This window comes from Delphinus delphis, chromosome 15 (genome assembly GCF_949987515.2).
Source record: "Delphinus delphis chromosome 15, mDelDel1.2, whole genome shotgun sequence".
Classification (NCBI taxonomy): domain Eukaryota; kingdom Metazoa; phylum Chordata; class Mammalia; order Artiodactyla; family Delphinidae; genus Delphinus; species Delphinus delphis.
The window spans coordinates 10495380-10754242 of NC_082697.1; the positions used below are offsets into that span (position 1 = coordinate 10495380).

General features: G+C 47.2%; 6 protein-coding genes across 11 annotated transcripts; 4 read left to right on the plus strand and 2 right to left on the minus strand.

The window, feature by feature from the left end:
- Positions 1 to 49237: 49237 nt before the first annotated feature.
- Positions 49238 to 66745, plus strand: KCNG1 (potassium voltage-gated channel modifier subfamily G member 1). Its single transcript, XM_060032668.1, has 3 exons — positions 49238 to 49419; positions 60534 to 61333; positions 65214 to 66745. The coding sequence occupies exons 2-3, from the start codon at positions 60560 to 60562 to the stop codon at positions 65982 to 65984; spliced, it is 1545 nt and encodes a 514-aa protein (XP_059888651.1). The 5' UTR covers positions 49238 to 49419; positions 60534 to 60559; the 3' UTR covers positions 65985 to 66745.
- A 48494-nt stretch (positions 66746 to 115239) lies between these two features.
- MOCS3 (molybdenum cofactor synthesis 3) lies at positions 115240 to 117803 on the minus strand. The gene has a single exon (XM_060033406.1). It carries the CDS (start codon positions 117587 to 117589, stop codon positions 116222 to 116224), a length of 1368 nt encoding a protein of 455 aa, XP_059889389.1. The 5' UTR covers positions 117590 to 117803; the 3' UTR covers positions 115240 to 116221.
- A 73-nt stretch (positions 117804 to 117876) lies between these two features.
- Positions 117877 to 139822, plus strand: DPM1 (dolichyl-phosphate mannosyltransferase subunit 1, catalytic). The gene is made up of 9 exons (XM_060033407.1): positions 117877 to 118070; positions 121007 to 121106; positions 126544 to 126577; positions 128679 to 128755; positions 128840 to 128865; positions 130685 to 130780; positions 134090 to 134158; positions 136598 to 136712; positions 137614 to 139822. Exons 1-9 carry the CDS (start codon positions 117910 to 117912, stop codon positions 137716 to 137718), a joined length of 783 nt encoding a protein of 260 aa, XP_059889390.1. The 5' UTR covers positions 117877 to 117909; the 3' UTR covers positions 137719 to 139822.
- Positions 139823 to 141685: 1863 nt separating this feature from the next.
- Positions 141686 to 171826, plus strand: ADNP (activity dependent neuroprotector homeobox). 5 transcript variants are annotated; one of them, XM_060033401.1, is made up of 5 exons: positions 141686 to 141778; positions 143790 to 145380; positions 163518 to 163630; positions 165426 to 165518; positions 167627 to 171826. In XM_060033401.1, exons 3-5 carry the CDS (start codon positions 163523 to 163525, stop codon positions 170732 to 170734), a joined length of 3309 nt encoding a protein of 1102 aa, XP_059889384.1. In that variant the 5' UTR covers positions 141686 to 141778; positions 143790 to 145380; positions 163518 to 163522; the 3' UTR covers positions 170735 to 171826. The 5 variants fall into 5 exon arrangements, with proteins under 5 accessions (XP_059889384.1, XP_059889387.1, XP_059889386.1 ...); XM_060033403.1 differs by lacking the exon at positions 141686 to 141778 and having other exon boundaries at positions 142782 to 143963; positions 145309 to 145380; XM_060033404.1 differs by lacking the exon at positions 143790 to 145380 and having other exon boundaries at positions 141714 to 141778.
- Positions 171827 to 182495: 10669 nt separating this feature from the next.
- BCAS4 (breast carcinoma amplified sequence 4) lies at positions 182496 to 242995 on the minus strand. 2 transcript variants are annotated; one of them, XM_060032669.2, is made up of 5 exons: positions 242750 to 242992; positions 226827 to 226898; positions 217577 to 217678; positions 211149 to 211283; positions 182496 to 183083 (listed from the first exon to the last, which is right to left on the minus strand). In XM_060032669.2, the coding sequence occupies exons 1-5, from the start codon at positions 242927 to 242929 to the stop codon at positions 182961 to 182963; spliced, it is 612 nt and encodes a 203-aa protein (XP_059888652.1). In that variant the 5' UTR covers positions 242930 to 242992; the 3' UTR covers positions 182496 to 182960. The 2 variants fall into 2 exon arrangements, with proteins under 2 accessions (XP_059888652.1, XP_059888654.1); XM_060032671.2 differs by lacking the exon at positions 217577 to 217678 and having other exon boundaries at positions 242750 to 242995.
- On the plus strand, positions 183339 to 206456 carry LOC132438522 (ferritin heavy chain-like). The gene is given in 6 exon segments (XM_060032747.1): positions 183339 to 183456; positions 186661 to 186750; positions 187327 to 187359; positions 190649 to 190740; positions 190743 to 191396; positions 206349 to 206456. Coding segments are annotated over 6 exon segments (1095 nt in total).
- Positions 242996 to 258863: the final 15868 nt, after the last annotated feature.

The window sequence follows — 258863 nt, forward strand, 5'->3', positions numbered from 1 at the left end:
TGCAGAGAAGGTCCTCAGCCTAGGGAGGGGCCAAAGGAAGGCCGAATTGCCAACCCATAACGTGTCCTGCCAACCTCCCAGAATCCATCTTGACTGAGGAATGCCGTGCACTCACCAGGAAGGATCCTGAGTCAGGCCAAATATGGGCACAAGCAAGATGATTGGCCAGAGACAACCCGGAAGACTGCCCACATATAAACGATCTCAGCCACCCTCATTGGGCGTAACTCACTCCCCAAGTTCGCCCTGTGTTCTTTGCTTCTAATAAACACTTCATCTGCTTCGTAAGCTCTGTCTCTTTGCTGAATTCTTTCTTCAACGAAGACGAGGACTGGGGGCCTGCTTCAAGCTGCCACACCCTTCTCACTCCCTCTCGCCCACCCTGAGATCAGTCAGGCCACCTGGGTTCAGACCTGCTTTCACTGCTTACCAGCTGTGTGACCTCGACAAAGCTCCTGGAGCCTCAGCTCTTTGTGAAATGGGGATAAATACCTTCACCTCAAATGAATTGTTGCAAGGATTCAAAGTAACATAATGCAGAGTGCCTGGAACTGTGAGGGTGTTTAATAAGCACTGGCTGTTTCACTCGCAGAGGGACCAGGCTGAGCGATGATAACACATCGGGACAAAATCAGAAGAGTTTGCAGCTGGTTCAGGAGAACCAGTACAGGCTCTGCCTGTTGCACTAGGAACCTGCGGTGTGACCTCAGGCAAGGTCCTTAACCTCTCCATGCCTCGGTTCTTCTTTGGAAAATTGGAGTTGTAATACGTCCCGGGGAGGGGTGCATGAGGACGAAATGGAACCTGGCACATAACAGACCCTCAAGAAACGGTGGGTCCAAGCCTTTGTCCACCTTCAAGTTTGGCTCTATTTGAAAGCCTGATCTCCAGGCACGAGTGGCCAGGCAGCTGCTTCCTATGGATTCCATAGGTACCGAAACTAGCAGTTGATTCCCCGAGGAGGCCCAACCTATTCTGAATGCTTAATCAGCCCCACTGATTGCCCTTCCTGGATCCACGCAGACTTCTCCTGACCTGGCTCAAGCTGTCTTGGAAGCCAGACAGGGGAGCGGAGCCTTCGTCAGCCCCCACATCTGCTGGGAGTAGGGGAGATTTCCCCAAATAAGTCCCCTTCCAGCCACTTAGATGGCAGCCAGGGGATTGGGGAAGCCCTTTCACTGATCCATGACGACCCTGGCTCCCCTTCCTCATGACGCCCCTCATGATGGAGAGAGGGCTGGTATAATGGTGGGTGCCCATGATCCAGCTTCCTGTCCCAGGAGTTGGGGGAAAGGACAGGAATTAGCTTCCAGATGTATCACAGTGAGCATTAGTACCCTTCCAGTCCAGCCTCCCCCAGTCCACCACCCCCAGTCATCTTTCTACAACACAAATTTCACCATCTCATCCATGGGCTCACAAACATCCAGTAGCTTCCAGTGACCCAGGGTAAAGCCCACAACCAAACGCAGCTCACAAGGTCCTCTGGACTCTGATCTCTGCCAACCACTTTGGATTCATTGACCGCACCCCCTGCCCCGTCCCCTGACGTCCTTCCCCAGACTTGCTACACAAATCACTCTGCAAGCATACTGTGCAGTTCCACACCTTCGTGCGTTCGCACCTGCTCTTCTCTCTCCCTGAAAGGCCCACCCTCGTTCTCCATCTGGAAAATGCTTCCTCATCCTTCGGTAGTAACTGACATCAACTCCCCGCCTGGCGCTCCCCGGCGCCTCCCCAGAGTCAGCCACCTTCCCTGCATTTCTGTCATGCTTTGTGAATAGTCACTCTTTCCTTCTCTCGAGATGTACTGAGGCCCTGCCGTGTTCCAGGCACCGAGCAAGACCCTGAGGTCAGAGAACAAGACCAGCCCCTGGGCCACGAAGCCACGGTCCAGCTGCTGGAGTCAAGCAGAAAACACGGGAGTGCCAGAAAGTTGCCGAGGTACATGGTGATGACAGAAAAGTGCAGGGTGCTGAGCGGGCCTGGGAGGACGGTCTCAGCCTAGTCTGGGGAACAGCAACCCCCCACCCCACCCCAAGGATGTGCTGTTTAAACTAGGAGGTAAAGAATGAATCAGCATTAGCCAGAGAAAGAGGAGGAGAAAGACAGAGAGCAGGTATAGACCCTGCAGCATATAGATGCCAGGGTGGACTCGACACTCCTAAGCCGCTGCCTACCTCTCCCCAGGCCTGCCCTGCCTCGCCAGGAAGTCTTTAGGCGCAGAGAGTCCAACGGTCACTGTGACATATCCGTTCCACCCCCCTCTGGCCAGGTTTTAATCCGCCGTCCTGACCTGTAGACAGTGGCCCGGCTTCCAGTCAGTATCTATCAGTCGGGCTCTGGGTAAGTCAGTCCATGGAGCCAGCAGAACGTGGTACCGTCTCCGCCCTCCTCCAGCGACGTGTCTGCCATTCTCACAGGCTATACGTTGCTCCTTGGCGTTTATCACACTCTAGGATACAATATATTTGTTTATTAATTACTACTTTTGTCTTCCCACGCCTAAACCTAGAAGGTAAGTTCAGGGCTTTTTATCACTTTCTTCTCTGCTGCATCTCAGCATTTGGAACAGGGTGTGGGGGGGGCATTGCAGGGGCTCAGTATGTATTTTGGAATGAAAGGTAAATACAGGCACATGTGCATTTTTCTGGGAAGCGGATTTTCATCAAGTTCTCAAAGGGACCTGTACCCCAAAAGAGATCATGAACCACCAACTTAGCAGACCGTCTAGATCCCTTCCGGTTCCAGCTTCTGGGATCCTAGTGCCAAGGACAGTGCCTCGCTGGAGAGTGAGGGATGCTCAGTCCAAGTCCTAGGAGACAACTGGTCCATTCAAAAGGGTGGACCAACATCACTTGACCAGTGGACCACTGCTGGGGGGCAGGGACAGTAGCCATCCTAAGGCTGGGTAATATATATCGATTGAATTGAGTCCTGATTTGAACGAATGGACAGAATGTCCATAAAAATCATCCATAACACTTGGATATGATCAGCCTTTCAGGCATCTTGACTAAAAATAGATTCACCAGCCCTACAATGTGCCCAGTATTGTGCTCGTGGTTAGGGGAGAGAGTTCCTGTTCACAACAGAGTGGAACAAATGTACTTGACATGGGGGAGGGGGGTTAAAGCTTCGTAATCCACGTCTCCATTCTGTGGATGAGTCTGTTTAACCAGCCCAGGCACAAAGCTTTAATGAAATAAACAATGTCACCAGTATTTTAAAAACGGACTTGGTGAAGTGATGCATGGCACGTTGTAGAGAGAGCTCATCACAGCCTGGGTGGCATCTGAACAAGACAGGGTTTGTCAGCTGAAAATTTCAAACCAATTAGATTTATGTCATGGAATCAGATAAACAGACCAAGGTTTGCAAAAATCGGATAAACTTGGAATCACTGCAAACAATGACACCCACATACTCGCCTTCTTGGCGCTGAGCTTGCTGACCTCTGAATTATTTAGCAAGGAAAGAGATGGTACAGTGTGTTATGTATCACTGGAAAACAGTCAACTGGAGGTTTCCCGAAGCCACTTGCAAGGTCCAACTCAGTTCCAAAGGAACAGCCGAAATGCCCCCTTCTCCACCCCTCCCTACCACTCCGCAGAAATGCCCTTCAAAACAAATACCTGCTCACAGCCCCATTGGTTCCTTCCGGGTAGCCTCACAGCACTTCCAAAAACAAATGAAGAGGCTCCCACATTGCAGTTCCCACCGTTTCAATTTACGCTTCCAGTTGAGATTCATTCAAAGGAGAAAATTAACATTAAATGTGAATCTGGGTAGCTGCTTTCTGACTCTAGATTCCTTACTACATTTTCCTCTGTCACTCTCACCTCCCCTGACCCCACTGTAGTGAGCTCACTCTGGGCTGTCAAAGACCCCAGTGGAGCCGCGTGTCATCAAACTTGTGACACCCCAACTCTAGCAATGGCGCCAGACTCCTTGTCTGTTGCCAGGTAACTTCTAGCAGAGAAAAAGTCTCTTGCAGGGAAGGAGGGAGAGGAGAAGACCCAAACAAGGTCAGCGTCTCTGAGGAGACAGCCATGTTAGCACACATGCTCGTTTAATAATCTCAATAACCCCACAAGGTAGACAAAAATCAATCCTCGCTTTACAGACAGGGAAACTGAGCCTCAGAGGAGTGAACTCCTTATCTGGGATGTAAACGTGAGGTTGCATTCTGTCTAACACCTGGATCCATTCTTTCTCATTCACCAGACGGCCTCTTATGACAGTGGTCTGAGCACTTTGTCCTCTGCCAGCCTGCCTTCCTGGGATTGAGTGCAGATAAATATATTCTATTAGGAATTTAACAGCAGATATAATACTACTAGTGGCCAGATAAATGAGTACAGGTACCAACAGAAAATGACTATACCTGCATTTTGTATTTAATACGGCTATTTTATCAAAAAGTGTTTGGAATTAATAAAATTATTTTAAACCATCGAAACAAATCATCCACTATAATTTGAAGACATTAACTGTATAAACATTACAAAATGTTAAGCACTACAATGAGCACAGAAAATATAAGCAATACATATTATACTTTAATACAAATTATTAGCAGATACAATTTAATAAAATATAACAAAAATAACATAGTCAACATTGAAAAAATTAAAAGGAATTTTTAGTAACTGGGAAAATTTAAAATAAAATATTATGATTCTTTAAATGCAATCATTAAAAAGTAAAAGTGTGAGGGGCTTCCCTGGTGGCGCAGTGGTTGAGAGTCCGCCTGCCGATGCAGGGGACACGGGTTCGTGCCCCGGTCCGGGAAGATCCCACATGCCGCGGAGCGGCTGGGCCCGTGAGCCATGGCCGCTGAGCCTGCGCGTCCGGAGCCTGTGCTCCGCAACGGGAGAGGCCACAACAGTGAGAGGCCCACGTACCGCAAAAATAAAAGTGTGTATCAATGATGTCACAGTTGAGTCCCGAGCATCTTCTTGTGAAAAATTTTCAAGGTGTTAAAAACATCTACTCAGAGGAATGGAGAGGAAACAGTTAGCTAATCCAAATATTTCCCTCTGACACTTTCATATTCAAATATCTTTGAGATCCTTTGGAATAACTGATTTCTTCACAGAGAGTATAATTTTTATTGATAGGAGCCTGGAATTTTGTTTTAAGGAAATTGTTTTACCAGCTCACCTTCAAGTTCTTTCATTTCTTCATATACAGTTACAGAATCATTTGATTCAGCTGTTGCTGCAGAGTGCCCTGTGTCAGTTTTGAAGCTATCATGTTCACATCCCACTTACATGGAGAATTTTTATTAGTAGTATCTTTGTAACACATGCTTTGCTTTGTCAAATACGTATATTTTTTTCCTTCTCTTGAGGATAAGGGAGATGAGAAAGATGTTTTCTAAACAAGTGATCTTTTGTTCAATTAGAACATTCAATGCAGCATAAAACTCTCTTAAAATCTCAAGATGTAAATGGTTCAGCTTTCAGATTTCTTAAAATACCAAAATAACGGTATTACATTTTTTAAAGGCAGTATTTTGGTATTTAAAAATAGCATAGTATACTGGAATACAAAAAAAAAAATTTACTGCATTCATTAGCCCAGTTGCTAGGAAACCTGTGAGCAAGCCTAAAGCTAGGGTATAGGTAGGTAAAAGGGTACTTCTTTAAGCAAAATAAGAAAAACCAGAATTAATTTTAGCAATCATGGGTAATAAAGAATGCAAGATGATAAGATGATACTAAATTGTATTGACGAGTTTGTATTCCTTTAGAACATGCTCTTAATTACATCCTCCACTGAGTAAGTATAAATACTAATCATTAGAAATAATTAGACATGCTTGTTATTCTTCTAAATATTATCTTTATTTTCAAATAGCGCATTGATATTTTCATTCTCCATGGTTAAATAAAGACTCTGTGGGTGGATTCATCCCCACAGTAAAGGCATCATGGATAGAGGAACAGACAACTTGAACTGCAAGTAGTTTGAAGTGTTAGCCATGTGCATCCTGACCTATAACATATGACAAGTAAAAGAGGAGCCAGTTCCTGACAAAGAGGGAAAAGATGAAAATGTCTTCAAAAAATTAATCAGAGTTCTGCTTCTTGCTGAGTCAGCTCCTATTGGACTTACTCTCCCACAAATAACAACAATTCAGGGGGCAGAGGACACAACTACATGAAGGCACTGGAAAGTCAGCCAACGCAGGCAGATTTCAGAGAGGAGGTGACATTGGAAGAAAGAAATGGCAGGAAGTAGGTTTCCTGACTTTTTATGTTTTTTAGCCTAAGGTCAGGCCACAGTCAGTGCTACGTGGGAAGGTAAAACTCTGATAGAAAAACCACAATCCTTCTGGCCTGAATAACTGGAAGGCAGAGTTCAAAGCAACTACAGCCACTGGAAAGTGAGGAATGTGGGGAATCCTAAAAGGGAGAGCTACAGAGAGGAAAGGCCCCAGAATTCTGTAAATAAACTTTGCCCAAATCTCTGTCTAATCCCTGAATAGCATGGGGAAGACTCCAAGAAGCCTAGGTATGGTTTAAAAAAATAAATAAATAAACTGAGGTATTAGCCACCAATCAAGAGACAGATTTCACAATTTTAGTTCAACCAAGTTAACTGCCTACAAAAAACCAAACACTCTTTGGAAAAGTAAAACAATCTTATGTCTCTGTGGTATAATACTCACAATGTCTAAGATATAAAACAAAATTACTCATCATGCAAAGAAATAGGAAAATGTAGCCCATTCACAAGTGCTACTATAACTGCTCAAAGATTTAAAGGAAAATATGATCATAATAAATAAAAAGATAGGAAACTTCATCAGGAAGAGAAAATGCAAAAAGAAACCAAACAGAAATTCTAGAACTGAAAAAATACAGTATATGAAATAAAAAACTCAATGGACAAGTATAATGGCAGAATGGAAATGACAGAGGAAAGAGTTGTTCACCTTGAATACAGGTCAACAGAAATTATCCAATCTGAAGAACATACGGAAAAAAAAACATTTTTTTCAAAAATGAATAGAACATCTGAAACTTTCAGAGCGATATTAAGAGGTCTAAGAAGATCATTCAGGCAGCCTAGGAGCAAAAAACCTGGATCCAGGAGAATGGATCTCACAGCCGTGTGGGCACAGTGACTAGGATGTTAGTCATGGGTCTGTGGAAAGGAAATACCAGATTCAAGAAATATTGGGAAGAAGGAAACATCAAGTCTTCATAATTAGTTGAATAAAGACATGCAAAAGAAAGAGAAATCTCAGGCTTCCCTGGTGGCACAGTGGTTGAGGGTCAGCCTGCCGATGCAAGGGACATGGGTTCGTGCACCTGTCCGGGGGGATCCCACATGCCACGGAGCGGCTGGGCCCGTGAGCCGTGGCCGCTGAGCCTGCACTTCTGGAGCCTGTGCTCCGCAACGGGAGAGGCCACAACAGTGAGAGGCCCGCGTACCGCAAAAAAAAAAAAAAAAAAAAAAAAAAAATAGAGGGGGGAGGAAAGGACCTAAAGCCTTTTGGAAAAATAGGCAAAGGACATGAACAGTCCACAGAAAATAAATATAAATGAGACTTAAACATAAGGAAAGATGCTCAACTTTATTCAAAATAAGAGAAATGCAAATTAAAACTACACTGAGATATCTCTCCTCTAACAAATTGGTAAATTCAAAAGCTTAACATCAAATTCTGCTGGTGAGACTAGGGGGAAATAGGCACTTCATATACTGCTGGTAGGAGTACATAAAGGTACTATCACTAGGAAGGGCAATTTGACAATATCTAACAAACTAACATCTAACATGTGCATTTACTCTTTGACCCACCAAAGCCCCCTGTTGGGAATTTATCCTGCAGATATAACGCCATAAATATGAAAAAATATGCAAAAGACTATTCATTGCAGCATTATTAGTAATAGTAAAATATGAAAAATAATCTAAATTTAAATGCCCATCCATGGGAGAGTGATTGAACGAAAAAAAAGAATCAGCCTGTGAGCTGATATGGAGTTATCTCCAGGATACACTGTCAAGAGAAAAAAGCAAGGTGCAAAACAGTAGTGTGTATGTGTGTGTGTGTGTATGTGTATGTGTGTGTGTGTGATGGTTTTGGCAAAACAAAGCATGGGAAGAAAAATCCAGAAATTAATGAAAATTATTTGCTATAGTGTGTAGATGAGAATGGGGTCAAAGGTAGAGATGGGAGGGATATCACTTTGAGTATAACTTTTCATATAGCTTTGCTTTGGAACCATGTAAATTAAATTAAAAGGGGTAGAAAGAAGCAAACCCTAAAACTGAATACAAGCAGAAACAAATAACTCTAACTTACATCAAATAAATAATGTAATCCACAGAGAAAATAATTGATTCAAGTAACTTTTAGACACACATTCCAACTGGATAGCCTTAGCAGGTGGGACAAAAAGAACTGCAAAGAAATTCTGAACTTCATTTAGTACATTTGTGGTAACAGGACAATAATTCTGAAAGTATCTGTGTGTGTTGTTTAATAGATTAAATGAGTACCTATATTAAATTTTTTGGAAATTAGGGTTCCCACTGTGGGAGAATGAAGATATAAATATGAAATGAGGAGAGATGAGGAAAAATTGGTGGTATCACTATGAACTCATGATATAAATATATACATATCCTAGCTCTCCACTCAAAAGATCTAGACTTAATAACACTCCAGTATCAAAAAGGCACACCTAGGGCTTCCCTGGTGGCGCAGTGGTTGAGAGTCCGCCTGCCAATGCAGGGGACACGGGTTCGTGCCCCGGTCCGGGAAGACCCCACATGCCGCGGAGTGGCTGGGCCCGTGAGCCATGGCCGCTGAGCCTGCGCGTCCAGAGCCTGTGCTCCGCAACAGGAGAGGCCACAACAGTGAGAGGTCCGCGTACCACAAAAAAAAAAAAAAAAAAGCACACCTAGCACCCAGATCCTGGTTTCTAAATACCATGCCCCTTCTAAAAGGAGAAATGACTGATTCAATTTCTGGGGCAACATCTTATTGTGTCAGAGAGTAAGGAAGTGCTCAGAACTGACGGAGGCATGTCACAAGGTCAAAGAAGCCACCTTGAAGGGACTCCCACTGGCCAAATCTTGTGGGGAGTGGAGAGACTCTGTAATTCCACAACGATACTGAAAATAAGAAACTTAAAGGTGAGTGGGATGGACAGGTGGATGGAGCGCTTCTTTACACAAGAATACCAGATAATAAATGTACAAAGAACAGCAAAACTAGAAGATTGTAACTGCCAACATGATTATTGATTTAGGCAAGGATAATCAGTAGATGCTAAAACCATAGAGGAAAGGCTGTTTGGAACAGAATTGTCACATGGCCTCAACTGTTAATTATAAAAGGAAAGAAGTACCTTTACTAGTAGATACAACCTTGAACAGTGCTCAAATGTAGCATTACCAATAATGGATAGTAACTGATGTGCCTCCCAGTGGGAACCAGTGGGAAGTGAAAAACATTCCCTGTGTATGACATTTGCCAAAAAGGTTTATCCTAAATCAAATCATAAGGAAATAATCAGATAAATCCAAGTTATTGGACACTCTAGAAGACAGCTGGCTGATTCTTTTAAAATGCCAATGTCATGGGGGTGGAAAGAACAAAGGCTAGGGGAGGGGATGTGGCGAACATTCTACATTAAAGAACCCTAAGAGACCTGACAACTGAATGCAGTGTGTGATCCTTGACTGGGTCAAGGAAGAAAAACAAATTGCTTCAGAGAACAATAAGAAGGTAATTGGGAAAATATGAATATGGATTTTACATTAGATAAAATTATTATAGCAATTATTAAATGTCTGAGCATGATATTGCGGTTTTGTAGGAGAATGTCCTAGTTCTTAGGAGATGCAGGCTCCTAAGAGATGAAGGATCATAATGTCTGCAATCTAATTTCAAATAGTTTGGGAAAAAATGAAAAATGTGGCAAAAATGTCAAATGCCAACAACTGGTGAGTCTAAATGAAGGGCATAAGGCTGGTTATTGTACAATTCTTTTACTTTTTCTATAGACTTGAAAAGGTTTGAAATAAAAGTTGGGGAAAATGAAGAATTGGGCGTGAAAACCCAATTACGTGTGTGGATAAAGGGAGCCCTCTTTTAGCAATAGGTGTGAACGTTGTTAGAATAACAACAGGTAAGTTATTAACAGCTTTGTTGTGAAAAACTGGTTACTCAGAAACATCAATGGAAAATGCCCTCTTAATTTATTTGGGGGATTGGAGAAGCAGGAAAGAAAACAATTTAAAACCAAGTATTGCAGATGAATGAAACTCCAGCTGTCCCTACTCAGACAGAAAGTGAAAAATTAGACCTTACTGATGTTTGATTTCTGTGAAGCCACTCGGCAGACCTTTTCAAAGCGTGTGTCTGCGATTAAACTGCACTCACCCTGGTTCTTGAAACATTCGTGGCACACCCCAAACTTGCCCAGGCTGGCACAGTTGCCATCTATGTCTTTAAGATATGCTAAAAGGCCAAGGCACACAGTAAAGAGCATAGTTTTCTGCCATTTGTACATACAGATACATTTGTGTGTGCGCAAAATATTTCCAGAAGGAACTAAAAGAAACTGGTAACTTACTCTCTAGGGAGGAAAACCAAGTTGCTACCGTCTTGGGCTTACCTTTTATTCTTTTGTTTTATTTGAATTTTTCCATGTGAATGTATGAACTATTCAAAAAAATTTTTGTTAATGGTGAAGAATGGATGGAAGGATGGATGGGTGGATGGACACATGGATGGATAATGGGTGGATTAGTGGGTAGGTGGGTGGGGAGTGAGTGAGTGGGTGGATCGATGGAAGATGGATGGGTGAACGGGTGGATGAATGGATGGATGGATAGATGGATGATGGGTGGATGAGTGGGTGGGTGGGTGGAGGATGAACGGATGGGTGGACAAAAAAATGAGTCTATGCACAACTCCCATTCCAGACATTTGCTCCACAATACTTCCCCTCGGGCTCCACACCCCAATTACAAGGATAGGCTGCTCCCAGGCTAATCTCTGATTTGAGGGTGGCTGGCTCTGTGCTCAATTTTAGGTCTTTAGTTTATGAGATACAGCTTCTCTCAGTTCTGCATCTCCCCTGATTCCAAGAGCTTTCCCCCACCCCCTACAGCCCGAGACACTTTCTTCTAGCCCACTGCGGTTATGTCCCTAGCCAAGGGGACTTCATCTGTCAAATCCTAACACCCATCCACTTTATCTGCAAGGACAGAACCAAATTGCAACAAATCTCGTGGACTGGAATTGCTCAACCTCTAGCACAGAGAATAATTCTAGTCACACCCCTGGGAAGCCTTCTGATGACTTGCCAAGGTCCCACTCTTCCCTGGGGACTGCAATCCTTTTCTCTGTCTCTGTGGTAATGTGCTTTTTCCCCAGGCTCGCATCTCTCTGGCCTCTGTGTGAGCAATGTTTCTGCCTGCTTTCATTTACAGCAAAGGACGAGAAGGACAGTGCAAAGGGCTGAGACACCTTTTCATCTCCACTACCTGATACTATCAGAGCACTGGAAATGAAGAAACATCGACTTCAGGTAGATGACACCCCTGGGAGGGCTGAGTCCATCAATATGCCAGCCACTGCCCCTGTAATCCCATAATCACACAGGAGTTTTCCTAGAAAGAGCAAGGACCACCAAGCCTCAATCTTTTAGGAATGAAGAAGTGCTGAGGGCCCTGATGGTGCCCACCCCGATCACCCTCTACCAGGCGCGCACCCACCCCTCCCTACTGTGGATGAGTAAGGATTGGCTTCTAACAGCTCCCTGTTACCTCCTAATCCAGCAAATTACCTTCTTGCACGAGGAAGTCCCCATCTCCACCCCGGGAGGCTGACACAGGGTCACAAGGTCTAGCCTCTTGCCCCAAAGTGGGACCAGTTCTGTGCAGTTCACATGCCAGAACCCCACTCACCCATCCCCAGTGGGAACGGGCTGCAGCTCAGCTGAAGCTGAGACCACCACCTTACTCAGTTCTTCCCCTGCTCCATCCTCCTTCCCTATCCTCCTGCCCTCACCCCATTTTTGCAGGGGCACCCCTCAATAAATCACAGGCGCTGCAATCCCCTCTCAGGCTCTATCTTCGGGGAGCTCCACTAAGAGGCAGCCTTCTCCTCCACCACCAGCATCCTTGCTCTCCGTCAAGTTCCCACCGCGTACGTGACACCCCACTAAAGGGAGGAGCACTATCTGATGTAACCCTCACAACAGTCCCATGAGGTGGGGCGATTATTAGCCCCATTTTATAGGTGATGTCACAAAGGCTGAAAGAGGTGAACCCACTTGCCAAAGGCATACAGACATAGGTGGTGGAACCAACACAACTGTTAGAGATGCCAGCTGTTCCTGTCACACTTCGGGAAACTGAGACAAGAGGATGATGGAACATGTGTCAGCCTCAGACCAGACATCCAGACCCCACTGCAGTGCTCCTTCCATCACATCAGACCTTTTAGCCTCTAGTCAGGATTATATCTTTAAGCACACACAGACACACAGACACACAGACACACACACACACACACCCCAAATTGGATCTTTCATTCCAAACAACCCAAGATAAATACAAACCAGCCTGTGGCGGTTTCCTTAACCCCAAACATGGATTCCATGAGCCGCGGCACCCATTTTAATAATCTGATTACCATCAATTACTATTGCCCCTCGTAGAGGACGGGCAGGACAACAAAGCTCCGATTTTTAGGGAGGTCCAAGAGCTGGTGTTCCTGGGAGGACATCATGCCTTTCTTTTAAAGATTTATTCTTTTTTTTTTTTTTTTTTTGGCCACGCTGCACAGCATGTGGGATCTTGGTTCTCTGACCAAGGATCGAACCCACACCCCCTGCAATGGAAGCATGGAGTCTTAACCAGTGGACCGCCAGGGAAGTCCCAGGACATCGAGCCTTTCAACTAAGCAGACTGACGTCCACGCGTGTGCTCTTAGGGGGTTACGGGCTTGCCCTATCCCACCTCCCAACTCCCCCCACCCCAACCCCACTAGCAACAATATCTTGCTAAGATTTGGGGATCACTCAGTGTGTGCCAGGCACCAGGCCAAGTGCTTTACCTGCATTTTCCCTTTTGATCCTCATGCGCCCTGTGTGGTAGGTGCAACCATTTGACAGGTCAGAAAACTGAGGCTCGGAAAATTCAAGTAATTCGCCCAGGTTTAGGCAGCTGGAAAATGCCGGAAGCAGCGCTGGCACCCGAGGCAGTCTAAATGCAAAGCCCGCACTCTCACACCCGAATTCTGATGGCTGGGCCTTGCCTAGGTCTGCCTGGTCCCTCTACAGCTGACCCCACGGCATCTTCTAACGACATGGCCCCAGGAAGACAAAGAGAGGACGGATGGGACCGTTGGGTTCATGCAGAAACGTGGAACTGAACTAAAACTCTCAGCCTGCAAAGTATGTCCCTTTGCATCCCTGGCAGAAACATAGAGGAGATAAACAGAGCCGAGGCTGTTCGCAAACCTGTCAGCTATTTCCATATGAACACAAAGACACTGAAGAGAGCGAGGCTATTTTTTTTTTTTTTCCTTTTTCTGAAAGGCCGCTGGTGGACACTTCTGCTCTTGCTGGCGATAAAGCATTCCTTTAATTATCAGTTTGGGGCCAAGTCCAGAAAGCTATTTTCCTGCACTATTGTCACAAGGAAATGAAAGGCGCCAGCCTCCCAAGTGGCTCTCGTTTGGGGCCGCGGGTGGTCGCAGATACGCTGCATGCCCGGGAGCGTGGGCTGAGCGTGGGGACGGAGGCCACCGCAGTGACCACCCGACTCAGAGGACACTACCCTCGGGTCTCTGGGACTGTCACAGGAAAGATTGCTGGCGCCTTGAGTCTGCCTTGGACTCCTTGCCTTGCCTCTGAACACTCACGCATCTTCAGGAAACCGTGATGGGAAGAAGACCAAGGGGGTATTTCTTTCTCTACCTCTGACCCTCAGCTTAACTCCTGAGAACATTCCAAGGTCTTGCTGGCATGATCCAGATGTCCCTGGCCCCCCAGCTGGCCACTGCTGGCTAGAATCTGGACATTCAACTCAAGAAGACATGCTTTTCCTTACTCCACATTGCCCCCCTGCCAAAACCTTCCATAGCTTCCCATCGCCTTCATGAAAAGGACCTCACTCCTGCACCAAGCATTTAAGGCCACTGTGATCGAGACGCTAGAGACGCAGAGGGGATGATCAAGAGAGCTGAGCTGAGAATTAGTACACCAGGTTTGGGATCATAGCTGTGTGACCCTGGACAAGTGTCTTCATCTCTCTGAGCCTGTTTCTGTATTACATATTGCTGCATTTTAAAATTACCACAACAGTTAGAGCCTTAAAACAACACACATTTGCTACCTCACAGTTTCTAGGAATCAGGAATCCAGGCATGGTTTCACTGGGTCCTCTGCTCAGTCTCTCATGGGCTGCAGTCTAAGTGTCAGCCTGTGGTCTTATCTGAAAGACCAACTGGGGAAGGATTCACTTCCAAGCTCACCGCTCTGGTGTTTGAAGCATTCAGCTCCTCAGAGCTTTTGGAGTAAGAGCCTCAGCTCCTTGCTGACAGCCGGCAGGAGCTGCCCTGGGTTCCTTGCCACCTGGGTCCCTCCTGCTTGCTTCATCAGAGGAACCACATGAGAAGAGGCAGAAGAGTAGCTTACATGATTAGGTTATAAAAGAAATCCATCTTTGTAACCTAATCTCAGACATGACATCTTATACCTTCTAACAAATATTCTATTTGTTAGAAGCCGGTCACTAGGTCCAGCCCACATTAACTGGGAGAGGAATACACAGAGGCATGAACGCCACAGGGTGGGGATCGCTTTGGGCCAGATCAGCAGAAGCTGCCCACCCCAGTTTCCTTCGCCCTGAAGTGCAAACTATAGAGTTGTTACTAGATGGAAGTATATAACGTACACAAAATGCTTAACACAATGTCTGATAGATTTTAAGTATTCAGTAAATGGTTCTCTGACTTTTTTTAGATCAGAGTTTCTTGACTTTTTTTTATTATCACTCCCAGTCCAAGAATCCTTTTGGACAGTGTTTTCCTAATTGACCCTCTCTTCCACATGAAATTTAATACCTCAGATATACTACCTAGGGTTGAGTTCTGGAGGACCATTTATCATTGTAATACCTAAGATTTTTCCCTCCCTGCAAGAACTAATATTTTCCCTGTTGGTGATATCGCCTCTATGACAAATACGCGCTCTATCTCTGTTTTCTCATGCCTCCCCATAACCACAGGTATGTGCATGCATGTGAATGCAACCACACGTGTGTGCAAGCACACATACAACCTGATGCCAGTCACACAGGACACGGCTTTCCCCTGATGCTGTGCGCTTTCTTCTCTATCTGTACTTCCGTTCCCTTGTTCTCTCTGCCTAGAACACCCTTCTGACCCTTATTCACCTGATTAACTCCTGGTCACCCTTAAAGGTTCAGCTAAAGTAAAGATGACAGGCAGCCTCTAAGATGCCTCTTGATGATTCCTGCCTCCTGGTGTTACACCCTTGTGTAATCCCCTCCCCTTGAGTGTAGGTCACACCCTCTGACTCCCTTCTAACAAACAGAGTATGGCAAAAGTGATGGAATGTTACTTTTGAAATTAGGTGACAAGAAAACTCCGGTCTCCATCGTGCTCACTGTCACCTTCTCTAGTTCACTTGCTCTGATGGAAGCCACCTGACACGTGGTGAGATGTCCCATGGACAGGCTCCTGTGACAAGGAACTGAGGGGGGGCTCAGTCCTGTAGCTCACAAGGACCTGGGTCCTGCCCTCAACCACGTGAGGGAGCTGGAAGCTGACCCTTCCCCAGCTGAGCCTTCAGATGAGACCCCACCTTGACGGCAGCCAGCACCCAAGTAAGCCTTGATTTCTGATCCACAGAAACTGTGAGCAGATGTTTGCTGTTTAAGCCACTAGGTTTTGTCACTTGTTACACAGCAACAGATAATGAAAACAATCAGCTCCTTTAGGAGGACTTCCCTACCACTTAGCCACAGACACACACAGGCAAGCACCCCCTCACTTAAACACACATATTCACATGCACATAATCACACGTGCACACCTACTCATGCTTTCTCACACTCACACACTCCCGTATATTCCCTCATTCCAGGAATGCCTCGGTCCTTACACACTTTCTCACATATACACACGCTCACGTACACTCACACACCTGAGAGTAGGAAGCATCCCTTCTCTGTAACGTCTTGTTCTTAGAATTTATCACACTTTCTTGTCACTGCATTTTGACCACCCAGTCTTGCCCACTGTGAGCTCTTTGAAGTCAGGGACTGAGTTTTTGTTTGCCTGTTTTTAGGGTCTAATATCTATAGGTATCAATACATTTTCAATAAATTAATTTTGTTCATCAGTCCCCTGTGGAAGTGAGGGTCAGTGACTCATTCTGCCTCTTGAGTTGGTTGTATCTCCTTTCCTCTTTTTCACGAACAGAAGGACTGTCTTCTTAAGAATCCTTTACCATCAGCCTGCTTCCACTGATGACAGGAAATTACTCACCCTCCTTCCTGGAAAACAGCCTGTAGACTGACTAACAGATGACAATGAGACAAAGACAAGCACCTGCTATCCACCTAGAACACTAGGGAAGGAAAAGACACAGCATCTTTGGGAAGGGCATCAACCTTGTTTTGCATTAGAAATGATGCCGGGTGGTTTCTGATGATGTGACAAAGTGAAGAGTTCAGACAGCAAGGTGGCAAAAGCAGGAGACATGAAATTCACCGTATGAATTTCAGGGCTCAGAAGCCCCACTGCTTGAGCGTGAAACCGGCTCTGCCATTGGTCAGTGCATTAACTTGGGGCAAGTTACTTCACCTTTCTATGCCTGTTTCGTCCTCTTAAAATGTAAATAACCATATTGTTTTCCCCCAAAGAGCCTGTGTAAGGATTTTTAAAGGTTATATATTTACCACACCTGAAACTATTATTTAGTATTATTAAGTTCAGAAAAGAAAGAGATAAGAATTAGTGGGAGTAAGCAGGGAAGGCTTCCTGGAAGAGGCAGAACCAAGGTAGGAATAACTAAATGGATGGGATGAATTAAGCAGAAACTACTGAAGGTAGTAACTCTGGTAGAAGAAATTGCACAAACTGAATGGAAGGATGACCACTGGGTTGCTGGTATTCACGGAAAGGAGGGGACTTTTCAAGAGACGCAGATGGTGGAGCTGGAGTGTTACTATTGTGACACAGCCTTGGGACAGACAAAGTCGAAGGCTAGCTCACCAGGGCTGTGTTTCTGCCTTTCAGTAGGTGGGAACAGCAGGTGGCTCTGCCATGTTCTATGGGGCGTCACTGGCACAGCTAGAGCTACAGAAGACGAGTGAGATCGTAGGCGATCATGGACTTGGGAGAGTTAGTGTCTAATGGATACAGAGTGTCTGTTCCGGATAATGAAGACATTCTGGAGGTGGATGGTGGTGACGGTTGTGCAACAATGTGAGTACAATGCCACTGAGCTGTCCACTTAAAAATGGTTAAAATGGTGAACTTTATGCTATATATATATGTTACCACCAGCACCACCACAAAAAAGAATGAAATCGACCTGCATGTAATTAACATGTAAATTTACCTCAAAGAGAGGATTAGAGAGGAATAAGTAGCGAGATACTACTGTGAATACAGATAAAGGGCCAGGGCACAATACCCTTATCTGACAGCAGTCATTACCTTGGGGGAAGAGACTGCAACTGATGGGGGGGTGGGGAGAGGAGCCAGTAAGCCAAGGGGACACTCTCCACAGCCCGGAAGTAAGAGCCCAGGCTTTCAAGCCACACTGTCTAGATTCAAATCCCACTGAGCAACCTTCACCTCTCTGTGCCTCTTGTTCCTTCATCTGTAAAAAAGGAAATAACAGACCTACCTCATAAATGGCTAGGATTATTAAATGAATTAAAACATAGAAAGCCCTTAAAATAGTGCCAGGCACATAATCCTTTAATGAATGCTAGCTATTATTATTATTATTATTATTATTAGCCTGAGTCCAAATAGTTGGAAGATTAAAGAAAATTGTTCCAGGAGATGGGGTTTGTTTGGAACAGGGGCAGATCACGTAGGTCCCCCAGTGCCAGGCTTGCAGAGGGAGTTTTTCCTCCAGGACATGAAGCCAAGGCAGGTGCTGAATTGCGATTCATCTCACAGATGAGCTGTCTCAGGACAGCAGCAGTCTCACAGTCTGTGGTCTTCCTCTCCAACCTAATTATTTACTCTCACTTCACTGTCACTCCCCTCGCCCTTCAAGACCCTCTAACGGTGCTTAATTGTGTTTACCTAGCCTTTCCCCAGCCTCTCATCTGCAAGGCCCTGGCTTCCCTGAATGCTGAAACAAACCTGACGAATCCAGATGGCCTAAGTGACTCTCAGAAGCACAGGACCCAGAAATAAGGGTCAAAATGGGGCTAAATCAACAAATTACACTGGACACTGGAATGAAGACAGCTTTGTGCTCTCTGTTCTCGACCAGCAGGGTCCTCTGGGGTTTGACTTGATGCCTCGTGGCTCGGTCCTGACTCCAACGTGATGCCCCAGGTTCAAATCTCGCCTGGGCCCCATGCAAGCCCTGTCTGCCACCTTGCAGGTCACCGCATCCCTCCAGGCATAATAATAGTGTCTGCTTCACGGCTGTCAAGATGACGAAATGAGCACGCTCCCCTACGGACCTAGAACCAGGCCCGCCCAGAGTAAGCACCCCATAAACTACACCTACATTACTGCCAAATTCAGTCATTTGCGTGAAAAAACACCAGCAAACCAGTGGTGTCACATGACAGATAAGGTAGCTAGTGGGGTGAGCTATTTCCATTTCTAAATTATTCAATATATAGTTATTCACTTATTGACTGAAAAAAATGCACCACCTAAAAGTTGGGAATTGTTTTATCTGGCAGCCTCACTGAGGGCTACAGCCCGGTATCGCAGCCTTTCAGATAGCTCTGAGGGACTGTTCTAAAGAGGTAAAGGAGAAACAAGGATATATAGGAGTTTTTGCTGAAAAAACAAAACAAAACAAAAAACCCATGTAGTCAAAGATCAAAAAATGACTCTCATCATAAGAAACAGACATCTCAAGTTAATGATTATAGTGTTTGCCCATGTATGAGAAGATGCAAGAGTCTGGGCTCACTGAAATTATTCCGTGGATATGCACCTTCACTATCTGGGGCCAGTATCCTATTTTTCTCCATCCTGAGTCCCCTCCGGGCACAACGTCAGGGGCAGCTGCAGTGGCCGATTGCTTGATGCCCACAACAACCTTTGTTTACTGAAACGGCAGGCAACATTCTTTGTCCACACGCTCCATAACGTACACTGAAGGCAGGTAGCAGGCTGGGATATCAACAGTGTCAAACCAGAGACCCCGTGCTGATGGCCCATTGGATGAGGCTTCACATTAAACTCCAGATTTCAGCCTCCCACTCTGGGAAAAACAGAGGCTCCACAGCGCTGGGCTGTCTTCTCTCGTGGCAACAATTGGCCGAATCCCTTCTCCCCACCAGGGGCAGCTAGCCATACCCCTGCTGTATCGCGGTCAGACCCTTTCCCACTCACATTACTATCTATTCCCTGTCATCACCCCAATGTGCCACCCCTGTAATCAAGCCCAGATATACAGAAATGAATCACAAGCACTTCCTTACCCAGGAAGCTTAGAAACAGGCTGGAGAAACCCTCAGAGGTACACGAATAATAATGTACAGTATAGCCGGTGACAAGATTGACCAAAAGCAGTAAACAGACAAGGAATCCGGGAGTCTTCCTGTAGGAAGTGACTATTAACTCACTCTGGGGCTTCCCTGGTGGTACAGTGGTTAAGAATCAGCCTGCCAGGGCTTCCCTGGTGGCCCAGTGGTTAAGAATCCGCCTGCCAATGCAGGGGACACGGGTTCAATCCCTGGTCTGGGAAGATCCCACATGCTGCAGAGCAACTAAGCCCGTGTGCCACAACTACTGAGCCTATGCTCTAGAGCCCATGAGCCACAACTACTGAAGCCTGCGCACCTAGAGCCCGTGCTCCGCAACAAGAGAAGCCACCGCAACGAGAAGCCCACGCACCGCATCGAAGAGTAGCCCCTGCTCGCCACAACCAGAGAAAAGCCCACACGCAGCAAGGAAGACCCAACGCAGCCAAAAATAAAGTAAAATAATAAAATAAATAAATTTATTTAAAAATAAAAAGAATCAGCCTGCCAATGCAGGGGACACGGGTTCGAGCCCTGATCTGGGAAGATCCCATATGCCGTGAAGCAACTAAGCCCATACGTCACAACTACTGAGCCTGCGCTCTAGGGCCCGAGAGCCACAACTACTGAGCCCGCATGCCACAACTACTGAAGCCCTCGCGCCTAGAGCCCGCGCACCACACAAAGAGTAGCCCCCGCTCGCCGCAACTAGAGAAAAGCCCGCGTGCAGCAACCAAGACCCAACACAGCCAAAAATAAAAATAAATAAATAAATTTATTTAAAAATAACCTCACTCTGGAAGGATGGAGAAGATTGAGAGAGGGAGTGTCCGGGAGGAAGGAGTGACAAGGACAAAAAGGTCAGACACGAGAGGGTGGGGCTGTGTGCAGAGAACAGTGTACTTATTTGGTCTGCGGCCAGGTGCCGAAGATGAGTAGGTCAAGGTCAGGGAGGCAGGTCGGAATCACATTGCGGAGAACCTTGAATGCTACACTGAGTTCAGTCTGTTTTCAAAGGGAGATAGAGAGCGACAGAGTCCGGGAGAAGAATCGGAACATATTGTGAGAAATGCATTTGGTTCAGGGCGGGAGGCAGCATCAGAAAAGGAACTGCAATAATTCAGCAACAAGTTCAGGGAGGCTGAACGTTTGGGGACCTACAGTATCCTACAGTATTTGGGAGACATACACCCCCAAATCCCAGGGCAGAGGGACGGTGAAAGTGGGGGGTAAACTTTCTGTCGACAATTTGAAAGGTGTCAGAATCTTATGCTGAATTTCACAGGAAGCTGCAGCATTAAGAGTTTTCCAGAACAAGAAAGAAAAAAGTTTCTAACTTCGAACATAAACAGGCTGGTTCAGTAACACTGATTTTTCAGAAAGTCCATAACCTGCAAAAATTAAGTAAATGTGAATGCTGAATGCAGAGTAAATTACTGTTGAAAGGGATTACTGGATTCCTACGTTCACAGTGAAATATCTTGGGGATTATGATAGAGAAATGTTTCATAAAGTTAATAAGGAGGGGGAAAATATTGCTAACCGGAAAGCCACACTATATTTCATAGTGATTTTCCTCTAAGAATGGTGATCTGCTGAGGAATAATTAGGTATAATAGTCGTATTATTTATGTCTAACTTTTATATCAAGACACACTGGCAGCATTTATGAATCTTAGGTGGTTTTTAAATGTTTTCACTAAGTATGATTATTCTCTTCAGGGTTTTCTAAGTGCAGTATAGGTATGACTGTAGTGCACAAGGTGATTTTAGGTAGCACACAAATCAATATTTTGTTTTAATTTAGTAACATTAGGGAATCTTTTATTGCATTTATATCTGGCTGTTTTTTACTTATGCCAAGTGATGCTGGTTTTCCATTTACCATAGTGATGATATAAAGCTTCTTTTTATTTATTTTTTTAACATCTTTATAATCGCTTTACAATGGTATGTTAGTTTCTGCTTTATAACAAAGTGAATCAGCTATACATATACATATATCCCCATATCTCCTCCCTCTTGTGTCTCCCTCCCACCCCTCTAGATGGTCACAAAGCACCGAACTGATCTCCCTGTGCTATGCGGCTGCTTCCCACTAGCTATCTATTTGACATTTGGTAATGTATATATGTCCATGCCGCTCTCTCACTTCGTCCCAGCTTACCCCTCCCACTCCCCGTGTCAAGTCCATTCTCTACGTCTCCATCTTTATTCCTGTCCTGCCCCTGGGTTCTTCAGAATCGTTTTTTTTTTAGATTCCATATATATGTGTTAGCATACGGTATTTGTTTTTCTCTTTCTGACTTACTTCACTCTGTATGACAGACTCTAGGTCCATCCACCTCACTACAAATAACTCAATTTCGTTTCTTTTTATGGCTGAGTAATATTCTATTGTATACATGTGCCACATCTTCTTTATCCATTCATCTGTCAATGGACACTTAGGTTGCTTCCATGTCCTGGCTATTGTAAATAGAGCTGCAATGAACATTGTGGTACATGACTCTTTTTGAATTATGGTTTTCTCAGGGTATATACCCAGTAGTGGGATTGCTGGGTTGTATGGTAGTTCTATTTTTATCTCTTTAAGGAACCTCCATACTGTTCTCCATAGTGGCTGTACCAATTTACATTCCCACCAACAGTGCAAGGGGGTTCCCTTTTCTCCACACCCTCTCCAGAATTTATTGTTTGTAGATTTTTTGATGATGGCCATTCTGACTGGTGTGAGGTGATACCTCATTGTAGCTTTGATTTGCATTTCTCTAATAATTAGTGATGTTGGGCATCCTTTCGTGTGTTTGTTGGCAATCTGTATATCTTCTTTGGAGAAATGTCTATTTAGATCTTCTGCCCATTTTTGGATTGGGTTGTTTTTTTGATATTGAGCTGCATGAGCTGCTTGTAAACTTTGGAGATTAATCATTTGCCAGTTGCTTCATTTGCAAATATTTTCTCCCATTCTGAGGGTTGTCTTTTTGTCTTGATTATGGTTTCCTTTGCTGTGCAAAAGCTTTTAAGCTTCATTAGGTCCCATCTGTTTAGTTTTGTTTTTATTTCCATTTCTCTAGGAGGTGGGTCTAAAAGGACCTTGCTGTGATTTATGTCATAGAGTGTTCTGCCTACGTTTTCCTCTAAGAGTTTTATAGTGTCTGGCCTTACATTTAGGTCTTTAATCCATTTTGAGTTTATTTTTGTGTATGGTGTTACGGAGTGTTCTAATTTCATTCTTTTACATGTAGCTGTCCCGTTTTCCCAGCACCACTTATTGAAGAGACTGTCTTTTTTCCATTGTATATTCTTGCCTCCTTTATCAAAAATAAGGTGACCATATGTGTGTGGGTTTATCTCTGGGCTTTCTATCCTGTTCCATTGATCTATATTTCTGTTTTTGTGCCAGTACCATACTGTCTTGATTACTGTAGCTTTGTAGTATAGTGTGAAGTCAGGGAGCCTGATTCCTCCAGCTCCGTTTTTCTTTCTCAAGATTGCTTTGGCTATTCGGGGTCTTCTGTGTTTCCATACAAATTGTGAATTTTTTTGTTCTAGTTCTGTGAAAAATGCCCTTGGTAGTTTGATAGGGATTGCATTGAATCTGTAGATTGCTTTGGGTAGTAGAGTCATTTTCACAATGTTGATTCTTCCAATCCAAGAACATGGTATATCTCTCCATCTGTTTGTATCATCTTTAATTTCTTTCATCAGTGTCTTATAGCTTTCTGCATACAGGTCTTTTGTCTCCTTAGGTAGGTTTATTCCTAGGTATTTTATTCTTTTCATTGCAATGGTAAATGGGAGTGTTTCCTGAATTTCTCTTTCAGATTTTTCATCACCAGTGTATAGGAATGTAAGAGATTCCAGTGCATTAATTTTGTATCCTGCTACTTTACCAAATTCACTGATTAGCTCTAGTAGTTTTCTGGTAGCATCTTTAGGATTCTCTATGTATAGTATCATGTCATTTGCAAACAGTGACAGCTTTACTTCTTTTTTTCCAATTTGGATTCGTTTTATTTCTTTTTCTTCTCTGATTGCTGTGGTTAAAACTTCCAGAACTATGTTGAATAACAGTGGTGAGAGTGGACAACCTTGTCTTGTTCCTGATCTTAGAGGAATGCCTTCCGTTTTTCACCATTGAGAATGATGTTTGCTGTGGGTTTGCTGTATATGGCCTTTATTATGTTGAGGTAAGTTCCCTCTATGCCTACTTCTGGAGGGTTTTTATCATAAATGGGTGTTGAATTTTGTCGAAAGCTTTTCCTGCATCTATTGAGATGATCAGATGGTTTTTCTCCTTCAATTTGTTAATATGGTATATCACATTGATTGATTTGCATATATTGAAGAATCCTTGCATTCCTGGGATAAACCCCACTTGATCATGGTATATGATCCTTTTCATGCGCTGTTGGATTCTGTTAAAGCTTCTTTTTAAAATAAATCCATTTAGTCAAAAAGGATTGTTAAAAAAAAAAAAAACTTTGTCAGTAATAGCACAGGTATTCTACTATGGCACGGACATGGTAAATGGATATGACAAATATAAGGAATGCAGAAAACTAAAGTTTGCAAAATATTGTTCTTAAATAAAAGGGAATTTTGATGGAATCTAATATACAACTTCTTGGGTATTGTTTCCCTCTAATTTTATTCCTTTTAAATATTTTCCTACTATTTCCAGTATATTAGCATGGCAGGCTCTCATACATATTTGCTGGATAATCAAATGAGGATCAATCAATAGAAGAAACTTCCCATAAGACCTGTAATATCATCCCTGATTAATTCAGTTAATAGTGACAGTAACAACGGCATTTACAATACACTGAATATTTATTATATTTTAGAAACTTAGTCATATGTTTTACATACATCATCTCATTAAATCTCTACACCAACTTCATGCAGTAAGTATTTATTCTTCCCTTCTCACACAAGAGTAAGACAGAGACAGGTTAAGTTGCTTGCCCAAGTATATCAAGTATGGTCTAAACTCTAAGGATATTTGTGCCTTAACAAGAGGCCTAGAGGTAGATGCTTCCAGGCTTTATTCATTGGTTCACCAAGGTCAGACATCTCTGTGAGTCTCCTGACTTACCTCATGGTCTCAAGATGGTTGCCACAGGGTTTCCCTGGTGGCGCAGTGGTTAAGAATCCGCCTGCCAATGCAGGGGACACAGGTTCAAGCCCTGGTCCGGGAAGATCCCACATGCAGTGGAGCAGCTGAGTCTGTGTGCCACAACTACTGAAGCCTGTGTGCCTAGAGCCCATACTCCGCAACAAGAGAAGCACCGCAACGAGAAGCCTGCGCACTGCAGCGAAGAGTAGCCCCCACTCACCGCAACTAGAGAAATCCGCATGCAGCAATGAAGACCCAACACAGCCAAAAATATAAATAAATTTATATATAAAAAAAAAGATGGCTGCCACAGCCCTATTTATCACATCCCCACACAGGTACTCCAGGCAGGGAAGGTATAGGGGCTGACACCAGACAGCTTCCTCTCCAGAACATTCTCAGGAAAGCAGCAGTCTCTTTCCCAAAAGCCCCCAGCACATCTCCCCTTACATCTCAGTGGCCAGACCTGTGTCACATGGCAACCTTGAGTTGCAAGAGAAGCAAGAATTATCTAGCACTGGGGTGTGTACACAACTGGCTTAGACCTGTCACAGTTCATGTCTGTGGCTGGTAAAAGACTAAGCTCTTTGAAGGGAGAGGTACCTTAGAAGATAACAAGAATGCAAAGGGAAGTTACATTCAGAACAACAGGAAGAGAAAGAAAAAGAGGTTCCCAGACTGTGAAGATGTCAGAAGTCAGAAAGCTGGGAAAAGCGAGGCTTATGGGTCTCTAAGGCAGGTTTCTCAATGTCAGCACTTCGGGGGGCAGGATAATTCTTTGCTTTGTCGGGGGGCTGTGCTATGCACTGCAGAGCATTCAGCAGTGTGTGTGGCCTCACTCACCAGGTGCCAGTTGTGACAACCAAAAATGTCTCCAGAAAAACACCCCCAGGGGGTGGGAGGAGGGGAGGGAGATTGCCCTGAGTTGAGGATGACTGTCCTAGGATAAGGTCAGATCCCAGCCACAGTGAAGATACCTATGGCTCAAACACAGGTCAAAAGCCAGGGCTTTCCCACTGCTCTGGATCTGCCAGGTCCTCGGCACACTCCTGCAGTTGGGAGGGGACATAGAGAACCCCATTAATGACCGAGATTGAATTTGCCACCAGCTGAAGTGAAAGAAAGTAGAGAAATGTGCTACTTCTTTTTCTGGCCTGCCCAATATTTACGGACTAAGATTTATAGCTGCCACAATGTCCCCTGCAAAGTCCATGTGAGATAAATGTCGAGGTCACCGGGCCAGCTGGGGCCCCACAACATCCCACTAGAATGACTCAACGTTCCCCAGCCAGGCTGTTTACATCCCTCTGACCACCTCTCACAGCCCTCCTGTCTGCAAGGCCGGTCACAGCGGTGCCTTGTTATTCCACCTGCCTGTGACCTTGGCCAAAGCAGCTCTTCCTCAGATGACACGGGCCAGGGTATGAGACCCAAGTTGTGAATCGAGGTGCGAGCAGCTTGGCCGGAGAGAGGCCTGTGTAAGGACACGTCTGCGCCGGGAACCTTACGCTACAGCACTGTATTTATAATGATGTAGTTAATTAATGTATGTGTGTATTGGGTGGGGGATGAGAAGGGTGCTCTTCCTGTTTGTCAACGATTTGATAGGTGTTAGAATCTTCACTGAATTTTGCAGGAAACTGCAGCATTTAGAGTTTTTCAGAACAAGAAAGAAAACACTGGTTATAACTTTGAACATAAAAAGGTTGGTTTCTGATTTTTCAGAAAGTCTGTAGCCTGCAGAAGTTAAATAAATGTGAATACTGAATGCAGAGTAAATTACTAATCACTGGTAAAAGTCATTATGTTATTATTATTATTATTATTGCTATAATAATTGACGTACTTATTATTATAATTTCTTATGTTGTAATGCTGGAGAGGAAACGTGAGGATCCTGCCCATGGAGCGTTTCCTGATCTCATCTGAGCACATCAGGGCTCCGGGCCAGCCTGAGTCACGTGTAAAGATTTCATGCACACATGGTGATGCTCTCTGTGGAACCAAGGGCAGCCAGGAATGTTTTCAGGGTTCGTATTGGGGGCCAGTCAACAGATCGCAGGGTTTCCTTTGGGTCTTTGGAGAAGTTAGGAGGCTGGCAATGCATTCAGAGGGATCCCCAGAGCAGGCAGGCTGCACCCCGCCGGCCCCGAGTCTGCTGGAAGGCACAGCCCTGCCAAGACCAGCGGGTGGGCTGCAAAGGGCATGTGACCAGTGGGCCCCCTGTTCAGAAGAGCCCTGTGCTTCGGTGAATGCTCTGCTGTTGCCATCTCAAAATGCTTAATATTTTAAAACTAAGGGCCCACATTTTCATTTTGCACTGGACCCTGCAAACTCCACAGCCTGTCCAAAAACCACCCACCACAAGGTGGCCAGGTCTGGTTCACTGGCCTTCAGGTGAGGCCGGGGTGTAAGCACCCTGGCTTGGGAGGCAAATTACCTGGGTTCACTTTCTGCCTCTGACAGTCGGTAGCTTTGAGACCGTGGGCCATGACCTGAGCTCTGCCGCTCAGTTTCCTCATTTGAGTAAGCACGATGATAATGCGATGACCTCCTAGCGTCACCATGAGGAATACATGAGATGATACGTAAGAACACGAAGCGCCAGGCCTCACTTATACTAAGAATGCAAGAGCTGACCACGCTTATTGGTATAAACATCGCTGCCAGATATCACGTGCTCCACAAGTACAATTTCACACTTTTGTTTTTTTAAAAATGATGCTGAAGTTACCATTATCCTCATTTTCCATGAAGCATCTGAGACAGGGCAGCTTAAACAACTCACCCAAGTAATCAGAGCTAAGGGAGTGTCAGAGCCAGGATTCGAACCCAGGGCTACGAGGCTCAAAGCCAGTCACCTTTCCGTCACGGTACCCTGCCTTGCACCCTCCGTATCCATCTAAAGACTCCCACTCCTTGAACACAAAGAGCTGGATCGGGCTGGTGGGTATAGAACAGCTGCGGGGAGGGTGAAACAGAGGGCGCAGGAATTGCCAGTCAGTTCGCAGCCAGAGCTGAGTCCTGGCTGGGGCCGCAGCTGCTGCAGGTGCGACATGAGCATCCGTCCCAACCTTCAGCTACCGCTCAGCTTCCCACCTCTAACAACCCACAGCAGAACCTGGCGGATCGGCTTCTCAAGTGCTCATAGTCACAAGCCAGCTCTTGCTGTTCCCTTTACTGAAGGGACATTGAAGAGAAGCCAGCAGATTCTCCTTTCCAGCCTGATAAAAGCAATGTTTACCAAGTACCAGTGAGGTGCCTGGCGCGGTGTTAGGCGTCTGACAGAGTGGTAGTGGCTGGGAAACAAAGAAATGGGAGATGTTTAGCTCTGCTTCAAGGAGCTCATCTTCTTCCTAGAAATTCTGATATATTCACTCATTTACTCATTCGTTCAAATGTAATTGGAACAACCCATAAAAAAAGAAATGCAGATGTCTATTAACCATAAAAAAGATGTTCAATCTCGCTCATAATAAGAAAAATGCAAATTGAAACTACACTGGCACACCTGAAGCTAACACAACATTGTAAATCAACCGTACTCCAATATAAAATTAAAATTAAAAAACTACTCTGGAAAACCATCTTTCCTCTATCAGATTGGCTAAAATCCAAAGATCTATACACAAGGTTTGGGGGAAAGAAACCAGCCCTCCTGCACATTGTAGGTGGTGACGCCAAATGCTATACCCCCTGTCAAGGGCATTGACGATATCTGCAAAATTGCATATGCATTTACTCTTTGATCCGGCAATTCTACTTCTAGGAATCTATCCCAAAGGTACACTGGCAAAAATACAAAAGGATATATGTTCTGCAGCACTATTTGTTCCAGCAAAAGACTAGAAACAATCCAGTGTCATCAAAAGGAGACCAGTAAATAGAATACGGTACTTCCACACAATGGGATTGTCGAAGGAGGAATAGCTCTACATACTGCTATGGAGTGAACTCTAGATGATACGGTTAAGTGAAAGACGCAAGGGAAAGAACATGTAGAGAACCTAGGGATCTAAGCAGGGGATACAAAGACATATGTATTTGGTTATGTATTTATATAGTTGATCACATATATATGTAGATACACATATATATGTATGATTATAGTTCTTAAAGATGGAAGGATATGCCATAAATATAGTTTAAAGATTATAAGGGAAGGATGGAATAGGGTGGAGGTGGCAGGAATAAATGCTAGACGCAGTTTTTGGAACTGTATGAGTTTCCTTCGGCTGCTGTAGCAAAGTACCATGAGTGGCTTAAAACAACACAGACTTATTCTCTCACAGGTCTGGGGTGGGGGGCACTGGGCTAAAATCAAGGCGCTGGCAGGGCTGTGCTCTTTTGGGAGGCTCTGGGGGAGACCCGGTCCCAGACTTTGCCAGCTTCTGGAGGCTGCCTGCATCCCCGGGCTTGCAGCTCCTGTGTCTCCATCTCCAAAGCCAGCAGTGCAGCGTCTGCTCTGCTTTCTGACCTCCGCTTCCATTACCAGATTTTCTCTCTGACTCCCCCACTCCTGTGTCCCTCTATAAGGACCCTTATAATTCCATTGGGCCCACCTGGATTATCAAGGATAATCTTCCCATCTCAAGACCTTTGGGGACTTCCCTGGTGGTCCAGTGGGTAAGACTCCGTGCTCTCAATGCAGGGGGGCCAGGGTTCAATCCCTGGTCAGGGAACTAGATCCCACATGCGTGCCGCAATGAAGATCTCCCGCGCGGCAATAGAGATCCCACATGCCGCAACTAAGACCCCATGCAGCCAAAATAAATAAATATTAAAAAAAAAAAAAAAAAAGAAAATCCTTAATACCATCTGCAAAATCCCGTTGCCATGTAAAGTAACATATTCACAGGTTCCAGTCCAGGGATTAGACTGTGGACATCTGCAGCCAGTGGCAGGGGAAGGGTGGAGATACCATACAAATATTTTACATATTTGCAAAGTTGAATTTTTCACAAGGCAATACTTGAAAAATGAAAATAAATTAAAACAAAAGATACTATGTATCCAGCTGGTGGCATCACCTCACAGAGAGGAAGTATGCCAAGGGACTTTAAGTGACAGTATTTTGACTTACATTATTCTAAGGGCAAAAGGACTGCAAGTAAATCTTAAACTGTTTTTGGTAATCATATTGTTGACAGTAATGTTGACGTTTTGCTATTCTGAGACTGTTGTGTGTGTGTAATGGGATAAAGAAGGTGAGCAATTATGTTTTTGTTGAAAGAATGAGGGTTTTGGCATGAGGGAAAGAAGACGCAATGTAAAATCAATGAAGTTAAGTAAAAGCCCTGTAGTTCCTGAATTTGAAGTATGAAATCATGATTTATTGTATACATATATATATTTTTAAATAATATTTCCTAACTCTATCTTCTGAAAAGACTTAGGAACAATGACCAACCCAGTACCAATGAGCACCCTAGTGCCTAGATCGTGGTCTCTAGGTGTCATTTTGCAATAAAAGAACCAGAGCCCCCTGGAGAAATGACTGATTCTAGGTCTGGGGCAGGAAGATGAGTCTGGGACATCTTGTCATAACAGAAATTGAAGAAGCTTCCAAAGACTACTAGTGGTCACCTACCAGGAAAGGTCTCTGAGGAGAGGTGGCTTCTGAGCTGAAACATGAAAAACAGAAGACGCAGGCATGAAAAGATCTAGAAGGAACACCAAGGGCAAAAGCTGTAAGCCTGTGCAAGATGAAGAAAGAAGCCTGGAGTTGTATCCTAGACAACGCAGAGGTGAGAAGACAGGCTGGAGAGGGAGGCAGGAGCCCCACCAGACACACAGGAAGGAACTGGGATTTCTTTTTCCTCCTAAGTGCAATGAGAAACCACTGATGAATTTTAAGCAGGTGATGCCATTAAGTTTTCAAAAGATCCCTCCAGCTGCACAGAGGAGGATGACTTGTAAGAGGGCAAGAATGGCAGCAGGGGGCTTCCCTGGTGGCGCAGTGGTTAAGAATCCGCCTGCCATTGCAGGGGACACGGGTTCGAGCCCTAGTCCGGGAAGATCCCACATGCCTCGGAGCAGCTAAGCCCATGTGCCACAACTACTGAGCCTGCGCTCTAAAGCCCGCGAGCCACAACTACTGAGCCCGTGTGCCACAAGTACTGAAGCCCATGCGCCTAGAGTCTGTGCTCCGCAACAAGAGAAGCCACCGCAGTGAGAAGCCTGAGCACCACAATGAAGAGTAGCTCCCACTCGCCTCAACGTGAGAAAGCCCGCGCGCAGCAACGAAGACCCAACGCAGCCATAAATTAATTAATTAATTAATTAAAATTTAAAAAAGAATGGCAGCAGGGAGCCCAGTTGAAAGGCTGCTACATTCCTCCAGGCAGGACATGATGGTGGCCTGGATCAGAAGAGGGACCATGGAGGGATGAAAACGTGGATTCAGAATTCGTTTTGAAGGGAGTAACAGTATCACTAGCTGATAGATTGGATATGGGATGGGGGGAGAGGAGAAATAAAGGAAGACTCCTAGGACTTTAGGCTGATAAATTAGGGTTAGAAAGAGGTGAGGAAGACGGGGCAAGAGTGATCTGGGTTGGAGGGGAATCAGTGGTACTTTGTGTAAGTGGAGTTGTTGAATAGATAGATACATGAGTCTGGAAATCAAAAGAGAATCAATGCTGTAGATATAAATTTAGGATTCATCCCAATATAGATGGTATTCTAAGACTTGGGACTGAATATGATCACGTAGCCTCTGTATGTAGAAAGGGGAGGGGAGAGAGACAAAAGCTAAGTGGTGATTTACTCCAATATTCAGAAGTCAGGAGGAAGAGGCTGGGGAAGAGCCGTCAGGGAGGTAGGTGGGAAGCCAAGAGTGCGTGAGGTGTAGCTCAAGAGTAGCTCAAGGACAAGGTCAACTGTATCAAATGCTGCTGAGAGTCTGTGATTCTCTTGAGCAGTTGGAGTGGCTCAAAAGACAACGGGCTGGGCTTCCCTGGTGGCGCAGTGGTTGAGAGTCCGCCTGCCGATGCAGGGGACAGGGGTTCGTGCCCCGGTCCGGGAAGATCCCACATGCCGCGGAGCGGCTGGGCCCGTGAGCCATGGCCGCTGAGCCTGCGCGTCCGGAGCCTGTGCTCCACAACGGGAGAGGCCACAACAGTGAGAGGCCTGCGTACCGCCAAAAAAAAAAAAAAAAAAAGAGAGACCCTTGGCACAGCTGTCTTTTTCTGTCCAGGTAGTGTCCAGCGTGGGCGCAGCTGGGGACAGCTGGATTTAATCAGGGTCAGGGTTTTGCTGGAAGGACTCAACAGAGGGAGAGGGACCGGAGAGCTGAAGCTGTGTGCACAGACCAGCTGTAACCGTGGAACTGGAATTTAAGAGGGGCCTGCTCTTCCCAGGGTTGTTACATCAGAAACTGGGCTTGATTCTCACTGGCTTATTTCAAAGACTCACAGAGCAGAGGGACTTGATTTCACTTCTCCTTGGCCATGACTGACTAATCAGTCTTGGCCTTTGCACTGAGTTGAATCTGCCCCCCAAAAAGGTATGTTCAAGAGCTAATTCCTCTTGCTTGAGAATGTGACCTTAGCCGGAAATAGGCTCATGGCAGATGTAACCAAGTTAAGATGAGGTCACACTAGATGAGAGTGGGTCCTAAATCTGGTGTTTTTGTAAGAGAAAAGAGAGAGAGTTTTGGACCCAGAGACACAAGAAGGAAGGAGACCACATGAGGACGGAGGCAGAGAGTGGAGGGATGTTGCCGCAAGCCAAGGAGCGCCAGAAGCCTCTGGGAGCCGGAAAATGAAGGAAAAATTCTCCCCTGGAGGCTCTGAGTATGGCACCGCGGATACACTGATTTCAGACTTCTAATAAGATTACTTACTCCTCAATAAATTTCACAAAGCTTAGGAATTCAAAGGATTTTTCCCCGCCTAGGAAAAAAAAATATATTTTTTCTAGTCCTATCTCTGGATATGTTACCTAATGCTTAATACGCTCTGGTTATAGTACTTAATTATTTAATGTGTTAAATTTCAAAACTGTTAAACATGAAGATAAATTAGGCACCATGAAGCATTCCATCACATCCCCTTTTTAAAGGTGAGATTTGAAATTGCCTTATGTGGTTACATGAATATTGTCTCCTTCTCCCCAAACCCTCTCTAGAATATGGGCTTCAATGTGTGGGTAGGACCAGAACCAGGACACACCAGAAACAGGTCTGTCTGGTCCAATTTTATATTCCCAATGTCTGGCACATAGTACATGGTCTTCTACATATACTGAGAGAGGGAGAAACAATAACAACAGTGACAATAATTTACCCTCCAAGAGTAATATCCAGGGAAAATATTTCCCATAACCCGCAAAACTTTTAGCCTACATCCTAAATCAATAGCTCTTAACCTAACCAGGCACAATTTTGCTCTCCAGGGATATTTGTTACCATTTTTTATTGGAGTCATTTCTCTTTGTCATGCCTTTCAGGGCAGGTGCTCCTTGCATCCAGCAGGGTAGAGACCAGGGATGCTGGAGACACCGGACAAAATACAGGACCGCCCCCGCAGCTAAGAATGCTCCTGCCCCAAGTGTCAATACAGGCGGACCTCAGAGAGATTTTGACCCTGTAAGGCCAACTGGCCCGAGGCAGGGGAACACAATCAGATTCACAGGTTGCCTCAGACCGAGTTCCAGGAACTGACCTGGGGACTTTGAACCCAGCCCAGCCTTCCCGCCTTTTGAAGGGCGGGACTAACGGTCCCCCAGGATAGCCGAAAAGACCACCAAATAAGGAATACCCTGCGCCCTCCCAGATTCACCACACCCCTTTCCCTTCTTCCCCTATAAAATCTTGCCCAACCCTCACCCGGGTGCGACTTCTCTGGCCCCTTTCTCTCGGACCAGTGACCCTCGCCCGGGAGCACTCCCTAATAAAGCTCACTTAAAGCTTTCCTCTGTTTCGCGGTGCCGTTTGTTAAGATCCAACCTTACAGACTCCTTGTTCTTTTTTTATTTTTAATTTTTATTTATTTATTGTTAACATCTTTATTGGAGTATAATTGCTTTACATTGTTGTGTTAGTTGCTGCTGTATAACAAAGTGAATCAGCTATATGCATACATATATCCCCATATCCCCTCCCTCTTGCATCTCCCTCCCTCCCACCCTCCCTATCCCACCCCTCTAGGTGGTCACAAAGCACCGAGCTGATCTCCCTGTGCCATGCGGCTGCTTCCCACTAGCTATCTATTTTACATTTGGTAGTGTAGATATGTCCATGCCACTCTCTCACTTCGTCCCAGCTTACCCTTCCCACTCCCCGTGTCCTCAAGTCCATCCTCTACATCTGTGTCTTTATTCCTGTCCTGCCCCTAGGTTCTTCAGAACCATTTTTTTTTTTTTAGATTCCATATATATGTGTTAGCATACGGTATTTGTTTTTCTCTTTCTGACTTACTTCACTTTGTATGACAGACTCTATTGACCCCTTGTTCTTCATGGCATCTAGAATGATAAATCCTTCCCAGAAGGTTTTCAATTGACTTTGTCCAGATCCATCAGAGGAATCACTTATCTGTGGCAGCTATAGCCTTATGAAGTATATTTCTTGAAGAATTAGACATCAAAGTCAAAATTACTCCTTGATCCATCAGCTGCAGAACGGATGTTGTGTTAGCAGGCATGAAAACAACATAAATCTCATTGTGCATCTCCAGCAGAGCTCTGGGGTGACCAGGTGCATTGTCAATGAGCAGCAATATTCTGAAAGGAATCTTTTTTCTTGAGCAGTGGGTCTCAACAGTGGGCTTAAAATACTCACTCAACCATGCTGTAAACAGATGTGCTGTCATCCAGGCTTCGTTGTTCCATTTCTAGAGCACAGACAGAGTAGATTTAGCATAATTCTTAAAAGCCCCGGGATTTTCAGAATGGTAAATGAGCACCGGCTTCAGCTTACAGTCACCAGCTGCATTAGTCCCTAACAAGAGAGTCAGCCTGTCCTCTGAAGATGTGAAACCAGGCACTGACTTCTCCTCTCTAGCTATGAAATTCCTAGATGGCATCTTCTTCCAGTAGAAGGCTGTTTTCTTTCTATTGAAAATCTGTTGTTTAGCGTAGCCACCTTCATGAATTATCTGAGCTGGACCTTCTGGATAACTTGCTGCAGCTTCTCCATCAGCACTTGCTGCTTCGCCTTGCACTTTTCTGTTATGGAAATGGCTTCTTTCCCTAAACCTCATGAACCAACCTCTGCTGGCTTCAAAATTTTCTTCTGCAGCTTCCTCATCTCTCTCAGCCTTCACAGAACGGAAGAGAGTTAGGGCCTTGGCTGTGGAGTAGATTTTGGTTTGAGGGAATATTGTGGCTCGTTTCTTCTTCCATCCAGACCACTACAACTTTCTCCGTATCAGCAGTAAGTCTGTTTCATCCTATTATCGTGTGTTCACTGAAGTCGCACTTTTAATTTCCTTCGAGAACTTTTCCTTTGAATTCACAATTTGGCCAACTGTTAGTCACAAGAGGTCTAGCTTTGGGCCTATCTCAGCTTGTGACAGGCCTTCCTCGCTAAGCTTCATCATATCTAGTTTTTGATTTAAAGTGAGAATCACGCAACTATTCCTTTCACTTGAACAGTTGGAAGTCATCGTAGGATTATTAATTGGCCTGATTTCAATGTTGTTGTGTCTCAGGGAATAGAGAGGCTGGACAGAGGGAGAGATGAGGGGGACGGCCAGTCGGTGGAGCAGTCAGAATGCACAACATTTATCGATTCAGTTCCTCATCTTATGTGGGCAGGGTTTGTGGTGCCCCAAAACAATTAACAGTAGCAACATCAAAGATCACTGATCACAAATCACCATAACAAATACAATAGAAATGAAAAAGTTTGAAAGGTGGCTAGAATAACCAAAATGTGACCCAGAGACATGAGGTGAAAAGGTGCTACTGGAAAAGTGGAGCCGATACACGTGCTCGGTACAGGGTGGCCTCAAACCTTCAATTTGCAAAAGACGCAATACCCGTGAAGTGCAATACAGCGAGGCACAATAACACGAGGTATCCCGTAGTGCCTGGGCTGAGAAACCGTGCCTAGAAACACAAGGTATTCAAACTGGAAGGAACTTTACATATCACAGTACAACACCCTCATTTTACTAAGAGATAAACTGAGGGCCAGAAAAGGAAGTAACTTGCCCAAAGATGGAATGAGGGAGTAACAGAGCTGAGACGAATACTCAAATTTCCCTTGCCCAGGCTAGAGTTCGGGCCACTGAGCCATGAGACCCCATCGCTGGAAACGAGGATGGATTCAGTAAGCTGACAAAGGGAGAAAAAGAGGGCCTCTTTCCCCACCCTCAGCAACAAACACGATTATCATTATCAAAGCCGGAGACTGACAGCAGGCAGCGGTGGCTGACTGAGAACCGCCTCTAACCCTGGCGCTTGGTACAATGCCTGTACCCAGCACTGGATGCCAAATCACAGCAATTAGCTGTGTAGTGCCCACCAGCCAACTTCACGCTGGGCTAGTGGTCCAGATTGCTGAAGAGCCACGCCCTCTGCATCTCAATGCCTTGGCAACCACAGCAATGTTCTCTGCTCTCCTTGGAGCAGGAATCATAGGGCTCCGGCTGTGGGGTGTCTCCTAGCTGCTACAGCCTGGCATGTGAGTCCCGGAACAAAGAAAGAGGGAGGGCAGTTTTCCCTACACTCTTCCTGCTGCTTGGCACACCACACCCTGCCACCTTCCCTCACCCCCGGAGAGGTGCTCCCTTTGGCTGGAGGGAGGGAGGGAGGAGGGAAATAAACTGATCACTGCCTGAAGCACTTATTAAAAGCTGGAGTCAAGATCTTGTCTACAGGTCCCCAGCAAAAACTGGGTATCCTGCCTACTGATGGGTAACAGAACTACTACCCACACCTGGGAGTTTAAGAATTTTGTGGATTTTTCCATCAGAAACCAACTGAAGTGAATCGGTTGTGCTAAAAACATCTGTCATTCCCAGGTCCTCACGGTGGCAGGTAACCCATTTTGCATCTAGACTTGGAATTCCCAAGTCAACGAAGGCAATGTGCTGGTGGCTGAAATGAAAGCAACAAATTTGTCCAAGACTCTGCCATTTGCAAAGCATTTCCACATCTTGAACCTCACTGAAACTTCACAACCATCCAGAAGGGGATGCAGAGCAGGGATTTTTAGCTGCATTTAACAGATGAGGCAGAGGGCACAGTGATTTGTCCAAAATCACATACCTGGTCAGTGGGAGAGCTGAAGTTCAAATTCAGGCCTTGTAATTCTCCACACTCATACTGGTGGCAATGTTGCTGGCCTGACCAAGGTCCAGTCCACTGGGTCAACCCTTGCCCACTGTGATGGCCCCCAAACTCTTTAATAAAAGCCTAGGGCTCCAAACAAGAGTTTGAAGGCCACTTGCCTCCAGATCACTTTCTCCACCCTTCTCTGTGCCCTTAGAGGCTGACAGGTACCCGCCTCCGTCTTCTGATTGGGCCTGGCCAAGACCAGAGGGAGTGAGGAGAGGACGAGTTCATCAGGCTGCCTGGTCCCTCAACTGCAGGTCATTGGTTCTCTCCAGACAGCTCTCCATCTCCATTCTCCCTCGGATTCCGGTAATGCTTCCTCCCTCATCCCAGATGATCAAAATCTACAGTATGTCAAATCAAAAGCTAAGGAGGAAAAGGAAACAGGATAGAGAATGGAGAGGTCTAGGAGTAGGGATGGGGTGACTGTACTTTTGAATAGAGTGACCAGGAAAGACTTCACCATGAAGGTCACTGACCTTTGAGCAAAGACCTAAAAACAAGTAAATGATCAAGCTGTGCAGATAGCTTGGGGAAGAAGAATGTTCCAGACGCCTGGTGTGGTGGAGCCACGGCCAGGGCAGCTGGAGCAGATGAGCAAGGGGTGGCCCAGGGCACTAGTGGATGGACTGGATTTAGGAGAATGCAGGTGGGGCAGGAGCCAAAGAGAAGGGGGCGAGGGTGACAATGGTTCAGCACGGCAAGTTCCTGACTCGCAGAGAAGGAACACAAGGGACAGACGCTATGGACAAAGGATCTGCAGCTCAGCCCTATGCTCCGCAAGGAGTAACACTGAGTGAGCGGAGTGCACTCAGCCCCGGACATGGCTTTCCCAGAGCTGCCCCCACTGCTCTTGAACCCTCACCATTTTACTTTGCTGCCCTTCGTTTACCATTATCTATCATTCCATATGTATTTGTTTATTATGTACTGCCTCTCCCTCACACTAATATTTAAAATGCGTGGGGACAGAGATCTTACCTGTCATGGCCAAAGCCATATCCCCAAGAGCCAGTAGAAGGCTTGGATCATAGCAGGTGCTCAATAAATGTTTGTTTCAAGATGAGTAAATGAGTGGACCGATGAATGCACAAACTACTACTACTGCTGACAGCGAATGTTTTTTTTCTTTTCCCCCGAAAGGTTTTTCATTTCAGTCCCTATGAAATTAAAAGCAAGAGCTACCGCTCTACCCCTAAGAAAGCATAGCTTTTAAGCATTCAGGGTCCATGAGTCAATAAAGCGTTTGGCATACAGTAGATGCTTAATAAATATTCAGTAACTTGACCAGGCATGTAAGCTGAAGTGATGAGAAAGCATTAACCTGGGAGCCCCATTCTACCCCAAACCCACCCTACAATTTCTAAATGCCACAACAGACTCTCTGGAAATATGTCTTTATGTTTTTGTTGCCTTCTCTGCCCATCCTTCCCATCCAAGACTCTGCCCCAATAAGTCAGAAGGATCCGCACTGTGTGAAAGAGAATTAAAACTGTTTCAGAGGAAATAAAAGGAGAAATTGATAAGGTTCCTTTTTTTTTCTTACTTCAAAAGGAAGCTCTTGAAACTAAATGGGAGGCCCCAGGGGAATGAACATTAAGTGTGCTCCATAATAAGGGTCTGGAAAGAGAGCAGAGAAATTGCCGGAGCCCGCCATTCCAGGGGTGGCTGGAGGGGACTCGACTAGACTGGGAGACTGAGGGACCAGACTTGGGAGGACCAAGATTAGGATGTGAGTCAGTATCAAGAGAGCCATGAAAGCCAAGCCCACCCCTGCAGACCACCAGCCACCAGTTAAATAACCCCCGGGGCTGTTCAGAGTCAGACAAGGGCCTTCCTCTGGCAGCTGCCCAGAAGCCTCCAGGGATCCCCCAGCAGGATGATGCCCACCTAAAACCAGGACTCTGTCGAGCACTAACAGGTGGGCCGACCCTCTTGTCAACAGCCCAAGATACTTCTAAGTTCCACCCCCATCCCACCCCCCTGATGTCCAGAAGGCTGCTAGTAGTACAAGGAGGCAAAAGTCCCAGCACCTGGACCCATCTGAGACTGGCCAGCCAGTGGCCAAGCGCAGGGCAGTTACATGAGACCTTTACTTTGGTGAGCCTCTGTTTCCTCTTCTGTAACACAGAGAGGGCAATACTTGACCATCACAGGCAAACACCTGGCAGAGCAAGAAAGGTGGGGCTTTGTCCCCCTTGAAGTGCTCTCAGCAGCATTTGTGAGGGAGAAGCTCAGGGGAGGTGATGCGGGGGAAGATGACAGCCAGCCTGGCACAAAGCAGAGGCGGCGCCCCAGGAGCTGGCCTCCAAACAGCTGTGACAATTAGCCAGGCCGTCTATTCCCGAAGTTCCCTTGTTGAGGAAGAGATGATGGGATCGAGGCAACACGCGTTCATTCACTCAGCCATCCAGTCATTCATTCTACAAATATTTATTAAGCCTTTTCTATGTATCACTGTACACTGTGCAAGCCCCTGGAAATAAAGCTGTGAACAAGAGGGCGTAGACAAGGACTTCAAGATTTTTAAAGATAAGTTTTGAACTATACTTACTGTTGTCAAAAGTGCCCCAAGGAAAAAAATACAGAGATCACTTTTGTCAAGAACTGTGAAGGTTCTGAGATTGGCCCTACTTGCAAGCTAGAGGATCAACATTTTCTCATATGAGTTCCCCAAGCCCCAGCTCCCACTGGGTAGTGCAAAGACATACAGTGAGTTGCATTACAGGAGAGGAACCCTGAGCTTAGGAAACCCAAATCTTTCGTCCATGTGTGTCTGTGTGTGTTTAAAACATGCAACATATGGACTTCCCTGGTGGCGCAGTGGTTAGGCATCCTCCTGCCAACGCAGGGGACACGGGGTCGAGCCCTGGTCCGCGAAGATCCCACATGCCGCGGAGCAACTAAGCCTGTGCGCCACAACTACTGAGCCTGCGCACCACAACTACTGAAGCCCACGCGCCATAACTACTGAAGCCTGCGCGCCTAGAGCCCGTGCTCCGCAAGGAGAAGCCACCGCAATGAGAAGCCCGCGCACCGCAAAGAAGAGTAGCCCCCGCTCACCACAACTAGAGAAAAGCCTGCACGCAACAATGAAGACCCAACACAGCCAAAAATAAATTAAAAACGCGCAACATAAAATTTACCATCTTAACCATTTCCAAGTGTACATTTAGCGGTGTTAATATTCTCATTGCTATGCAACCGATATCCAGAACGTCTCCATCTCCCAAAACTCTATACCCTTTAAACATCTCCCCACTCACTCGCCACCCAACCCCCCTGGCAACAACCATTCTTCTTTCTGTCGCTATGGATTTGACCACTCCAGGTACCTCATATAAGTGGAATCACACAGTATTTGGGTTTTTGTGTGTGACTGGCATATTTCACTTGGCATGATGCCCTCAAGCTTCATCTATGGCACAGCCCTTGTCAGAATTTCCTTTCTTTAAAAAGGAATTTAAAAGTTGGAATAAGATTTGGAAACCTAAATCTTTTCTAATGGACAGTAAACATGCTTGTCCTTTGCTCCGGAAAGAAACACTATCTCTATCTTCCAAAACTTTTCCCAACACAAACATCCTCTAAAATGTGGTCTAAAGGAAAACAGTTTGTGACTCTGCTTACAAGACATGCAGAAACACAAGACACCCAGGAGGATTATCTCCAAACAACCAGCAATCCAAAAAAGACTCACCCCTCAACCTACTCATCAGAGCTGGCTGTGGACGAGCTACTAAGCAGAGTGCCTCAAATAATAATGCACTGGGCCTTCACACAGTTCACGACCGGGTCACACCTCCGGACAGAAGACCCTAGCACAGGGAGGTAGTCTAGCATTGTAAATGAGGATGTGGGATTTTTCACCCAGCAAGTTCACTGCTAGGAATCTACTAAAAATGGGTGCACATGTCCACAGAAAGATGTGTACGAGAACATTCATAGCAGCTTTATCCACAGAAGTCCCTAACTGGGAACACCCGAATGTCCATCAACAGGGGAACAGAGCAACAAAACGTGGTGCATCCGTGCAACAGAACACTACTCAGGAATGAAAAAGAACGAACTAGTGATATTTGCAGCAACACGCCAAGTTCAAAGCTGAGCACTGAACTTTATGCTGAGCCAAAGAAGGCAGACACAAAAGAGTACACTCCGTATGGTCCCACTCACACGGAATTCCGGAAGACACAAAGCTAATCTACAGTGGAGGAAATGGGAACAGTGGTGGCCTCTGGGATGGCAGGTCTGGGGGAGGGGGGCCTGATAGGAAAGGGGAGGGAACGACGTGGGGTAATGGAAACTCTGTTCCTTGATAGGTGTGTGAGTTATGCAGGTACATGCATTTGTCAAGACTGATCAAACCACACACTTAGGATCTGCAGCATTTCACCCTATGTAAATTACACCATCATTATTTAAGTAGCTTTTAAAGAACATGGGCTTTGGAGTCAGGCAGACCAAGCCCTTGACTTTTCAACCACGTGAACCAGTGGCTTCTCCTTTGTGGGGAGGCCAGTTTGAGAAGAATCCTGGTGAACCCCGGCTTCTCCTTGTCTCTGCACCCCGCAGCACCTTGCACAGGGCGTGGCACAGACCTGGAGCTGAGCAAATAGTGTCAAATGAACCAATAAAAGTGAGGCTAGATATATGCCCTTGAAGCATTTTTAGGAGTGCACTTTGTTTCCACAAATAAAATCTTAACCTAAAGCAAATGAAAGTGATTCCGCTTTAAAGACGTTTAAATCTTCATCACTTCCGGAAAACGGTTTCCTTTGTTTAAGGATCAGTTGAAGTCCCTGAAATCCACCTGCATAGGTTTATTCCTTCGTTCTAAATATAGTTATGGAGCACCCCTGGTGTGCCAGGTGCTTGAGAGAGAGTGGAAAATAAAACAGACAACAGACATGGTCCCTGCCCCCAGGGAGCTTGCATTCTGGTGGGAGAGACAATAAAAATGTAAATGAAACTCTGATAGGAGATCAACTGGGATAGGATCAGAGCTCTTGAGGACAAGAAAATAGAGGCTGTGAAAGAATGTGATGTGGGAGAGGGGTTGCTCTAGAGGAAGACCTCAGAGGCAGTCTCTCTGAGGAAGAAACATCTGAGCTCAAACCGAAGGAATAGGAGGAGTGCCCCATGAAGGGCCGGCAGCAGAGCTTTCCAGACGGTTGGTGCATAGGGAAGGGACCTCCTGAGGTTTGGCCTGAGATTCTGAAGAGGCCGGCTCCTGTAATGTAACAGAGCTGGAGCCTGTCAGTCTTGCTCTGCCACTCAACTTGCTGTGCAATCTCCGCAAATCTCTTGCCCTCTCTGGGCTTTGTTTCATTATCAGAACACTGAGAGAAGGTCTGAAAACGGTCTCTTGGAGCCATTGCAACTATGACAATCCAGGAGTATCTGACTGGACACTTGCAAAGCCCATGCTGTGCTCTCCCAAGCTTTTGAGTCCAAAAGGATAAAAGACCGAGGGACAGAGTCCACCAAGGCAGTGTCCTCTGGGGCAAAGGGGATACGCACTGAGGCTCTAAGGCTCTGACAGCTTTGCTGCTGCAAAATGAAGACGTTCTCCTGTCTCCCATCCTTGTCTACAGGAACAAAACAAGGTGGCAAAAACCCAGACAGAGTACTCCGCTTAGCTGTCGGCCGCCCTCCGACTGGCTGCAACCTTGGAAATAAATGGTCCCATCAGCTCCGAGGAGGGTGAGCTCAGGATTTCAGATGAAAATGAAGTAAGAGGGAACGCAGCCCAGAAGCAATGCAAAGTAACGACAAGGGCACTAAAATCTTCCACTGCAGAAAGATGGATGCAGAGAGCGGTGCAACGGGGCACTGACCTCAGATGTGGGGACACTGGAGGAATGAGCTCACGCCCCAGGGCCGGCTGGCGGGGCCTGCGTTTCTGGGATCCAGGGACTGTCTGAGGGGACCTGGGCCGGGCTGACAGGGCCCCTGCCCCACCCCCACCCCATCCTCCTCTCGGTAAAGCCTTATCCTCCTGCATTTCTCCAGATCAAAGAGCCTCCAGGAACTGACCTGCAGGGCTGGCTAACTCCAACCCTGTGCCAGGGAAAGGAGCCTCAAAGCTGACAGCCTCCCAGCAGGAGGCCTGCAGGTTCCAATCCCAGGAAAGGAGGCAACATAGAGAAGACAGTGATTTTTAAAACCCATCATCTACCGGCGCCTCCAGTCCTGCTAAGCTCGAGGTTCCAGGGTCATCTGTGGACACTGTTTTCTGGCCGTGTCATCCTGAGCAAGTTACTTACCCGTTCCCTTGTCTCTAAAGTGGGGGAAACAATAGTACTGACCACGCAGGGTTATTATGAGAATTCAATGTAAAAATCTGAGTACAGTTTCTGGCACATAGTAAGTGCCCTCAATAAGTTAGTTTACTTTAATTTTTACATTGTTTTGTAGTCACGTTAAATATGTCTCTATATGTACAGGTAAAGCAACACAGTACCAGCCAAGTTTAACACCCATCTAAGCTCACTGATACTAAGAATCTACAGCCTGGATTCATAGCAAACAATCTCCTGACTCTCCCCTCCCCGATCAACCCAACACTCTTTAGCAATGACACCCAGCCTCCTTTGAGCCTTCCTAAGCCTCTGCCAGTGCACAGCGCTCTGATGAACTGTCCCTCCTCTTAGAGGAAAAGACATTTGAAAGCAAGGGTTAAAATCTCAAATGCCTACAGGGGCCAGGAAGGTAAAACAGATGAGTAAAGGGAGCCCAGTGTTAGACATCAAGGAGTAGTGAGGACTGTGGCAAACTAGAGAACCCAGGTCCCATCTGAAGGAAAAAACTGCTACCAGCTCTAGCCAATTTTTGCCAGGGAGGAAGGCAGGTCCAGAGTTGGCGCATCTTTTAGTTTTCCAGGGAAGCCAGCAATCCAGATTTTTATGTGAGATCTCCTGATGTTCAAATACTGGCACGTAATTCATTATTTTTAAAATATGGAAGTCCTAGCAAGATTCATCTGTTTGTACCCACTGACTTGAGGGGCAGAGCCCTCCCAACTGTTACTGTCTGTTGGGCAATTGCCCTCTCCCTGCAAGAATCAGAATCCTGGCTGGGCTGAAGTCACAAGGAACTCGAGACAGATCTTAATAAAGCTCCAGGCAGAGCGCCTATTAATTGATAAAGGCTTTGGAAAAGAGTGAAGGAAAGAGCCCCCTGAGGGCTGGAGCTGTGGAGGAAAGCTAAAAGAAGGAGGTGGGCTTTGAAATGGGTTTTGGGGGCTGACGGACCAGGAAAAACTGAAGAACAAAGCACAATCCGGAGGAGGGATGGAGGCAGATGGGGAATGAGGAGGAACTGAAAGCTCTAACTCAGAGCTTTGCCTGTTCAAGTGTGGATGCAAAATGTCACACAGCATCTCTATCCAGAGGATTCTACTAGGAAGGTGACTGTACACTGCTCTGGGATGGTGGCACCTGGAGATAGCACCAAGGATGCAGGCTCCTCCCAGGAGAAAGGACAGTGCCCAGTTCCCTGGATGTGGCCTTAGCTGGAAGTCCTCTACCCCGTGCAGACCTCGCTCAACACACGATCTGCTTACGTGCATCCTCCTTCACTACAATTAAGCTCTTCTAAAGCCAGAAATGTGACTTCTACGTGCTGGGCGTATAGAAGGTCCGCAATGAATGAGTGTCACATGATCCACTGAATGAAACCAAAGAACAAGAAGCAAGACATCAAAGAATAGGGTGCATGCCCACACTTCCAGAACTGAACATTTCCCTCAGGGAAAATGAGCAAAGGCCTCAGCGCTCACTGCACGCAGCAGCCATGAAGACCTGGTGTTTGTACAGAGAAATACCCCGCGTGGGGTGTCGGGAAAAGGACAGTGTCATCCCATAAAGACCAGAGTCAGCGAGGCTTACAACATCCCAAAGCCCCCAGGAGATAGATGCACGATCTATCAAAGCTCCAGTAGGTGTCTCGGATCATTCTAGAATTAATGTATTATAAAAATTTAAAATAAGCTAACTTATTATTTTAAGCCCTTCCCTGGATAGATGGTGCAGCTGAGAGGCTCAGGGCACCTAGGGGACTTGCGTCCAGTCACACAGCGAGTCTAGGGGCACAGGCTGGACCAGAGCTCAGCTCTCCTGACTCCCATTCCAGGACACTCTAGACTAGGAGCAGAGCTGGGACTAGGGTGAGGCAGGTGAGGCACACTCGCCCGAGAAGCAAAATGTAAGGAGGCTAAAAAGTTCTGTAATCGAGGTAAGTAGCATTTTGATGCAATATTTATTTTTTTGGATGCAATATTTTTTAAAAAACAAAACCAGTGCAAAACAAATCCATGATAAGCAACACAGCAACTTTTAAAACAAAGACTTAAAGTTGTACCCTCATGTGCCTCAACCTCCTCCACTGCACCCTGATCCCAGCCTAGACTAGGAGCCCCGAAGTGACAACTGACTAAGACGCGGAGGAAATGGTTGTGTGGAAACCTATAGGAAGATCACGACAGGATCTTAGCTCCCCGACAAGGGACTGAACCTGGGCCCTCAGCAGTGAGAGCGCGGAGTCCTAACCATTGGACTGCCAGGGAACTCCCTCAACCTCTGCACTTTAGAATCACTCCGGAAACTTCAAAAATTCCCTTCCAGGGAATTCCCAGGACGTGGCTTGCTTGGGGTGTCTGAGGCACAGAAAAGCGGCAGAGTGCTGGGAGAGGTGGCAGGTGAATGCCACCCCGACCTCCATCCCCACCCCAACTTGCAGGGCAGCATTTTTCCTGCAACAAGCTGTGTGCCGGGGACACCCAGCTCGACCCCCTGCCAGGAGAGCTCAGGGAGAAAATTCCACCCGCCACCCCCCTTCCTAGACACCCGCCTCCTAACTCTAACCAATTGTCTCGTAAATCTTAGCCTTTTCACCTCCAGAGGCAGGATGGATTAAAAAGTTTGGACAGCTCTGGGTAACCCTTTCTGCCATGGAGAAACAACCCAGAACTTTATGACTTACTGACAGTGGGTTATGAATGGGAAGGAAAGCATATCCTTAAACCGCAGACTGTAACTCCCTTTTAAGGTATTTCCTTGGGGCCAGAGACGCCACATCTTCCTCCTGCCCCCGGTTCTAATAGCACCTTGTTTTTTAGTGATAAGCTTGGGCTTTTAGGTCAGCCAGGCCTGGATTCAGATCCAGTTTTGCCATTTACTGGGTGGCCCTAGACAATTTATTGAGACGAGACAATAGCAACTCATGCTTCCAGGGGTCTGGGGGTAACTTAAAGGACATGATGAGGGCCGAGGGGCAAACCATGGGCAAAGGGGGCAGGGCACAACCCAACACCAGCACACTGCTCTCATGGGGGATGTCAGCCAGACCTCGCAGTGTTTCAAAAGAAAAACAAATTATGTGAACTCTCCTGATTTTTACAGGCTGGCCAACTAATTCAAAATTAAAAAAAAAAAAAAGTCAACCCAGAAGGGCCAAATAAAGCAGCTCTGCGAGCCAGAGCCCACCGACTGGCCCAGTTTGTGCCTCTGACATCCACAAATCACCCAGCAACCTCCCTGGCACCTAGTAGGTGCTCAGCAAACACAGGTCATTTCCATCTTTTCAGGAAACTCTCCAGGCACCATCAACATCCATTTCCACACAACAGCTTGGGAAGGAATGCTTCTCAGGAGGAAAATGAAGATACAAAAAGAAGAGCTGAAAATCTGGAAGGCTCCAAAGGGAGGGAGGAACTGCCAAGGGAATTCCTTAAAAGGATTTAAAAGAATTTTATTGGCCATAGTTTAGCACAAGTCAGGGATAAGATCAGGCAGTAATTTAACTCCTGGGCCCAGCAAGCGAGTCTGTGCCTGTGGGGTGGATGGGGGGTGGGAGGGAGGAATGGTTCTTACCATGGTCTCCACCAGTGTCTCGGGTCCTCTGTCCACAGGTCACCCCAACATCTGCCTCCGACTCACAGCGTTCTGATGGGGACAGCGCCTCCACGGAGGGGCGCATAAGGCCCAGCTGATCCTACACAACAGAAAGCAAGGCTTGAGTCTCCCCACCCTCCCACCCCAGTGGATCTGGTAGCTCACATGAACTTTGAAGTCAGACCCAGCTGGGTTGAGTTTCAAGTCTTCAACATCAGAGGTTCTCAAAGCGTGAGACCAGCAGCGACCCCATCAGCAGCGGCAGCAGCAGGGAACTTGTTTGAAAGGCCCCACCCCAAACCCACTGAAACAAAACCGCTTGTTAAAACCACCTGGGTTTTAACAAGCCCTCCAGTGGATTCTGATGCACGCTAAGGTTGAGAACTCCCGCTCTCTGTCTCTATCCTGTGGTCTTCAGCAAGGCCTATGTCTCACTGAGAGGATCAACTCTATCCTATGGGACTGTCCTAAGCATCCCTCCAACAACTATTTCAGAAGCCTGGTCTGTCTGTGCCAGACAGTGTGGAAGATGCCAGGAGGAGAGCACACAATCCTGGCCCTGGTGGAGCTTGATGGCTAGTGGGGAGACAGATAATACGCAAGGGAAAAAGATATAAACGCCGATTTTCAGAAGGGAGAGGAAGGCAGGGGCCTGATCCACCACATAGAGCTGTGTTTCTCAAAGTGCACTCCAGGGACCACCTGAGCACCAAAGCCCACACAGCCAGGCAGACCTCCTTTCCTACACGCCCCCCAATACTCCTCTCTAGTGTCCCTGCTGCTCCTCAAACACACCTCTCTCTCCTGGGCTTCGGGGCCATTGTCTTTGCGGTTCCACCTACCTGGAAAGCTCTCTTCCCAGATCTTCCAAAGATGGGCTGCTTCTCCTTGCTCAGGGCTCAGTGTAAATGTCGCCTCCCCCTAGGTCTCGCTAAAGCGGTCTCTCCCCTCACTCTGTAGCCCCACCGCCTGCTCGGGCTTCCTCCCTGCCCTTCTCACAGCCTCCCATCTTGCGCCTCAGCGGCTTTGCTGGTTCAGCCTGTCTCCCAACAGAAAGTGAGTTCTTGGGGGCAGCTCCTTGTGGCGGTGGCCTCTGCGGCACGGGTGAGCCGTGACACCCTAACCCTACTCCTCTTCACGCAGTCCCAGAAAGAGCAGCGCTCTCAGCTCCGGAGCCTGCTCCCCACGCCTGAGGAGGAGGCCACAGGCCGGGCTCAGGGCAGGGTTTCTTCACGGCCTTGCTGGGTGCTCTGATGGTGAGAAAGGGCGGTAGAGACTGGAAGGAAAAGAGGAAAACGGGGTGCGAGGCCAGCGACCCTAAAAGGCCGGCTCTGCGGTGGCGCCCTCTCTCGGGCAGAGCCCTCCAAACCAACCCCCAGCAAAGGCGCGACTCCTACCAGTTCCGAGGTGAGGCGTCGCTCTCAGCCGGCTCGGGACCCCAGGACCCGGTCCGAGTGCCCCGCGTCGGCTGGGGGTGCTGGCAGCTGGGCCACGCGGACTCCGGGCTGGTGGCGCACAGGGACTTGGAGGGAAAGGCACCTGGCGCGGCACGTGCTGTCCCTAAGAAGTTGACGCCGCAAGGCGCGTGCAGTCCCTGGCCCGCAGTGGCACGAGGGGCCCAAGGGCAACGGCGCACTCGGACCTCCAGGGAGAAGCACAAGACCGGGCGCGTGGTGCGTGCGGCCCCGCGGCAGCGGAGCGTGGAGCCTTTACGTGGCACGTTGGCGCCTGGGGCAGTGACGTGAGGGGTCCAGGGCCAGCGGGGACTCGAACCTCGGGGGGAAGCACCTGACCCCAGGAGGCTGGCGCGCTGCGGGGCGAGTGCATCCCGAGGGCAGCGGAGCACGGGGACCACGAGGGCAGGCGGGCGGAGAGGCGCGGGCGGGAGGGCGGGGAAAGGGGAGAGGGCGGCGGCTGGGCGCTCGGCGCGTGCTGTCCGGGCCGGGACTCGGGAAGGCGCCCAGCGGAGCGCTGCACATCCGAGGGCCCGGGCCGAGCCCTGGGCCGCCCGGACGCCTGCGGTCGGCGCCGCGTGGCCTCCGCGCTCCCCGCCGCCGCCCGCGCTCCCCGCCCCGAGCACCGCCCCTCCCTCCGGCCCGCCTCCCGCCCCGCTCCCTCCCTCCCTCGGCGGCTGCCTCGCGGCGCTCCCGGCGCACTCGGAGCCCGGCGGGGACCGGGAGGCAGAGGCTGGTGGCCCTGGGTCCGAGTGCCGGAGCCGAGCGGGGCCTGGGGGCCGAAGTTTGCCGGCGGCTCCGGGAGGTGGCGCGGGTGGCTTCCAGCCCCTGGTCGTGTCCTCGCCGGGACCCGCCGGCGAGCCGCGGCCCGGCCAACTCCGCGGTGGGGACGCTGTGCCGCGAACTTGAGGTGGGAACTTGGCGCGCTGCAGCCTCTCCGAGCACCGCCGGACTGGCGGACTCGGGCTCCGGTAGGGGGAGATGCACGTGGCCGTGGCCCCGGCGCCCCAGAGGGGACCCCGGAAACCACTGAGGGGGGCGGCCGGGACGACAGAGGATCCGGGAGCAGCTGCGGGCGGTGGGGTGGAGCTCGCTCGCCACGGTCATGGTGCGGGTCCAGCTTCTTTTCTTCCCTGGGGTCCCCGGGGTGCGAAGTGACAGGGCAGGGGGGGGGTACATCCCGGCTGTGGCAGAGGTTTCTCGGCGTCTCGCGGGAGGATCCAGGGAAGAGGGAGTGTTGGGGGGAGGTGGTAGGGGGGCGTCTGTCACTCGCTCATTCACTCCATCCTTAGGCACCGCTCCGAAGGGAGCACCCTGTCAGTGGGCTTTATTGAGTCACTCATTAACGCCACAAGCTTTTATTGAGCGCCCACTGTGTGCTGGGCTCTGGGGACTCCTCAGCCTCCGGGGCTCCCTACCAAGAAGGGGCTCAGCCTGGATGGATTGGAGTCTTCGGATGAGGAAGGAAAAGAGAGAAGTTCATTCATTCATTCATGGATTGGACAAAGATTGGTTGAGCACCTACTACGCACAGCTCACCATGCCAAGTGCCCAACGTTCATTATTTCATTCATTTAACAGTTATTGAGGCACTGTGCTGAGGAGAGAACCGTGAAGGAGAGGGATGGGATGGGGGCAGGAGAGGATGGAAGCCAGCTTGCAGCTTGGAGAACATCCCCCCTCCCCATGTGTGTAGGCAGAATGTCACTGGACAGGTTGCAGAACAGCCTTTCCTTGGTTCGCCTACTGCATTCATTCTCAAGGAGGAGCAGGGGGAGGCTGGAATAGGTTGTTGGATAAGAAGAAAAGGTCTTTAAAAAGCTCTTTAGGGGAGGGTGGTAGTGGGGAGGGGGGCTGAGAAACACTGATCTAACCATGCCGATGAAGGGAGGCTCCCACCAATGGGGTGTATTAGTTAAGTTGTCCATTCCGCAGGCATTTTCTTAAGCACTTGCTCTTCTTAAGTACATACAGGGTGCCAGGCACCAAAGTCACCAAGGAGAACGAGACGGACACAGAGACCCCGTTTGCTGACCCCTCAAGACAAATGCAGGGGAGGTGGGAGAAGGGAGCAGGAACTGCTCTGATTCATTGTGTGTGTGTTAAGAGGGAAGGGGCTGCTTCTGACTCTATGAATCTAAGCAGAGGTTTATTCACTAGGGTGTGTTTGATACCCACACACATGACTGCAGTCAGAGTCACTTCAGGGACCCCCCCCCACCCCGGAGCACGTTTCCAAGGCAGATTTGGCACTGCTGGAGCCAGGGGAGGGGCAGGTACCCAGGACGTGCTGGCTTTCTTGAGTGGAGTTCTCAGAACCTGTCAGACCTGAGCTTGACCCTGTGTCCTCTGTCTTGGAGCTCTGCAGAGGCACCTGTCGAGCAGGGAGGGAGGGTGTGTCTGAAAGACAGGTGAGGATGGCCTCTGGGGATTGCCCTCACCAGTCATTCCCTAAGCCAGCCCATTCCAGTGGAAAGATGTCTGTCATGGGACCCACTCCAAACCCACAGGGGACTGTGAGTATGCTAGAAACAAGACAGCCCTGATTCCTGTCCCAAGCCTTGAGAACCCAGGCTGGGGGAGTCCTGGAGTCTGATTGGGGCAGATCTGGGGGCTAAGCTCCTGTCCCACTGCCATTCTGAATTCTCTGCACCAGCCACACAGCCGGGCTGTGGCAAGAGATGAGGGAGATGCCCCAGGGAACAGAAGAGCAGAGAGATGTGTCCTGGATGTAGGACTGAGAGACTCAAACCGAGACTAAGGAATTAACCCCCTGGACCCCTAAAAGGTGTCTTGACTGGGCTGTCTTTTCTCCACATCCCCCTTCCGAATATGTGAGGAAGAGTCAACGTTTCCGGTTGCCAAAGATACAGGGTCTGGGAATCCACTCTTGGTTGGCTCATTAAACCCAGAGATGGAGCCCCTGGGTGGAAGATGGCGGCTGGAGAAGCCACTCTAAAGAGAATTAATATAAAGGGGGAGGCAAGAAAGTCTAGCTGCAAGCACTCAATCCCTGGTGGCCATTTTTGTTCCATGGCAGCCAGTATTTTGACTGACAAAGTCAGAACCTGGAGTGAATGTGCTCCAGATAGGATCCGAATGGTGCCTCAGCCCTTCCCCTGCCCTGTGGTCACAGCCTCACACCTGCGTCTCCCCGGGCGGGCGGGCACGCCATGCTCTCCCTCGTTCCTTCCTCCATTCCCCGCCGCAGCTGACCATGGACACGCGGCCTCAACACTTGCTAAGGAATAAGAAACGAGGGATTGTTTAAGCCGGTGTCCCCTTCCTGCTGCCCCAAGGTCCTCACGGCTCTCCAAGCCTGTGCCTCTGCTTACGCCTGTGTTCCCAAATTGGGGGGCTGCAAGGAGGCAAAGAGAAATGGACCTTCCGGCTCCCACCCCAAAGCCCCTCCTGGTAGAAGGCAAACTGTTATTTTGCCAGAAGCAGAGCAGGGAGGCTCCAGAGGCTGCCTCTGTCTGGGGGGAGGGGTGTCTCCGGCATGTTCTCTCTTTGGGGGTGGCAGGGTGGAGGAAACAGCCCAGCTCCCAGCAAATATCCCCCCCACCCCAGTGACTTGGGCCCCAGCTCGCAGGAAGCAGGGCTGAGGTCCAGCATGGTTGGATTGTAACGAGGGAGGACGGGAGGAAGCCGAGGAAGATGGATCGCCCCACGCGGGCACAGCATCGCACAGAGGTCCAGCATGCCAGGACCTGGGCCAGCCTAATGGCTGGATCTGTTTTGATTAACGTTTTAATTGAGGATTAATGCGGCGTGACCCACCTCTGAGTCAGCCCAGCCAGGAGCCCTAACGTGACCGATGAAGCCGCACAGGCAGGGGAAGGGCTGCATGGAGAGATCAGTGGGGTGCCCTCGACACCCGATCAGGGTCAGGGGATCACACAAGTTGGCAGGTGTGGAGCGGGGTGGGCAGAAAGAAGCCAAAGACCGAGGAGCTCAGGAAACACTTTTTTTTTTTTTTAAGAGAGTTGCATTGCACTTGGTTCATTTCTTACTGCCACCTATTACCACCAATTTAGTGGCCGGAAGCAACAAATTTCTTATCTTACAGTTTGGGGGGATCAGAAGTCCAAGTAGGTCTCATTGGGCTAACATCAAGGGGCAGCAGAGCTGTGTTCCTTCTGGGGGGAGAATCCGTTTCTGCCTTTCCCAGCTGCTGGAGGCTGCCTGCCTCGGCTCCTGGCTCGCATCATTCCAACCTCTGCTTCTGTCATCACATCCCTTCCTCTGACTCTGATCCTCCTGCCTCCCTCTTATAAGGACCCTTGTGTGACATTGGGCCCACCAGTCGATCCAGGGTCATCTCCCATCTCAAGGCCCTCGGTTTAATCACAGCAGCGTAATCTCTTTTGCCATGTTAGGTAACATAGTCACAGGTTCCATCCAGGGCTTGGGACGTGGGCACTTTTGGGAGGCCACTGTTCTGCCAAGCACAGAAACGTGCCTCATCAGTTTATATTGCTGACGGGGAAACTGAGGCCCAGCCAAGCGAGTGGCTTGACCTCAGCGCCAGGTGAGATGGAGAGCCGGCCCTGAGGGCCAGCCCTCTGGAAGGCGTTGTCTGCTTCACATTCCAACTCTGAGAGAGGAAATGCAAGGGGAGGAGCGGGCAGGGGAGGTGCCAGGCGTGCTGTGCAGAAGCCATTCTAGCCAGCACAGAGCCCTTCTCATGTGCCAGGCATGGCTCCGAGCACTTAGGAGGAGAGTGCGATGATTACCCCCACTTTACAGCTGAGGACACTCAGGCACGAGAGGTGAAGTTATTTGCAGAAGGCTGCACAGGTGGTAAATGGTGAGCCAGGCAGCGTGGTCCAGAGGCCACACCCTCACCCCTGGCTGGTGCCTGTCTACACCATAGGAGAGTTCTGCCCAGAGACCAAAATGGCAACTGGGAACTTGACGCAAGCAGGAGTTTTGTTGATTTCTTACTCTGCTCTTGTGCAAATACGCAGTAGGAATAAAGATGGTTCCCCAGCTATGGGCAGTTGCCTGCTTCTCCCCATCCGCAAAGACTTTTCAAAAGCTTGTGCATAGAAAATAGAGACGAGAGACCCCATCCCTGGCTTGCTTCTGGTGCTGGACACCCTCTCCGCTCCACCAGGAATGAGCAATGCAGGGGCCCAGTAAAATGCAGAGTCAGGGAGGTTTGTTCAGAATCCCACAGACCTAGCTGGAGTCTGGTTTCATCACCAGAGTCATGAGTTTTCACTTCTCAAAGCCTCAATTTCCTCGTCTGTAAAATGGGGGTGTTGATAGTAACACCTGCCTCTTAGGGAAGGACGTGGGCTCGCACAGTTAAGGCTCTTCACAGCGCCTGGCGCCTGGTGTGTGATTATGGGAGGCTGTGACGTGTGTTGCTACAGCACTGTGAGTGGTTGGTGCTCTCTCTGCATTCCCCCCTCCTGCTCAGAAGAGGGACAGGCCTAGGACTGGAAGAGTGGAGTCGAGAGAGGACAGCAGTTGGTCAAAACCCTGGAGAGACCCAAGAGGTGTCTTAGCAGTTGGCATCAGCACATAACAGTTTGTGGAATCCTTCCTGTCCTTGATGGGATGTGGCCCTGGGGATGAGAGATCAAGCGACAGTGATCATACCTGCAGCAAACCTCCATTCACCACATCCTCGTAACAGCCCAGTAAGGTCGGCACACTTATCCCCACTTTATAGGGGGAAACAGGCCCAGAACAGGGCCGGCGCCTCAATAGGTGCAGTCGGCTGTATCAGGCCGAATGGGTATGAACAAAAGCAGTAGTAACAGCGAGGCAAGCCTGACTTAGACCTTCCTCCCATCCTGCTACCCCCCAGGCCCTGCACCCCACCCTCAGTCAGATGCTGACCACAGAGCAGCCTCATGGTGGCGGGGGGGGGGGCTGCCCCTCAGAACTCCTCCTGGCTTCAATGCTCATTCCTCTTTGGAAATGTACTCAGCCCTCCATCATAGCTCGTGAACATCATCTTTCTCCCAGGAAGAAGGAAAAGAAATTGCACGGGGAGTGTCATCGGATCTGTGGGCTCACAAAGGGGCATTTGATCAAGGCAGCCCCAGTGCAGAAGGTTTTTCTCTCTAAACAGAGGGTCTCCACTTCTCCAGTGAAGCTCCCCTAGCGTGGGATCCACAGAGGCTTCCAGAACCCCAAGGAGGTTGAGCAGTTGGGCAGGGGGCTTTCTGCCAAAGCCCAGAGCAGCTAGAGGGTCTGCAGACCTTCCTGGCCCCCTCCCTTTTCTCTCTCTCAAACGTCAGCAGGCTCTCAGGGAGCCTTCGAAAATGCCAATTCCTGGGCCTCCCCCTTGGGGATTCTGATGGAGAGGCTCTGGGGAGGGGCCTGGGAATCTAACTCCACTGAGTCCGGGGAGATTCCGAACGCAGTGGCTTGATTTTTTTCATCTTCTTCTTCTTCTTTTTTCTAAAACCTGGATTAAAACCCAGGGTTGTACTAACCACACTCTACTTCATACCACTCTTCATCACTGGCCTGTGCCAGGCCACCTTAGTCACTGTTCCCTTCATCCCAATCCCCATGCTTATTCCCCTCCCCCTGCCCTCCCAGGCACCCTCCCTGTGGTTGATAGAGGTCCTTACATGTGCTCAAGTCTTCGTAACATATGTAATGTTGTGTGTGTGTTCATTTACATAAATAGCATAGTGCTATAAACTTCTGTTTCTTTTTCCACTCGGCACCATGTTTTTAAGACCTAAATGTGTTGCTAAACCTACATCTAGTCCGTTGCTTCTAATTCCTGTGCAACCTCCAGGCCTCCGCCATCTGCATGGCTTGTTCATTTCCCCCCTGGGAGGGACACTGGGAGACCTCCTAGCACCAAAGCAACACAAGCTGCACGTTCTTGTGCCTTGTTCCTCGCTTAGATACGAGTCCCCAGAAGCAGATGCTGAGTCAACTATTTGAGTGGAAATAATATATTATAGACAATGTCTATCACAACCCCTGTGGACCCAGGTCTGGGCAATATACCAAAGAGTGGGTTTCCTGTATCATAAGGTACATTCCCCTCAGTACCCCTGATGGCTTTCCCAGAGGCTATACCAGGCTGCACTCCCTCCAGCAAGGGGCTCTGGGGGTCAGACAATGCTGGGTTCCAGTCCTGCTTGATCAGGTCAAGAAAGGAGTCACAGTTGGCTGGTGGAGGGGGAGGACGACAAACCTCCCTCATAGCTAATAATAATACAGCAGGCCCACTGAGGGTCCACAGGGTGTCAGGCATTGGGCCAAGCACATCGCCTGTGAAATCTGCTTTAGTCCTCAGCATAACTCAGGGAGGTTGGAGCAACTCATATTCCCATTTTACAGGGAAGGAAACTGCATCTCAGAGGCAGGACATGACTTTTCCAAAGTCACAGAGTGACTGGGCTTGAACCCAGATGTTCAGACTTCAGAGCTAGTGGGCTCTTCTGCTTCCCCGTCTTGGGGTAGTCAGCAAGTTGCCCCCCAAGCTGGAGTCTAACCAGCTTTTTCTCAACAGCCCCTGTATTTGTCTCCTATTGCTGCTGTAACAGATCACCACAAACTGAGTGGTTTAAAACAACAGGAACGTCACAGCATTGTAAATCAACTATACTCCAAAAAAAAATTAATTAATAATTTTAAAAACCACGAACTTACTACCTCACACTTCTGGAGAAGAGAGGTCTCAAATGGGCATTACAGGACTAAAATAAAGGTGTGGGCAGGCTGTGCTCCTTTCTGGAGGGTCTAGGGGAGAGTCCATTCTTTGCCTGTGTTGGTTTCCAGAGGCTGCCTGCTTTCCTTGGCCCGTGGCCCCTTCCATCTTCAAAGCCAGCATTGGCCAGTCGGGTCTTTCTCACAGTGTTGCATCACTCTGATGCACCCTCCTACCTCCCTCTGCCATCTTTAAGGACTCTTGTGGTTGCATGGAGGCCCCAGAGACTCCAGGAAAATCTTCCCACCTCAAAGGAAACCGATTAGCAACCTTATTTCTGTCTGTAAGCTTGATTCCTGCTTGCCATATAATCTAACATATTCAGGGGTTCTAGGGGTTTGGATAAGGACACGGACATCTTTTGGGCGGGGCAGGGTGGGGATTGGGGGGATTATTCTGTCTACCAGAGCCCCCCTAGTGGTGTCTACCCACACTGACCACTCGGGCCTGGGGTGGAGTGCATCTTCAGCAGGAAAGTGGGTGCTGGGCAGCAGGCACTGAGCACAGGGAATACCGGCTTCTGCGCCTCGCCGTATCTTTGCTAGCCTGGCCCTCCTGCCCACCCCAGCCCAGCCAGGTCAAAGCTACCAGCTAATACCATCCCCTCCCCGACCACACATGATCATCAGGTCAGCTTTGGTGGTCTGACACCACCCATCCATCCATGTGTGAGGCCCCCATCCCTGCTCTCTCTCCCTAATTTGCCCACACCCTCTCCTGTCCATCATCCCACAGCCAGGAAAGGCTGCCTCTAACTCAGGCCTCATCACAGCACCACCTATCGGTCACCTGGGTGAATGGCACCACTGGAATCATCCTGCAGCCTAGTCTCTCCCCCTCACCACACTCCAGTCCTGCAGCAGGTCCTGTCAGCTCTTCCACCAAAGTCCACCCCAAATCCATCCAATTCTCCAGACCCCTCCACTGATCCAAACCTTGATGGTCTCTTTCCAGAATGACTACAGGGGCTTTCAGCCTGCTGTCCCCAACCCAGCCTGAATCTTCTCCTGAGGATGCCTCGCCCACGAGGAATAAACCCCAGCTCCGTCTGATGCCTGCCGATGCCCCCACACACATCTTCTCCTACCTTCCCCTCACTCACTCTGCCCAGCCACTCGGGCTTCACTTTGGTCTTTGACCATCCAAGCCCATCCCCAGGTCGGGGAGCAGGCTCTTCCCATTCCCACCACCTGAGACACCCTCCCCCAGGTCCTCCCAGGGCTGGCTCTGCCCCCAGGGTCCCCTCCTCCGAGAAGCCCTCCTGGGTTAGCCCTCCAGCTAACATTGACCCCCAGTCATTTCCCATCTGTCACCTTGTTCTGTTTTCATCACAGCACCCACTACAGCCTGTGTACTTACTTAGAGACTGTCTCCCCCACTAGAACGTCACCTCCGTGAGGACAGGGCTGGGTCCGTCTTGTCCTCTGCTGTGCCTCCAGACCTAGCCCAGTCCGACACATGATAAGTGTTGACTGAATGCATGACGGCTCCCTCAGGACGACTCCTCTTCATGCCCACCATCGGAGCCCCTTTTTCAAATGGCTGCCTCTTCCCAAGTACACATATAGACCCTAAGAGGCAAAATCATTGAATTTCACCATGCTCGAGAGCCGACAGACCTAACACTGTAGGGTAATTTTAAAAGATCAGCCTTTTTGTGAGGGTATCAGGCTGGGTGAAAAGAAGCATTACATTCCAGAAGCAGGACTTTGGAGCCTGTTTGATCTATGATCCTCACCCGAGACTCTAGCGTGCAGAACTGTCACCCCACACCCATCAGACTGGGTAACCCCAAGACCAAAGGCTCGGGAGAAGTGCTCCCCCCTCCTCGCTTAGCAAATTCCAGCATCTGGGCCTCCCCAGGGCCCTCTGGCCCTCTGCATACAAGCAGCCTGAACGAAGCATGCTTTTTCTCTCCTCTCCATTCTAACAAGTCTCTGAGACAGGACAACTTTCCACATAGGAGGCTGAGGCTTTAACTCACAATTGACGTGGGTCATGAGAGAAAAAAAAAATGAGGAATTGTTCATTGGGGGTGCTTTCTGCTGGAGGGAAATCGAGGAGGGTTGAAAGAAGAAATTCTGCAAGAAGAGAAGTGATTACAGATGTGGGGTTTCACAAGAGCTCTCCAGGGCTTGCAGGATGAGAGGAATATTCCTTTACCTTCATCACTATTCTTGCCAAACAGAATGTCGTTTTCCCTCTTGTCTTTGGTGGCAAAGAGAAAGCAGCAGAGCTGAAAAGCGGTCCCACTTAAAAGCGATCTTTCCCCTTCAAGGGATTCTAGCAGGCTTTGCCTGAGGAGATGAGTTCCAATTTTAGGTGAAGTTAAAAACACTCAACTCTTTAAAATCAAATCATTTTTTTCAAACACGGGTGTACCCTAGTTTTCCAAAACCTGATCTGTGAAACTATAGCTTGCCCCAAAGATAAATGAGTGGAGTGAGGATTTGCTTTTGTGCAAGAATTTGTTAGGAAGGCGCCCCTTTCAGATGTGGAAACCGCCGTGGCTCCTGTTAAGCACTGCTTCTCATCCGTGCAGGGCTGCGTGTATGTGTGTGGACCCGCGTGTGTTTCCCCTGAACATGTCCATAGCACAGATGGACACTCAGGTATCGGAAATAGTTTCCGTTTGTAATTGATAGGCTTTGCTGGTACCACTTGCATCCGTGGGGAATTGAGCTGGGGAGAGGAATGGTGATTTTTAAAAGCAAAGTATTAGACCCTTACTACTTTTCCCTGGATCAGCTGAATTCTGGAGAGCTCTGTTGCTGTCATGTAGGGGTCTCAAACTCAAATGCCTACAGGGGCCAGAAGGAAACATACATGAGAGAAGTAAAGTGGGTGTTAGGAAGACAACAGGGAGGGGTAGGGACTGTGGTGTACTGTAGCGTTCATGCCCTGCCTAAAGGGGGCAGTCATTTCTCAGCTGGAATTTGGGCCAAACATTACCAGATAGTCTGATTTTTCAAAAGAAACCAAGATATACAAATTTTTACAGGAAATGTCTCCATTTTCAAAATCTTCTCCAAGCCAGGCAAAATATTTGTGAACCAAATGCAGCCCATGAGCTATGAATGAATAAGCGATCTCATTCTAGTGGCACAAACCCTTAGCTTTGAGGGTTGGGAAGGAAGAAGTCTATAGAAGCTGAGATTTTGACGTCAGTTTCTCAGAAGTGCCCTCATCGTGTTGGCCTCACCAACAGGAAACGTAATCATTTGTTAAGCATTTCTTGGAGCTTTTATGCTGCTGGGCACAGGGATTCAGAGACGAGTAAAGCACACTCTTCCCCCAGGGGGCAAGCAGTCTACTAAAGGAGCCAGGCTTGCACACAGGTCATTCGAAAACAGGTGACAAGTGCAGTGAAGATAAATGGGGGGAGGGGCTGACATTCTATTTAGCTGGAAGAGCCAAGGAGGGCTTTCTGGAGGAGTGAGCATGCCTGTCCAATTCATTCCTGTATCCTCAAGAGGATGTTTACTGATATATGAGCAAACATGGCACCGTTGTGATAACTGTGCATTTTCTGGACATTGACCCTGATTTATGGCAAGTGATATCAGTTTTCCATGTGTGGAAGGAATACAAGGTGTCCGTTTGAGTTAAATACTAATAATAGTAGACAGTGGGAGTTCTCTGGTGGCCTACTGGTTAGGATTCCAGGCTTTCACTGCCATGGCCCGGGTTCAATCCCTGGTTAGGGAGCTGAGATCCTGCAAGCCACATTGTATGGCCAAAAAATAAATAAAATAAAATAATTTAAAAAATAATAGTAGACAGCAAGTATTGAGTACCTACCATGTTCCAGGCACTGTAGTAAGTGGTCTTAGACAGTACATAATTCATTGAATCCTCTCAGTAATACTGTGAAGTAGATCATATGGTCATACCCATTTTACAGATGAGGAATTGAAACACATTGAGGTCGAGTAACTTGCCCAGGCCACGTGACTCCAAAATCTATGCTTGTAGCCACAACAGCAGACAGACATTTATAACTCACAGTTCTGGAGGCTGGGAGTCTGAGATCAGGGTGCCAGCATGGTCGGGTTCTGATGGGGGCTCTCTCCCTGACTTGCAGGTGGCTACCTTCTCACTGTGCCCTCACATGGGACCTCTAGTGTCTCTTTCTCTACTTATAAGGGCACTAATCCCACCACGGGGGCTCCACCCTCATGACTTCATCTAAACCTAATCACCCCCCAAAGGCCCCACCTCCTAATACCAACCCATTGGAGGTTAGGGCTTCCCCCTGTGAATTTGGGGGAACACAATTCAGTCCATATCAGCAGGAGTCACTGTGGGTCTTTCCTCCCCTCTCCCCCCAGGCCCGAGAGGGATGTGAAGGCCCAAAATGACCCTCTTACCGGGAGACAATTCTGATTACGACTACAGCGCGCTGAGCTGCGCCTCCGACGCCTCCTTCCACCCGGCCTTCTTCCCCCAAAGCCAATCACTCAAGGGCGTCTTTTACCGCCGAGCCCAGCGGCTGCGGCCACAAGACGAGCCCCGCCAGGGCGGCCAGCCAGAGGACCGCAGGCGCCAGATCATCATCAATGTGGGCGGCATCAAGTACTCGCTGCCCTGGACCACGCTGGAGGAGTTCCCGCTAACGCGGCTGGGCCAGCTCAAGGCCTGCACCAACTTCGACGACATCCTCAATGTGTGCGATGACTACGACGTCACCTGCAACGAGTTCTTCTTCGACCGCAACCCGGGGGCCTTCGGCACCATCCTGACCTTCCTGAGGGCCGGCAAGCTGCGGCTGCTGCGGGAGATGTGCGCCCTGTCCTTCCAGGAGGAGCTGCTCTACTGGGGCATCGCCGAGGACCACCTGGACGGCTGCTGTAAGCGCCGCTACCTGCAGAAGATCGAGGAGTTCGCCGAGATGGTGGAGCGGGAGGATGAGGACGACCCGCTGGACAGCGAGGACCACGACAGCGAGGGCCCCACGGAGGGCGAGGGCCGCCTGGGCCGCTGCATGCGGAGACTGCGCGACATGGTAGAGAGGCCGCACTCAGGGCTGCCCGGCAAGGTGTTCGCCTGCCTGTCGGTGCTCTTTGTCACCGTCACCGCCGTCAACCTCTCCATCAGCACTTTACCCAGCCTGAGGGAGGAGGAGGAGAAGGTAAGAGCCCAGGACCACTCTCCTCCCAGAAGTGCACAGCCTTCTCACCTGCACTGTCACCTCCTCCAGGAGGTCTTCCCTGAGTGCACTGGCTGAGCAACACCCCAGTCCATCGTTGTGCTTACATCTGTTTATAAGTGTGTTTACATGTGTGTTGCCCGTCTCCACGTTCAAACACAAGCTCCATGCCTGTGCAGGTCTGCGCTGTGCCCTGCCCCCCCCAACATTGTCCAGCAGGGAGGAGGCACTCAGCCACTCCCTGTTGGATGGATGGCTGGCTGATGTGATCTATGATGTACCTGGCCCCAAGCTAAGCACATGACATATACCATCAAAATTTATTTCACCAACTTGCATCCTTTCTCAGCCTTCCTAATTCCCTTGCATGAAAATATCCCAGAAAGCTTTTTTGGGTCCTGAATATGAGTTTTATTGATAGATGTGTGTGTGTGCACATGACCTCAAATAGTGAGCATCTCTTTCTGTTAAATGAGAGAATTCCCATAAAGTGTTCACTCCAGGGCCTGATGGGGTGTGTGTCCAATTCTCAGGGATACCACTCACTTAGCCAGCAGTTACTAGGAGCCAAGGGCTGGGCTGCCACTCTGCCTGCATCTTATCTCCTCAGCGAATCTTCCAGCATCCTGGTATGGGAGGTGTTCTCACACCCACTTGACAGCTGAGAACACTGAGGCAAAGCAGCTTGCCCAGACCCAGGTCTGACTGAGTCCCTAGTCTGGTTCTTAAACGTGGAAGTATGGGTGCCACATGGCAGCGTGAGACCTCATCTAGCCCCACAGTTCAGCCTCCTTATGTATGAGACCCTCAGCCTTTGAGTTGGGACCCTTTCCCCATACATAGGGGTTCTGGAAGCAGGTCTCAAGACAGACCAAAAGGTTCAGATGGTGCAAATTGTGTAGGCATTGGAGAAATAGGTAGTATGGCGGTAGGAACTCAACATAAATATCATGCCAGCCAGCATTTATTGAGCACTGGCTGTGTACCCTGCATGTGCTAGGGGCTTTACATGAACTCTCTGATCAAACATTAGAACCACTCACCACGTGAGGGTTTTCCCAAACACATATATTATGGAAAAAGTAGCGATAGTGTTGCCTTTATAACTCGCAGGGAGTTTCTGACACTTCTTTTTTAATACACTGAATTTTAAAAACCAGTGTTAAGAAAACAGCACTCAACCAGTAAAATGAACTTTTGAGAAGCATAAGGGGTAGTGATGAAGGGGGCAGGGCTACAGCCAGACGGCCTGAATTTGAATCCCACTTCGTCCACTCTGGCTGTGTAACTGTAGGCAAGTTACTTAACCTCTCTGTGCCTCAGTTTCCCTACATGTCCAAGAGGCTGTGAACAGGCTCACCTCACAGCACTTGAGGGTTCAGCGAATGGGTCTACGGGAAGTGACTGGAACGTTGCCTGGCGATGTGCGTGCAGGAAGTGCTCACCATGAGGATTATACGTGCCTACCAAAAAAAGAGAAAATGCCCGTCAGTTGAGACCTGTCTGGAAGCACCTGTATTTAGTGTAGATTTCTTCTTGGCTCCAACATACACAATACTGATTTTATCAGGAAAATACTAACAAAGCCACAGTTTTATTCAACTTCTGATACTTGCTTTAAAAAAAAATACCCGGCCTTTTTCATGACTCAGTAAAAATGCTGTTCTTCTGCTTCATTTGGGGGACCAGTGGGGTTCACTGTTTCACCTGAGTACACGTTTGAGTGCCTACTGTATTCAGGCTCCACAGGGCAGACAGGATGACCAGAGTGGGTCTCCAGATTCAGGAAGCTCAAGTCTAGGTGACAGCCCCGTGACCATAAGTATGACACACAAGCCAAGGGGGCTCTTGTGAGAGGACCACCAACTGTGCTGGGGATACTTGGAGGGGAAGCACTCCAGGAAGGCTTCCCAGAGGAGGGGGCTTCCTGTCCCAGAGGTCTGAGATCTCAAAGCCTCACCCAGTACTAGTTCATCTCTCCAGCCTCTCACATATTCCTAGAGGAAAAGCTAGCAGAGCAGGTCTGGTAGAACCCAGCTGTGCCCGGGAACCGACAAGATGCCCCAGGTAGAACCATTTGTGCCTTCCCTCTCTGCCAAAGGCCCCTTTGAGGTTGAGGTCCAAACCCACTGGGGACGATCCACCGTCCAGTTGTATTGCAGACCAGAGCAACAGCTGGCAGCAGCCCACATGACAGATACAGCGCACAGATGTGTTTGAGTGAACCATGGAGTGCTTTCTTTGTATTGAATTGTCACAACATTTAAAACCCAGGAGATTTCATGTAAAACTCCAAATTTCCAGCTTCTCTTGAAAAATTCGGTGAGGCAGCCTCAAGACCGAATTCTCCTGGGACAGCCATCGGGGGCGACGAGCTAGATGGCTGCGCACCCCAGCAGGCCTCCGTCCCACCTGGGCCACCTCCGCGGCTTTCCCTTTGCCTGCCTGGCCTTCATCTGACACCCCGTCTAAACACCAGGCCAGGGCTCTTCCGTCCATCCTGGTAACAGATATGAATGGATCACTGGGCGCGTGCTGGGCCTTTCCAGGCACTGGGGTCCTGAGAGTGAACAATACACAAACTGTCCTGCCCTGTGGGGCTGCAGTCTCCTGGGGCAGTGGGGCAGGCAGGCAGGGCTGAGACAGACGATAAACATGGTAAATAAGTAACTTATTGAGCATATTAAAAGATGATGAGCATTACGATCAAATAGAGCAAGGGGAATCGGGGTACCGGAAAAAGGGGGAGGGCTTTTAAACAGGGCAGGTCCCAAAAGCCCTCCCTGGGAAGGTGATATGGAAGTAAAGAGCTGGAGGAAGGGAGGACAGAGTGATACGGGTGTCTGGGGGAAGAGGAATCCTGCAGGGAAAGTCAAGAAAAGTCAACGCTGAGCTGGGGGTGAGCCTGGGGTGTTGGAGGAGCAGTGAGGAGGCCCGTGGGGCTGGAGCAGGTGAGCGAGGCAGGCAGGGGGCAAGGAAGTGGGAGAGGTGGTGGCTTGGCCACCTGTGCCCCTGGGGGACTTGAGCCATCTCTCTGAGCCATGGAGGATGCTCAGCAAGGAGGGACAGGATCCGATTCACGTTCTGAGTCCCTCTGGCTGTGTGTGCGAAGTGGACTGCAGGGACCAGGAAGCCCAGGGAGGAGGTGCCTGCGACTGTGCAAGTCAGAGAGGGCGGTGGCTGGACCCAGGTGGGGCAGTGGACAGAGTGAGAAGTGCTTTGACTCTGGAATCATTTTAAACGAAGCACCAGTGGGATTTCATGAGGATTACAGGGGAGGCGTCAGGATGAGGCCAAGTCTGTCCTGAGCACCCAGAAAAATAGGATTGCTGATCGCTAAGAAGGGAATCCACAGTGGGCAGGTGTGCAGGCAATCAGGAGCCCAAAGAGACTAGATCGTAAATGTTCTCGACACAATAAACGGAACGATAATTATTCATATTGCAATATATACATGTATCAACTCATTGTACACCTTAAATTTGTACACCATGTTATATGTCAATTACATCTCAATAAAAATAAATTTTAAGAAGAAAGAAATCAGGAGCCCGTTTCGGGACACGATGAGTTTGAGACACCTACCAGACATCCCAGGAGGCAGCCCGTCTGGGGTGTGCAGTTCAGGGGCGAGGTCTGGGCTAGAGAGAGATTAGGAATGGTCAGTGTTGAGATGGTACTTCAAGCCCTAGGTCTGCACGGGATCAACCAGGGAGTGAGCATAGCCAGAGAAAGAGAGGACTCGGGGCCGCAGGACACGGACAGGCACATGCCCAGACCACCCTTCACCCGCGTAGCCCAGCCAGGACAGAGCCTCATGCTCCTTGCTGGTGGGACCGCTGACCTCTCCCCTCTCTCCCAGGGCCAGTGCTCCCAGATGTGCCGCAACATCTTCATCGTGGAGTCTGTGTGTGTGGGCTGGTTCTCCCTCGAGTTCCTCCTGCGTCTCATCCAGGCGCCCAGCAAGTTTGCCTTCCTGCGGAGCCCGCTGACGCTGATTGACATGGTGGCCATCCTGCCCTACTACATCACCCTGCTGGTGGACGGCGCCGCCGCGGACCGCCGCAAGCCCGGCACAGGCAACAGCTACCTGGACAAGGTGGGGCTGGTGCTGCGCGTCCTGCGGGCGCTGCGTATCCTGTACGTCATGCGCCTGGCCCGCCACTCGCTGGGGCTGCAGACGCTGGGGCTCACAGCCCGCCGCTGCACCCGCGAGTTCGGCCTCCTGCTGCTCTTCCTCTGCGTGGCCATCGCCCTCTTTGCCCCCCTCCTCTACGTCATCGAGAACGAGATGGCCGATAGCCCCGAGTTCACCAGCATCCCTGCCTGCTACTGGTGGGCCGTCATCACCATGACAACTGTGGGCTATGGCGACATGGTACCCAGGAGCACGCCTGGCCAGGTGGTGGCGCTCAGCAGCATCCTCAGCGGCATCCTCCTCATGGCCTTCCCCGTGACCTCCATCTTCCACACCTTCTCCCGCTCCTACCTGGAGCTCAAGCAGGAGCAAGAAAGGGTGATGTTCCGGAGGACCCAGTTCCTCATCAAAACCAAGTCGCAGCTGAGCAGCATGTCCCACGACAGTGACATCTTGTTTGGAAGTGCCTCCTCAGACACCAGAGACAACAACTGAGCCCAGAGGACACACCCCGCCACCGCCACCGCGAGGACACCCCCAGCCCTACCCGCCCTCTGAGGCTTGAAGCTATCGCCATCACTGCAGAAGCCTTCGAAGGCACGTGCTGCTTCTGAGCGCAGCCCTGGCCTAGGAGTGACCGAGCCACGCCCCAGGGAGGATGTCCCAGCGTCCATCCGCAGGGGGTCCCTGGTCCTCAGAGTCCAGAAGTGAAGCCCAGCACACAGCCCTGTCGGTCCCCCCGCCCGCCCCAGCCCCCATGCCTGTTTCCCTAATAAGGAAATGGCTTGTTCTTTCCACCATGTAAATAACATGCCCAGCAAAGACTTGCTTTCTGGGGCTGCCTAGAGAAAAAATACCAACAGCAGCAGCTACACGTCTGTCCTCAGTGTGGATCACGTGCGATTAAAGAAGACCGGTGAAAAAGAGAGAAAAAGCCTTCCACGGAGCTCTCTTAAGAGAGGAAACGGCACTTCCCAGCAAGGCCAGCCAGTGTGGGAGCCAGAAGTGAAAGGGCCTGTTTCCTTGGGTCCTTCATGCCTAGTGGGGTCCCCGTGGGGTTGGAGGAAAACAGGGCAGGTACCTTTGGGAAACTGCTGGTAAAGACTGCAGTCCCTCGCTCTTCTTTCTCTTTGATTCCTCCCACCTCCAGGCCTCTCTTTCCCTCCTTTTTCCTTCTCTCCCATCTGCTGTTCTCCTCGTTTGCACCTTAAGGCCTGTTTCTCAAACTTTTCCCCCAAGGCACCCCTAACAGCCTTGTAGACACCAAGTCAGCATTGCTGACTACAAAGGTGAAATCACTTGATTTTCTCTTTAAAAAAAATAGTGTGGATTTTTTTATTCTATGCCACATTTATTTTAATTTTTGAAAAAAAAATGCTTCAGACTGTTTATCTGAATCTAAATGTAAACCTAGATGACATTAGGTTGATGCTTTGGGAAGGTGGACCACAGTTTCCTGGGCCATCTGAGAGCATAGTCTGAAGCCCCCAAAGGCCTCCCTGGGCCCCTCAAAGACCTACAGAGCACCCACCCGACCAGGAACACCTCCTGATCTCATGCAGTGTGGATGGTGCCAGGTAGAGAGGGAGCCCCAGGGCAGCCCACCAGATTTACTCTGCTTGCAGAGTTCAGAGCCCCTCGGTGCCAGTCTGGAGAGGGGGCTTGGCGCCCAGGTGGCGGTCACATGCCTGCCTTCCGCCTCACAGATACCGCAGCATCGCTGGCTTCTCCGCCCCAAACACCTGCTGCCTTGGCCCCGGCTCCTCCCCTCGGCCAGCTGCGGAAAGCAAGCTCTAAAATAAATCTGGTCCCATCACTGTCCTGCCTAAACCCACAGCGGCAGCCATCACGCTGAGAATAAAGCGCAAATGCCCGGCATTGCCTGGGCCTGCTGCCCTCTCCAGCCCCATTTCCCACGTGTCTCTCTTTCGCTCACTCCATCCGACTACGCTGGCCTCCACACTGCTCTTTAGAAGCACCCAGCCCATTTCCCGCCCCGGGCCTTCACACATTCAGATCCCTCCGTCCTGCCGAGCACGGCAGAGCTGCCTCCTCCCATCACCTTCCTGACCACTTGCCTAGAGAATCCTCTCCAGCACGCGCGCTGCCCGCGCTCTCTCACCCAGCTTATCTTCTCCATCCACTTATCGGCTTCTGGAATTGCCTTGTTTATTTCTCTGCTCCTCACTTAGGGTCTGTCTCCCGCTCAAGGAGGTCAGTGCTATCGTGGCAGGGATTCAGCGATAGAGCTCACGGCTGACTCCCAACAGCTAGCACAGGGCCCGGCAGCCAGCAGGTACTCAACAGACATTTGTGGAATGAATGAAAGACTGAGGGGAAGCAAGAAAAAGGGCCAGAAAAGTAGAAAGGCTTTTGCTTTTAACACTGGATAGCGGGACGTCCGAGCACCTCTCCCTCTCCCTCTCCCTCCCTCTCTCTCTCTCTCCCCCTACCCAGTGGGGAGGCAGGGGCAGGGCTACCTCTGCACAGTGTACACGCAGTGATGCCGACTGGAAATATGCAAGTCACGAGGGCCTCGTTAAAGCCTCCCCCTGACACCTGCTTCCAGTGACTCACGCCTGAAAAGTAAGTGTTCCGACTAATTAGCTCTACCCTCTGGAACCCGGTGGGTGTCACAGAGATCAGGCACTGCCGTCACCTGTAATAATACCTTAGATTTATGGAATGAGCTTTGCCCCCCTCCGAAGTGGCTAAGAGAGAACGGAAGACGATTGAAAACGCAGAACAGAGAGAAACGTGACACACAAAGAGCCTTTAAAACTCCAGGGAGGGGAAAGCAAATACCATCTGAGGTGGGGGGAGCCCAGAGTGGGCCACGCTGGGAGGGGAGTCACGCGCCCACCACACCGAGGGCAGAGGAGGAGCTGGGTCACTGAAGGTCCAGGTTTCTGGCATCTTCTTGCCCAGATTCTCATCTGTGCTGGTGGCTGAGGTGGAGGCCCAGACGCAGGCGCCTCTCAAGACCTCCCTTGAGGGACAAAGGGGCTCAAGATACTGACCTTCACACCCAGAGTGTTGCTTAAGGATCCTTTGCCCTAATTAAGAATCCGGAGGCCTCAGGACACCTAACTAGCCACTTCTAGGACCATCATCGACTTGACTATAGTGGCTTTTCCACTCTTTTTTAGCAATATGAAATCTGATGAAGAAGCCCAGCTAAAAATTGGACTGAATGAGGGCTGTTCTGTTGGAAGTTGGGGGCACAATTCTTCTCCCGGTCCTAAGGGGACCTCCCTTTTGACCCCGGTTCAGACAGCTAACTCCATGCAGTGAAAATTACGGTGAGTGAAAATCACTGCTCTAGGGGAAACGGCAAAGCAGACCTTTCCCAAATTTGTCTTATTTTTTAGGTCACATGGACATCCCCCATCTACAGTTGAGCTCAGGGCTTCCCTAAGACTCACAGTGGGGACTGGGAAAGGCTGATTTCACAGTACAGATTCTCAGCCCACCTCTGAGGAGGGCTGGGACCTCTCACCTCGGGCACAGAATTTAAGGGGGAGTCAAAAAAAATAAAACACCTTAGTAATCAAGATAAATCATATTTCAATGCAATATTTTTTAAAACTCAAGACTAATGCTAAAAACCCATGATGAACAAAATAAAGACAGGCTCTGCCTTTGCAACTGCATAACTCTGACCCACATACCTCTCTTTAGTTCCGGTCCTGAATGGACACCCCTGCCGTATCCTATAGGACAGTCCCAGCCAGCCAAGCCAGTCCCCCAGGAAGCACACATGGGAGCCTTTAGCACCTGGCACCGCAGCTGCTGGGCATGGGCACCCTTCCCACTGGAGGGGATCAGAATGGCCACCAACCCCACCTCCTACCCCAGTGAACATTTGAGAACCAGGCCCCTGCCCTCATGGGGCCCGCACAGTGATGGGGAGAGAGAGAGACAGTGAAATGCAAATTGAAGAAAATAATTTCTGATGTTGGTGAGCACAGGGTGACCTGGCAGACAGCGACGGGGGCCAGAGGAGAGGTGGAGAGCAGCCCCTGAAGAGAGTCAAGGAAGGACTTTCTGAGTAGGTGACTTTGAAATGGGGACCAGGAGGAGGCGAAGGGGCAGCCATCCAAGCAGAGGGCACAGCCAGTGCAAAGCCCAGAGGTGGGGAAGCCCTGGACATCCCACCAGCTGTCGAGGGAGCCTGTGGGCACATGGCCCCACTGCGAGAATCCTTCCTCCTAGGGAGAAAACTCAGATCTGCAAAGTTGACCCTCTTTGAACAAACATTTCCAGAGACCTTACTCTGAGCCAGGCCCTCTCAGAGCAGCTGGGGACAAAACAATAAAACAACAGAACTGGACTCAGTCCCTGCCCCAGAGGTGCTTATTATTTAATGGAGAGAAAGACACGTGAATAGAAGATTTCTGCGCACATGGGATGATGGGGGTGCAGGCGCAGGGAGCTGTACGAGCATGCAGAACGACATCAACTGGGAATTCCCTGGTGTTCCAGTGGTTAGGACTCGGTGCTTTCACTGCCAGGACCTGAGCTGGATCCCTGGTTGGGGAACTAAGATCCTGCAAGCTTCACAGCACAGCCAAAAAAGAAAAAGAAAAAAAGACATCAGCTAAAGGAAGCGTGATCTTCACTCAGATTTACATTTGCTAAAACGGCCTCACATACATTTTCCTCCAGAAAAAAAAAAAAAAAAAATAGTATTCCTCCTAACACCAGTTCTCCTATCTCTCCATCCAGTCCTGTTAACTTATATCAGGAATCTGGCCACTTAACCTCCTCCAGTGGTCCAGCCCCCATCCTCTCCCACGTGGATTGTTGCTGAAGCCTCCTCCTTGGTTTCCCTGCTCTCCTGCTTCCCCTCCAATCTGTTCTCTGCACAGCACCAGACAGACCCTGTTGAAACGCAACTCTGATCATACTCATCCTCTGCACAGAGTGTCTCCCCCAACCTGGTGACATTCCATCCCACTCAGTCAAAGCCAGTGCCTCTCGCGGCCCCAGCTCCCTGACCTGGTGTCCTTGTCTCCCTCTCATCTCTCCCTTCAGCTACACCAAACTCTTTATTCAATGAACAGACCAAATACAGTCCCTCCTCAGGGCCTTTGCACTTGCTGTTTCCTCTGCCTGGAAGACTCTTCCCTAAGGGATATCCACGTGCTCCCTCTCTTTATTAGGGTCTCTGCTCAAATGTCACTTAAACAGAGAGCCCTTATCTGACCTCATCCCCACAGCCTGTATAAAAGACCACACTCCTAGCATGCCCCCAGTGTATTAACCATGGCTTTTCTTTTCTGTATTCTGATGCTTTGACATCCGGGACCTTGCAGACCCTGCAAGGACTGCTCCTTCCAGGGACAGCCAGTTCCTAGAGATGGTAAACCACTCACCCGCAAGCGTGCTTTTCAAATACAAACCAACCAATCCGGATTCCATACCCTTAGCCACCTCCTTCCACCTCCCTTTTGGGGCTCTCACACACCAGGCCACTGTCCACATGCCCTCATCACCCCAGGGCCAGATCAGACAACCAAGCACAGCCCTACGCCCCAGGGCTCGCTGAAATTTTTCAAACTAGCCAATCCTAAGCCTGCTTACCCTGCCTCACCCACTCCTTCCCTCAAAAACCTCAGTAAAGTTCTTGCCCACAGTTACCCCCTCCCTCTGCCTCTGACCAGCCCTGTGCTTCCCCATGTGTCCCCCCACGATGTGGCATGCCCCCTTCTCTTGGGAACTATGAGTATAACAAACTGTCTTTTCAATGGCAATTGTCTCCTGATCTGTTGGCCTCGCCGTACCTGAATAATAATAAAATCTATATTTAAAACACGCAGCCCCTTAGCCTGCTTCATCCTTCTCTGAGAGCCTTATTATCACCCAATACCTTATATATGTGTTGCGCATGGGCTTTCTTTCTCCACTAGATGGTCAGCTCCATGAGGGCAGGGACCTGCACAGCAGTATCCCCAGTCTACGACAGCACCTGGCACGTAGTAGGTGCTCAATAAATATTTGCTGAATAAATGAATCTGTGGATCCCTTACTTCTATACAAAGTCCTACAAATTACATACACATATCAACCATATTTGTTCATACATATGGTGGCATGACTCTCAGTACAATCTATTCCTGTAAAAGGGCACCACAATTAAGCGGTCAAATAACCCACCCCCACCCCCACGTCACCCGATGATTTCTGCTTGGAAACCATCTCCACCATGTGAATTTATTTATTTTATATTTTTGGCCACTCTGCATGGCATGCAGGACCTTAGTGCCCCCAACCAGGGATCAAACCCATGCCCCCTGCATTGGGAGTGCAGAGTCTTAACCACTGGACCGCCAGGGAAGTCCCTCCACCATGTGAATTTAGTCCTCCATCAACATCCATGTATTTTAAATTAAATGTATAAAAAGAGGGCTTCCCTGGTGGCGCAGTGGTTGAGAGTCCGCCTGCCGATGCAGGGGACGCGGGTTCGTGCCCCGGTCCGGGAAGATCCCACATACTGCGGAGCGGCTGGGCCCGTGAGCCATGGCCGCTGAACCTGCGCGTCTGGAGCCTGTGCTCCACAACGGGAGAGGCCACAACGGTGAGAGGCCCGCGTACCAAAAAAAAAAAAAAAAATCATTAAGCAAATGTATAAAAAGATAACGTGGGAGTTTGTTTGAAAACATAAAACAGAGCCTGAAATATATATATATATATATATAGTGTGTGTGTGTGGTACGCGGGCCTCTCACTGTTGTGGCCTCTCCCGTTGCGGAGCACAGGCTCCGGACGCGCAGGTTCAGCGGCCATGGCTCACGGGCCCAGCCGCTCCGCAGTATGTGGGATCTTCCCGGACCGGGGCACGAACCCGCGTCCCCTGCATCGGCAGGCGGACTTTCAACCACTTGCACCATCAGGGAAGCCCCCGAAATATTTTATTCATTTTCTTTTCTGAGAGAACGTGCCATTTACCCAAATGACCTGGAAATGTTCAAATAAATAAATTTGTTTTAATAAATTTAAAGCCACCAACTAGCCTTGCCTTTAAAAATAGGGGGCAAAAAGAACCTAATAGGACTACGTCCCTAATAGTTGTCCAGCCCCCAGATGCTGTGTTGTCACAGCACAGATAAATTAATAGTATACACAAGGTAATAGAGGTATGCTTTTGCCTGACTTTTTATAACACTTCAAGGGACTTTCGCACTTTTCTCATTTGCCTGCACAGCAGCTGCTAATTACAAATGCACGTCCACACTTCATTCCATACCTCTTGGTAGCTCTTGGCATTCCACCGTGTTTATTATTATATATACATGGGACACAAAAAAGAAGTCCTTAGAATCATTCTCTAAATGACAAGTCCATTTAATAAGGACAAGCCCAAGGAGGTGGGTATGTGACCGCATTTAACAGAATAGCTGCTAAATAGATAAACGCTGTTTTTCCATAAAGAAGATTAGATGGAAAATGCCTCATTTTAGAAGCTCAGAGGCTTTTGAAACAGGCATAAAAATTACTCAACAGTGAGAGTCAACCAAGGTTCCTAGGGGCAGTTCTGGGGAAGGGAAGGGAACTGGCAAAAGTGAAGCAATGTTGCCCACAGCTATTGAGTCTTACCCATCCCAGGCTGCTGGGCTGTGCTTTGCTTTTGAAGGAGAATAAATTGGAAGGCCCAGCTGAAAGCACATCCCCAAACGCTAAGATCTATGGTTTCTGGCAGAGACTTGGGCGAGGGGCCCTCCAGCCTCCTCCACGTGCCCAAGGCAAGAGCCCAAGTTTGCCCAGAACTTCAGCAAACGATCTGGGAGAGTTATGAGGGTAGCCTCATCTCTGTTAAGGAGGCCTAACCTATTTGCCTGCAGGGACCAGGGAAAGAGGTAGAGGGAAAATAAGTAACAACCACTCGTGTCTACAGAGTTGCGATCGGTGCTTGGACCTCACCACAGCCCCAGAGTTGGGGCAGTGTTGGGGGCAGACATTGCTAGTTGCCCATGTGAAAGCCGTTCCCCATCTTCCGCACCAGCAGGTCCCCTGTTTGCCCAGTCCCAGGGTTTACACCAACCATGGTAATCCCATCACCCTTTGCAATGAGTCGTCAGAGGTGGGCACGTGACCCAATTTTGGCAAACGAGACCCCAGAGGAAGTCTGTCTGAGGTTACTGTGGAGATTTTCCCTCTGATATGAGAAAGCCCTTTTCTCCTCTTTCCTCCTTTCTGCCCTGGATGCTGTTGAGTGAAGACATGGGTAGAAGAAGCTGTAGTTGTCCAGCCCCCAGATGCTGTGTTGTCATAACTCAGGGCAGCCCCCTCTCCAGGGAATCACAGCACCCAGGGATGCCTTCGAGGTGACAGCCCTACCCCACCAAACCAGCTCACAGCCACGACTGGCTGACACAGGTGCAAGTCCTCAGCCCCTGGCCTCAAGGTGGAACTTGTTCTGTGATGCTGTTCAGGCTTCAGAGCTCCCTGTGGGATCAGGCAGAAACTAAACTCTAGGCAAAACCACATCTTTGCTCACCTTTTCCCCTGCCCAATCCTGCTTCCCTTCTCCATTGCAGCTTTCTCCTGAGAGCACGTCTGAATAAAACACATGCGCCTCATTCCCCATCTCAGCCCCCTGCTTCTAGGGAGGCCAACCTAAGACAACAGGTGCTGAAGCGGGGCAGCCATACTCATGACCAGGGGATGGCAAGTTGGAGGAAGGAAACCCAACCTGCAGGGTGGATCTGAAAGATGCAAAGGGCCTGCTTGGGTCCATAAAGACATCGTAAAGCCGCTGAACTCACCCAGGGACACCTACCTCCAAATGCTAAATGCCTTTCTCATTTAAGTTACTGCTACTTAGAATGACCAATCATCCCAGTTTGCCTAGAACTCAGGGTGTTCCCAGGATGCTGCATTTAGCATTTAGCATTCAGTGCTAAACTCAGAAAAGTCCCAGGAAAACCAGGATGAGTTGGTCACCCTACTGCTAGTCAGTCAGGCATTCTCGCAGGCAGAGGCATATCCGACTGATATGACTATAGTCCCCATTTTACAGTTGGAGAAACTAAGACACAAGAGGCAAAATGAGGTGTATGTGGCCGCATGGCCAGTTAATAGAGCTGGAATCGGCAATCAGAACTTTTGACGTCTAATCCAGAACTCTTTCAGAAATATCTGTTTCACTGAAGAGGTGCTATTAGACCCCAGCAGAAAACTAACTACCAAGTTTAGTGGGCACCTGTAGTTTGCCTCCCCAGCATCCATCCCCCCAGCATCTGGCAGTGGCCACTGGGACAGAAGCCCTAGTGGCTCATCTACCACCCATTCTCCCCTTCCTCCTTACTAACAAGCCCCAGTTCTATCCAGGTGCACTGCCACTGAGATAAAGGCTATATTTTCCAGCCTCCCTTGCAGCTAGATGGGGCCAAATGAAAATGTTCTGGCCAGTAAGATGTAAGTGAAGTCTTGTAGGGGCTTTGAAAAGGCTCCTGAAGAGGGGAAAAATGGTCCTTCTTCAGTTCTCCCTGTTCCTGGAACATAGATGTGATTGCTGGGTCTCTAACAGCTGTCTTGGACAGTGAAGTGACTCTGAAGATATAAGCCAAGTACCAAGGATGACAGAACAGGAACGTGAATACCTGGGTCCTTGAGGGCATCTTAGGGCTGCCACATCCTGGACTCCATCCTCCAAATGGATGTTGGGATTTATACAGGCCCTATTGGCAAAGAACCTCTCTCTTCCTCACGGGATATAAATCTGAATGGTGTACATATGGGAGCCAAAGAACGGAGCCAATACAGAGGAAACAGAACCAAAGGATGGAGAGAGAGAAGCTAGGTTCTAATGTCAACAATGAATCCCTGGAACCAGCAGTGCCTGAAGCTATCCCTTCCCCTGGACTTTTCATTCATGTGATCCAATAAATTGGGCTTCTGTCATTTTAACTGACTGATACATACCTGAATCTGAATCAGAAGTCCAGGAAGGGTCCTGTGAAGTTTAGCATCTGTCAAGACACCTTTAACAATACGAGCATCTTCAAGCTGAACTTAGCACTCTAGCCAGCCAGTAACACTGGTCTTCAGAGGAGTCAATCCATATGGTTTTCTTAATTTATGTGAGTAGGACACCCTGAAGGAGCAGGAAATGCTGCAAGTCCCAGGACAAACAGAAAGAACTTGGGCTCTGGAGCCAGAGAATCTCGAAGTTCAACTCCCTGACAAGCCACTGCCTTGTAGTATGTCCCTGGGCAAGTTAATGAATGTCTAGTTCATCCTCTGTAAAAAAAAAAGAAAGAAAAAAAAAAAAAAAGGAGCAACACCCACCATACTGGGATGACATGAGGATTAAATGAAATAGAGAATACAAAGCACCAAGAACAGAACCTGGCCCATAGTCGGTGCTCCACAAACAGTAGCTATTGCTATTATTGTTCATTATTCTCCCCAAACTCAGCCAGCAACAATGAAAAGGGACTGATAAATTCATAGCATACACAAGGTAATAGAGGTATGCTTTTGCCCAACTTTTTATAACATTTCAAGGGACTTTCGCACTTTTCTCATTTGCCTGCACAACGGCTGCTAATTACAAATGCACGTTCACACTTCATTCCAAAAGACTTGGCAGAACCACAATTTGGAGATCTTTTCGTTAGCAGAGAATGAATGTGGTGGAGCTGCATTTTTGTACGATTACTCAGGGATCTGTATTTCACCCCTGCCCTCCTCCTTGGCCAGTGTGGACCCCCTCTGCTGCGATGCACGGCTCTGGCCACTTGAGAAGGTGGACAACTGGCTTCCACTCTGCACGGTCCGTCGTCTGCTTCCATCACTGACTAGCTGGGTGGCCTTCACTAGTTATTTACGTTGCCTGAGCCTTGTTTCCTCATCTGAAAATGGAGATAATGATAACACACCTTCCTTCCACCCTACAAGGGCTGTGAGGGGATGGCGAGAGGATTAAATGAGATAATGCAGTAAAGTGCCTGGCAAAAAGCAGATTTTTAGCAATAGTTCTTTTCCTAAAGCCATTTTGTAAAAATCGAAACAGATATTCTATCAGGCAGGATTGCTATGTTTCTAAATAGCAGAAAATCCAACTCAAACTGACTTAAGGGGGGTGGGAGGGAACGTGGTGGTGGAGGAAGGAATGTGGAGAGAGGACATTTATAAGCTTGCATCACTGAAGAGTCAAGGTCACAGCTCAGTGTCATGAGGAGTCTTGTTTCTCCCCACCTTACGATCCCCACCCTGTCGGCGTCACTCTCATGATCCCTGTGGTGAATGCTCCTGTTTCACCTGGCAGCTCAAGACGCTCCCTCCCTAGTGACAACATGGCTGCAGCAGCCCAGCCTCTCATCTTCTCAAGTTCAAGTCTAACAGGAAAGATCAAGGTATCTTTGGGATAGCTCCTGCCATAAGCCCTGAGATTCACTCTGACTGGGAGCCTACATCACGTGCACATCCCTGAGTCAATCAGTGAGGCCAAGAGGAGGCGGTGCTCTGATTGGCCAGGTCCTGGAGATGTGTTCCACCTCACGGAGTAAAAGTGAATGACGGGGGCTTCCCTGGTGGTGCAGTGGTTGGGAGTCCACCTGCCGATGCAGGGGACGCGGGTTCGTGCCCCGGTCCGGGAAGATCCCACATGCCGCGGAGCGGCTGGGCCCGTGAGCCATGGCCGCTGAGCCTGCGCGTCTGGAGCCTGTGCTGCGCAACGGGAGAGGCCGCAACAGTGAGAGGCCCGCGTACCGCAAAAAAAAAAAAAAAAAAAAAAAAAAAAAAGTGAATGACGGATAAAAACAGAAGCAGAGCCAGCAGTGTCCTTCTAGCTCCCTCTACTGATAAAGCTTAACATTGCACTCACTTCGAACGGGAGATGCTGGAAAGGAACTCTCCATCGTGGCAGAGCAGGTATTGAAGGGTGAATTTGGAGCTGAGAAGCAATAATAAGTAATTGGCAAACAACCCAGGGCTGGAGCTATAGCGGCATCTGCTTGGCAGGAGCTGTGGTCACAGAAATGCACAGCTGCAACCTATAGTAAGGAGGGAACGGGTAATAAATAACAACACCTGTCTTCTACAAGTACCTCCCATTGTAAACCCAGCCCAAAGCCAGAAGACAGGATGCCCAAGGGATGCAGTCCCTAACGGTCAGCTTCTCAAGGCAGAGAATAGGTCTGGGAGCCAACAGGGAATGCCCAGCTCAGCAGGCACAGTCGCTATCCCCATTTACAGCTAGGACAAGAAACTTACCAAATTCACATAGCACCCAGCTTCACCGCGCTGAACTGCCCAGCCCTGGAGCCATTCTATGTAAGCAGCAGCAAGAGGAAGCAGGGGTGATGTCAGTGCTATAACAGAGACTCTTCAAAAAAGCATTCCTAGAAGCTCAAAGGTCAATGTCGTTCCTTCCAGCGATTGCAACAAACCTATGTCTACTTGCACAGGAGGACAAAGAAAAAAAAAAATACTGATTTCAATCTCTTTCCAACAGCCTGCCCAGCAAGAGTTGTCATTTTCCAGGGGACTGTCTCATTTGCACACTGACCCAGGCTGCTGTGGAGCGAAAAGTACAAGCGATAAAAGAAAAAGAGAGGGGAGAGAAAGATGCAAAATGCAGCCCCACTGCACCCAAGCAGGGGGGACCCAATGACTGGGAAGCAAACCAAGTAGACAGTGCCTGTGGTGGGTGCTGCCTGCGAGAGGTGTGCATTGGATTTTAAACAAAAATATAGTCAGCAGCTAATTTTTCTGCTGTCTGGTTGGGGCCTGAGCAAGCCATTAGAGAGGGGACTGGTTTGCATTTGCCTTGGGAGATAGATGCGCTTTTTGGGTGATCGCAGCCTCTCTCTTCTAGTTGTGATCCAAAGTAGCTGGTTTACAGTGAGCCTGAGTGTGCTCTCAACCCTTGCTACTCAAACATGGACCTGTGCCCCCTGGATGCCTGTTAGAAATGCAGATTCTCAGGCCCCATCCCAGACCTGTGGAATCAGAGTCTGCATTTCAACAAGAATCCAGGTGATTTGTACACATGGTGAAGTTTGAGGAACACTGGCCTACACCTACACTTGGTGGGACCAGAATCCTGCGGAGACAAAGGTGAGGGGACACTTAGCTTCCAGTAGGGCAACCAACCATCCCAGTTTGCCCAACACTTTCCTGGCTTTAGAATTCAAAGTCCTGAGTAAACCAGGACACCTGATTACCTTAGCTGCTGCTCCAAACCACCTCTACCAGCTTGTGGAAGCCCAGATGCTTTTTAGAAGTCCCAAATAAAACACCCAGCTCCCCAGGGCCCTCAGGCTAACATCTAAGGGTGGTCTCAAGTCCTCCACAGCCTGGCCCCAGCTCCGCTTCCCAGCCTCCTCTTCTTTCACTGCTCCAACCTCTCTTGAAAGCTCCAGGCACGTAGGGGTCTGCAACCAGGAACACGGGCATGCAGGCAGAGGGAGAGGGGGCCAGGCACAGGCAAGTGGCAGCTGATGGCATAAGAGTTCATGCCCAAACCCTCCAAGTTCTCTTGACCCCAGACTTTCGCGTGTGCAGAGTCCCCTCTGTCTGGAATGCTCTTCCCACCTGCCTTCTCACTCCCTATCCCCACCCCCCAGCAACCCCACTGTGAGCGGCTCTGCCTCTCTTCACCTCCAGCGCTGCATCCTGGTGCCTACCTTGACCCCTGCTCTGTACACATTTGCAAAGAGACACAGCCAATCCAGTGAGGCGACAGTGTGTAACCGGGATTCATCACACAAGCCGGCCTAAGATTCTTAAGCAATCCAGAGGTTCTCAGCCCTGCTCACACTAGAATCTTCTGGGGCTTTGAAAAATTATAGATACCTGGACTCAATGCCAGAGATTCTGGTCAAGAACCATTCAGATGAACCTGCAAGACATTCTCCCCCTCATCTCTATCCCAAAAATCTCAGAGAACTGGGCAGGGGTGGGAAACTCAAATGTAAAACTGAAGAGCCCGGACTGGCAGCCTGCATGTGTGAATTAGGAACAGGATCAGGCAATAGAGGGTGGCAGGGCTTGGAGAGTACACAAGCCACTCAAAAGATAGGTACATTCAATGGATGACACTACAGGCGGTTAAGAGGGAACAACTTCCCCTTTCTGAGCCTCAGTTTCCACCTCTGTAAAATGGGTATGCTAATGATAATACCTCTCTCATAGGGTTGTGAAGATAGAATAAGTTACTGCATGTAAAGTGCTTAGAATATTGCTTGGCCCATAGTAAGTGTTCAATTAGCATTGCTGTAATTACTATTATCTGCCAACCACAGCTCATAGCCTGTGCGCTGCCAGAAGTTTGCATCCCCTGGGCTGCCTGGTCTATAGCTAGGGTTTGTAGTGAACTAGTTTTTGGTTTGGTTTGGTTTGGTTTTTGTCTTCTGAACTTCCTTCCAGCTTTGAGGAATCCCCAACTTTATGGTGCAGAGCCAGCCTCCCACTATTAGACTCGCTTTCCCAGCCTCCCTTGCAGCCAGGGCACAGGCACGTGACCTAGGATCCACCAATCAGATGCAGCTGCCAGCGAAGGTCAGGAAGAGGCAGGGACTGCTCAGACTTCCTCTTGGTGCCTGCTCTGCGCCTGGGCTCTGTCTTTGGAGAATCCTTCTAAACAGGTTCACCCGTTAACACCAACACTTCCCTTTGAAGGAAGAGCCTCATTCAAATCCAGGCTCCAACTCTCCAGGTAGGTGACCTTGACCAAGTTACCTGTCTGAGCCTCCGTATCCTCCTCCACAAAAAACCCAAACCTCAATAAGCTGTTTTGAAAGTTAAATAAGACAGGACATGGAGAGCACAGCACTAAAACAGCGACCATGGGTGCCTGCTCAGAACAATAGTTTTCAATGTATAAAATAAAATGTATAGGATTGCAACGGAAGCCTATCATACTGAAACACAGCTATTAAATATATATATAGGGGCTTCCCTGGTGGCGCAGTGGTTGAGTGTCCGCCTGACGATGCAAGGGACACGGGTTCGTGGTCCGGTCCGGGAGGATCCCACATGCCGCGGAGCGGCTGGGCCCATGAGCCATGGCCGCTGAGCATGCGTGTCCGGAGCCTGTTTTTTTTTTTTTTTTTTTTTTTGCGGTACGCGGGCCTCTCACTGTCGTGGCCTCTCCCGTTGCGGAGCACAGGCTCTGGACACGCAGGCTCAGCGGCCATGGCTCACGGGTCCAGCCGCTCCACGGCATGTGGGACTCTTGCGGACCAGGGCACAAACCCATGTCCCCTGCATCGGCAGGCGGACTCTCAACCACTGCGCCACCAGGGAAGCCCTATTAAATATTTTTTAAATGAATAGGTAGTTCAGTAGTAAATGAACTTCTTTGTTATCCATGAATTAATAAGATATAGCAGTGGTTCTAATAATTACCATAATTTGGAGACACTGAGGAACATAAACAATATTTCAAGATACCTGCAGCAAGTGTAATGTAATATGAAAATATCTGGAATTTTCTCTATGATAGATGTAGGGGATAGATCTAGGAAAAAAGCTTTTTCCTTTACCCTTCTAGGTTCTCAGCTGGGCTCTGCAACAAAAGATAAACAGGAGAAAAGCATAGAAATTGATTTAATAAAAGTTTTATGTGACATTCCCTCATAAGGACGTGAAGACCCAAAGAAGTGACCAGGCCTTAGTGCTTATATACTAGGTTAAAGAAAGAGTAACAGTTATGGAAAAAATAACTAAAATTATGGGGAGACTAAAGGAAGATAAGGACTTCCCTGGTGGCCCAGTGGTTAAGAATCCACCTGCCAATGCAGGGGACACGGGTTTGATCCCTGGCCCGGGAAGATCCCACATGCCGCGGAGCAACTAAGCCCGTGCGCCACAACTACTGAGCCTGCGCTCTAGAGCCCACGAGCCACAACTACTGAAGCCCGCGTGCCACAACTACTGAAGCCCGCGTACCTAGAGCCCACACTCCGCAACAAGAGAAGTTACCACAATGAGAAGCCCGCTCACCGCAACGAAGAGTAGCCCCCGCTCGACGCACCTAGAGGAAGCCTGCGCGCGGCAACAAAGACCCAACACAGCCAAAAATAAAAGTAACTAAAATAAAAACATAAAGGAAGGTGAAATATTTTCACAAGGTCTGTTTGTACAGATTTTTCTCGGCCTCCTCATCTTTGGTGATAGGACTGTTTCTTTCCTCCTGGTCCAGGGAGGGCCTCTTTCACCTGGGAGTTTATCCCCTGCTTTCAGGAAGAAAAGGAGAGGCCAGAGAGCCCTCTTTGCACCTGCTGCTTTTCAAGCCCAACATTATCAATGTGCCAAAGCAGCGCAGTTGGAGGTGGCACGTCTTGAACTCCTCTGCAGGTCCTGAACTCCATCCTAGGTCACGGGACATGGCTAATACTACAGAGGTTTGCTGCTACATTCGTGGTGGGAGGAAATACTAAACTTCAGTTAGAGGTTAGTGAAATAAAGATGGATATTTTTTTCTCCCATCTGAATGCTAACTCTACACCCTCAGTAAAAAACAACGCTTGACCCAACACAAAGAAACACTTAACAGTTAGCTAACCGCTCAGCATCAATTAGTGGCCTCTCCACCTCCCCTGATGTGTAGCTGACCTGAGTGAGTTAAAAAATGTCAGCTCGGCCGTATATGAGGATTTGGCCAAGTTCCTTAAGGCCTCTGTGCCTGTTTTACTCAAACTTAATGAACCCCCAGTGTGCAAAGCAATGTCCAAGGCCCTATAGCACCAGGCTCATCTGGGAGCCTGTAGAAAGGCAGACTCTCAGGCCCCACCACCCAGACCCACTGCATCAGAGGCTGCATTTTAATGAGCTCTCCAGGGGACTGGTGTGCACGGTAAACTTTGAAACGCACTGTCTAAACTTCATGGCTGTGCAATCAGGATGAAAGAAGCACAGGCCTGGGGAGAACTTAGAACCAAGCCTGATTAGCAGTAGAAAGGAGGAGGGAGGAGGGAGGAAAAGGTTTGCAAGCAAATAAGCTTGAGGTTCCTTGGCCCATAACAAGTGCTACGTAAACCCTTATTAATTTCCTCCTTTGGAGCTCCCATGTCCTCAGACGTATTAATCTACCAGAAGCTGGCGTTCGTGTACTCATGAGCTACACTCTGGGAGTAATTAGTTCAACCTGAACGGCAACCATCTATTATAGACGCTACGAAGTGCTGTTTCTTGTCCTTCAGCCCCACCTATTGGTCTTTCTGAGAACTACAACCTGGAGTCAAGACCGCTCTTCCCACTGACCCTGCTTGTGAAGGTTCAGGTCTGTAAAGTTCCATAAAGGAGGTAAGAACCCTAAAATACCTGTGCATCCGGAAGAAGTTCTCTCCTAGGTTCTCCTTTATTCTCCATGTTCTTCTAGACCCTTCCATGCCGGCAGGGGGAAATCATTCAAGTGGTCTCTAACATCTGTTCCATGTCATGTAGACGTTTGATGGGCTCTCTTCACAATAGTTTCATGGTTTCAACCTTAGATTAGAAATCAATCCTAAAACTTGGGTAATGTCAGCATGAGAAAAATACAGTCTCTTCCCATATCTTTACATGTCTGGCTACTTCTCATTCTTTAGTCCTCAAACTCAAGTGCCACCCCGTCTATAGTTTTGCCTTGGCCATCCTTTTCTAAGAAGCTATCACCCACCTGCCCACCTAGAACCTCCTTATCACATCACAAGGATTGAATTCCCTCATAGATAAAATTAGTTATCACCTATGTATGTTCTTCCTGATCACCTGTTGATCCAAGCATAAGGTAAGCATCCTTCTATTTTGGTCTAATTTGACGCTCACTATCATTTTCGGGGACTAGTGTTGTTACCGAGTCCAAGCTCATACTGCTCACCACGTGACAGGCCAATATTTCAAGAGATGAGTTGCTGGGGCAAGGAATAGCAACTTTATTTGGAAAGCCAGCAGACCAAGAAGATGGTAGACTAGTGTCTCAAAGAACCATCTTCCCCGAGCTAGAATTCATTTAGGCTTCTTTCATACTAAAAGGGGAGGGGGTAAAGTCCTGGTTCCAGCCAGACTCTGAATGGGATGTGTTCATTTCTTCCTTCCTGAAGCCATTCACAGGTGGGCCTGGTCAGTATGTTTCCTGTGAGCTAAACAAAAGTATTTTAGTTTAACACTTGTTACCTGGGAGGCAGGGTTCCCAGAGATGGGCCATTATGGATAATTTAAGTTTATAGGCAACATCCCTTTAGTGATTAACTTGTAACAGAATACAAAGTGTTTTCCCAATGACAGTGTTACTTTTATAAATACACTTTTTAATGTAGAGGCAGTACTTTTTCATGGAAAATTGAGATCTTTGTCCCAGCAATTCAACTTCTAGAAATTTATTTTACAGAAATAAATAAGTATATGTACCTAGATGTTCACTGAAGCAGTTTATAGTAGAAGAAAAGACTGGGAACCAGTTAGGGGTCCTTATCCCAGGGTCCACAGACTCCCAGAGTGTCCATGGACAGATATGTTTTTCCATGTAATTGGTTTCTCTTGTGTCCCCATGTATCTTACTTTATGCTCTTAAAAACATTTTTTTCTGACATGTCCTTTAGTTTCACCAGCCTGTCAAAGGGAACTATGGTGGAACCCAGCAGGACCCTGTGGGGCTCTCCTGGGCACATTTCTTTCCAGGTCCCCCATTTCTATTTTCAGGATAAAGGCTTCAGCCTCCTAGGCCTTCCCGGAGTACCAAAGGGCAGATTCAAACATTTACAGATCAGGGAAGTAGGAAAATGCAGAAACAAAGGCGGAGCAATCAAGAAATGATAGTGCAGGGCTTCCCAGGTGGCGCAGTGGTTGAGAGTCCGCCTGCCGATGCAGGGGACGCGGGTTCGTGCCCCGGTCCGGGAGGATCCCACATGGGCCCATGAGCCATGGCCACTGAGCCTGTGCGTCCGGAGCCTGTGCTCTGCAACGGGAGAGGCCACAACAGTGCGAGGCCCGCGGACCGCAAAAAGAAAGAAAGAAAGAAATGATAGTGCAACGATTAAAGTAGGATCCTGGTTCCTCCTCAACGGATACACATAACAATATCTTTGAGTTCTGCTGGAACTAAGGCCCCCACCCAGGTGGAGGATGGTAACTTCAGGCTGAGCACAAGATTCCTGGAACACCACCCTGTTACCTCACCACCAACCAGTCAGGAGAAAGTCACACATCCTGCAGCCTTCATCCCAAATTTTGCCTATAAAAACTTCTCCCCCAAAAGCCGCTGGGGAGTTCAGGGTTTTTGAGCGTGAGTCACCCATTCTCTCTGCTTGGCCCTGCAGTAAAACCTTCTCTGCTCCAAACTCCAATATTTCGACTTGTTTGGCCTCACTATGTGTCAGGCACACGAAGTTGTGTTCAGTAACAATGGCACAAAAAAAGTTGAAGAGCCCCTTCATCCAAAGAGACTGGTTGATTTGATTGGGGTACATGCATAGCGTGGAATAGTCATTGAGCTATTTAAAAGAAGTAGGTTATCTACATGTACTGAGCTAGAACAATCTTGAAAGGACATTGTTAACGGTGTGGAATGGTGTGTATTATGGTCACATTTATATTTAAGAGAAGGGTATTTTTACATCTGTGGTTGTGCACACACATACCATCTCGGGAAGGAGACACGGGATGCTGATAACCATGCTGCTCTGGGCAAGGGAACTGGGGGTCTGAGAGTTGGGGGTGGGAATAATAGTTCCTTTTTACTCTTTATCTTTTTGAATTGTTTGGAATTTTTTAAACATTGCAAACATCTCTTTTTTAAAAGTTCAATTTGCAAAGTTTAAATAAATCTCAGGCTTAATCCTTGAAGCCAAAACACTTAATAGAGTCTCGTGACATTTGTTGGGAAGAGATTAAATACGTGATAAAATGACTACATACTTAAACTTAAAAAAAAAAAAAAAACACACGTTACTAGGTCAAGTGCATGGTCTACCCTGCTCAGAATCCTCTCCCAGAAAAGGGCCCTTGGGGTGACACCAGTGGAGCATGGCTGTCACGAAGTGGATGGAGAGGTCCCCAATCTCTGTGTTCTCCCACAGATACCATGCTGTGGAGTATCCCACACACACCCTTTTTCCTTTGAACCTTTGTATTCTGTTGGAGAATATATAAGCGGCTGGACCTTGAATAAGAAAAAAAATTTATTCTACTTTTTTTAAAAATAAATGTATTTATTTATGGCTGCGTTGGCTCTTCATTGCTGCACGTGGGCTTTCTCTAGTTGCGGTGAACAGTGGCTACTCTTCGTTGCAGTGCATGGGCTTCTCGTGGCAGTGGCTTCTCTTGTTGCAGAGCACAGGCTCTAGGCACACGGGCTTCAGTAGCTGTGGCCCGCGAGCTCAGAAGCTGTGGCACACAGGCTTAGTTGCTCCAAGGCATGTGGGATCTTCCAGGACCAGGGCTCGAACCCGTGTCCCCTGCATTGGCAGGCGGATTCTTAACCACTGCACCACCAGGGAAGTCCCTTAATTTTTTTTTTTTTAAGAAAACAGAAATGGTTATGCACAACATTTATTGTTTTTGCATTTGCTGCCAGGAATGTTTGCCATGACTTTGGGGCCAAGTTGTAGCTAGTGATCTGTGAATCTCGAAGCATGACGATGTCCACTCTTCCTGAGTCCGTGCCTGGACTCAGTCTCCACTTGGCTTGTTTGGATTGGTTTAAGCTGTAAACTGATTCAAACCTTTCTACACAAGCTGTGTATACATTTCAAACACAGACCATCTATCACCCTGGTGGTGAAATCTGACAAGAACATTATAAAGTGGTTTATAGCACTTACTGATTTTAACTTGGCTAATGTCCCAAACTAGTTAGGAGATAAGGCAGTACTCAGCAAACTTCTGTTATTTGCCTACCATTGTCACAGTTTTTGTTGCATGTATTACTATTGTTTATAATCAATATTTTTCTTTAAATCTATTTCTCTTTTTTTGAATTTTATTTTATTTATTTTTTATACAGCAGCTTCTCATTACTTATCTATTTTATACATATTAGTGTATACATGTCAATCCCAATCTCCCAATTCATCCGACCACCACCACCACCCCCTCCACTTTCCCCCCTTGGTGTCCATACGTTTGTTCTCTACATCTGTGTCTCTATTTCTGCCCTGCAAACCAGCTCATCTGTACCATTTTTCTAGGTTCCACATATATGTGTTAATACATGATATTTGTTTTCCTCTTTCTGATTTACTTCAATCTGTATGACAGTCTCTAGATTCATCCACATCTCTACAAATGACCCAATTTCGTTCCTTTTTATGGCTGAGTAATATTCCATTGTATATATGTACCACATCTTCTTTATCCATTCGTCTGTCGATGGGCATTTAGGTTGCTTCCGTGACCTGGCTATTGTAAATACTGCTGCAGTGAACATTGGAGTGCATGTGTCTTTTTGAATTATGGTTTTCTCTGGGTATATGCCCAGTAGTGGGATTCCTGGGTCACATGGTAATTCTATTTTTAGTTTTTTAAGGACCCTCTGTAATGTTCTCTGCAGTGCCTGTATCAATTTACATTCCCACCAACAATGAAAGAGGGTTCCCTTTTATCCACACCCTCTCCAGCATTTGTTGTTTGTAGATTTTCTGATGATGCCCATTCTAACTAGTGTGAGGTGATACCTCATTGTAGTTTTGATTTGCATTTCTCTAATAATTAGTGATGTTGAGCAGCTTTTCATGTGCTTCTTGGCCATCTGTATGTCTTCTTTGGAGAGATGTCTATTTAGGTCTTCTGCCCATTTTTGGATTGGGTTGTTTGTTTTTTTAATATTGAGCTGCATGAGCTGTTTATATATCTTGGAGATTAATCCTTTGTCCATTGATTTTCTCCCATTCTGAGGGTTGTATTTTCATCTTATTTGTAGTTTCCTTTGCTTTGCAAAAGCTTTTAAGTTTCATTAGATCCCATTTGTTTATTTTTGTTTTTATTTCCATTACTCTAGGAAGTGGATCAAAAAAGATTGTTGTGATTTATGTCAAAGAGTGCTCTTCCTATGTTTTCCTCTAAGAATTTTATAGTGTCCAGTCTTACATTTAGGTCTCTAATCCATTATGAGTTTATTTTTGTGTATGGTGTTATGGAGTGTTCTAATTTCATTCTTTTACATGTAGCTGTCCAGTTTTCCTAGCACCACTTATTGAAGAGACTGTCTTTTCTCCATTGTATATCCTGGCCTCCCTTGTCATTGATTAGTTGACCATAGGTGCATGGGTTTATCTCTGGGCTTTCTATCCTGTTCCATTGATCTATATTTCTGTTTTTTTGTCAGTACCATATTGTCTTGATTACTGTAGCTTTGTAGTATAGTCTGAAGTCAGGGAGTCTGATTCCTCCAGCTCCGTTTTTTTCCCTCAAGACTGCTTTGGCTATTTGGGGTCTTTTGTGTCTCCATACAAATTTTAAGATTTTTAATTCTAGTTCTGTAAAAAATGCCACTGGTAATTTGATAGGGATTGCATTGAATCTGTAGATTGCTTTGGGTAGTAGAGTCATTTTCACAATGTTGATTCTTCCAATCCAAGAACATCGTATATCTCTCCATCTGTTTGTATCATCTTTAATTTCTTTCATCAGTGTCTTATAGCTTTCTGCATACAGGTCTTTTGTCTCCTTAGGTAGGTTTATTCCTAGGTATTTTATTCTTTTCATTGCAATGGTAAATGGGAGTGTTTCCTGAATTTCTCTTTCAGATTTTTCATCACCAGTGTATAGGAATGTAAGAGATTCCAGTGCATTAATTTTGTATCCTGCTACTTTACCAAATTCACTGATTAGCTCTAGTAGTTTTCTGGTAGCATCTTTAGGATTCTCTATGTATAGTATCATGTCATTTGCAAACAGTGACAGCTTTACTTCTTTTTTTCCAATTTGGATTCGTTTTATTTCTTTTTCTTCTCTGATTGCCATGGCTAGGACTTCCAAAACTATGTTGAATGATAGTGGTGAGAGTGGACATCTTTGTCTTATTCCTGATCTTAGAGGAAATGCTTTCAGTTTTTCACCATTGAGAATGATGTTTGCTGTGGGTTTGTTGTATATGGCCTTTATTATGTTGAGGTAGGTTCCCTCTATGCCCACTTTCTGGAGAGTTTTTATCATAAATGCGTGTTCAATTTTGTCAAAAGCTTTTTCTGCATCTATTGAGATGATCATGTGGTTTTTATTCTTCATTTTGTTAATGTGGTGTATCACATTGATTGATTTGTGTATATTGAAGAATCCTTGCATCCCTGGGATAAGTCCCACTTGATCATGGTGTATGATCCTTTTAATGTGTTGTTGGATTCTGTTTGCTAGTATTTTGTTGAGGATTTTTTCATCTATATTCATCAGTGATATTGGTCTGTAATTTTCTTTTTTTGTAGTATCTTTGTCTGGTTTTGGTATCAGGGTGATGGTGGCCTCATAGAATGAGTTTGGGAGTGTTCCTTCCTCTGCAGTTTTTTGGAAGAGTTTGAGAAGGATGGGTGTTAGCTCTTCTCTAAATGTTTGATAGAATTCACCTGTGAAGCCCTCTGGTCCTGGACTTTTGTTTGTTGGAAGATTTTTAATCACAGTTTCAATTTCATTACTAGTGATTGGTCTGTTCATATTTTCTATTTCTTCCTGGTTCAGTCTTGGAAGGTTATACCTTTCTAAGAATTTGTCCATTTCTTCCAGGTTGTCCATTTTATTGGCATAGAGTTGCTTATAGTAGTCTCTTAGGATGCTTTGTATTTCTGCCGTGTCTGTTGTAACTTCTCCTTTTTCATTTTTAATTTCATTGATTTGAGTCATCTCCCTCTTTTTCTTGATGACTAATGGTTTATCAATTTTGTTTATCTTCTCAAAGAGCCAGCTTTTAGTTTTATTGATCTTTGCTATTGTTTTCTTTGTTTCTATTTCATTTATTTCTGCTCTGATCTTTATGATTTCTTTCCTTCTACTAACTTTGGGTTTTGTTTGTTCTCCTTTCTCTAGTTCCTTTAGGTGTAAGGTTAGATTGTTTATTTGAGATTTTTCTTGTTTCTTGAGGTAGGATTGTATTGCTGTAAACTTCCCTCTTAGAACTGCTTTTGCTGCATCCTATAGGTTTTGGATAGTTGTGTTTTCTTTGTAATTTGTCTCTAGGTACTTTTTGAATTTCCTCTTTGATTTCTTCAGTGATCTGTTGGTAATTTAGTAACGTATGGTTTAGCCTCCATGTGTTTGTGTTTTTTACATTTTTTTCCCTGTAATTGATTTCTAATCTCATAGCGTTGTCTTCAGAAAAGATGCTTGATATGATTTCAATTTTCTTAAATTTACCAAGGCTTGATTTGTGACCCAAGATGTGTTCTATCCTGGAGAATGTTCCGTGCGCATTTGAGAAGAAAGTGTAATCTGCTATTTTGGGACGGAATGTCCTATAAATATCAATTAAATCTATCTGGTCTATTGTGTCATTTAAAGCTTGTGTTTCCTTATTAATTTTCTCTCTGGATGATCTGTCCTTTGGTGTAAGTGAGGTGTTAAAATCCCCCACTATTATTGTGTTACTGTCAGTTTCCTCTTTTATAGCTGTTAGCAGTTGCCTTATGTATTGAGGTGATCTTCTGTTGGGTGCATATATATTTATAATTGTTATATCTTCTTCTTGGATTGATCCCTTGATCATTATACAGTGTCCTTCCTTGTCTCTTGTAAGATTCTTTATTTTAAAGTCTATTTTATCTGATATGAGTATTGCTACTCCAGCTTTCTTTTGATTTCCATTTGCATGGAATATATTTTTCCATCCCCTCACTTTCAGTCTGTATGTGTCCCTAGGTCTGAAGTGGGTCTCTTGTAGACAGCATATATATAGGTCTTGTTTTTGTATCCATTCAGCGAGCCTGTGTCTTTTGGTTGGAGCATTTAATCCAGTCACATTAAGGTAATTATCGATATGTGTGTTCCTATTACCATTTTCTTAATTGTTATGGGTTTGTTTTTTAGGTCCTTTTCTTCTCTTGTGTTTCCCACTTAGAGAAGTTCCTTTAGCATTTGTTGTAGAGTTGGTTTGGTGGTGCTGAATTCTCTTAGCTTTTGCTTGTCTGTAAAGCTTTTGATTTCTCTGTTGAATCTGAATGAGATCCTTGCCTGGTAGAGTAATCTTGGTTGTAGATTCTTCCCTTTCATCACTTTAAATATATTGTGCCACTCCCTTCTGGCTTGTAGAGTTTCTGCTGAGAAATCAGCTGTTAACCTTATGGGAGTTCCCTTGTATGTTATTTGTCATTTTTCCCTTGTTGCTTTCAATAATTTTTCTTTGTCTTTAATTTTTGTCAACTTGATTACTATGTGTCTCAATGTGTTTCTCCTTTGGTTTATCCTGCCTGGGATTCTCTGTGCTTCCTGGACTTGGGTGGCTATTTCCTTTCCCATGTTAAGGAAGTTTTCCACTATAATCTCGTCAAATATTTTCTCAGGTCCTTTCTCTCTATCTTCTCCTTCTGGGTCCCCTATAATGCGAATGTTGTTGAGTTTAATGTTGTCCCAGAGGTCTCTTAGGCTGTCCTCATTTCTTTTCATTCTTTTTTCTTTATTCTGTTTCACGGCCGTGAATTCCATCATTCTGTGTTCCAGGTCACTTATCCATTCTTCTGCCTCAGTTATTCTGCTATTGATTCCTTCTAGTGTATTTTTCATTCCAGTTATTGTATTGTTCATCTCTGTTTCTTTGTCCTTTAATTCTTCTAGGTGTTTGTTCTTTAATTCTTCTAGGCCTTTGTTAAACATTTCTTGCATCTTCTCGATCTTTGCCTCCATTCTTTTTCCGAGGTCCTGGATCATCTTCACTATCATTATTCTGAATTCTTTTTTGGAAGGTCGCCTATCTCCACTTCATTTAGTTGTTTTCTGGGGTTTTATCTTGTTCCTTCATCTGGTACAAAGTCCTCTGCCTTTTCATTTTGTCTATTTTTCTGCGAATGTGATTTTCCTTCCACAGACTGCAGAATTGTAGTTCTTCTTGCTTCTGCTGTCTGCCCTCTGGTGGATGAAGCTATCTAAGAGGCTTGTGCAAGCTTCCTGATAGGAGGGACTGGTGGTGGGTAGAGCTGGGTGTTGCTCTGGTGGGCAGAGCTCAGTAAAGCTTTAATCCACTTGTCTGCTGATGGGTGGGGCTGGGTTCCCTCCCTGTTGGTTCTTTGGCCTGAGGCGACCCAGCACTGGAGTCTACCTAGCTCTTTGGTGGGGCTAATGGCATGGCAGACTCTGGGAGGGCTCATGCCAAGGAGTACTTCCCAGAACTTCTGCTGCCAGTGTCCTTGTCCTCACGGTGAGACACAGCCACCCACTGCCTCTGCCGGAGACCCTCCAACACTAGCAGGTAGGTCTGGTTCAGTCTCCTATGGGGTCACTGCTCCTTCCCCTGGGTCCTGATGTGCACACTACTTTGTGTGTGCCCTCCAAGAGTGGAGTCTCTGTTTCCCCCAGTCCTGTCAAAGTCCTACAATCAAATCCCGCTATGCTTCAAAGTCTGATTCTCTGGGAATTCCTCCTCCCGTTGCCGGACCCCCAGGTTAGGAAGCCTGACGTGGGGCTCAGAACCTTCACTTCAGTGGGTGGACTTTTGTGGTATAAGTGCTCTCCAGTTTGTGAGTCACCCACCCAGCAGTTACGGGATTTGATTTTATCGTGATTGCACCCCTCCTGCCGTCTCATTGCAGCTTCTCCTTTGTGTTTGGATGTAGGGTGTCTTTTTTGGTGAGTTCCAGTGTCTTCCTGTCGATGATTGTCCAGCAGTTAGTTGTGATTCTGGTGCTCTCACAAGAGGGAGTGAGCGCACGTCCTTCTACTCTGCCACCTTGAACCAATCTCCAAAGTCCCTTAATTTTTAATTGTTGTTTTAAAAAGCCACATACCATAAAATTTACCACCTGAACTGTTTTTATATGCACGGTTCATTAGTATTAAGTATATTTTTGTGCAACAGACCTTCAGAACTTGCAAAACTGAAACTCTATACCCATCGAACAACAGCTCCCCATTTGCCCTCCCCCTAGCCCCTGGTAACCCCATTCAACCTTCTGTTCCTATGATTTTATCTACTCAAGGTACCTCATATAAGCCTTGAAGCCACTGGCCACAGTGGGATCCAGAGCAAGTCAGGTAACCTCTGCCTCTTTTTCTTCATCTGTGAAGCAGGGATGACAATAGGACTCACCTCACAAGCTTGTGTGAATTAAATGAAGCCCTATTAATAAAGCTGTTTGAACAATGCCTGGCTCACAGGAAGTACTATATAAAGGATGGCTATGGTTATGATGGTTGGGACATATTTATTTTCATGTATATTAGGGAAAAGATTAAACCAGTACAGCAAACCTATGACTTCGTGAATAGAGTTGCTTAAAATTCGACTAAAATATGTTCTGAATTTTTAAAAGTTGATTTACAGAATGTTCCATTTTTTTAAAAGTACAAGTGTACAAAATGACAAGCTTTTTCAAAGCAAACTAGTGCCCCCTTCTGGTACTGGGGCAGCAGCGTCGGGCTGATCCTCTTAACTGAGAAGCAGAAAATGAGAGAGACGGACCATGTCAGCTCCGTAGCTCACCTTCGTCAGAGACTGTTGTTCACTGGTAATCAAGGGCTCGATGTGGCCCAGGTGAAGGTAACCCATGCTCCCCACCCAGGGTTAGTGGGTGCTAACCCTGCACCCACTCCAGGATCCGCCTCTGGTTCCCCAGTATGGCACTGCTCTGGACAGCCTGATTTTCTCCCCGGAATGTCTGCAGGCTTGAGGAAGCCCAGGGAACGCTCACCAGAGGTCCTTCCACTCCAGCAGGGGTCTAGGCCCCGCCAGACACATCAGAAGGAAGGACTCACCTTTCTTGCCCTTGTGATCTTTATACGTCATGGCAGTTAGCACTTGGTAGGTCCATAGAACACAACCCAAATTTCTCACTGTACCTTCCCAGTGCCTACGTCCTCTGACCCTGACCTTACACTGTCTCCTCCCCTCACCCCCTCCCACCTCCAGCCACACCAGCCTCTGTCCTCAAATGCCCAGAGCTTTCTCCCACCTTAGAGCCTTTACCCCTGCTGGTGCCCCCACCCAGATTTTCACATGGCTCTTTCCCCACCTGCAGGTCTCTGCCTGCTGCCATCTCCTCCTGGCTGTCCTGCTGACGCTGGCCTCCAACTCTCTCTGCCACTATCCTGTTTTATTCCCTCCATGACGTTCCCAATAGAGAAAGTATTGTCCTTCTCTCCTCACCTGTTTGTCATCTGCATCTTTCGCCAACTGTGAGCTCCTTGAAAACGGGTACCTGTCTGTCTGGCTCACTAAACATCTCCAGCCTCTACTCAGTGTTCAATGAATATTTGTTGAATGAATAAATGGTATCCTCCATTATTGAATGAATAAATGGTATTACACACAAGGAAATTCCAAGAGGAGGAGTGACTTGCCAGACAGTTAGAGGTGTCCCCGAAGGTCACACCTTTGACCTATGCCACACTGCCCAGGTCCAGCCTGGCGGCAGCCGAGTCAGCTCAGACATCCTCACTGAAAATGCTTTTCCCTTTTGGCGAGGGTCGGGGGGTCATTCTGACTCGGGTGACATCACATGGGGGAGACTTAGTCATCGAGTCGGCTCAGGCCAGCTCCATGGAGCAATCCCTCAGCCCATGACTCACCCCCGCTGACATTTGCAAGGAATGTGTAGATGCAGTATCAGTGGAACTTTTCACTCACAGGGAAGAGTAATCGGTTTACTCCTTGCCTCAGCCACCGAATTGGCAAGTGAGTTGCCTCAGAGCAGCGGACAAAAGGGGACCCTCATGCATCCTCAAAACAGACACACACGCAGATTTTTTTTTGATGGGTCATCACCAATTCCAAACCCTTATTCAGACCATAACATGGTTGCCAGAGTGATTCAACCAATCATCTGACAAATATTTATTGAGCACCTCCTGTGTTCTAGGCACTGATATACAGCAGGGAACAAAACAGACACAAGTCTCGCCCTTACAGAGCTGCCATTCTAGTGACGGAGACAGATGTAAACAAATAAACAAGGAAAAATATAATTATGTCAGAGGGTGACATGCCATGGAGAAAAACAAAGCACGGAAGTCCGAGAGAATGTGTAACTTAAAATTGCATTTTAAATTTTTGATTTTTTAATTTAATTAAGTAAATGAAGGCCTCCCTGAGAAAGTGACATTTGGGCAAAACAGAAGATAAAGCCAATGCAAAGGCCCCGAGGCACAAGTCTGGCATGTTGGCAGCACAGCTGTGAGGCAGTGTGGCTGGGGCAGAGTGAGCAGGAGAGAGCAAAGGAGACAAGGCCGGAGAAGTGAGAGGGCAGCTGGCAGTCCTCTGGACAGCTTGGCTTTTACGCTGAGTGAGATGGGAGCCAGGGGAGGGGTTTGAGCACCCGTGTGGCAGGACCCACCTAGGCGTTAACATATTCCCTTTGGCTGCTTTGGAAGAACAGATTGAGGCAGGCAAGGTAGGAGCAGAGACCAGGGATGCACCAGTTCCGGCTGGAAGTGATGGTCCTTAGGCCAGCAGAGGTCCAGATTCTGGGTGTATTTTGCAGGTAGAGCGGACAGGGTTTGATGGCATATGGGATGTGGGAATAAGGGAGAGGGAGCATGATTACAAGGTTCGTGGCCCCAGCACCTGGAAGCGTGGTACCACTTTCAGAGCTGGGGACTCCGCTGTAGGAAGGGTGGGTTTGGGGGAAGATCAGCGTAGTAAACCAGACTCATCTGGGCTCATCTAGATCAAGGTGATCCCAAAACAACCACTGACAAAACCCCAAACACCAGGCCAGCGCCAGGGAAACTGCTCAGTTCACGCAATTTACAAGCAGCAGAGAAAACTGTTGAATTCAGTTTTCAGAAGCTCCTGCTGGAAGAAGCTGAGAGATAAAATGGGCTGCTAGAGAAAAGAGAAGGATGCTTGCTGAGCACAAAAGCCTCCTGCAGGAGAAAGGGGGTGCACCTGAGCCCCCTCCCCACGCAGAATCCCGGACCCCCGCTTCTTGCCACCTTGGCTCATCAGCTCCCACTTCTGACATGATTCAACCTCAAAACCACAAAGGAGGCACTTTCTAATCCGCAGTTTCTAATGAATGCCCCGCTCCCTTGGGAAAGAGTTCAACACACATACGGATGTGGGAACAAAAAGGGGTCAGTCCCTTGAACAGCCCAAAGCGTCTCAAAACGAATGGCAGGTGCCCTGATGGTGCGTCTCTCACTTTGTCCAATGTTCGTGCCTCTGAGGTGACTGACAATCCCGTTACCGCCTGAAGACAAACATCTCACGTGGCTCGCATCACCCCCTGCTCCTGGCGACAGCAGGCACAATTTCTGGTCACAATTAAACAAAACAAGAGGGCCTGGTGCCAGGGGAAGTGAGAACCACGGCCACTGTCAACTGTCAGCTTTTCCCCACAGTGATCCAGAATGAATATGGCAGGAGCAGGTGCGGCCCCAGGACCCGGTGACCTGAGGCTGAGAAACCTGGAGAAGACCTAGACATTCTGTGAGGGATCCCAGGACAGGACCAAGCAGGAGGCCTGAGGGTGCACTAAATCCCAGTGACAAAGAAAGAGCATCCCTCTGGGAGATCAAGGATAAAAAATTGACAAGGTAATCAGAGTCCTAATTTGGGGTGAGAAAGGCTGGAATTGTATTTCTGTAGTGGATCTTTTGTTTCTGCCTGCCCAGCATCTGTCTCCACTTCTGGCCACAGAAATTCGATGTTTATTTGGAGAACTGTATTAATTACATTTTTTTATTCTGTATTTTTGATGCTTTGACGTTTGGGGCCTTGCAGACCCTGGAGGGACTGCCCCTCCCAGAGTTAGTCAGTTCCTAAAGATGGTAAATTTCTTGCCCTGGAGCTTGCTTTTCATATGCAAACCAGCCAATTCAGAGCCACACCCGCACTACCTCCCCTGCTGGGCTCACACTCCAGGCCACTATCCACCTGCTCTGATCACTTGGCCCAAGGGCCAAGCCACTAGGGACAGCCCTTCTGCCCCAGAGCCCACTGAAGTTACTCAAACTAGCCAGTCCTGAGGCTGCTTACCCTGTTTCCTTGTTTCCTCTCATGGAAACCACAAGAAAGGCTCTTGGCAGTGTTTCTCCCACCCCCTCACTCTGACCAACCCCCATTCTCCCCCATGACACGTTATTTTTTTTTGGAATCTGTGGGTACAAAACCATCTTTTCAATGGCAGCCATCTCCTGATCTGTTAGCCTCATCATTCCTGAATAATAATAAAAACCTACGTTTCAAAACAAAAATGACCTTTCCCCCACTTGCAGTCCGTGGGTCTGGATGGAGCTTACCCTACCCCCAGCCCCATTTCAGGGGTGGGTATGTGACCCAGACCTGGCCAATCAGAGTATCCCATCCCTGCTTGCCATCATTAAATGTCCAATGAGAGTCAGTCCTGAGATTTTAGTTAGAAGGATTGGGAAAGAGTCATTGAGAGGGTGATGTCTCTCTCTGCTTTGATCTTCTGGCTCAGCTCACCAGCAGGGTGGTGTTTTCTCCTGCTACGTTGAGCTGCACAGGTGCAGGAGTAGACCAGAAGGCTGAATTTAATTAGGGCTGGGATTTTGCCAATAGAGTATATAAACGTAGCAAAAGGGGCAAGGGTGTGGAGTATGTTAGAAAGTGATTAAAGCAATGGAAAATAGAATCTAAAATGGGTTAGAGGAAAGTGAAAATATGGGGAGAGGGGAGCTGGGGAGTACAGTGAGTAGGTTGTAGGGCCATGGATTTGTACAGTCTGGTGGGCCAAGGCATTGTTGGAATTGAGGCAATAGAGGGAGTGAGTTGAAAGGCTAGGAACGGGGTGAAGCCAGGCTTGGGGACCCTGATGCTTATATAATTTAGGGACTCTCATTAAGAAAAGTATTACAGGGAGTTCCCTGGTGGCCTAGTGGTTAGGATTCCAGACTTTTCCATGGCCCGGGTTTAATCGTAGGGGAACTGAGATACTGCAAGCCATGCAGTGTGGCCAAAAAAAAAAAAAATTTACAAAATCAGTAGGATCTCATTGAGGGCTTTGAAGAGGGTCCAGGCAGGTGAGAGGTCCAAAGCTTAAACTTCGTTGTCTTCATGGTGAATCCACCATTGGGTAGGACCTTGAAATTCGTTATGGAGGAGACATGACTGATTATTGGTAATGAGATCAGGTCTGGGAAATCTAGGTTGTGATTTGATTATAAGTGACCATCTTTTGGTTCCAGTAACGCTTCACCTCTAAGAGGCAGGGTTTTGATAACAATGATTGTGGATTTTACCGTGGCTTTCAGCCGGTCTGCAGGCTGGGATTCTCAACTGCATTACAGAGAGTCTGGCTTTAAAGAAGTGCTGCCCGGCCCAAGTAGGTTCTGCCCAATTGGCTGCCCCAAACTCTATTACTATTTTGAGAGAATTGTTGTTTTTAATGGCTTTGGGTACTGAGAGAAGAAGCTTCTGGAATTCACATGGCTGCTTCACAGGCTCTCAAGGGCACCATCCTCCGTGTGTCTTTATCAATTTATCAATTACATGAACTATGACCATGACTTCACATAGTGTGGCTTCACCCACTGACAGGTGATAGAGTTTACTAATAACCAAATAAGGAACAAGAGCCTTAATATAGAGATAATATGCCAACTTCTTAGATGGAAGTAAAGAAATCGTTTGATGAAATTAAGGCAAATCCAAAGTCTGAGAAGACCATCAAAATGGGCTCTGCCTGGAACTCTGTTTCCCCAAATCCAATTTGATCAGGGAATTAAGGAGGAATGAAGGTGGTTTGAAACATATGAGCTTCATTCCTACTGTCAGAGCAGGAACAGTGGAAGAATGAAAATCAATACAGGTCACAATTTTGCAAACCCTAGTGAACAAATCAGTATAGGCAAGGGCTATGTCCATCATCAAGGGCTGCTAACATCATAAACAAAGAGACACCCAGACTCTCTGCCTCCTGCTGCAGGAACACACCGCCCCCTGTAAAGATGTCTTGCCAAAAAAAATCAGTCCTGAATCTGAACCAGCCACTAAACCTAAACACCAATGTATAGGAAATACGGAGGACAGAGGAACATGTTAAATTACACCACAGGGCTGCAATCAGCAAAATCCAGACTGTGGGAAAATCTACAGGACACACAACCCAGTTTCTTCAACAAACATACTGCCAGGGAGAAGGAAAAGTTGGAGGGTGACATCTGTAGATTAAAAGATAGATGACATAGAGAGTTAATGAGCATCTCAAGCTTTTTCTTTTCCTTTTTAATGATGCCTGCACTATCAGAGTATATCTAGTGTTCTCTCTTTTGTTTGGCATAAAATCATGCACAACCTTTTTATTTCTTTGAGGTGGGAGTATATTTTTATTTCCTAAATGCCATACTGTAAAGATCAAATTCTTAAGTGTGTTTGTGCAATTCAAAAATAAAGATATACTAAGGCGGGGGTGGTGGTAAATACTGGTTTAGATACGAGGCAAACTTAATGCAAGTCTTACTTTTGGTTGTATTTTCCTTGTATATTATAAGCATTTATTTAACTTGTTGCAGTTTGAAGTAAAAAAAGTTCTAAAATGTATGTTCAACAATAATCATTAAAATGTTTGCAACATAAAAAAATTTTTTAAAAAAGATAGATGACATATATCAACCAATTGGAATTTGTAGACTTTATTTAAATCCTCATTCAAACATTTTTAGAATTCTAAGATTTATGAGACAACTGGATATTAGAATACTTATTGGATATTTAATAATATTAAAGAGTTATTACTCAACATACAATAATGGTATTTCAGTTATTGCTTTTTCTAAGTCCTTTGTTTTTTTAAAAACATGTATGGATAAAATGATGTGGTAAGCAGAAATCCAAGATGATCCCCAACCACTAATGCCCTTGAGTGTGATACGAGGGATACCACTCACCCAATATGTTACATTATAGGCAAAAAGGATTGTTGTGGTTGTAAATAAGGGCCCTAATCAGTTGAGTTCATCATCAAAAGGGAGATTAGCTTTGGTGAGCCTGGCCTGATCAGGTGAGTTCTTTAACCGTTATCTAGATATCAGGGACAGAAGAAGTCAGAGGAATGTGCTCCTGCTGGCCTGGAAGAAAGCAAGTAGCCATGTCCTGAACTGCTTGTGGGGGCGTATGACAAGGAACTATGGGGAGCTTCTAGGAGCAGACCGCAAGAGTCTGCTGACGGCAGGGAGAAGACGGGAACCTCAGTCCTACAGCTACGAGGAAATGAATTTTGCCAAGAGCCAGTGAACTTCAAAGAGCACTTCAAGCCCCAGGTGAGAACTGCAGCTTTGACAAAGAACTTGACTTCAGCCTGGTGACACTCTGAGCAGAAGAGTCAGCTAACCCACACCCAGACTCCTGACCCACGGAAACTGTGAGATAATAAGTTTGTGTTGCTTAAAGCTGCGAAGTTTGCAGTCATTTGTTATACAGCAATAGAAAATGAATAGGAATGATAATGTTTGGGATTTCCTTCAAACTGAGGGAAAGAGGAGTGGAATGTCTGGAGGAGCCCCTGCAGAAGTGTGGTCCTCACCAGCCTTCCAAGGTTGGGGTTCAGACATTTCAGCAATAACTTCAGTTCTGGAATCTGCAGCTGAAACAACAGCTTCAGGAAGAGTAAGAAACATCCCCAGCAGGCAGGCTTTGCAGGCCAAAGAAATTTCCCATCAAGAGTCAGGGCCCAGGGGCTTCCCTGGTGGCGCAGTAGTTGAGAGTCCGCCTGCCGATGCAGGGGACACGGGTTCGTGCCCCGGTCCGGGAAGATCCCACATGCCGCGGAGCGGCTGGGCCCGTGAGCCATGGCCGCTGAGCCTGCGCGCCTGGAGCCTGTGCTCCGCAACGGGAGAGGCCACAACAGTGAGAGAACCGTGTACTGAAAAAAAAAAAAAAGAGTCAGGGCCCAGGACGAACACACCTGCTCACCAAGAGCTCATGCCCGTTTCCCATAAGGACCCTAGAAACACAGGGCTCGAAAGCGGGTAGCAAACAGAAAGAGGCTTTGGACCAGCCCAGGCTGCCTGGATTCAAATCTTGTCTCTCCCACGTTCTAGCTGGGTAGACTTGACCCAGTTATTCCATTTCTCTGTACTTCAGTTTCCTTGCCTATAAAACAAGAACAATAATAGAACCCACCTGACGAGTTCTCATAGAAATCAAATTACTAAGTATAAAGCACATAGGACAGTGTTGGCGTTCAGTCAACTGAATTGGATCATTCTTTGCTATAAATGATTATCCTGAGTATGAAGGAAAAGACCTCAAATAAGACCCTCGCTTTTTTTTTTTTTTTTGGCCACACCGCGTGGCTTGTGGGATCTTAGTTCCTCAACCAGGGATTGAACCCAGGCCCATAGCAGTGAAAGTCGAGAATCCTAACCACTAGGCTACCAGGGAATGCTCCAAGACCCTCACATTTTAAAACTTGGCAAAAAAAAAAACAAACCTAGGACATATGTGTAAATGGATGTTCCCTCTAAATACGATAAGTGGCTAGTACCAAAAGTAAACTTTTAGTGAGATATTGCTCCTAATTAAAGGGTCAGCCAACTACAGCCCACTATCTGTTTTTTTGGGGGGGGTGGGGGGTGGGGGGAAACCATCTGTTTTTTAAATAAAGTTTTATTGCAAAACAGTCATGCCCACTGGCTAAGTAGTTATTGTCTCTGACTCCTTTGATGATGCAAGAGAGACAAATATGTCTCACAAGGCCAAAAAAATTTACTTTCTGGCCTTTTACAGAACAAGCTCTCTGTTCCAACTGGATTTATGTTCACTGGCTGTGATGTCTGGACCTTCAGCTTGCATCCGCATGAAGCTGGTACCAGTGTCATTTTCTGCTGTCATTAGCAATAATAACATGGGTCTGGATTAGACCAGGAGGTGGATGTCGCAGTATCATTGCCTGGGGGCTGTTCAAGGCTGGAATTTGCTTCCTTAGAAAATGCTATGGGCACAGGGCCGGGGGCCACCATACCTGTGTTTCACTTTCCCTCTTTCAGCTCTTTAAACAAGGGGTCTCATGTGACTAGTCCAGCCTCTGAGACCCTGAAGGAGCTGCACCTGTTCAGAGGGAAACAGCCCACACTGCAGCTGCTGAAGGACCCCCTACTCTACCTGGTATCCTTACAGGCCCTAAACAGCTGAGTCTGAGCAAAATAAGAAATGAGGGCAGATGAATTTGGCCCCTAACTGCTTTGGTCTTACAGCTCACAGGCACCAGTGGATTTGAGCTCAGCCTTTTATTCCTTTCGACTTCAATTTACTTGCACCTTCAGTTACAAGGGATCTTTGGACATGAATTTGTCCCAAGGGTTATCATAAAGACTTTATATTCGAATGCGAGGCAATATACCATTGGCTTGAATTATGGGAGTCTATATAATCTCGTGACCGCACCTCTGGTAGGCCATATTGGATAACAAAGCTGGACATAATGTGAGATGGGAAAAGAATAGGGAGTTCATTTTCAGTGGGGAGTAGGCTTGTGTTGATTTAAAGACCGTGTTTTTCCCAGTCCACTGCTGAGCCATCGTTCTAGGAGGATCCACAAGAAACACTGGCTGGTATTGGGGTTCAAGAAGGCAGGCCCAGGGCTTCCCTGGTGGCGCAGTGGTTGAGAGTCCGCCTGCCGATGCAGGGGACACAGGTACGTGCCCCGGTCCGGGAAGATCCCACATGCCGTGGAGCGGCTGGGCCCGTGAGCCATGGCCGCTAGGCCTGCGCGTCCGGAGCCTGTGCTCCGGAGGCCACAAGAGTGAAAGGCCCGCGTACCAAAAAAAAAAGGCGGCAGGCCCAGGACTGGCATGAAAGACTGCTATCCCGCTGCCCACCCGCCCCAGGGGACAGCCCAACCCCAGTTGTCCACAGGCTTAATAGTTGTGCTTTAGGGTCAGAAGAACAAAGGTGGGAGGAGGATACCTATTTCCCACTCCTCCCGTTTCCTTGGGTCAGCGGTTCTCAACTTGGCTGCAGGTGGGAATCACCTGGGCTCACAGGCTTGCCACGTTCAGCAAATAAAAATACAAGACGCCCCAGTTAACTTTGCATTTCAGATAAACAACAAATACGTTTGTAATTCAAGTATGTCCAGGCAATCTTTGAGACATTACTTGAACTACAAAAATGTATTTGTTGTTTATCTGAAGTACAAAGTTAACTGGGCGTCCTGTAGTTTATCTGACCAGCCTAGGAGGGAGAACTTTAAAAAACTACCAAGGCCTGACCCCATCAATCCCAGCTTCTCTCAGCCCTCGCTCACCCTTTCATGCCTCCACGGAGAGGATGACTGTGACTGATTTATTCCGCTGGTGAGCTGGGGCGAGGGAACTGGGCAAATGTGCTTTGGCCCTTCCTGTCTTTCTGAGATTGGTGGCGGGGGTGCACTCTAGTGGGTAGTAGGGCATCTTTTTTCCCTGGGGTGGGCCTACCCGCTGGGGCAGTAAGTACATGGTGGGGACGAGGTGGGACGGGGACAGAGAATTAGCCAGTTTGGCAGAACCTAAGCGAAGTCCTTAAGTAGCTTTCTTAGTTATAAAGGTAGAATTTTCACCTTCGTCTCCCTAAACCCCATGTCTCTTTCTCTGTTGGTTTTGAACCTCCTTAAAGAAGAAAAGGATGTTAAGAATTGACACTCCCTCCCAAGACCCCAACATCTACCACCTCCTCTCCTCCAGGGCATATGCGGGCTTCACGTTTTAACTCAAAAGGCCTTTCCTCCAAGAAGCCTTCCCCAGACCAAGGCAGATCCCCTGGCTGTATGTTTTCATAAACCCCTCTGCATTGTTTTTCTTTCTGGACCTTGACACAACTGAAATTCGGGGTCGCATAAATCTTTGTTGTGAGTCTGTCCTGTGCATCGTAAGATGTTTAGCAGCATCCCTGACCTGTACCCACTAGATGCTGGTGACCCACTCCCCTGCCCATCCCCAGGGTGACAACCAAAATGTCTCCGGACATTGCCAAGTATCCCACGTGTGCTTTAATGTTCTGCTGCCTCTGTCGTGAAATTCTTAATAGTGTTTGAACGAGGGGCCCCGTAAATTATGTAGCTGGTCCTGTTTGTGCACCTCATTTTTTTAAAGCTTCTCTCCCACAACACTGGCTTTGAGAGCAAAGAGTGGGTCTACCTTATTCACTGCTGCACCCCCAGTGCTGGCACAGAGAAAGTGCTCAGAAAATATGCAAAGACAAGGAGCAAGGGAGAAGCTGAATGGAGACCCCCCACCTCTTTCCCCGACTGAGGAACAGAAGGAAATATAACCTCAGCCAGCCTGTGTAAATCGCTCTGTTCAATACCTTCCTTCCCGAGGCTGCCGGAACATTCTTCCAAGCTCCTCAAGCGTGTGGAGCAGCAAATGTACCCTGTGTGGTCTGTGGGCGTTTCTCGCAGCCTCCATGTGCCGTGTCAGCTGGACGGAGCCGTAATCCCCAGGTGTAAAAGATAAGGGCCCCGGTGGGAGCCTTCACGCTGAATTTCTAAGCTCCACCCATTCAAAGGAGGCCTTCATTTTGCATTAATTCTGGCCAGTTTAGCTTGTGCTCCCATCCACAAAACGGAGTTGACCTGGTTGCAAGTCTTATAGCCAGATGAGCAGAGGACTGCAGGCCCCAGTGAGGCAAGTACAAGCAGCACTAGAAAAAGGCAAGTCTACTTAAAATGGGGACCCAGATTTCACAATAAATAGTGAAGGGGAACTTTTCGGAGTAAATAGTTTGATTGGGGCTTTATCTTGATAAACGAAAGTAAAATTTATAAAAGTAAGTCTATATTCACAGCAGTTTTCTTCATAATGGCCAAAAACTGGAAATAACTCACATCAGTGATCAAATAAACTGCAGTGCAATCCACAAGGTGGACATCACTCAGCAACAGAAAGGAACAAACTATTGATACACGCATGCGACAATTTGGACGGACCTTGTATCAGTTTCCGAGGATGACTGCAACAAACTACCATGAATTTACTGGCTTAAAAAAGCAGAAATTTATTCTCATGGTTCTGGAGGCCAGAAATCTGATACAAGGTGTCAGAAGGCTTGGTTCCTTTAGGGAGCCCCGAGGGAGAATCCTTCCATGCCTCTCTCCTAGCTTCTGGTGGATGCCAGAAGTTCTTGGCTTGTGGCTTCTTCACTCTCATCTCTGCCTTCTTCAGGTGGACTTCCCCTCTGTGTGTCTCTGTATCTCAAATCTCCCTTTCTTTTCTCTTAGAAGAATTCTAGTCATAGGATTTAGGGCCCACCATATATCCAGGATAACCTCATCCTGAGATCCCTAAATTAATTCCATCTGCAAAGACCCTGTTTCCATATAAGGTCATAGTCACAGGTTCTGAGGATTAGAACTTAGACATATCTTTTTGGGAAACACTATTCAACCCACTACAAACCTCAAGGGAATTATTCTGAGTGAAAAAGAGCCAATTGCTAAAGGCTACATACTGTATAATTCCATTTATATAACACTCTTAAAATAACAAAATTATTAGTGGTTGCCAAGCATTAGGGATGGGGGAGAGGTGGAATGGCAATAAAAGGGGAGCTGGAGGGGGCCTTGCAGTAAAGGAGTAGCTCTGTATCTTGACTGTGGTTATTTGAATCTACACTTGATAAAACTTCCTAGAGCTACACACACACACATACACACACACACGAATTCATGTATAACTGATGAAATTTGAATAAAGTCTGTGGATTGCATTAATGTGATTTCCCTAGTTTTGATATTGTAGCATAGTTATGCAAGATGGGGACTTGGAAAACTGGTGGAGCATACAGGGACTCTCTGTACATTTTTTTTTTTTTTTTTTTTGCAATTTCCTGTGCATCTCTAATTACTCCAAAATAAATTTTTAAAAATAATTTTATTTAATGGAAGTTAAGTTATTGCAAACTATGACCTCATTCTTAGAACAAAGACTAAATCAAGAACTCAAGAATAGACCTTTTTGTATAATTTTATTACATGTGGGAGGGTTTTTTTAATATAAATTTATTTATTTGACCTAGAAAAATGGTACGGATGAACCGGTTTGCAGGGCAGAAATAGAGACACAGTTGTAGAGAACAAACGTATGGACACTGAGGGGTAAAGTGGCAGAGGGGTGGTGGTGGTGGGATGAACTGGCAGATTGGGATTGACATGTATACACTAATATGTATGAAATAGATAACTAATAAGAACCTGCTGTATAAAAAATAAGTAAAATAAAATTCAAAAATTTTTATTTATTTATTTTATTTTAGGCTGCATTGGGTCTTTGTTGCTGCACATGGGCTTTTCTCTGGTTGCGACGAGCGGGGGCTACTCTTCGTTGTGGTGCACGGGCCTCTCATTGCGGTGGGTTCTCTTGTTGCGGATCACAGGCTCTAGGCACGCGGGCTCAGTAGTTGTGGCCCACGGGCTCTAGACCGAAGGCTCAGCACTTGTGGCTCGCGGACTTAGTTGCTCTGCGGCATGTGGGATCTTCGCGGACCAGTGATCGAACCCGTGTCCCCTGCATTGGCAGGCGGATTCTTAACCACTGCGCCACCAGGGAAGCCCACATAGGAGTTTCTAATACCAAAACTTCAAAATTGCCTTGGACCTGGAAAAGCATTGTGCTAAAGCCATTATCCCTGTATATCTGGCTTTCAGAAATTCAACCAAGGAAAAACGGTTCCCATGAAATGCTTGTTTCCAAATCAGGAAACTCAAGTGCAAAATTGTATTATAAATATGTGCACAGAGAGGGGCTTCCCAGGTGGCACAGTGGTTAAGAATCTGCCTGCCAATGCAGGGGACACGGGTTCGATCCCTGGTCCGGGAAGATCCCACATGCTGCAGAGCCACTAAGCCTGTGTGCCACAACTATGGAGCCTGCGCTCTAGAGCCCCTGGGCCACAACTACTGAAGCCCACACACCTAGAACCCGTGCTCCACAACAAGAGAAGCCACCACAATGAGAAGCCTATGCACCAAAACAAAGAGTAGCCCCTGCTCATCGCAACTAGAGAAAGCCAGTGCACACACAACAAGGACCCAACACAGCCAAAAATAAATAAAATAAAATAAATTTTTTAAAAATCTTGAAAAAAATATGTACACAGAGAATCTTAAATGAAACAGTCTATGCAAGCCATGCATTGGGAATAAAGAATGTGTGTCAGAAATATCTGTGCTTAGCTAATGGTCTAGGTGTCCCAAGTGCCCTGACTCCAACCATCTACTCTGAAAAGAAGATCAGAGTCTGCACTGAAGTGAATCTGACCCCATCAGGAGACCAACAGTGGACCAACAGGGACAAGCTTCATAGCGGCCATTCATTGCACTCACAATGTCCCACCATGGCTCCAAGTTTCTGATGATGATCAAGATACATAAAATACTTCGAGAACAGCTGAAAAATTTATCCAGTCTACAATAGAAACGTCCCTAAAATGCTACACAGGAACAGAGAGCCTGATCTCGTTAGTGACAGAAGGATTCCACTTTGAGGACAAGGCATCCTGCCAATGAAGTTATTTCAGGGAAATCTATTGTTGGTAAAAACAGAGAAGAGGAGCCTATGAACAAGAGGGAGTTACCTTTTTCTCAGAGTTGTTGAAGGATTAAATGAAATAATGCAGGTGGGAAAGGGCTCTATAAATTACCCGTATAAAGTTGAGATATGAACGCCTAGAGGGCAAGCCCCATATTCTAATTATCTGGTATCCCCAGAACTTGGCTAGTGCCTGGTACAGAGTAGACTTTCAATAAATGTCTGCAGAATGAATTCATTCCAATCTCTTTTGCTAAGGAATACAGATTTTTCCCCCCTAAGCAGTCTTTCTTAACTGTATATATCAATAAGAATAAGAACACACAGTTCAGTAGGAAAAAAAGAGCTAAGAATAAACAGATTTTTTAAATTTGAGAAGACATTTAAGCACATGAAAAACTGCTCAGAATTACTTATAATAAAAAATGTAAAATAACGAGATTTTTAAAAAACTATCAGATTGGCAAAGATCTAAAAGTTTAAAAAGACTATGCTGGCGAGTGTGTTGGGAAATAGCCTTTCTTAGGCATGTTGGTATGCATTAATACAGCCCCCTGGAAAGGGACTTCGGCACTGCCTACTCAAAATTTGAACTGGACATATTTTTTGGCAGAATTCCATTTTGAGGAAACTCATCCTACAAATGAACTCTCACAGGTAACCCTAGAACTCTGTGGGGTACATAGTAAGCACTTTATCATTATTGTTAAATGTATTTGTACAAAGATATACATATCAAGATATTCTCTGAAGTACTATTACTAATAGCAAAAGACTGTGAAAATCCTAAATGTCGTTCAATGGGGGAACTGGTTAAAGAACACCGAGAGCATGTATATGGCACTCTAAATGTCGGTTTAAAAGATTGAGGCTGAGGGCTTCCCTGGTGGCACAGTGGTTGAGAGTCCGCCTGCCGATGCAGGGGACACGGGTTCGTGCCCCGGTCCGGGAGGATCCCACATGCCGCGGAGCGGCTGGGCCCGTGAGCCATGGCCGCTGAGCCTGCGAGTCCGGAGCCTGTGCTCCGCAACGGGAGAGGCCACAACAGTGAGAGGCCCGCGTACTGCAAAAAAAAAAAAAAAAAAAAAAAAAAATTGAGGCTGGGGACTTCCCTGGTGGCACAGTGGTTAAGACTCCAAGCTCCCAATGCAGGGGGCCTGGGTTCAATCCCTGGTCAGGGAACTAGATCCTGTATGCATGCCACAACTAAGAGTTTGCATGCCACAACTAAGGAGCTGGCAAGCCACAACTAAAGAAGCCGCCTGCCGCAACTAAGGACCCCATATGCTGCAACTAAGGAGCCCACTGGCCACAATTAAGACCCGACACAACCAAATAAATAAATAAGTAAAAGATTGAGGCTGATCTATGTGAAATGAGAGAAACTGGAACAGTGGACAGTACACACTTGTTTTTAAAAAAACAAAGTATAGGAACAGTGTAAATATCATTTATTTTAAAGAGCTATATCTACAAAAATGCATGTATAAGGCTGGTTACAGAGATTGTCTCTAGGGAAGGAACTGAAAGGATGGGAGTTAGTAGTGGGAAGGAAGACTTGCACTTTCTCAATACACTATTTTTTGTTTTGCTTTTAAACTTTTTATTTTTAAATAATTTTAAAGTGCAAAGATAGTAAACAGAGTTCCTGTATACCCTTCACCCAGTCTCTCCTAATGTTAATATCTTATATACCCCTGGTTCATGTGTCAAAACTAAAAACAATTTTTTTGAGAATTATAATTTTTTAAATTATTTTATTTTTTTTTTTATTTTTAAAATTTTTATTGGAGTATAGTTGATTTACAATGTTGTGTTAGTTTCTACTGTACAGCAAAGTGAATCAGTTACACATGTACATATATCCTCTCTTTTTTTTTTTTTATCCTCTCCTTTTAAGATTCTTTTCCCATATAAGCCATTACAGAGTATTGAGTAGAGTTCCCTGTGCTGTACAGTAGGTCTTTATTAGTTATCTCTTTTATGTATAATAGTGTGTATATGTCATTTCCAGTCTCCCAATTTATCCCTCCCCCCTTTCCCCTGGTAAACATAACTTTTTTGTTTGTTTGTTTGTTACATCTGTGACTCTATTTCTGTTTTGTAAATAAGTTCATTTGTACCATTTTTTAGATTCCATATAAGCGATATCATATGATATTTTTCTTTCTCTATGTGACTTACTTCACTCAGTATGACAGTCTCTAGGTCCATCCATGTTGCTGCAAATGGCATTATTTCATTCTTTTTTATGGCTGAGTAATATTCCATTGTATATATGTACCACATCTTTATCCATTCCTCTACTGATGGACATTTAGGTTGCTTCCATGTCCTGGCTATTGCAAATAATGCTGCAATGAATATTGGGGTGTGTGTATCTTTTCAAATTATGGTGTTCTCCAAAACTAAGAAATTAACTAAGCTAAACTATAGACTTTATTCAGATTTCCCCAGTTTTTCCACTGATATCCTTTTTCTGCTCCAGGATTCAATCCAGGATACCACATTGCATTTAGTATATATACCTTTGAGCTGTTCAAATTTACCATGAGCATGAATTACTTTTTTAAAACTAAGCATGTTTTTAAACAAAGAGTATGATCATAACATTGATGTGCTATTGATGCTTTGAAGGCATATTGCTTCTTTAAATTAGAAGTAAATGTTTTAGAGGATAATAAAAACTCCTTTTCAGATAATCATTGTGAATCATCTTTCAACAGTTTTTTTTTTAAACAATCCATTTACTACTCTTTTTCCTGCTGTTATTAAATAAACGTTCGTTTATGGGTCTAATCCAGCCCAAAACACTACAGGTGCAAATCTCCCAAAGTATCAAGTGCAAACTCTCCTTTCTGTCCCTATACTCTTCCATCTTCACTCTGATTTTCTATTATGCAGGTACGTTTTTCTAAAAAATTACATTCAATCACCAATTCACCAGAATACGAGGAAAAGCAAATGATATTGCCTGATAGCACATGCAGCTTCCCAATTCCAATTTCTCAGTCCTCTGAAAAATATCACTCAAACCACTTTACATATTAACTTACATGACATTAAAATGAGCAAAAAGTATACTTTCCTTCAAAACTTTAACTAAGATGATTAGCTTATAAATACAAAAAGAATGAAAAACACAAATTACAGGTGTTAACAAACTGTTAAAGCCGCTTTAGGTGTCTCCCACCACTCAGTAACATCCGTGGCCACCAAGTTAAATAAGATGCAAATCATGTGTTTTGGGTTTTTTGTTGGTTGGTTGGTTTGGTTTGGTTTTTCCTGTTTAAGCCTAAAGGCTCTCTTCAGCCTCCTATGCGTATGCTTCAATGCGAAAAGAGTTTTGGAATTTTAAACTTTGTTTTCAACATTTTAAAATTAGGAGATCTCGTGGAAAACTCCAAATGTTCAGATTTTCTTAAAACACTGAAACATTTGTCAACACTGTAACCACGTTCCTGTATGGCAAAGTGAGCTAGCTGTATAGTGGCTTTCGATGGGACCTGTGTTTCTGCTTCACCATGGTCCCTAGCTGACCACCTTTACTCATTTCTTTACTTGCCTAGCCCCTGGAGTTACTGAGTTTGCAAATCCCTTTGAGCCCTGTACAAAGTAGATAAGTCTTGTTCATTACGTCACTAAGAGAAACGTGATCTAAAAGTCCTGTTTTCCTTCACAGGTCTCAAGATTACCAAAAAGACATTTATGAGGCCGGCAGTCCCTGCTGTACACAGGTACCTCTTTCGTTATCTGAAGACCTAAGAGCGATACTTGGTTCTTGGTGCTCCACGGTGCGATTGATGCTGCGTGTGTCCCTAAAAAGTGATACATTTGATGGAGAGATGGCTTGATTAGGGTGGCAGCAGCAGAGACAGTGAGAAGTAGACAGATTTGAACTGTATGTGATGGAATAAATTGTTTAGAAGTGCAGGTTCTTCCAAAACTGCACGGGAGGCTGGGAAAGGAGTCTGACATTTTCAGCACTGCCAGGAAAAAGGAGGTGGGAGTGGGAAGGCTGTTGGGTAGACAACTCAGAGCTTACCACGGATGACCAAGTCAAGATTGTAAAGGCACTGCTTCCCTTTGCTCTTACACATAGCAAGCCTTGCCTGGGAGATTTCTTCTACTTGAGGGTCAACTGTTTCAACTCACCTGAACTTTGGTCTGTTCAATTCCAATTGGTTTCAGGCCTCCCTCATCTGGAAGCACTGGGTAAGGAAAATACTGTTAATTAAAAATAATGCCCCACACATCTTCCATCAATGTCACTCTACTCTGACACCTTTTAAACCAAGGTGCCACCAAGAGGGGAACTTTTAAAATATAAGCCTTTTCTCTTTCCTTTTCTTCAGCAACGTGTCCAACAGATGGCGTTAATAGTCAGGAAAAAAACACCTGGATAAGTCACAATTTATTGTTTTTTAAATTCTGAATAATTGGACTAAAGATTAGAAACCAGAATCAGTGTCAATATATAGGACTTCATAGTGAATTATAGTAAACTGTATATATACTATTTATCACCCAAACTCTGGGCTGATTTGATTAGCTTTCTCCCACATCCTGAGTGCTTTGGAAATTATATTTCATCAAAGGTATGAATTAACCCCTTTTACTGTTTTATTGCAAAATATTTTCCCACTCCTGCACCACAGTAGTCTTCCTAATATTCCCAACCAACTCCAGAATTATCTTGAATCTTCAGCAGGTGCATGATTTCTAGTGATGAGATTTTACTCTTACCTGGACAGGTCTACCTCATGTTACATATGGAACCCTGAGAAAATACACCTATGAAAATAAAGAAATCTCCTGGGTAGAACAAACTGGGCCACATACCTGACCTCAGGCTCCCAGGGGACCCTCTGCTTCTGTGGGGGGGAGCAGCTAATTAAACATAAACAAGCTTAAACAACAACAACAACAAAAAAAAAAAAAAAAAAAAAAAAAAAACCACCTCATCTCCCATGGGAACATTCTCAGGCGACTTACTGCCCTTTTTTGACCCCCCTCCTTGGCCACCGTTCTATTTACTAGCTGTGACTCCTTACGCTGAGACTTTATTTCTCACCCTCCCTGACCAAAGTGGCTCCTGATTAACTGGATATTACTGCCTAGGTGTGTCAGAGGGCTCCCAGGGATTTCACTCTGGGGTTCTTTCCCTAGAGAGAGGTCTGCAAACCAAGTGCATCAGAGTACAATTGTGTTGCATCTGAAATACAAGCTCTTTCCATTCTGCGATTATCAGGGCATAGGTTGTTTTTCAAAAATGAAAACATATACAACAATTACAAAGTTCTCACTGAGAGTCAGCATAGCATACTGCTTAGGGCACAGGCTCTCCAGCCAGACCACCTGGGTTCAAATCCCAAATCACCAGTAAGTGCTCAATAAATGTTAGTTGTTATTTTACTTAAAATAAAAAACCCTTATTATGGTCTACAACCTACATGGTACGTTCCCTATCTCCCTAAACCTCACCTTGTTCTACTCTCCCCAGCCGTTCACAGCCTCACATGCCTCTTCAAGTTTCCCGAACATTACAGGTTTATTTGTCTCAGGGTCTTCCCACTTGTATTCCTTCCAGTATGGGATGTTCTCCCAGACCTAACTGGCTTCTTCTCACCACTCAGGCTTTGTGTTTCATGTCAACCCTTCTCTGAATCTATCCAAAATAGCTTCCCCTCCCCACTCCAATACATCACATAGTTTTGTCTTTTATAGCACTTATCACTAACCTACTTGTTGACTTGTCTCCCCCTGTCCATTTAAATGTAAACTCCATAGCAATAGGAAATCTCTTTTTTTTTTTCTGGCTGCACCTCGCAGCTTGTGGGATGTTAGTTCCCTGACCAGGGATTGAACCTGGGCCCCCAGCAGGGGAAGCGCAGAGCCCTAACCACTGGACCACCAGGGAATTCCCTCTTGTTCATCTTTCTTTATCCCAGAGCTTAGAATGGTAACTGGTACACTTGAGGGTCAATGAAAAGGAAAAAGTTATCTGGTTCAAATCCCATCTGATTGTAAAATGCTAGCTACAAGAGAAAAGAGAATTTCAAAGAATAAAAAGATCTGGATCCTGTGATGGATACTTGTCATATTCTTAACAGCCAATCTTCTGAAAAATCATTCCCTAATCTGAGAAAAATCCCAGGTCATGAGTTCAGCCTCCCTACTGTAGATGTCGGAACTCAAATTCCCAGCGGCTCTTGCAGCTAGGATGAAGGCATGGGACCAGGCTCTACTTACCAGACACACCCTCATAAGACTGACTCAGTAAAGAGTGGTGGAAAGAAACTCTGCTCTCTGGCCCCTAGGCTGTGGCTGAGGTGTTGGGCTTTCTGGAAGAGCATGGAGCCAAGTCAAGTGAGTTTGGCGAGGCTGTGCTGCCAGCTTCCTCTAGTACTAGATGGAACAGCACAGCATAGAGTTCTCAGGTCAGTTCTGTGCATGGTCTTGGGCATCGTTCCTGGAAGTACAGTTTCGAGTCTTCCCCCAAATTCTCAAAAACACCTCAGATCACTTTAAAGCTTTTTTAAAAAAATTTTTTTACATTTTATTTATTTTGGGCTATGTTGGGTCTTCATTGCTGTGCATGGGCTTTCTCTAGTTGCAGTGAGCGGAGGCTACTCTTCGTTTGGCGCACGGGCTTCTCATTGCGGTGGCTTCTCTTGTTGCAGAGCACGGGCTCTAGGCGCGCGGGCTTCAGTAGTTGTGGCACGCAGGCTCAGTAGTTGTGGCTCGCGGGCTTCAGTAGTTGTGGCACGCGGGCTCAGTAGTTGTGGCTCGCGGGCTCTAGAGCGCAGGCTCAGTAGTTGTGGCACACGGGCTTAGTTGCTCTGCGGCATGTGGGATCTTCCCGGGCCAGGGCTCAAACCCATGTCCCCTGCATTGGCAGGCGGATTCTTAACCACTGCGCCACCAGGGAAGCCCTCAGATCACTTTAGTAAGCCCTTCTCTCAATCAGTCAGGGTCAACTTCTGTTGCCTGTCCCACTGACAACCAGGTTTGCAGGAACTAGCAAAGCTGCCTAACTTTAGGACATCTGTCTTTACAGTATGAACTAGTTCCTCCTCTGTCCACCTGATTGTTTCCTGATATATATCAGAATTAGCTCACTTCCCAGGAGTAAGAAGTGTGACAGAGGCCAGCCATCTTTGTTCTCCTCTCCAGGTCTGTCATTTATTTCCACCTCTCCTTGGAAGAAACAGTCATAAGAAACCTGCTTTGTCTTTATAACAAAGGCCTATCATACTTTAAGCATGCCTATTCCAAAATGAGCTATAATATGTCTCACACTCAAAAAGTGATGTCTAATTTTGAATTTGATTATTAAACAATACCATCCTTTTATCATAAAACAAGAGTCTGTGTCAGAGGTTGCAAACTGGTGAGAAATTCTGACCTGCAGAGGGTTTTGTCTGGCCCACAACGCTTTTAATCTTTAAAAATTGTACTCAGAGGGCTTCCCCGGTGGCGCAGTGGTTGAGAGTCCGCCTGCCGATGCAGGGGACGTGGGTTTGTGCCCTGGTCCGGGAAGATCCCACATGCCGCGGAGCGGCTAGGCCCGTGAGCCATGGCCGCTGAGCCTGCGCGTCCGGAGCCTGTGCTCCGCAACAGGAGAGGCCACAACAGTGAGAGGCCCGTGTACCGCAAAAAAAAAAAAAAAAAAATTGTACTCAGAGATACAAACATTTTACATTTACATCTGTGATTTCTGATGATTATAGCCTGCCACACAACAATCAGTTAGAGAATAGAGGCCCCCTTTTGATATATCATGGATTGTTCAATTTGCCTCTACTATATACTCACATACCCAATTTTTGCTTTTAATTTTGTTGCATAATACGTTGGAAGTTGGGCAAACTACCTGCCATTTCATGAAAAAGCTATTTAATAAGTACACAAACATAAAAACACCAACATTTTATACTGCTATAAAACACTGGAATAGATTAAATCAAAATAGAAAAGGTAAATTAAAGGGGAGAGGCGGGGAGCTGTTCAGTGGGTATAAAGTCTCAGTCACGCAGGATGGAGGCTTCTGGAATCTGGTGCCCAGCATGTGCACAGAGTTGACAATATTGTATTGTACATGTGGCGACTGTCAGGAGGGTGAATTTTAAGTTATGTGGGGGTATTTTTGCCACAATAAAAAAAAATGTAATTCACAACATTAACAGAAGAAAAAAGCACATAAAAATGCAGAACTATACAGAATTTTATTTAATCTGATAGGAGGTATTTATCTACAGTAAAGCAATAACAAGTAATATTGGTTAAATATTCAAAGTTCTTCACCTGAAACTGCAAAGGAGAGAAGAATGTTCATTATTTCACTTTAATTCAATATTATATTTGGCATTCTGGCCATACAGTAAAGACAAAAATAAAAATAACAGGTTGGACAGGGACAAAAGGACAGGGGAGGGCAGAAGGCTGGGACTTGGGACTTGAAGATTCCAAAGCAAGCCAAACCACACAGTTTAGAAATTTCTGTTTGTGTCCACATAAGGTGGACCCTGAAGTTAAGTCTAAGAAAACAACAGCAATTTATAAAAGAAACTGACATGCTACAAAGGTGGTTTCTATCTTGCTAGACTGTAAATATCTTACTTGGCTATTAACTGAAAATATTTAATCGAATGACCACTTCCCAGCTAATTTTCATTTTAATGTTTTAACAATTTACATTTTAAACACTGAATTCTCTAGGGCATGTTCCATCATTTGAATTAGAAATAACACCCAAAGAATGTCTTAGTAAACAATAAACTTATCTTAACTATATCATCCATGATCAATTCAGTAACTATATTACACCTTTCCAAGCAATAAAATGGACAACTTTAAAGAGCTTTAAAAAAGGCAGGACACGCAAATGACCTGCAGTTCAAAACACAAAGTCCTGTCACTTACATTCTATCCCACCTGTTCAACACACCATCCAAGTGCTGCAAACACAAGACAGTTCAGAGGAACAGTGTTATAACCCCTTAATTGCTACATCACCCAGTAAGTTACAATTAAAAAGCTCCTTATAAAAAGAAGTCCACCTATCCGCAGATATTGGAGAATCCCAGGCTGTTCCGTACATTACTGAAAAAAATGCAAATACATTCATAAAGGCAAAAAAACTTTAGGTAACATGACAACCCACATCTTTCGCTGGTCAGACTCTACCGGCCATCTCAGTATCGCGGAAATGTTCCATCGATTTTGGCAGCCCAGGCCATGAGGCCTCCCACAACATCCCGAACTGTTAAAGAGTCTAAGTCTGTCCAGGACTGCAGGATCTTCACGGCTTTCTGGGAGTCATTGCCCAGTTTGCAGATCACATAAATGGGGAGAGATACCCCTTCCTGTGTGCCCTGCTTCCCTTCCCGGATTGCTTCTCCCAAGAGTTTCAGGCTCTCCGCATTCCTCCGTTCCAAATGTTTCAAAGGGATGTGTAGGGAGTGAGGCAACCGACACAGGTCCACCTCCACTGGAGGCCTGACGTCCAGCAACACGTGGGGTGACCCGGAATCCAGAAGTCGCTTATAGTCGACGACAGAAATTCGCTCCTCTGGTTTCAGTAACTGTAGGGAGCGGCACTTATCGGTGGCCGAGGAGCCACAGAAGCTTTCGTAGTCCTGCAGATCAGTCACAGTGGGCCGCTCCCCGCAAGCTGCACAGTCGGGCCTGCGCCTCCGCAGCCGAATACAGCGGAAATGACCTCCGAGGGCATCAAAGAGCAACAGGCTGCCACTGTAAGAGGGGCCCAGACCTGCAGCGATCTTCAACACTTCCAGCGCCTGCAGGCAGCCCAGGACCCCGGTAACCACACCAAGCACCCCGCCATCCGCGCAGCTGGTCACCGTCTCCGCCGGAGGTGGTTGCGGAAACACGCAGCGATAGCAAGGCCCACCGCCGTAGTGGTAGACTGTGAGTTGGCCCTCGAAGCGCAGGGCGCTGGCCGACACCAGGGGCCGGCCGGTTAGCACACAGGCGTCGTTAACCAGGTAGCGAGTGGGCACGTTGTCGGAGCAATCAGCCACCACGTCATAGCGGCCAACCAGGTCTAGCGCCGTGGCTGGCGTAAGCGCCTGGGCGTAGGGCACGCACTCCACCGCCGAATTGAGACGGCGCAGGGTAGCGGCAGCCGAAAAGACCTTGGCCTGGCCGGCCAGTGCCTCGCCGTGCAGCACCTGGCGGGCCAGGTTGCTCACTTCTACTACGTCGTAGTCCACAAGGCCCAGGCGGCCGACGCCGGCCGCTGCCAGGTACTGCGCCAGTGGGCAGCCGAGCCCCCCGCAGCCCACGACCAGCACGGACGCGGTCGCCAGGCGCAGCTGTCCCTGCACGCCCAGCTCAGGCAGCACGAGCTGCCGGCTGTAGCGCAGAATCTCATCTCGGGACAGGGCGGCCTTCGGCGGCAGGGGAGACACCGGAACCAACCGCTCTGACTCCTGCTCGGCCAGAAGAGCCGCCGCCAGCCTCCGCTTCAGGGAACTCAGCTCCTCCTCACGCTGGGCAACTTCAGCCTGCAAAGTAAGCACCTCCTCCCTGGCCGCCATGGCAGCCTCTTTGGGAGGTTGTCAAAGGCATTTCCGTTTCCGGCTTTCCCTCGTCTTGCGACTGGAATAAACTAAACAACTCTATGGAGCTTGGGGAAAGGTGATTAACAGATATGTATTTTTCTGAAGCAACCGTCAGATTCAACTTGAAAGAGTCACAAGTCCTGACTGTTTCCAATGGAACTACGCAGAGAGCCTTAGGAGGTCTAGAACTCGCCACCCGGACCATCCCCTCCTCCCGGCTTTAGTACGTTCCGACGCGTCCTCTTCCCGCGCCGCGTTGACGTCATTCCGCTTCCGTCGCCTGGTGCAGCTCTGCCATGGCCTCCGGGGAAGCGAGTGGACCGTCTACTAGGTCTCCGCGGGAGCCAGAGCCGCGCACCCCGCGACAAGACAAGTATTCGGTGCTTTTGCCCACCTACAACGAGCGCGAGAACCTACCGCTCATTGTGTGGCTGCTGGTGAAGAGCTTCTCCGAGAGGTAGCGCGCCCGGCCGCCCTCCTAGAGGAATGAGATCAGCTGGCTTTCCCGGCCTGGGTGTCGGCAGTTGGCTGCGAGAGGCGGCCCCCTGCCTGGCTTCTCTTCTGTCTCCCGCTGGAAGCCTTGGGGAGGAAGCCACCCTACGAGGAAGGAGGCGGATACTTCCCGGGTTCTCTCTGTGTCTCGGGTTCTTATATCTGCCCTTGGGTTTTGTGACACACTCCTTTATTATACACTCCCTTATACCTCACCCCGCTTTTTTCTTAGAAGGGCTGGCCCCCCTTTTACTTGTTTGCTTTTATTGTTTTATTTTATATTTGGCATGCGCCCGCAGCATGTGGGATCTTAGTTCCCGGACCAGGGATCGAACCCATGTTCCCTGCGTTGGGAGCTCAGAATCTTAACCACCGGACCGCCAGGGAAGTCCCTAGCCACCCTTTTAATTACTGCGAGGCCGAAAGCCTGACCTCACTCCTCCCTCTATCTAGGTGGTTAGGATCTGCGGCAGGAGCCAGGACTCTCAGTGAGGCCGCTCACTCCCGCCCGGGTGCTGAGGGCTTATGTAAGCATGAGGTTTGGGCTCTGTGGGTTAGGGAGCTGCTGCTGGGCTGGACATCCTTTCTGGAGAGGGCAGAAGGGCAGATTCGCTGGTGGATGTTTGATGTGATTGTTAAACAGAGATTTTGGAGTTGAATTTGAAAGAGTTATACAGTTTTTTTTAAACTTCAGAAAATCGTGGTATCAGTACGAAGTAACTTGTTTTACGGTTGCACCAATGGGATCATGTGTAAATCTTTGAAGATCTTTCCATATCAGCACATACAAACTTCGCAAATTATTGTGGAAATTGGGTAATATCATATGGCTGTGTTATAATTTTTCTAACCGGGTCATATCAATGAACACGGATTATTTCCAGAGTTTTTCTGTTTTTCTCTTTTGACTTTAACTTTACAAATGAGAATAGGGACTTTGTGCACAACGTATTTAACAGCATTGAGAAAAGTGCTTGACATGTAAGAAGTGCTCCTTACACATTCTTACTTTTACTAGTATACCGTGGATAAAGTCTTTGTGCTGTAATTGCTGAGTCGACAGAGATGTGCTTAGATTGATACTTAATGATAAATTGCTCTCAAAAAAGATAGTACCGGCTTAGGACTCTCCAACATTCATCAGAGAGGGCCTGTTGCCCCACCAACCAGCCAGTTTTATTAAACCTACATTGTTGGAAATGTTAATTGGTGAAAGATACTGCTGTTTTGATTATAATTCTTTGAATGAAATAACTATCCTCACATTCACGGCTTTTCAAAGTTTTTTTATCCGTAGCTTTTAACCCTTTTTTCTTTAAGTTATATTTTGATTTCTCAAGCTCTTTCCAGATGAGAGAAATTGTCATGTAGCTGATCTTGTTGAAGCTTGTCTTCTGATTATACAATATTTTTTGCTCTATTCTTTAATTTTTTTATGTAGTGCAGTTTACCTTTCAGTAGTTTCTGGGTGGATTTTTTTTAATCAAAATGAAGTTTAATGACGGAAACAGCTATTTTCTTTTCAGACGGCAGTCAGGTAATCTAAAGTGTGCTCAGCTTGTTTCCTTTAACTACCTCACCCTCAGGTGGTGTGGGTGCTTTGAAGTGGAGAGGGCAGTAATTTTGCTTATGAATGACTCCATTTGTTTATGAAGTATATCTCTTTCAGAACAACAACTAGAATTAACATTTTAACTTTTTTTTTAAGTGTTTATTGAATGTGTTACAATATTGCTTCTGTTTCATGTTTTGGTTTTTTTGGCCACGAGGCATGTGGGATCCTAGCTCCCTGACCAGGAATGGAACCTGCACCCCCTGCACTGGAAGGCAAAGTCCTAACCAGTGGACCACCAGGGAAGTCCAACATCTTAACTTTTTTTGGCTTTACGAGCCAAATTTAATGCACTGTTGGAAACTGAAGTCATCTTATGTACTCTTAGAAGATAGGATGTGTTTTGCTTTCTTCCAAGTTTGCTGGGGCCGACTTTTTAAAGCTTTTAACAATAGAATGTGTTTTCTGGTTGATTTCCTCGCATTTGTTTCTTCAAGCAGGACCAGAGGAAGCAGAATGTTGGGTTTCGGGGGTTTGTCTGTATCTCCTTTTCTTTCCCCTTAAGTTTCCCAATAAAGTTAACAAAAAGAATGTTTTCTTTAAAGGGAGGTGGGGAGAGATATGATGGTGATCACAGGTACATCCAAGTATTGTGCTGGCTTGTTTTTAGAATAAAAACTGTCACATGAAGTTAATGGGAACAACGAAAAGATGTTAATTTTGAAGCACTGACATCTTTTGTCATTCTATGCTCTGGGGGTGTTGGGTTTTTTTGTTTGTTTGTTTTGATAGTGTGGGATAATGGGTATAACTGTTTGAAATAGTGATGTAAAAGACTGTCACCATTCTCAAGTGGGTATTTTAAGGGTGAAATTAAATCAGATTTATCTATTCATGGATTAAATTAAAAAGAATAATCACCCAGAGCTATTCAGCTGACTTGATATCTTTAAATATATTTTTGAAATATTTTATGTAACTAAGACTTGATATTAAAGTTCCACAATTCCATTTCCCAAGTAGGTATAAAATTTTATATGATATCCTATGGTATATAATATATATGATCACTATAATTTTTTTAACGAAAGAGTATGTTTTCTGTGAGAATTTTAACATATCAGGACTGTATAGCATTTTCCAGCAACGTACGTAGTTGGGAGGTGACATAGTAAATATTTGACATTTATGTCATTTGATAATTAAAGTTTTCCTTGGTGCTTAACATGGCAATAAATTTCCACTTATACTGGGGAGGAATTAGTGATTTTAAAATCATTTTTTCATTTGAGACTACTGTCTCCAAGCAGTAGTTTAAATTTAAAAAAATTTAATTTTTTTTATTTTAGTGGCTTCAACTATGAAATTATAATCATAGATGATGGAAGCCCAGATGGAACAAGGGATGTTGCTGAACAGTTGGAGAAGATCTATGGGTCAGACAAAATTGTAAGTCATTTTTCTATCATATCAGTTATGTTTATATTGGGGAAAGATGATGGATGAACAGTGCTTAAATTCAGTCTGTCTAGAAACTGAAAAAGTTAAAGAGCAACTTACACACCTGGGGTTTAGATGCATTTTCATTGTGCTTGAGATTTTACATGTCTTTGATATGTTGAGCCAGTGGTAGGTTTACAGCAAGATAGTGAGCCTTCGGATGAACTCTGTTTTTATGTCTGACTCTGCAGATCAGTTTCCTTGAAGGGCAGAATTAAAGCATGAAACTGAAATGAGAAGGAATATTGGTAGAGCTAGGTTGCAGTTAGTAATGTGTCTTGTTCTTTAGCACTCCCTTTCTCTAGGTATTCTCATACTGTCAGTAGAGAATCCTGCCTACAGCTAGCTTGTAGCTGGGAAAGGTGACTGATTGTTTTCATGTGAAACATGATTTTTCAGGGAACTTGGCATTTTTATTTTTATCTGTAGAACAGTCTTGTGGAAGTATTTGGATTGACTTTCTGAGTCTTAAACTTTAGATATTCCCACTGTGCCTTAAAGCCTGTTGTTCTTCTACAGGAGTAACTTAGGCAGATGTAGAGTTCATTTTGTAATAGCTTTGTAATTTTTATTTTTGATCAGTGTTTTGGCTTTATAAACGTTGGAGCATACTTGTGAGATCACTTCAGCTAATTCTTGGGCCAAAAGCATACATTAAATCCAGGTTTAATTAGAAAACACATTCTAGGCTTGGGGTATTTTGTAATTTGTATAGACCAGAATTTCTCAATCTCAGCACTACTGACCTTGGGACCTGATAGGTCTTTGCTGTGAGGGACTGTCGTGTATGTTGTAGGATGTTAGGATCATCCCTGGACTCTACCCACGAGATGCAGCAGCAGCCCCCCTCCTCAGTGTGGCAACCAAAAATACCTCTGGATAACATCGAGTGTCCCTCCCTTTGTGGGCAGAATTGTCCCTCTTCCCAACAGAGAACGATTGATATAGGAATAAAGAAGTCTCTTGGAATAGCCAGGACCTGGAAGCAACCTAAATGTCAATCAACAGAGGAATGGATAAAGAAGATGTGGTACATATATATACAATGGAATATTGCTCAGCCATAAAAAGGAACGAAGAAGTCTCTTGGAGAACCTTTATTGATATTTGCATTTCAAGAAATGGCAATTAAGCATCATAAAGAATAGGCTTGGGCTTCCCTGGGGGCGCAGTGGTTGAGAATCTGCCTGCCAATGCAGGGGACACAGGTTCGAGCCCTCCTCTGGGAAGATCCCACATGCCGCGGAGCAACTAGGCCCATGAGCCACAATTACTGAGACTGCTCGTCTGGAGCCTGTGCTCCGCAACAAGAGAGCCCGCGATAGTGAGAGGCCCACGCACCGCGATGAAGAGTGGCCCCCACTTGCTGCAACTAGAGAAAGCCCTCGCACAGAAACGAAGACCCAACATAGCCATAAATACATACATACATACATACGTAAATAAAATTTAAAAAAAAAAGAATAGGCTCTGGGTCCAGATATTCTTGATTAGTCCCAATAATGAAATAATTTCTATGCAGTTGGAGGAGATCTTAGTTGGTGAGAAGCATTTAAAGAAATGTGTTACTCTTATATACATGGTAAATCTATCCTGTACTAGAGGTTCTTTCCATCTCACAGACGAGCAATTCACAGAACTAGCACACCTCAGTCCTCTCTGAATGTCTGCAGATGTACAAGTGTACAGAGGAGATAAAAACTGAGATTTTCATCCTTCTAGCAGTGACTTCCGGTAATGCTAGGTTCATATTTTTGGCCAACAGTTCCTCAGTTTTTATTAAGTTCTGGGCCAGGGCTACTGATTCACATAATGTATAGAATACTTTCATTATGCACTTCCATTTAATCTGGGAACATCAACCTAACAGTGTTTTGAATACTTTTGTCAAAGAACCTCAGCCTTGAGGTGTGATTGATTGATCTTAAGGAATGCCTGATGAATTGATCTCAAATTCTAAAACAACATGGTCTTCAAAGGGTTCCACTTTTCCCATCAATCCAACAAAATTTAAAATGAGGAAAAAATATCATTTACTATCATGATTTCCGTGTGGTACCAGGGAAATTCCCTATTCATTCATTATTTTATCACTTTTAGGTCATTTAAACTAGAACATTACGTGTGTGCGCGTGCGCACGCGCCAATAACAAGCTATGCCAGGGAGGGCACTTGCTTGCTTTTTAGGTGACATATATATATTTAGTTGGGGGAAAAATTAGGAACCACTTTACAATACCTCAGATAAAATATTCACAGATGCTTTGTTAGCCTTTCAAACTGGCTGAAATGAATATTTTAGAAAAAAAGCTAAAGAAAAAAAAATTTAACTCTTGAGGTGAGGAAACAGACTAGAGGTTAAGTGACTTTCCAAGGGTACATAGGTAATTAATAAATGGCAGGAGTGGGACCATAGAAGAATTGGAGGCACATATTCTGAACTGTTAACAGTGATCACAGGGCAGGGAGATATGAGATTTGGAGGGCTTCTATTATGTTTGATGTACATGGCTTGTTTCATCCCCCAACTTGAGATCAGATAGACTCATCTATATTTTGTCATTATTTATAGTTTAGTATTTTTAAAAATTGTTTTGATAATGAAGTGTAACACACATTCATTACTTTTTAAATGTCAAGCATAACTATAGGATTGAGAGATTTGACTACTTAAAAATATTTGGTTCATCCCCAAATACCAACATATTTTCTCTGACAAAGAGATCAGTATCCTAATCAAATGTACAGAAATAAATATTCATGAAAACAAGAACTACAGGGCTTCCCTGGTGGTGCAGTGGTTGAGAGTCCGCCTGCCGATGCAAAAAAAAAAGAACTACAGATGGTCAAAAGTGAAAAAAATATGAGCCTCACTGATAAGAATTGCAAAATAGAGTACGATTAGCCTTTTCTTAGCTGCAGATTTATTTTTATTCTTTCTCCCAACCCGTTTTCGAGAGTACAGTAAAACAGATCCACTCAAATGGTGTTGATCCTAGTGGAAATTGATATCGTTTTCTGAAGCGTCACCAAGATTTTCTACGATAAAGATTTTTACAAAGTAAGTTTTTTTGTCAAACAAATCATAGTGTCGAATGGTATTTTCTAAGCAGTTGTGGTAAGCATTCTTCAGGGTATGTGCCCTGTACCCTTACACACACTTCCTGTGAATTCACAGCTTCTTCTGATGACGGCTGAGTGAGGTGAGCTCTGTGTGCCCATTACTGCCCCGGGGTCACACAGCAAATTAGCAGGGGGGTTCCATAGTCATCTACTAAGCCATCCTGCCTCGTGTAAGAAAAAGCAATCATACTGATGTGAGGAGGGAAAAAAAGGAGAGGGGTGGAATTAGCAGTCTGAAAGTAAAGCACAGGAGATGAAACAATTTGAACTTTTTATTACATAAGAAGTAAACAAGTATATTCTTTTTTTTTTTTTTTTTTTTGTGGTACGTGGGCCTCTCACTGTTGTGGCCTCTCCCGTTGCGGAGCACAGGCTCTGGACGCACAGGCTCAGCGGCCATGGCTCACGGGCCCAGCCGCTCTGTGGCACGTGGGATCCTCCCGGACTGGGGCACAAACCCGCGTCCCCCACATCGGCAGGCGGACCCTCAACCACTGTGCCACCAGGGAAGCCCAACAAGTATATTCTTGTCAAATGTAAATATTACCAGTAAAACTGAATAGGCCTCTGATGAGCATTTCTTGATCTGCATCCCAGTCCCTTCTCCAGGGGGAGAACCCCGGTCCACATTTTGGTATATGTTACCCCAGACCTTTTTGTGCACGTGTGTGTGTGTCTACATCTATAGAACCAGGTAATGTGGTTTTACATGTGTGTTTTTGTTTTTGAACAGAAATGCAGTCTTCCTGTGTCATTCTGTTACTCTTTTGTTTTTGTTTTGTTTTTTGCGGTACGCGGGCCTCTCACTGTTGTGGCCTCTCCCGTTGCGGAGCACAGGCTCCAGACGCGCAGGCTCAGCGGCCATGGCTCATGGGCCTAGCTGCTCCGCGGCATGTGGGATCTTCCCGGACCGGGGCACGAACCCATGTCACCTGCATCGGCAGGCGGACTCTCAACCACTGCGCCACCAGGGAAGCCTTCTGTTACTCTTTAATTATACCTTGGTCGTCTTTTGTCACCAGATTACCTCATTCTTTTAACTGCTCCATGGTACCCTATCTATGTAACGTGGTTTCTATTTTATATAAACTTTTGAATGTTCTGAAAATTATAAATAACAAAATTATCCTTTGTTTGAAAAAAAGATTTTTAGCTAAAACATACGGTTATAGAAAATCTAAGATGAACTTTAAAGGATTTGCTTTTTCAGGGCAAATACCAGATGAGGTCAGTATTTTGTCAGTAACAGTCAAGCACAAAATCAAATAAAACCTGACATGTCTGGTTTGATTTTGTTCAGTGAATAGTAATTATTATAGATGATTGATTGAATGTCTAGTTCTCCTCTATATAAAAACTCATGGGGTAGGAATGTATTTTATCATCTTTGTTCCTCCCCTAGACCTATAGCAGCTTGCGTGTAGTTTTTAAAAAAAAGAGAAAATCTATCCTGTTTAAATTAAACTGCAAATACTTTGGAGATTGCAGTCTGAGGCAACCTGCTTACCCACTGGCAAGTGCCGGGGGGCGGGGGAGGGAGGAGGATAAGAAATGCTCAGTAGTTAGTCTACTTGAGCCCCCTACCTCAGAGACTTAGCACTAAAACCTTGGCATTCTACTTTTCCAGAAATTTAGAGAAAAAGGGAAATAACAACTAAGTCAGTGTTTATATATGAAGCAAGAAGTGTAGAAAGACTAACTGACAAACTGTAAGGAGAAAGAATTTAATCTTAGGAATATAACCTGAAATCATGTCATTGGACCAATAGAGAATAAGATGAGGTCATCCAAGCATAGAGTCAAGATAAGTGGATGGAGTATCAACATTTAAAATCACAAAGGGAATTGAGAAAACAAGCATGGCTATCAAATATTCCAAAAAGGTATAGAATAAGTGAGTTAAATACTCAGTTTTCCTAGGAAGGAATCAATAGATATTGCTTAAAATGATAAATCAAGTAATAGACATAAAAAAATGTTTTTTTGGTGGATAGCTCTGGGGTGCGGCAGGGGGCGGAGTTTAAGATTTGGTCTGTGGGGTTTGGGTGAAAGAATGTTACTTTTCCTTGAAAGCTATTAAATTATTTGATTTGTTACTAAATGCTTTTTTTACTTTGGCAAAAAATGTTAAGCATATTCTGCTTTAAGGTCTAATAAATGCAGCTGTATTTCTGTTAAAATGAGTGAGCACTTATTAAAAAAGAGTTTTTATTAGTCAGATTTTCGATTATTTGTGTTAAAATGCCATTTCTTATTCTTACAGCTTCTAAGACCACGGGAGCAAAAGTTGGGACTAGGTAAGTAGAACCTCTCACCCCTCATGCCTGCTCCTTGCCTTGGTAAGATTATCCAGTGTGTATTTCCCCAGTTTGGAACAGGGCCAAAATACAGTCACCTCCTGTGATGGTTTTTAATGATCTTAATGATATTCAGATGGTTTAACTTGAATTGCCTGTATGAGGCAAAGCCCACTTAGGAAAACAGAAACCACTGTAATTCTTTCAATATAGGGAATTTAATACAGAGACTCTGGTTACACAGGTGAAGGAATTGCTGAGAAGCCAAATGGAACAGTGGGGCTACTCAGAGATTAGTAGCAGCTGGAGCTCACTACCGCTCCTGGGCTGGAGCAACAATGGAGGAGATGGTGTTTTTAGAGCGGGGAACCCGGGCTGCCCAGAGGAGCTAGAATGGTGGAGTCAGGGATGCTTGGCAGAAGTGGGAGCCATGGATGGAATCTGGTCCATGCTGGGAGGCAGAGTAAAGGGGAGGACACTTGGACTTTTCCCCTTCTCCTTGAGATCTTCCTTCTTCCTGTGCCTCCCAAAGCTGCTTGGAAACCAGTTGACAAGAAAACAAATATAGTCCCCTGCGAAGAGCAGAGAAGGGATCTAAGGGCAAACATTTAGACCAGCACACTGCCTTAGCTGTAAGTCTTTTGAACAGTTCTTGAAGTTACAAGTTTTTAAAAGGTGTTTATTTTTTTAAAAGGAAGCTTTTCCAGCTTTAAAATGTAAGGGGTTATAGAAAAGCTCAGATGAGGTCAGTCATTCTAAGATGAAAATCTTGAATGCCTTTATTTCTATTGTTGGTCACAGCTGCTTTATGTTGAAAAGTGGTATAATTTTACTGAAAAATTGGGGGAGCATGAAGGAAGCACAGTTCTTGAAAATTGAGTATCTGCTGTCCTGAAGACCCTCAGTTTCATGGCATGATCAAATGTTCTGAATATCTGAATCCAGAAGGTTCTTTGGGATTGAAATAATTTTGAAACTGCCATGAAAGCCACCAAGAATTACTAACCCGTCAGTGGAAATCCAAAAAGCTGTGGGTAGTCATGTTTTTTAAAAATTAATTAATTAATTAATCTGGTTGGCTCTTAGTTGCAGCAGGTGGGCTCCTTAGTTGTGGCTCACCAGCTCCTTAGTTGCGGTTTGCAGGCTCCTTCGTTGCGGCATGCGTGTGGTATCTAGTTCCCTGACCAGGAATCGTACCTGGGCCCCATGTGTTGGGAGCGTGGAGTCTTAACCACTGTGCCACCAGGGAAGTCCCTGGATAATCACTTCTTAACAAAAGAAGTCAGAAGAGTTCTGCCTTTCTAATAAGATACTGTAGTGATTTGGGGCTAGAGAATGCAGGAATTCCCACATCCTGTTCCTGACCAGTCACCCTTACCTGCCAAGTCCCCGAGGAATATTTAAGCATTGAGGGTGGCTAAGTAATTGCTAGTTGCACCTTTGGCCCCAGATACAGGGCTCTAGTGTACCAGGCTTCCAGTGTAGAATACACTCACTGCGTAGCTTTTGTGGGACAGGGGTGATAGGCTGAGCAGAAGCAGAGAGACTGGTTAGGTAGGGATCCACGCATCAGAAGATGGCGCCCGGGACTAAAGTGAAATTGGAGACGAAAGAATGAAATTGAGAGTTTTGTTTTTTTTAAGGGCTTCAAATGCTTGGCCCTTTTATTTATTTATTTATTTATTTTTGGTTGTGTTGGGTCTTCATTTCTGTGCGAGGGCTTTCTCTAGTTGTGGCAAGCGGGGGCCGCTCTTCATCGCGGTGCGCGGGCCTTTCACTATCGCGGCCTCTCTTGTTGCGGAGCACAGGCTCTAGACACACAGTCTCAGTAGTTGTGGCTCACGGGCTTAGTTGCTCCGCGGCATGTGGGATCTTCCCAGACCAGGGCTCGAACCCGTGTCCCCTGCATTAGCAGGCAGATTCTCAACCACTGCGCCACCAGGGAAGCCCGAAAGATGTTTTTGATGGAGAATAACAAATAGGATGTTAGAGGACTAATGTATGCTTTTCAGAGGTGCTTAGCAATTTCTTCCCTGTTCAGATATATACCTGAGCATTTCTGGTGATTTCCTTTAATGGATATAAATATTTTCATTTTTAGGAACTGCATATATTCATGGGGTGAAACATGCCACAGGAAACTACGTAGTCATCATGGATGCTGATCTCTCACACCATGTGAGTGGTATATTTCTTTAGAGGCTATTTATGATAGTCTTAGCCTGTTTTACTGACCTACTCTTTATTCTTTCTAAATTTCAGCCAAAATTTATTCCTGAATTCATTAGGTAGGTATTTCTAATATTTGAAAGAATTATTCAAATCATTCACCTTATATTGATTTTGTACTTATTTTCATTTTTCATTCATTAAAAATACTCATGCTATTTTAAGTTTGCTATCAAAAATGAAACCAAGGTATAGCTTTGAGTCATGTAAATATTTAGTTATGTGACTAAATGATATCTTTTAGGAGCCCTGAGAGGAGTAATCAACAGATAATTCCTTTGTTACCTAATTCTTACAGACTACAGAAAAATATGAAAAGCAGCTTCCCTGTTAAATGGAATTAAGCCCTGCATCGTAAGAGTAGAACACTGTGAATACCTGGGGTTTATTCCAGGAATGCCAAAATCAGGAATTGGTCAAAAAAATTCATTTATCACATTAACAAAGAAAGCAGCATGACTGGGGACTTCCCTGGTGGTCCAGTGGCTAAGACCCCACACTCCCAATACAGGGGGCCCAGGTTGGATCCCTGGTCAGGGAACTAGATCCCACATGCATGCTGCAACTTAGCGTTTGCATGCCACAACTAAGGAGCCTGCTGGCCGCAACTAAGGAGCCTGTGTGCTGCAACTAGGACCTGGCACAGCCAAATAAATAAATAAATATTTTTTAAAAAGAAAAGAAAAGAAGCGTGATTAAGTCTATAGATGGTAAAGCGTATTTGGTAAAATTCACTAGCCATTGCTAATTAAACTTTTAATGTAGAAATAGAAGGAAACCATACTGAAGGAAAACATACTGAAGACAACCTGGTCCTAACACAAAGGTCTTACTTTTTGTTTTTGTTTTTGGTTTTTTTTGGCCACACTGCGTGGCTTGCAGGATCTTAGTTTCCCGACCAGGGTTTTAGTCCAGGCCCTCAGCAGAGTCCTAAGCACTGGACCACCAAGGAATTTCCCCACAAAGGTCTTATTAAATGGTAAAATGTTGAGTCATTTCCAATAAACTCATCAATGATTATAGGCGTACCACCTATCATTAAACATGGAGATTTTAAGTAATGTTGTAACATAAGAGTTTAGTATATATTGGTAAAGGATACAAAATTACATTTATTTGCAGGTAATGTAACTATATTTTTAGAAAACCCAAGAGACCATGACACCTCTCAGAATAAGAATTTGGAAGCTGTTCTGAATGTAAGCTAAATACACAAAAACAGAATCAGATCAGGTCACTCACCTATTTAGAACACTTCCAGGAGTTCCTGTGAACACATGGGGAAAAATCCACACTCCTTTACTTGCCCCTCAAACCACTCGTGATGTGGCCCCTGCCTTGCATTCTGAACTCATCTTATGCCCCTCCCCCTTGCCTGAAGTGCTCTTTCACTGCTCCTTAATGGCCAACTACTCCTTGTTTGATCTCTGCATAAAAGTCACCTCAGAAATACCTTCTCTGCTTAGATCACCAATACACAAAAGCTCCTTTGACCTGATAAGGCAGTAGAACCAGTGGAGTAGAAAATGGGTGAAAGATACAAGCAGGCCATGTGTAGAAGAAGTCCAAATGGCTAATAAACCTAAGAGAAGATATTCACCCTGGGATGTAGTCAGGGAAATGCAATTAAAATAACCGTGTGTTACTATTAGTTTTTCAAAATTAAAGACATATAGAACAATACATCCAGCACCAATAAGATGATAGAAGATGAACATGGATATTGCTGGAGGAAGTATGAGTTACTACAGCCTTTTTGGAAAGTAATTTCTGGTGATATCTGTTAGAATTAAAAATACTCATAAGCTTTGCTTTAGCAATTCTGTTGAAAGCTCAACAGCTTTTTCTAATTGCCAGCTAATTTATTTTTTTCTGCAGGAAGCAAAAGGAGGGTAATTTTGACATTGTCTCTGGAACTCGCTACAAAGGAAATGGAGGTGTATATGGCTGGGATTTGAAAAGGAAAATAATCAGGTATATATGTATGTGCTCATGATTTCTCTAATTTTTTTTTAGTGTAACTACTAGAAATACGTTTTTAACAGGTATTTGGATTAAATTACCATGCTGCCTTGGAGTTTGTGGGATCAGATTGTAACTTCCAGAAAGTATTCCCAGATAGCTTCTTACCCACAGTTTTTCCTGTGTTAGAGTATTGTATTTTGGATGGTTTTCACTTGGGAAAAATTTGCATAAACCTTTGAACCTTTCGTAGAAATGGTCTAATTCAGCACAGTTTGTTCTGCTGGACCTTCAGCTTTGATTTAAGTGAACTATTCATCTATATTTTTGGACTAAATATGTAATTTTTTCCATATATATTTTTCAATAATTTAAGACACTTCATGATTTCAGCTTTTACTAAGCAGCATAAAGTAGTGAGGCTTTGGAGGCAGACCTGGGTTAAAGTCCTGATTGTGTCTTTTAATTACTTGTGTCCCCTTGCATATTTTACCTTTTCTAGGCTTACTTTCCTCATGATAAGATGGAAATAAAACAAACTGTTTCAGTTTTCTATTACAGTGTAACAAACCATCCCAAAACTGAGTGACTTACAGCAACAATTTATTGTTTCTCACAATTCTGTGGTTTGGCTACTGGTTCCTCTGCTGACTTCACCTGGGCTCACTCATGCAGTTTCCTTCAGCTGGAGGCTCCAAGATGGCCTTATTCATATGTTTGGCAGTTGGTACTGGTTGTTGGCTGGGCCATCTCAGTTCTCCTGCATGTGGCCGCTTACCTGGGAAGCTAGATCAGCTTCTTTACATGGCATCCTAAGGGCAGCACCCAAAAGTACCAAGGCTGCAGCTGCAAGGACTCTTGAGTCCTAAGCTCTGGGGCTAACACCAAATTAATTTTTGGTCAAAGCAAGCCCATAATCAAGGGGTGGGGAAATAGAATCCACCTCTTGATGGGAAGACCCACAAAGAATATTTGACCATATTTAATCTATGGCACCTAGGTTGTTGGGAAGATGTGTTTCTATCTCTAAAGGATCTATATAGCTTATTGCTTTTTGTGTAACAACATAACTTTATATAAATTCTTACTGATAGTATTTTTTATCACCCACTTCATTCCTATTGAAGGTTCTGTTAGGTTAATGTCACTTTTGCCTCTTAACTGTTAAACCTTGGGCAAGTATTTCAAACATGTAAGAGCCTCAGTCTTCAGTGAAATGAAGGGGTCGGATGACTCAGTGGTTTTCAATCCTCCTGAGCACTGAAGTCATGTAGGGGGAAAATTATACACAACTGCTCCCTGTTTGTCCTCCCTTTCTTGTGCACACACATACTGCAGACCATTTGAGTGGATCTCCAGAGGTGGTGCAAGAGCATCAGTATTTTTCACAGGCTCCAAGATGATTCTGTTGTGCAGCCAAGGTTGAGAGCAACAAATCAGTGATCTCTCAGGCCTCTCTGAATTGTTCATTAAAGCTACTATTTAAAATCAGGGAGTCCCAGTCAGAGACAATTTACAACGTTTAGTTGGATCATTTAGTTGTATTGAGTTGTATCTGTCATTAGTTGTTAATGTCTGCACTGACTTTATAGTATAAACTCCTGAGAAAGAGTCTGTATCACTTGCTCAAGGTCTCATTTGTATGGTCCAGAACCAGAATTGAACCCAAGTCTGTCTGACTCTTGCTGCATTTTAATTAAAAGACCCCAATTTTAAAATGCATTATCTTAAATAGATGTACAAATATATACATACAGACACGCACACATACACATAAATACATATACACTCACATTCCTTTGATTACACCCATTTTGGTGGGTAAACCATGTCCTGGAATTTTTTTGTAGCTATTTGAAGGAAAATGTTTCTGTTAGCCATTATGCCAACTAATGAAATAGACACTCCTGGGACTTCCCTGGCAGTCTAGTGGTCAAGACTCCGCACTTCCAATGCAGGGGGCTTGGGTTTAATCCCTGGTCTGGGAACTAAGATCCCACGTGCTGTGGGGCACGAGGGGGTCGGGGGAGGAAGGGAGGGAGGGGAAGGAGAAGAAGGAAGGAAGGGGGGAAGGAGAAGGAAGGAAGAAAGAAAGAAACACTCCTAAGGATTCCCTTGATGGTTACCCTGGCTTTGCAGAGAAACTGTTTTCTCCAGGCTGCTTCCCCTGCTGCCCTCCACACCCCCGCCAAAAAAAAAAAAACACCTTTTTTCTGAATCTGAACACTCTAAAATAATCTGAGCCCACTAAAATATAGCTGCAGTACCAAAGTCATTTTTTCCAAGTGTACTTCACATCTTTTTGAAATGTTAATAATAGCTATTAGTCAGTAATAGATTATAGTTGATTGATACCTAGTTGTGTTTGAAACACAGATCCTAAAGTCATTGTTATGGACTGAATGTTTCTGCTAGAATTCATGTGTTAAAGTACCTTATGCAGGGAATGTTGGTATTTGGAAGTGGGGTTTTGAGGAGGTAATTAGGTTTAGATGAGGTCCTGAGTGTGGGGCACTTTCGGTGGGATTAGTGCCCTTTCAAGAAGAAACCAAGAAAGCTTGGCCTTTCTCCTCCTACCCCCACCCTCAGCCCCTCTGCCCCCCTCCACTTGAGCACACAGCAAGAAGGTACCATGTGTAGGCTAGGAACAGGATCCTCACCAGGAACCAAGTCTACAGCACCTTGATCTTGCACTTTTCAGCCTCCAGAACTGTGAGAATTGAATATCTGTTGTTTAAGCCACCCAGTCTACGGTATTTTGTTATAGAAGCCCAAGCAGACTAAGAAAGTCTCAGAATGGAACTTTTGGTCAATTTCCAGAGATTGCCAAAAACCAAAACCTTCTCCCACCTGCACACCTTTTTAAAAAAATTTTTTAAAAAGCCATTTTAATGCAAACTGACCTATTACCCAGTTGGAAACTGCCATCACTTGGTGATCTGAATCTGAAAAAGAAACTCCAGATCCCTGATAGATCACTTTTGCTGTCTTGACAGATGTTTGTAATTCTAAATCATGACTGTTGGCAAATATGCGAGTTGAGTTAAAAAATCTATTACCATTCTCACCTAGAGTTTGGAAGAATGAGTGTTTTATGGTCGCCTCTACATGTCACATTCCAAGAATAAAAATCCCTATTTTCTGAAAAATGAGAACTACCAGATCTCCTTTCACTGATTTCTGTTTGTTCCATAGAATTAACATTTTTGTGAAATAGTGTTGCATTTATGAAGTCAGTGTAGCATTTTTAGCACTCTACACTTGGGTGTATTTCTTTTGTTTAGAAATTGTACTTTATAAAGAAAATCTTTTATTTGGCAGCCGTGGGGCCAATTTTATAACTCAGATCTTGCTGAGACCAGGAGCGTCTGATTTAACAGGAAGTTTCAGGTACAGTGAAAACCTGTGATTGTGTGTATTCTACTATTTACAATTTCTTGCCTAAATTTCTTGCTTTATAATGACTTAAAGAAATACTTTTCGTTTCTATCCCATTTTTGTTCTGGAACGCTAAAAAAGAGAGACTGAAGTTGGTTAGAAGCTGCTAATGAAGCGTAAGCATCTTAAGGGAAAATATTGTACTTTTTAAAGAGTATGGATGACAGGTTCGTGTGCTTGTTAACAGTAGTATCGCTGCTCAGCCCTTGAGGGGCCTGAGGTGACCATGGACTGCTCATTCAGGATATTACTGAGATGGGCTTCAAAAACAGTGCCTCTTCCAGTAATTTTCTGCAGCTTATAGCATTGTCCACAGAAAAGTTTAAAATCTTTAATATTTATATAGAGCTTTTTCAGTTTCCTTATTCTCCATGTTTTTTATTAAAAAAAAATTCTTGTTTAAATGGAGCGAAGCCTCCTGCTAGGTCCTTGGGGGTTTTTTATTTTTGTTTGTTTCTGGGGGTGTGTGTATTATCTCTGAAACTATAAAATTTCTGTTCATCTGCTTTAAGGCTGAGACCCATGCATTGGTTAATACTTTCTATTACTTGGCATTTGCTTTTATCCATTAAATAATGTTGATTCTTCCATACTTCATTACAACACACAAACACACAAATTTAGGAGCTGGTTGTTGAAGGTTAACTAGTACCACTAGTGCAGCTGCAAGTCTGTTGGATAGCAGTTCAGAGATAGTAAGACAGAGTCAAAAGTGAAGAGAGGAGCCATCGCAAATTAGAGGTCAGATAATGAAAATGAAACCTCTCTAGAATTAAAATGTAAATTATTTTGAAAGCACAATTTGGTGTATAAAAGATAGGGACCCCATAAATACATCTCTTCAGTTCTACACTTCGAGGCAAATGAATAATGTGTTATAAAGATCTCTGATTTCCAGAGAAAAAAAAAGATTGTAATTAAAAAAAAAAAAGATATTGTGGTGGAGGAGGCAGGGGTGGCAATGAAGAGAAATAAATCTTACAAAGTGACTCTTACGGGAATAAAGTGACTCTTACAGGGAAAGAATTCGTAGCCTAATCCTAGTTTTAAAGGTACTGCTGAAACGTTATTCCATTATCCCACCATCATAGTTCTTCCCATATCCCAGACCTCCCTCCCCTACTTAACATCATTTGACATATATCTTTAGTTTCTACTGCTAAAATCCCAAAACATGAAAAGGTGTCTGAAACACAGTAGGTTCCTCAATAAACATTTGTTATTGAATGACTATTACTACCATCAGAATCTGCTTTCTTCACATTTATTCCAGACTTACTCTTCTGAGTTCTGATGGAGACTGTGTGGGTAAAGGAGTGCACACCACTAATCCCCCTCAGGTGCCTCTAAGGGCTGTGCTTTAGCCTGGTAGCCACCTAAAAGCTTGAAAACCAAAAGGTGGGGTAGCCTGAAGGGAAGCCTGAGAAAATATGTGAGTTCCAGGTATAAAGCCCTCTGGCATTATAGATCCAGGTGGCTTTAACTGCCAAGAGAACGAAGTTACTGCCTCACCTAGCTTTCTCAGAAACAAAAACAGCAAGAAGAAAGAGGTAGAAATTGCTGCCTTTCTACTCACTGAGGCTCAGGGTTTTTTTTGTTTTTTAACCTCAGTGACTCTGAAAATAGGGAGCTCCTGAAGAACGTGACTGAGTTCACCGATAGGACTTCCCAGCTCCTGTCTTTCTTTGTAAATCTGATGAGCTCTGCCTTTGGCCTGCAGTCCATCTAAAGTTAGGGTGTGCATTCGCCCAGTTTAAGTGTCTAACTGTGACCTCAGTTGCTGATATCTGATTCCCACCAGGATTGCCTCATCCTGTGATCCCTACTTCCTGTCTTAACCTAGCTTAACCAAGCTCATCCTAGAGGGACTTAGTTTATCTCAGGAATTTATTTAGATCTCAGGAAATAGGAACTTCATAGACATGTATGAGGAAATGTCTGTTAACTACTTATTTCTTGTTACCTAGTTTATATTGTTGCTTCATCATCTGTCAACTCTGTTGTTCCAGTATTTGAAACCGTTTCTCCCCTTTCAGCTTTACAAATAAATTAAGAAAATAAAAACTACAAACGATGGGGGGGTTCTGCTCCACATGATTCACTTTATCACCATATTTTTATAATTTCTGATAGTGTGATAGGAAGATAATTCTCTAAAAGATACTAAGAATTCATTTTCAAAATCGGCCCAAATTATTTACCAAATATTTTTATGGCCTTTCCAGTTCAGGACAAATGTATCATAATCATCAACTGTGAGAACTTTTCTATATACAAATGGCTGGTGAAAGTTTAAGGTTTTATAAATACCAGTGAACTTTTTGTAAGGTCAGGATACATGTAGGCATGTATATTTATCCAGGTGTTCATATACATTTTAATTTCTTACAGGTTATACCGAAAAGAAGTTTTACAGAAATTAATAGAAAAATGTGTTTCTAAGGGCTACGTCTTCCAGATGGAGATGATTGTTCGGGCGAGACAGCTGAATTATACTGTTGGCGAGGTATGGTAAATAGTGTTATACTCCTCATAAAGAAACAATAGGGTTATACTCTTTATCATAAAAAGGTTAATTTTCATAAACTACTAAAAAAATGTGGAAGGCTTCCAGGTGTCCATGCAAAAGGGTGAAAATTCACATTTCTTTAAAATTAATATATTTGACTTACCAAGATTTAAAGCATAACAGAAGGCAGCATTCCCTTTTAAATAAATAAAAGTTACCGGTATCTTCTTTCTCCTTTCGCTTTCTTCTGACCACTCAGCATTATGGGATGAGTCTGCTGCTTTTCCCCTTGTCTCAGCCATCAGCCACCCTACTTAAAAATGAGTGGTGAATCCCTTTTGCCCGTTGCCTATGAGTAAATGAAAAGGGCAAGAATTGGGGGAGCAGAGGGGATTTGTAATATTTCCAGCCGGCTAGTAAGTTCTTAGGGAACACTCTCCTTGTTTAACAATAATATTTTTATTCAGAGCAAGAAAATAGCTAACTAGAATGTTACTACTGTTGTGGAAGTTATAAGATTGTTAACTTAGTGCTAAAACAGTGACAGCTAAATTTGATGGACTACTGAAAAAAATTAGGTGAAAGGCCATTTTACTTCGGGCATATAATTTTTCTTGGAAGCTTGAGTAAACCAACTTAATATTCAGGATCAATGCTTTTCAAAACACTTGTAGCTTTGGCTGGATGACCTATTTTTAGATAGTAAAATGCATGTTTAATTTTGAAGACTTGGAGGTGCACACAGTTGCTGTAAGAATCCCATAATTCGGATTTACCTTGAAGGACTTGCTATCAGCGGACTAATCTTGTTTCTGTTGTATGAGTAATTGTTGTATGCCTGCTATGCTTCCTTTCTAATATTTTTGAAGACTCACTTAACATATATTTTTTTAACTAGGTTCCAATATCATTTGTGGATCGTGTTTATGGTGAATCCAAGTTGGGAGGAAATGAAATAGTCTCTTTCTTGAAAGGACTATTGACCCTCTTTGCTACTACATAAAAGAAAGTTATTCATTTATACTTAATCATGTTCAATTTAAACATAAAAGAAGCCTGGTTGCTGATTTTTATAAAATGTACTCTTAGAACATAAATCATAAGGTAAGGTAAATTTCATGCAAATCTTTTTTCCTGGGAAACTCCATTTTATATGTCAAATTAGAAAAATGAGCAGCGTTCTCAATTTTCGTTTACATTTTGCTGTACTAAGACCTATAAATAAATGTATATGAAATTTTTGCATAAAAATGCTTTCATTAGCGTATGCAAATGCAGGATTTCTTACATGGGGAAGATTTTGAAATATTCTTTATAAAAACTGTATTCAGGGGCTTCCCTGGTGGCGCAGTGGTTGAGAGTCCGCCTGTCGATGCTAGGGGACACGGGTTCGTGCCCTGGTCCGGGAAGATCCCACGTGCCGCGGAGCGGCTAGGCCCGTGAGCCATGGCTGCTGAGCCTGCGTGTCCGGAGCCTGTGCTCCGCAACGGGAGAGGCCACAACAGTGAGAGGCCCGCATACCGCAAAAAAAACCAAACAAACAAACAAAAACTGTATTCATAGCTCTGGATTCATACCTAATACATGTCAGAAGTAAGAGGAGTGCTAATTATATTCATGAAATACACATATGATACATGGCTGTTTCTATATGAACTAAAAAAGAAATACACACCTCTGGCCCCCCCCCCACCTTTTTGGGTTTTTTTTTGGCTGTGCTGTGCAGCTTGTGGGATCCTAGTTCCCCAACTAGGGTTGAACCGGGGCCCCCGGCAGTAAAAGCGCCGAGTCCTAACCACCGGACCGCCAGGGAATTCCCAGCTGTAGTAATTTTTAAACAACTATGTTTTTTTCCTCAAAATATTTTTCATGTTATTTCAGGACCCTTAACAAAGCATACATCTTTAGTAACGTGACTAAATCCCCTGTAGCTCTCTGTTGAGAAAACTGTTCTGCCAGTTGAAATGTTCAGTAAAGCCCTCAGAAATATTCTATTTACCCACCTTAAGTGGGTATTGCAAAAAAGATTAATTTCCAAGTATAGCATAGCTTTTAGATCACGCAGTGTCTTTTAAAATTTTGAGTAAGGCATACTTTGAGCAAATAAGCTTAAGATCAATTAGACTTTCCTTAGCAAGTAAAAGGAAGGGGCGTCTCTAAGTCATTTAATAAGCAGATTCAGTGAACAGTATTCCTACTACTGCATTTTCCTGGCTTAATTTGGCTGCTGAAGAAACTTCAAGTCTGATTTTTCCATTTGCATTTCTAACAGATCCTACCAGAAATGAATACCAGAGTATAAAACCTTTGGTATCGTTTTGAACATTACCAATTCTCATAGTTGAATCCATAGGACACATTCCAATAAGGGCCTCTACTGTTCTGTTTCCCTTTTATGCAGAGCTGAACAGCTGGCCCACCATGGACCCCTCTTCCTTGGGGAAGTGACTTCTCTCATCACTACTAACAACTAGAAAATTTATTACCACTGATGTAAAATAATTTTTTTTGAGTGTTTAGATTCTTTCTCGTCTGAGCCCAAAGTTAAATTTTCATTGTCAACTCTGTGGAGCAGAGATTAAATAACCACCTCAGAGAGCCCACTATAAAATACTGTCTTCTCAGACCTCACTAGGGTAGGTACCTTTTGCCTTTGTTTAGTCTTTTGGTTCTTATTCCCACAATCGTTACAACACTATCATTATTTACAGTAAATTATTTGAGCAGTGAAAACTTTCACCATTTGGAAGTTATTTAGAAAAGAATCTGGACTATTTAGATAGATTTTTGTAGTAAATCTGGTGACTTAAACACTGTAAAATCTTTTTAAACATTTACATGTGAATCCAGCATCCCTTTTTACTTTGTAAATGGGGCCAAGGATGAAATCCAGATGTTCTCCCTTTGTATTGGTATTATCTCTGTATGAAATCTAAGTATATCTAAGGAAAACTAAATTTAAAATTATTTTGCTTATTTCATATTAGTTCTTGCCTGTCTTCTGCAACATGGAATTAGCTTCTTCATCTTTGTTTCTCTAAATTGAATGTTTTGGGTCCCTTCCTCCTTTTTACAACTTTTTTCAGCTGTTTTCCCTTGAAATACTGATTTGGCTTTTAAAGATATAGTTTATCACAATTTCAGAAATTAACGGAATACTGTGTTGGATGAAACAGCTTGTTAAACCTGCTAACTGAAGCCTTAGACATTGAGCTATATGTAACCACAATTTGTTCTGTTTTCAGTAAAGTCAGATTCTTTGTGGATGTTACGTATGGTTTGAAACTATTTTAACATGAAATTTAGAGAAACAGCAAAAGATAAGTGTAAGATGTACAGAGCACATCTTAACAGGTTTGGTTAATCCTTCACAATTGACATTTATTACTTTTAAGTATGTCTAGCCAGTGATAGACACTCATATGCACTCAACATAAAAGGTGGATTCAAGAATGTTGAGAACACAATGTGTTGGTTGGGGTTGACCTAAATTTACAAAGGCCCACGTTGTGTCCTATGCTGTGCAAATTGTGGGAGCACTAAAAGGCTTGGGACTACAGTCTGGTTTTTAAGGATCTTGTGGAGGCCCACTGGCAACATCATTTCACATCCGTGGGCTTCACCAGCCCAGTGGCCTCAAACGCTAGGGATCCCACTTGTTTTCTTCAGGCCAAAGAGAAGAGTCCATCACTGATTCGGAAGAATGTCCAGTCCCAGGGCAACAGCCGGCCTTCTGTAAAACGCAGGCCTGTCCACTGAATAGCGCACCTCACCCGCAAGGGGTCAAGCATCCATGGGGTTGGGTCTCATCTCAAGTGGGTGTGTGAAGCACGAGGCCCTCACACCTCATTTAAAGCAGGAGGTGTCGGGCATGACCGGCCAGGTGTGTCTGCCTTTCCGGCTGCTGCCCAGCCCGAGAGCGCGGGCTTCCCAGCACGTGGAGCCGCGGGGCTGCGCGCACGCCCCCTCCCACCAGATGTAGTCCAGGCCCAGCTGGGCCCGCGCAAGGATCCCCGGCGCGGCCACCTGACTGAGTGCAGCGCGTGCTGCGGCCCTCTGCTTGTGCCTCCGCCGCCGGCGCTGTGGCCAGAGGAAGGCGCCCGCCGTGCACACGGGCCATGGAGGCGCACTGCGGCCATTATCCGCGGCGCCTCCTAGTGGGTCAATGGCAAATCCTCTTGGTTCTCGCGAGAGCTCCCCCTCAGTGGGGATTATATAATGTCCCTTAGGTGGGGGTGGGGGTGCTGATGCCACCCTCCCTCAGAAAAAGTTAGGAGCAAACACAGGTGGGAGTAAGAGTTGTCTATGGGGGGGGGAAGGGTACTGTCCCCCACTGCCCCCCTTAGTTAGCTGGACAATGAGTCCTCTTATGCTAATGAGATACTTACGTCACTTCCGCTCTTTCTCGGCCGCCATTTTGGCTAGGGCAGGTTCGGGGACTCGCTCCGAGGCGCTTGTATTGTCTGCTGAGGGGAGACGCGGGATCAGCCCCCCCTCCCCCGCCCGTTGCTGCCGCCGCCTCCGCCGGCCCGGTCTCCCCTCCGCCGCCCGCCGGGATCCATGAACTGAACTCCCGCCCCCCCCGGCCGCCGCCATCTTGTGCCCCCTCCCCCTCCCGCGGGCAGCGCTAAGGGGGATTTTGGCGTCTCCTCAGACACAGCTCCCTCTCTCGGTCCCCGCTGCTGAGGAGTGAGAGGAGCGCGGCCGTCGCCGCCCGCCTGCCCGCGCCGGTGAAGCCGCCTCTCCCACACCCTCCGTCTCCTCCCTCCGCCCCTCCTTTGTCTGCACCGCTCGACGACGCTGCCGCCGCCGCCCGCGCGGGGACTGGAGGGAGCCGCTCGCGCCGCCGCCGCCGCCCGCCGCTCTGCTGCGCCCGCCGCGCCCCCCGGCAGCAGCCGCGGCCGCGGCGCGAGCCGGACCCCGCCGAGGCCGCCGAGCCGGAGCGCGACGAGGCCCCGGGCGCGCCCTCGCCGCCGCCAGCGCCGTGCCGCCGCCATCCGCCCGCCGCCGCCGCCCGGCCCCCGAGCACGCCGGCCCCGCGCGCGCCTCGAGGCCGAGTCAAGGTAAGCCCAGCGACCGCCGCGCGCGGACCCACGGCCGGCCCCGCGGGCGCATTATTGTTGAAACCGCCAGCCCTCCGGCCGCACACGCTCCTTTGCATACTCCGGTGCTGACGGAGCGCCCGCCCCGGCGCGGACCGCTACCCGGGCTCTTGCTCCGCGGTCCGGGCGCCTCCTCCTGCAGCCCGACCCCCCTTCCCCGCCCCGTGAGCCCGCGGAGGCCAGCAGCCGCCCTGGCCGCCGGAGCTTTTGCGGCTAGTGGCATCTCTCTCCACCCCGCCCCCAGCAAGAATCGAGCTTCTTCCATCCCTGGAACTACTCCCGCCCCCCGCCCAAAATGAGCCCCCCACGCACACCCCCAATCCCTGGGACGAGCCTTCTGCCAGGTCTACCCACCTTTAGTCGGGGGAGGGGGGGAATAGATTGGGGGGCGGGGAGCATGCATGGCACGGAGTGAAAGTCTTTGCCTCCCCTGTGCAATCCTTCCTCCCCAACAAGCCAGCTCCCCTCCTATCCTGACCACGGAGTCCTCCACCACCCCCTTTTCTCAATCGCAGCTGCCTGGTCAGCACGACCTCTTGCGAGCATTCTGAGCCCCAACTTTGCAGTAAGATGGTAAAAAATGGAAATCCAGAAAGCTGCGAAAGATTTTTTTCTTTTTTCTTTTTGTGTGTGTGTGTGCAATGAATGGGGAGTAGTTCTTTGAGCACCCTTTTATTCACCTCTTCTTTCCTCTGGGCTGCCTGCCTGCCTTCCCCTCCCCCCAAACCTGGATGCCTGTCTGCTGGAAAAGGCGCGATTGCTTCTCTTCCTCTTCTGCCCAAGACCAGGCGCTAAGGTCTAATAGTCTTTTCAGCCACACACATACCCACACTGAGTCTTCTTGATGTTCTTGCCTTCCCAATTCCTCTGGACAGTTCTTGCCATAACCCCATTTCTCAGACAAAGGCTTAGGAGGGAAAAGAACCAAACTGTTTCCTGTGTTTGCCATTTTGATGCTGTCCATCCCCACACACCCAATCTCTTTCCCTGATGCTTCTTGTGCCAGTGTCTTGAACCTTCAGAATGGGGAAAAAACAAAAACAAAAGAACTCCTGGGTAGCTTGATACAGTTTCCTTATAAATCCGCATTGTTGCTTCTGGTTTATGGCCTTGAAGAAAATACCAGCCCCCACCCAAAATGCACCGCAGCCAAGTCGGCTAAAGGCGATGAGTGTTGGAGTCAGTAGGGGGCGCATTCCCTGCACTGGGTAAGGCTGCAGAGGGGGGAAGGGCCCCAGAGCTAGAACAGGATGTGCTTCACAGCGCCTTCTACAGACCATGGGAAAATGGACCCAGCAAGACACACTCACACACTCTTAGTTGGTGAGCTGACAGCAACATGGTGAAGGATCAAGTGAGTCAAGAGCAGTGATTTTATTTCTTTTAAAGAATTTACCCTGCGTTTTAGAAGTTCTCTCTTTTTACTTTTTCAAAACTGTTGACCCTTAGACAACCCACATTTGTTCTTGAGGAATCATCTTGGCACATCCTTGGTACACAGAAAGCCCCTTCTCTGGAATTCTTCCACCTTAAGCTTTGAATGTGTCACCATATCTTCCCAAGGTCAGATGGTAAAGGGAAAAGTTTAAAACCTCAGAGTAACAGGTTTGGGGGAATTGCTGATTACTTCCCTTCTTCATGGCCCCAACCTTTTCAGCTCTTTGAGAGTTGAAAATCCTTGAGGGATGTTAGATTTTAGTGGGGTAGCAATTTTCATAAGTATGTAGATGGGTGTCATGATTTGCAAAGCCTTGTTGGTAAACATCAAGCCCATGTTGAGTTCTTCATTGTCAGACTCAACAGAGTTGATTGTAAAGTTTTCTTTCTTTCCAACTTTGGACTTGCGGTTGCTGTTCATTATCTCAGTAGCCAACCGCCTTTGCAAAAGTGTTGACACCAGTCTTCTGTGAGCACCCACTTTCATAGGGTGTGTTGATTTCTATAGATTTTACTCCTCTTGTTATTTCCATAGGTGTGAGATGCACAATGCGAAACCTAGGCCCCAGCTTTTGCACCATGATGCACAGGGTTGTACTTTTTGTACTGAACTGATAGGTGGCCTAGTGGTTATGCCCTGTACTACCATTTTGAGGATCTGGACTCCGTTCCTGCCTTGCTCTTTGGACCACATTGTCAATTCACACCGGTGGGTATATTCATTTTGGAGGGTGGGCACTGCAGCAACAGGGAAGCCAGAGACTTCTTCCTCCTTGGTCACCACCAAAGCCAGCACTTCCAAAATTTCAGCCTAGCCACATTCCTCAAGGAACGGGTTAGAGCTGGTTGCAGATGTGGGTTCTGAACAGAGAAATGACTTGTGCCTTGTTTAAGAGAAAATTTTGAAGTTGCTAATATTGTTTTAATCGTTTGTATTCTGCACTCTTGTGTATAAAATATGTTAAGTATTCAATTACTGCTGTTTTGATGACCCAATCTCAAGAGTTGCTAAGCATTTAGAAACCTTAAAGATTCTCTGATCAGAACAGGCCTTTCCATGAACAGGTACTTGCTACCAAAGATGGATAGTGGTTGTTGATACTTAAGGGTACTTTTAAGACTTTGTTGCAGGTATTTTATAAAGATACACCAAGATAAATTTATGGGAAAATGAACTGGTGTATTCTTTGATACATAACCAGTTGGTCCTTAGGGGAGAATTTGCATTGGACATTTGCTACCAAGTAACATTTTGGTGAGTGAAAAGGAGGCAGCTTGGTTCAGGTATTCCACTAGAGACTTAACTAATTGCTTTTACAATTTATTTAGTAATCAGAAGAATCAGATATATAATTTAAAGGGTATTGTAATCTTTAAATGCTTTTTAGTATTAAGTAGATATAATTTTGACTTGAATTTGTGTTTGATATAGAATTATACGACTTTTTAAATGAGTAATATGAATAGCATTTCTTTGAGGGTGTGTTGGAGGTGAAGTTTGTGAAGGTGCTTTCGTTTGATTTAGCAAATTATACGTAAGATATAATGTTAACCGATGTCCTTAGTGGTAATAGCCATTTTCCCCCTACGGGAAAACTTACTGTGAGCTCTTAAAAAGCATATATTCTGCACTTTTAAATGTTCCCTGATTTTGGCATTCCCTCTGCCCCCCACCAAAAAAAAAGAAAAGAAAAAAGGTCGAACAATTGGACTTGAAGGCTGGAATTTAGGTAAACTGTGAGGGTTCATTAAAAAGCCTCAATTAACTAGAGGGTGGGGTGGGTATTCTATTTAATTGAACTTTAAGTAGAAGTTCCTTCTTTGTCTTGGCCCTTGTTGAAAATTTCCTAACACTGCCTTATTAGAGGCTGCTATACTTCGAACTAACTAAATCTTTGCTTTTTGGCTCTTATAGTCTCTGTGTAGGAAATAGAGGAGATTGGGCTATGAATCTCTAAAGACCCTTGTTCCTGTTTATTCTGAAAGTCATTGATTTTAAACATATCCACTGTGAATTTGTTTTGCTTAAATTTCTCTTTTTTTCCTTAAACCAGAGTGCAGGAAAAGTTCTAATACTATTTATATTAAAAATAAAACGCCACCATGTTGAACAGACTAAGTGTCAAGTAAGTTCTTGATTATTGTTATTTTGATGACCCAGTCTCAAGAGTTGCTAAGCTTCTAAAAACCTTGAACATTCTCTGATCAGAACAAACCTTTCCATGAACATGTACTTGCTCCCAAATAATCAGTAGGCTTTTATCAAGTAAAAATGTATTTTTATTTTTATTATTAACATACATGCCTACATTTATTATTTATATTTGATTGCTGAAAGCATAATTATATTAGGTACATTATATATTAAAGTAACTGCTTATAAATTTTGGAAAATGTTAAAAATAATTTTTAGAATTGTGAAATGTTAAATATTTAGCAATCTGGTGGTTAATATATTTAAGGTGATGTACACGTTTTGTGACTTCACATTTAATTGTGAAAATTTCAGTTTAACAAGGAACATAGAGCTATTTTGTTATAAAGGAGCAAGTAGGGATCCCTACCTTAGGGGAAAAAAAGAAAAACTTCAGAATTTAAGTAGTATTTTTTCTTTTGAGAACCATGCATAAATAACAAATTGCATAAGTTGTAGTAGACCTTGATTTTGTTAATGGCTGGGTGGGTGTATACATAAAATACAGTTCACTTTTTTAGTGTTGAAATGACATTAAATACAAATAAAAGGTGCAAATATTGGCGATAATGTTTGGAAACAATACATTTGTGCAGAGAAAAAATCAAATGTCGGAGTTTTTTTACTCTGTTTAAATCTTAGATAAACTTTTTAAAAATGATGTGAAACTACAAAAGTTTTTTTGAAATTCTTATTAGAACCTAATTTGTAGTTTACATCAAGGTGCCCAGTACTGTTGTGTAATGAGCTACTTGTTCAACCTAGACTTCCAAAGGACTTTCACTTTTAAAGAATGTCATAAAGTCTGTTATGTCTTCCAGAAGGTAAAATATTTTCCACAAGAGTGTAACTTTCGTCTACTTGCCTAAGAGGCATGAACATTAAGAAAAATGTTGCTCACCTATGTAAATAATTTTAGTTAGATTCACAGAGCTTGATGTGTTATTAGCATCACATGAACTTACAAAATTTTTTCCTCCCCTAGTTTTGTGAGAACTTGTGGTATTAAGTCTGGAGCAAATGCCATGTTTGGCTGATGTGCATATACATTTTATGTTGTTAGTTTGGAAACTTGGCATTTGAAACTGGTATGAACCAAAGCCCCACACTAATTAACTGAATTGGTATCTTGAATGTAGAGGCTGTTTCTTGTTTACATGTTGGCACTTTCCACCTTGATCGTTGAGACACTTTATAAGAACAGCCACCCATGTTTTGCCCAGCATGAGTGGCCACAGTTCCATGTGACTGCATTTTTGTTGTTGTTGTTTGTTTGCCTGATCTTGTCCATTAGAAAGTGAGGAGAAGGATGCTCCCTCAGCCTCTTACGGTCTTAGTACCCCTTATACCTTTGTTTTGGTCATGACCTACCTTTGATATCTGCCAGTTTCGAGGTCGGCTTAAATGAGAATCCACATTCTGCCTCCCTGGAAAGAGAAGGCTCTCTACATATTAATAGGCCTCTTAGATTGGGATATATATATATCAACTTGATTATATGGGGATATGCGTGTATATATAGGAAGTCAAGGATAAAATGTGAGCCAACTATGTAAAGTGAGTTTTGATTTAGGGGTGCACATTTTTGTTCTAATACGTGTAAAATGCAAAATTCTTTTCACTGTTTCCGTGCTTGGTTCTCTCATCTCCATGTATGTGTTCCTGTCCTTTGCCTTTGGGACTTCTTTGAGATGCACTCACAGTCCTCTTTGGTTTTATTGATCCCTAGTTTAGTTCCAGGACAGCAGCGAGAGAAATCCTGATATCTCAAGAATTTTAGCAGTGTTCCAGAAATAAAGGTTTGGAAATTAAGAGAAGAGCATAAAAGACTTTGAATAGAATTACCAAGGGAAGGCTGCCCTGAACATATGCCACAGTTTAAGATTGAGTTATCATTCAAAAACATGCACGTGATCTGTAAGAGACTCCTGCATTGACCATCTCTTCGAATTAAAAATAAATCCCTCCACATCCTAATTTCTTTTCCAGTAAGGGTATAGATTTGTACTTGAGTCACTTAGCTTTGGGTTGTTTGTGTTTGTTACTTCTCATATGACTTGGTTGATGTCTTTAATAAGGATGAACTATAAGTGTACAGGCCCCCTTGCTGACCTTTATGGTATTATAATATTAATAATACTGGTGTCATTTTTCTAAGCACTTCATAAACCATTCTCAGTTCTCTCAGGACTGATTTCACAAGTAGGGAAATCAAGGCACTACCATGTGCAGTGATGAAGTGAGCCATGGAATATGTCTGGGCTGGTTCCCAGGTCTGTGTTTGGAACACAGGCTTTTATAGGGCCCCTGTGAGCTGTTTGGCTAATGAAGACCCACATGAGTGCTTCATAACTTCTTAGTGATGTTTTGTGCTTGGATGTTAGCTAACAGCCAAGGATCCCAAGTGGGCTCCGCAGTTAAAGCAGTTAGCTTCACTAGCTTCTTTACCAGTGAATTGTGCTGGTGGTAGTTAGTTGAAGTAGCAACTGTATAAGGTTTGAAGTTGCCTGTATAAGGATCTAAAAAGAAAGTTTGTTTATGGTCCATTGCTTTTCCCAGTGTTTTGGTTTAGGGCAGTCTTGTTCCTTCTCTCCTCTGAGCAGTTATTTTTGCTTAGACAGATAATTGCTGGCTTTTGCCCTCTGCCTTTTCTTTTTCTGAACCCTCTATGCTCCATTTAAGAGCTTGTGCAACCTGTGCTTCTCTTGAAAATCTGTAAGGCTTTCCTTTTCTGATGGGAGCTGGCAACAATTGAGGACCTATATGAGTGGTCTCTTGAAACTTGATATATCTGAAGAAACTTCTATCTAGTGGAAATGTGGTGGAATTTATTAAATGTACGTTTAAGTCAACAATTAGAATTCTTGCTCTTGTGAAAGATATGAACTGAGACTGGGTGTGTCCTAATGCAGGGAGTGCTTAGAATCCTGGTTTGAGATCAGAAAAATATAAATAAAACTTCTGTGGAAAGTAAGGATTGAGCCATCAAGTGGCAAAACCTGCTCTAAGAATAATGCTTTCGCTTAAGCCTTGACTCTAGGAGATAGCTTAGAAAAACGTGAGAAGGTGATTCAAATAAATTATATATTTTGTTGCTCAAGAATGGTGAGAAAAATATATTTCCCATTACTATGGGAAAATTATTTTGAGTAGTTTTGAGACAGCATGGAACACTTATTAAGGGATTGAAAATAACCTACTTTTTGTCTTAGGCCATTTAGATGAAGACCAGTAGCATGCTTCTGGAATGATTATAAATGGACATATCTGGATGTTCTCTTAGGCCTGCTCGTTAATTGATTTCCCTTTTTCACACTTCTCTTAAGCCAGGTTGTTCACCTGTATTGACAGCAAGCAGCACTAAGCCTATGGAGTTCTTATGTAGGCAGCATGGTGTTGGAATCACTCCCACAGTATGTCTTGCTGGAATGCCTATTTAAAATGGAGTAAATTGGGAAATGCTTCCCATCTCACAGTCTCCCTGAAGCTAGATTGGGATGTTAGAGATGCTCTCAATCCTTTTTGTCCTTTTTTAAGTAGTGAGGTATCTTTCCCCCTTTCAAATAAAATTTTATGTGAACTCTAGTATATAAAACTGATTAAAGGGGCAGCTTTCACATTGTCCCTTAAATGTCAACTTCCCCTCCATCTGTATATATCTCTTACAGTCTCTCAGCACACTCTGAGAAGTACACCCTGAAAACCGTTGGTTCCATTAGTGTTCTAGAAGTTCTGGTGGTCACAGCTAGGGTTCTTGTCTGAAATCTAAATACTCAAAAGCAACAGGATAAGCAGCAGCCATAATAACAGTTCCTAGTTGTAGGCACTAGTTTTTTAGTCTGAAAGCCTTAAAAGAGGAGTAACCCAAATTTTATATTATATAAATATATATATATTTAATGAGCAGACTCTAGGTCACACCTTTATATTTCTAAGTCACCTAGGTTTATTTTGGGTACTTGCGAATGTTCTATTGCATAACCGTTATAAGTGCCACAGAGCTTGTAAAGTTAGTATGCTAACTCTAACATGAATGGCTCACAAATACATAAAAAACACTCTTACGTGTAAGTATAAATGCACATTGTCATGTGTACAGGAACAGATGTGTGGCAACCACATCTGATTCTCAGGAATAATGATAGTCTGTGCTTTTTAAGAGATTATATCCTGGTATGAACTCATAGATTTCAGAGTGATTGCTCCAGTATCTGACCTGGTTTAAGGTAATAATAATAATAACTGCTTTAAGTATTAATTGGCATCATCTTATTTAATCCTTCTGACATTTGAACAGTAGAATGGTGTTATACTGGTTATACCATAGGAAACAGACCTCCAGAAGTAAAGTAAGATTTTTAGAGTCACAAAGCTAGTAAGTGGCAGAGCAAGGATTTAAACACAGATCTGTCCAGCTCTAGAGCTGTATTCTTTCTTACTACATTGTACCATCTTTTCTAGCAGGGGAAAGCTTTACTGTACTATGTCACCCTACTTATTATAGAAGTTTAAAGTTATGAGGGAAAAAATCTTTACACGTGGCTGAGAGGTAACCTAAATATTTGTTCATGAAACCAGTGTAGTCCTACTGGAAAACACAAATTTTGATGTTGGCTATAGGCTTTATACTTAAACTTTTTCTCCCCGTCCTTGTGCTGTCATTTCAGTATCTTGTTACCTTATACCTAAAGTTCTGGCTATTTTGCAGATGTTTCAGATTGAGTAGGTAGGTCTGGAATGGGTGTGAGCTCCCTCAGGTGATTGTCACAATGGCTAGGTCTGGTATCCACTCTTCTACTTAATCTACTTACTCCAGACCTTTTTTAATGGGACCTGCCAAACACAACCAGATTAATTCTCTCAAAGCGCCATTAAAATTGTATCACTTCTCTACTCCAGTAACTGCAGCATCTCCTCAGTGCCTGCTAGACATGGCAGCAGGCTCTAGCTTCACACTCAAGGCCTCCATTCTATCCCCATCCTGCCTTTCCAGCCTTGTCATTTATTACTACTCAGAAGCTTGACACAGCAGCCATTCTGACTCTCTGCAGTAGTTCCTAAAACTCCTTGCTTTTCCACCTCTGGAAGTGTGCCAGTGAGACTTTTTTTTTGCAGTGAGTGCAGATTCTCCAACCTAACATAGTGGCCGCAGCTCAACAGCTACTTCCGCCCTCTCCTGACTGCCCCTGCTGAGAATGAACTGTCCCTCTTACAAAGCCTCAGAGCATCTAGTTTGTGACACATCTGACATATTGCATCTTTTCCTGTATATATTTATGGGGTGTCATCTCTATAAGACCTTTGTAGGCAGGGACTGTTCATTCATTCTACACTTACTGAGTGCCTGCTATGTGCCAGCCAATGAAGAACGTGTTAGAGAATATAGCAGGGGAAAAAAACCAGTAAGGGTCCTTGTAATGGACATTCTTTGCCTTGAATAGTGAGATGGCATCCTTGTCCTCCTGCATATTTTAAGAGTTCTATTTAGCCTATCAGTTGAGATAAGGACAATCTGCGCCGAAAAATGATTCATAGTGATTCTAATTTAAAGACATAAATATCTCTTTACCAGTTGTATGAATTATACTTTCAGGTCATATTTTACTAAATCTCTTGAGATCACCTGTGATGAGCATTTAAAATAAATTAAAACTTTTAAGTCACAGAGTCATTGTAATTTTGGTGATTGATAACGTGGTGAACCAGGCTTTTTATTTCCCATTAGATTCTTGGTTTGTTATTAATGAGCCACACCAATATGAAAGAAAATAAAACTTGCGTAAAGGACTAAAATTAAATTTTTCCTCTTTCTGTTACCTTTGAAAAGGCTTCCTGTTTTATTTTTCCTGGGACCTCTCCCCTTTTACAGTTCTATCCTGTAACTGTTTGAAAGAAACTTAAGGTGATTTGAAAATTTAATACATGGAAATTCTGTGAAAATCATTTCTGTACTGCTGCTTCATGCTCTAGAATCATTTCAGTTTTGCAAAATTAAAAATAATTGAATTCATTAAAGTAACTCTAGCTGGATTAAACTATTAATTAAGGCAGAGTGAATTTGGGCCTTTGACGTTGACAAAAGTGATATATTCCTCTGTTCCTGGCCTCTTGGAGTGGAGCAGATTTGCCAGGAAGGTGAATTCTCTACTAAGATTTTTTTTTTTTTTTTAAGTGCTTAACAGTTTGGGGGCTGTTGATATATTACCATAGAGTCACTCGTTTAAAATTGTCCAAAATGGTCTGGAAATTTGTAAAGGCCTTCAAAGTTGTTCTGTTACATCCAGGACTTGCTCTAGAGGATCTATCCTGTTCAAAGGAATCTTAAACAGTCTTAACAGATGCTTAATATTCATAGTTTTGGCAAAGAGACCCATCAGTGATAAATGTCTCTGATTTTGAACCCAGATTGCCCTGCTGATAAAATTACAAGCAGCCTTATCTGGTTCCATATTCACTACTCTTGTCTTATGTTTTCTAGTAGCCACTTTTTTTTCTAACTTTATTTTTAATTGTGGTAAAATATACATAACATAAAATTAATTTATCATGTTAACCAACCACTTTTAAGTATACAGTTCTGTGACATTAAGTATATTCACACTGTTGTGCAGCAGTTACCACTATCCATCTCCAGAACTTTCTTCATCTTGCAGAACAGAAACACTCTCCCCATTAAACAGTAAATCCCCATTCTCCCCTCCCCACCAGCCCTTGGCAACCACCCTTCTACTTTCTGTCTCTATGAATTTCACTACTTTAAGTATCTCGTATGAGTGTAATCATGTAATATTTGTCTTTTTGTGACTGGTTTATTTTGCTTAGCATAGTATCTTTGAGGTTTATCCATGTTTTCAGTAGCTATGTTTTTAAAAATAAAATTAATTTTAATTTTTAATCCAATATATCCAAAGTATTGTCATTTTAACATGTAGTCTATTTTTGGAAGGGTATTTATGAGATATTTTGCATTTTTATCATACTAAGTCTTGGAAATCCCAAGTATATTTTATGCTTAAAAGCATATCTCAGATGGGAAAAAAAAAAAAGCATATCTCAGATGGGCAAAGAAGATGTATAAATGGCCCAAAAGCACATGAAAAGATGCTCAACATCACTAGTCATTAGGGAAATGCTAACTAAAACTACAATGAAAATATATCTCACACTCATTAAGATGGTTACTGTTAAAAAAAAAAAAGTGTTGGTGAGGGTGTGAAGAAACTGGAACTGTACACCGTTGGGAGTGTAAATGGTAGAACCACAGAATTACCATGTGATCCAGCAGCAGTGTCTTGAAGAGATACTTGTACACCCATGGTCATAGCAGTATTATTCACAATAGCTGAAGGCGGAACAAGTGTCCAACAGGTGACTGGATAAATGTGATACATACATAGCATGGAATATTATTCAGCCGTACAAGGAAGGGAAATCTGACATGATGCTCCAACTGGATAAACCTTGAAGGCATTGCTAGGTAAAATAAGTAGTCACAAAAGGACAGATACTTTGATTCCACTTATGTGAAGTACTTAGAGTAGTCAGAATCATAGAGGCAAAACGGAGTGGTGGTTGCCAGGTGCAGATGGGTGGGGAGAAATGGGGAGTTACTGTTTAATGGAGATAAAGTTTCAGTTTTGCAAGGTGAAAAGAGTTGTGGAGATGGATGGCGGTGAGGGTAGCACAATAAAAGGTTAAAGCACCTCAATTCAGTTCAGACTAGCCACATTTTAAGGGCCTAATAGCCATTTGTGGCTAGTATCTGCCGTATTGGAAAGCATAGTTCCTAAAAATGAATTTATAAAATTTTCAAGCAACGTTGGTTTTCTTGCTGCTTGAGTAAATACTGAAATACATCTATTCCTTTTGTTGTTTGAGAAAAATTATGCATGCATAAAATCTGGAAGGATAAGTATACCCCAGTATTTACTATTGTCTTTGGGTAAAATTATTTGTGTTCTTTGCCTTATCTACATCTTGTAATCTTATACTAGGCCTAATTGCTTTTTTTTTTTTAACAGCTTAAGATATCTTTCGTATACCATACAATTCACCCATTTAAAGTGTATAATTCAATGTTTTCTAATATATTCAGGGTTGTGCACCTATCACCACAATTAATTTTAGAATATTTTCTTCACAAAGAACCCAGTACCCCTTGGCAATCACCCTCTATTCCCCCCGCCTATTTCCACCAGCCCTAGGCAACTTTAATCTCCTTTCTGTCTCTGAGATTTGCCTATTCTAGATATTTCATATAAATGGAATCATACAATAAGTAGCCTTTTGTGACTGACTTTTTTCACTTGGCATAATATTTTCAGGGTTCATCATGTTGGAGCATATATCGGTATTTCACTCCTTTTTATGGCTGAATCATATCCCATTGTATCAATACCATGTTTTACTTAACCATTTATTAGTTGATGGAGATTTGGGTTGATTTTCCTTCTCGGATATTATGAAGACTGCTGAGAACATACGTGTACAAGCTTTTGTGTGGGCATATGTTTTCATTTCTCAATTGCTTTTGTAACAAGAATGAACGGAATTTGGCAGGGGAAAGGAGACTAAGAGGTAGTTAGTTGAGAGCCGACTAGTCTCCTGCCTACCCCTGCCCTTTAGAAAAGGAAAAAAGATGACGAAAGCCTCTGCTTTTCCCAAGCAATTTTCAGAAGACTGTGCTTTGAGTATTGATAATGGATAACTGGTCCATTATCAATAGGAGAGACAGGATATATTTGGTTTTTGAAAAGGTATTGTTTTATTGAAGGATTCTAAAATTGTGGTTTTCATTTTGCAAGATATTACCATTACAGGGACTTCCCTGGCCGTCCAGTGGTTAAGACTCCTTGCTTCTGCTACAGGGGGCATGGGTTTGATCCCTGGTTGGGGAACTAAGATCCCACATACCCGCACGGTGTAGCAAAAAAATTTAAAAAAAAAATTTTTTTTTTAATTAAAAAAAATATATATATATTACCATTACAGTTTGGATAGAAAGATATCCGTCAGATGTGACCATCTAGTGACTGTTGGCATCCACGGTGATGTTAAAAGCGCTTTAGGGCAAGTGGTCTCAGAGCTGAGTTCATGTTTCACTTCTTTGGATGTGATGGGACCATCTGACCTGAGATATGTGTGTGTATTCTTTTTTTTTTTCTTCCGGTACGCGGGCCTCTCATTGCTGTGGCCTCCCCCGCTGCAGAGCACAGGCTCCGGACGCGCAGGCTCAGCGGCCATGGCCCACGGGCCCAGCCGCTCCACGGCATGCGGGATCCTCCCGGTCCGGGGCACAAACCCGTGTCCCCTGCATCGGCAGGCGGACCCCCAATCACTGTGCCACCAGGGAAGCCCTGTGTGTGTATTCTTAATCTCCGTATCTCCACTTGAGCTGGTTTGGCTGAATTATTTATGGTTATTTCAACCTTGGGTATTAAAGTTCTGGCACTTTCAGATGTGTGTATATAACATGCTGTTGTTTACTTTTAATTAATGTCAGAGATCAGAGCTTCATCTGCATGGGTAATGGGAAGAACACTGCATTCTAGGTCTGAAGATGACCTTGAGACCCAGCTCTGTCATTGACATGCTCATCACCCTTAAGCCAGTTGCTTCACCTCAGTTGCTAATCTGTAAAATGAGAAGAGTTTAGATTAGGCAAAACCCTAGGTTCTTTTCAGTGATTCAAAGTGCTGCTTTTTCATAACTGATTTTAGTTGGAATATGAATCTCAATCTCTTGTCTTCTAAGGCGTGTACTTTGTTCTTCATTTTGGAATTAGAATGTTCATGCCCCTTCAATTGAGAAGATACTTAAAGACTGTTGATAGTTCTTTCTCTTCTAATCAGACATGGATTCAGAATAGCATATCTTTCTCATCAGCTAAACCAGCTAATGCTGAAAAAGGCAGCACATATGCAAAAAAAAAAAAAAAAAGGATTGACTGTAGTTATATGTGTAAAGTGGCTGCCACCAACACAAATGCACCTTTTAGGAGCATTAATTTAAAAATAATATCCAGAATTAGAGAAGTGTTGTCCCACTTGACCTGATTATGTCACATCTGGAATAACAGTTTATTCAGGGCACCACAGAGATTGACCAACTGGAGTCTGTTCATTGGAGACTGGCGTAGGCGATAACAGAAGGAATGGTGAAAAGAACTGAGCATGGTTAACTTGGAGAAGGGGAAGTCTTGAGAGGGAAGGAGGAAGTGTCTTAAAAACTTGAGAGGCTGTTAGGTGGCTATGTAATTAGACGTCTGTAGCTGAACTGAGAGTTGTGGGCAGGTTACAGAGCATTGTAAAGAGTAAACTTGTGAACAGAGCTGTCCAGTGTGGGACAAGATGCCTGGTGGGGTTTGTGCTTCCCTCACAAAGTAATCAGGCAGAGAGTCTCTTAGAGCAGGGTTGTTTGTGGAAAGGATTCACACATTGTTCATAGAAAGTGGCCAAAAGTATTACTGTGATAAAACATTTTTGTACAGGATGCTGTATTTAGATGAATACACTCATTTTGCCTTGCGTAAATATAGTCTACCTACCAAAGAAATAGTTACGAAAACTTTTTTCTTTTTCTTTTACATCTTTATTGGAGTATATTGCTTTACAATGGTATGTTAGTTTCTGCTTTATAACAAAGTGAATCAGTGATACATATGTTCCCATATCTCTTCCCTCTTGCCTCTCCCTCCCTCCCACCCTCCGTATCCCACCCTACGAAAACTTAATTTTAAGGAATTTAATAATTGATTTGGTTAAACACTTGAAGAAAACCTTTTTTTTCTGAAGTGGAGGCAGTTTTATATTTGACACTTACTCAGTTAATTGGGTTTCTTTTATTACCAAACTGAAAGAATAGTAAAAAATTAATGCAGTTAGTAGTTAAGAACAGAAGAAAAATTAGTTACATTTCCTGCCTGCTTCTTATCTTTATTAACAGTGTTCTAATATGATTATCCTAAGCAACATAATTGATGTTCATTATTTAAATTTAGCTTTTGGTGCAAGTATGTCTTCATTGGCAAAGTAGTTTCTCTTTCTAATCCTTCTCGGCTTTCCAAATACTCCCTTTTTTAGCCTCAACACTACTGAACATTTTCTGGTGAGATGGAAGAGAGGGAAGACTAAAACTTTGCTTTTTTACCTCTGTCATGCTGCACAGTTTTATCTGCTAATCCAGAAGAGCATTCTGCCCCTGGATGGTCAGACAGTTCCTTGTTTCGTGGTATTTGGGATTGAGGAAGAGAGGAAAAGGAGGAGACCGAGCTGCCTTTATGTGAAGAGCCGAGCCTGTGGCATCCAGAAGGTCTTTTGCCAAACCTTATAGGAAATTGAAAGATAAGCTGCTTCTGTTCAGGACTGTGTTTTAGAAAAAGATTGAGTAGGGTGATTGCTTCCAGACTGAATGTAGGCTCTAGGGTCTCGATGTGTTCACTCATCGGAGGGTGGTTCTAGAAAGACTTTACAAGGTTCATTTTTTTTCAAATACAAATATTACATAAAGCTTTTTACATCTGGTTTAATTTAAATGTAGGGCTAGTGACATCCTGAAAAGCAAATAAGGTGTCTGTGTTCACCACTTTGGATCCCAGAATAGTCAGGAAAGATAAACACTTGCTGGTTATAAAAAGAAAGTGTTTTACAGTGACCACACTTTTTTTTTACTCAGTGAGTGATATTGACAGGTATTAAATATGTTGTTGAGGGGGTAGCAGGAGGAGAAAACAGCAGAAATATGGGAATGATTTTTTTCCTTCTGCCTAAATAGTTTTTAACTTAATGGGTTCAAAATCCACAGAGATATCACAGATTTTTTTAAGTGCCATCATGGGTAGCAATGAAGTAACTGATGCTTTGATTCTCTTCGTGAGAATCTTCTTAAAATGCCTGTGTCTCTTAGAAAATAGCATAACTTAATATTTTTAGTTAGATCAGTGGTTTATAGAAACTTCAAATATCTGACTCTTAAACCCCAGTGTGGATTATATAAATATGTGCACCAGCATTAAGTGGAGTATTGTTTTAAGGATTTAGGATCTGAATTTCTTACATATTAATTTGGGTTGATGATGTACCAAAAATGAAATTGTTTATATTGTAGTAGTTTGAAAGTCTTCCTAATTTATTAACTTAGAAAATATTGCTGCCTTTTTTCTTCACTAGTAATGGCATCATTTCCAGCCTTTGATTCCCCCCCGCCCCCTACCAAAAAGGTATTTCCAGAGAGGCTGTATCTTTCTTCACAGCTTTAATGTAGAAATGTTTAAAAAAACAACAGAGTATAAACTACGTTCTAATCCTTAGGCTTACTGTGGGCTTCCTATAACCATATTCTGATCAAACTGTAATTTAGGGGAGATTTTCAGTGAACTGTTGGAATTCTGCTGTAGCCATCAAACGTCATGCTTTGGTTGACTGTCCGCTAGGTCCAGATTCTACATTTCAGTAGTCTGCCACCTTGGCATAAATTTGTATTATGAGCTTAGTTTAGACAAGTAACTATTTCAAGGAGATACTTGGAAACGGAGAACTTTTCCTTCTTCCTCTTTCCATCAACCTGACCCCCTCCCTCCACTTTTTATCTTTTTTATATTTCAACTAAGATTTCTTTAAAAACAAGGATTTCACCCCTTTTAAGGTCAGGTGGGGTGGTGGAAACCACTGGTTTAGTCTAAGTAACTTGTGTTTAGGTTTTAGCAGGAAGAAGTGTCTATCCTGGTCTAGCTCTCAGTACAGTGTTAGAAATGTTTTTTTCTATGAAAATTCTAGATTTGCATTCACAGTATAACTGATGCAGTAGTTGTCATTCTGGTATATGTTCAAATTTCAGTTCCCAAATATTAGAAAGTAGCAGGGTTATGCCTGCAGGTGATGGAAACTAGGACACACCATCATATTTACTGGCATGTTAAATTAGCACCATATGTTCTTATTAGGAACTTGAAACATACAAGAATGCACGTAAAAATATGAAGAATTTGTATACTGGAAAATGCCACGCTAGATCCATACTTGGAGTCGTTTAAAATATAATCTGTAGAAGTTTGATTTGGAGGCTTTTTTTTTTTCTCCTGGCTTGATTATCTGTGCCTAGTCAAAGGTTTAAGATTGGGTTTTATGGGGGTTATTTTTGTTGTTTTGTTTTTACTTTCTGATGGCACAGTTATAAATACTTCTGCCCCTAAAAACAGGGACTAAATGATGCCATCCTTGATATGGTGGCTTTGCAGAGGAACTGTGATACACAGACAAGCCCCATTGACTATTGGTACATTAGGTCCTGCAAATCTTGCCTTAAGCCTGCTAAACTAGTCCTCTCATCTGTTGGGTTCCCCTCCATCTTCCTGACCCAGATGAGCCTGAGTACAGCCCCTGACTAGATCCAAGCCTTTTGGCAGAGCTCTGGTTTCATAAATGATTATAATTACGTTTCTCAGTTAATGACCTCTTTGCCTAAATGAAGTTCACAGTCATTGATGTTGTATCATCATCCTTGTACAGTCCTCTTATACAGAGTTGGCCTGTAGATATTTCCTCGTGAGATAGGTTCTCTCGGCCTTTATTTACCCTCTTTGTACTTGGTGTAAAGGAGTACTTTTGCTTTTCGTATTTGGTGAGAAAAGAGGTACATGTATTTGATCAGTCTTACGTATTGTTATAATTTATATGGTTTTAAGTCATCATGGCTACAGATCTCAGATTTTCATTTCAGCCATCTGACTCTTGCTTTCTGAGGAAGGAATTGCTTTCTGAGTGGGAATTTGGCCGGGATTATTGGTAAAACTTTAATGTTTTGGCCCTAATTAGTAGGTGTGGGTATAATTTGCAGATTGATAAGGAGTGTGGCTGAATTATTCAACAGTGAATTTAAATCATTCTCAAAAATAAATAATTTAAGTCTAGTTCATCATATGCTTAACCAAAAGTTACTTAACTTCAGTTAATAAATCGCAGACGTTAACTCCATTATTAATGGGTTTGAGCTTTCCCCAAAATCTTTTAGAATTTACAAAATGTTTTACTCTTTCCATACAGTGTTTTTGATTAATGAAACGATGGGCCAACGCCTCTTTCAGAATAACTGTATCTCCCTGACAAATTCCTATTCTTCCTATTAGTCCCAGTTCACAAGAATAATTATTTTGCATAAAATTCCCCATCTTCCCTTACTTATTCACTTCACTTCTTCTCTGTCCCACTACCCAGTGGGTCTACCAGAACTTTTGGTTGCAAGTAACATGAACCAAAACTTAAGCAAAATTGATCATGTGTTTTTGTTCTTGTTCATGAAAAGTTTGGGGGAGGGATGGTTCAAGGGGGCTATCTTTCAGGCACAGCTAGATTGAGGACCTTAAGCAGTATCAACAGGAGTGTTTCCCTTTCTGTGCTTTTCGCATCGTCACTGTCCGCCCTGTTTGGGGCACATGTCCAGGTTTGTACTAACCAGTGTCTGCAGAGATAGAACACTAATTGGTTAACCTGTGTCGTATGCACGGTGGAGGAAGGGCCTCTTAACTGACAGCACCTCCACTGCGGCAGGAGTGGCTCCAAGAGGAAGTTGGGCAGGGAGAAGCAAGCATCTTTATACTCCAGTGACCCAGTGCCTGCTGTATACCCCAGAAGCGATGGACTGTTGAAGGGGAAGAGCTGTGTCCTGTTCAGCTTTCTGTTTCTAGCACATTAATGGGCAGGGTGCTCCAAAAATGATTGATGAACAGTGGTTTCGTTCTATTAATTTGGATGTTTTTCCCTTTTTTATGCCATGAGCTGAGAAATTTATGGTTTGGCTGAAGGGAGCTCTCCTTGGTATTGGGAAATGGTGCTGACCTCGTCAAAATGGCCATCCTGATAGCCAGGGAGGCTCAAGAGAAAGGTTTAGCCACTGGGGACAAATGTGGAAAGTAATCCCACCCTTCTGCATTCCTTTCAATGCCCATCTCTAGACAGTTTTTGACATTATTGTAAGACATCTTCCTCCCTAAGAGTAAGGATTGTAAGAATTTGTTTTCATCTTTTCCTATTCAAAAGTGAGGAACACCCCTTAATCTCAGGCAGTCAACTTCCTATTTACTCTGTCCTTACCCCTCAGTTAACAGAGTAAATAGAAAGGTATGGGCCCCAAGAATCAGATAGATAACATCAATGAACCCTGAAGGCAGCTGTTGATTTGAAGTTGTTTTTTAACAGCAGGTGATGGGCTGAAAAACAACAACAACAACAACATAGGGCCCTTGAGTTCTTTTTCTTATCACCCATGATTCTAACACTAACTGGTAAGAATTTGTTGGAGACTTTCTTACAAGGAACGTTTGGCTTGTTACAGGCATAGAAAAGCTTAAGAAATAGACACAGGAAATGGAGGATGGGAGTAGGAGGGAGCCTTCTTTGCTTATTATATTCCTATACTACATACCTGCTTTATATACTGAGAGAAGTGTTTTATTTAATAAGCGAAAAACCAGAAGAATCTCTAAGTGCTTTTGAGGATGCCAACACATATGAATGTGTTATTCTAGCTCCAGATGGACAAAATCTTGGAAATGGCCTCCGCAGAGGGTACCTCCATCTGGGGAAAGGGGCAGATGATAGAATTCCCAAGGTCATTAGAAATGTCAGAAATCTGCTTATGAAGACAGTTATAACCTTAACTCAGAATATTCTACATTTTTCAATGTAAACTTTTTCTCTCTTTTTTTTTTCTTGGCCGCACTGCACGGCATGCGGGATCTTAGTTCCCCAACGAGGGATCGAACCCGCACCCCCCTGCAGCAGAAACGTGGATTCTTAACTACTGGACTGCCAGGGAAGTCCTGATGTAAACTTTAACTTGGATTCCTCCTAGCTAATCATAGAACAAATAACGTTTTTGTAGCATTTTCCAATAAGCAATGTAACTTTTATTTATAAACCTGTTTAATTCAACTCAAATAAGTAAACTTAAGATTTATTCTATTGCTGAAATATCACTGTCTATAAATAAGTTTTTTGTAACTAAGCTCCCTTAGAGCATATTCTTACTTTTTCAGAACCGTAGGTGGATAAATTGGGTACAACGAAGCAGCGAGGTGCTTCACTTGGAGGTCTTGAAACAACTTTGTTAGCTGTGGGTGGGCACTTAGAACACCTGGTATTTTCCATAGGAAACTGGGTTTTCCTTTAGCCTGAGCTGCAGTTTGGCTCCCTAGGATGTTTTCTGTAGGGCTGGGGGGGGAGGGGCGGCATTTCCAAATCTGTGTGTGTGTGTTTTGCTGTGCTTATCCAGGAGGCAGGGAAAGCCAGAAAGGGCTGCCTCTGGGGTACGTCTGTGCTCTGAAGTGAAACAGGATTCACATGGGATGTTCCAGAAGAACTGGATTTTGGCCCGTGGAGAGTTGATAAAATGAATGGAGAAACAAAATGTCTCTTTTCAGAATTGGGTGTTTATGGACATTCATTTTGATGCCTGGTCTCTTCAGAATTAGCCTGTAACACTTCCTGTATTTCTGGAACACTTTTCTTGTATTTCTGAAACATTTTTCTATCAGGTGGTTCTCTCTAAATGACCTAGTTTGTGCGAACCTAGATTTTTCTTTTTAATCAGTTTATTAAGCAACTGATTTTTTTTTAAACCATCAAAAAGATGGTTCAGAACAATTTAGGAATAAAATTTCCACAAGGAATAATGGATTTGGCCTTGAACGCACACTAATTTGTATCAGAACTGACTTCTAAGTCTGTTAGCTAAATGATACACAGATTATTAGATGGCAGAGTGCAGAGGATACCATAGTCATGCTTCATAACTAGGAGTTCCATCCTGAGGGTGTGTTTTGCAGTGAACTGCATTCATCTTTTGGCCTCAGGTATACGAAGTTCTGGTAACATATTGAGATTTAGAATTTCTAGAAGTTGCTGGGACATTTTGGTAGGCTTCATTTTTTTTCCCATTTTTCATAGTTAATATTGATGTTTGGATTTGAATAATAAGTGAGGTAACATGATATCTTATTACATGTGTATTAGTTGACTTTATGATTGTGGTTTACAGATGGTAGTGGTATTATAGAGTGACAGCCTTGATTAATTAGAAAACCAGATTTTCATGTATTGAATACTAAATTTTAAATCCAGATGCATTGGCTTTTGTTTCTGCCTGTTTTTGATTTTTAGAACTACTTTATATCTTGCAAAATTTATTTGGATTATTAAGTCGATGATTAGTTTTTACACTATTTTGTAGGAAACATTTATGGTCACATTGGAAGCCATACAAATTCTCAGCTGCCCAAGTTTTATTAATTTTATTTTCTTAACCTTTGTTTCTAAGGAACTTGGGAAAGTGGGTCTAAATTTCTTCTTTAATGTATTGGGTCATTTAAATAATTTTTCAATTCCCTCATACACACATAAGCTTTTCATTTTTCAAAAGGGACCCCCCCCCCCAAAGTCTGTAACAGTTATTATTTGCTCTGGTGCTGAGTGCCCAGCTTTCCCCGTCTCAGCATTCATTCCGTGGCATTAGTGAGTGCCTTTGTCCAGGTGTGGTGCTGGCTGGGGGGCAAGTTACACAGCCATTCTTGTCTTTCGTTTGGGTGGTGTGCAGAAACTTACGGTTACCACAGCAATACGAAGGGTAGCTCCCAGACAACAGAAACTTATTTCCCCTGGCACTCAAAATTATGTGGTAATGATGCTGAAATGGTGAACATTTTTCTGTTCTCAGAGGTTCAGCATCACAAGGAGAAAAGCACTCACACTTGATTTTGAAGTAATCGGTTGGTATATAAACCTCATTCTCAACTTTAAATAAGCTCATCACCAAACTAGTTTTTTAAAAGTCTAATCAGAATTGTGCCACATTAGATTCATGTTACCTGTGATATAAAATGTCCTGTTAAAAATAGAAAAGATCAGAGAGTACTTATTTTGCCTGCCTGCTCTAAGTGTTCAGAACATGCTGGATAAGGATATCTATTCACCTTTTTTGTCAGACTGGGCCAGGGTTTGTGATCCTACCATCAGTGGAATTAGTAAATATCACAAGTTGTACATGTTTTGACTTGACTTAAATTTTTTTTTCCAATAGAAACTATGTTCCAACTTCCTGTCAACAATCTTGGCAGTTTAAGAAAAGCCCGGAAAACTGTGAAAAAAATACTTAGTGACATTGGGTTGGAATACTGTAAAGAACACATAGAAGTAAGTAGCATGTCATTTTTTTAATTTTAACATGACTCAGCTTCTGATCCATTACTTTGTGTCAGTGGCCAGGATCGTTAATTCTTTGGGGTGATTCTGTATTTTAACTGCAGCGTTAGCTTTGCCTGAGCTTTCTCAAGTAGCCTAACTTGTTCCCTTCTCCCTAAAATGGGCTTTTTCATCTTTGCATCCTGGAGCAAAAGCAGTTACCACTGAGGACGTACCACATCAGTCATTTTTTACTAGGTGCTTTAAAATGGTCTCTAAATTCAAATCCTTAAAACAACCCCTAGGGGATATAGGAATTCTTATCTCCAATTTACAGATGAAGAACCAGTAAAGAAATAGGTCCACCTCACAGCTGAGCATGTGGCAGGGTCTGTCTGTGAGACTCCAGAGCCTGTTCTCATTCTGATATGCCTGAATGTTCTGATTGACCTTCTGATTGTTGAGGCGTGGTGGTTTGGGTGCTTGTTGTCTCTTTCCTTGGGATTTGAGCATTTGTTGGCCCTTTTGACCCATCGTAGACTATTATCTTCCCCTAGGTAACAGTTTGGACTTCACAAACTGTTTTTCTAGCCTTTTTATTCTATGAGCTTTATTAACAGCCCTGTGGGATAGCCAGTGTAGTGGTCTCCTCTTCTAGATCTCATTACTCCAGGTCTTGTGGTTAGTTGATCAACAACCTCTGATTGGAAAGAAATGTTTAAAGCTATTTTCCCCACTAGCCTTTTAAGTTCCAGCTGGCCAGGGACCTTAACTACCTTGTCCATCTTTGTATCCTCAGCACTTAGCACAGTGCTGGGCACGTAATAGGCACTCAGTAAATGTTTGGATGGAATTGAAAGTAAAAAAGCAATTTCCTTCATGCAACAGGTTTTCTTTTCCTGGTTCCTATTAATCCTACTTTAGGGGTATATCATGAAGACTGAAGCTTCTCAAAATTGGATTTCTCTAGTTATGTTGTCCCTGGTGTGGCAGTTCAGTCCCTCAGTTTCAGGTAGATCTGCCTGATGAAACAGTCCATTTACTTCCCATGCAGTGGGGTAATCTTCACAAGAATAAATAATGCAAATGTTAAAGGTACCTTTTCTATCCTGCATTTGATTTGTTCCTCCCATTATTGCGCCCACTACATACTCTGGAATATATGTGTACTTGATTTTCCACACTGAACTGTGACCCTTTTAGGAACAAGAGGAATTTTACCATAAAACTCTTTATGTTCCTGTCTCAGGGTGGAGGGGATCAAATTTTTACACAAGAGTGTAAATTTAACATAATACTACTTGCTTTCTTTGAATAGCTTTCCTCCTTTTGGGGTTCAGAAATCCTGAGTTTTCGTTTCAGTCCAATCCCACCCCACCCCCATCTCCCACAAAAGACTTTTCTTGCACAGAACCAGAATATCTCATCTGTAGCACTATAAGTGAATGTTGCTCTCTTACACTCCATTCTAATATTACAACTGATGAGTTATATAGTACTCTTACGAAGGGTGCTTTGGTATTAATATGTGGCTGAATTTTTTACTTACTTAGTTAGAACTTCCAGTGGTTTCTTTGGAAACCTGGTGACCATCAGGGGAATGTTTAGTTGATATAAAAAGTTCAGTGTAACATCCATATGCCCTTTTGTATTTCCTAGAGCTTTATCGATCCTAGATCCTAGTTGAGTTCTTGGTGGTGTCGATTTTCCTATGCATCTCCCCAACCCTAGTTAGAGATAGGATTTATATGTAAAGTTGAGCTAGAGTTGATACAATGTTTTTGAAACTTCTTTCACTGTTTTCTAGGATTTTAAACAGTTTGAACCTAATGACTTTTATTTGAAAAACACTACATGGGAGGATGTAGGACTGTGGGACCCTTCACTTACAAAAAACCAGGTAAGTGGCACAGGAGACTTCCCCAGTTCTATTCAGTTCTATTTTTCATGGTACTGCATTGTTGTAGGCAACAACCTAACGTGGGAAGTGTTGAAACTGATTGTTTCATATATTCCTAAGAGGTAGGGAAAATTAGGAAGAACTTTTGGTCTTTTTTTTGTCATTGTACTGAAACTTCAAGTGTAAGAAGAATAGGAAAGTTTGTTACTTAAAAGTTGTGAAGCCCACTATATACCAGCATTCCCCTCTCCTCCCCTAACCCCTGTCAAAAGTTTTTTGGTTCTAATTCTAAAATGTTCCCTCCAGCATTCTGTTCACCTAGGGTATCCATCATTTTTCTGTGTTGCAATCCTTGTTTTTTCTAGAGAAGAGAAGACAGGGCTCTTGCCTCCATTTACGTTTTCTTACTCATCTGTGTTGTCACCCAACCTCTCCGGGTAGCCTAAGCCAGCACATGGGGGATGGGACAGATGGCTCTGTAGGATGGCAGAGTGGTGCAGCTTAATTTTTACAAATTGGAATTAAAAACAGTATTAGGTAATCAAGGGCACCAGCTATGCCGGCAAATATCAATAGGTGATGATATAACAAAAATGAAGTTATAGGTGATTTTTTTTCCACAGGGAGAAGTGATTATCAATTCAAACTGTACCACTGTTTATTTCAAGTGATTGTAGTAATTCTGGATTATTGATCTGTTCATCTGTTGGAACATACCTGGCAGGGAATCAGTAGTTTTAAAATCCACCTCAGAAATTTGATAATATAGTCATGTGTTTCTTTCTTAGAAATACCCCAAGAAAGGGTATTAACCAGCAGTCTTAAAATATGAAAGCTTTCCAGTGGGACACATCACTTAGTTAATTCAGTTTTACAAATACTAAAAAAGGGTTGAGCTTAAAGGAAAACCAGAGTATTTCATTTTGGTTTGAATTGGTATCTGAAACAAGGTAGGTTTCTTAGGTTTCTAGGGGAAAAAAGATCACCTCTCACCAAACTTGTGTTTCACCTATCTTCAAAGGACCAACTGCACAGATGTTAATGAGCATGGTTCTGTAAGTTGCTCTTTGATACCACTATATTCTGCAATGCTTTACTTTTTTATTGGCTTTTTAACACCTTGCTTTCCTCACAGTCCGTAGGAAATTTTTATTTAATTTCTTAATTTGAATCAAAGCAGCTGTCACTTCATTACTTCTTTTGAAGCTGCTCTTAAGAAGGAACAGCATGGCTTGTAGAAGAAAGCCGACTTTTCAAATCATTAGTTTTTTGATCTCAGTGAAAACTGAATACTATACTTTGATCAGAGGGGGGAAATGTTTTGAGATTTTTGAAGATGAGCCTTTTTCTCTATGAAAATTTTTCCATGATGGGGAGGATCAAAGGTGTGTCTTTATATCATATGCCTAATTGCACTACAGCACTCTGGGCCCTGAGTTTTACTATATAGTGAATCTGAAGCCTTCAGCAACTTATCAGTTCACAGAGTAATTGTAGTGATTTCACCTAGCTTATTCTTATCCTTTCTAACTAAAATGTTTATCTTGAAGCCGTTTGTCTTTGGTTTCTCTAAAACTAATGAGCAAATGTGACTGGTCTTTTCTGAAAACACTGAGGAAGAACTTTGAATGGAGTTTTTATTTACACTGTGATGCCAAAACAAGTGTTTCGTTTAAAACAGCTTTCTCATTTGAATATTTTATAAATTTATTTTGCATTTTGCAAAAGGAAAAAATGATACTCAAATCTCAGTGCATTATAGAGTTTCAGTTCTAAAAATAGCATTATGTCTCTTAAAGACTGTTGGTGGGGGGCTTCCCTAGTGGTGCAGTGGTTGAGAGTCTGCCTGCCGATGCAGGGGACGCGGGTTCGTGCCCCGGTCCGGGAGGATCCCACATGCCGTGGAGCGGCTGGGCCCGTGAGCCATGGCCGCTGGGCCTGCGTGTCCGGAGCCTGTGCTCTGCAGCGGGAGAGGCCACAATGGTCAGAGGCCAACGTACCGCAAAAAAAAGAAAAAACAAAAAAGACTGTCTGGGGGAAAATAGCCTAAAACCTGTTACTGCTTATCTGAAGTGGCATTCTGATTCCAGTTTTTGTCTTTTCTTTAGGACTATCGGACAAAACCTTTTTGCTGCAGTGCTTGCCCATTTTCTTCAAAATTTTTCTCTGCCTACAAAAGTCATTTCCGGAATGTCCATAGTGAAGACTTTGAAAATAGGATTCTCCTTAATTGCCCCTACTGTACCTTCAATGCAGACAAAAAGACTTTGGAAACACACATTAAAATATTTCATGCTCCAAACGCCAGCGCACCAAGTAGCAGCCTCAGCACTTTCAAAGATAAAAGCAAAAGCGATGGCCTTAAACCTAAGCAGGCTGACAGTGTAGAGCAAGCTGTTTATTACTGTAAGAAGTGCACTTACCGAGATCCTCTTTATGAAATAGTTAGGAAGCACATTTACAGGGAACATTTTCAGCATGTGGCAGCACCTTACATAGCAAAGGCAGGAGAAAAATCACTCAATGGTGCAGTCCCCTTAGGCACAAATGCCCGGGAAGAAAGTAGTATTCACTGCAAGCGATGCCTTTTCATGCCAAAGTCCTACGAAGCTTTGGTACAGCATGTCATTGAAGACCATGAACGCATAGGCTATCAGGTCACTGCCATGATTGGGCACACAAATGTGGTGGTTCCCCGATCCAAACCCTTGATGCTGATTGCTCCCAAACCTCAAGACAAGAAGGGCATGGGACTCCAATCAAGAATTGGTTCCCTCGCTTCTGGAAACGTCCGGTCTTTACCATCACAGCAGATGGTGAATCGACTCTCAATACCAAAGCCTAACTTAAATTCTACAGGAGTCAACATGATGTCCAATGTTCACCTACAGCAGAACAACTACGGAGTCAAATCTGTAGGCCAGGGCTATGGCGTTGGTCAGTCAATGAGACTGGGTCTAGGTGGCAACGCACCAGTTTCCATCCCTCAACAGTCTCAGTCTGTGAAGCAGTTACTTCCAAGTGGAAATGGAAGATCTTACGGACTTGGGTCAGAGCAGAGGACCCAGGCACCAGCAAGATACTCGCTGCAGTCTCCAAATGCTTCGTCTCTCTCATCGGGCCAGTTAAAGTCTCCTTCCCTCTCCCAGTCACAGGCATCCAGAGTATTAGGTCAGTCCAGTTCCAAACCTACTGCAGCTGCCACTGGCCCTCCCCCACCCAATACTTCCTCAACTCAGAAGTGGAAAATATGTACAATCTGTAATGAGCTTTTTCCTGAAAATGTCTATAGTGTGCACTTCGAAAAAGAACATAAAGCTGAGAAAGTCCCAGCAGTAGCCAACTACATTATGAAAATACACAATTTTACTAGCAAATGCCTCTACTGTAATCGCTATTTGCCCACAGACACTCTGCTCAACCACATGTTAATTCATGGTCTGTCTTGTCCATATTGCCGTTCAACTTTCAATGATGTGGAAAAGATGGCAGCACACATGCGGATGGTTCACATTGACGAAGAGATGGGACCTAAAACAGACTCTACTCTGAGTTTTGATTTGACATTGCAGCAGGGCAGTCACACTAACATCCATCTCCTTGTAACTACGTACAACCTGAGAGATGCCCCTGCTGAATCTGTTGCTTACCATGCCCAGAATAACCCTCCAGTCCCCCCAAAGCCTCAGCCAAAAGTTCAGGAAAAGGCAGATGTTCCTGTTAAAAGTTCACCTCAAGCTGCAGTGCCCTATAAAAAGGATGTCGGGAAAACCCTTTGCCCTCTTTGCTTTTCAATCCTAAAAGGACCCATATCTGATGCACTTGCACATCACTTAAGAGAGAGGCACCAGGTTATTCAGACGGTTCACCCAGTGGAGAAAAAGCTTACCTACAAATGCATCCACTGCCTTGGCGTGTATACCAGCAACATGACCGCCTCGACTATCACTCTGCATCTGGTCCACTGCAGGGGTGTTGGAAAGACCCAGAATGGCCAAGATAAGACAAATGCACCCTCTCGGCTTAACCAGTCACCAGGCCTGGCACCTGTGAAGCGCACTTATGAGCAAATGGAATTTCCCTTGCTGAAAAAGCGAAAGTTAGATGATGACAGCGATTCGCCCAGCTTCTTTGAAGAGAAGCCTGAGGAGCCTGTTGTTTTAGCTTTGGACCCCAAGGGTCATGAAGATGATTCCTATGAAGCCAGGAAAAGCTTCCTAACAAAATATTTCAACAAGCAGCCCTATCCCACCAGGAGAGAAATTGAGAAGCTGGCGGCCAGTTTATGGTTGTGGAAGAGTGACATTGCTTCCCATTTTAGTAACAAGAGGAAGAAGTGTGTCCGAGACTGTGAAAAGTATAAGCCTGGTGTGTTACTGGGCTTCAACATGAAAGAATTAAACAAAGTTAAGCATGAGATGGATTTTGATGCTGAGTGGCTATTTGAAAATCATGATGAGAAGGATTCCAGAGTCAATGCTAGTAAAACTGCTGACAAAAAGCTCAACCTTGGGAAGGAAGATGACAGTTCCTCAGACAGTTTTGAAAATTTGGAAGAAGAATCCAATGGAAGTGATAGCCCTTTTGACCCTGTTTTTGAAGTTGAGCCTAAAATCCCTAATGATAACCCAGAGGAACACATACAGAAGGTAATTTCTGAGGATGCTTTAGAGTCTGAGAAGCTAGACCAAAAAGAGGAGGATGGTTCAAAATATGAAACTATTCATTTGACTGAGGAACCAACCAAACTAATGCATGACGCCTCTGATAGTGAGGTGGACCAAGATGACGTTGTTGAGTGGAAAGATGCTGCTTCTCCATCTGAGAGCGGCCCTGGTTCCCAACAGGTGTCAGACTTCGAGGACAACACATGCGAGATGAAAACAGGAACCTGGTCCGATGAGTCTTCCCAGAGTGAAGATGCAAGGAGCAGTAAGCCAGCTGCCAAAAAAAAGGCTACCATGCAAGGTGACAGAGAGCAGTTGAAATGGAAGAATAGTTCCTATGGAAAAGTTGAAGGGTTTTGGTCCAAGGACCAGTCACAATGGAAGAATGCAACTGAAAATGATGAGCGCTTATCCAGCCCACAGATTGAGTGGCAGAATAGCACAATTGACAGTGAGGACGGGGAGCAGTTTGACAACATGACTGATGGAGTAGCCGAGCCCATGCACGGCAGCTTGACCGGAGTTAAACTGAGCAGCCAGCAGGCGTAAGGGCCAGCTTCTCTGCCATTGGTGACAGATGCTGCAGCCTGGAACTCTGTGCTCCTTTCAGTATGACTGCAAAGCTGTATTCTAACTGGTACCGCCTTTTGAGTGCTGGGTCATCAGGCTGTGGGGACATGTGGCCACTCCGATCCACGTGGTATTTCTAAGTCTATGACACATGATTGGCTGATCTTGCTTTAGAACGTGCTGTGACAGGCACAGTAACTAAATGTGAAAAACCAGTAAGTTGGGGGCTCATGAACGCACACGAGAAAAAGCAGAGGTTTATTTTATCTGCCTTCTCAACATTTCTTTCCCTCTGTAAAATGTTTGGTTGGATGTCCTTGAGAAGCGTTCTCTTGATTCAAACGGTAGTGTAGGGCCAACATACAAGCTACCAGTCCAATGTGTATAGTAGACTTTGGGGAAATTGATTTTTTTTTCATGTATTCATTCTGAATAGTTGAAATGTATATTTGTACAGTCTTTTAGACCTATTCAAGTGATGCTTCTGATATTGTTATTGTGTACCCATCATAGATTTGTTTCTTTTTTTAGTGTTGCCCTTGCTGTGTTAATAAGCGCTGTATCTAGTTGACCTAGCAAAAGCCTGAAACTACGCTAGTGTGGACTTCGGGACAGACTTAGTTTTTGCACATAACCTTGTACAATCTCGCAACAGAGGCCAGCCACATAAGATATATATCTGGACTCTCTTGTATTATAGAATTTTTCTTGTTCTGAATATCCTTGACATTACAGCTGACAAAAACAAAAACTGGTATTTCAGATGTTTCCTGAAATCTTTTAAGCTAAAATCACATGCAAGAATTGACTTTGCAGCTACTAATTTTGACACCTTTTAGATCTGTATGAAAGTGTGTTGTGTTGAAGCAGCAAACCAATGACTGCTGCCTTTTGGATATTTAGTTTTCTCTTTAGTTAAACACCACCCTGGTGTAGTCATTTATACCATCTAATATATGACACACTGTTGTAGTATGTATAATTTTGTGATCTTTATTTCCCTTTGTATTCATTTTAAGCATCTAAATAAATTGCTGTATTGTGCTTAATGTAAATATTTGCTTTATTACACATTACAGTCCTGTGTGTCCATTATGTCTTGTGCCAGTTGATGCCATGGCTCTCTTTCATCAGAGATGGAGGTACAGCCACTGAGGAAACTTGTGGAAGACCAAGATTTGCTGCCGTTGGCATAAAGAATGCTTTCTCTCAAGGCACCTGTTGCAAATTCTTTGGTTTGGTTTTTGTCTTTTTCCCTTTTTACTTGCTAAAATAAACATCCTCGAGTTTTTTCAGTTCCCCTTTTGTTAAGGAGCAGAGCCTGCTTATATATGTAAATGTATCGATAAAAGGATGTAAACAAGTTAGCATTCATTTGCAAGCAGAATCTTAATGCCCTGGTGTTCTTTTGTCTAAATGAAGTAAATGTTAGTTTTCACCTTATAATGGGAACAATTGTACTAAACAGTCAGCTATTCTCTGCTTTTGTTATAACTCTCTGGACCATCTTGCTGTTATGAAAAAGGCTTTGGAGATCACACGTTTGGAGGGCTGTCAAGATACAAGGAGCTGGTATGATGCGTCTACTATGCATGGATTCCCAAGAGCCAACCCCGTACTAAACAGAAAGTTACAAAGAGGCAGAATTAGGCCGATGTTTTTGGCAGTTAGGACAGTGATGGGATGGATGCTCCAATCCATGCAGAGGCTGGTCAGTCACCTCTCAGGGACATTGGCCTAAAGAGTTCTGAAGTGGCTAGTTTCCATGATTTCTGAGACTCTTCCCAGAAGGTTCATCTTGTTAATGCTTTTGCTACACAGGAATAAAGGTTTGACCGACGTTCCCCTAAGATGTAAAGTCGTGCCTCTCAAAAAACAATACAGGAGAAAGCACAACAATAGACTAGAACCTTGAGGGTGTTCGGGGCTGGCACGGAGCTACTTTAACTCCATTATACAGATTATAAATTCTGTGGACACCAGCTAGCATTTAGGACAGGATGTCCCCAAGTTAAGAGGCTACAGATTACCCAATCAGAAAAACCGGCATTGAGAAGGTCTCTTTCCCTTGAGGACAGTAATACCAGCTGCATTTAAGCCATCTCACATTTGTTTTGAAATTAGACTGCCTAATTAAAAGGAAGAATTTAGCCTGGGCTTATGAGGCCTACATGGAGTGCTAGTGAGACTTGTGCAAAATAGTGGGGCGGGGTGGGGGGACGTTCCAGGTTGGACATTTGAACAAAGATAGATGAGTATGCTTCCTTCCTGAGGTGGTGTGAATGGGCCTTGTTGGCATATGAGAAGAGTTTAGCCACCTAAGAACTGGAAATAAAGAAGATTTCCAAGTAGAAATGTTGCAGAAGCCCTAAAAGTGTCTCAATAAAAGCCATTTTTAAAAAATGCTGTTGCTACTGTTTGCTTTTGGAATAATCTGGAAATAAAAACTGGCATTCTGCCATCTTCTAATTAGAGAAGGTCTATAACTGTAGATTGAATAATCGTGTAGATTTGCTTTTTAACAAGGAAAAACAAAATTCCAGAGAACTTTTTGCCCTTTCAGTTTCCTGTGGCCATGAGTTTCAGACTCAGATTGAGTAGCACTATGGTTTCTCTCCCTTTTCAGCACCTTGAAGCATTTTCTTGTCCCATCTTTGGTTCCCTGTCATTGAGCAATACAGGGTCTTCAGCAAACAGCTCTCTGTCCCCTCTTAAATTCCAAGTAAAAAAGGATCTGCCTCCTTTTCTCCCCTGTAGCTGTGTTTCTGTCTGCTCGAAATGCCTACCCACTTGCGAAGACGCACAGTACTTCAGGAGGGGTCAAAGTAAGTGCCTGACTCGAAAATGCTCCATCAAGACTGGGCGTGCCCCGCCCGAAACACTTCCCCGGGAGCCATCCAGCTTGCTTTTGCCAAGTGAGTACTGCCACATAGAGGAGTGGTTCCCCACATTGTGGGCTACCAGCACCCAACCTTGAGATGGGAATCCCAAATCACCTCTAGGTGATTCTGTGCCACGCGAGCTGGAGAACCACTTAGCTTGAGTGATGGAAAAATCTACTTTCACCAGCGAGACTAGGTAGAGCATACTGAATCTGGATTCCACAGAGCAGCCGGTCAGCCTTCTGCCCCTCCCTTAGGCAATGATCTTTTCAAGCCATTGTGACCCTTAACTGCCAACCCACCCTGTAGCTCACTGGCCTGGCACCAGTAGCAGGCAGGTTTCACCAAAGTGTCATGTAGGAACATTTCAAACTCCTAAACCCCCAGAGGACTGAAAACAAAAGGAAGAGGCTGCTCTCACCATTCTGAAATGCATTCCAACATACCAGTTATTAACTGGCCACCATGATGTACGTGGTCTAGGGAAAGACTCAGCTGAGAGAAACTAGACAGTCAAGTTAGAAAAAAAGGTGTTTTCTGCCAACTACTACTAGAAGGCTAGCTCAAAAACGGATCCAAACTTGGATCACCGTTTGGTAATTTTTTGCATCCTGCTACTTCCCATCAAGTTACTCCACTTTAAAAAGTTAACTTTAACATTCACTATAACAAATCCTAGTGGAATTACAGCTTAATGGAGTTGTGTTCAAAAATTGGCATATAAGGCAAAAACTGCATGTATCCTGAAAATCCGTAAGTCATGATTTCAAAGTGCTCCAGCTAAGAGGACACAGGAGGGAAAGTCCATAGTCATTTCCAGGACACATTCTCTGGTTTTTTCCAGCTATGTACAGTGTTATCAGTATACCTTAGAAAGGTGCGAGGCCATTTAAACCTAAACTGGTTTTTGCAATAAAAATCTTGCTGTACCTTTATGAATGTCTTATTACCAAGTGAAGCAAAATGGATAGCCTAATAAGCAAATTGTTCAACTTTTGGGAACTGATAGAGCAAGAGGCTAGAAATAAAAGGGCTTTTCCAATGCATTCGATGTCAGCGCCATACTGGCTGCCATCTAGAATGGAGCAGAATGTGACAGCTGCGTACATGGGGCAGCCATCTGGGAATCTAAAAATTAAAAGACCTTGCCTTGGGGACCATTGGCGAAAAGATCACTGCACGACTTGCTGGTGGCTGCAACTGCTGGCACACAGCTCTACGGGCTTCCCCGGGAAGAGGACTCCGAGAGAGGCTTAAACACAGAGCCCTCCAAGGAGGGGACCTCCAGGCCAGGGGTGAGATTACACCTTTCCTAGGAGTTCAGCACTGTTCCTGAAAATGCCTGGGGCTCAGCACACATCCTGAGTACATATTTACTCAAGGACTTTCCCAACATCACAGAAGTGTTCCTGGGACTAGTTGTAGGGCATTAGATTCCAAGATAATTTGAGTCCTCAAAACAGTCCTGCCCCAATTCCCTAAACCACCCCCCAACACAAAAAAAAGTCCTCTAAAGGGAGTATTAGTACTAGGTTTTGGGTTTCAGGACATGAAGTTTCAGAGAAGCCAACTTGTCCCAAGATTCCAGCTGGCAGAGGGGAGATGCTGACTTGGACTCAGGATATCTGAGTCCACAGCCCCTGGAATTCCCAGCCGCACCATCCAGCCTTGATCTTGGCTGAAGACTATCCTCTTAAGAAAGGCTTTCCCTGCTATGAATGCAAAGACATGTGAGCCTTGGTTTCTAAACCAACACATCATAGTTTCCCTGGCACAGCGTTTCCCAAACTATACTTGTTCACATTGCCATCTTTGTCACTTTTGCCACATCTGCCTAACAGCTGCTTTACATACTTAATACGTTTCAACTCCCCTTTGTGAAAGGGAAAACCATCTCTACAAAAAAAGAACCACCAGCATAATTTGCCATTAATGAAGGCATCCCTAAAAACACATACAAAACGTTAGACTAAAAATGTGCCACCTGTCATTGCTTGCTGAGGGCTGTGAGCCTGAGACTTGCTCTGTTTGTTAAAAAGGAAAATCAGAAGGGCCCAGGGCACACTAGCACCAAGATGAGACTTTTTCCTTGGCCCAGACGAGACTGGAAGAATTGGATGTGTCTCCATGGACTCGTGTTACCTGATGCATGCCAGGTGGCACCAAACCATTTGTCAAGAGATGGCTCCGGTTCAGAGTGCTTCCCAGGGAAGCCTTTGCCCAGTCATTACCCAGCTCTTCTTACCTGGCTTTACACTCCTTTTTATGAAATAGGGCTCTCACTGGCAGTAACGGGAACTCCAACTCAGATTGGGCTTAATAAAGGGGACACAGGTAACAGCTGTGGCTGAGGAGGGCAGGCTGCTCAGTGATGTCAGCAGGGTGTCAGGTCCGTGCTTCCGTCCTGCCACCCACACGGTCACCATCCTAAGGAGGGACCCTGGTGTTCGTGTTGCTTCCCATTCACCTGCCCTGAGAGAGGGTTTCCCCTCCCTTACCACAGAGGGAGAGTCCTGAACTTGGAGCTAATTGGACCACTCCAGAACTAGTTTCTGTGGCTGGTAGGCTTAGGCCAGACCTAAGCCTCGGTGAGTCACTGTGAGCTAGGATTACCTCGATGGGCTTAGATCAGGCAATACCCATCTCTGGAGCTGGGGTGCAATCAATTCAACCCAAACCAGAAGCCACCTCAAGCCCGATTCTACCCACTACACTCCGGAGGGTGTGAGACGGATACTGGGGCCTCTACACTCTTCAAAGGAAACCTCCTTGAAAAGTCTCTTAACTGCTATTCTTCCAAAGCACGGATTCCCAGACCTGGCTGCATCTTGAAATCACCTGCGGATTTTTAACACTTAAAGAGGCTGGGGACCCTCCCCCAGAGATTCTGATGCAATTGGCCTGAGCTGTGGCCCAGGTGACTCCAATGTGGTTCCCAGGCAAACCTGAGAACCATCGTTCTAAAGACACAAGGACCAAGGCTACAGCGTGAGCCTTCCCCTGATTCATGTATTTGCTACCAGTGGTCTCCCGTTTAAGACCATTTATTCTATTTCTCTCCATTCAACAAACACGCACTTGCCGGACAGCCTAAGAACCCCCATCTCTACACCCAGAGATGGAACTTGTGTGTAGAAAACAATGTTACACGTGTAAGCTAATGCCCTGAGGTCTCGCCGGTTCCCCAGGAGCAATGATGAGACCGCGGGCCTACACGGGTCGCCCTGGCGGGGTCACCGCTGCAAACAGTCCCAGTCCTGGTGCCAACAAAGGAAAAGCACAAACCTCATCGTCCAGGGCGCTCCCGCAGGTCTCCTCCCTCTCCTGCGCCTCGGGCGCGGCTCCCCCAGAAGAGCCTTGCTGGCGAAACGCTGAATGCTACATTTATGACGGAACTGCTCCCTGGAAGACCCAATGAGAAAGTCCTTCCGGTTGAGGGGCCGACCTCCAGCAGAGTCAGGCTTGCCTGGTTTGGTTCTCTGAGGGAATCATGTGATTATCTAGAGCGAGTACACCTGCCCACTGCAGTCGGCTCCATACTCCTTCCTCCGCCTCAGCAGCCCAGGCAGCCAGCAAAGCACACTCCCCAGAAGTCCCCGCAAAGAAGGCAGAAATAAGCCTCAGACCGCTGCCCCTCCCCAGCGGCTTGCAAGCCTAAAGTGCATCCAGCTGGTGCTTACCGATAAGAATTCTGATGCTTTAAATCTACAGCGAGCACACAGGCCTCACAGAGGAAATTCTGTGACAGCTACTCCGAGTCAGAATTGCTTTGAATTCTTTCAAACCCAAAGATGGTTGTGCTCTTGACCATAAGACAAAGCGGGGGGCTTCCCTGGTGGTGCAGTGGTTAAGAATCCACCTGCCAATGCAGGGGACACGGGTTCGAACCCTGCTCAGGGAAGATCTCACATGCCACGGAGCAACTAAGCCTGTGCGCCACAACTACTGAGCCTGCGTGCTGCCACTACTGAAGCCCACGCACCTAGAGCCCGTGCTCCGTGACAAGAGAAGCCACCGCAATGAGAAGCCCGCACACCGCATGGAAGAGGAGTCCCCGCTCGCCACAACCAGAGAAAGCCCGTGCGCAGCGACGGAGACCCAACACAGCCAAAAATAAAAATAAATAAAATAAATAAATTTATTTTTTAAAAAAAGACAAAGCAGGATTTTGCTTTAAGATGGGAAGGAAATGCCTTGATGCCTCCAGGTGCCTGGGTCAACAGGTCATCTCGAGAGAACCGGTAATCCTGGAACAAGACCCCTTTGGGGGTGTCTGCCTAGCTTCTAACCTCTTCTCTGAGAACTCCCCTTTCCACCCCAAGAAGGAGAGCTTTTATCATGAAGGGATGTTGGATTTTGTCAAGTGCTTTCTTCTGCATCTCTTGAGATGACCATGTGGGTTTTTTCCTTTTATTAATCCAAGTGTGTTGCACTGATTGATTTTAAGGTGTTAAACCAACCTTGCGTTCCTAGGAGAGAGCCCACTTGGCCATGGTGTGTAATCCTTTTTATATATTTCTGGATTCAGTCTGCTGCTATTTTGTTGAGGACTTCTGCAAATGCAAATACCTGTGGGGCCAGGCAGTAAAGAAATCAGTGAGATAACTTAGATACAAGAGAGACCCGGAGAGCGTGGCCCTGCTAAAGGGACTCAGCTGTGGCTCGTTCTTGCAAGAATATGAGCCCCATATTGCCTTATTTTCGTTTTTGAAGAGAAGCTGGAAATCCAGTTCTTAATGTGAACTGCCCTGATTTTTAATTGCTGGCAACTGATTTTAATTGAATTTTTTGAATAGGGAAACACCAAAATACCAAAAGTTTAAAATAAAATGGAAAGTCCACTTCTCACCCACAGTAGATATTCACCATTCTCAAATATTTGTTTATCCTCCCAGAGAAGTTGAATGCTTTTCTTTCTCACACAGATGGTAGCATATCAGGTACCTTTTCCTCCACTTTGGCTTTTGTGATATCTCCATACCAAGTCACAAAGAACTCTCAATCCATTTTTACATCTTCATAGGATTCCACCCATGCATGCATGTGTGGAGGTACTGTAACTGAACCAATCCCTAACTGATGGATACTTAGGTTCTTTCCAATCTTTTGCTATTTCAATGAGCAGTGAATAAACTTTTGCATTTATTGTTTCTCTTGTGTGTGTATATATATTGGGAGGCTAGATCCCTAGGGGCGGAATTGGGCCCTAGGGGTCTAAGGGTATATACATTTCTAATTTTGATAGGTACTGCCCATGGACCTCCATGAGAATCATGTCCCACCACCAACGTATGAGAATGCACATTTCTTCAAAATTTCACCAACAGTGTCATCAAAAACGTTTTATTTTTGCCTGCATAAGTGAAAACTAATTTCAATATTCTTTATACTTACAGATTGAGGTTGAGTATCTTTTCATATCTTTAAAATGACTTTTGCATTTTCTTTTCTGTGAAATACCTATTCCTAACCTTTGCCATTTTTCTGGGGGTTTTCCTCTTATTTATTTGTAAGAGATGTTTATATATTAGGGAGATTACCCCTTTGTAATACAAGCTGCAAATATATTTTCCCAGTTTGTCCTTTGTCTTTTTGGTCATTTGTCTTTTGAATTTGCTTAGGATTTTGTCGTTCTGTTTTAAGATTTTTTTTTGGTTGAATTTTCTGTTTGTTTTTGCCATGCAGAGGATTTTAAATTTTTTAATATAATCCAATTCTTCATCTTTTATGGCTTCTGAATTTTTTTTTTTATGACTCTCCAATGTTTCTGCCTCCTTATTCTATAAATTCATTTTACACATTTAACTCCTCCTTAATCCATTTGGAATTTTGGAACCGTTCCTGGTGTACAGAATGAGGTATGGAACTCGCTTTATTTTTTCCAGATGGTTACCCAGTTGTCTCAACATGAAAATCATTTTAAAACAGTTCAGGGCAAACCATACAGTTCTGCCAGCCTGTGGGCCACCGTCTTGAAACCTCTTACTTTGAACAGACGTGAAGTTCACATCCACGGGGCAAGTGGGAATGATCGACCAAAGGGCCTTGCTCTTATGAAGACTTGCAATGGCCTATACCCTGGTGCCCCTGTCAAAAACAGCCACCAATGAAAGAAAAAGAGAAAGAAAACGATCACCCTTTCGTAGGCTGCAAAGTGACCCTTGCCGTGGGCTTTGGGTTTGACCCTCTCAAGTCAGCGTCAAGGCTTTCGCTGATTTGCTAGGAGACACATCCGACACTTGCTCTAACGGGGGACACCCATCAGGTCACCTGGCACCAGGACAGAGCACCAGCAGCTCAGAGGACTGAGGTCAGGAATTCCTGGCAGGCTCTGTGTCCTGGCTTTCCCTCCCCTTAAGTGTCTCCAAGTGTCCCTGAAAGTTCATTGTTTGGCACTGCAACTCCAGGAAACTTGGAAAGGCCAGTTCTAGCTCATTAGTCACCTTTTCCCCATAGATATTGTCATACAACCTTACCCCTCCTCACTGCCTTGTGGGGGGGTATCCCCAAAAGAGTCCCAGGACAGCAAAACCAGAGGGTGCGAGTTGGACTCTGGCAGCTCTCACTCTCCCGTGACTCGTTCTTACTCTGAAATGTAAGGCAGTTCTGAAGCCACTCCCTGCTGAGGCTCTTGGATGCCACGAGCCAACTGAGAAACGCAGGACAGTGGGCCTTTCCCCCACCCAGCCTGGTCACCATCACAGCCACCTGTTACCCAGTGCCCTTCGCCGGGCCCTGACACAGGTCATCTCATTTCCTCCTCAGTACACCCCAACAGGCAGGTGCCATTATTCTCTGTCTCTTACTGTGGAAGATCTTACTGAGGCTAGTCTCAGAGAAGGTAAGCAACTAACCCAGGGCCACACAGCTGAGACGTGCAGGAGATGATGGCGCTGCCCAGGCAGGCTGACCTCACAGCCTATAAGCTCTTAGTCACGGTCCTGTGGGTCTCTATTTTAGGACACCTCTGTTGCTGTGGCTTCATCCTGTGACATTCCCCTTCACCTCTGCCAGACCCTTGGTTCGGCCTCTGGAAGGAGAAAGAAGCCTGGGCATCTTGAGCAATCAACATATACCCGGTTTTCCAGAAACTGCTGTCCTCACCACCTGTCTGAAAAAGGAACTTTCCATTGAATCTCTGCTCTCCCTGAGCAGACCAGGGCACGGGGAAGATCTAAGCTTCCTTCGTTAAAAACAGTCCCTATCAATACATCACGGCCACGACAATGAACGGTCAGTAGCCACTGGGATGCCGCCACAGGCTCAGTGTCCGCCGGGGGAGCCAGGGACAAAGCTGACACGCCGAGTATACACACGCCACTCCGCCTCCAGTTACAAGGTACAGAAGCCGGCGACACCAGCACCATCTATGCTGTGAGATGTCAGGGTAGTGTTAGTTTGGATGGGGGTGGGGCACTGGCTGGAAGGGAGCACGAGGGGGCTTCTGGGTGCTGATCATGCTTGTGTGTTTCTAGATCAGGGTGAGGGTTAAGCAGATGTGTTCAGTGTGTGAAAATTCAGTGACCCATACACTTAGGTGCACCTTTCCGCCTGTAAACTTTACTTCAATAATTTAAAATAACGTCTTGACATTTTTAAATAAAGAATTATGTTTACTTTACAACAATTATCTCCGCAAAACGCTGGCTGTACTTGAAACAAGGGGTTCACTTATATCTTTTAGTTCAAAAAATTGTCCTAAGGAACTGCCCTGGTGGCGCAGTGGTTAAGAATCCGCCCGCCAATGCAGGAGACACGGATTCGAGCCCTGGTCCGGGAAGATCCCACATGCTGCGGAGCAACTAAGCCCGTGCGCCACAGCTACTGAGCCTGTGCTCTAGAGCCCGCGAGCCACAACTACTGAGCCTGTGTGCCACGGCTACTGAAGCCCGCACGGCTAGAGCCCGTGCTCTGCAACAAGAGAAGCCATCACAATGAGAAACCTATGCACCACAATGAAGAGTAGCCTCTGCTCGCCACATCCAGAGAAAAGCCCACGTGCAGCAACGAAGACACAACACAGCCAAAAATAAAATAAATAAAATAAAAAAAAAAAGAAAAGCCAAGTGATTTGCTTATAAAAAAAAAAGAATCCTCCTGCTAATGCAGGAGACATGGGTTCGAGCCCTGGTCCGGGAAGATCCCACATGCCGTGTAGCAACTAAGCCCATGCGCCACAACTACTGAGCCTGCGCTCTAGAGCCCACGAGCCACAACTACTGAGCCCGCGTGCCACAACTACTGAGGCCCACACGCCTAGAGGCCGTGCTCTGCAACAAGAGAAGCCACCGCAATGAGAAGCCCCTGCACCGCAACGAAGAGTAGCACCCGCTCACCGCAACTAGAGAAAGCCCGTGGGCAGCAACGAAGACCCAAAGCAGCCAAAAATAAATAAAATTTAAAAAAATTGTTCTAAAATTGGCAAGACTCAACTCTTTTTTTTGCTTTGCTACCACTATCTCACTAGATTCATGATGTCAGATTTCCTTGAAATTCAAATGCTGGTCTGCAATACAGGGGTGTGTGTGTGTGTGTGTGTGTGTGTGTGTGTGTGTGTGTGTGTGTGTCTGTGTGTGTGTGTGTGTCTGTGTGTGTGTGTTCTTGGCTCTGGGAGGGATTCCAGAAACTAGAAATATCCATCACCAAAGTGAGGAATCCAACATTTCAGAACAATAGCAGGAAACTCATCTACATGAGAAGAAATTAAAGCAAACACACCTTGGAGGACTCCAGGGAATCTGAATGATCTCTGCATTCTGCTGGGAATCTGAAGGCCAGTTGCACCCTCCCCTCAGGCGAGGGGCTTCATCATAAGCAGATTCTGAGCATCAGGCTTGAGCCGGCGGCAGGAGCACCCATCAGGGAAACATTTACATCCAGGCGACCTGGACACGTTTATTCAGACGGTTCACAGGGCCAGTGGGCACTGGGGTTCACACAAACCGGCCGACACGTATGGACCTGGAGCCACGCACCCTGGGGGCACCGCGCGAGCCCCTCACAACCTCTGTGCACAGCCCTTCCAAGGCAAAGGGAAATCCAAGGCCCCACAGCCCATCCCCCTGGGTGACCACCTTGTCCAGAACACCAGGCAGGACAAACGCCGGTGGAGAAGGCCTTCTCCAGCTCATCTCTGAGGCACTGCCCACCTGTGGGTTCTAAATGCTTCTCCAAACCCTGTGGGCCCATGTGAAGCAAGGGGGAAAATTCAGAAAACGCATCCACAACAATAAAACAAAACAAAACAAAACAAAACAAAACGAACAATCTGCGCGGCACACAGATTTCACTTCCCGATGTCCCTGACGGCAGGACCGCAGGGCTCACAGACGCCTTTGGCAGCTGGGGGCTCGGCGCGTTGCCTCCCCGGCGTCCACAGGAAAATAGTCCTCGGTTCTGTACAACGCGGGCAGCTCGAAGGTCGGGGCCGCCGGCGTCCACAGCTTCTGGAATGACAGAAAACCAGGTGCCCCATCAGCCTCGTGAAGCCACTTGTTCTGAGACCCAAGAACTCCACTTGCAGGAGTTCATCCTGCAGGGAGAATAGCCCAGTTGACCAAAGACTCCATGATTCTTTGGTGACACTGCCTGTGGCAGCCAAAGCCGGCCCATTTGGAACGTGGTGGGGAGCTAGGTCGGCAGGGCTGTCCGTGTCCACGGGGCCCTCCGCAGCATTAGAGAGAACCGGGCTCTGAGGAGGGATGACTGAGAAAGCCAGGTGTACCTCGTGCCACCGCGTGCCAGGAAGGGCCTCGAGCCGAGACAGCACCGTGGGCCAGGCCCTGGGAAAGCTGGGGTCGGGCCGATGCTTCTTTGAATGTGCGCCCATCTGTGCTGCCCGAAGGCTGGGCCACACGCATGTGTTACTTTGTTTGTTTTAATTGAACCATTTTAAGAAGTGCTTACTTATTTCTGGTGTGGATTTTTGCTGCAGGGAGGTTAGGGAGGGGAGATTTTGCATCAAGCAACCCTCCTCAAGCTCTAGTAACCCTGCGGGTTACCCAGGCATCTCAAGGTCAAACCAGTTTTACAGAGGATGGCCTCAAACAGTGCTTCTCAAATGTGACTGCACAGGGAACCTCCTGGGAGACTTATGGAATGCTTATGCCCAGGCTCCGCCCCCAGAGTCTGATGTCGTTGGTCTGGGGTGTGGCCTGGGCATCGGGGTATTTCAAAGCTCTCAGGTGATTCTCACGTAGAGCCAGGGCCGATCCCAATAACTGTGACCTGCTCAGAGGAGGGAGGGTCTGCTAGGCTCCGGGGCGGAACAGCTGGGAGATGGGCAGGAGTGTGGGGCTCCAGGGGTGCAGAGGGAGGAGGGCTCTGCACGTCTCCACCTGGGGTCCCTCTCACCACCCTTCCGCCCTCCCCCCGCAGCTCCGTCTACTGTTTGGTCTCCTGGCCACCTCTGCCCGCTCAGCCCAGAGCAAGCTCTGCCCCAGCCTTCAGCTGCAGTCACAGGTGCCAGCGCACAGGTGTGTGGCTCCAGCCCGTAGTTAATAACCGCTCCCCCAAAGCCCAGCCCGTCCACGAGCTCTGCGCTGCACTGGGTTTGTACTTACCCACCCCCATGCTTCTTCCCCACGGTGACACCGTGACCATCCCCCCTTTCGTGGGTGGTCGGGGGAGACTACACGCCGGGAGGTGCCTTACCCACCTCCCACCTGTCCGAGTATCTGTCCACTCAACCACTACCTCATTGAATGCCCAGGGCCGGCCGAGGGCACAGCTGTGAAGTAGACGCATCCGCAGCCATCAGGGGCCTCCCTCTCTATCTGGAGACAAAGGAACCAACAGGAAAACACCACCAGCATGCGCTGAAGCACCAAGGCCCCTGGAACCCAGAGGAGGCCCATCTCATCCCGGAGGGATCAGGAGGTATTCAGAGGCTGAGCACCTAGGACCCCAACCCCCGGCCGGAGGGGCTGCGTGGAGGGGTAGCCGGAGGTGCGGTGGTCCAGGCTGTGGACACCCTGTGCACAGTGCGGAGTGGTGTGGTGGGCCGCGGGCACTGAGGCAGCTCAGTCTGGAGTCAGGCCGGGTCAGAGTGTAGACAGGGATGCTGCTGCAAAGCAGGGCCGGATGATGTGGGCTCCTGGAGGCTGAGCTAAGAACTTTATCCTAAGAGACCAGGGACAGGGAGAGAGGGAGAGAGGGAGAGAGGGAGGGAGGGAGGGAGGGAGAGGGGAGAGAGAGAGAGAGAGAGAGAGAGAGAGAGAGAGAGAGAGAGAGAGAGAGAGAGAGAGAGTGTGTGTGTGTGTGTGTGTGTGTGAGATAAGTGTTTTAGAAAGAGCAGAGACTAGACTGTAGGGGAAACGGGACCAGAGTGGAAGCTGTTGCAGGTAGGCATCCCTTCAAGGTGAGAGTGGCTGGATTTGGGGTGAGAGTGAACAGATTCTAATGTCTGAGCCCCGAAGCCCTGAGCTACCGCACCCCCCAGCCCTCTCTCTGCTGCAGAAGGAAACCACAAAAGGGCTTCAGATAAGGTGGACCACACTCGGGCCCTCAGGTGCCTGGGGACCGCTTACCTCCCTGAGTCTCCACGCACATCTGGAAGGCCAGGACGAACAATTCACCTTGGCCAAGGGTCTGCCTCCCAAAAGGGCACAGGGAACATTGAACCAGTCGGCCCCGGGTCAGCCACTCGGCTCAGCCCGCTTGGGGGATACTTGGGACGCGTTTGTCCCCCCTTCTCCCAGCACCTTCCCGGGGCTGCCACCCACCCCTGTGGGCTGGACTTGAGTCCTCTGACAGCGCTGTGACCAAAGCACAACGGGGAAACGAGCCCCAAGATGCATCTCACAGCCTGAGGGATGCAGTCTGTGGATAAGCCATCGTTTTAGAATATCCTCACCCAGTTCCTCCTGAGAACTGGCCGTTGTAGTATCTAGAAAATGCAAGATTCAAGTAATGACAGTTCAAAGACCAGCTCCCTTGTCCTGACACAAGGCTTGGGGGCCAAAGCACATTGGTGATCCTGAAAAGACAGGTTCCTTTCTCTCCTGATCTCAGGACCCAGGCAAGGCCTCACGGGCCCCAAGGGTGAGTGGCCAGGCCGGGCCAGAGCCAGTGTCCCTCTCCTGGAGATCCTGGGCCTCTGGACTCCCTGTTCTTTGTCAAATGGTTCTTCCAACAGGGATGGGGCTTCTGCCTCCTCCCTGAAGGAGACAGCCTTCCGAAAAAGGAGAAAATCAATATAATTACGAAGGAACCAAGGAGAAGTAATCCTAAGAGACTCCTTAGCAGCTTTGGATATAATCGTATCTTGAGTTCCAGCGAGATCTAATGCAAGCAGTGGTGGCGTCTTTGCTGGTGATGGAGTGGAAACGTCCTTCCCGCACTCAGAAAGCAAGGAGAAGGGGGACGCAGGGAGAGGTGAGCCTTGTGCCAGCGCCCAGCCAGGCGGCACTGTGGTTATTAGACAGCAGCTACGCGTGCTCGCCAGGACCCCACAGGGGCCCAGGAGAATGAGCCATTCCAAACGAGCTTGCTCCTTTTCAAAGGGGCCCCCAGCCGGGAAGGTGGCGAGGAAGGCCGCAGAGAGGCTGGTGCAGCTCTATGCTGGCCCTGGACCAAGCCCCTGCCAACATCTTGGGGCACGTGGAAAATCTGTGGGAAAGTGACTCACAGCTCATTGGAGATCTGGGCCTGCAGTCAGCCAGGAAGGGGGGCCCTGAGCTGAGCCAGGGGGCTCCGAAAGTAGCCACTTCAGCCCCAAATGCTGCTCTTGGAGAGCGGGTGGGCATGGGAAGGGCGTGGGATGTTATCTCGGCCTGTGCAGCCTCCACGTCCCATTCTGGTATCAGCATCTTGGCCGTCTTGTGGAATCACTGCTGCCAGCTCCCCAGCGGAGCTGCTCTGCCCACCTCCACAGCTGAAGGATGAGTGAGAGGAGGTCTGACCCACCTGGGCCGTGATTGGTCCAGGAGTGAGCAGGTGACCCCAGCTCACCCAATGAGAATCAGCCTTGGGACTCTGGCTCTTGGGACAGGGCTGCTTCCTGCCCCCGTCCCCCCTTCCCAGGTCCCAGTGAGGACGCACCCGTGAACCTGGCAGTCACTTCTGACACACTGAGGGGCCTGCCTGAGAGTGAAGCCAACACAAGGAAGCCGAGTTGGGAGGGGAAGCAACAGAGTCCTGACAGTATCATTTGAGCACCTGAATCGAATTTTGCCCGGGGTTAGTGTCACCTTGGGACCTGTCCTGTTCTTGAGACCACGGGATTCTCTTCTTTGCTTAAGCCAAGGTGACCTGGGCTGTTGTCACCTGCAACCAAGCCTCCTGCCTAAAGCAAAGAGTAAATCCACAGTAGTGCGGACGAGCGCTTGGAAACCAGCGGCGGAATCGGCAGATAAGGGCCGGCGTGTGAGGCTAAAAGCAGCCCGAGGCCCCAGATGCTGTCAGGGTAAAGCAGGACCACACACCAGAGGCCAGGCCCCAGTCGCAGGCACCCCGGACGCCAAGGAAACCCAGCCCTCTCACACCCAGGATGACCTGCAACAGGAGGAGTTGTCCCCATCTCAGAGGTCACAGGGGCCAGGGAACCACAGAGCCGGGGTCCACTCAGGCCTCTCTGGCTCCAGGTCCAGCCCCCGCCCATCGCCCTACTGGGCTCCTGCCTCGAGCCCAAATCCTGGAGAATCTCAGAAGGGACTTCAGAGAGCTCCCCCTCTCCCCCCTCACCTGCAGCTGGTACTGAGATTCTGCTCCAGTGGCGGCCAGGTAAGCTAGGAGGACTGCCCAACTCTCTGGCGCTTGCTCCAGGCTCCCACTCTCGCCTGCAGGCGAGAAGGTTCCACCAGCGGGACAGGATGGGAGGCACAGAAACCTGACACCACAGGTCCAGGGCTCCGCTGCCCTCCCTCCCAGTCCCCCATGCCCCCATCAGCCCGAGCTCCCAGCTGGAGGAGGGTCTCTGGAGCTGGGGCGCTGGGCCTGGCATGCTCTCCTAGGTCTACACAGCCTCCCACATCTTCCTCACTTCCACCCCAGACCCCCGAGTTCCCAAACCTGCAGCCCACACACCAGATGCATGTGTGTGCTTGGTCGGCTGCATGGTTTTTAAAAACTGGAATTAACTGCAAACATGTAAAAAGTCAGCAGATTTCTCAGGAAAACCAGACTGCCAGCTAGCTACTCTTGGAAAATCAGATGATCTGGAAGCTCCCGGTGGCTGGGCAGAGGAGCTACGGGTGCTCCCCTGTGGGCCCCAGGGCCCACGGGGCCACGTCACCTTTCTGGAACCTGCCGCTTCCGGTGGTGGGTGCCTCGGGGTTGGCCCTCTGGGCTGTCTGCACCACCAAGCAGCTCCTTTCCTGACAAAGCCCCCAGAGGGCTGTTGAAGCACGTGGCAAGGGGGAGCCTCGGGCCAGCCTGGCTTCAGGGTCTCTCCTCTGAAGCCCCCCAGTCGGATCACTGTCTGCCCACCCACCTCAGGGCCTGTGCCATCTGCCCACTCCTGCCCCCAGAAATCCCGCACGGCTCCTCGTGAGTCCTAGCCCGCCTCGTATCTCCCTCTGGGAAGCCCCAGCTGCATCTTCCCGATCCTGGGCTGCTTTCTCTTTTTTTTTTTAAATTTTACTTATTTATTTTTATACAGCAGGATCTTATTAGTTATCTACTTTATACATATTAGTGTATATATGTCAATCCCAATCTCCCTGGACTGCTTTCTGTTCAGGCCAGGGTCAGCACACTTGTTCTGCAAAGGGCCAGATGGTAAACATTTGCAAGCCCCACAGTCTCTGTCACAGCTACTCAGCTCTGCCCTCCCAGCACCAAAGCAGCCACAGGCAACGTGGAAAGTAATGGCATGGCTGCGTGCCAATAAAACTTTATTTACAAAGATGGGGGCAGGCCAGACTTGTTTTTTTCAGTTTGCCCCAGAATTAAATCTATCTTCCTAAATAGAACAGGAATGACAAACCCATCTCTGTATCTCCCATGCAAGTGGGCACTAAGTGATAGGTCACCAGACACAGGCTGCAGGATTTAGGCCCAGGCCCACCTTGCTGACTGTCCCCAGGCCGGAGTATTATTTGGTTGGCTGCTCTTGGGTCATCACTGCAACTCCAGCCTGTCCTGGCTAAGCATCCTCCACCTCAAAAGAAAGGCCACACCGCTGTCCCACGTGTGGGCCAGGTTCTGAGGTTCCAAAGTGTGGGTCATCCTCTGGGAGGCTGAGGCCTCAGGCTGACCACGGGTGGAAGCTCAGGTAGCCAGAGACTCACCCTCATCCCCCAGGTTACCAGGCACCTCCAGCCCCAGGGGACTTGGGAGAGGCCCATCCTACTGGGAAAACAACAACTACACTTCCTGTGGCCCAAGTTGCACACATTGTCTCTAACCCTCCAGCACTCCTTCGAGGCAGAGGTTTCTCTTCCCCTTGAGCCTCACTTTCCTTTCTGTAAAATGAGGACAATACCGTCGACTTCATGGAGTCCTGCCTGGGGCACAGCAGTGATGCTGGAGGTGCTGTACCCACCTTGGGACCATGAGGACAAAAGCCACCGGCTAAGGATGGTAGGGCAGTAGCCAGGAGAATCAACTGGCCACTCAGGACTTCTTGTCCCATGAGGGAAAAACATAAACCCTATTTGGTTAAACCACTTCAGTCAGGTTTCTGTTATGCCGCCGAACACAGCCTGATGGACACGTGCCATTACTCTCACCATCACTCCAGTTCATAGCAAGTTGCCCAAGGTGGCACAGGTAGTAAATGGGTGGAGCCAGGACTCAGCCCAGGTTGTTTGTATGATGAAATGGAACGATCACCAAAAAAGTGAAAACTTGTAGATCTCGCAATAGTTCCAAAAGGTAAAATGGAGTTCCAAATAACTGACGCATGCATTGCCCCCTGCAGGAGCTCCACTGCCCTTGAGGGGGCGCCGCGCGGTGACTTGCTTCCACAAAGTAGGGCAGGGGGGAGGGGGTGGAGGCGGGAGTGACAGCCTGGTGGAGACACCTGGCAAACACTGCCTCGGCCAGAGGGTCATGGTTAACATCATCAGAGCTACGTCACGCTGACAGCATGTCCCCTAGATCTGATGTGATGAGAAGGTACTTCACCTCTGTGGTCTTCCTCCCCCAAACCCATCACCCCAGTCTAACCACGAGAAAAACATCAGATCAGCTCTAATTGAGGGACAGTGTACAACATACCTAACCAATAATCCTCAGAACTGTCAAGGTCATCAAAAACAAGGAGAGTCTGAGAAGCCGTCATAAACCAGAGGTGGCTAAGGAGACGTGACGACTGAATATAATAGGGAACAGAAAAGGACATTAGGGAAAAACTAGTGCAATCTGAATAAACCGCGGAGGTTAGTTAATAGCCGTGTATCGACGTGGGTCCTTTAGCTGTGACAACGTACCACAGTAAAACAAGATGTTCACAATACAGAAAACTGCGTGAGGGACGTATGGGAACTCTCTGTATTATCACAGCAACTTGTCTCTAATTCTAAAATAAAAGATTCTATTGGGTGGGAGCGGCGTGGAGGGAAGCAGACAGAGAAAAAACATCTCCGTCCATCAGCACAGACCAAGCCCCCGGCCTCTCTCACTTCAACCACAGTGACTGAGTAGTGAGAACTTCCTGAGTGCCCAGCCCCTTGGTGGGCCCTGCAGGCTCCCGGCCCATTCGTGCCCACAGCCGCTGAGAGAGGCAGGTGTCCCTACTCCCATTTTCCAGAAGGGGAAACTGAGGCTCAGAGAGACACTTGCCCAAGATCACCCAACTGGGAACTGGCAGAGCTGAATTCAAACCCAGGCCCACCCTGCCCCAGCACTGAGCCAGGACACAGGTGGCCCTGGGGCTGAGTGGGGCTGGGGGCTGAGCTCTCGCCCAGGACCTGGGATGTCCCTCCAGCGTCTGCTTGCCAACCTTGGGACCCTCGGGAGCGCCCCCTTTAGTCTATTCAGAGATCACAAACGGGCGGCCTTTGGGGAGCGTCTGGCCCGCAGGCATGACTGGATGGGCTTATGCAAATTTCAAAATGAGTTACCTGAGTCCTGCTTCAAAAGCGCTTGGACGGAACCTGGCGCTCGTCCCCGGCTCCGGCTGGCCGCTCAGAGCCAGCCCTCGCCACCACCTCACAGCGCCCTCCGACAGCCCCAAGGTCCCCGCCACTGCTTCACCTCGGCCGCCCGCCACGACGACCGCGTCCCCCTCGCAGGTGCGCCAGAACTACCACCAGGGCTCGGAGGCCGCCATCAGCCGCCAGATCGACCTGGAGCTCTACGCCTCCTACGTCTACCTGTCTGTGTGGTACTATTTTCACCGCCATGGTGTGGCTTTGAAGAACTTTGCCAAATACTTTCTTCACCAATCTTGTGAGGAGAGGGAACAGGCTGAGAAACTGATGAAGCTGCAGCACCACCGGGGTGGCCGAATCTTCCTTCAGGATATCAGGAAGCCAGACCGTGAGGACTGGGAGAACGGGCTGAATGCAATGGAATGTGCACTACACTTGGAAAAAAGTGTGACTCAGTCACTACTGGAACTGCACCAACTGGCCACGGAGAAAAATGACCCCCATTGGAGTGACTTCATTGAGACGCATTATCTGAATGAGCAGGTGAAATCCATTAAAGAACTGGGTGACCAGGTAACCAACTTGCGCACGATGGGGGCCCCCGAACCTGGCACAGCACAGTATCTCTTAGACAAGCACACCCTGGGAAATAGTGATGATGAGAGCCAAGCCTTAGGCTGGCTTCCCGAGGCCACAGGGGTGGCCTCCCTGGTCCCCAAGCCAGTGCATGCATGTCTGGGTTACCTTTACCTTTTCTGTAAGTTGTACCAAAACACCTACAAGTCCTTTCCTTAGTACCATTCCTTCAAATAAAGTAATTTGGTACCCAGGAAAAAAAAAAAAAAAAAAGAGTTGCCTGCCAACATGGAAGAACCAGGATGGTTCAAATAAACATCAAGGGCTTCCCTGGTGGCGCAGTGGTTGAGAGTCCACCTGCCGATACAGGGGACACGGGTTCGTGCCCCGGTCCGGGAAGATCCCTCATGCCGCGGAGCGGCTGGGCCCGTGAGCCATGGCCGCTGAGCCTGCGCGTCCGGAGCCTGTGCTCCGCAACGGGAGAGGCCACAGCATTGAGAGGCCCGCGTATCACAAAAAAATAAATAAATAAAATTAAATTAAAAATCAAGTTCCTGTTTCTCTTGAACAATGTAGCTACCTGGCCGCACTGGGCCCATATTCCTGCGGGGTGCGTCCAGCTGGCCCCTCTCCACTGGGCATGTGCTGTCAGGCTTGCCACCGTCCCCGCCAGGCCTGACTCACTTGTCCGCAGCACCTGCCGCGCCCCGCGGGCATCTGAGCCGGCAGCGGCTCCAAGCTCACGTCACCGTGGGGCTGTCGAGGAGCTGGATGCTTCCCATCCATGGCCCAGGCCCCCTGGGGTGGGGACGGCCCGCCTGGGCCGCTGCCGAGACCAGCGGCTGCTGCCCTATACCCGAGGTCCCCTCCAGTGCACTCCAGGGCCCAGGAGGCAGGTATGGCAATGGGGCCGTTTTGTGGAGGGGAAAGCTGGCTCGGAGGGAACAGCGTAGGCCGCGTGCCCAGGGTCACACAGAGTCAAGCGGGCTCCTCTGAGCTCCTGGCACCGGCCCCCACCTCAGCCAGCCCACACGGCCCTCACCGCGGGTCCTGGCCTCCCTCCTCGGCCCCCCTCACAGGCTCTCTGCGCCTCAGACCACGCCTGCCCGTCCTGCCTGCAACGTCTGTGTCTGCTCCAGGGCCCCCAGGCTTCCACCCTGACAGCTGGGAGCAGAGCCCCTCCCATTTCTCTTAAGCAGCCCTGCGTGTCCGCTCCTGCCGAGAGGGCTGGGCTGGCCGGCCTCATGGTGGCTGCACAGGAGCTGCCCTCCTGCCCCTGCCTCTGCCGTCCCGGTCACCTCGGCTGCTGGTGGCAGCGGGAGGCTGCTGCAGCCCTGGCGACAGGAACAGGGCTGGGGGCTCCCAGATGGGGCAGCCCCTACCCAGGGGGACCCCAGCAGCAGGGACAAGCTAGTGTAATCTTGTTAGAGGCGGTGCTGACCCCGGCAGCAGCCCTAGACGGCTTCCAGGTCCCCGTGGATTCGGCTTTTAGCTGGACGAAAAGCTTTAACACGGAAACCAGCAGAGAAGGAGCCCCAGAAGTTCTGCCAAGATACTGGCTACTGAATTCAAACTCATATGGGGTCTAGGAGGAAAGACAGGACACCAGGTAGGCGGAGTCATGGCACAGACCCCTCCAGAACTAGGTCTCTGACCCGGAGTCTGATCTCTCCAACCTTGCCCCTCTGGCCACCGCCCTGGGCCCTCTGCCCTCCCAGCACCATCTCCTGGAGGAGGGAGGTGTCTGACCTGGGCTTTGCTTCTCACCACCTGGCCACTGAGTGTAACTGTCTAATTACCATGGCCTTATATGTATATTGGGCACCTGCTACATTCCAGAGACTCAAATCTGAAGATCACAAAGGCTCTTTACAGACGAGCAAACTGAGGCTTTCAGGGGTCAGTTGACTCACTGTGGGTCCACCCACTAACCGGAACCTCAGTCAGGTTGCCCAAACCGGCAAGCTGGGGGCCACCCAACTTCCCACGACACATCCAGCCCATCCTCAACCCCCTCTGCTAATTCTTCCCCAATCCCTCTCCCCCTCGCCACTGCCACCCCGTCTCCCAGCCGCTGCTCTTGCCCTCAACTCATTCTCCACGTGGCAGCCTGAGGGGCCGTCGTAAAAAACAAGTCTGATCCTCCAGTAAGTCCCGCACTGTAGTTAGAATAAAATCCAACTCCTCCACGAGGCCTTCAGGCCCTGCCACCGTGGTCCCCAACGCATAAGCAGTCCTCAGGCGTGTCCTGCTTGGCTTCCACTGGGCTAAGTTTACTAGGACTGTTGTCTGTTTGGTTGTTGGTGTTCTCATACTTTTGAACGAAATGCCATTTCTCTTTAAAAAAAGGATTTCAAGCTTCCCTTTAAAAAAATCTCAAGCTCTGGGCCACTGAAGAGTGATGGGCAACCGGCACTGAGCAGCGGCCCCTCCTTCCAGGAGCTGCGTGCTCTCGCCCGTGCGGTCTCGCTGTGGCCACCTGTCTGCTAGCTGTCTGCCACCTTGGAGCTGGGGGGATCTGACCCCAGACCCACATGATCCAGCCTGATTCTCTAAACTCCGTCCGTCACCTGCCATCACTCACAGCCCTCCAGCCTGGGGCCTTCTTTCTGCTCCTGGATCTCACCAGGGTCTGCGTGACGGGAGACCTTGGCACCCGCTGTCCCCTCAAGGCCTTTCCACAAGGTCTTCCTCTGCTGGTTCCTTCCTTCCTTCAGACTCTCCTAAGGGAGGCCCAGTTTCATCTGTGTCACCTTCCCTCCTTCACGGCAGCACTGTGGAGCCTAGCCTGTTTACCTCTCTCCTCGGTTACCACCCGGCTCCCCACCAGGCCGAGCTCCATCGGGACGGGCATCAAGCCAGTCGTTAGGGCCAGGGCCCCAGCAGCAGCTGGAGCCTGGTGCACAGGAGACACTCAGGCAACGGGAAACGGATGAATCTTCTCACCACCCCGGGCAGAGCAGGAAGGGCCTGGGGGTTGGCCTTTCGCCAAGTCGGGGCCCCGGAGCCTGAGACCAACGATGAAAATCACGTCTCCGGCTGAGGACTCCCGGTCGGACCCATTCTGGAGTCTCGGGGTGGCTCAAGGCTGGTGACCCCACCCTGGCCAGGTCTGTGACCCACATTAAAAATAGAGCACACGTAGGGGCTTCCCTGGTGGTCCAGTGGGTGAGACTCTGTGCTCCCAATGCAGGGGGCCCGGGTTCGATCCCTGGTCGGGGAACTGGATCCCGCATGCACGCCGCAGCGAAGATCCCGTGTGCCGCGACAGAGACCCGATGCAGCCTAAATAAAAAATCATTAAAAATAGATAAATAAATAAAAAGCACACAGGGGACTTCCCTGGCGGTCCAGTGGTTAGAACTCTGCGCTTCCACTGCAGGGGCGCAGGTTCGATCCCTGGTCAGGGAGCTACGATCCCGCACGCCATGTGGCGTGGCCTAAATAAATCAATAAAGCACGCAGTAAAAGCAATGCACTGCCCTGGACGGGAGCCTGGAACAGACCACAGACGAGGAAGAAAAATCCGGTAACATCCAAAGCCTGGTGTTCAGTGAACAGTACTGGACCAATGTGCGGTCTTGGTCTTGACAGCTCTCCAGGTGACGCGAGATGACAGGATATGGGAGACGGGGTAAGGGGGGCACGGAAGCCCTCAGTAGTACGGTCTTTACAAGTTTTCTGCACATCTAAAATTATTCAAAATAAAAGGTCATTTAAAAATAAATAAATAGGGACTTCTCTGGCGGTGCAGTGGATAAGACTCCACGCTCCCAATGCAGGGGGCCTGGGTTGGATCCCTGGTCAGGGAACTAGATCCTGCATGCATTCCATGAGCCGCAACTAATGAGCCCACGTGCCACAACAAAGGAGCCCCCGTGCTGCAACAAAGGAGCCCTGGAGCCACAACTAAGATCCCATGCGATGAAATAAATAAATATTTAAAAAATAATAATAATAAATAAGAAAATAAAACTCATCCACGGCAGCGTATGTGCAGCACTGAAGGGAACAACACAGATAATGAGCTATTAAATAATAATACTAATGTCACTGATAATAATAATAATAATGGCAGCTAAACCTTACATTATCTCAGTCACTGTTCATGACAATCCTATGCAGAGGATAAGACTGTAAATCCCATTTTACAGATGTGGAGACTAAGACGCAGCAAGCTTAAGATCCACTCAAAGCATGACGCTTGCAAGTGACGGGCAGGGCCGGCCTCATGGCTTGGTCTGACGCTCTGCTGTTACCGTCTTGAAATTCTTAGTAAGTTCTGACAAAGGGGCCCCAGATTCTCATTTTGCTCTGCACCCGCCAATTCTGTAGCGGGTCGTGGTGACAGAGGTGGATTCCAAACAGGGAATGGTGTTCTCCATCCTCAGAAAGGTCACTCGGGATCGGCTCCGTGCACAGCGCGGAGCCAGCGCTCCTGGCTAAGAAAACATCATGGGGCAAAGGGTGGCCGCAGGATCAACGGCAGAGTTTGGGGGGACATCAGTGGATGGCTTTGGCTGGGGCTGGGACTGTCATACTCTTGGCTTAGAGCAGGGAGAGGCAGACCCTCTTCCAGGCCAGGACAACACACCAGCTGCCCATGCCCAGTGGCACACTCTGCCGGGCGGCCTCCCCGTCACACGGAGATTCTCCACGTTGACGTCCGCGAGCCCAACCAACAGCTGGCCAGGGCCCAGCAGCCGGCGACTGTCACACCAGAGCCGTACATTTCTCACTCTGGTGCTGATTATCAAGAGAATCCTCAAGGTTTCGTTGGCTGACCTCGAAGGTGGTTGACTCCACAAAAGGATGTTAGAAATAGCACCGATTAGCTCTGGGAGGCAGAAAGCAAACAGACACAATCGACCCTTCTGTCGGGATCCCAAACACGGGCAGCTGTTCTCCATTAAATAAACAAGCCAACAGGGCAAAAACAGAGGCGTCCACCGGGACCAGCAGGCGTTCAGGAGCCGCCCACGGGCCCACCTCTCGCCCCTGCCCAGAAAGACTCTTCACCCAGGACCGCAGGGACCTGCTTCTGAGGCAACGCCCGGACTGTCACCTGGGCCCCTTCTCTCCCACTCCAGGCATCTGGGTGGCCTCAGGAGCCCTTCCCAATCCACCCTTGACTCAGACTCCGGTGCCCTCAGAGCTCCAGCCTGGTCTCAGCCCCAGCCCGTCCTTTGCCACCGGGTGGCCCATGAGCCTTGGACGGTTACCGTCACTGCACCAATCCCATCTCTGCAGCCCCAGGGGCCCGGGCACTGATTTCACGAAGCCCCTTCACAGGAACTCACCTCATGCGCTGTCCTGGTCGGACCAGGACGTTTCATCCATTGGGCCCCCTGAGCGTGGAAAGGGGTGGTTTCCAAAGTCTGGGAAATAACGTTTGAGAGCGAGAGAAAGGAAAAGAGGGAGAGACAGAGAGAGCCTGGTGGAAACAGAGATGAAGGTAATTAGAGCAGGAAAAGGAGACACAGACAAAGGGAGGTAGAGGCAGAAACAAACGACCAACAAACAAAACCCAAGAGAGAAAAATATAAAAGAGAGAGAACTGAAATCGATAGAGATGTGGAAACCAGATAAGGGGGGTGGGATTCAGAAAGAGGGAAAATGGATGAAAAGGAGGAGGAAAAGATGGAGGAGAGAGGGAAAAATGAGGAAATAAGAGAGGAAAGGAGAGGGAAGCGATGAGTAGCCCTGACAGAAAAGTGAGGCAGCCAGGAGGCAGCGGCAGCGGTGGGGACCAGGGTGTGGGAGCGGACTGTGTTGGGAGCTGGGGAGTCGGTCCACGGGTTCAGGGCTTCTCCGGCCCCGAACCCTGTCAGTGTGCACGCAGGGACACTGAAAGACTCCCCACCCTCACCCCGCCTTAAACCCCATCCCTGTGTCAAAGAAATAACAATATTCTGAAAGGACAAAGGCCGTCTCAGAAGACAGGTCAGTCTCTGTTGAATGGACTCCATCTGGCCTGAGGGGCAACACTTTGCTCTTTTCTCACTTTACTCGGGACTCCTGGAAACCTCTCGTCTGCATCCTCCACCCCAGGGAGGAGCTCTTGGCCTCATCGGGGTCCCCACCTTCCCTGGCTGCAAAGCGAGAAAAGAGGGAGAGAGATCCTGAGGTGCCCCCCGCCCATCCCACCCAGCCCAGGCCTCCAGCCCCGCATCAGCCTGGCGGCCCCCGCAGGTACCTCTTCCCATCTCTCAGGCATGGCTGCATCCCCTGCGCCTAGAACAGCACCTGGTACACAGCAGACGCTTAATCGGTAAGTGCTCACTCCGCCTCCCCGGGTGATCCCATTCAGCCTCAGAGCTAAGGCCTCGGGCTCCATGCTGGATACCTCCAGCCCTGAACCCCACACTCCAACCCCGGCTCCACCTGCAAAGGCATCCAGACGGACTCGATTCACAAGGCAACTTGGATGAATCTCCGGGGAATTACGCTGAGTGAGAAAAGCCAATCCCTAAAGGTTACAGGCTGTATGATTCCATTTATAGAACATTTTGGAAACAGCGAAATTTTATACATGGAGGACAGATTCGTGGCTGCCAGGGGTTGGGCGAGGGCTGAGGGAAGAAGGGTCAAGGTAGTCATAAGAGGACCTGAGAAATCCCTGTGGGGTTGGGACAGTCCAGAGTCAGGAGACAGGAGCCTAAATAAAATAAAACTGTACAGAATGGATACAACTGTACAGAACTTAAAACGCACACAAGTGAGTCCAGGTAAAACTGGGGACATCCCAGCATGAGCAACACATCGTAACCAGGTTGACATCAGGGTTGTGACGTTGTACCACGGTTTTGCAAAATGTTACCATTGGGGAAAACCGGGCCAAGCGTACGAGGCCGCTGTCTCTGTATTATTTCTTATAGCTGCCTGTGAATCTATAATTGCCTCAGTAAAGAATTTCAATTAAAGACACACACGCGTTTCCCTACCTCCACCCTGGTCCCTAGCCCAGGCCACCAGCATCTATCTCCCTCTGGACCATCCCAGCAGCTGCAACCACCCAACCTCCACCCTTGCACTGCCAGCATCTTCCTCCACATTTCAAAACCCTCCAGGGCCGAGTCCTTGCACGGGCCCCACGCCCTGCTCCATCCACTCCCCACCCCACCCCGACCTGCACCTCCAGCTCCAACACGCCGCCCACCAGGCCTCACCGCTCCCCTTCCAGCCCAAGACACCTGTACAGCCCCCTCCCCACCTCCCCCAGGGCGCCAGCCACCTCCTCCGCTGTGCTCCATGTTACCTTCTCAGTGAAGCCTTCCCTGACCACCTCCTGCCCCCAGACCCACCTCTCCCTGCCCTCCTTCACCTTTCTTTCTCCCCGGGACACTTTATATATTACACTAGACTATCGGCTGCTGGAGAGCGGGAACATTCTCTGTCCTCCCTGGGTTCCGAGGATCTGAAACAGCACCGGGCTCGTATAGATGGTAGATGACAAGTGTTTGTTGAGTGAATGAATGAATGAGTACATGAATGAAAAGAGGGGTGGTGGGTGCAGATTTGGCATCAAAGGAGTTAAGCCCGGCCCAAGGGCTGGGGAAGGAAAGGGTAAAGGGCTGGGATTGCACACGTGGCAGCTCCTCGAGCAGCCAAGAAGGACTTAAGGGGACCGTAGGGGGAGGAAGAGGCCGGTATGTGCGCAGTACAGAGGGGGATGGGCGGGGCTGTCCTCCAAGCACAAGATCTCTCTAGGCCTCCAGGAGCAAAAGCCCAAGGTACGGAGGGAGAGAAGCCAGGGCAATACCCTGCAGGCCGGGCCACGCTGTCCACCCAACTCCCGCCCCGCAGGCTCTCAAGAGAACCAGAAACAGGCGTTGGGGTGGAGGCCGAGCTCACTTTCTGGGGCCTCCGGGGGCCGAGGGGCCAAGCCTCAGCGGCTTCCCACCGCCTGGCCATTCCCGCCGAAGTGCTGCGCTCAAGCTGCTTGTGGGAATGAGGGTGGGCGTGCGGACAGGGGTCACAGAGGACCTTGGATTTGCACTCTTAACATCCCCTCCAAAGCCCTGCGTGGGGCTGCCAGTGCTGAGAGGAGGATCCCTTCCTCCAGCACAGTAAACGGCAGTGGTCCCTCTGTCTAGCTGTGTTACCTTGGCCAGGTCACTTAACCTCTCTGTGCCTCATTTTTCTCATCTGGAAACAGGGCTAATAATAGTTTCTACCTCATAGGGTGTTTTGCCCAAATAACCCAAAGTGCTTAGAAAACAGTAAGTGCTCAATGAACGCTGGGTAATTTCATTATTATTACGGCCCCCTGAATTCTTTTAAACGATGTCATTAGCTTGTGAACAGCCCAAGTGTACAGTTTTGTAACACTGCGTTTTTAGTATTAAATGCATTCAGCTTCGAAACATGAACATTTAAAGTGAATCACAATTGTGGAAGCCAGTCCAAGGAGCCTCAAAGATTATCCAGAACATCTCTCAACCCCTCAGAGGCACGGCTCATCCTCAGTCAGGTGGCCAGGCTCGCCGCAGATGCTCAATAATGCCTGCTGGCCAGTGACAGATTACGGGGGGCCACACCGGGCACGAATATGCTGGCAACCAGCCCTGCGAGCAGCCCCCTGGCCTGTGGCCTCTGAGTTCTCTCCCAGCAATGACTGCTGCCATCTGAGCCCCTCCTGCCCACACCCCCCACACACACACACTCCTGGGGGCACTGTCCATGGCCTCCGGAACCAGGTCCAGGCCAGCAAAGAGCTGCCAGACACGGGAGGGGAAGGGGCAGTGACAGGGCCACAATGCTGAGATCCCCAACCCAGGTAACCACGGGCACCTCCCAAGCGGTGCTCAGTGATGTCCGGCCCTGAAGCAACCACCTCCCTGCTCTGGCTTCTTACTCCATGTAAAAGCCAGGATTCCCCTCTCTCTAAATTTCCCAGGTTAATTATTAGGACCCTCCAAGTAATGGGAACTTTGGTCTTGACATTCCGTCTGGCAACGTGACAAGGTGTGATGGTATCAGCTGGAACACGCACCTGGATGAATTTACTGCTTAATGAGACGTGGTTTATTTTCCCAGCAGAAAGCTGACCATGAATGGAGCCAAGTTCAAGAACTTCCCAGGCCCCTTAGGCATTAAAGGGATCATCACACTTTCTCCAGATGCCGCAACTCCAGCTGCAGGCATCACACAGGTTTCTGCACTAAGGAGGGACTCACCTCCCTCCACTCATCACGTCACCCGGAACCTGCAATCGCTGACGGGAGCTGCCTGTCCTCTGCGCGGCCCTGCCTCGCTCAGGAATGCCGTGCGACCCAGTGCCAAGCTGGTGCCACGCACTGGGCCATGCTGTCCCCTGCCACAGCCCTTTCCTGGCCTCTCTTCTCCCTTTTTACTTTTGTGTGTGTGTGTGTGTGTGTGCACTGTGCGGCATGCAAGATCCTAGTTCCCCAACCAGGGATCGAACCTGCGTCCCCTGCAGTGGAAGTGCGGAGTCTTAACCATTGGACCACCGGGGAAGTCCCACTCTTATCCCCTTTTCTGTCATGCACAGGAGTCAGAAGCATGCAGCCCACCTCATAATTATCTGCTGCAACGCCCGCCTCTGGGTGTTTACTTTCTGGGGTGACCTAGAGCTCAGGCAGGGACCAGTCTCATCACTTCTGCATCCTCTGGTGCCCAGAGGAATGCTCGGAGATGCAGGCGCTGAGCCAGTTAGCTGGGGGCATCCCGGCTGCTCCCCTTCCCTCCCCCAGCCCATAGTGGGCAAGTGACTCTGCCTCTTCCTGCCTCAGTTGTCTTTTATAAGATGAGGCCAGTGATGGCAGCCCACCTCACTGCAGCCAGCAGAGACTGAGTCACGCGCACCGAGGTCGGCCCAGGGCCCTCAAGCACGGCGATTGCTGTGTAGACATTCTCCGTGCACCTGGCTCCTCCTTCTGTGATCCACAAGCCTCGGCACCTGGAACAGGGCCCACGGCACGGTAGGTGCCTGACAGAAGTTCACCGAATAAAAAGGGAATCACGCACGTCCAAACCCTCAACCTGAACCCCTGTGAGCCCCATTTCACAGAGGGGAAGCGGGGACCCTGCTCCAGGCCACGGAGCTAGCAAGCAACACTGCCAAGGTACAAACCCAGGGCCACTGGGCTCCAGAGCCCATGGTTTCATTTATTTTTTTTTTTTTTTTTTTTTTTTTTGTGGTATGCGGGCCTCTCACTGTTGTGGCCTCTCCCATTGTGGAGCACAGGCTCCAGACGTGCAGGCTCAGCAGCCATGGCTCACCGGCCCAGCCGCTCCACGGCATGTGGGATCTTCCCGGACTGGGGCACGAACCCGTGTCCCCTGCATCAGCAGGCGGACTCTCAACCACCGCGCCACCAGGGAAGCCCGTTTCATTTATTTTTAAATGTTTTATTCCGGAAATTTTCCATAGTCATAGAACACAAGCAAAAGCCAAGAGGGGGCTATGATCAGCCCCACGTGCTGCTGCCTGGTTTTGACGACGGTCATTCATCTGGGCCGGTGACGCTTAACCCGGGGCAGCCGGGCCTCCAGGGCACATTTGGCAACTTCTGGACACCTTTTTTTTTTTTTTTTTTTTTCCGGTACGCGGGCCTCTCACTGTTGTGGCCTCTCCCGTTGCGGAGCAGAGGCTCCGGACGCGCAGGCTCAGCGGCCATGGCTCACGGGCCCAGCCGCTCCGCGGCATGTGGGATCTTCCCGGACCGGGGCACGAACCCGCGTCCCCTGCATCGGCAGGCGGACTCTCAACCACTGCGCCACCAGGGAAGCCCTGGACACCTTTTTGATTGTCGCAACCAGGGGGATGGTGCTACCGGCATCTAGTGGGTGGAGACCAGGGATGCTGCTAAACACCGTACAATGCACAGGACAGACCCCACCCCAGAGAATGGTCTGGTCCCAAATGTCAACAGCGCCGAGGGTGCAAAGCCCTGGTTTGAGTCCAGTCCATGCTCTCAACTACGCCCTCTCCAAGTGCTGCAGGAGTTTGGTCTACACACTGGGAGAAAGGGGAGAGGCCTGCGCCATGATATTGGGACCTGGGAGGGCAGAATCGCTCTAGGAAGGGTGATCTTGAGAGTGATGCTCTGCTTAGAAAGTGGGTATTGGGAGCTGCATTTGTCAACACTTCACAGAAGACTGAGGAAATTTCAAATCCTCAGAAAATAAGGATGCCCGTGGAGAGTACTTGGAGAGGGCCCCACCGAGTGCCTCTGCCGGCACTGCCTCTGGGGAGAACCAGCCCCTTTCGAGAAGAGAGCTCGTGGCCAGCCCTGGGCCCTTGTAGCCCTCACATCTGCCTGCTCAGCACAGCCTGTAGCTCTCCAGGCCCATCCCCGCTGCTGTGATATCAGCCCCCTCTCTCCCTCCCTTGGTAAAGGGGCATTGACCCTCCAGACTCTGTAGTAGACACCAATTTACTGTAGGTCTTTGCCAAGACATAGATGGAGGCCTGTGAGGCAACAGGCCCCCTGAGGAGACTTCTTGGAGGCTCTCAGGCAAGTTTTCAAAATCAACTGATGTCACATAAAAACCTGCATCCCCAACCTCCCTTCCTTAAGAAAGAGCACGGTCAGGCCACTCTGAGCCTTTGTTCCCAGCTGGAGGGGAGGGCACCTGCCTCTCCCATTGGCCACCGTCCCCACACAGCCCTTGGGCCTCACTCAGGGCCCTACCTGATTCCAGGGTTCGAAGTCGACCCCTGGGGCATGAAGAATACGGGGCTCTGAAATCAAATGGGGCCAATGCCTGGCTAAAATGTTCTAACTCCTCTGAGCCTCAGTTTCTTCATCTGTAAAGTGGGAATGTTGACAGTACCTATGTAACAGGTGTGCATGAAGATGAACCAAGCTAGGGCAGGTAAAGTACTAGCTTGTGTCAACCCAAAGAAGAGCCCAGAAAACTGGCTGCTGGCCAGTTACTGTCGTAACTACTATTAGTAAGTCAAAGATAATACAGTCCTTACCCTTGAGAAACTCTTAGTCTTGGGGAACAACAGGTGAAAACACAGATGACTCCCCGAGGTGCTGTGCCAACAGTGGAATGAACAGGGTGTTGGGGAGTCCAGAGGAACGTTGCCTGGGGGAATCCAGGTGGCTTCCCAGTGGTGGTAACATTCAATTTAGCCTTGAACAATGAATAAACATTGCCAGGCAGGGAGCAGGGGACCAGCGTATGCAAAGGCCATAGGCAGTGTCCACCAGATCCAGGGATGGCAGGACTGGGCTTGAGGATGCTCACGGGGGACGTCCCTGACAGTGGCGGTGCTCGGAGATGGTGCACTGTGTCCCTCCAACCACAGAGAAGTTGGGGTGCTCCCACGTAGGCCTCAACAGTGCCCCCCAAAATAAAAACTCCTCCTTGTTGTAAGGAACTTCCTCCCCACTCAAAATCTTAACAAAAATGCAACACTTAAAAAAAAATCTGACCCCCAAACCAGCCTGCCAGGGGCCCTCTGTCCCTCCCCTGCACGTGTGCCACCAGATATCTGGAGTCAAACAAATCTGTTAACGTGTGAGCGCTGAGTGACTCCCTGAGAGCCAGGCTGGTGGGGGATTGGCAGGGGGGCTGGGGACCCAGCACCACTCGGCCTCCATTGTTGCGTTAATATTTGCCATCTGCTCATGTTGCATTTTTACCGCAAGGGATGATGGGGGCAGAAGCAGAAGGAGAGGCCGCTGCAGGGCCGGGAGAAGGCGCCATGGAATCTCCTCTGCCTTCTTTGTGTTGCTGCCTTGCTAGGCCTCCACCACTGAGATAAAGCCCCGGCCAGGCTGTGCCTCCTTCCGGGAGTCACCCCTCCAGGGGGATTGGGCAGAGGGAGAGGGAGAGGGAGGGGGAGGCGGCCCCAGCCAGACAGAGCCTCCCCCTTCCCTGGGTGGGGCGGGGAGGGGAGGGGAAGGGGGGGTCCGGGTACGGAGCGGGGAGGGGAGGAGGCGCCGAGCCTGGCACTGACGACTCCTACAGGCCAAGCCTGGGCAGGACAGCTCCGCCCACAGCCTCTGCTACCTCCAGGAAAGCCCAGGACGCGGCCCCAAGCCGCTGCGGAGAGAGGCAGGCATGGGCACTCATCTCAGCTCTCCACGGCCTGGAGACCACCTCCGGAGAAATCTGGGGGACGGGGGCTTCCAAGGGCCATGGAAGCCTTCAGAGCATCCATTGACTAGTATTTATTGAACACCTACTGCATGCTCAGCCCGGCTAGGAGACTCAAATGCCCACAGGCAGGTAATGACAATGGGTGTCTTAGGCCAGATGGCGGCTCAGCAGGGACACTGCTCAGGGGCCGAGACCTCTGCTTTTTCAAGCGAAAGCCAGAGGTGTACATTCTTCTGTGAACTTCGCTTTTCTAAATGCTGGCAACTAATTCAAATTAAACACATGCATATTAAACATATGCCAAGCTGGCCAAAGAATGTATGTGGGTGGGGCAGACTGGGTCCAAGGACCTCCAGCTGCAACCTCCACCTTCTAGGTTGTGGGTCCTGCACTCGGGAAGATCACAGAGAAGGGGAGAGACACTGAACGAGGTCTAAGCTGGATCAGATTCTGGCTCTGCTGCCTATGCTGTGTGACCCTGGGCAAGTGAACGGCCCTCTCCGAGCCTCAGGTCCCTTTCTCAAATGATATCATTTACCTCTGAGGTTGTTACGGGTAGTCGAGACGAGGCACCGAAAATCCTTCATGAATGCTCTCAATACAACCACCATAGTTGGAGCAATAGTAGATGTGTTCGTCATGCTGCTCCCAAAAGCTGAGGGCTCCTGCTGGGGCTGGTGCAAAGTGAAGGAAGACGCCATGGGCTTTCCACTCTTCCCTGGTCCCAAATGCCTCTGAAGGCGTGGGGCCTGTGGGATACAGGCCATCAGCCTGAAGTCCAGAGCTGGGGAGTGTGCTGGGTGTGACCCACAGGCGCAACAGACTTTTCTTCCCCAAGATGTTTAACATTTAGAAAAATTAGTTGCTGACTTTTAGACATTAGAAGATTCATATAAAACTCCACATGCCTAGCTTTCTCCCCAAAATAGAAAAATCTAGCCATTCTTGATCCCATTTCTGCAAGGCTGCTTCTGGAAATCTCCACCCCTATAAGTAAGGCAGGGGCTCTGCAACTCGCCACAGTCCCCACCGCTCCTTACTGTCTCACACCTGGCAGACACATTCATTTATGTTACCAGATCGCCCCCTGGGTATGTGCGGGGTGAGCCGGGCAGGCCCAAGGCCACAGTCCACCCCGGCAGCCTGGCTCTGTGCGGTGTCAGGACTTGGCCCCAAGTGGTTTTGCTATTAGCCAGAGAGCCTTCCTTGGAGAGCACCTGACTGTTATCCATTGGAAAATTAATCAAAATGACACCTCGAGGGACTTCCCTGGTGGCACAGTGGTTAAGAATCCGCCTGCCAATGCAGGGGACACGGGTTCAAGCCCTGGTCCCAGAAGATCCCACATGCCGCGGAGCAACTAAGCCCGTGCGCCACAGCTCCTGAGCCTGCGCTCTAGAGCCCGCGAGCCACAACTACTGAAGCCCATGTGCCGCAACTACTGAAGCCCGTGTGCCTAGAGCCCGTGCTCCACAACACGAGAAACCACCGTGATGAGAAGCCCACGCACTGCAACGAAGAGTAGCCCCTGCTCGCCGCAACTAGAGAAAGCCCATGTGCAGCAACGAAGACCCCATGCAGCCAAAAAATAAATTAATTAATTAATTAATTAAAAGAAAAAATGACACCTCGTCAACACGATGTTTTGGCTCGGCGGAAAACAAACAGCGGTCTACAACAACTTAGCGCGGCTCTTCTGTGCCCCTGGGTGCGGGCCCCGAGCGGAGGGCCTGGCGTGGTCAGAACACCTGTGGCAGCCACTTGGCCATGACCAGGCCCGGACCGAGGGGACATGGGGCCACCTGACATGGTCTCCACACCCCTCCAAGGCCTGCGGCCCGTACGGCTCCACCTCCATCTCACTTTCGCTTCCACATATGTCTGAAACCGTCTCCAGATGAGAGGGGCCCTCTATGTGCAGAGACAGGGCTGCCTCCTCAGGCAGGGTCTCTGGGACCCAGACACATGGCCAGGAGACCTGGGCGCCCTGACTGGAGCACCTTTTCTCTCTTCCAGTTGGACAAAGGCCCCGAGACCCGGCAAGGCGAGGATTCCAGTGATCTCAAGGCACAGCATGAGATGTTTCCAGGCCGAGGAAACGCACTCCTAACCGTTGAACTCTGAGGCTTGAAGGGCACCTACGCACCCTGCTCAGCTCTCATGGTCAAGTCTAAACAAGACATCGCTGACCCTAAATGCCAGCCTTAGCTCAGGGTAGAGAACGTGCCCTGGAAATTCCCCAAGCAAAGCAAATTTACCAAGTCCCTCCCCTGCTACGAACCCTTCCATGGCTTTCCATTGCCCTTAGAATAGTGTCCAGTCCCCCTGTGTGGCCTGAGACCCCGCCCAACCAATCTGGCCCCAACCTCGTCTCCCACACTCCACCCCCCCGGCTCAATCCCCATGCTGGACTCCCCGCTGCTCCTCAAGCTCAGTCCCACCCCAGAGCCTCGGTGCCTGCATCCCCACTGCTGGGTGCACCCTTTCTTCTGACTTCAGGCTGTTCTCACTCACCATCCAGGTCTCAGCCTACACGGCCCTTCCTCGGAGGCCATGCCTGGTTCCCTCAGAGCAAGCCAGGGCCCTCTTTAGAAATGACTAGCTACTGAATTTTCTTAGGATTTGGTCATTGCCTCTATTCTTCCGCTGGATACATGCTTCCTGAAGTAAGAGATCACAGCTCTCTCCCAAGGCAACAGAGTTAGGAATGTGGGTTCATATCCTGATGCCCAGCTGTGTGGCCTTGGGCAAGTTACTAAACCTCTCTGTGCCTCAGTTCCCTCACCTGTAAAATAGGGATAAAAATAGCACCTCCCCCGTGGGGTATTGAGGGTTGAGAACAGCACCTGGCGCTGCAGGGCTGGCTCTGTCACCACTACCGATACCTGCTCACCGCTGAGGGATTAGGCAGTCTGTCTTGAACCGTTATTTAAAGGCAAAGCTGGCTTTTCAGACCCACCAATGCTCAGAACCCTCCGTCTGAGAGTTCTGGAGTCTTTTACTCCCCACAGCTTTAGTGGAGGAGGCCCTCTTCATCTCACAGCAAATTGAAACCAGTTTTCTAGCAAGCAGAGCCTTTCTTGGTCAAGCCCGTGTCAGCCAACTGACAGTTAAGCTGTCTGAGGCCTGCAGAGGCTAAGAGACTTACCCACAGTCACACAGCTGAAAAAATGCCGCAGCGAAAGAGAGGCGCAGTTCTGAGTTAAAATCAATGTAAAAGTATAGTTGAAAACTTCTTTGCAGTACAGCATGGAAATATGGACCTTTGTACCATGAAAATACGTATGTTAGCATTAAAACTGAAGCATGGAAGCATGGACATTTTTACGTCCGGGCGCAGAGGGCCCAGGGTGCCAGGCCAGCTCTCACCCCAGTCTGGGCACTGACTGCGCGCTTCTTCGGCAGCTCAAGTCAAAGGCCAAAGGCCTGGCCTTTGCGGGGGATCTCGTGACGAGGAGGTACACTCAGGCTGGCATTCCCGGCCGGCCCAGGCCTCGGCCAGCACCAAGTCACGTGGGCAGGGGCGGCTCTGGGCCTCCGGTGCTGGGGAGGGGTGGGGGGCTGGCGGACTGCTTCCCAGCCCCACTCCTGGTGTGTTGGGAGACCCTAGCCCCGGCGCTGCACACCCTCCCTGGGCCTCCCCACTACAGCTGCAAAGTGAGGAAGAGGAGGGAGGGAGAAATGAGGCCAGCAGGGCAGAAGGGGCTGGCAGAGTTAGAAAACACACAGACCAATTTTCTCCCCATCTCTCTCCCTCCCCAGGAACTCCTGTTCCAGCTGATGGAGCAGCAGGGAGGGTGGAAAACACACCCCCAAAGGTCCCTGCCCGGCGCCAGGGGTGAGGGCTGAGGGCCTCCTGCCTGGGCCCTGTGAGGGAGTCCCCACTGATCCCCCTGATTCTGGGAGGGCCTGGGGGCAGCAGTGAGTGGCCTATTTCCTTTGGGGGGATGGGCTTCCACAGGAGTGGGGACAGGACCCTTCTGCGCAAGAGCCTCTGCCCCACGCCAGCTCCCGGAGACTGAGGAGGGCGGGTGGAGACAAGAAGGCAGAATCTGGGCTTGTGCGGAGGGGCTTCCCACTGCTGGGGGGGCCTGGTGTGGACGCCCAGGTACGGGCAGTGGTCAGTGAAGCGTCCACCTTGGGTGGGCACTGAGGGGAACCGACCGGAGACAGTGTGAAATCCTGGCTTGGTGGGTTCTTCCAGGTGGAAGAGACGGAGACCCGTCCAGGTGCTCTTCAAGGACCCCACCCCCCGGACTGCAGCTCCAGTGGTCGGAACCAGGCCCAGAAAGACGCAGCAGGGCCAAGTGGTGCAGATAAAAAGCCTCCAGCTCCAGGCCTAGGTCTCACAGGTTCAAATCCCAGCTCCACCACGTTCTGGGTGGGCAAGCACTTCGACCCTTTAGTGCCTCAGTTTCCTCATCTGTAAAATAGGGACAGTGACTAGACCTATGTCACAGGGTGGGATGTGAGGTGCCTGCCGGGTCAGAGCCCAGTACAAGCCGTGACAACCATTATTCTAGAAGGGCCGCTTCAGCTTGCACCCCCGGGTGCAGGTGCAGCCCTGGAAACCCTCGGGTCTGCACACGCGTGTGCACACACTTGCCTACATTGCCTGCTCCACACAAAGCCCTCCCAGGGCCAAGATCAACACGCCGGGGTTGCTGAATGACTCACCACCCCTGGCTGGGACGCATTTCCTGGAACAAGTCACTGCAGGTAGGGCTGGGGTGCCCCGACTCTGGTAGAGATGAGAGGATGCAAATCCCCGCATGCCCAGCCACACCCCGATGGGATCCTCAACAGGAGTGGGCGGCGGACCCCACTTCACAGCCCCACGGGCCTGAGTTCCAACCCCGGCGCTGACCTTGGATTCGCGACTCTCCCCCTCCAAGCCTTGGCCTCTGCCACTAAATGAGGACACTAGTGCCAACCACAAAGGGACAATTGTGCAGGCTATAGAAAAAGACTGTAAAGTACAGAGACCAAGGACCCAGCAGGCCCCACTGTTAGGATTCCTGCTGCAGACCACGGGCAGCCAAGGTCCTCTGTCCTTCCTCCCCCATGGTGCTTCTAAGCCATCAGTGGGCAGAGCACTGTGTGACTGGGGGGCTCCTGGTCACCCCGGAACAGTCACCATAACTCAAGGGACCAAGAAGACAACTCCTGACTTCACTGAAAGGCAGGAGAGACCACATTTGGCTGGAGAGGGGGCAATCCCAGAGGGCTTCTCAGAGGAGGTGGTATTAAGTTGGCTCTGAAGGATCAATAGGAGTTCCGAGATCATGAGATCTGTGAGGCCATTGTCTAGCTGCTACTGGCCTTGGGCAAGTCCCTCACCTGGAGGCAGGCAGGTAAGCAGCACATGCCTCAGGCAGGTGTAAGACAAGACAGAGCAGTGGGGTCCTGACAGGGACTGGAGAGTGACACCCAGGCAGGCATCCCAAGCCAAACAGAATGAGTTCACACGGGGCCAGAGTGGCAACACTGCAACTACTCCGTTTCCTCATCAGTCAAACGGGGATAACATTCATTCCCAGCGTACACGATGATTGGGAAAAGTAAGTGAATTAATGCACATGAAATACCTCAGCAGTGCCTGGAACACTGTAAACGCTCGATATATGAGCCTTTGTGAGAACACTAAGAGGAGACAGGGAAGGGGGGCATGCAGGAGGGACAGAGAGAACAGAGGAGCAGAGGGGGACCCCCAGGCAGGGCCCAAGGAACAGTGAGAGACCCCACTGGGGGGCAGGACAGAGCAGCTGGCTGAGCAAGACCCCTTTCCTGGAAAGGGCAAGACCCTGGAGATAGGTCAAGCAGTGCTCCAACCTGGCCTTGCTACTTGAGGCAGCGTGGCTTCGGACAAGTCCCTTCACCACCCTGAGCCTTGGTCTCCGCATCTGTAAAATGGGGAAATGACAAAAGTGCCTTCCTCCAAAGACTGGCATGAGAACCAGATGCCATATACAACAGCACACAAAGTGCTGAAAGCAGACCTGACATAAAATTATCAAATCCAGCTTGGAGTGGGGTTTCTCAAACTCAGCACTCCTGATGTTCAGGGCTAGATAATTCTCTGGTGTGGGGGGCTGTCCTGTACACTCTAGGGTGTTTAAAAGCATCCCTGGTTTCTACCCACTTGCCTCCAGTTGTGACAATTGCAACATCTCCAGACACTGCCCAATGTTCCCTAGACGAGGGAATCAGTAAGCCGGAAAGACAGAGGTGCTTAAACACTGAAGGTCTCTGCGAGGCAGGATCAGTCTGGCCTCAGTTTCTCCATCAGTAAAAGGGACACAATGACCCTTCCTTTCTTATAGGGAGGATCCCAGGAAAGCAGCGATGTGGGAGAGCGAGGCCTTTGCAAGCTGCGGGCCGGCTGCCCCTCTCACTGTCCCCTGTTTTCTGGTCTGCTAGAGGCCAACTTGTGCCTTGGGAAGGGGGACCCCGCCTAAATTCTGGAACTCACTCTGAGCACGTCCTTAGGTGTGGAAGGAAGGGACAGGAGGGCAGGGGCTGCTTCTTTTCGCCATGGTAACCCCAGATGGACCACACTGCTTGGCAAACAGCAGCACTTACTAACTGGTGGGTGAGGCGGCGGGCAGTCACGGCACCGAAGCACGCAGCTCAGGGCACGCAGGGGCGCACGAGGGAGGCACTGCAACACTCCAGCCACCTAGCCAGCTCCCCACCGGCTGGCCAGATGCTGTTTCCTGTCTGCAGAAGCCAGCCGTGCCCTTTGAACTCCTGTTTCCTGAGCCCCTCTCCCTGCTCCAGGGTCTGGGAGGGGGCAGGGAGGTAGGGGATACTCACGTTCCCGAAGGCGGGGAGCCTCGAGGAGCCCAGCCACTTCCGCAGGGCCTGTGAGAGGGCCCCGTGGTCCCGCTCGGCCTGAAGCACGTGGGCTTCCAGGAAGGAGACGTGGTGCCCGACCATCTTGACAAAGGCCTGGTGGGAGAGGGGAAAGCAGTGATGCCACATCTGCGCAGACTGGGGTGTGCTCCTGGCTGCCTCCCTCTCACCTGGCCCCATGGACTCCGGGAGAGTTCAGGCAGCACCTGCCCAGCTGGGGGCACCTTCAGAAACCCTGACAGTAACAGTGACACTCCCCCTTGGAGGCCTGGCCTGGCCGAGCCTCCACTGGTGTCCTCTCACCTTCTCCCCCTAGTGACCATCTGTTTAGCCTCTGTTTTACAGAGGAGGTAAACTGATGCTCAGAGAGGTTGGACCACCTGCCTAAAGTCACACAGCCAGGAAGTGGCAGAGAGGGGACTCAGGCTGCACAGCCTTCTTTATGAAAAATGGAGTTTTTAGAAATCGCTCACTTTAATATTTGATGGATATTGGGGGGGTCTCAAACTCAGAAGGTGCCAAGGGGCAGGCAGGTGACAAGCGGGTGAAGTAGGATGAGTGCGGACAGGGTGAACCGGAACGCCGGGTCCCGGCCCCCAAGGGGCACTCAGCTCTGGGTCTCTAGTGCAGAACCTCCAATTTCAAAAGAAAAAAAGAGAATGCTGGGGTCAGATTCTCTGGACTAGAATCCAGGTTCTATCACTTACTAGTTGTGTGCCTTTTGGCAACTTACTTCATTTCTATTATTCTCAATTTTCTTATCTGTAAAATGGGAATAATAATAATTAAGTGCTTAGGGTATATTAAGAGCTCAATTAATATCAGATAACATCATTTAAAAAGAAAAAAAAGGACATTCAGATTTTATGAAAAGTGTCCAGTTTTCAAAAACGTTAGCAATAATTTCACAATTTAAGAAAGTACCGTGCAGGCCCGGTGAGACTCATTTGTGACTTCTGGTGTGCCTGTGTGTTTCCGTGGGTACCTACGTTTGTGTGTTGTGTGCATGTGTTTGTGTGTGTTGTGTGTATGTTTGCGTGTGTGCCCATATGTTGTGTGCATGTGTCTGTGTGGTGTGTACACGTGCATGTGCTTGTACAAGCACTGCACGTACAGCCGGGAAGGCCGCCAAAGGTGGCGGCTCCGGTGCCATTTCAGACAAGCCCCCCTCTGCGGAGGCTTTTACTGTCGGAACCTCCCTGTTCCAATAGTAAAATGCAAGAGATTTTCTTGCACCAGGAAGAGGCAGGAGACCCTCTCAGTGCTGGGCCCCACGAGGGAGCCTCCCTTCACTGGATGGAAAGCCCCGGTCAGCCCATCCAGCAAGGCCCACCACCACCCAGCCCTGCCTCTCCCCGTGTCCCACACACCAGCCACACAGGCTGCCCTTTTGTTCCTTGAAAACGCCAAGCCTCACCCTCCACAGGGCCTTTGCACCAGCTCTCTCCAGACCGGCAGCACTTCTCTGTTCTCGAGGGGGTGAACCCTGCTTGTCTCTCAGGCCCTGGATCCACTGTCCCCCGACAGAGAGGCCTTCCCCAACCACCTAATCTAACATGCCCCACGTCACGGCGGAGCCACCCCGTTTCCCCGTCTTCCTAGCTCTCCTCTCCCTCTGAACTTCCTGTCTGCTTGTTCACGGTCCATCTCCCTCTAGATGTGAGTTCTGGAAGAGCAGATGCTGAGTCAGTGTTGTTCACAAGGCCACAGCCAGGGCCTGGTCAGCTGGAAGGGGCTCAGCTGGATGGTGGAGGCACGAATGCACGCAAGCATGAATGAATGAACGAGTGCGCACGCACGAATGAATGCATGCACGCGTGAAGGAATGCACGCGTGCATGTAGGAATCAGTGCACACACAGGAATGAATACACGCACGCGCGCACGCATGACCGCATCTTTAGCAAAAAGACATTGGATGAACACAAGATGGTGGCACTGCTGTGCTGCCGCCGCCCTGTGGCTCTGGCAGGGGCAGAGCTGAAAGGCTCTGAATAAGCCACATCAAGTGTGTGTGTGTGTGTGTGCGCACGTGTGTGTGTGCGTGCGTGTGCGTGTTGGGGGGCGGGGAGACGGAGCCACAGGCTGGGCAGCTTCCCCTGGCCTTGCTGGGCCTGCACATCTGGTTGTAAGACACAAAAGAAAGTTCTACAGTCCCTCCTCCAGCCGATTCCAATTTTACACTCCCTGCGTTAATACCGTTAATACCGATGTGGCGGGGAGTATGAGGGATGCTGAGGAATGTGCGCTCACGAGGTCGGAACCGCCTCCAAAGTGCCTGCCAGAGAGGGCAGCCCGGCCAAGCCGCAGCCAGGGAGAGGCCGAAACCTGGCCAGGAAAGCTGATCCCGGGAAACTGGAAAGACGCGGACACGCATCCACACCGAGAGGGGAGGAGGGGACAGAAGGAGGGTGAGCGCTCATCGGGACCACCCTTGGGACTATAGGTGACTTCTATATAATTTTCTCTACAATGAAAATGAACCACTTTTATTATCAGAAGGGAGGGAGGGAAGAAGGGAAGGAGGGAGGGAAGGAGGGAAGGAGGGAGGGAAGGAGGGAAGGAAAGAAGGAAAGGGGGGGAGGGATGAGAGAGAAGGGAAAGTCACATTGTTTTAAATTTTATTTGTGAGTCCTGAATGATGTATCTGAATCCTTGCGGCAAAGGCCCCCAGCTTCAGAGCAGGGCCCAGTCCAGACAGGGTGCCAACGCCAGCACTGACTTTTGTAATCCCAGCTCCACCACTTCCCAGCTGTGTGACCTTGGGTAAATAACCTTGCCTTTCTGTGCCTCAGCCACTTTCTCTACAAAATAGGACGAATAATGGGACCTTCCTCATGGGGTTGCTGTGAAGGTAAAGCAAGTTGTTTCAACTAAAGCACTTAAGAGTCCCTGGCTCATAGCAGGTGCTCAGTAAATGTTAGTTTTTTCTGGCCTGAAAGGTCACCCCCATGGTTCCCAAGCCTCCCCTGCCATGGGTCACACTGATTTGAGAGCTGAGTGGCCTTGGGCTCCCTGGAACCCCCTGACATGTTAGGCCCTGGAGCCCCCAGTCGGCTGGGCCGAGTGCTAAGCAGGCATCCCAGATTCTGGCTCTCAGCCTGTGGGCAACGGCCACCACCATAGCGATAGCCTGTCCTCAGCGAGCATCTACAAGATGCCAGGTGCTGGACTAACACCTTCACGATGACATGGTCACAATTTGCAGAGGAGGAAACTGATGCTGAGAGGGTGAGTGAGTTACCCAAGGGGCAGATCTGAGGCCCAGGTGGTCTGGCTCTGGAATCCATCCGCCTCAGATTGGGGTCTGATCGGGTCCTAAGTTTTATTGTTCTCATGTCACATGCAGCTTAGTGGGAAATACATATTCTCCCATTTGCCTTGAAATCCATGACCCTCTTGGACTAACTTTTTCTTCCTTTTTTTTTTTTTTTTTTTTGCGGACGCGGGCCTCTCACTGTTGTGGCCTCTCCCGTTGCGGAGCACAGGCTCCGGACGCGCAGGCTCGGCGGCCATGGCTCACGGGCCCAGCCGCTCCGCAGCATGTGGGATCTTCCCAGACCGGGGCACGAACCCATGTCCCCTGCATCGGCAGGCGGACTCTCAACCACTGCGCCACCAGGGAAGCCCTCTTCCTTTTAATGGAGACACAGTTACAGAGAAATATCTCTAGTCTAAGGAAAGCAGCAGTTCCGGGGGGTTGACAAGAGGCAAATGCCACTTAGCCTCAATGTTGGGGAGACTCTAGGGCAGAGTGGGGACTGTGGCAGCCGAGAGATTCACACCCCACTGAAGGGGAGAGTTGCTTCTCAGCTCCAGCTCTTCCCAGAAAGTAAGGGGCTGTGGCTTGGGGTTGGTCTTCTAATACCTGACTGCCCAGTACAGTCCTGGATCCTGCTGGCATCTGAGTTTGCAATCTCCATCTAAAGCTTACAATAACTGCTGGTGGGAGAGTAAAATGGTGTCAACACTTTGGAAACCGATCTTGGCAGTTCCTAAAAAGACTTAACCACATGACCCAGCAATTCCAGTGCTAGGTATTTACCCAAGAGAAATGAAAATGTATAGCCACGCAAAAACCTGAACATGAATGTTCATAGCAGCCTTATTCATAACAGCCCCAAAGTAGAAACAACCCAAGGACCCATCAACTGATGGATGGATAAACAAAATGCGGTACAGCCATCCCTGCAATGGAATACTATTCATTCATAAAAACGAATGAAGTTCTGACACGTTCCAACCTGCATGAACCTTGAAAGCATTATGCAAAGTAAACTAAGCCAGACACCACAGGCCACATATGATATGAAATGTCCAGAGACAAATGCATAGACTCAGAGTAGATGAGTGGTTGCCAGGGGCCAGGAGTGGGGAATGATTGCTAACCAATGAGCCATCCTGTGTCTTCAGTGGCTTCCTACTCCTCAGGAAAAAGGCCACCATGCTGACCTTGGAGTGGAAGGCCTAGACAACGGGCCTCCTGCTGCCCAATGTCTCCAGCCCCGCTCAGGTCATGACCTCCCTCATCCCTGTAGCCTGGCCCTCCCCGGATCCTTCCAGTGTCCCCGTCTCCTTCCTGCCCCAGAGTGCAGATGCCCCCCGCCTCTGAGCCTCTGCCCGAGCTGTGCCCTCATGTGCCCAGCACAGCTCCTTCCACTCACCCTCCGGGGGCCAGAAGGTTCCGCTCCTTGCTCGCTACTTCCCTCCAGAGCACTCGACTCCCTCTAGGTCACCCTTGGTGAATGTGGTCAGCAGAATCATGGGCCCCAAAAATATCCCATCCTCGTTCCCAGAACCTGTGGCCAAAGGGACTTGGCAGGTGTGAATAAGGATCCTGAGCTGGGGAGACTGTCCTGGATTATCCGGGTAATCACAGGCATCCTTATAAGATGGAGACAGGAGAGTCAGAGGAGGACAGAGCCTGGAAGATGCTACGCTGTGGGCTCTGAAGGTGGAGGACAGCACCATGAGCTGAGCGACGCAGGCGGCCTCCAGACACTGGAAAAGGCCAGGACGTGAACTCTCCCCCAGAGCCTCCAGAAGGAACCAGCCCTGCTGACTCCTGCTGACACATTTTGGACTTCTGACCTCAAGAGCTGTAAGATGCTAAATTCATGTTGTTTTAAGCCACTATGTTTGTGATAACTTGTTACAGCAGCCCTGGGAAATGCTATGGTCATGCTTTGTTGCTGTGTTTCTCCTGGCTGGAACACACCCTTGGACTCTGTCTTTCTCACTGTGAGAGCCCTGCAGTGGCGCATAGTAGGTCCTCAATAAATGCTAGCGGACTGAATACTAAGGGAAAAATTGGGCTTGAGAGTTGGGCCAGCCCAAGCAAGGCAAGAACCTGGGCTACAAATCTTCACATTTTCTTTCCTCTTTCAAACATGTGGAATAAAATTCAAATGAATCAGCTATTCCAAGGGCAAAGTTTTAATTATATTCCTGCCTCATTCTCTGCTGACAAGAATGTTAATTCTCTGTTAACTCTAGGGCCCACTGCCGGGCTCCTTTCCTCCACAGCTCAGAGGGACACACATCCCCTTGGTCTAGGTGACAGCTATTAAATTGCAGGCTCCTCCAGCCTCCCGGTCCTTCACTGTGCAAGAAGCCAGGCAGGCGCCCAAGCCAAGGGCCCCAGTTTGAGTAAGAGCTTGGGCTCCAGAGGATGTGAGCTGCAGTCCCAGCTTCACAGAATTAGCTGTGTGACCCCAGGGAAGTGGCTTACCCTCTCAGAGCTCGTGTTCCTCCTCTAGGAGACGGGACGGTGAGGATACTGACGCTGCAGTGCAGCCAAGAGGAAATGAGATACCATGCACCTTAGCCTGGTGCCCACACAGGTAAAGGGCGGGTGAAATAAGTCAGCAGTGAGGCAATAGGGCATGGTGTGGATTGTGGTGAAATGCAGAACACATGTCTCGTCTGAGGGGCGGCTGCCACCAGCTCTACCAGAACATAGCCTAGGGGTTGGAGATGTTCTATTTCTCAGTTTGGGTCATCTTCACCTGGGAGTTTATATGTGTAAAAATTCACTGAATTGTACACTCACTATGTGTGCACTTTATGTATTTATACCTTAAAAAATAAACAGAATAAAGTATTTAAAGAAAGGTGGGTCTAGGGTTATGAAAGCTTCTGAATTTCCAAAAGCAGCTGAAAATTCAGATTTTTGTATAAAGTACCCTGATTTTTAAATGGGTACTTTATATAAATTCATATTTGTCATATTTTAGAGATACTGTGTAGGCCCCGTTTTGGCTACCACCCCACTCCACTGGGTCTAAGGCCTGACACTATCAAGGCCAGATCAGCATCTTGGAAGAGACAATGAAAGAGCCAGAACAAGTCCATGGAGCTCACAAAGAAAGCTCATTATCCTGGACTCACCTCTAGCTGGTCCACTTTGGCGTAGATGCCACGCATTTCCATCACCTTGGCCTTAAGGAGGGGGATGTTTTCCTCCAAGATCTGTGAGGTATCGCTCCTGATCTGCAGGGAACAAGACAGCTCATCAGGCTCTCTGGCCCAGCCCCGCGTCCTCCTGCTGCCCTGGGGGCGGCCAGGCTCTTCAGAGACCTCGCTGATGGCCGAGACACCGAATGCCATCCTGCCCAGGGACAGGCCCAGGAATGACCCATAGTCCCGGGTGGGGACCAACCTCACTGCCTCTCGGCACCCAGACCCAACCAGGTATTATTTACTGAACTGCAAATTAATTGTTCCCCCTGACCAAACACCCAACACCACCAGCTCCAAACTAAATACCTTTATACTGTAAACCAGTGAACTGGACCAAATGGAAAGAATCAAAATCTCTTCTCTAAACTGAAGTCGAGGTAAATCAAGTTTTTGTTACACTGGAACTAATAATGTCAATGAGAAGAGTTAACAATAATCATTAACATTAATGACGAGTCTCGTCATCATGCTGCTTCCTACACGGAGCCACTGTGCTAAGCATTTCCTGCGCATCATGCATCTCATTTAATTCCAAGATTCTTCTGCTTGGAAGGACCCCAAAAGCGACTGAGAACTTTGGGAAGCCACATCTTTCCCTTGATCACTGAGATCGGACACTTAAGCCTCCGTTTTCCTGCAGAGCCAAAAGTGCCAAGCCTAACCCTTAAGTGTGTGTGTGTATGAGAGACAGAGAGATTCCATTTCCATGTTACCATGTCCTGACCACACAGAGAGGCAGAATACATACCACTCTCAGATTCTAGGGAGCATGTGGATCCCCTGGAGGGAAGCCTGTTAATGCTGACTTGAAGGCTCCTCCAAGTCTGGTCTAGCTTGCGTGGGGGTGGCGGGCAATCTGTTTTCTGCCAAGCTCCAAGGCTGTGCTGGAGTGGCGGTCCGGGGACAGTCAGAGAAACACCAGTGGGCTACTAGGATTCAGACTGGAGTTTGAATTCAGCTCTACCCACCATGAGCTGTGTGACCTCGGGCAAGTCACTGCACCTCTCTGAGCCCTCCTTTGCTTGTCTGGACAGGGAAGCAATCAAGACAGTCCTTGCTTCCTTGGAATGTAGTGAGGATAGAACGTTTAGCAGGCTGTTTGGCATGGCGTGTGCGGGAAGCTTCTGACACGGTCCTCAACAAGCCCCACCTCCTGGTGTTCATGTTTTTGTGTGATCCCCTCCCCGAGACCATTGCCTGGATCTAGAGACTGGCTCCTAATGAAGAGGAGTCAGCCAACGTGAGACATGGCCCTCCTGAGACTAGAAGACTGTCACTCCATCTTGCTGGCGGTCTCTCCCACCGCCTGGTTCATGCATGCTTCCCCCCACCCCCTCTTCCTTCTCACTTGTCCTCTCCTGCCAGCTGTGAAGAAGCAAGTTGCCGTGATGGAGCAGCCCGCCTCTGGCCAAGGGCCAGTGAGGAACTGAGGGCCTCAGTTCAATGATCGTGAGGAGCTGGATCCTGCCCAGAAACACTGACTTTGCCTGGAGGCAATCCTGCCGCAGTCGAGCCCTGAGGTGACAACAGTCCTGGCCAACATCTCGATGGCAGCCTGTGAGAGACCCTGACCTACAGGACCCAGCTAGGCTGTACCAGAGTCCTGACCCACAGACACTAGCACATAATCAAGATCATTGCTTAAGTCACTAAGTATGGCAGGGTGGGGGGGAATTTGTTATGCGGCAATAGCTAACTAATACAAGGTGACAATTCAGCAAAAAATTTTAATTTTAAAAATGTTTTTGAAAACTATACCCATTTTCCCTCCTCTTTCTGCCTAAGTATATGAGACCTCTGGTTCTCCTGCCATTCCGCTCCCATCACTGTTCAGGATGACACTTCCCTCCTTGCCCTGGGTAGCCATTCCATCACCTGCATGTCTAAAACCAAACCCTTCCTTCCTGGTCCCCCTCCTCTGGTCAGGGCACTGCCATCTCCCTGGGCACCTGGCTCTAAGCCCACTGTCCTGAGGCACACTCCTTTCCCATGCCCTGACCCCCTGGGGCCAAAAAGCAGCCCCAAGAGGGTGGCATCTGGCACCAGGCTGTCTGGCCTCAGTCTCTGCCCTGACCTCTCTGTGCCTCGGTTTCTTCATCTGTAAAGTGGGGATCAGACTAGTGCTTCTCTCGAAAGGATGCTTTAGGGATTATACAAGATCGTCCATGTCTGCATGTGGCCCACATATGTGGCTCATTTGGCCCACAAAGTGTTTTCGTGTTTAAATTTGACTTAATTTCCAACTTTAAAACTCAAGTGGGGGGAAAAAAAAAAAAAAAAAAAAAAAAAAAACTCAAGTGGGGCTCCGAGGAGAAATGGCTGATTCTAGGGTTGGGGCAGGGAACATATAAAAGCCTGGAGCATCTCATAGTGCCAGAAAGTAAGAAAGTGTTAAAAAAAAAAAAGAAAAGAAAAGAAAAGAAGGATGGGGCAGGTCAAAGGAACACAAAAGCCAGCCTGAAAGAGCCACATGGCCCAAACTGGGACAATTTGAGCAACAAAATAATGTAACATTGGACGATATCCCCAACTATAAGATAAATACACACGAATGTGACAGGAACAAGGCACTGAACGGGTCGCAGAAAGGGGGATGTGGTGATGCTACTGTGGAGCCAGGCCACCAGCCCAGTGATGCCGTGTGGGTGTCACGTGCCCCTGATGTGATGTGATGAGAAGGCGCCTCAGCTCTGGGGATTCTCTCCAGAAGCTCACAACGCCGTCTAAGCACAAGAAAACATCAGACAAACCCAAACTGAGGGGCCTTCTACAAAATACCAAATACCCCTCACAGCTGCCAAAGTCATGGAAAGTCAGGAAAGAATGAAACTGTCACGGACTAAAGGGGCCTAAGGAGACCTGACAATTTAAGGCAACGTGGTGTCTGATGGATCCTGGAACAGGAGGAGGACATTAACGGGAAGCTGGGGAATCACAACCAAGTGTGGCGTTCAGTGAGTAGCCAAGGATCTGTGCTGGTTCCTTGGTTTTGACAAAGGTACGAAGGTGAGGTTAACAGCGGGGGAAACTAGATGAGGGCTGTGTGGGAACTCTTTGCAATTTTTCTGTAAATCTAAAACTATTCCAAAATAAAATACATAGATATGGCTTTAAAATATTCAACAGATTAAGTGCGGATTTATAACTTCTCTTAAAAGTCAGCAGCTTTGGCGACACTGGGCCCGTCTCCCCAGGCACCGCAGGCTAGGCTGGGTAGCAACTGCTCCCTCCCAATGGCACGCGCGCTCCCAGTTTCTGCAGTGGCCACCCATCCCTAGCGCCTCGCCCCAAGGCCCTGACTCCCTCCATATCCTGCCTGGCTCCTGCAGGCGCCTGCAGTTGTTAGCTGGGATAGGGAAAAGGGCTCGATATCCTCCCTTGTTTCCCCCAGGCCAAATTTCTAGAGAGAAGCCCATCCCTCAACAAGGCTAAACTCGGGAGAAATTGCCATGATGCGATGAAGAACAGAAACTCATGACAAGGTCAGAGCACAGGGAATCAAAGGCAGATCTTTTCTTTCTGTTAATTTCTAAAGAAACAAGCAGCGGAGCACAAGTGAGAATCAGGAGGGACTGGTCTCAGCAACCCACGGGGGTGAAGGGAACGCGGCGGAGATGAGATTCTGGAACTCTGCCCGCCTCGCCTCAGATCCTCAGGAACTGGAGGGCCAGAGGGTCTGCGGGCCGAGCAGGAAGGCCCCTCTCTGCAGAGGCTCCTCCCCTGGCTGAGACTCAGGGCAGAGCGAACTCTCTACGCCTGCCCAGAAGGCAGCCTGCAGGTCCTTGGGGGGAAAGTAGAGGGTAGTCCTTGGAGTCTGAAACACCCCCAAACCTTCCTCTTGGCTCCCCCAAGAGCTGGGAACCGAGAGACAAAAACCAGGGTATTTAACATGGGCTGGGGGCGGGCAGGGTACCAACACCCAGGAGCGTTCATCACGTGCTGGGAACAGACCCTGTGGTACAGGAATTGCTTTCTCTTCAACCTTGATTTATAGGTGATGAAACTGAGAAAAACTAAATGAGCTGGGCAAGGTTGCAAACCTACAAAGTGGGAGATGGAGGATGCTAATCCAGGTGGGTCTGAGGCCACCTCCTAACACCAGAGGTCTGCAGACATGTTCTATCAGGCTCACGCAGAACCTGCCTGAAAAACCGAAAGTACCACCAAGCGAGGTGCCAAGATCTAAAATTAAGGATATTTCCCTTAGAAACCCAGATCTCTGGCTTCTTGTGAGAAATCAGAAGACCCGGCCACACTGACATGCCACATGTTCCACCTGGCAACAATCAGCGGGCGCTGGGTGACAACAGCCCGCTTTGGTTCACCAGAGTCTCCACCACTACCTACAGTCTCCCCAGCACGGCGTCCGTGGCCACCCCATGCCCTGTTCATCTTACAGGGGAGTGGAAGGAAAGGGACACATTTCTCTTCTCACACCCATCCCACCTCACGTCATCACATCACAGGCATGCGCGTTCACGCTTATGCATACTTCTCAGAAGAACAAAGATGTCAGGGAAGAAGCAGTGCTTTTTGAGCCTCTAATGGGATGAAACTCCAGCCAGGTCTATGGGCCGGGGGGGCCTGGCGGACCCTTCCCCAGCCTGTCCTCCCAGCTCCCCGGAGCTGGCCTCCGGAGCCCAGAAGCCTGGGTAGTGGATGCAGGGGGTTATCACAGAGCAAACATGGCTCTCCAGGATGATGCAAGGCCCAGGAGGAAGAGCCAGACGCACTTGACCCAAGAACGCACACCAACGCCAAATGCAACTGCTGGGCAGAGGCCAACAGGAAATGTTCTCCATTTATGTGAGAGATGGGAGAGTCGCTCCCTGCCAGAAGGTGGGCCCAAGGCTACTAGGGTTTCCGAGGGCCCAGACACGCTGCCCAAAGCCCCAAGGGCACTGAGCTGAAAGGCCTCACAAATCCAGTCTCTGTGGATAAACTCGTCTGCGTCACGGCCCTCTGGTGCTTTAATATTGATGACGATGATGACCTCAGTAGCTACTATTTATGGGTCACTTAACACACAGCAGGCACCATGCTAAGCAATTACTTTTGATTGAGTGTAAATGACATACGGTGAAGAGCCCAGGCCTTAGCGGACAGCTCGATGAATCGGTATGTGTTTACATCTGTGGAACCACCACCCAGACCAATGCATGGAACATCCCCTCACCCCATAAAGCTCCTTCTGGCGTCCTCCCCGTCACGACCACCCTCCCAAGGCTAACCTCTACCTGACTTCCGTCCCATGGACTGGTTTTGCCTGGGTGTGAACTTCATATGGTGGAGCCTCACACAGGAAGCACTCGTGTGTCTGGCTTCTGTCCCTCAACAGCACATTCGTGAGAATCACCCACGTTGCCGTGTACGGCAGGTCGTTCTTTTCCACTGCTGTGCGTTCCAGCGTATGAATAAACAACTGTTTATTTACCCATTTCCACTGCCCACAGACACCGGGGTTGCCTGCAGTTTGGGGCATGATGAACAAAGCCGCTATGAACATTTGTGTGCGAGTGTCTGCTCCACACGGCTGTCCCTTTGTGCGTTTCCACCAGCCAGTGAAGGAGAGTTTCAGCTGTCCCGCATCCTCGTCCACACTTGCTAATGTCTGTCTTTTTCCTTTTGGCCGTTCTACTGGATGTAAAGGCACATCCCTGCCTTGTCTTTTCCTCGCGATCACTCTTTGGAGATGGCTACCATTTGCAGTGGATGACTGATGGCCACAAGTTCTGCAGAGGGGTCTATGTCCTTTCCCCTTGGATCCGGTGGGCCATGTGGCTGCTCTGACCAATAAGATACGACAGAAGTGACACTGTGCTAATTGCCATACCTAAGTCTCCAGAGGCTTCTACTTCCCATCTGTTGGAGCGCTGGCTCTGGGAGGCCAGACGGCCACGAGGAGAGGCCGCATGGAGGAGAGTGATGCCAACTGGTCCCCAGCCAGCCAGCCCTCCCAGCCCAGACATCAGACAAGTGAGGGAAGCAGCCACCCTGGATGTCCCCAGCCCGGTAGGTGCCACGGAGCTCGGATGAGCTGTACTCTGTGCCCCGTCCCGGCCCACATAATAAACTGGTGGTTGTTTCACCCCACTAAGTGTTGGGGTAGTTTGATGCTGCAGTAGATAATCAAAGCCACCACCTCCATTTTACAGAGGAGAAAATAAAGGTACAGAAAGGTGACATGCTGTGCCCAAGGCCCCACTGGGAAGAGTCAGAGCTTGAAGTGATGGCAAGAGGCGTTATATCTAAGGTTAGAACAGGTCATGAGCACATGGTGTGAATGCTGGTCACTTAGAGTGATCCGGGACAGACTGGCAGAGGACTTAATACATCAGACAGGAAGGTGGACTCTCACTCCTAACAGCCTGATTTTATCAGAAAGAAACCATTTCTCTCTGGACTGTGCACCAGGGAGCCCGGCCGTTCTGGGACCTCTAACTTGATCAGTGTTTCCAAAGGCCAAAGCAGGGCCCTGGGGACAGTGGTCCATGGTGTGACATCACCTGCCTCCCAGAGGTCCCCACTCATCCCTGGCTTGGATCAAAAGAGAAAAGGAGGTCCCAAGCCAGGGCTGATAGCTGGACAGCTCTCTCTCTGTACCATGGAGCCCATGACACCTGGGCACAGACACACTAGGTAAGCTAAGCACCAGCTGTGGGGGCCAAGAGGGTTTCTATAATCGAAACGGCATCAGCACAGAGCCTCACTGTAGGGACTGCGAACACAAAACACCTCCATGGGCCACAAAAGCATCGTACCAGGCGCATTCTATTATTAATGTAGACATGCTCATTTGCATATAAACACACTGAAATAGTCTTCACTTCCCGGGAAGTGCAATCTCTTCCATTTCTTAAAAACACGGGACTCTCTCGGTCTGGTGGATATCTGCCTGCTTTCAGTAGGGCCCGAAGTACAGAGAAATATTCTCTCCCATAAAACACACGCACACAGCACAGGACGGATGCACCTGGCAGGTGGCCGGGGAGTCAAGGAGGCTCCCATGGGGAGCAGTGGGGACGGTGACAAGCAGGAGAGCACGTGTGCTCTCCACAAGGGTGGCCACTGTCCAGCTCTGGCTGATGCTTGCCAGGTGAGAACAAGCACGCATGGGGCAGGGGGTGGCGGGAAGGACAGATCTTTGCTTTTCCAAGAGAAGCCGGGAATCCATATTTTTTTGCATGACATTCTATAAATGTCAGCAGCTCATTCCTCCTTCTTTTTTTTCCCAGAGACATCCAACATGTCTGCAGACAGGATTGGGCCCATGGGTCATCTTGTGACCTCTGTATTTAAAATCTTTGCATAAATGCATCTCTAGGCTTTGAGTTTGGAGAGGATCTTCTCGACGCTGCATACAATCTTGCACCTCCGCAGACTTCCCACAACAGGAAGCCTTGAAGTTTTTAAGGCAAGTAAGGCCTGGCCCCTCGCTGTCTATCCAAGCTGACTTCTGCCCAAAGTTCTCTTTGAGGGTAGTTGGTGGATCTCCCTTCATGGGAGGAGGATGCACTGGGATTTGAGAACAAAACTGTCCCAGGATCGCCGTCCCCACCATCTTCCCAATGCCCCACTGTGTGGGCCCACACTGCCCCTATGTGCCCAGCATGCCACCCCCAAGGGCCGGTCCCTCTGCCTGAATGCCCGCCTCCCCAGCAATTGAATTCTTCCTGTTCCTCTTTCAAACCCCAAATTAATCACCACCTGTTCTGCAAAGACTTCCTGATTTCCCAGGCAGAATTTAACACCTCTTCGTTTTTTTAAAAAAAAGCAAACTGAGTCTTGGGATTATGTGCCCAGTTCCTTCTAGAACCTCTTTTCCTTTTCAAAACCTCTGCAGCCTCGCTTTGCACCTGGAACACACCTCCAGGCCAGTGCTTCAACCCTGGAGGACAGCGGCTGGGACACAGATCGGGTTTGGGGGATCGGGGGCTGTTGCGGATGGGAGGAGGGGAGGGTGGATGGATGCGGACGGGAGGGTGGATGGAGACAGATCTGTCTCTCTTTGCATCCTCAGGCTCACCAAGGGACCAGTCAGAGAAGGTGCCCAATGTTCGGTGATGAAGAAAGGACCATTCAGGGCGTTCAAAGCCAGTCTCGTTACCCAGCTCCCACCTGGACCCACATCTGAACTAAAAAATTGGCTCTCAAGAGAAAAACACAGATAGGTCCTTGTGGGAATGTTTGTGTCTTGTTCACTGCAGTGTCCCCAGGGGCTGGCACAGGCAGGCGCTCAGATGTCTGTTGAACGTATGGGGATAAAGTCGTACCCATCGTGGCAGGTTGCTCTGAGGTGGAATGGGAGGATACAGGGAGCACGCTCTGTACGGAGTGTGGCACAAAGTAGATGTTCAACAAACGCTACTCCCTGGGGCGCTCACCAGCGTCTCTCCAGACGCTTGGTACACATCTGCCCGGCTGGGCCCAGCTGGGCTTCCTGTGCTCCGGGGGAGAGGCAGGCCTGGTCCCCAAATGGAGCTCCACCCTTTGGGCCTCCAGGCCGAAGCCACGAACCCTGGCTGCTGGTGTGCCTTTAATAACCTTGGGAACTTCCAGAACATTCTATCAGCGCTCCTCAGGGCCCCACAGCTGTCCAGCAACCATCCTGGAGACACAAGGAGGAGTGGGACCTTGCCTTCCTGGCCTAGGGCACCATCTTCCACGGTCCTCCCCACCCCGCCAGGAGGAGCCGCTCCCACCAAGCAGGGTGGGAGGCAACAGTGGAGGGACCAAAGGGCTGAGGAGGGCGCTCGATGCCGCAGCCCGCCAGGGCCAGGACCCGGCCAGGAGGCTCCTCCTAGGCCTCCCAGGCCTGAAGCCATTTCCTGGCTGTCTCCACGTCTGCCTGGCGAACTGTGCAGAGCAAGGAAAGTTAAATATAGTCTTAGCGTCCCCGCCGACCGGCTCCCCGCATCGGGCCCGAGAGTGCCACCTGGTGGCCCACTCCCGCCTCCTCGGTGGAATGAAGGCATCTCCGGGGAAGGGCGTTATCAAGATGGCCGCCTCAGGGAACCTCGTGTGGACAGAGGGAGAGGGTGTGAGCTGCCCCCACGCCGCTGCCCACGCCTCCCGCTGGCTAAGCTGCCACGCCACCGAGGTGGCTCCCCAGGGAAGCCCAGGAAGGCCCTGAAGTCTGGGCTGGGCCTGCACCCACGGCTCCCAGGCGGGCACTCACCATGTCAGCCAGGCTGCAAAACTCTTCCAGCCTGAGGAGCAAGCCCTCGACGGTCTCCTCCACCTCCGCTGCCTGAAGAGAGACAAGATCCTGGAGATTAGCAAGTGGTTTCCAGGGAGACAAACGCCCTTCATTGTCTTTCTTCTTTTTTAAAGCAAACTAAATCTTAGGATTATCTGCCCAGTTCCCTCCAGACCTACTTTGTCTTTTCAGAACCTCTCCTGGCCTCATTTGAAATCGGGATGTGCCCGCCTCAGTCTTGATAACCGTGGGCACGTCTGTTTAACCTCTCTGGTTCAAGCCACCGTGGACCATCCACTCGACGCATCTCTCAAAAGAGACGAGATAAATAAATACTAACAGGAGATAACAAAGCGACCCTCATCACCCCCATTGTTTAGATGAGGAAACTGAGGCTCAGAGAAGTAAGGGAACCTGCTCAAGGTCACAGAGCTAACAAGCACTGGGGCCCAGACTCTCCTGTAGGTTTGAGTCCCCAGCCTCAAAGCCTGCTCTTATCAACACTGAAAAATGCCTCTTCAGACAGACCACAGGGAGCAAAGTCAACTGCAGGAGATAGAATACAAAACTACCCTTGTGACACGTGTCTGCTTCAACAGAGAAAGGCCTGGGATGATACTGCCAAACTGTAATAGTTAGGGGATATACTTACACTAAAAAAGTATTTGTTGTTTATCTGAAATTCGTATGTGACTGGGGGTCCCGTAGTTTATCTGGAAACCCTATCGATAGTGCTTACTTAGCTCTGGGGAGTAGGAACTGGGGAATGAGGTCTGACACTCTGACACAGGAGCCCTGAATGTTTTATGTTACGTGAAAGGTCCAAACCTCAGAAGTTATCAAGGCCAGGCGGTAAGGTAGATGAACACAAAGCGGGCCACCGGGGCTTGGGGTGATCCGAGAATCACTCTGCCTACTTCTGGAGCAGCCAGCCACTAGCAGCCATCAGCAAACACAAGGCCAGCATTGCCAGAACCTTCCATTTTCAAGAGAAGCCAGAAATTCTAACTTTATGGGAAATGTCCCAATTTTTAAGTAGTGGCACAAATTCAAAAAAAAATTTTTAACGCTCCATGGGCCAACCAAAATAGAACATGAAGGGTCTCCCTGCTTTACTCACTTGTGTAAAAATTAGTCTGAACCCTTTTTCCCCTCGAGCATGTACTATTTTCATGATTTATAAAATACCTGTTATTTTTTTTTCTAATTACCAGCATCTAGGAAGGAAGTTCAGCTGGAACGTGAACCGCTTTCTCTGGCTTACCAGGCCGAATTGTTCTGCTCCAGGGAGGTGTTCCCAGACATTTCTGGGCAGGCCTGGCACCTGCCCCCCTCACCTGAAGGCTGCCCTTACTGGCCACTTGTCCCCGGAGAAATGTTTATACAGTGCAGGAGCCGCCTGCCGCCTGGGCTGTCAATACCACAACCAAATAAACGGTTGCACAAAAAAACATCTTTCCGGCTGGAGTATAAATAGTACCGAGCTGCAATTTTAAACTCTGCAACCTTCATCTCACAGCTGGGACTATTTCTGTGCCTGACTGGGGGAGGCTTGACAGGGGAAGGGGACTGCAGTGGAGGGAGGACAGGAAGTCCCCCTCCCACCCCCCAAAAAGTAAAAGCATGGTAAAAAAGAAAAAAGTGTCCTTAATGCACTAAGGGAGAAAGAAGGAGCTGAGAGGCCACTGAGGTGGCAGGGGGAAGGTTGGTGGTTCCTTCTGATGCAGAGGAAAGCGAGAGAGACGGGAGCGGGCACAGATGCATGAGGGAGCACAGTGCAGACAACCTACGCCCCAGTCCAAAGATACCTGGGAAGACTAAACCTGCCAGAGGGACATGAAGGACCACGCCCCAGCTGGCTGATCGGCCTCCTTCCCAAGACACACTGCAGCTCTTTGCTCATAGGAAGAGCCTCTCGACCTCTCCTAGCGTGTTCACAAAGGAAGTTAGTCAGTCCTGAGTTCGAACCCCATCTTTCTCTTTTGCCAGCTGTATGACCTTAGCCCGGGGGCTTAACTTGAGCATCTGGGCAGGCTCATCTGTGACAGGAAGTGCCGCATCCACCTGGCAGGATTTTAGGTTAACCTCACATAACAGACACGGCTAAGCCATTTAACGGGGCGCAGGCACACAGCAGGCACATATAAACGGTTGCTCTGTGGATCTCTCTCACTACATAATAGAAACAAGGGCTAATCACCATATGTGGAGTATCTCATTTGCTTCTCAGGAGAACTCTATACTGTAGGTGCCATAATTTCCCCCTTTCTATGGATCGAGAAACAGAGGATCAGAGAGTTTAAGTCACTTGTTCAAAGTCACACAGCTAATAGACGCTGAAGCGAAAATTTCACCTCTCTGACTTCAGAAGTTTGTCACCACCAAGGTGCTCTCTGGGGAGGGGGAAAGTGTGCCCGCTTTACTGCTGCCTGTCAACTATGGTCTCCCCACCACCCCCTCCTCCTGGTGCCTAGGGCGGTGGCCCAAAGCAGCAGGGAGGGAGCAAAGAGAGCATTTGCTGACTGCTTGGTCAGTTAAGGGAAGGACAAGTCCCAAGACATTCCCAACCAGCAGGAAGGATTAGCTACCCCACCGTGCCCACAGGTCATTCACGGGACAATTTTCTCTCACGGTAATTCCCTAAGTGGCCTCAGAAATAAGCGTCCTGCAGGCTGCAGCCCACATGCCTTTTTAACCAGCCCATAAGCAAAATGAATGCCCTCACCATCCTTTGCAACCCCCGGGCAGAAACTGTCCCACTCCGAGGGAAGGGAAGCAAGTGGCTCGCTTTAAGTGACATTCAGGGCGTGGTCAGTGGGGACGGCAGACAGGCATCTTTTTAACACGCGAGAATCATGGTATTCACCGCCGTCTTCCACATCTGCTCAAAGTGCCAATCCCAGCTTCCCAGCTGGGCGTGTCAAAAGCCGAAAAGGGGCTGGCTCTGCCTACCAGCAGCTGGCACAAGGAAACACAAAATGATCCTCCACCATCCGTGGTCTTCTCCATCTCCACAAAGGGAAACTTCATCTTCCAGGTACTCAGGCCAAACACATGGGAGGATCCTGGACTCGTCTTTCCTTCCCACCCCCAACCCCATCCAACCTTTACGCAAACCCTCTCAGTTCTGCCTTCAGAATATGTCCCAGATCCAACCGCTTCTCTCCACCACTCTGGCGCAAGGCAGTGCCTTCCCTCGCTGGGGCCACTGCAGTAGCCTGTTACTCACTGGTCCCCTGCTTCCTCTTTTGCTCCCCTTCAATCTACTCCTCAGAGACTCTGTTAAAACCAAAGCCCTCCTCAGCTCAGAATCTTCCACCGTACCACGTCACAGCCACTAGAATGGCTACGATCACAAAAACGGCAAGTGACAAAAGCTGGTGATGACGTGGAGCAACTGGAACCCTCATCCACTGCGGGTGGGAATGTGAACTTGCGCGGCTGCTTTGGAAACCAGCCTGGTCTGGAAACCAATCTCAAAAGGTTAAACATAGAGCTACCCCATGACCCAGCAATGTATCCAAAAGAACTGAAAACAGAGGTTCGTACAAAAAAACTTGTACATGATTCATAATAGCCAAAAAAGTAGAAATAACTCAATGTCCATCAACGGATGAATGGACAAACAACATATGGCATGTACATGTGATGGAATATCATTTGGCCATAAAAAAGAATGAAGTCCTAATACGTGCTACACCATGGATAATCCTTGAAAATATATGCTAAGTGAAAGAAGCCACAAATTACATGATTCCTTTTATGTGACATGTCCAGAAGAGGCAAATCCACAGAGACAGAAAGTGTCTTGGTAGTTGTCTCCCCCATGGAATGGGGGGAGGGGGAGTAGGGAATAACCGCTGATGGTTACGGGATTTCTTTTTTGGGTGATGGAAATGTTCTGGAATTAGGTTGTGGTGATGTCTGAACAACATCAAGAATATACTAAAAACCACTTAACTTTATACTTTAAAATGGTAAATTTTATGTTATATGGATTATGTTAATTAAAAAAAAAAGTCCTCCCCCATCTTCCATCTCAATCAGTAAATGCCTACTGGAGGCCTCCCCAGCAACCACACCAACCATGTCCTCACCCCAGGGCCTTTGCACCTGCTGTTCCCTTCACTGGTAAAGCTCATCTCATACTTCCTTCTAGCCTTTGCTCATATGACTCTCCTTAGTGAGGCCTTCCCTGACCCTGTAGCTTCCCTACCACGCCACATCCTGCCCTAATTTATTTCTCTCTTTAGCCTTTATCACCATATAACTTACTATATATTTTACTTGTTTCCTGTCATCTTCCCCCAACAGAATGAAAGCTCCTGATGAACAAGGGTTTTCTTTTCTTTTATTTACCTTTGTGTTCCCAGGGCCTAGAATAATGCCTGGCACATAGTAGGTACCTGTGTTTCCTAAGACGGCCGTCCAACTCTCTCCCATCCCACGTATCTTTTTGCAATATGACCTTGCCACTCTGCCCATGAAGAGGTAGGATCATTCCTTTCCACCCGAATCTAGTCTGTGACTTGCTTTGACCAGTAAAATGTGGTGGAAGCAACGCTCTGTGACTTCCGAGTCTAGAGACCTTGCAGCTTCTGATTCACCCTCTTGGAAGACAACAGCAGGCAAGTTTGCTGCAAAGGCCACAGGGCGGAAAAGATCCTGGAGAATGAGAGGTCGTGCAGGAAAACTGAGGTGCCCCGGCTGGAGCACCAACTGCCCAACACATGAGTGAGGCCATGTTGGACCTTCCACTGTCACCAACCCTCCAGCTGAACGCAGCCTCATGAGGCAGCCCAGCCGACACCACGGGAGCAGAACGGCGCAGAGGAGCTCCACCAACCTCAAAATCAGGCACTATAAAATGGGGGTCGTTTTTAAACACTAAGGTTGGGAGTGGTTTGTTACCTGGCAATTGGTAACCAATACAGTGCTCAATGAATATTTGTTGCAAGAAAGGAAGGAGGGAGGGAGGAGAAAAGAAAAGGGCCACGGGAAGGAGGAAGAAAAGTGCTCTCCTGGAAGAGCTGCAGCCTGAGAACAGCAGCCGCGATGGCGTCTTAGTCCCCATTTGCATTCATGCTGTGTGGTCTTAACTATACCTCTGACCATCTCTGTGCCTCGGTTTCCCCACTTGAAAGTGAATGGGGGTGGGAATCCTCCGACTCTCTGTGTTTGGAGATGGAAGCTGAGGAGGGTCAAGTAAGTTCTTTCTCTAGGTTACTCTTGGTGAGATGCTCCACCCATGCAGGAGATGGCTGTGACCCCACCAGGGTCTCCAAACTCAAAAAGACAGAAGCCAGGCAGGAAATGAATACTAGGGAAGGGGGCCACGCTTAAGAATGTTTTCTTCACATTGCTTATCTCAGTTTCCCACTTTTGACAGAGACGTTTTACTTTCCTCCGAGAAACACAGCAGCACCAGCAGGATAATAAATGGCAGCTGGGGCTTCCCTGGTGGCACAGTGGTTAAGAATGCACCTGCCAATGCAGGGGACACGGGTTCAAGCCCTGGTCCAGGAAGATCCCACATGCCACGGAGCAACTAAGCTTGTGCTCCACAACTACTGAGGCTGTGCTCTAGAGCCAACAAGCCACAACTACTGAGCTCGCATGCCACAACTAATGAAGCCTGCACACCTAGAGCCTGTGCTTGCAACAGGAGAAGCCATCACAATGAGAAGCCCGCGCACCGGAACGAAGAGTAGCCCCCGCTCGACCAAACTAGAGAAAGCCCGCGTGCAGTAACTAAGACCTAATGCAGCCATAAATAAATAAATAAATGGCAGCTGACGCCATGCAGGGAGACAAGAGGGAGGGGTGGGGACTGTGGCAAATGGGAGGCCCCGTCTAAAGAGGACAGCTGGGAACTTCCCTGGCGGTCCAGTGGGTAGGACTCTGCGCTTCCATTGCAGGGGGCATGGGTTCGATTCCTGGTCAGGGAACCAGATCCCACATGCACGCCGCAACTAAAAGATCCCGCGTGTCGCATCTAAGACCTGGCACAGCCAAAATAAATAAATAAATAAATATTTAAAAAAATAGAACACTTAAAAAAAAAAAGACAAAAGGATGATCTAGATATTTATGAAAGCTCTTCCAATTCGAAAATGTTCAAAACTAACCTAAAAAATTAAAAAACACTCTGACGGCCAAACAAACCTGACTGTAGGCTGAACAGAGCCTTCAAACCTCTGACCGATTGGTGTCTTTAAAACGCAAACATCGGGCTTCCCCGGTGGCGCAGTGGTTGGGAATCCGCCTGCCAATGCAGGGGACATGGATTAGAGCTCTGGTCCTGGAAGATCCCATATGCCGTGGAGCAACTAAGCCCGTGTGCCACAACTACTGAGCCTGCACTCTAGAGCCCATGAGCCACAACTACTGAGCCTGCGAGCCACAACTACTGAAGCCCGCGCGCCTAGAGCCCATGCTCCGCAACAAGAGAAGCCACTGCGATGAGAAGCACACGCGCCACAACGAAGAGTAGCCCTACTCGCCACAACTAGAGAAAGCCCGCGTGCAGCAACAAAGACCCAACGCAGCCAAACATAAATAAAATAAATTTAAAACAAAAACAGACAAACAAAAAACCACACAAACCCAAACATCTATGAAATGTCCAGAACAGGTAAATCTTTAGAGACAGAAAGTAGATTAGGGGTTCTTGGTGGAGGGAGAGCTCAGGGGGACAGGGTTTCTCTGGGGGGTAATGAAAATGTTCTAAAATTGATTGTGGTTGATCGTTGTGCAACTCTGTGAATAAACCAAAAGCCATTCAACTGTACATTTAAATGGGTGGATTGTATGTCATGTGAATTATATCACAATAATGCTGTTTACAGACACACACACACACACACACACACACTCTCTCTCCCTCCCCCTTCCCCTCCCTCTCTCTCTCCCACCCCCGGAGAATCCTTCTAGAAACCACAAGGTCCACTCAGCCCAGGAACAAGGCCACTGAAGACCTGTAGCTTTTGCTGCAACATTTTTCAAGAAGCCAGACATTTGGATTTTTATGTGAAAACTCCCACTTTTTAAAAGTTGGCATCTACTTAGCATTTTAAAAAGCAGATCACCATGCCAGCCAGAGGACACCCACATGCAGCCCGTTCAGGGGCGGGTGTGGTGGTAGCTTTGCCTGACACCTGGCGCTATGGCCTGACCTTGCTCCTGCTTCCTCCAGCCGGGCTGGGCCAGGGTCCATGAGTACACGACGGGGGTGAAAATGAAACAGGCTCAAGGACTGTGAGGCCTGCCCACATTCAGGGCATGTAATTAGTAATGTCACCTCTTCTCCAAAAGCGCTCATGGTGGCCCCTTCAGATGACAGGGAAAGTAAAGGTCTTCAGAGGAAGCAGCCTCATCTCTGTGCACAGGATGAAAGGGCAGGATCAATGGCAGAAAGACCCTGGGAGCTGGGCAAGCCAAGAATGAAGGGCTGGAAAGAGCAAATGAAGGGATTCTCCAAATGGCCTTGCGCTGGAATCGCAAACTGAGAGGACCTGGCCCTTTAGATGATGATCCACTTCCCAAAGAGGGGACACGGGAACTCCTTCCTCCCAGGCCCCTACAGCAGCTCAAATAAGAGTTCCCATCCCCCAGAGGGACCCTCGACCTTGAGGTGTGAATGTCTAGAAGGGCTGACTACTCTACTCTCGCCTTGACCCTGACTTTTAAGAAGGTTAATTTGGCAACAGCAACCAAAATTTTATATGCATGTATCCTTGGACCCAGTAATTCCCCCACTAGGTATGTATCCTCCGGACATATATGCACAAATGCAAAATGATGTACGTACAGAGATACTCATTGCAACAGCCTTTGTTTTGGTTTTTTTTTTTTGGTTTTTTTTATTTTTGGCTGTGTTGGGTCTTCATTGCTGTGGGTGGGCTTTCTCTAGTTGTGGTGAGCAGGGGCTATTCTTCGTTGCGGTGCACGGGCTTCTCATTGTGGTGACTTCTCTTGTTGAGGAGCACAGGCTCTAGGTGTGCGGGCTTCAGTTGTTGTGGCACGTGGGCTCAGTAGCTGCAGCACGTGGGCTCAGTAGTTGCGGCACGTGGGCTTTAGAGCGCAGGCTCAGTAGTTGTGGTACACGGGCTTAGTTGCTCCGTGGCATGTGGGATCTTCCCAGACCAGGACTCGAACCCATGTCCCCTGCATTGGCAGGCGGATTATTAACCACTGCGCCACCAGGGAAGCCCGCAACAGACTTTGTAACAGCTAAAGAATCCATGTAACCTAAATGTCCATCAGTAGAGGAATGGTTACCTAAATTATAATTCAGACAGACAATGAGATTCTGTTTAGCAGCTAAAAAATAATTGGCCAGCTCTCTGTGCACTCATATGGAAAGCTGTCTAAGACATAGTGAGTGAAAAAAGCACAATGCAGAAGGGGGACGCGGCAGGTGGGGACGACAGGGGACACAGGCATGGCCTGCAGCGGCCTCTGTAGAGCAGCAGGGGCTGAGAACCGGGAGAGGCAGGGCCTCACTCAGCATTCCATGGTCACCGGGACCTTTGGATTTTGTAACATGTGCATATATTTTTTATTTTTAAAACAAACTTATTTTAAAACCAACTCCAATTCACTTAAAAGAACCACAGGCCAAATTTCCATCACACTTGCACCAAGGAACCAATTCAGATCCCGAGACAGCTTAAGAGAACCGGGGGCTCATGCTGACCGCGGATGCAGCAACTATGCTTTGCAAACCAAAAACTGGAATCTATGGTTGGTCTCACGTACACAGATACAGAAAGTTAACATTGGACTTCCAGGCTTACACGAGGTTGTGCTAGTGAGAGAAAATTCACCACCTTCTGCACAAGTGAAGGGCTGAAATCGCCCTCTTGCAAACACTGTGTGGAAATATTAATGTGTGTCACGTCTACCCTCCCACCTGTTCTGAGAGCCCTGAGGGCGGCGGGCCTCTCCTGCACTTTTGCTTTCCAGCTCCTGACATGGGGTCCGCACCTGGTACCTGCTCCATAAACAGCTATAGAATGAATAAGTGAATAATTGTAGCTAATGCACCAGATCGCTTACTGTGGGCCTGACCCTGAGCCAAGTGTTGCCCATGAATCATCTCATCCAACCCCACAACTGGAGGGGAAAAGGCAGAGAGAAGCATGGGCGCAAAGCCGAGATCTGAACCCAGGCCATGTGGCTCCAGAGCTGGTCCTCCCACCACTCAGCCTGACCAGGAGCAAGCGGGTTGGGGGGAGGCACACATCTGTAAAGGATGCTTCTTCAACTGATACGTGAGGCATCAGTAGCTGGTGCGGTAGACACAGCAGCAGGCAGGACCGACGGGTTTTCTGTCCTGCGGCGGCTGGAAGCAGGCATTCCTGGGCATGGGGCCAGTCCCGCTAGCACTGACGGAAGCTGTGAGCCCCCGGCAGGCTGGCCATCAAAATCTCCGGAGAGGCGCTTACAAGTCCAGATCCCCAGGCCTGGGGTGCCTCCAACAGTTAGCAGTCGTGGTGACCGTCCAACAGACTAATCAGTCTTGGCCACTCCAGGCTTACAACCTTGCTGGAGGGTTTTCAGCGTTCCAATGCCCAGGTGGCACCCACACCAACGAAATCAGAGTATCTGGGGGTGGGAGCCGGGCATCAGCACTTTTTGTTGTTGATCTCAGATGATGCAGATGTTTGGCAAAGGTTGGGGACCACGCCCTACCCCAGTGCTCTCACCTTGGCTATGCTCCACCTACCACACCCCACCCAGCGATCGATTTAACTGGATCTCCTATTTATAGATGCATGAAATAGGTGTTTTTTGCCTTTAAAGTTTTTATTTACACTGCACACACCTCTGTGCATCTTGCTTTTCTCCCCGGTGCCGGAATGGCATGTTCAGAGCTGACTCGCTGCAGCCGCGAGCTGTCCGCTGCGCGGGAGCATCGCTACACGACCAGCCTGGGCTGGTTGGCACCAGGGTCACTTCCCGTCTTTGGGAACCTGTTTCAAAGCTTCTCGGTTCGTGCTGAGAGTCAGCCAGACTGGGAACTTCTAGCCAAGGTTCCAAGGTGACCCTCCCCCAAAGCCCAGCTGTCCTGTGATAAGAGATTGTTCAGAGCCAGGGACAGGTCCTTCCACTGCTGGGCAGTTCTGCGGGGAGAAATATAGGAACTTTCTTCCGGGAAATGCTGCCCCTCTCCAAGCGCCCACCTTGGCCTTGGCTCTCACACCCCCAAAGGTTCTGATTCAGGGAGCCTGGCCAGCTCGGTGTACGTCCACCGGGACATCCACACCTGTGGTCCCCCTGCTGCCACGCCAGCCCCTCCGACGCGATCCAGCACTGCAGCCCTAAGTCCACAAATCTGATCCCGTCTTTCCCCTGCTCACACCCAGCTTGGCCCTGCTCACAGCTTCTATCCATGACACCCCAGAATCGAATCCAGACTCCTCCCCTTGACCCCAGGCCCTGCCCCCTCTCCCCTTTATCACTGAGGTCCACCCACTCAGGCACCTCTGGAGACCTCATTTTTCCCTGTCTCCAGCGACACACATGATGTCAGATCTTTGCCTGGTGGTTCCTTCCAATCTTCCTGTGTGTCTCTATCACAGCCCCTCAGGTGTCTCCCTCGTGGCATTTATTACCGTTAGCTACTCTGCTGGGTAACTCCTAGTGGGCTCATCTTCCTGACTGCAGTGCCACACCTTGAGGGCAGGCATCGCCTCTGTCTCACTGGCCTCTCCCCGGTGCCCGGCACAGTGCCTGGCACACAGCAGGTCTTCCATAAAGATCTGAAGGGGCTTCTCCGGTGGCACAGTGGTTAAGAATCTACCTGGGGCTTCCCTGGTGGCGCAGTGGTTGAGAGTCCTCCTGCCGATGCAGGGGACAGGGGTTCGTGCCCCGGTTCGGGAAGATCCCACATGCCGCGGAGCGGCTGGGCCCGTGAGCCATGGCCGCTGAGCCTGTGCGTCCGGAGCCTCTGCTCCGCAACGGGAGAGGCCACAACAGTGAGTGGCCCGCGTACCGCAAAAAAAAAAAAAAAAAAAAAAAGAATCTGCCTGCCAATGCGGGGGACGCAGGTTCGAGTCCTGATCTGGGGGGATCCCACATGCCGTGAAGCAACTAAGCCTGTGAGCCACAAGTGCTGAGCCTGCGCATCTGGAGCCTGTGCTCCGCAACGAGAGAGGCCGCAGCAGTGACAGGCCCGCGCACCGCAATGAGGAGCGGCCCCTGCTTGCTGCAACTAGAGAAAGCCCTCGCACAGAAACAAAGACCCAACACAGCCAAAAATAAATAAATAAAATAAACTTATTTTTAAAAAAAGATCTGAGGAATAAATTAATATAGAACTACATCTCTAGACAGAGTAGACTGTGCCCTGGCACCCACCCACAGACTTCTAATCTGAACATCCAAATTTGAATCCCGAAAGGGGACCAGTAGGTCATAAGAATAAGACACATGCCAGGGTTCCCATAGGCACAGGGTGTTTGCAGGTTGGACACAATAAAATATTCTTTACTTCCACAAAGAAACAGTCTCTTCTACATTTTTTCTTGAAACTCAAGGGCATTTTTGGCTAATTTATGTTTTCCCATTTCAGTCCAGACACACGGTTTGGAGAAATAGTTCCCTTTCCTCTTATAATGACTACAGAAAATTCAAAGGTTCAAGCACAAGGGTAAATGGTAACTGACACCAACTTCGGTATGAGGGAGACAATGAGGAGGAGTGGGGACTGTGGCAAACAGGAGACCACAACTAGGAAACAGGGACCTAGGATTACCAGACTGTCCATATTTTAAATAAACAAGAAACTCAGATTTTCTTCATGAAAATTCTCCATTTAAAAACCCCTATGTGAATTGAACCCATCATATCAGAGTACTGGATTCAGCCTCTGGGCCACCAGTTTGCAACCCCTTATCTAATCCACATGTGGTTAACAGGCACTTTCCCCCATCATCCTTTGCCCACTCAAGCAAAGTCCCTAGGTGTGAGAAAGTGCTGGCTTCCTTTATTTCCTTCCATGTAGGCCATTAACCCCATCTGTGGGCAAATCTGTCCCGTGTTCCAGCACAGGAACCAAATGGAATTCTCAGAGTCTGGTCAGGAATTCACCCTTGGGTGGGTATCAGGAGCCAGCCATTCGGGAGGGCCCTGAACTCCCCTCCCTCCTAAGTCACAGGGCACCCAAGAGGCAAACATCTCTCTCTCTCTCTCTCTCTCTCTCTCCCTGCCATCTTGAAGCAGCTTCCGGAGATCCTGCCTGAAACTTCCCCTAAAAGAGGAAGTTCAAACCAGAAAAAGAGAGAAAGTAAAACACAAGAAGCTGGTTGGACAGAAAAACCCAAAGGCACTAGAAATATTAAAATGCTCACCTGCCGACTCATCTCAACATGCTGCCCTTCAGCGGCTCCTCGATCCGGGGAGACAGTGCAAAGTCCCAACACGGTTTCTGCCCCCTCACTAGCCCCGCCTCCCACAGCTCCCCCTTCTCCCTGCTGCTTGCTCTTCTATCCTGGTGATCACCCTGCTTCATCCCACCCCAGGATCTTTGCCAGTTGTTTCCTCTGCCTGGGATGTTTTCCTCCTACCTCTCAGCCTGGTCAACTTCTATTCATGCTTCAGAGCTCAGCCTAAAATGATGCTGCCTCAGGGAAGCCCTCCCTGAACACTCCCAGACAAAGTGGGGTCCCTCTGCTAATCGCCCTCCTGGACCTCTGTGCTTCCTCTTCCCTGCCCATTCCTAAGGGGTTACCACTCGGGTCTCAAGCTTTCTTGGAGACGCCTTCCCCACCCCATGTCTCCCAGACACAAAGACACCCTCTATCACATCACCCATGCCCATGTTCTCCATGGCATTCATCACAATTTAGAGGTTTTGTATGTTCTGTGTTTACTGTCTGACAGTCGGGCCATGAGAGTGGGAGCCCTTGTGTGTTTCACTCCCTGCACATGGCAGGGGTTCAAGGTGTTGAACGAGGAAGGCCCACTTCCCTAAGAACCCCAGGACACCCCTAGGACTGGAGCTGGCTGGTCTGAGACTCCTACTGCTCCATTTAAAAGCCCAAAGTGGCCCTAGGACAGGGGCTGGTACAGGAGGCACTGGCTGCCCAGACCTGTTCCCAAACCAGACTTTCCCTTTCCAGTTCATTTGCCCATCTGCAAACAGCTTCAGCGCGAGGGACTGCTAATGAATTAAGCTTTAAGTAGAGGCTGCAAGCGACTCCAACCTGGCAGTTTTTGCTTCTTTGGGTAAATAAACTTCAGCAAGAGCTCTAAGTGGCTTTATTGCTGCGTGGAGCTACAGGGAGTTCGGCTCTTCATTACGGCCATTACAAACGAGCGTGAGCCAGCCTGCGTCTGAGTTAGAGAGAGCCCTGAGTGAGCAAATGAAGTTAATACATGCAGCTTCTCCTGAAGGCTGTCCCTAGTCGAGACAAGATGAGGCTGGGTTGAGCCGCTGGACACAGTGACACTTTGCTGCTGAGAGCAAGGGAGAGAAAGAACACGAAAAATGCTCACGTTACTTAAACCCTTAAGCAGGTACCCAACCTAAATGCCCATCCCTGGGGGTGTGGTTCAGAAATTACAGGACATTCATAGGATGTTGCTTATTCGGTGAGGGCCTCAGTTTTCAGTTATGAAGTCGACATAACATCCTAGCCACTGGGTCACTGCCAGGATGCAATGACATAATCCATGGACAGAGTGCAGCATGCTGCTGGCACATAGTATGTGCTCAGAAAATAGGAGGAATTATTCTGAGATGGTGGGACACGAAGAAGCCAAGGAATGATGAAGACCTACACACTCTGATGCAGAAGCCGCCAGCGTCTCATGACTATCAAGTGCTTAAAACGTGGCTGGTCCACACTGAGATGTGCTGTAAGTTCAATCGTCCAAGCCTGATTTTGAAAACTTACTTCAGGACTTCCCTGGTGGTGCAGTGGTTAAGAATGCGCCTGCCAGTACAGGGGACACGGGTTCGAGCCCTGGTCCAGGAAGATCCCACATGCTGCGGAGCAACTAAGCCCGTGCACCACAACTACTGAGCCTGCACTCTAGAGCCCGCAAGCCACAACTACTGAGCCCGTATGCCACAACGACTGAAGCCCCTGTGCCTAGAGCCCGTGCTCCGCAACAAAAGAAGCCACCGCGATGACAAGCCCGCACATGCACAGCAGCGAAGAGTAGCCCCCGCTCGCCATAACTAGAAAAGGCCTGCACGCAGCAACAAAGACCCAATGCAGCCAAAAATAAATAAATTTATATATATATAAAAGAAGGAATCACTATATAAAAAAAGAAAACTTACTTCAAAGAATGTAAAAATCTCCTTAAATTTTTTTACGCTGATGACATGCTGAAAGGATATTTTGGAGACACTTATTTTAAATACATTGAAACTTGTAGATCTAAATCTTATAGTGTTTAATGTCAATTAATCTCAATAAAACTGGAAAGAATTAAATATATTGAAACTAATTTCATCTGTTTCTTTTCCCTTTTTTATATGGCTCCTAGAACATTTAAAATTACATGGATGGGGGACTTCTCTGGCGGTCCAGTGGTTAAGACTCCAAGCTCCCAATGCAGGGGGCATGGGTTCAATCCCTGGTCGGGGAACTAAGACCCCAGATGCCACGTGGCGTGGCCAAAAAAATAAAAAGAAAAAGAAAATTACATGGACGGCTCACATCTTTGGCCCAAATTATATTTCAATTGGAGAGCTCTTATAGATACATTCTGACATGGAAATATGTCCATACTATTTTTTAAAATTGAGATATAACTCACATACCATAAAATTTACTCCTTTAAAGTGTACGATTCTGTGGTTTTCAGTGAATTCACAAAGTTTTGCAACCATCAGCACTAATTCCAGAACTATTTCATCACTCTGAAAAGAAGCCCTATACCTTACCATTAAGTCACTCTCCATTTGTCCATGCTATTTTGAATAAAGAAAAGCAAGTTACAGAACATTATTCTAGTATCACGTGGGTTTTTTGGGTAAAAACTAATTATGTATAATTATTAGTATATATGCATACCTACATTTGTAAATGCATTTTTAATATGTTTGGAATGATGTACACCAAACTGTGAAAGATGGTTATCTCTGGGAACTAGAATTGAGGTGAGAGAGAAAAAGGAGAGGGTGCTTACCCTTTATTTTAAATACTTCTGTACTGCTTCTGAGATTTAAAGAGAGAATGGCTTGACTTTCTGGCCCTACATAACTCCTGGTGAACTTCGGTAAATAACTTTCATGGCACTGTCAACATACTGGCTTCAGCTGGAAGATAAAGAGGCTAGTTTTAGATCTACTTTTTGTTCTGTGCTTTTAAAATAGAAAGTACAGCCAGAGATGAGGTATCTTCCCTCCTAGCAACAGAAGCGTACCGAGGCCGGCAGCATCCTGCCGGCAGCAGACGCAGCCTGCCCGCCTCCTCCCGGCATGTAGCATCAGCTCAGAGCAGAGCAGGCCGAGCGCCCGGGCAGGGGCAGGACCGGGAGTCAGCCTCCCCCGGGGCCCAGGCTGGCAAAGGGCAGCAGCTCCGAGCGCGCCTCAGTCTGGCATCCCGGAGGATGCTGGGGGTGTGGGGGCGGTCTCAGGTAGGGATGGGAAGCAAGTCTGGGCCCCCGAGAACCGGGGCTGGAGGAGAGGGCGGGCGCGACCTGACGCGCATCTCTGCGCGACGCCAGACAGCCACCGCTCCGCAAAGGAGGGACCCCTCGGACCCCCAGCGCGGGTCCGGAGCCCCAGCGCCAGGTACGAGAGAATGCTGCGGGGAAACCGAGGGTCCGGGTCCATCGCGCAAGGGGTCTCCATTCGTCCACTCCTCCCCGGGGGAGCGCAAGCCCTGGATCCCGCAACCCCAAGACCCGCCTACCCCACTTCCAACCCCGTCCCCTACCTCGGCCCCGGGCTCGGGGGTCAGGAAGAGCGCGAGCTCGCGCGCCCCGCTGCGCACGGGCTCCGGCCGATCGGCGTCCACGAGCAGCATGAGGAGCGCGGCAGAGTCCAGCTGGCGGCGGCTGCCCGGGAACCCGACGCCGCGTCCTGGCCTCGGAGCCCCGCCCCCGACCGGCTGCATGCCCCGTGGCCCGCCTGGCGGAGGCGGGGCAGGTGCGCACCCAGTGGCCGCGGCCCACGCCTCCCGGAACGCCGGGCCGAGCGGGCAGCGCCACCCAGTGGCGCGCGACGCTCACTACGCCCGGCCCCCGCACCACCTGGTAAACGATTCTCAAACTCGCTTTCAGATTGCAATCACCTGGGGCTCCTTCAAAACTTCCGAAGTCTGACGGCCACACACAACCTTTAGGGTTGGAACCTGGGCATCAGTACTTTTTATGTTCGCCAGGTGATTCTTACATAGAGCCAAGTTTGAGAACCATCGGTATAGACCACCCCTTTTCATTGGAATCCGGTGGAGCAGCGGTTCCAGCTCCCACAGCACTTTAGAATGCCCCGGGGAGTTTCTAAAAGCCCGGAAGCCAGGCCTCACCCCAGGCCGATTCAGCCGGAATCCCTGGGGGTGGGGCTTGGGCATCAGTTGTTTGTAAAGCTCCCCGGGTGGTTCCAGCGTGCATTCAGGATAGAGAACAGATATCTTAGAGGATCCTTTCATTTAAAGACCACCCCTCCCCGTCACCACCCCGCCCACAAGGCCTCTCCTAGGACAGCATCTTGTTTGCGCCAGGCGGACAGTCCGAAAAATTAGGGAAGTCGGGCGTAGCGATCCTCTTCCTCCCAGGGGCAGCTTTTAAAATAAGCTCCCCGGGGAATTCTACAGCGCACTAAATTGGACACAGCCCCGCACCCCTAGGAGGCTAGTCTAGACCCCTTAGAGGCTGAAGAGGGTGGGGTCCAAAGCAATGCTAGTGAGGAGAGTTCTAAAAAAGGTAACGAGGTATAGGGAAGTCTAGCGGTCTCATTTTTCCTATGATGTCTTTTAAAATGTTAAATTCGTTTTTAAAAATCGGGCTGCGCTCAGGGCTGCAAATAAATATACAGGACTCCCCTCACCCTCGTCCTGTTAAATCTTAATTTATATTTTATCTGACAACCTTAGGTAGGGGGCGTGAGCACATGATCTGTCTTTTGGGTAATCCATCACTGTACAGTTCCCACTTCCACAGCTTCCCACTGCTAATTTCTCGACATCGCCGCCCAAACATTCAGGCCTTCAGGCCAGAGTAATTTTCTGGAAAATTCTTGGCAAAGACTTGGGCCTCAGGTGCTAAGGAAAAGGATTTAATAGGAACTCACTGAACCCGCACGTGGCCATTCATTACTATGCTGATGCGTCTGATGCTCAGAGCCCTTCTGTATCCCACACGCACCCAGAAACCCAGCTCCGACCCTCACCCTTACCGGCTGACTGGGGCCCTCCCTCGGAAAAGCCCAGAACCGGCCTCAGATTAGCCACAGTCCTGAGCACAGCAAACTTCCCCTGACGGACGAATTTCAGAAACATAATGCTAAGAAAAAAAGGCAAATCGTGAAGGCTCTGTAGGGCACGCTGCCATTAACATAAAGGTTTTAACACATGTGAAACCGCACTATATATTGTTTATGGATACAGACATGGAGTAAAAGTGTAAAGCCGGGCATGGGAGTGATGTACACCGCATTCAGGAAACTGGTTACTCTGGGGTGGGGGAGAGGAAACGGGGGAGGGATACAGGAGGGGTTTCAATTATATTTGTAACGTTTTATTTCTTCTGTTGATGTTTGTTATAGTATTTAAACTTTTAAAATGCCCAATATGACTCACTGGGAAAAAAACAAAAACCAACAAAACCCTGGGATATTAGCTAAAAGTGCTGCCCCGACCCCCTTTCCCTGGAGATGTGGGTCTGGGAAAGAGATCTTCGCTCTTCACCAGCCTCTCCGCGATTCATACCCTGGGCCACGCTGGCTAGCCAAGAGTCATTTTGTTTCTAGTCTTTTTTTCTAAATGTAATGATGCCTTAGAAACATTTTGCTTAGAACACAGATGCCCGGAAGCCCACCCCCACCTTTCGGAATCGCAGTCTTTGGGGCGAAGGGGAGCGGGGAACAGCTTTTAAAGCTCTGCCGTTGACTGTGATGCACGCAGCACCCCGCAGGCTGAGAAGAGCCCCTCTCCGGTTAGTCCAGCTGGCTGTAGCCAGGGACCCCCGTGGGAGCCCGAATTAATGATTTTAAACAAAGAAGATGAATTTTTAAACAGCCTCCCCGGCCGCTCACAGGCGCTTGGGGTGACCCTGGGGCAGGCGGCAAGCCCGAGGCCTGGAATGCAGCCCGCCTGGGCCGCACCCTGCCCAAACCAGTTTGAACCAGCTGTGGGGATGGAGCCGTGGCGCGTCCCCACGAGCTCCCTCTGGCGCCCAAGACGGGCTCAGAGCGGCTGCTGCGGCCTCCTGCTCGGGAGTCCTCCGCGGGGCCAGGCAGCCGGCTCCCTCCCAGCCGGAGGTCGGGGCGCCCGTGGCCGCCTGGCCCCGAAGACCCCCCCGGGAGCTGCAGTGGCCCCCGGCTGGGCCCCGAGGTCACACAGCCTTCCACCCCCGCACCCCCGTCCCATCTGGCTTCACCTCCAGCTACAAAATGGTTGCCTGTCTGTGTCTTTTCAAGGTCACCTCTGCCAGCTCAGGCCTCAGGCACACAGGGTTCTAGGTGCGCATCGTTCCCAAGCTCGGCTGCGCCTTGGAAACTTCCAGAAAATACTGACGCGGAGACCACGCCCCAGTGATTGGGATTTAATTGGTCGGGGGCGTGGCCTCGGTTGGGGAGGTTGAAAGGATGCCCCAGGTGATTCTGATCTGTGCAGCTCCAAAGCTGCTTAACTCCGCGGGCCGTTTCTAAGGCCCGTTGGTCTCATTGGGAACGTCCTGAAAGCTTACTAAGTGCCAGGCTCTGTTCAAAACTCTTCACAGAGACGCCCGCCTTGAATCTCCTCCGCACCCTGTGAGGCAGGGAGGCTCTGCTGATGCCCCTTTTAGAGTGAGGAAACTGAGACACGGAGAGGTTAAGTCACTTGCCAGGGATTATAATCGGTCAAGGGAAGAACCCAGGTCCTTACCTGCTACTCACGCTACACCACTGCCTGTTGCAGGGAAGCCTGGCACTGGGAAAGCTGGTGGCTGCCCTGCCCCTCTGCCAGCCCCCCCTTTTCACTGCCCTCCCAAAGCACCTGTAGCCACCTCTCTTCCTGCTCTTAATTCCCCAGTACTCACCAAGTGAAGTTCAAACACCTCCACCCCCCAAGCCTCCCTTTCTACTGCTTTTCTCTTTGAACCCTAAGATGCAAATGGGAGCCCACAGGGCAGAGTCAGGGCCCGGAGGAGGTAAGAGAGACACTTGGAGTACAAACTGTTAAGGGGGTCTCCCGGTCAGGATTGGCCCCAGGGAGTGAGGGTCTCCTTTCCTTGTGTGCCCTGGGCATCTCGCCTGCCTCAGCTGAGTCCTGGCCCTGCCACACAGCCTGCCGTTATAGACCAAAGGTTTGTGTTCCCCCAAGTTCATACATTGAAATCCTAACCCCAAGGTGATGGTCTCAGAAGGTGGGCCTTGTGAATGGAATTAGTGCTCTTACAGAGGTGACCCAAGAAGACCAGGCTGGGGTGTCTAGTCCACAGGAAGATCTGTGCCCCCATCACCTTCACAAAGGTTAACTCGAAGACGAAGGAGCTCTGCAGAAAAAAATATATATATACACATATATATTTATATAAAAGAAAAATATAAATATAAAAAATATATACATATAAAAGAAAAATTAAAAAAAATTAAGAGACCCCAGGAGAACTCCCCTGCCCTTACCACCGTGTGAGGACACGCAGAGAAGTCAGCCGCCTGCAATCCGGACGCAGGCCTTCACCAGAACCTGACCCTGCTGGCACCCTGATCTTGGGCTTACAACCTCCCGATCTGTGAGAAATGAATGTCTGCTGTTCGTAAGCCACGCAGGCTATGGTGTTTTGTTACTGCGCGGCCCAAACGAAGGCATCTGTAGGTGTGTTAGATTTGCACAACGTCGTGCTTAAATACCTGCATCTTTCAATGGTACCTTTTACAGTTCACACGTTCAACTGTGGCTTCTCTCGAAAAGAAAGGGAAGCTCAGGAAACCGTGGGCCTGCCCTGCGGCAATTAGGAGCTGCCCCAGTTTGCAGTCTCCCCACCCCCTCTCTGACCTCTTGGTCTGTGAAAGTGTCTGGGTGTTGCTTCCGGGGTCCCCTGAATATGCCCCAAGTCTGCCGGGCTCCACATGGACGTCCAGCGTTTCCGTCTGCCCCTGGGCCCACTGCCCTCCCTGCCTTCCACGCAGCCTTCAAGGTCGCTCTTCCAGGGCCCTTTTTCTGACCCGCAAAGAGATGAGCCCTTTAAGCTTACCTTCTGATACTTTCTACCTTCGGCTAAGTTGAAAGTAAGGCCACCATCAGACAGAAGTTTCCTGGAGGACAGAACACTCGTCTCGGGCGTTTTGGGGGGCTTGCTGTAGGAGTCCAGTGGCTGCCTTTGCACCTAGAAGTCAGTCCTCAATAAACACATTCATCTAAAGTTTGGAGGCACTTTCCTGCTTAGTGTCTCTGTTTCGCCACCAGCAACATGATTTAGAACACCACCCCTCTTGATAGAAGCATGGTGAAAACCCAGGTTTTAAAAGCATTTTCCTATCACAGTTTTGAAATGATCTCTCTATGGTAATAGGAGATAGCACATCCCCTTCGTTCCCTGTAAAAGAAAAGCTTCTGATTCCCCTCAGGCATTTGATCCGTTTTTCTCTGTGCCTTTTCTTTCCACAACAGAGCTGCACAAAGGGGCTCGTAGCTTTGGAGGCAAGAGGCCAAGCGTCGAGACTCAAAGTGCTCCCTATGTGTCGACGTTTGGCTTTCCAGCTAGAGCTGCCCCGGTCCTGGAAAGTGAGGGGAGAATCCTGGGTTTAGAGGAAAGAGGCATTTCCTTCCCCCTCCAGCTACTGAAATGTGGGTCCCAGGCTGTTTGTTCTGCCTCCATTTAAACAGACGCTGGAGGGAAAAGACCCTGCCCAGCAAGGTGTGAAGTGGCCGGGCTTCGGTGACCCAGGCGGAAGCTTAGCGCCTTCTGTAAATTCTCCTGCAGGCTCTGGCAGTCCTGGGCGTTACAGGCCCACCACCCCTAATGCAACCCCCCTGGGGCCAGACATGTTTCGGAATCAGAACTCCTGGGTTTAGAATGTTAACATGGAGCACATAGGACACCCGAGGTGACAACTCCAGGACGAGTGGGGCAGCACCCTGTTATCAGACTTCGTATTTCTCAGTAGAATGTATGAATAGTCCCCTTATATGAGCTCATTAAGGGTCTTAAATAAATCTCATGCCAGTCCGGCTCAGGTTCTGCTGGTCAATGCATTTCTGCTGGCCCGATGGGGAAAAAAGCGAATGGTTTTCAGTTTCCTGGATTTCAAAATTTCAAAAAAAGGAATTATGGACTTGACTTTCTGTTTCGCAGTTGGGGAAACTGAGGCTCAGGAAACTGTGGCCCAGGCCCATGTATGTAACTGCATGGAGTTGGGTTTCAAGCCCATGGCTCTTTCATCTATATCACACTGAGATGGATCGGAATACGTCAGAAGATGTTAGAAAGTAGTTAAGTGCCCTGGTAAAACAGTATTCATTAGACTATTTGGGACATTGGAATATATTTGTTTCTTGCTTCAGGAACCTGTATCTCTATTCACTAGGATTCAAAGGCCCTTAAGTGTCTTTGGAGTACAGGGTACGGCATTGTGTACACAGTAGGTGTGTTCCATAAAAGAGATCCTGCTCTATATGAAACCTGCAGGCGTCTCAGCAGCAAATAAGCTGAGAGGGGCCCCTGGTTGTAACAATGGCCATCAGCAAACACAATGATATTTAGCAGAAAAAAAAGTATTTACTTTTTTGAGGATTATTGAGGATGTGGGAAACCTCGTCTTCAGCAGTTCATGTGACAACCACAGAGAATTTTTTAATTGATTTTGAGTTTAACTTAAGATATTGAAATAACACAGCTGCTAAAGAGCAAATGAGGATGAGGATGCATTAACTAAAAAATACAGAATGCAGTACAAAGAGCTACAAGTGGACTGTCTTCTGGCCCCTGGAGGGCTCCTGCTGGGTACAGAATGTAACTCTGGGAGGGAACAATGCACAGTGACTAACAGCACAGGCTCTAGAGTCAAACTGTCTGGGTTCCATCCACCTAAAAGCTGTGTGACCTTGGCAGAATTACTTAACTTCTCTGTGCCTGAGTTTCCTCATCAGTAAAATGGCATGATACAACTTCACAGCATTGCTGAAAAGATTCAATGAGACAATCTACAAAAAACTTCTTTAAACACTGGCTGGCATACAGTAAGTGCTCAATAAATCCTACATTATAAATGGAATATTGACAAACTGGAGTGTTTTCAAGGGAGGACAAAGAAGATGGCCAGATAGATAATATAGCTGATGGTGGCAAGGTTTTGGTCACCAAGAATGCATTTGATAAATGTCTGTTGAGACAAACTGAACATAAAGTCAGTTTATGACTGACTTTATGTTCATGTGATGCTCATGTGACCTTACGACATGTAATGACAGTTTGAAGGATCAGGAGCTGTTTTGCCAGGAGAAAGCTTGGATTATCTAAAGGAAGATCGCAAGGAAAGGGTTGATGAATTCCGTGGGGCTGCTGAGAGAAGAATGACAACTGAGCCAGGGACATGAAAAAACAGAGAAACCCCACCTGCCTAGCTGTGCAGAACACCACTCACATAGACAACGGCGTGCATGGCGTCCCCTGGAGTTGTGTGGAATTCTAAGATCCCAGCCCACTGGCGTACATCACATAATCCCCAAGTACGGGGGGAGCCAGAGGATACGATGGGTTATCATTCCCATGATGAAGTTACTGATTAGTTGACTTGGAGTTAATCAAAAGGGAGATTATCTTGGGTGAGTCCGACCTAACCAGACAAGTCCTTAAAGAGGCTTTCGAGGTCAGAGCTGGAAGGAGTCAGGGAGGCGCACCCCTGCTGGCCTGGAGGAAAGCAAGCAGTCACACTGTTGTGCACCCCTCTGGGGGCCGCGGAGCAAGGAACAGCTGGTGCTTCCAGGAGCCCAGGGCCTCAGACCTACAAATGCAGGAACTAAAATCGACCTGAATGTGCTTGACATTGGATGTGGACTCGAGCCTCAGACAGCTCCAGCGGCACCTTCACTATAGCCTTGTGAGAGAGACCCTGAGCCATGGAGCCGGGTAACTGTACTGAGACTCCTGACCCACAGAAATTGAGATAACAAACGTGTGTCGTTTTAAGCCTCTGAGTTTGGGGGAATTTGTTAACACAACAAAATAAAACAAGTACACAGGTATGACTAAAGGGAAGCGGACTTCACCTTAAAGTGAAGGGGGAAGTTTCCGAAGGTGAGTTGTATGTGAATAAACAGATGGGGTCTCCGAGGGGTGAGGCTCCACCTCGGGGGCAATTCAAGCAGAGTCGGGCCATCTCCTCCTAGACAGGGACAGTATAGACAGGGTTTCTGCTTTGGTTGAAAATTCACCTCTAGATCACTGGTTCCTAAACTTGAATGTACCAGGTGAATGACGCGTCACCTGGGGATTTTGGTAAAATGCAGATTCTGATTCAGCTGGTCTGTCCAGTCACTTGAAACCACTATTCTTCAAGAACTGTGAATTAGAAGCCAGAAGAATTTCTGATGGTCTCGGAAATTTCTTTTTTCAAGTATCTTCTTTCCAAGGATACAGTGTGACAGCAGGTCCACTAGATGTTAGCTCCATGAGGTCAGGAACTGCACCCTCTTGTTCACTGCTGTGACCCCCCCAACTGCCACAAAGTCCACATGGCACAGTTCATATATTTTGAATGAATGGGGTTTGTGAATCATTTTTTAACAACTTTATTGAGCTATATAGTTCACATACCATACAGTCCCCCTGTTGAAAGTATACAGTCAATGGTATAGACTAAAGTACATACACAGAGTTGGGCATCCATCACCATAGTCCATTTTAGAACATTTTTATCATCCAAAAAAGAAACACTAAAAAAGAAAGAAAGAAAGAAACCCTACACTACTTAGCCATTGCTCCCCAAACCTCCCATCTACTTCCGGCCCAGGCAACCACTAATCTAATTTCTGTCTGTATGAATTTATCTATTCTGGACATTTCATATAAATGCAATCATATGTTGTGGGACCTTTTGCGTCTGAGTTCTTTCACTTAGCATGAAGTCTTCAAGGTCCATCCATGTGGTGGCACACATCAGACCTTTACTCCTTTTTGTGGCCCCCAAATATTCCATTATATGGACGGACCACAGTTTGTTTATTTATTCCTGAGTTGATGGACACAAATATATTAGAAGTCAAAAATGAATAATTACTTAACCTCAGAGTGTGAAAGCATTTCTTATTTTGATACAAAATTCAGAAGCCATAAAAGAAAATTTCAACTATAGAAAGATGAAAAGTTTCTGCACGGCAAACACTACTCTAAGCATATTCCAAAATAATATAAGTAATGTTCGATATCTTGATTGTGGTGGTGGTTATATGGATGTATTCTATTTGTCAAAATTCATTGAACTGTCCATTCAAAGTACATTGTATTGGAATAAATTATACCTCAATAAAGTTCCTTGTTAGGAAAAACAATATGACAAGAGGGGAAAAAATATTTGCTGATACACAGTCAAGGTGTAATCTTCAACTATAAAGGACTTCTGGAAAATGATAAGGAAAACGTCAAATGAGCAAAGTATATGCAAAAATAATTGAAAGAAAAGCTAATTCAAGTAGATTATCATCATATGAAAAGATGTTTGACCTCCCTCATTATAAGATACATTCTTCAACCATCAGAGTGGTGAAAATTCACAGGTTTGGCAAGGTTATGGGCAATCCCACTCTTTGTTGGCTGGATTATACAAATTGACACACAAACCAGCAGACTCTATTGAAATTACAAATGCATGTGCATTTTGCTCAGTAATTCCTCTTCTAGGTATTTACCTTACAACTATATTTCAGCATGTGCAAAATGACTTATGAATACAATTATTAATTACCACATAGCTGCAGTGGCAAAAGAATTGATACAAACTAAAGGTCCAGCAATAAGGGATTGTTTAATATATTAAATTGGTTGCATGTAATGGAGCTGCAAAAGTGAATGGGGATTAAATGCAACGTGGTATCCTGGACTAGATCCTGGAACAGAAAGAAGACATTAGTGGAAAGCTGGTGAAATCCAAATAAAGTCTAAAGTTCAGTCAATAGTAATGTACTGCTATAGACTGAATAGTTGTTTCTTCCCCCTTTCCCAAATTCATATGTTGAAGCTCTAACCCCTAGTGTGCCTGTATTTGGAGATGCGGTCTCTAAGAAAATAATTGGGGTTAAATAAGGTCATAAGGGTGTGGCCCTGATCCTATAAGATTCGTGCCTTTAGTGTCCTTATAAGAAGAGATGCCAGAGAGCTCTTTTTCCCTCCCTCTCTCTCTTGCACAAAGGAGAGGCCATGTGAGAACACAGGGAAACAGCAGCAGCACCTTGGTCTTGGACTTCCAGCCTCCAAAACTTTGAGAAAATAACTTTCTGTTGCTTAAACCACCTAGTTTGTGGTGTTTTGTTATGCAGCTGGAGAGGACAAAGACATGTACCAATGTTAATTTCTAGTTTTGACAAAGGTACCATGGTTATATAAGATGTTAGCATCAGAGGAACCTGGGTGATGCTGTACTATCTGTGCAACTTTCCTGTAAATCTAAAACAATTCCAAAATTAAAAGTTTGTATTTAGAAAAAGGAATGGAAATAAATGAATGGGGAAGAATTTTATCTAGTGATAAGGAAAGAATTACCAAAGATATATTAAATGAGAAAACCAAAGGGTAGAATATGCTGTTTTTATATAATAATAAGAGGGGACATAGTATATTTTCATACTGTCTGATTTACATTAAAAATCTATGAAAAAAAAAATCTATGGAGAGATAAGCAAGAAACAGAGCATAATTGGTACCCAAGGGAAGGGAATGACAGTTGGGTGAACTGGGGACCAAAAAAGGTGAAAGTGTTTTCACTATGTACTTTTAAAAACTTTTTTTGGTTGTTTGAACCATGTGAATTTATTTACCATTCGAATAACTAAATTTGTAAAAAATAAACAATTGGGGAGGAATAAGAGGGCTTGTCTACAGAAACTAAAATGTATTTTAAAGCTTCAGTAATCAAAACAGCATGAAATTCTTCCAAAGCAGACAAGTAGATTAACAAATCATGATTTGGCCAAAACAAACCCAAGAACATGTAAGAAACTAGCAAATGATAAAGGTGGAATTACAATTCAATGAGAAAGTAGTGTCTTATTCAATACATTATGATAGAACAATTAATGGAGAATTTAAACCAAAAAAAAATCTCATCTCTTAGTTTAACCAAAGATTAGATGGCCAAAGAATTATCAGATGGATTAAATATTTAAATGTAAAAAAAAATCATAGAAATATGGAACTTAGACTAAAAGCTGGGTAGGCATTTATATAATTTGAGAGGGAAACTACTAGAGAAAAGAATAAAGAATTTTACCATGGACAATAAGAAATTCCTACAGAATAAATACAAAAGCCAATGATACACACAGTTAGGAGCAAATGACTAATTAGGAAAAAATGATGACCAAAAGGTTGACTTCCTTAATCTACAAAGCACTTCTATATTAAGAAAAGACTGATACCTCAATTTTTAAAATGTTATGCAAAGGACCCAAACGGAGAAGCTAATAAAAGAAGAAATACTAATAAACAGTTTTTAAAAAGCTCTTCAAACTAATAATCAAAGGTATGTAAAGCAAAACAAAGAGACGCTTTTTTCCCCTATTAAGTAGGAAAAGCATAAAAATAATAAATCTGGTGTTTTGGAGGGGAAAACGACTCACACATACCCCTGGTGAGGAATTAAATTAGAACAACCTTTCCGGAAGGAAACTGGATATATTCATGAACCAATGCCCCCTCCTTCTCCAAAACAAAAAAAAAAACAAACAAAAAAACACATGCGTTGACCTAATGATTTCTCTTCTAGGAATTTATCCTAAGTAATTAACTGAACAAAGAATAAAAATATGTATTTACAAAGCTGCTCACCACAGCACTGTTATAATTGTGGGGAAAAAAATGGAAACAGCAAACGAAAGGGAATTGGTTTTATTAAATGAGGGTTCATCTATACAATGAAACACAATGAAGCCATTATAAAAGATGTAGAGCTGTATTGACAGAGCAAAGACATTCACAATATATTGCCCTCTGAAGAAAGCAAATTACAGAATAATTTAGACGTATGTAAGATCCTGTTTCTGTCAAAATCCATATTAGGTAATATATATCATTGTGCATATGTACTGAAAAACTTAAGAGTGGTTATCTCTGAATAGTGCTTTTTTGAGGGGGTGACTCTTTTCTTTCATATACTTTTTTCCCTAAAATTTCTTCTGAAATCATATATTACTTCACTGGACACACAGCTTCCTTAGCCAGTCTAGTTTTTGTAAGAGATAGTTATATATGCAAATATATTTTTCTCTGAAGCTCTGAGTTAACTGTAAGGACCAGAAATGAATATTAAAAAAAACCTTGCCTCGAATTTTGACTTTTGCTTTTGATGAAGAGAACATCTAGGAATGAGTACTTCAACAACAACAACAAATTATAAAAACAATTAGCCCTAGGAAGAACAGAGTAAAAATAAGCATGATGTCAGTTTGCCAAGGAGACATCATGGTTCTGAGAAGTCCTAATTGAGAGCAAACTATTGGACTGGAAATGAGCAACAACTCAGGAATAAATTATGCATGGCCACTGTTAAATATTTTATCCATCCTTAACCATTATTTATCTTCGCAAGGCTAAAAGAGGAAAGACAAAGAAAATACTCAGATAGTAAGCATTATCAGTCTTGTCATCTTTCCTCCATCCTAGAAGCCATCAACATTCAGGCACAAACACTACAAAAGAGGAAAAACTCTAACCATGATCACAATAAGCAATCGGCAGGCTGAACTTGAACTTCACGACTTGATTAAGGGATGTCAAGGTGACCTCACCTTCTGCATCCAGTTTGTCACATCCCTCAAAATCATGAACATTTCGCTCTGCTTAACATGCTGTTTTAAAAATGAACGCTTATGAATTCTTGGCGACGTCCAGGCAAAGGGGTTTTGTGTTCCCCTGGTACCCACGCAGTGAGCGGGAAAGGACAGCAAGGATATTTGAGGAGCTGTCAGGAGTTGATGTAGCCCATTCAGCCCTTTGCCATTTGGCCAGCTTCCCAGCCACTCTGCCTCCTCCCCTGGCTCTCTCCCTTCACTGTTGATTTCTTCCCTCTCCGCTGTCTGCTTGGCTGATGGAGGCCCATGCCAGTCCCACTGGGCACGGGCCCTGTGAGCACCAGTCAAGGCCCCGTGGTGGTGGAGGGAGGACATGGACGCCAGCTCGCTAGAAAAACCCTCATGGGCCGCAACGGAATTGCGAAGACTTTATTGCAAAGGTTTGACTGTTGCCTTCCACAAGGGAATGAAACATTTTTACGATGGCCATTTTGGGGTGAGATTTGTTTGGAATCATTTTTCAAGTATTGTCTGGCATTTTGTATATGCGTGTGTCAGAAGCGTACATTACGTTGTTATCCTTTTTTGGGGGGTGGGTGGGAAGGCGGGGCTGCACCAGGTGGCATGTGAGATCTTAGCTCCCCAAGCAGGGATTGAACCTGTGTCCCCTGCAGTGGAAGTGCAGAGTCTTAACCACTGGACCGCCAGGGAAGTCCTTTTTTATCCTTTTTTTTTTTTCTTTTTGCATTACACTAATGTTAATTCCACATTCTGGCAGACCAGATGTGTGTGTGTGTGTGTGTGTGTGTGTGTGTGTGTGTGTGTGTAAATGCATGTACCCAATTTAAACATCAACTAGTTAAAAGTTGTCTGTATGGGTGTTTTTACTTTTTTTAATGTCTATTAATTTTATTTATTTATTTATCTATTTACCTATCTATTTATTTATTTATGTATTGGGGGTATAGTTGCTTTATGTATGTTTTTAAACCAAGAATCCTTTTCCACATTTTTCTGCTTTACCAGATAGAGATTCAAACAAATGAAATCTACCTTGTTAAGTTACCTGGTGTGGATTGTTACTCCTGAGAGTGACTGATTGGGGATTCTGATTCCAGATGATTCTGGCATTAGTCACTGATCCACCCGGGAAGCAACACTGACCAGGACTGCTGTTCCCATGCTGTCATCATCACGGCATTGTTGGAGGCCCACATTCTAAAGCCCTCTCCTTCAAGCTCCCTTTACCCATGCGTGGCAGGTATTTACCAAGTTAATGATTTAGTTTCTGAGTCACTAAGCATACAGATTTTTGCTGGAGTCACCCCGGGTACATACCTGAGACAGCAGCTGAAGGCCTCTGGGAATGTTGGGGAAAACCTGATTTGCGACTGACTACCCTACTGTAGATTTAAAGCTAGCACGCGCTGGCAGGACAGAAAGCCTGGGAACAGAACTCTTATGTTCCATAAGAACAGTGCCCTGTTTCATCTGAGTGGAACCTGTTCCAGGTCTTGGTGGAACAATGCCATAAAAGCTATTTCCTTGTCGTTTCAGGCATTGCTAGGAGATGGGCTGGAAAAGGAATGCTGTACTGATACAATCTGTGAGTTGTACTATTAGTCAAATTCTAGCCTTTTTTGGTCTTCTCTTTTGGTGGATAGCCCAGAACAAAAATCCAACCTGGAGTTTTCAGAGGCTTATTTTCTGCACACCTCTAATGATCTGTGTGGGGAATTACCATATTCGATCAACCTTGAGATTCTGGAAAGTCAGATTATACTAATTTAAGGAAGTGGAGTCCCTTGCACAGGGGGCTGGAGACTGAAGCTTACTTTCGCCAAGTTAACAGTACAGTGGATGCCAGATGAGTAGATGAAGGCTTTCCGTACATCTTTATGAATTTCAGAAGACCTTAGAAGCCATGCTCATTAAAGCAGTTCTGCTAAGAGTGAAGGAGAGATACAGATGGATCTGAGGACTTCTCAGACTGTAATATGCACGGGAAGCACCTGAGGAGAGCTTGTTAAAATGCAGATCTCTGGGCTCCACCAGCAGAGGGTCTATTCAGCAGAACCGAGGTGGGGCCTGAGCATCTGCATCTCTAACTTCCATACAAGTGATGCCGAAGCTGCTGTCTGGGGACCACACAGTTGGAGGACTACTTTGGGCTGGTCGCTGAATCCCTCTGGACCTCAGCCATCTCCCTGAGAAGTGGACAGCACAGCTGACATTCAGAGCGCTTATTAATCCTCAGGCACTGTCCTCAATCCTCGCGGTGACCTATGAGGAGATGGTTTCACAGTAAAGGAATGAGAGCCTTTGATGGTCCATGGTTCTGAGCTTCTGAGACAGCGTTGGCAAACTGGTAGCCTGCAGGCCAGCTGGGGCTGGCCGGTCTGTTTGGTCTGTCTCACAAGTTGTTTTAAAAATCAGGATGTTCCACGGGAAATGCTGGATTTCTGGTATCTTCTTAAAAGTTCGAAGAGCTGGCAACGCTGGGCCCATACATACCCAAGTGGCAACAACGCAGTGGGGTGTGTGTGTAAGGGGAGACTGGCTTACCAGTCCCACCCACCCTACCCCATTCCAACCCCTTGGGAATCACATTTACCCATTACTCTAAGACCACGATTCTCTTGTTTCTGTATTTCAAAAGTAATGAATTTTGAACTTTCTGCCATTTCAGATTAAAGTTTCTATGTACTCTTTATACATTACATTTGTATCAGATTTAGTTATGGTAAATACAATCAAAATAAAACAATAATATCTGAAAACACAAAAGCAAACGTTGCCATTATTATGAGATTTAGACTTTTCCATCAAATTCAGAACAGGCCACTAGACCCCAAATTTCATTTCCACTTTTACCATTTTCCTTTGACAGAGGACTGCCCTCTGTCCCCATTTCCCTTTTGCACAGTACCTTATGCTTTGAACTCTCTCCTTGACGAGAAATGTACACCCAAATACTCTTAAAAAAAGCTGCAACTGATGCCACTGTGTTCACTTCCCTTTCACAGGGTCCTTCTTTTGTGAGGTGACAGCACCCTGATTCCCTGATTCTTTTTTGAGGAACACCCCTCACCAACCCAGCGCAGATGTGGGCTCAGGACCCAGAGCCAGAGAGAGTGGGCTCTGAGGCTTTGGCTGTGATTGGTGGGGAGCGGAGGCTCGCTTCCGGGTGGGTAGTTAATGACAGAAGGTACACTAGAGTTGCTGCAGGCCATTTTTGTCACCACAAAGGGGTAATTTGTCTGAGAAAACGCGAAGCAAGAAACAAATTCTAGCTTGTGTTGTAAATACAGCAGCCACTCGCTCCGTGTGGCTATTTAAATTTAAATTCATTAATTAAAACTACATAGAGTTAAGAATTCAGCTTCTCAGTTGCACAAGTCACATCTCAAACATGCAGTATCCATGTGTGGCCTAGTGACTCCCATGTGGACTGAGCAAATGAGCAAATAGGCCACTCCCCTCATTGTATTAAGTTCTACCAGCCGCACCGTTAGATAATATCTGTGCTGAAGTTCTAGCCCTGACTATTCAGCTACGTGAGCCAATAAATCTCTTTTTAGTGAAGCCATTCGAGTTGGATACGCTCATGATCGAAAGCCAGAAGCCTTCAGTTAGCGCTCTAGAGAACACGACCGCAGGATTTAAGTTTCATTGGGGATGGTTTTCTTCCTCTCAGGTCAGTGCCAGAAAAAATAATCACTGGGTCCACAAAAAGTACTTAAGCAAATGACACTCAAGAATATTCATGCCATTTCACCATCTTCTATTGTTTCTCCAATCAGAAAACAATTAAGACATAGAACGGATGGATCTGAAAACAGATACACTTCCTAAGTCCCCGTTCACGTTCATCAGCTTGAGAATAATTAAGAATACAAGAACT

Coding starts and splice junctions, on each gene's coding strand:
- KCNG1 (XM_060032668.1), top strand. CDS start 60,560: ATGACCCTCTTACCGGGAGACAATTCTGATTACGACTACAGCGCGCTG. Junction 61,334..65,213: donor TGAGGGAGGAGGAGGAGAAG/GTAAGAGCCCAG, acceptor CCTCTCTCCCAG/GGCCAGTGCTCCCAGATGTG.
- MOCS3 (XM_060033406.1), bottom strand. CDS start 117,589: ATGGCGGCCAGGGAGGAGGTGCTTACTTTGCAGGCTGAAGTTGCCCAG.
- DPM1 (XM_060033407.1), top strand. CDS start 117,910: ATGGCCTCCGGGGAAGCGAGTGGACCGTCTACTAGGTCTCCGCGGGAG. Junction 134,159..136,597: donor GATTTAACAGGAAGTTTCAG/GTACAGTGAAAA, acceptor AATTTCTTACAG/GTTATACCGAAAAGAAGTTT. Junction 136,713..137,613: donor TGAATTATACTGTTGGCGAG/GTATGGTAAATA, acceptor TTTTTTAACTAG/GTTCCAATATCATTTGTGGA.
- ADNP (XM_060033401.1), top strand. CDS start 163,523: ATGTTCCAACTTCCTGTCAACAATCTTGGCAGTTTAAGAAAAGCCCGG. Junction 163,631..165,425: donor ACTGTAAAGAACACATAGAA/GTAAGTAGCATG, acceptor ACTGTTTTCTAG/GATTTTAAACAGTTTGAACC. Junction 165,519..167,626: donor CTTCACTTACAAAAAACCAG/GTAAGTGGCACA, acceptor TCTTTTCTTTAG/GACTATCGGACAAAACCTTT.
- BCAS4 (XM_060032669.2), bottom strand. CDS start 242,929: ATGCAGCCGGTCGGGGGCGGGGCTCCGAGGCCAGGACGCGGCGTCGGG. Junction 217,679..226,826: donor TTTGCAGCCTGGCTGACATG/GTGAGTGCCCGC, acceptor TGTTCCCTGCAG/ATCAGGAGCGATACCTCACA. Junction 183,084..211,148: donor GGCTCCCCGCCTTCGGGAAC/GTGAGTATCCCC, acceptor CTGTCATTCCAG/AAGCTGTGGACGCCGGCGGC.